Here is a 279,897-nt window from a genome sequence, read left to right as displayed (position 1 = left end):
TATGACCTCAGGAATTGACTTTTTAAAATGCCAAGCACTAAAAATATATTTTTCATTCATTGGGGAAATTGTTTCCTGTTATGTGATTACTGATCAGCCTGAAATGTTTTCGTCTTTCAGGTTAGTTCCTGATAGTTCCTTTATTTGTTTCCCCAGTGTCAGGAATAAAGTTATTTCTTGGGAAATAGAAAAGAGAAGATTGTTGTTACAAGAGACCTATGAAGAGCAAATAAAGAAGTTACAGATATTTTAATAGCACTGATGAAAAACCCATGTTTGTATTTATGTAAGCTATAGTCTCTTGCTGTTTTAACTTCTGTGTTTTCTTTCATTTAAGTGCATTTAAAAACATTGTAGCATGTTTAAGTTTTGTAGCCATCCTCTTCCCTTCAGTATCTCCAATATGTTTATTGCCATACTAAATTAAATAATACTACACTTAACAAAGATCGCTATGTGCAATACTGTATTTAGTGTTTCTATTCCAATTTTTTTTAGAATGTTTATTTATATGAAAAATAAAACAAATAATGAAATTGAAGTTGTTTTGTGTATACAGTACTTTGGACTCTTATTGCACTGGGATTTTGAATTGCTGTTGGTACCTGCAAGAATTCTGAACTGTTAATGGATAGAAATATTTAAAAGCCACTGCTCTGAAAAACTTGCAGTCCAAAATATAGACTAAAATGTAAAGCTAAAGGACCCCTGGATGGTTAAGTCCAGTTGAATTTGACTATAGTGTGTGGCGTTCATCTTCCAAGGGCCAAGACTAAGGAAGAAGCAAGCAATGTGTGTGTGTGTGCGTGCGTGCGTGCATGCGTGCGTGCGCTCTTACCCAGCTCCTACCCATGTTTCAAACTGGTATTATTATTTACCCACCCTTCACCCTAAGGTCCCATAGAGAGTGGCAACATGAACCAACAATATTAAAAAGTTTAAAACAAGTTATGACTTTTGTACACATGGATAGAACAGTTGCAAAATCCTTTAGGATGGCATGTATGTCCTTTCCCGACTATATTCCTATTTGTGCCCAACATAAAACATTTTGTGTTACTGCATTTGCTATCTGCTTTACTATGCAGCATCACAAATGGTTAGCATAAAAAATAAATCCTAAGATTGATATCCAAATGTGGTGCCCCACTTGCACAACTGACTTCTGCTGGCACAAATGTCTGCCACCACTCATCACTCCTCCAGATCTGTTACAAGTCTTCAGGGGACCTTCCAGAACATGTGGGGGGGGTGAGGCTGCAGGGGGAGGGAAGGAATGGATCTAGTTCACTGACATTACATTGGATGTTTCATTTAATTCAGATTTAGGCACTCACAGAAAAAGGTTATGTGTCTGATGTACAATTCTGGTCCTTTAAAAAATGAAATATTGTTTCAGAAACAATATTCCAACCCCAGTTGATGGGCACATCCTGGATGCTTGACTGCAATAGTTCAGGGCAGCTAAGATGAAGAGAGAACCCTGAACAAGTAAGGGCTGCTTTTGTTTTCCACAAGGTTTGCATGCAAATACCTACAGTCTCCTTCCTGGGCCAGCTTATATCATACTGTACCCAATTTGTATAGAGCTAAACATAACACAGCAGTGCAGAACATTAAAGTCAGCAGCTTTTTTTTTCTTTTTCTTTTTTTCTTTTTCTTCTTTAGCAGCTCTAACTGATTTGTGTGACACTGTTGGCTCATTTAGTAATTTCCCATTCACTCTAAAAAAGAAAAAAAAGTGTTATCTGATACCACTCTCATCTGCCCTCCCTTTGAAAGAATGCTGTCCATTTATTGGTTGTAATGGGCTCTTTCAAAGCAAACTCTTCTATTCTCCATGCCTTGTTTTCCCCCCACCCAGACACAGCAATTTTGTGGAGACAGGCAGAGAAGTCCTTAGCAAAGAGTGGAATAATTAGAGGAGGTCTTATTGTTGCTAGCTCCATTATAACTGATTTGCAATTCTAATTGAGCAGCCAGTGCAAGTTGCAAGCAGAATTCAGGAGCCGAATTGTACCCTTCTGCTTGCAGCCAGCACTGGCTGCCCAATTAAAATTGCAAATCCGTTAGGTTGAACTGGAAACTCAAAATCAAATGTATTGGAAGGAACTTCCCATGTGATGGGTGACAAGGAAATACTGGTGAGAAAAGGGGGAACTCTACTCAAAGGGGAATTCGTTCTCATGAAATGTTTTTATGTGTTGGACATATTTTTGAACAATATGACAACCTGTATTTGACTGATTAGTATATTTACCACCAGATGGCAGGCTAATGTCTGAAAAGCACAAGACACTTGTTTATGAATTAAGCGTTCATTCCCTCACAGACTCCCAGTCTGGTTTATGTCAACTACCGAAAAGCATTTCTGATCCTTGATTCAGTAGTTCTTTCTATTAAATTTTTCTGCTGCAAGTGTTTTGGGTATAAACTAAAAGGATGGGGAAACCAAAGTCGCATGTGGCCCTTCAGGTGGTGTTGGACTCCATCTCCCATCAGCCCCAGCCAGCATAGCCTATGATCAGGTGTTATTGGAGTGCTGGTCCACCAACATTTGGATGTCCACAGGTTACCTGATCAAAAAGAAGAGTTTGAATTTGAGCAGCTTGTAAAGACTTCTTCTGGGTGTATTCCTTTGACATCCCTTCTTTGCAAAACATTTTTGACAGGATAGTCCTGGTAAAATCATTGTGTCTGAGAGAAGCAAGATATGCCAGTTACAAAATAATTATATCTCACGCTCTCCCTACCTTAATATTTCCCTTATATGTTCATAATCATAGTTAGCTTGTTTATATACCACATTTTCCACAGACTCTTGTACTCAAGTTTGGGGAGAAATGTTTCACTTTTTGGTACTTTTGTCTGCAGTGCTTGGTTTGAATCCTCAAAGAACGCTGAACCACTTCCAAGGTCCTCACACTTTAGAGAGAGCCTTATTTGGTGCAGATGAGTCCCAAACCTGTGGAAGTGGCCCATTTCAGCTCAGGATTCATCCAAATCCAATGTACACCTCTGTGTTCTACTACACAAGAGTTGAAAGTCTCTCTCTCTCTTAACTGGAATACCTAGGGATGTGACTTTTTCTTAAGAACATAAATTGCCTTGAATTAGAACAACACATGTTGTCTGAGCTCCTTGGAGTTGCCATTCAGAACATATGGAGAGAAAGGTGGATTAACTATTTTTATTTAACCTAATTTGTATACCACGCTGTGGGTTAAACCACAGAGCTTAGGACTTGCCAATCAGAAGGTCGGCGGTTCGAATCCTGCGATGGGGTGAGCTCCCGTTGTTCGGTCCCTGCTCCTGCCAACCTAGCAGTTCGAAAGCAAATCAAAGTGCAAGTAGATAAATATGTACCACTCCGGCGTTTCCGTGCGCTGCTCTGGTTCGCCAGAAGCGCCTTTGTCATGCTGGTCACATGACCCGGAAGCTGTCTGCAAACAAACGCCGGCTCCCTCGGTCTATAGAGTGAGATGAGTGCTGCAACCCCAGAGTCGGCCACGACTGGACCTAATGGTCAGGGGTCCCTTTACCTGTACCTTAAAATATAAAGACCTCTAGGCATTTTTAAGACTAATGTCGATGTATTCTGCCATCCTGTTTCCAATAGCAGCCACCCCAAAAAATTCTCACAGCACCTGGCATTCAGAGGAATCTCACATTTTTTTTTTTATTTTATGCCCCTACCTTTTTACCATAGCTGCTTACCAGTCAAGGCATCTTACATGAAAACAGGATTAAGATGGTGGTATCACAAATCAAGATGTGTGTATTAGCCCTTGTTCTCCCTTCCACAATATGTGGACATTAGGACAGGAGGTGCTATACTGAGGAACAGCAATTCAATACCTGTCTGCAGCATATTGTGTCAAGAGAGAAAAATAGAGCATTATTGTAGAGTTCACAAGATCATGTGCAGTAGAGCTCAAGCCATGAGCTCCCATAACTAATTTCTCTCCCTAGACCCATGAACTTTCCTTAGTTATATTTGTGCAAGACTGCCTCTGTGTGAATGTTCAGTGTGGTTTATGAAAGATGCTGCTCAGTTCCAGATATAACCGGGATCTGATTGCAGTTCTGTGCTTTTACTTATTCTTCCAAGCAGAATTCTTCTTTTCCAGTACAGTGGAATTCTTCCATTATAGATTTTCGTTAAACCTCACCAAGTTCCGGTTTAGAAAACATCAGCCCAGTCCTATGCATGTTTGATTGGAAGTAAGTTCTTCTAAGGTCAGTAGGATTTACTCCCAGGTAGAGATGCACAACCTAAATATTCTAGGAGCGGGCACCACAGATGCTTCATTCTACAGGGGTTTAACATCAATTGGCTTTGTCTCTTGTTCATACACAGATGCTGTTTTGAACCTGAAGCCCCTTATGCCAGGAGTAAAAATAAATAAATAGAAATTTGCAGTACAAAGACTACAGTCGTATCTTGGAAGTCAAAGGGAATCCATTACGGCAGTCTGTTCGACTTCCAAAATGTTCAGAAACCAAAGTGCAGCTTCTGATTGGCTGCAGGAAGCCCCTGCAGCCAATCGGATGCTGTGGAAGCCCCATTAGATGTTTGGGTTAGCAAACCAGAACACTCACTTCTGGGTTTGTGGCGTTTGGGAGCCAAAACAAGTACCAAGGTGTTTAGGATCCAAGGTATGACTGTATATAGTTGGGTGGATGGAGAAAGAAGAGGAAAGCAGCGGATGCTTCTGATTCCTCCTTCCTAGGTGAGCAGGGTTCATATGAATGTGAACTGTTCTTCATATGTTACCATTAATATATGAACACCTTTTATTATTCACAAAAATCCTATCTGGACATTGTGTAGGAACACAGAAGGTAACTTAGACAGGTTCCTCCAACTTGATATTGTAAATCCTGAGTGCTGCTCCAGGGTTTTAGAAAAGAAAAATTCCGAAGTTGGAGAAACTGGGACCTTTGTATGCAAAACAGTGCTCTACCACTGTGTTACATGGTAAAGGAGGAAATGTAGCCACACACACACAAATGTCAACAGGAAGACAGCCTTCACACAGACAAGCCTCAAAGCTACCTAGTACCAATATTACTGAGTTCCAGTTCATGTGGAAGCCTAGATACGTGAGTGCTCTCTAAATGTTTGCATTGTATGCATGGACACTGAAGGTAGGAATACAGTGGTACCTCGGGTTACATACGCCTCAGGTTACATATGCTTCAGGTTACAGACTCCGTTAACCCAGAAATAGTGCTTCAGATTAAGAACTTTGCTTCAGGATGAGAACAGAAATCATGCTCTGGTGGCCCGGCAGCAGCAGGAGGCCCCATTAGCTAAAGTGGTGCTTCAGGTTAAGAACAGTTTCAGGTTGAGAACGGACCTCTGGAACGAATTAAGTACTTAACCCGAGGTACCACTTACTTGGCCTGGCCCCACTTCCCACTCGCATGCTTTCCTTAACCCTGTGTGCAATGCTCAGATATGGCTGAAGCTTGCAGTGAATCCTAGAGTGCTCTCCATAATACTGTCAATGTGTGTTGAGAAGGTAAACCGGCTATTTTTAATCCATGCCAACTAAGTGTGGTATTAGGCTGGTTGGTTTGAAAATAATTAATTCAGAGAAAATTGTGCAATCTTCCCAATATTTAAAAATATGAATGTCACACACATGCACATTTAGCCATGCCTCTGGCCATTCAATGAACATCCTCACAACAACCCTGAGGGGGAAGTTAGGCTGAGAGACAGTGATTGGCCCAAGGTCAAACACTGTGTTTTATGACCAGGTGGTGATTTTCTCATTCTCTCAGGTCCTCGCCCAATTAATTCCACTGCAATTCTGGTTTATTTTAACATGATAAATAGTGTTATGAGTTTGCCACACACCCCTAATTTCTGGATTCATCAAATGTTAACATTTAATCAAAGCTAATTAAGCCAGGCTAACTTCCTGTGTTGAGGTGATTGCCTGGGTGATGGACCATTAAAAGAACAAATGCTCAAGGGGGGAGAGCAACAAAAGCATGGAGCCCCCTCAGTCAACAGACAAAGACAAGGTTTAGAGTAAAAAGAGGAAGGGAAGGAGTTATGTGTGCTAGAAGCTAGATGCAAAAACGCAGCAGGCTGAAAAGGTAGAGAGAGAAAAGGCAGAAAGAGAAAAGGCTGATTTCTGCTTGAATCCAAAGCTGTGGCTATGAAAGAAACAGGACCCTTTTGGGCTGCAAATCCCTCCATCACAGGTTCAGGTTGCATACATGTGTAAATAAACCATATATCATAAAGACATCAATGTCTCCACTGTGCTGGGCAAATGCCTGGAACCCCTGGAATCTTGCCCCGCTTGGAAACTGGGGTGGTGTACAACAATATTTAAATTAAGTAGACGATGGAAACTCCCCAACGAAGGTAGTGCTTGAACCCTGTAGAATATGAAATGATGCAAGGATTGTATGAATTCCATATATTCCTAGAGTATCTTTATTTGTTCTATAATTTAACAATAATACACCTATAAAATAATTACATTATAGTTATAACATTTCTTCCATTTTGTTTTCATTTATAAAACAAAAATTTAAATAGTATGAACCATTACAAGGTCAACTCAACTCTTTCATTTAAGCATCAACTAACCAAAGGGCACATGCCCCCTCCTGCAGCATATATCTCTTTTTTTATCACAAATTGGTAAGGAGCCCACCCCCCTACAGGATGCTTTCTTTTCACATTTTTCCTCATGTGGTTACTGAACAGTTACTGTTTTCCAGCCCGAGGAACCCGATATTAGGTTTCATTTCTTCAAGAGGCAGCCATCCTAACCCATAAAAGTGTGTGCATTACGCTACAGGCACTCGAATCTTCCTCTCCCTTCCACTTTGTCCAAACTGTGCTTTGGTAAACCTTAGAGTAAGTAGTGGAATAATGTTCGACAATGGCAATCTCCAAACCAAGCCTCAGCCTTCTCTGCTGTGCATTCCCAACTGCAGATCTGCCATTGTGTAACACCAAGGGAGGGGGGGAAATTATATAGGGCCAGCATACCTGCCCAATCCCTCCTACCCGTGCCAATCCCCATAAACCGATTGGTGAGCACTAACAGAGATCAGTCCCCCAAAGCCTCTTAAAACAGCCGGTCTCACATAATAGAGAACTGTGCCACTGAACCCTTGAGTTGGCACCAAACCCACAGCTCGAAGCAAACAATTTTGTTAACCCCTTTAGTGGTCATATCCGAGGGAGCATAGGAAAATAGTCCTCAAAACATTGGACTCCTTCAGCTCCAATTGCCGTGAATGCAAAGTTCCAAGATACGCAATAGGTCATGGCTTTTGGTGTTGCCCAACCAATTTAGGAATCTCAACGGCCACATTTGGAACATACTAAAACCTAGCATGAGACACTGAATGAAATCAGGATGACTGGGTCACTTCACACATTACATTTTCCCTACATAGATACAATTCTGTTCATTGGAAATAACGATTGGTTTAAATTACTCTTGGTGTTCATCTCAGTAACAAAGAAATGCAGCATTTTGCTTTTCTGCTACTGTGTTTCAATAGGTTAAACACAATGTTGTTTTCTTCCCCAAAAGTAGTGATTCAACACAGGTTAGGGTAAGGGAATTGATGGAAGGAAAAAATTAAATTAATGCAAAATCTACTGAGAAAATAAACACTAGCAAAACTCTGTAATTTTCAGGGAATAATCTGGCCCAACAATTAAGGTGTTTTGTTTTAGCCCTTCAAATACTTTGTCATCGCCCAAAATATATGTGGTTATGTCTATATTAACAAGTTTAACAACAATTTGCTATAGCTGCATTACAAGTGAAACATTGCTGTGGAAACGTGAGACAATCTAGCTGAAAATATGCATAAATCCATTTTCGGTCTCTTTCTCTGTCGGAAAGTGGCAGGTTGATTATCTCCATGGAAGATAAGGCCCATGTGCCTTATCAGTCAGACCAGACAGAACATAGTTGTCCATAACTGTTCTTTACTATATGTGTTCACGTCAGCATTACAGCCCAAGAAAAACAGCATTAGGCAGTCAAAAATGAAGTGAAAAGTCCCCAAAATGAGAGGGAGAAGCTATGAAGAATTCACTGGACCTCTCTCTTCATCCAAAAGGATGGATGGAGTGAAGGCCAAAAGGTTTCCCACACAGTGGAAGTGTTAATTTTGGATTTAAACCCCTGGCCACCCATACGTTCATTTCCACATTTGATGCTGGGCTTCACCTTGAGTGACACAGACCCAGTGGCAAAACATCTGCTTTGGTAAATAGATTATGAACCCTCTGAATAGACCAGCCAAAGCAGCCTTTACTTCCAGGTGGCCAATGGCGCTGCTCCAGAAATGACTCGACCAGGAGGAGGAAAAACAACCATCTCGTTTGTCTGTGAAGGAAGAGAGGCCATGGCGACTCTGGCAGGGGCAGCTGCCAGCCCTCACTTTCGCTGCTTGCCTGCGCTGCTCAGGTTCACAGACATGCACCGACATTGCTTGACTTTCTGGATTTTCTTAAGTCGGAAAGGTGGGTCTAGTTCAGGGCATTCTAGCTCCACTGTGAAGGAGGTCACCTTCTGGGGCTTGCAGAAAGCGCAGGACTGAAATGACTCCTCCTCTTTTTTCACGTGGCGAGGGATATAGAAGGAGTTGCACTGCCCGTAGCAGAAGCGGTTGATGATGGTGCGGCTGAGGCAGCCCTCCTCGCTGACTGTCTGCCTCAGGGCCTGCGTTTTGCACCAGTCACTTTTCAGGTACTTCCTCTCTGTGACAACCAGGGCCTCCTGGCTGGAGGCCAGCACCTCTTTGTGCAGATGCTGCCGCCGCTCCGAGTTGTTGCTTCTGCTATCTTTGTACGGGGAGGGGATGGCTCCTGCAGGGCGATTCTTCCTGGTTTCCGACACTTGAACCAGAGTAGACACAAGAAACAAGGAGAAAGCTAGTTTCCAAATCATCCTGCAATAAAACAAGACAATCAGGATAGAAGATGCAAGTTCAAAAAAATAAATAAATAGCCAGTGTCTTTTTATGCATAGGCATAAGATTGTCATCCATAAAGTGAAAAAAGGAAAAGAAAAGACATGCCAAGATTTGGTAATAAACCACCAGAGCACTTATTCTAAGTGGCCCTAATAGATAGAAGAACAAACACGTACAGCATAGAAGAAACACAATGTTCCCCACTGTTTGCATACCCTCCAATATTTCCACCCCCAAAATCAGGATGTCAGGAGGGGCACACATTCTGGTCTGGCACTCTGGCAATTGGCAGAAGGATCATGCCACAGCACCTTCTGGTCCAGCGCTCTGGTGGACCAGACTCTGGTGGTCTGACTTGTGCCAGACCACCAGGCCCAAAAACGGGACAGTCTTTCATCCAAAGAGAAGCCGGGATTGGCTTCTGTGATCTGGGATGTCCCACTTAAAACAGGACACTTGGCAAGTATGTGTTTCTCCCCTCTTAGTATGATCTAGGCTAGTTGCACATGAGGATATTCAGCCTTCTTGAAGCAAGGAAACAAACAGGTCTGGTCCTCCACCCTCCTGCAGAGCGAGATGCATGCCTTTGTATCTGGATGTTGGAAGCACAATTCCAGTAGCTGCGCAGGCTCACACAGATCAGCCCTAGAGAGGTTATTTAAACAGTAACCCTTGGATGCTCTGAGGACAACTCTTATCCATGAATCTGTGATGTTTTATAGAACACTGGGAGTTGTAAAACCCCTCAAAGTAATTCACATGAAACATATAACCAGCAACAAGGTTACCTTTTAAATCAGGTGTAGGGGAACCTCTGGCCCTCCAGCTGTTGCTGAACTACAGCTCCCAGTATCCCTGGTCATTGGCTATTCTTGGTGGGACTGATGGGAGTTGTAGTTTGATGATGATATCTGGAGGGTCACAGGTTTCCCATGCCAGTTTAAATGTTGCAAGGTATAATAAAAGATTAGAATTAAAGTTGTGCTGTAAGACATTTAAAAGTATGGCTCTGCCTCTACTTCTATCACCTGGGACAGAGGAAGAAGAGCAATTAGTAGCAGCAGGGGGAAGGAGGAGGAGAGGGAGGTGTCTGGATATTTCCTGCATTGCCATAAAGCCATAAAGCCATAATCAGAGTAAAACTGATTAGTTATAGGCAACACACTAACTACCTAGCCCAATAATGGCATGAAGAAAAGCAGGGCCACAATTCATCAGTCCTCTGCACAGCAACATACTCAGCTCTGAACAGTAAATCTCAAGCTCCGAGGAGGTGCATTGCAGAAAGGTGATTACATAGCAAATTGTGTCTGGGCCAAGTTCAACTGTTTCAGGGAAGGACAACCCAAAACCATTCACTAACCAATCTGGCCATGGGAACATTTATTTCCAACTTGCCTCTGAGAGAATTTGCTCTAAATTTGCCTTGCATTTTGTATTGTGATTCTAGAAAAATAGAATCAAGCCCTTTTCTTCTTCCTTGGCAGTCTTATGGCTAGTTCACCACTGAGGGGGTGCTATCTTGAGAGGATGCAGGATGGCTGTTGGGCTAGGTTTATGGGAAGGAATTGTTTGTGAGAAATGGCATCTTCCTTGAAGATGTGCAGTTAATGTGATTTGCAGGATCACGGTGGTCCAATTGAACAAGTATGGTCCAGCCTTTAAAGATGTGGGAAGATGTGCATTTTTATGCTGATTCTGTGCATGAATGTACAGGTTGGTGCATAAGGGAGAGTGGGAGTTGAAATTGGCATGGAAAAATGGGGGGGGGGACTTACCTAAGCAGAGAATTGATATCAAAGTCTTGAGCCATTCAGTCTGACCTTCCACAGGTAGAGAATGTGGTCTTACTGCCTGAAAAAGAAAGCATCAATTATTTTATGCTAGTGAAACGGGTGACTAAAGGTTTGTTTATATTTGTGTATGACATATTCAACTGAGCTACACTGAGTACCCCTTCTTCCTAAAGATATTTCTTGCTAAATATCACAGATTTAAGAATCACATGGAAATCTGTGATGCTCACTTACAAATGAGTGTGTTTGGGATCATGGCCAGAATGGGAAAATATTACGTTAACCAAAAGACTCCAGCCAGTCTTCAGGGAAGTTACAGCTCTCTCTACTTGACCGAATACTAGGTTATCATGGCCAAAACCATGGGATGTTAACTGGATGTTCAGGCCAAATTCCTTTTCAATCAGCTAATTACAGCTTTCTCTGGAGATGCAACTGAATCTTGTATTATTCCTTTCCTTCCTTTGTTGCCAGCCCCAGAAACATACAAACAATGAGTCAGAGCTCATTTGATTATTCCAAAATCACGCTATTGGAAAATGAACGTGCCCCATTACTTTGAATTCTAGGCTTTTTGTGCATGCTGTTTGGGATATATAACAGCTAGAAAGTAACATAGTTACTGGCTGGCTAGCATTTGAACTACGTTGTTTCCAGGTTGGTCATGTGAATCCAAAGCCCTCTGTGAATATTCTGGCTGTCAAACAATTCAGAAATAAGGCTTTCCTTTCTGCCCCTCAGAAAAAAGGGCTTCCACAAGAATTCTGGAAAACCTGAAAGAGGAAGGGCCTAGCAAACACCGTGCACCCTTTTCATGAATTATTTGGGAAAGGGAGACATTTCTCTACACAGTGACCCTACTACAGCTACGTCCCATTCTTTATTTGTAGACTGACATAAAATGTGTCTCTGCTCCCTCCCACAGTTCTACCCTTAATAATAATATTTAGTTCCTGAACCTTCTTAAGATTATTGTTTCACTGCACTGTAGCTGCAAGAGATCCCATTGGCTTTCCCCATCATTGGTGTAGGCAAAAGTCTGCTCAGACCACAGCATCCTGTAAAGACAGCCCAATACATTTGGCCTCTGAAGCAGAAAATCCGAGTGGTTCTACAATGGGGTAAGAATTGTCAGTTTACTATCCCCTGCTTAAAGGCTCCCGCAAATCTGCCACCTGAAGTAATCAACCTGACTCAGCCTAACGGTAGTACTTGCAATTTCTGGTAGCACTACAGAAATGGCTATGAGCAGCAGCAATTCCATATTGGTTATAAACAAAATGGATTTGGGGACCAAACTTGTGCTTTTTATTTCATTCAATAGCCCTTACATTCTAGGTGGAAGCTATTTCTATAAGCTGCTAAAATTTAAAGCCTTAATTATGAAACCACAGTCAGGTGAGCTCCATTCCTCTAGAAGCAGAGAAGTGGAAATGGAGAAAGCAAGCTTTTACAATCTTCAAAACAAAGGCACAAAATGTTTATAGTGGGAATGAGATTGCTGCTTTTCTCCCTTAGGATAGGAGGGCTTTGATCCTTTTATTATGTTCTTTGTCTAAATAGCCCTTAATGATATGCTCCTACCACAGCAAGAGATGTCAATTTTTAAAAACTGTTTAGCTCACGTAAGACCTTACTAATCTGCACAGTTGGTAACCAGCACTGAAAGGGGATTTCCTTCTGGCACCGAAGCATAGAGAGAGGAGTGCTGAACTGGAGGTTTATTTAAACTTCAAATTAACTCCTTTCTTCTGACAATACGTGGAGCTGCAAGTAATGATTGTTATCAGACACACCTTTCACAGGCAAGACAGTGGACATTTGTCTCACTGGTTTTAAAAGCATAGTTTGAGGCTCCTTCATCTCTGACAACAGGTATATTTATCTATTCGTTACATTTTATCTGGCTCTTCCTTCAATAAGTTCTGTGGGCCCTCACCTCCAATACACCATTTTATCCTTGCAACAATTCTGTGAGGTGGGCTAGATGGGGAGATATGGGTTGGCCCAGGGTCACCCCACTGGTTTCATGGCTGAGTGGCCATTGGACCCTCCTCAGTCCTAATCTGACTGTCTTAACCACCACACCACCACAATGGCTCTTTCTGTTTCAGAGAGTTTGCAGGATTGTTTACAGCTTCTACTGTGTATGGCCTCAATACATCCCTGAAAGAGAGGTCACAAGCTGTCAGAGCCAGATGCAGAAGAGTTTGTGGAGGAAAAGACAGAACGAAACATAAGCTGCTACCTTATCCTGAGTCAGACAATTAGTCCATCCAGTCCAGCACTAGCTACTCTGCCTGGCAGCACACACACATAATAAGTTATGCTAAACTTCATATGTGCTCTACTCCTGAACTATCAAATAAGGAGCAGGGTTCTAGCTAAGTATATGCAAAGCACTGGAAGAGCCAATACTGAGGCAAGTCTGTGATAGGGAACAGAGACTGGCAAAGTAACTTTTTCAGACCAGATAGCAGGCCTGTTTAGCAATTGTAGAGAACTGTATTTTGTCTCATGAGTTATCCTGGCCTGTTAAGATTCATGAGGTTCTTGCACGTGCCTCCTTCAGCCTGAGCTCAGGGACAGCACCCAGCTTGAACTCCTGTCTGACACACTCAGTGTAATGTGCTTGGTGCATGAATGAATACATAGCCCATAATACACAAGGAGTCCAATTCTTGAGGTCTAACCACTAGAGAAGGCTGTGTTCCTTCATCACAGGGAGAATAAGCCAGGCCTGGCACATAGAGGTTTGTATAATATCTGCAGAGCAGGGTAAAGACTGGCAGGCAGCAGTTGCAGTTCGGGTGACTTCAGCATTAGTTACTAGATAAGCTATTAAGTGTGCAGAATTGCACTTCAACTCAGCCTTGGGCTTTCCATCAGCACTGGGCTTTGGCAGGCATAGACTACAGGCCAGCTCTTCCAGTCTTGCTTGCTCTGAAGTGAAGGGCCTTGAAACAGTCACTTCACACACAATGTTCAGCCAACACAATAACATTTTAAATATCGTGATTTGAAGATTAAACAGGGGCCCTCTGTTTTACGAAAGAGCTCTCTGGCTCCATGGAACACCATAGTCTTGTTATGTCCTTTCCTTTAAAAAATAAAATAGAATCATCCACTGGTCGCAATGGGACTGGGATCCTCCCAGGAATTAAAAGGCTGCTGAAGAATGTTGCCTTGTCGTTTACAATGTCTGTCTCTCAAGTATTGGGTAATATGCAAACGACTGCCAGACCTCTGTTCTGTTGAGTATCTTTTGACCTAGCAGAACTCTGGAGCAAATTCACCCGCTCTTTTATCTTCCACACATCATGGGAACACCAACTGTAACTTCCTACCCTAATAAATAAAGGGATGCTTTGGGAAGCCAGGGTCTGTGGCTGTGGCAACAGCAAAAGGGGTTTCTTCCCAACACTAAAGAAGTACTTTTCTTGCACCCCAATACCCCATAAATTGTGGCCCTCCAGATGTTGTTAGGCTCCAACTCCCATCAGTTCGAGCCAGCATGGACAATTGTCAGATATGATGGCAGTTGTAGTTCAACAATATCTGGAGGGTTGCAGGTTCTCCGTCCCTGCAATGCACCCTCCCTCCACACCCCCCATGTAAGGGGCATAAACTTACCAAGGGTTAAAAAAAGTTTCTGGGTTATTTTTTATTTGTTTGTGGACCGGGGGAGCGGGGGCGGAGGTCTTGCTGCTATTAATCGCAGACAAGGGAATGTTTTTCTAAACTTCACAAGGCTAGATGAATGCCTCACATTCAGAAAAACATTAAAAGAAAACTCTGAGGCAAAAGTGGTTTCAAAATGGTGGAAGCTGTGAGGTAAAAAGCACTTATTTCAGTAGGTGCCTGTGACACCTCAGTTTAACTACTGAGCTGGCTCAAGATATTTTTTTCTGACTAAGGCAGAACAACAGATGGCACGTCTGCCCTCACACAAGTCATGGTATACAGAACCTAAGGCTGGACAGGTTATTTTGGCACCTATGGCAAATAATACCATAAGCCTTCCTTTTTACCTCGGCTTTTGGCTCTTAATTTGAAAGGTTTACTTTCAAAAGGTTTACTTTGTTTTGTTTTAGTTGATTGTATTATTAATACTGTAATAATAATAATAATAATAATAATAATAATAATAATACAACAGTTGATTGTATTCATTGTAATTGGTTTTAGCATTTCTATTGTGTTTGTAAGTCTCTGTGAGTAAAGCAAGTATTACGTTTATAAAGAAATATTTATGGCACTCTTGCTGTAAGGTATGAGCTTCCTGCATAAAGATACCACAACATCACCCAGAGATGGAGAAGCATCACGAGAGTCTGCCCACACAGTGAGTTTTTTGTACCTCCAAGTGAGCGAAGCTGATGGCTTTGGCCCATCCCACTCAGGCATGGATAAAATGCATCCAGCTACTCATTATGCCATCTGAGCTTGGTCCAGAGATAACATTACTGTTGAGCTTTTGCTCTACATTGACTTCCTGCCCGCAAAGCATATGAATTTAAATATTTTATTAGTGATTGAGAGGCCTGTGCTGACCATATCTTGGAATCCTCTTATATCCCCCAGCTATTAAACGTAAGCACTCTGCTTTGTTTCTGTGTGCATGCACGCACTACAGTTTTGAAAATAAGATAAAATAGTGAGGGGAGGGGAGGCAAGGAGGAGGTACGTAGCAGGTGAAAACCTTTTGGTAGCTGTACCACAGCTTCTGTGTGATATCTCTGATCTTAGCTACAGCAGGGCCAGCAGATGTTGCCATTGAAATGAAAGACTTTGGGAGATGAATATCCTGGCTGACTTTGATTAAGGGGAGGGATGTCAAATAGTTGTGTGCCACATTCTTCCTGTATTATTATGCTTCTTAGTACCAGGTCTCCATTTGCCATGGATACAGCCATGGCATAGGGCCTTTGTTAGTTTCCATGGAAACCATGCCTTCTAGAGGGGAAAGAGATGTAAACCAAGGACAAAAACACAAATAAACAAGATAAAGAATATGTAGTGATACAGGGTGCTATAAAGTTTTTATTGGCACTTATTTGGAAAGACTGGCCAAGCGAACAGCAATAAAATTTTATACCATAATGAGCACTTTTCTCCAGTTTTGCAGCAGAGGAAAAAGAAAAACGAAAAATAACAATCTAAGGAAGGAAAACCAGACTATTACTGGCCATGTTTGTTTATCACATTAGATTCTATGGCTTTAGAAAATACCATCAATATTATTGTTCTGTATAGTCAGAAAGATGTGACTCTAAGCAAACCTGCTCTTCTACTCTCAAACATTTCTAAGCAAATGTCTGCTGTACCACCCAAAGTCTGCCTGCCAACATGTACAGCCTACTCCCACACCCAGTCAGAAGGAACAAAAACTCAGGTTTATCCACACTAAGAGAAATGTTTTGTTTTTGTTTTTTAAAAATTAAAGTTCTGTGGGAAGAAGACTTGGGGAAGGGGAAATTTTAGGTGAACCCCATAGTGTTGGGGTGGGAAGATAACAGATTCCCCCTAAAATGCCTGGAATTAGCTTGTATCATGTACATGAGCTATGGTCAGCAGGCTATCCTAACCCATGAAGTTAATATGTGATTTTGAGACCTTATGGGAAAAGAAGACATCAGTTTGGCAGAGGGAGGGAAACAGATGGTAATGAGAGGAGGAAGATGAAGAGGAAAAGAACAGGTACTCATTGTATATGCAGGAGTCTACAAGGTGACTCACATGGATGTGCATATGCAGCGCACATCCATTTTTAAAGGGGGAACCCCGAAGTTGTTGACCTTTTTTAAGGGAACTGACACCATGCATATCTCTGCTCAGGAAAAGAAAACAGGAAACATATGGAGCCCAGCGCAACAAACCAGTCCGAGGCGTCAACATCAGCCACTGAGCAAAACTGGGCACCTCGTGGTATAAGCAGCGATCCCAGGCGAGCAGGAGGGAGGAGCCGGCTGGCCACTTCAGCACCTCGCTGGCTCGCTCACCCCCAAACTCACGGTGCAGAGGCATCTGCAGTAGAAGAGCCTGCTGTGGTACTCCGACCGACGAGCGGGCTCTTCCCTGGACTCCAACTCTCAGGCCCCAGACTCTCGGCTTGGCACCCCTGAGAGCCCGGCACCCAAGCGCCCAGTATCCCTGGTGCCTATGGTTAAGACGGCCCTGGATGTGCATGAGTATGAAGGGGCATGGTTGCCTCACAGAAAATTTCATTTCCCAGAAAATGGAAGAAGCTACAAAAGGGTCATCTCTCTTGGACCTAGTCCTCTCTAACAGGGAGGAACTGACTGATGAAGTGAAAGTACAGGAAAGCTTGGGAGGAAGTGATCGTGTCCTTTGGGTTTCATGATACACAAGCAAGGGAAAGCTAACTAGTCAGATGTGCACTCTGAACTTTAAGAAAACTGATTTCAGAAAGCTTAAGGAACTACTGAGTGAAGTCCCATGGTCAGAAATACTCAACGAGAAGAGTCCAAGATGGATGGGAGTTTCTTAAATGTGAAATACTGAAGGCACAAAGGCAGACAATTCCAACAAGAAAGTAAAGTAAGAGGCACCTAAAGGTGTGGCTGCATAAAGAGCTTACAGATGGACTGAGATGTAAGAAGGGAACGTGTAAGAAATGGAAGGAAGGAGAAATCACAAAGGAAGTAGCCAACAGTTGCAGAAAGGTCAGATGGGTGAAAGCTCAGAGTGAGCTCAGGTTTGCAAGAGAGGTTAAACAAACAAGCAAAAAGCCCTACATTGCCAGGGACATGAGTGCTTCAAGAACTGTCTCTTCCCATATGAATATGTCCTCTATTTGACTACAAAGATCTTTCTCAGTGTCTTCCTCTCTCCTCCCCTCCCCTCTCCCAAAATGCAGTGGGTGTCCATAAGGGAAAGACCTTTTTCTGTTGCAGCACCCAGACCGTGGAATAGCCTGCCTAGAGAGGTATGCTTGGCTTTTTAGGATGTTTAGAGACAGCGAACAGTACGCTTTAAGTGAACTTGTGTGCATTGTGGTTCATTCATGAAATAAATGCATGGAAAAATCCACCAGACAAGTGTGATCCTTCCGCCTATTTTGGATGGAAGGATGGCTCCATCTTGCACATCACTAAATACAGTATGAGGAAATGATCTAAAAAAGATGGCATGCGTTTTTGCATATTGCTAATTTATATCTATAGAGGCAAAATTACAAATAATTACTATATAGAAATTTCATATGCATCACCATAGTAGATTGTGACCAGGCAGCCAGCATGTCTACTCAGTCTGCTATCTAGGTATTAACTGCTGATGGGTGACTTCAAGGTCCCCGTTCTCCTCTTGTTGGCTCTTTATCTTTAAATAGGACTTGGGCAGGACAGCCCTTCAAACAGAGGACTCCTTCAAAGAGAGGTCCGGCCTCTGTAAAGTAGGGCACAATGCCCACCCATCCTTGACCAGCCATGTGTATATTAATGCAAGTGCTTACCCAGCTCATACAGCTCATACACCACTTCTATCACAAGGTATCATATGGTGGCGCTGTGGGTTAAACCACAGAGGCTAAGACTTGCCAATCAGAAGGTCGGCGGTTTGAAACCCTGCGACGGGGTGAGCTCCCGTTGCTCGGTCCCTGGTCCTGCCAACCTAGCAGTTTGAAAGCACATCAAAGTGCAAGTAGATAAATAGGTACCACTCTGGCGGGAAGATAAACGCCGTTTCCGTGCGCTGCTCTGGTTCGCCAGAAGCAGCTTAGTCATGCTGGCCACATGACCCGGAAGCTGTACACCGGCTCCCTCAGCCAGTAAAGCAAGATGAGCACCACAACCCCAGAGTTGGTCACGACAGGACCTAATGGTCAGGGGTCCCTTTACCTTATCGTATGCAGATGTCCTCAAGACTGGCCCTGGCCCTGCTAAGTTTCAGCAGGTTATTGCAGGCCCCAAATGTCAAATCTGGGCCACAGTTTTTCTAGTATTGTTCAGCACTGCATTGGTTTATCTGTAACTCTAATTGGAAGGCAAATGTTCACTCAGTAGGCTGCAAAGGGCTCTCTGCTGCCTCTATTGTGCACAACTTCTCTCTTATTTAATACACTGCAGTAGCTGAAAGTATGGCTTTAGAATGTGTTCCACATATTTTCTTCAAAGGTTAGGCAACAGCTTTTTTCTAAAGACAGCCAAAATGTGACAAAAATGTCACCATATTAAAAGGCATTTTTATTTAAGAAGGTCCAATGGTGAGCCAACCATTTTGTGGAATTGCAATCAAATAATTGTAATTGTTTTTAGGAGTAACCTTTTGCATTTTATTTCATTGTATATTGTGGTGTTCACTGCTTAGGTAGCTTTTAGCAGTGAAGAAGTTTATAAATCTGTGAAACAAATGAACAAAATAGTGAGGAAGCTTTTGAACTCTCCAGAAGTCTTCAGACTGGGTGCTAAGTAAATTGGGGGAGGGGAGAAACTGAGGGGGAAGCTTGATGTTGAAGCCACAAAGTCTGCATTTAGTCACAGTAGCAAGATAGAGTGTAGGATGAGCTAGCAGACTTTGTTGGATTAGGATCAACTAGGTGCCATGCTAGGATTGCTGGGGGAATGAAACATATAAGAGCTAATCCCACATTTTTGAAAATATAAAATCCAGCAGTAACTCAGCTCCATCCTAAGACTGTGACTAAATGTAGACTTTGTGGCTTCAAAATCAAGCCAATTTTTACTCTCTCTCCTCCTAATCATGGATTCTGGATTATTATTTTTTTAAGGATGAAAACAGCTTTCTTCTCTTTCTCTTTCTCTTTCTCTCTCTCTGTGTGTGTTGGAGAATATTTATTTTCTAGTATACTATGTTCCTGCACCAGCACTGCACAGGTTGGAATCGGAGGAAATGCAGACGTCACACAGAATCAGTTTCCTCAAGAGATGCTTATTGGTTGTAAAGCTGGTGGCAGGTGCTCTTCTTTTTGCATCCCTCCCTTCTATATATAATTAAATGCAGCATACTAAGGTCCCTTTAAACATCATGACCTCCCCTACGGTCCACTGCAGTCTCTTAACAGCAAGTAATAGTGTTTTCCTGCATAAGCATCTATAAGACATGGTTTGTTTATTTGTCCATTTAATCCAATATTATCTTCAATAATACCCCCCTTTATAGTATACCTATATTATATGTAAAACAAGTAAAATATGAATTAGTCCTGCATTTGGCACACTTTAGCTGCCTCCCCCCTTTCTTCTTGGTGAACCACTATTAAACATTAAGGTCTTCGAGTAACCATAGTTTTCTGTTAGTGCAGAAATGGGAAGCTATGATTAACAGGTTTGGAACAAGCCAGAATCAAAACTCAAACCATGGCTTAATATCCTGAACCTAGTAACCACAGTTTCCTGGTTTGACATGACAGGAGATTATTGTTAGTTGGTCTTCCTTATTTATCCTTGTGCCATGAAGGGAAAGGATGGCACAAAGACAGAGTGTCTGGGCAGACTAGTTCAATATATTCACAGCTTTTGGAAGGGTGAATTTTTGTCAACCAAGAAAATGAAGGCTTGTCTGAATAGTTCCCAAGTATAATCAGTACAGCTTGCATGTGAAGTTGTTCAACCTGATCTGAAGAAACAAAAGTGAATGCACAGACCACTGCTTTGCCCTTGAGTTGCAATGTGATTCTGCTCCTCTCAATCCCAGCAAACTGCCGTACCAGGCAAATTATTTAAGCAACACAGAGCTGACCCTAATCTTCCTTTGGTGCAATGTAAACCCCGGAACAAATGAAGAATTCAGTGACTGTACCATAGAGCAGTAATTACAGCTTATCTATTAGGAGTGCGTCTTGGTTACATGGCAAGCCTGTGTTGCAAAAAAATAAATCCTACCTATAGTGATGGATTTAATTTTTGAACAACTCCTGGGAAACCGTATCGGCAGCTCTGAAATAGGGCTGAGCTGGTTTGATTTCTGCTATCACACACGACTGATTTGACAAAGAGGGATAGCCGTTGAGTTTTCTTTGACTCCAGATACTTCAAACAGCCCTGGAAATTTTGTCTCCTTTTCTTCAGCATGTGAACTGAAATTGACCAGTGATGCATACTTATCTACCACCAACTGAGCAGTGCAGATTTCTCATACTGCTGAAGTAGTTCTGGATGGAAACATAAGACAGTTGCTTTATGCCAAGTCAGACCATTCATCCATCAGTAGTGTCAACACAGTGACAGTGGCTCGCTAGGATTTCACACAACTTTTCCAACCCTTCCTAGAGCTTGAACTGGAGACCTCTGGTGTGAGACGCAAGTGCTGCGCAGTGGAGCCATCGTCTTTCTTAATCAAAAGAGAGGGACTGGGCCCCCAATCCTCCAATCAGAGTTCTTGGCTGATGAGAGTTGGTTACCCAGGCCTCAGTCTGACACTAACCACTACAGCAGGGGTGGGATGCCTGGAAGCTGCATTCCTTCATGGAGAACCTTCAGGAGGCCACAAGCCATTGGGGATGCAAAAGGAGTAGCAAAAGTGACCTCTAAATTTGCACATCCACATAAAGGTCAGTGGTTTCTACACACATTTATATCTCTCTGTTCTCCAAGCAAGAAACATTATGAAGGTTCAGTGATATTTTCCAACCCAGCAAAGGCACTCAAAGGGGGTGTGAAGGAGGGCCGGTGAGGGGTGTGACCTAGCAAAAGTGCCTGGCTTAGGGTGAGACCTGAGGGCTTGTTATTGTTGTTTTTGTTAATTGCTTTGCATCTAGAAGGTTCCATGTTCAGGTCCTCATTTCTCTCAGGCTTTGAATTTCCAGCTGCAAAAGACCAGGCACAGAATCTCTGGAGAAATGCAACCAGTTGGAGTAAATAGTTCGGCCAGATCTGATAAGGCAACTGAATTTAATGAAGACAGTTCTTCATTAAAAACAATAAAACCACGGAGCAGTTTTCACAGTACAAATAAAACCTATAAAATCCCATCACATCATTAGGATATCAACACATACTGTACATTAACCCAATTGTACAGTACACATTCACAATACCAATAGAAAACCAATGGCCTAGCACCCAGCATTTAAAATGTGAATGAACACATTTTAACCTGACAACAAAAGCTGGACACCTGACACACCTTGAAAGGTAGAGTGCAACACCTATTGGTGAGACCAAAACAACAACCCTCAAAGCAGTTAAAACAATAAAATCAAGAAAAAAATCACATTGTCAACTTACGTTGGTCTCAGAAGCATATGCAGATCCTGGAGAGTAGGTGTATAATGACTCAGACTGGGGGAGAATGTTGGGCAATGAAGTGGGCAGTATGTTATAGTGAGGAATATGAGAGCATGGGCAACTGTGGGGTGCTTGGGGTGCTCCTAGGCCTCCTGTGACAATGGTGGATCCAAAAGTACCTCCATGCTAAGCAATTCCTCCTTCCAAAGAAGCACGAGCCCATCCAGAGCAAGCTCATTTTCCAACTCCCAGACATGGAACTCACACTCACGCAAAATGCCCCACCTAACCCCACTGTTCTGTGATCTACAGAGGAGGACGGGACTTGCTCCAGTTGCCTGGGACTTGATATGACTAATGGCCCAGGATAGGAAAAGGAAAGTGGCTCCTCTACTTCACCACAATGCGCACAGAGAGCACAATACATGCTAGGTTAAAGCAAGAGCCAGAGGGTTAACCCCTCTGCAGTGCCCAGAATCAGCACAGAACAGATTGACTTCTTTGGGCCTTTTGTTACTACCGCGTCTAATGCCTCACAAAAGCAACAGCCGCCAACATCAAGGGACCCAGCAAGTGATCTGGATCCTGTGAAGTCTCTGATCAAAGCGGAGCTTTCGGGATATCAAAGCAGGTTGAGCAGAACACGGTCTAGTGATATGATATGAGGGACCGGATTTAAGGCGACCACGTGACACCTTTTCATACACCTATTTATTTCAGCTTAAAAAACAAAGTAGGCCCTTTGATGATATTGCCCCTTTAATGGATTTAATGGTACTGCATTAGCTGCTGGCTGGTAAATGATGAGTTTTTAATGGCCTCATATAACTTGGCTTGCACGGCCCTTATCATGAATCTTGGAAGGACAGCTAAAGCAGAGGTCAATCCAGGGAACAAGCCTGCAGGAAGCCTTGGGATTCAGGGTACGCTTGCACCAGGATCTCCAAAAACACACACAATAGAGCGGATGAGTTTTTCAGCACTGCTATGCAAGCAACCCTGATGTTCCATTTTTATCTGAAAGCTCTTCCATCTGTTCCATGCCATTGCTGCTCTGACAAAGCTGGGAACAAATATACTTGGTGCCAATTTCATTAGTAACAGAGGTGTAAAATGAAGATCTTGGTTGCTGTTCTTGTTTTTTTCAGATATGCTTCTATTATTATTATTATTATTAGACAAAGTAAAAATCATACATAAATAAGAATAAAAATATGCACCCCACTACCAAGACCATTCCATTGTAACTAACCAACCTCCCAAAATTTCAACACCTCTTGCGATGGTTTGACCCCTTTCAGATATGCTTCTAACCTATGAAGGAGCGACAAACTGCAACCAGCTATCAGATAAGGCAACCAGAGGAGGAGAAAGAGAATGTGGAACATGAGATGAACACACAGAGATGATCTGTAGCTCATTGGTAGAGCAACCACCTTGCATGCAGAAGGTCCCTGGTTCAGTTCCCAGCATCCCCATGTAGGGCTTGAGGTGTTACCTGTCTAAAACCAAGGATCGTCACTATCAGTCAGTGGGTGATAGTCGGTGCTTGTCCTACTCAGAGTAAACCCACTGAAGTTCATATACATGACTAGGTGGACACCATCCATTGCCTACAATAATGAGCTAGATGGACCAATGATAGAAGGCAGCCTACTATGTTCCTTTGATCCAGCAAATTAAGGAATATGTTATTGATGGGCACACAAATGATTCTGAATAGTAAAAAGCCACATCATCTTAAAGTACTTTCAGAGTTTGCTATGTATACTATCACAGAACTCTTGCAATTTAGTTGCTCCAGCTTTGCAATGATAGCACAGAGGTACATACAGATTATGAGGGCACCTAAGCCTGGACAGTTCCTGTTCTGAGATAAAACACCTTTATCATCAAGACACACATTTGGAATAGATTGCTCACATACAGAGCCAAACTGTATGTGACATTAGTTTGTCCTTGAGTGCAGTGTGTGTGTGTGTGTGTGTGTGTGTGTGTGTGTTTGCATCAGAAATAGCCAGTGTGGACTGGGGGAGGGGAGCTGGTCTGAATTAGGGCCTTGGTGTGCAAGAATTTAGCCCTTGCGTGGGGTGGGAGGAGCACTAGACTTCTCTAGGCCTAATGATAGTTCATGGGTTGAAAACATCAACTCTCACTGGAACACCAAGACTAGTAAGGAAAAGGAAAACCCACCCAGACCTACTGGACCAAGCCTGGAGATCCAGCAGACGGGAGAAGAAAATGCTCACCCAACCCTGCTTTGAAGCTCCATGGGGCAACAACAGAGTAGTCCCTGGTTTTTATAAGCAACAGAAGGTAACGGAATGAGGTAACGGAATGGATTGTACCACTAAAGACTGTGTGGCCTTTAAGGTAAGATAGGTCCAGGACACTTATATTCCAGTACTGTAAACTGAACCCAGAAACAAATTGGGAATCAATGTAATTGGTGCAGAATTGGTGTAGTACATTTTGTAGAAATTGTGGTTTCCCAAATGTTAAAGGGAGCTCCATATAGAAAGAATTGTAACAGGGCAGTCTGAATATAGCAAATGTTATGAATATAAACTGAGGTCAGATTCACCTCCTTTGGGAAAGACTATAGCTGGCAATCTGGTAAAAGGTGCCCCTAGCCTCATGGTATGCCCCACGGAGGACCTTAAGGTCTGCAAATAATAACACCCTGAAGATTTCAGGCTCCAGGGAGATTAGACTGGCCTCAACCAAAGCCAGGGCCTTTTCGGCTGTGGCCCCGGCCTGGTGGAATGCTTTCTCACAAGAGACTAGGGATTTGTCAGCGTTCCACAGGGCCTGCAAGATGGAGCTGTTCCACTAGGCCTTTGGTCGGGGTTCAGTCTGATTCTTTTCTTTCTGTACAAGAACAAGCACTAAAGAGGCCTCCTAGCCCGCTCACAGGTCCTTTATAAGACCATTGTTAACAGTTGGCCATGGAGAATATTAACCACTCTCAATTTTACCTGTGGACTGCCATTTCTCCAGATTTCAATTTGCTCTGAACTAATTTTAAGATGTATTTTAACTAATTGATTGCCTGTTTTTATGTTCTTATGTTCTTTGTATACTGTCTTAGTTTCATGATGTAAGCCACCCTGAGCCTGGCTCTGGCCGGGGAGGGCAGGGTACAAATAAAAAATTATTATGATTATGAGTATGATTATTATCAGCTGACCACCCATGCCTGATCCAGGAGCACCCTAATATTCTGCACTTGCTCCCTCAGGGAAGTGTTGTCCCACCTAAGGCATGATGTATGCCTCCACCCAGGCCAGTAGAGCTCCCACCTAAAAATGTGAACTTGCGTGCCATTTGTGTAGTTCTTAGTGACTTTTTAACATATTCCCTCTTAAGAGAGTAAGCCTATTTGAATCCATCAGGAATGTCCTATATGTGCCTCATTAAAACATTCACATTTCTTTGATTAAGTTATCTGTGTAAGGAGTTTTATTAAGCTAGGTAAATATGTGTGAAGCCTGGGTTCAGCTAACAGACATCTTTTAAAGTAAATCAAATAAGCTGATAGGGAAAGGTGACCTAGACTGGGAAGAAAGGTTTTGGCAGTAGGACTCAAGGTATTTTACTCATTAAACTCATGATCCATCACAAATATATTCAGTTGGAAAAACATATTTTAAAACACTTTCTCATTTAGAATGAAAGTTTTACAAGAAAAACTAACAGCATATTCGCACATCAGCCATTGTGCAGATTACCTAACAGAACAGGCTTCTACGTAATTTCTTTAAAAACAGAAACAGGTCTAACATATGCCCCATCTCCAAATTAAGGGCATGTCTAAGCCACAGGGGATTTTAGGAAACCTTAAAATGTTAGTTCAGTGAAGGAGGACTCCACTCTTGGCTAAACATGCTACATGCCACCCACGAGCTCATCTCTTCTGCTCCTCCCACCGCCATCACAAGAAGCAATGCTGGTCTCACCAAAGAAAAGCAAAAGACCTTGTCTTTCCAATCCCATCTGATCTGAATGGGGAAAGGCCATGTTCTCATACAACAGTAAAAACAACCTTGGTTTAGCAAACCATGCTGTGTAGGTGTACATAGCCTGGTCACTCCTCCATCATTTCTCCCTTAGTGTGAGTGGGTAAGCAAAGCATCTGGACCTAGGATCAAAGTCTGGTTCTCCCCAAGAAGCCTATAATATGCCTTTAAACATGGTGTTGATGGCTTATAAATCCTAGCTTGTTAGGGAGAAACAAACCATCATCCCAGGCTCAGATGTAATGCTAAGCTGTCTGCTTACTCACTCATGCAAATAGAGGAGCAAAATGGGAGCAATTGGGCTGTGACAAAGCATGATGGCTTATTAAGCCAAGGTGATTGACTGACTGTTATGTGTGAACAGGGCTATTGTCCTGATGATGATGCTTACACCACAGTCCGAAGAGCAGTTATTTCATTCCACACCTCCGAATGGCCAACACTCCTGTCTGGTCTGGGGCTGTACTGCAGGGCTCACTGTGGGGAGTTTAGCATCCCAATTGAAGAAGAAGTGGATTCCACAAAATGTTCTATCACAGACTTGCCACTCCAAAACAACAAATGCAAGTGGATTGACTGCCAAGACACACTCCATCCAGCCTGCTCAGCCATGTTTGAAATTTTAAACTGCCTACTATGTGGCAGCTCATGAGTAATTCCTTTGCATGTCAAAACAAAAAAAAAATCCTTCCAGTAGCACCTTAAAGACCAACTAAGTTAGTTCTTGGTATGAGCTTTTGTGTGCATGCACACTTCTTCAGATACACATGTGTATAACTGCAAATGAACACCAGGGAATGTCTGAGGGACATTCTGAGACAAGCAGGGACTGTTTTGCTCACACGGTTCCAGAAAGGAAGCAACATGGATCATGGTGGGAACAGAGCATAATAGCAGGAAATAGCACGCTTGTGTAAATATATGTATATAGATATAAACCAACAGTTTTGATACAGGTATTTCTGCCATTTCAAATATCCTGTACCTTAGAAAAGAAGGGCCACATCCACTGTTAACCTGATCAGGCAAATATTCTGCCAGAGCATCAGTACTTTGAAGAAATAGTGTGTTGCATCTCACAACCAAGACAAGAGGCTTAATACCATGGCACGACTGCAGAAAGTTGGGAAAGAGGGTTGACTTTGCAAAGCCCCATGTGTTTGACATCCAAGTACCAAACACTAACAATTTGCTTCCAGAGGAGTGGCTTTCATCTGTCCTTCATGCCTCATCACTGATGTAGAATCTCTCAACTAACACACGTCTGTGTACTCAGCCCTTCCCATTGGCAATATACAAAGCTGCCAGTCATATGAGGTGCCTGGATCATCAGGTGAGTTCACATCCCATCCTTGTACCACCCATCAGGTTGTTGTAGGGAGCAGCCACTGAATGATGCTTTCACAGGTTACCAATGCAACATGGGAGCTAACCACAAGGAAGAAGGTTCACACAGGTGAACTGGGCTCAGTCGTTCCTATAATAATCCAGTAAAGTGGGCCACTATTATTCTCTCCAGATTGGCACTGGGAAACTGGTGCAGAGATGCTGCTTTGCTCAAGGTTACCTAGCAAATTTATAGCTCATCTGAGATTTGACTGGGGGCGGGGCGGGCTAAGTGCTTGTGCTCTTAACTTCTATGTTGCCAGTAACTCTGTGAAATGGATCAAGGGGGGGGACCCTGGAAATATAGAATGGTTGATTGCTTAGTCAATATTTAAATGCCCAGGTTTCAAACACAGTAAGTGAAAATGAAGATTCTGAGTTAAGAAATAAAATCGGCCCTGTCATCCTGCAGTCCCTGAGAGGGCATCACAGGGACCATAGCATCATATCTCTCTCTCCGCAGACAGAGAGAATGCCCCATTTTTTGATTCCCTTCCCCACTCCCAACAAAACTTTGCCTTGCCCTGCTGAAATTTGTAGACCTGAAAAGGGGGTGTGCCAGAAGCGATTTTGGGAACTGCCAGGCATTGGTCAGGGAAAGGCATGGACCCAGTGCTCTTCCACTCTCTCAACATGCTAGGGGTATGCCAGCCCAGGAACTGGTATAGTTTATTTCCCTTCCAGTGGGAGGAAAATCAAATTTCAAAAGTAGAAATGAACAGTGGAATACCAGAGAGCTTTTCCACTTTCATTTCTGTCCAGCTGATGAAAGCCCAGTGGGGAATTGGATGCAGATAATCAACTGCTTTTCTGGTCCCTCCACACTACCCTACCTGAGGATTTTAGCCTAATAGTCAGGCACTCTTTGAACGAATTCAGGGCTCCTCCAGTTGAACTATTCCAGGCATAGGCAAACTCGGCCCTCCAGATGTTTTGGGACTACAAATCCCATCATCCCTGACACTCGTCCTGTTAGCTAGGGATGATGGGAATTGCAGTCCCAAAACATCTGGAGGGCCGGGTTTGCCCATGCCTGAACTATTCACTGAGCATTCATCCCAATTTGTTTGCACAAAGTTTACATAGGGCTTCGCATTCACTCTTATTTTTTTGTAAGCAAGTTATACAACAGTGAGCATTCATCTTGCATTCATCCTGATTTGCTTGATGGGTATTTAGATTTCTTCCCAATACTGATTTGTTCATGTCACACTTTTCAATGCATCTGCCTGTCACTTTTCTAACTGTAAAAAGGGCATTTCATTTGAAAGTAGATTTGCTGTGCTAGAGCGGCAGATTATTTTAATCCACTTTTATTGAGCAAATCTATATTTCCTGCTATGCGCTCGAAACCCTCCCACAACATACTGACAGTTTGGCCCTTGTAGCCACTGAGTCGGGCTTTCCTATATTGCAATTGTGTGCTGGAAGAGCAAACTAAGCTATACAAAGTCAGTGTGATTTATGCTGGGGTAATTTACTCCTACTGGGGTAATTCACACCAGTGTAATTTACTCCTATTCCAGGAATGGGGTTCCTGTTGACTTGAACCAACCCAAGCCTGGAAGAAGGGAAAGAAGCCTTTAAAGCAGTTTAGACTTTTGACAGAGTAACTCCACTAGGTTGAAGGTCGCATGGCTGAGCTGAATGGAGTTTGGAATCAGGGTCATCCTCCCCAGTCCCAGCCCTGCCACACCACTGCAACATGCATTCTCCAAGACTTTCTCTGGCCTCAGCTCAGTCAAAGATCCACCTCTTCCAAACTCTGCTCATCGCAGTGGAAATTGGGTTTGGATTGCTCCCTTAGCCTGTGTGTTTTATAGACAGTAATTACAATATCCTCTGTTGGCTTCATTTTTACTGTTCTCACCTCCTGTTCTTTCAGCTGATTCTATCAGTTGATTAAATCAACAGAAAATTAACCCAATTTGCTATAAAGTCAAGCAGACTTTCCACATTTTGGGACATCAATAATCTGAGCCTCCTTCCTCTTGCATTTTTATAAGTAATTGAAGATTCCCAACCAGACCCTGCTGAAATACCACTGGTTTCCTTATTCTGGTTTGGTATAAGCAATTTAGAATGTATTGTTTTCTGAGATGTATTCACATCTTAAGCCACATGTCTTTCTTAACTCACATATTTCAAATGGAGATTTGCCAGAAGCCACACGACAGTCAAGGTAAACTACCTTCTGAATTTGCCCAGTCCACAAAATTAGGCGCTCTGTAGGTGAAGAGCTCCTCTTTACCTTTTTCACAAGTCACTATTCATGCTCACCTTGGGATGCAAACATCGTTCCATCTCGTACTATGTATTTAAAATCTGAGAAGTATCAGCATGACCTCTATTCTGTGTTCTTAAAAACGCTCTCATACGGAGACAGTGATCATTGCACAACTAAACAATCAGGAATAAGCTCAAGTTCCCAGAATACAGTACTCTCTCATTTGGAAGAGGCTGCCAATTCCAGAAATGAATCCAAAATATATTGCTCTTCCAGATCAACTTTTCTAAGGGGTTACACCCTATCCTTACTTAGTGTCTGAGAATCACTGTTTACAACTTTGTCTCTTTAAACCTTGACCCTGGTCAACAGTGCCAGGAATTAAATCATGTCTTTGGAAAGGAATGAGATCCATAGATAGGGCATTCTGTCTTTTGGGAATCCCACAGAATGAGATGATTGCAAATTACAGTCCTGTTTTCCAACCTTTGGGAGATCTGGCACAGTTATAGTGGGCAGAGATATCTGTTTATAGGATAAACCTGAACTGTTAAATAAAATTAAATGGTAAATTCCCCAGTGCTGCTGGGCAGTGTCCCTACAGGCACAATGCGTGTTTATCAGTTTCCTACTGAGCTGAGTTTGACTTTCAAATTTCCTTTAACCCTATCATAGTAAACATACTGCAGAATTCTGGCAAACACTCCCCTTGGAAAAATAGATTTTGCTTGTTAAAATAAAATAAAATGGTGGCTATGTCCAGGACTGACTTTGTCTTGTTTTGGAAAGGCACAACACAACATTTCCCAATGAAACTTCAAAGCCTAAAATGCTATATTATTATAAACCAAAGAAACAAGCTTGTTTTTATAAAGGGTGGATTTTGATTACTTTTGATAAAATCTCTGGCTGCAGTTGTCAAACCTCAGATGAACTGGCTTCAGTGGTGTTACTCTAAAGTAAGTGCTTAGCCGCTGGTGCCAGGTTCAGAGCCCAGTCTGGATGGGGATAGGCTGGTGGCACATTGTGCTAAAATTATGAAACTTTTGTTAACCCTGTCTCTGCGCTGTGTTCCCTGAATGATTTTTTCTTATAACAGTAAATGTTTTCTATGGAGCAAGGGAGGAGGACAAAGTGAGGCATGAGAGAGAGGGAGAGAGCGTGCAAGCTAACTGGTGAGGACAAGGGTTGACTTTCTGTGCAATAAGGAAAATGAACTTGGTTGGTTTACGGAAAGTAGAAGAGCTGAATGTTATTATGAAGCAATAATTTTACACAAGTTTTCGAAGGTGATAAATGGAGAAGTGGAATTTTTATCCTTTTCTTTTTTTTCTTCTTCTCTATTTTCTTTTAATTTTTATGTTTAAAAAAGCTTGATATTTGATGTTTATTTCTATACACTGTTTTATCTATGTTCCTTCCAGCTTTAATAAAAATTCAAAAAGGAACCTGGGACATTCTACACACAAAGCCTGAATTTCAGACTGTACCAAGCTATTTTGCTACAAAGTAGCTTCACTGAAATTAATTAGTCCTGGTCATTCATTTTTATGATTCTGCTCTGAGCACAGCTAAATTAAATGCAACCCAGAGTTTTCCAGTGGTGCAGTGCTAGTAACTCTTCAGGCATTCGCCATTCTTTAATCAGATGTTTCCATTTCCCTTAATTACCAAATAGAAACTTTTTCCACCTGTCCCACCTGCCACTGTGCAAATACCTTAGATCCGCACTATGAAATATGATGGCGCACAAACTGTCTTGTTCACATCGCAACTCCACTCCCCATGGAATTCTCATTAGTGGAGAAGAGAGGAGGAGAATGCCATTAGTTTCTGCTCAAGGTCAGTCTTTGGGTTTTATGAATACATCATTCAGTCCCATCTTTGCATTTTCCCTCAGAAGTCCTACTATGTTCAACGGGGTCTACTCTCTTGTAGGTGTGCAGCTTTAAACTCCATGGATCTTATTATGAGAGAAACATGACTAGGCTCTTGGAAGGTGCATGTATTGTATGCATCATGACCAGAGCCTGGAAAGTTCATTTTTAAAAGGAACAAGTTCTAGCTCAAGTTCAACACATCAAAAAAGGAACGAATTCCAGTTCATGCTGATCCTTTTACAAAATGATCTAGTTCAGTTCACAGTTCAAGTTAATCCATATTGTCCTTGGAAAAAATAAAAAATAAAATTCAGAATTCAGTGTTGAAGTATAAATTATACTTAAGAAGACTAAGAAAACATTGAAACACACACAGTGGAATGTGCATTGTACGCTAAAAGCTCCAAAGTGTCTAAAGAGTAAAACACACACACACATCATTCTCTTATAATAGGAGAATGAACTTGAAGGTGCAATAGAAATTATTCAAAGCTCTACTGGAAAACAAACTCAATTCACATTCAGTTCATCTCGCAGTTATGGGAACTACTCTCAGACCTAGTTCAGGTATTTTTGAACTAATTTAGTGAACTTTGTTAAACTGAACTAGTTCTTTCCAAGCACTGGTTTTGACAGATAACAAATCTTCTGATTCGTAGGTGTGATAACATATGTATCAGCTATGGGTGACAGCCAATATTAGTCATATTCTGAAAAGATTGATTTGAATGGGTCTGTTCTGAATACAGCTAACACCGACTACCGTCATGATTTTTTATTAAGCATTTCAGAATTGCAAAGTGCGGGGGGGGGGGGAGGTCAACCTTGAAGCAGAACTGAATGACATACACATTGCAAGAAAATTAGTATAGAAAGAGAGCCATGCATTAGATCAGCCTTCCCCAAGCTGATAGCTAAGGCAGATGTGAGCAGCTGTGCAAAACATCTGGAGAGCACCAGCTGGGAGAAAGTCTGCATTAGACAATGGGCTGCGATATTGTAAAGAGCTCACATCCTTCCAGAATGTGGTACGAGGCCGAGGGGGAAGTTACGCGTCTTGATTTCTGTTGGCATGTGATATAAATAATCAATAAAGCAGTCGTTTTGTGCCGCGCTATAAAGTACATCTCCTTGCCGCATAGTGCTTCCATGAGAAGGGGCCACCATGAAGCTTTATGCCATTGAGAAATAGTAATTCCATATTTTTCCAGGGCTTAGTGATCCCTAGCCTAGCTGCCAGCAGGCAGTACGTGATCACATATAGTATAGTACAGTACAGTACGTTGTTTGCTAAACTGTTTTGGTACTTCAGCTGTCTCTGAGAGAGAGAGAGAGAGAGAGAGAGAGAGAGAGAGACTGAGACTCCCACTGGGTCATGGGGGGCCTTAAGGAAGCGGAGCTAGATCATGCCCACTGTAGGAAGAGATGCTGCTGGCCGCTAACATTACTAGGGTCAGACCCTGGGAAGTCTGCCGCACCTTTTAGAGTCTCATAGAAGGAACAATTTCATCACCATTCATTGCTTCTCCCATCACAGAGCTAGGGTAAGGGCTGAAGCTGAACATGGTACATTTTCTTTTCTGTGAAACTCTTAAATATAGATCAGCTCTGTTAAGGTTCGGGAAGGCAACCCAATTAACTGTACTACAGTGGTACCTCAGGTTAAGTACTTAATTTGTTCCGGAGGTCCGTTCTTAACCTGAAACTGTTCTTAACCTGAAGCACCACTTTAGCTAATGGGGCCTCCTGCTGCCACCGCGCCGCCCGAGCACAATTTCTGTTCTTATCCTGAAGCAAAGTTCTTAACCTGAAGCACTATTTCTGGGTTAGCGGAGTGTGTAACCTGAAGCGTCTGTAACCCGAGTTACCACTGTACTGTCTTCCAGCTAGCAGTTTGCTAAAGATGTGGTTAAGGGCTCTGAGTGACTAGTTTTCATAGAATCATCGAGTTGGCGGAGACTACAAGGGTCATTTAGTCCAACCCCCTGCAATTCAGGAATCTTTCTCCCAACATAGGACTCAAACCCACAACCCTGAAATTAAGAGTCTCATGCTCTACCAACTGAGCTGTTCAGCACATACAACAATATTGCCTGCCACCCAACATATGCTTACCTGCTTACAGTAGAGATAATTTCCATTTAATACAAGGGGATTTACTTCTAGAGTAAAGCACCTGTAAAGCGAGATAAGCACTGCAACCCCAGAGTCGTCTGCGACTGAACTTAACTGTCAGGGGTCCTTTACCTTTTTAAATACATATTCATAGGATTGGACTGCAAGATTACATATGGATTAGAGCTTTCCGAGACTAAGGAAGCAATAATGTAGAGGTATTGTTGCTGTGGTGTGTACATGTTCTTTTCTCTTTCTGTCTTTTCTTTTTCTGACGCCCACAATGGTTTCTGTGATCATGCAGGTTTTCCAGAATATACGATTTAAAACGAGAACTTTGAACAAAAGGAATCACCAGAACCACAGCAATCGATGTGTGAGTGTTTTGGTTTGACTGTTCCTGTTGCCACCCTTATGCTCAGAGCAAGTCGTGGAAAACAGTTGGGTGTGTTTATTAAAGTTTTAAACACTAATGAAAACTAGTTAAAGATTTCCCTAAGAGAAAGGCAAAGCACATGGAACTTTTTAGTTTATATTTTTTAAAAAATAAATAAAAAATTATGCACAGTGCGGAGAAAGTGGATAGATAGAAGCTTTTCTCAATAATACTACAGCTGAGGGAGACGCAGTGAAATAAAAGGTAATGAATAAAGGGCAAAGTGAGATTATTGCAGAATATGCATTACCATTCGGAACCACTAGTTATCACATTTGGACACATTAAAATTCTGGTCTTACTAGAGGAGAGAGAAATGTTGCCACTTCACCTGTTGCTTTTATGGCAATTAGTTGTAATGGTGGGTCAGTATCAATATTTAGGGAATATTTAGAGTATGGGAAGTGGTCCAAATGACAAAATTGACAAATGACATCTGGGCAAGGGAACAAAGACAACTTAATACCTGCTTTATTTTAAAATAGCATCTCTTCTTTATGTACTAAGCAGCAAAACACAAGATAATGTTGAATCCTATACCATTTGGGAAACTTCGTAATAATATCCAGTAAAGATATGAATTAACACCTTCCACTTTAAAATAAGAGACAGAAAACAGAAAGTACTTCATACTGTTCCCGGCAACAGGATGCAGAAGTAGCTAGTAGCATAGATGGCTTTGAAAGAGAATTAGGCAAACAGATAGGCTGATGGCAGGTCTATCGATGGTGATTAGGCGTAATAGCTAAATGAAACCTCCATATTAATAAGCAGTATACCTCCAAATACCAGTTTCAGTGGGGCATCAGGCATGTGGCTTTCAGTAGTGAGGGCTTGTGGAGGTATTTGGTTTGTCACTCTGCAAGAGAGAGCTCTTTGGTCTGGTCCAGAAGGGCTCTTAGGTTCTTAGAGGCATATCCTTGAGTGCACACACACACACACACACACACACACACACACACACACACAGGTTCTCTATCTCCCTCTCTCTTTCACTCACCACTCCCTGCCCCACACCACCAAGGCTACCCCTATCAGTCAGTGTTAGAAATTCCCCAGGTGCCAGACGCGTTTTGCAACTGGTGTGGGTCCAGTTGTGACCATGTAGAGATCTCTGGATGGGACTGGCATCTCCATCTTGGCTGCTTTCTTAGGTAGGCAAGGAGAAGAACTTATTTATTGCATTTATATCTGACCTTTTTCTCCAATGAGTACATGGTTACCTCCCCCCCCCAGGTTAACCCCCACGACAACGACTGAGTGGGGATTTGAACCCTGATCTCCCAGGTCCTAGTCTGACATGCTAACCACTACACTACATTGGCTTCCTAGAGTACTTCTGCTATGGAGCAGCTATGTAGATGAAGTACTGTAGGTAAATAAATATGGGGAAAGCAAAATGTCACTTAGAGAAGGATCTGAAATATTTTCCTTGAAGCTTGAATTTCTTTTATTCTGGATTGTTTTATTTGATGTTTTAATGTGTGGTAAACCGCTTTGAGATTTTTTATTTAAAATATAAAGTAGTAGCTGGTCATTGACCGTAATAAATTATGATGATGATAGTATAAAAATGAAATGAATAATAATAATAAATCTCACAACTAAAAAAAAAAAGGCACCCAGACATCCCATTGCGGTGACTGTAACCTAGATTTAAGGTGCCATTGGCTTATATACCCGAGTTTCAAACAGCAATGGATTTTTTTTCCAGAATGAGACAGAGGTCCCTCCTATTCTGATTTTACAAAAGGGAAACTGAGGCCGAGAGTAATTTGTGTAAGGTCACAACCGCTGAGCCCATGGCCATGCTGGGATGAGAGATCTGCTCTCCCAGTTCCAGGCTTAACCCCGCTATCCGACGGGTTATGGATCAGCAGATTCCAGCGACTGCCATTGCTAATGTAAACACCGGCGGCTCCCAACTCCAGTTTGGGAGTCTGTGTTGATGCAAATGGCAGTCAAAGTGCATGGCAGCATCCCGAATGATTGAACTCCCCAGAAGAAGGCAGACAGATTCACAGGATTTGTCTTGAGTTTCCTGCAGATCTGCTAACCAAAGCAAAGAGGAGTCACTGAGAATCTCCCTAGAGTGTTTAAGTATTTTTATTGCTGCTGTGTGTTTTTTCGTAAACCACAAGACAGGAGAGGGGGGAAACCAGGGGCTCGATCTCCCTGAGAAGCCTCACATCTTCAGCTGCTGTCAACCACTATTCATCAGATGCGCAGCTGACATTCCCAGGATATTGTTCTCTGCAGCCTTCTCCGTTTGATACATTTTTGGAGGGGGGCGGGGAGATGAACTAGACAGCACACATCTGTCCTATCACAACTCCAGAATGACAAAAGCCCACAATAAAAGAATGAAACATATGGCAGAACCGCATAGCACACACAGCTCTGGGCTGCAACAGCTGGCTCACTGGTGGCTTGGCTTGCTCCCTGCTCAAATGTGCAATGACATGAGACGCACCATTTGAGGACGGCAGCACATGTCTGCGATTGATGTCTGATGGACTGTGTCAAGTGCTGGCCGCCTCTCTGCCTGTTCACTCATTCAGTGCCATTTCCCAGTGGCACTGCTTGCCACACATTGGGGAAAGGAGACTATCAAATGATGCATGGCCTGGGGGCAAATGGAGAGACACAAAAGCTCTTCTCCCTCTGCCGTCACACTACAACTTGTGGACCTCCAAGGAACGTTGGAAGTTTCGGAGAAGATGGAAGAAGGTGCTTCCATATCTATGGAACTCGCTTCTGCAGGAGGCAAGTGATTGCCAACAACTTGGATGGTGTGAAAAGTCAATGAGACAATTCATGGAGAATAAGGCTAGGCTCTGCATTCACAGTAGGAGGCAGTGATTTTTTCTGAATATCAGTTGCTAAAAACGGCAGTAGGGGGAAATGCTCTTGGGCTCAGCCTTCCCGGAGCTTGCAGGTTTCCCACAAGCATCTTACAGGCCATTGTGGGAACATTAGGATGCTGGACTAATGGGCTTATTGGCCTGATCCTGCAGGCTTTTCTTGCATTCTTAGATGAAACAGCTAGACAGATAACCCAGCCCAGCAACAAGCAAGCATTGGCAGCTTCAGTTCAGGAGGAGAAAAGCAAGGGGGTGGCCTGGACCCCAGCACCCACCATCTGATGTGATCACTTCCCTTTGCCTAATGGTAGGGCCAGCTCTGAATTGACCCAGACATGTTTTTTGGGGGGGAGGGAGCCATTCTGTACCCACTGGAAAAAGATGAGTGATGGATCTGACAAGGAGAGACTATAGAGGGAAGCAGGACTGATTTGTGTAGACTTTGTGTCACACATGGTGTTCTCTACATGATGTTGCTCCTAATCTTCACTGTGTAGATATGTGGAAATTAAGGTCAGACATCAGTTTACAATAATATGATAACTGGGCTGTCTTTGTAAGTCATACTTCCCCTGCCATAGTGACTAATTTAGTGTTAATGTGTGGTATAAGAAGGCTGTAGGTAAATAAATTGCAATTTACACAAACACCCTTTTTTTTTTTAGTGTGATGTATTTGTAAAAACCAGTTAAGTGCCATGCAGATTATTAATAGATAAATATCCTATCTCAGCAGCTAAAACCAAATCCACCTTTTCCAAGCAGAGTCAAAGCTTTTCTCATCGCTTCTGCATGCTTACAGAACGGTTGAGGTTGCTCTTCTGAACCCATTCATTCCAGATTTGTAGGGAACCTGACACAGGAACAGGGATCATGCAACATTTTATTATCTTATTTCACACTATTCAACTATGTGACCTAAACAAATTTGTTCATCAGATTCCATAACCCTAAGTAACATTTTCCAACTTTGACAGTGTCTCCTCCCCTGCAGCAATAGACTAAGAGTCTTGTGGCACCTTAAAAACTAGCATATTTATTATGGCATAAAATAGGTTTATGCTGTAATAAACATAGGAAGCTGCCTTACACAGAGTCAGACCATTTGTCCATCCGGTTCAATGTTGTCTTCTCTGACTGGCAGCAGCTCTCTAGGGTTTCAGACATGAGCCTTTCACATGATTATGAGCACAGAATGTAATGTCAGAAATGTATTGGTTTCATTTGTTTAAAATTGGTGACAAGCTCTGGCATCTAACTGATATTGCCACTCTCTGAGCCAGGTGTGACTTCTTGTTCTATCAAGACACCATTAAGTTCCATTAAATTCTTTGTCCCCAGTTTGTCCCATTGATTTCAGCAGGCATTGGATGTAACTACCTTTATCTGGATTGGGGCCGATTGCTTGTAAACCAATTTATTGTCCATTGAAATCATTAACATTTTATTCCAACTATCTGGGTCTATGATCAGGGTTGGCATGTTACATGCCATAATCACTTACTTATTCACAGTAATTCTCACTGAATCTAAGAGGGCAACACCAAGTGTATATGTGCAGGATTGCAACCTCACAGGGAAGTACTTCTCGTGCATGAGCGTCCTTAGGATCAAAAGCATTTAAGGTTTCAAGTGCACAAGCTATAACCGGTCTTGGGATAGGTCTGGACATTTTCTGATCAATTTTCAACGAGGTGTGATAATCTTTTTATTCTGCCTTCAGCTTTGTAATGAATGGGCAGCAAAAGAGCAGAGACAGACAAATATATACACAGATGTTAAAAGAAAATAAGCCTTGCTTGATTTTTCAGTCCGCATACCAGAACAATGATTTAGGCAATATTTATTTCCTAACCTTATTCTACAGTAAAGAAAATTAATCCAGCAAGGCAGCACAGTGCCTGCATTGTATTTGTGTTGGTGGGAAGTCAAGAACCTGAACTGATGTTAGATTTCATAGTGAATTAGCATGCAGTAGCACTGATGTGGCCTGATATGCTAAGTGCTAATTAAGGCACAGCAAGTGGATCTTGCACCTGTTGCTATTTTATTCAGAAGGCATTGTTTGGATTCCTGCAGATTTACATCAAGAACCATTTTCTATAGTGATTGAGGCTGGCTGGGACTCAGGTTCACCTTACAGCATTCAAGAGGCTTTTAAAGTGAGTGCTTTTCAACGCTGCAGTCCTTTCGCCCCTCTTTAAGAACTTTGCCCTCTCGAAAATAAAGAAAAGTCTAGCCTGTTATAAGCTATTAATTTTGTCCTCGAAAATCCCCCAAAGAAAGTTATATAACCACTTGCACAACCCTTCACTAAAAATAAAAGCGCCTCTGCAATTTTGAAAAGATAGGCGGCACCAAGGTTTATTAAAGTATTACACGAATGCAAAAAATTCTTGATTCAGTTTTTAAAGTGGGAGGGGGGAACCTGGGATAGAGGAGCACTTCTATTATGGTGATGCACTTCTTCAAAATATCTAAAATTATACTGTATATATTCAAAGTACATGGTTAAAAATGGTGCCATGTGTACTTGGAGCTATTCTTGGGTGAGGTTCTATAATCAACTCAAAGTACAGAAGGATGCAAAGCGGAGTCAGACCTTCTGGAAGAAGATCCAGCCCCATCTATCTCACCCCCACCCTGGTGCTGCATTCACCCCCGCCCAGGAGTCAAATCCACCACGAGAATTTGCTTTTCCCCGGCAGGGAAAGAAGCGCCCTACACATTCCTCAAGATAAACCCCAGGTGTAAAACCGTGGTCCCTTAGAGCTACAGGACTCGGCACGAACTAGGCTGCTGAGAGCAGGAGGACCCATGAATACTGACTTGGGTTTTCCTCTAAAATCAGGATGCTGGGAGACTGGATCTTCCCAAAAACTGAGGTTCACATCGTAGGTGATGCCTTAAAAGAGGGGTGCTGCATTTTCAGAATACGTTTTATCACAAATAAAGGAGGACTCGTTCCATGTGCAGATCGCCCACCCAGGGGAAAAATAGCTGGAGAGGAATTTCCCCATTTAAAAAAGAGAAGTGGTTAAAATAATTCCAAAGGTGAAAATAATAAACCCACATTCACATTCTTACATATAACCTCGATTATCCAAGGCACCCTCCGCCCTGTTTCAATGCATCTGAAGGTAGTGGCCAAAATACAGGCACATTCATGCACAAGTCAATAAATATGAATGCAAATGAGCCCCAGCTAGGATGGAGTACCTGTCTCTTGCTGGAACAGCTTTCGCCTGCTCTCTCTCTCTCCCGGGTTTTAGAGGTATATATTCCAGGGCAGTGGCTTTAGCAAGTGGGCTCTGCCAAGGTCGCTGCTCCGATGCCCATAGGGAAGTCTGCTGCGGGAGAGCTTCGCGCGCTTCGCCTCGCCAGGAGCTGGAGCTGCCTTGCCTGGAGAGACCCACTGGAGGAGAGAGGCTTTGCACTGACTCCTCTCAGTCACCGCATGGGGATATTATCAAAGTCTAAGCTTGCTATTGGCTCCGATCACCAAACAAATCACACTCGCCTCCCGCTTCAAACCGCTCCCCCCACCCCCTGCCGCCGCCGCCGCCGCCGCCGCTGCTTTAGACTCAAGGCTCTCTCCCTCCCTCCCTTCCTCCCCGGGTGTTTCAAACGCAGCAGCCGGGGGGGGGGGCAGGAGCTTATTTCCGCGCATTTGCAACCTTGCGTGCAGCAGGTCCAAGATGAACGTTCACAAACGGGCTTTCTAAACTCCGGTGCAAACCCTTGGGCAAGGGGGTGGTTTCAAAGAATCGCTTAATCGCTTTCCTTCGAAGGAAGGGGGTGGGGTGGGGAGAAGTTAGATTCCCCAACTGGTCTGCGGGGTTCAGGAGAGGAAGACAAGGGCACTTGAAGGCTCCAAAGTGGTAGCTACACAAAAACAACACAAAAGAATCGGGATATTTAATGTCGAAAACTAGAAACGAAATTTGCAGGGCATCTTCTTCAAGAGCCTAATTTGTGCAGTTGGCCTTATTTCAGCCCAACTGAAGTAAGTAAGTAAGTAAGTAAGTAAGTAAGTAAGTAAGTAAGTAAGTAAATATATATATATATATAAATACTTAAACAACTGACCAATCGAGTCATGGGTAGCTTGGTTCTCCCCCCCCAAAAAAAAGTCCTGCCCCCACAACATAAATGCTGGCTACACCCATGACTGGGTCTGAATGTGATGTTCTTTGAGTGGCCTCCACACCCTCTCCCAGGTTCAGGCCCCAGCATCTCCCAGCTGGGAGAGACCTGGCCAGCAATCCTGGGGACGCTCAGCCAGGATGGACAAAGGGTCTGGACTTTGGATAAGTCTTTTCCATCCCCCAACCCAACGGAGCAGTCCACTACGCATCTTTGAGTCTCAGCGGGCTGTACCCCACCCAAAGATTTTGTGTGTTTCTTCAAGCCTACTGATACCTCCTGTGTGTGTGTGGTGCTGTTTTGGCTGCATAAGGATACCCACTCCTGAACACTGGAAATAAAAAGAATCATACAATTTTGTATCCACAAGATACAGTGGAACCTCGGGTTATGTACCGTCCTCTATGAACGCTTCGGGTCACAAGCTTCACTAACCCAGAAGCAAATGCTCCTGGTTGCGAACTTTGCCCTGGGATGCGAGTGGAAGTCGTGTGCTGGCAGCACAGCAGCAGCAGGAGGCCCCATTAGCGAAAGCGCACCTCAGGTTAAGAACGGTTTCGGGTTAAGAACAGACCTCCGGAACGAACTGAGTTTATAACTGGAGGTACCACTGTACACCCTGAAAGAAACAGGCTAGTCTACTCTGAAGGGTCCAAGGCAGGCCATGTGGCATAGAAAGTTGTCCTTCAAAAGATGGACAGGGTTGCGGGGAGCTGAAGAACAACGACCAGCATCTGCCTCCTAAGGTAGTTGACTCCTTTTGCCTAATGGTAGGGCCATCCCTGCATCTCACTCATATTTCAGTGAAGTAGGTCTTCCTACTTGAATAAATATTCCTCAGCCACAGAGTTGCCTTGCCACCAAGTTTCCTTGAATGAGCTTCTAAGAAAAATGTGAAGGTTTCCACTCGGCAAAACATTGGAGGCATTTCAAGGGAAGTAATACAGTAAAAGCAGTGTCATTTTTCAAGGATAACCACAGAGCGACCAACACAAGTAGGATTGAAGGGTCAGATGGATTGATTGATACTCTTAATCTTGGGGTCATGGTTTTAAGCCCCACGTTGGGCGAAAGATTCCTGCATTGCAGGGGGTTGGGCTAGATGTCTCTTGCGGTCCCATTCCAACTCTACAATTCTATGACATCCTGCCTTTCACCCAGTGGAAGCTCCAGGAGGGCTATTCAGATGTTCTCTGAATGCAAATCCCAAATGCTTGTGGGGGAAGCAGGACCATAGCTACTGGTTGCACCCATTCACACACCCCACATAGGGAAGTCCATCTCCTGCCACACTCAGCATGCAGCATTATTGAGAATGTGTCTTATGCACTTGGCAGCTCTTCCTTATAACTGGGAAGGCTGGTTGTCTTAGGATCCTGATGGTGAGGAAGGGCTCTCTCTGTGTGTACATCTGCACATGCACGGGGCCCTTTCTCATTAATAGTGTCTGCATGGCTGTCTGTGGAGGGTTAGCAGAGCAGACCACAGATCCCCTGCCCTCTCAGTGAGCATGTGAGGGCTTTAAAAAATCTGAACAGCCCTCGAGTTATCAGTGAGATGGGCTTTGTGTGCTCAGATCCACTCAATCCCCGTATCTGAGTGTTGAAAGGTGGCATGATAGAGACATTGTTAATCATTGTGTGCACAGACATCTCTGGAAAACAGGGTTCCTAGTTTTATGCTGCCCTCATTTAAAAAATGAGCAAAATCTGTTTTTCCAGAGACAATAGTGGGGGAAGAAACGAGTGTGGTTACACTGTGGAAAATGTGATGATTGTCACATACCTCCTTCAAGTCTCTTAAAAACCATCATTGGTTTCCGACCGAGGATAATAATAATTTAATACCGTAATAATTATTTATTATTTATACCCTGCCCATCTGGCTAGGTTTCCCCAGCCATTCTGGACAGCTCCCAACAGAATATTAGAAACACGCTGAAACATCAAACATTAAAAACTTAGCTAAACAGGGCTGCCTTCAGATGTCTTCTAAAAGTCAGGTGGTTGTTTATTTCCTTGACATCTGATGGGAGGATGTTCCACAGGGGGGGTGCCACTACCAAGAAGGCCCTCTGCTTTTCCTATATACACAAGAGCATGAAACATGGGAGAAGAATTGGTGGGAAGTTTCTTTATATTAAAAGGAAAGCTGACTCTGTCTAGTATTTCACTCTTGGATTAAGCAGTCTAAGCACTCAGTCTGTAACCGTGTAAAACTGAAACGCTTTGGATTACAATTACTTGACCACTTTTGAAGTATGCTAGGTAGAATAATTCCATCGTATGCAACTTGATTTATTCCCCATCCCTGCCTCCTCCTCACACAGTGGTGACTGATCTACAGTCAATGGCTTCCTCATTCTGCCTGGCTTCCTTTTTCTCCCCCACCTTTGCTTTGCTTTCCCTGCCTGTCCATTTTAATAGCTTTCAAAATGTCTGTTTAATTTATGTCTGCTTTACTGCCTATTTAATCTTTTCCTTTATAATTATAATGACCTTCCACAGGTTATTGTAATCCTATTAGGAACATGGGTATTTTAAAGTCACTTGACTTTGCAAATAATTTTATTTGCTCCATCTGGCTTATTTGGGGGGCAGAGTGGAGAACCGGGCTTAGGAAGTTTTCCTCCTTCTTAGTAAATAAGGTATTCATGGTTAATCTTTCATTTGGACTCATTATGAAGATGTTGAATGAGGTTTCTGACGGTGCAAAACAATGAGGAAAAGGGGTAAAAATACTGATATTATATATTATTAGAAGTAATAATATATGAAGCAATTCAGTCTAACCTGATGTGCCAAACATTTACTTTCAATGGCTGGATGTTTTGATGTTTACTGTTAAGCAGCCACAGAGAGGGACCCTCTTGATCAGATCACTGGTGTTTATGTTCCTGTGCTATTTTGCCAATCTAAAATAGGCCTATACAATGGTACCTCGGGTTAAGAACTTAATTCATTCTGGAGGTCTGTTCTTAACCTGAAACTGTTCTTAACCTGAGGTACCACTTTAGCTAATGGGGCCTCCCGCTGCCATCACCACACGATTTCTGTTCTCATCCTGAAGCAAAGTTCTTAACCCGATGTACTATTTCTGGGTTGGCGGAGTCTGTAACCTGAAGCGTATGTAACCTGAGGTACCACTGTATGTGTGTGGATGAGCTAGGACGGCCATTCTTAATGAATATTCTCAGGTGATCTTACAGTGTGACCACAGTTGGGTAACTTGTGATTTTATGCTGGATTCCCCCCTCCCCCTCAGATTATCTGTGGATTTGGAAAAGCCAAATTAACTGTGGGGAAGTGTGGACTGCCGTTTGGTTAAGGGGGCTATTGTATGAGTGGCGACCAAACCAAAGTGGGCACTAGTAGCTTCAAATCCAAACTGAATTTCCCAAGCCCTGGATCTATGCAAAATATTAAATCCAAGAAGGTGCTTACAGTGCTGAACAGTGTTGACTTAAATAAGACGGGTTGTACACCATATAAATAGTTAAAAGAGGAGAGCCCTTTGCAAGAAGCAAATTCTTATTATCAGCGGTGGAGGAAGCTGCTCGGGAGCCTAGGGCCGCTCACTCAGGGGCGGGTCCAGCTGCCCATAGGGGTGGGGTGAGCAGCCCATAGAGGTGGGGAGCACCGTGGGGCCTTCAGAGTCTGCCTGCCTCCTCTCACTCAGCCTCCCTACAGCTGGGGGGGGGGAGGCAGTGGGCGGGCCGTTTGGGCATCACGGAGCCTGCGCACACACAAGCCACAGCGTCTCTCCCAGGAGAGACACGTGGCTCTGGCGCACTGCAGGCCCCGCAGTGAGTGCCGCCCGGCCTTTTGTCACCCCCTCAGTGGTGACACCTGGGGCGGACTGCATCCACTTGAGCCCTTCCTCTGCCCCTGCTTAGTAAGCCCTTTAGGCTCAGCTATCTCCATCTTTTTCACTTAGCAAGAGAGAAAGCAAATAGCATCTGTAGAAGAGATCTTTTTGACCATTGAACTCAATGGGTCTTCTGAGCATACATGTATCATTCCAGTTCCATTTCTGCGATCATTTGGGGTTGTATCCAGCGCCTTCTGTGCCTGAGCAGAATTGACTTCCACTTGCACAAGGGGATTCACCTTCCTCTGCTCCCCCATCGCAGTGTCCCACATGCAAAATCTGCTCTAGAAGGCTTGGAGACCCTTTAGAGCAGGTTAAGGAGACACACAGGCGTCTGCAAGGGAAAAGAGAGGAATGTGGAACCATGCCACATGAGCAGACGTCTGTCTGCTCAGCATTGGATTGAAAGAGCTCTCTGGTGTTGCAGAACACTGGACTGACACGAGCTTCATAGCCACAAATCTTAGCACTATCCAGTTAAATTATGGGGATGACCTATGGGAAGCAGAAGGTGAAAATAGCAAGGCTGCTTTTTCTGGTTAGGTTAAAATGTACCAGAACTGATATCATAGTTATACAATGGACTGATTGAGTCTTCTTTCCCATAGGTCAACCCTGTAGATCAGTGGTAGGCATTGGGAAAGTATGTAAATATGCAGATCTATTTGAAATAGCATAGGGCATTAAAGATGGCAAAAGGTTAGCTAGCACGAGGGCTCTAGATTTAGCTTTGATTCAAACAAGATTTATCTGATTCACTTTTGGATTCATTTACTACAGCTCACTGGGATTTAGGTGAAAGCAGTTGCCATTTACTCATTATTTCCATTTATCCCACCTTTCATCGATTAATGATTATGGGGTGAGTTGAACAAGTAAACTCTGGAATCCACAGCGCTTACATTAAAAACCATGAACTTGCTTTCAGTGCCAGCATTTCAAACTGAACCTTATCCTAGCCATTGTAGTTCTCAGCACTGGGCAAACTGATCTGTCCTTCTCCATTGTGATCTATTTGTGGCAATGGCATTGCCAACAGACCCTTCACTCAAGAAAGTCATAGAATCATAAAATTGTAGAGTTTGAAATGACACAGGATCATCTAGTCTAACCCCCCGGAAATGCAGGAATTTCAACTAAAGCATCCATGGCAGATGCCCATCCAACATCTATTTTAAAACTTCCAAGGAAGGAGAGTCCCCCACCTTCCGAGGGAGCCTGTTCCACTGTTGAACAGCTCAGAAAGTTCTTCCTGGTGTTTAGTTGGAATCTCCTTTCTTGTAACTTGAATCCATTGGTTTTTGGTCCTACCATCTGGAGCAGGAGAAAACAAGCTTGTACCATCTTCCATGTGACACTCCTTGAGATATTGGAAGATGGCTATCATATTTCCTCTCAGTCTCCTCTTTTCCAGGCTAAACATACCCAATGCCCTCAATGATTCCACATGAGGCTTGGTTTCCAGACCCTTGATCATCTTGGTTGCCCTCCTCTGCACACATTCCAGCTTGTCAACATCCTTCTTAAATTGTGGTGCCCAGAATTGGACACAGTATTCCAAGTGTGGTCGGATGAAGGCAGAATAGAGTGGTACTATTACTTCCCTTGATCTGGACACTATACTTCCGTTGATGCAGCCTAGAATAGCATTAGCCTTTGCATCTGCATCACACTGTTGACTCATATTAAACTTGTGGTTTGTCCTTTTCACATGTACTACTCATAAGTCCTGAAATGAACATGGAGCCACTGTAAAACTGAGCTTCCATGTTCACTTCAGGTCCACACACATCTGAGAAATGAAATGTGAAGTTGTGCATGCTTTCAAGTTTCAACCTTACCCCAAACCCATGCAAGGATCAAAAACATGACTGCGTGGTTTCTTTTTCTTCCCAGAGCAAATATTTGTTTATGTGATTTCTGGATGTACAATTGTACAATTGTGTTGCTTAAGCATAGTGAGCAATTTGCTCATGAGATTTCTTTTTCAAGCTTTCTTAAGAAGACATTTTTAGAAATAGCAATCAAGCAAAACTGATTTCCACATGGCGGCTGGGAAAGAGAGCCATGCTCACAAAGTCCAGGAACCATCTAGATAGAAACCTAGAGCACCCAAGCCATTACACCAGCGGCAAGCAACATGGTACTTACTGTATGTTGCTTCAATTGCAACTCCCATCAGACCATCCAAAATGGCAGATGATTAAGGGATTATGGCAGTTTGAGTCCAACAACACCTGCAAGGCACCATGTTAGCTACACTTGCACTATACATATCAACAAATTTGGGACCATTGGTTCATCTACTTTGGTATTGTCTACGCTGAATCTCCAGGGTTTCCAGGGTTTCCAGGGATCTCCAGGGTTTCAGATGGATGTTCCCAGTCCTGCCTGGGGATTCACCTGGGACTTTGTATATGCAAAGCAGATGCTCTGCAATGGAATCACAGCTCTTCCCCAGTTTGCAGAAAGGTGTTCTTGAATCCGCACTCTAGATTTTAGGTACAGTGCCTGTGTCATCAGCTACACTTTCAGGTGTACAGTTAACATGTTTGTAATGTCGAGTGTGAATGCAATGAGCCAGGTGCCTGCAAACATGAGTACCCTGCTGTCAATAGCACATGGTGAAACAGCATGACGCGAGGCTGAAAGGCAGCAAGCCACCGTGCTAAAGCTCCCTTCTCCTTGTGTGGTCTGTTTCCTAACAAGGAAAATATTTAAAGAATCCCTCTTGTTCCCTGGCTTCCTTGGAAATGGAAATTCCTCAGATCTTGACCTCTTGTTGTTGTTTTCAATAGGAGAAAAGGAAAACACCCTGTTTGCCACATTGGGAGGAAGAGATAATGCAAGTAGCACCTTGACTGACTCTTACATTTGTACAGTTGGTTCACAATGAAAAAGGAGTTTGGTTTTCTCATTTCAACCATAGAACAAAGAGACGGAGGCTGAAATCCTGAGCAGTGTGATCTGAGTATTCTTTAACTCACTGCGGTGTGCATGCAAGAGCAATGTTGTTGGTTCAAGGATCACATCTGGTTATGGAAACTGTATGGTAGGCAAAAAATAGGGCTACAAGCAGTACATACCCAGGAGAGGGATCCATCCAGTTGCAAGACATTTGGGCTCCCTACTTGATTTTGTGTCCTTGCTGTCATGGTGGCAGAATCACAAGTCACCCAACACTTAGGCAATGAGACTGCTGCAGCAAGGATCACCTTGGATTGTATTGTGAACTGAGAATAGGTCATGAAGACCAATCACTTAAAGGTGACTGTGTTCAACCACAACTGGAGAAGGGCCATAGCTGAGTGGCAGAGTGTCTGCTCTGGATGCCAAAGGTCCCAGGTTCAATTCCCAGCATCTCCAGGTAGGGCTGAGATCAGACTCCCTGCCTGAAATCCTGGAGAGCCAGTGCCAGTCAATGGAGTCAGTACTGAGCCATATGAACCAATGGCCCTGTGTTTCTGACAGCATGTTCTCCAAACCCAGTAGAGCTCCATAGTGATTGGCAGGTCTAACTTGTAAGCGGATCAGTGGAATCAGACTGATCTTACCTGAACTCTCCAATCTCAGCTGCTAAAGAGGAGGAATGTGTTAAAGAAAACAAATAGCCTTGATTTCACATCCTTCTTGCTCTTCTGAGAGTTCTGTCTCTAAGGAGCGGGAACATTATTAAAAGATTTCTAGAAGAGCAATTGAAGGGAGGTTTGTTGTTTCCTTAAGTCCAACTTTGTCCCTTCCTCTGCCCACAATTTCCTGTCAGATCCTACAGTTCTTTTTCACTGATTCCTCTTGCTGGTTTTTTTAAAAAAAAATCTTGTTAATGCCAGTGGTTCCTGCCTGCACCCTGACCTACCTCACCTTTCCCTTAGAATAATTCTGGACCAAGGTGCTAGCTTTAACTTCAATGTACAGTGGTACCTCAGGTTAAGTACTTAATTCATTCCGGAGGTCCATTCTTAACCTGAAACTGTTCTTAACCTGAAGCACCACTTTAGCTAATGGGGCCTCCCACTGCCATCGTGCGATTTCTGTTCTCATCCTGAAGCAAAGTTCTTAACCCGAGGTACTATTTCAGGGTTAGTGGAGTCTGTAACCTGAAGCGTCTGTAACCTGAAGCGTCTGTAACCCGAGGTACCACTGTAATCTGTTTGCACCGGGCGCAACATCTGGGGGTTAGGGTTAGGAAGTGCAAATCCACGGGTTAGGGGGTGCAAATTACTTGCCTTGCCCCGGGTGCTGACAACCCACGCTACGCCACTGCTAAGAACTTATACAGTGGGTTAGAAATTTACCGTGTCATTGCAAATCTCAGCTCTGCCACACATGGGGAACATAGGAAGTGGCCTTCTACCAAGCCAGACCAATGATCCACCCAGCTCACTATTGTCAACAGTGACTGGCAGAAACTCTCCTGGATTTCACACAGAAGTGTCACCTAGCCTGACTTGGTAACGTGGTGGATTGAACTTGGGATCTTCAGCCTCAGCCTGCAGGAATAACAGTACAGCCCACTGACTCTATCCACAATTGTAAGGATTTCACTATCTATGTAGCAAGTTGAGCACAGAAAAAACACAGGAGTAATGTCAGACTAATACGATCAACTACTATACTTCAAAGTCACCTTTGTCTCTATCCTTGAAAGGGAAGATGTGCTTTGCTGGGATATTCTGTTCTTTCTGTTTTGTGATTGCTTCCCACCACGTGTTTTAAGCACGTCCAATATGTGTGCGACTGCACATGTGCGTATTGTGCTGAACCTGGAACTGACCCAGAAATGTCACAAAAAGCATCACAAAAAGGGGCAGGGTGGAACTGGGTGCAGGCTTTTTCAGTGGTGTTTCAAATATATGGGACTTCGCTTAACCACAAGGTGCCTTGAAACATAACCCCCGAGTAAATTGGGAGTTGTCTGTAGTTCAGTCATTGTTTGTACAGTAAGTCCGTAACTTATTCACATTTAACTTGTGCACATTCAGCTTTATGTATGTGGCAAAAGAGGAAAAACGGGGGGGGGGGGAGAAAGAAAGAAAGAAAGAAAGAAAGAAAGAAAGAAAGAAAGAAAGAAAGAAAGAAAGAAAGAAAGAAGAAAGAAAGAGGGCAGGATTCCGGGAAAAATGACTTTGGCAATCCCAATTTGTTTTGACTATATGCGGTTTGGATTTTAGGCTCAATCCCTGGAACATGACCCACAGGTAAGTTGCAAAAGGCAAAAAGGAATGGGGAAAGGATTCAAAGTAGAAAACACAAAGGCAGGTGACTAGTGATTGATTTTCTTTTGTTGAAATCCAAACAGGACTGGAGAAAATTGGGGAAAGTGCCTCCTTTGATAAGCCTTGCATAATTTTTGATGAATTAAGCATATATGGTAATTGCAGGGTTGTTGTGGTCTTATTTCCTGCGCTTAGAAAGGTGCATTCATTTGAAAGCTGCTGCAATACATCTACCTGCGATACCTGGCAGCATTTCTGACTGGCGCGAATGCCAATCATCCTGTATGATCAAAATGGTCAAGGGGATGGAGTAACCCCCTCTTTGGGGAAAGGTTACACCTTTGGGGGCTTCTTAGTTGAGCGAAAAGGTGAGTAGCATGATAGAAATGTGTAAAATAGAGGAAAGTTTCTCCCTCGTAGCTCTAGCACTTGGGAACAGCCAGTTAATCTGAATGTTGGAAGATTCAGGGCAGACAAAAGAAACTTTATCACACTAATCCAGAACGCGGCAGCTAGACTGATGACTGGGAGCAGCCGCCGAGACCATATAACACCAGTCTTGAAAGACTTATACTGGCTCCCAGTACATTTCTGAGCACAATTCAAAGTGTTGGTGCTGACCTTTAAAGCCCTAAACGGCCTCGGTCCAGTATACCTGAAGGAGCGTCTCCACCCCCATTGTTCTACCCAGACACTGAGGTCCAGCACCGAGGGCCTTCTGGCGGTACCCTCACTGCAAGAAGCCAAGTTACAGGGAACCAGGCAGAGGGCCTTCTCCGTAGTGGCACCCTCCCTGTGGAACGCCCTCCCATCAGATGTCAAAGAGAAAAACAACTACCAAACTTTTAGAAGACATCTGAAGGCAGCCCTGTTTAAGGAAGCTTTTAATGTTTAATAGGTTATTGTATTTTAGTGTTCTGTTGGAAGCCGCCCAGAGTGGCTGGAGAAACCCAGCCAGATGGGCGGGGTAGAAATAAATTATTATTATTATTATTATGTTGTTGTTGTTGTTGTTGTTGTTGTTGTTGTTATAATTATTATTATTATTACACAGGGCAAAGTTAAATTATGGAATTCACACCCACAAGAGGCCACAGTGATGGCCACTAACCTGCATGGCTTTGAAAGAGGATTAGACAAATTCATGGAGGACAAAATTATCAACGGCTGTGCACCAAGGGGCATGATGGTTATGCCCCTTCTTTCTTCTTCTTCTTCTTCTTCTTCTTCTTCTTCTTCTTCTTCTTCTTCTTCTTCTTCTTCTTCTTCTTCTTCTTCTTCTTCTTCTTCTTCCACTCATAGCCGAGTAAGATTGTCTTCCATGAACACGGTCTTAAACAGTGAGTCCATAAGTGACTGTGGAGGTCAATTCACAGTGGGGTTCTTTCACAGTGGGGACATAGGTTGCTGGACAGGAGTTGATCACGGTGAGGGTTTGCCAAACGTGCCTTCCTCTTAGCACATTTCTCCCTTTCGTCCTGAGTCTGAGCATCTTCAAAGTCCATGACACCTTTGGTAAACACTGCTCAGTGTTGGTGCATAAGTGCTTAAAATAGTAAACTGTTGTTTTTTGGTGAGTTTTATTCGAAGAGTTGAAAGTCGCTCATTAATGCTGGTAAGGACTTCTGACAAGAGCTTCACAAGATCATTTTTGATAGCAAAGCCTACTCCATGTATCTGATGTTCTTGTAGACCTTTCCAGAAGAATGTGTAACCTCCTCTTTCTTCCTACGGTTGTCCCTCTCCTGCTCTTAGAATTTCTTGATGCACTGCAATATCAATGTTAAAACGTTGCAATTCTCTTGCAATGATGACAGTCCTGTGTTTGGGATGCTCATTATCTGTGTTATCTCACAAAGTCTGTATATTCCATTTTCCAAAGTTCAATTGTCTTTTATGACCGCTGGGTGGTGACCCCACTGGGCGCGGTAATCCAGTCAGGGGAAAAGGGAGGAAGACTATGTTAGCCCCTCCCAGAAAAGTTTGGGTTTGGGATGGGTTTTTGGAAGATGCCTGTGCATGAATTTGTTTTATGTGTGTAGATCAGTGCACCCTGACCAACACACAGTCTCTGCAGTAAGGCTCTATTCTGATGGCATGAGTGCCATGACGACCAATAGATTCTTATCTGCTGCAGCCTTCATCCGCCTTCACAGCCGTTGTAACATACCGCTTGTTATCTTCTACCTGTTCTGCTGTTGAGGACTTCTTGGATCATTCTTTGTTTAGCTGTTCCCCTTGACCTTACCACCTTAGGTGACCCTGCTGGGAAGCTGTCGGGAGTCTTATATACTCTGCCTACATGGTTGAAGGCTGTATGCTTCTGAATACCAGCTGCCGGAAACCACAGGTAATGAGAGTGTTGTTGTACTCAGAACCTGCTTGTGAGCAAGGTAAAGGGACCCCTGACCATTAGGTCCAGTCACAGATGACTCTGGGGCTGTGGAGCTCATCTCGCTTTATTGGCCGAGGGAGCCGGCGTACAGCTTCCACGTCATGTGGCCAACATGACTAAGCTGCTTCTGGTGAACCAGAACAGCACATGGAAACGCTGTTTACCTTCCCGTCGGAGCTGTACCTATTTATCTACTTGCATTTTGACGTGCTTTTGAACTGCTAGGTTGGCAGGAGCAGGGACCGAGCAACGGGAGCTCACCCCTTCACGGGGATTCGAACCGTCGACCTTCTGATTCGCAAGTCCTAGGCTCTGTGGTTTAACCCACAGCGCCACCTGCATCCCTACAGTTACTTACACTATGCTAACCAGATTCCTGACCAGCTATATTTCAGGTTGGTGTTTTAAGTTCACACCTAAAACGATCAAGTGCTTGGTGAATAATAAGAACTGGGCGCTCATACAATGATCAGCATCCATGCCACATGTGAACTGCTCTTATTTCAAAGACAGGACTTGGCATGGTTTTGAACTTTCCTTTTTTCCATAGCAGAGCCTTCTACTATATCACAGATTGCTTTCAAAAGAGCCTGCTGTCCAAGAGCCATATGGCATGGAGATAATCTGCTCTTGGAAAAGCAGAAGCCCAAAGACCTCTTGACCATGCAGCAGTAGTTGGTGCAGCTCTTTGGGTCTCAGCTACTAGCCATTAGAACCCCACTCAGAAATACTAATAATACTAATTTAAAACCATGAACATGTTGGCATTGTCGTTGGCATATTATTTATGTACCATATTTTCCATAGTAAATCTGGGCTCAAAGCAGTTCACAGAAAAAACAAATTCTCAGTGCGGTAATACAATGACAATATCTAAGAATACATATACAGTGGTACCTCGGGTTAAGAACTTAATTCGTTCCGGAGGTCCATTCTTAACCTGAAACTGTTCTTCACCTGAGGTACCACTTTAGCTAATGGGGCCTGCCGCTGCCGCCATGCCGCCGGAGCACGATTTCTGTTCTCATCCTGAAGCAAAGTTCTTAACCCGAGGTACTATTTCTGGGTTAGCGGAGTCTGTAACCTGAAGCGCCTGTAACCTGAAGCATATGTAACCCGAGGTACCACTGTAATATCACTAAACTTACCACTAAAAAATTAATAATCAACAATTACTTGTCCATTTAACATATGTAAACATTATACCAAGCATGCAGCTTACTAATAGGTTGTGTCAAAATACCCACTAGCATGACATAATATGTGATGTTAAATGCATCTTTTCATTAAATGTTCGGGTTTTAAAAAATGCAATTAGTAGCAGCTTAGGTGCCCCTATCTATTGAAATTGCAGCTGGTCAGCAGGGGGTTTAACCCTTTCCTCCCCTGTTGCAGTCCTGAGGAAATTCCTTCATACAAAGCTAATTTTTAGGAGATAGACCATCCATTGTTGCAGTGGGGAATATCCTCCAAATGCAAATTCCTCCTTCACAGGAAGGGGGTGGCTGAGGTTGATGGGAGCTGTAGTCTAAAACATCAGGAAGGCACCAGGTTGGGGGTGGATGGCTGGCAAATAGTATGCATACAGTTCATACTTACTATTCTAGGGCATTGGAATTGTGATAAAACCATATGAAACATGAGCATTAATTTTTTTCCAGAGTTCCATTAGAGCACAGTCTTTACAGTCTCTTGGAACCAAAGCACATGTTTATCACATTATATTGTTATGTCTGTGTGCATTCAGAATTTAATTAGAAACCCTGAGGTCCATATGTTTTCTTTCTGAATTGATAGAAGCGAAGAGATGAAGGGGGGAAGCCATAGAACCAATTGTGGGATAAAATGATTTTGTTAAAAATAAATTTAAATTTAAACCATTGGTTAATTTGTACTGTATAGCTGCAGTGCTCGAATTGTGCTGTGAATTCGCTACCACTTGACACAACTTGTATTCAAACTGAAAAGTAAAATTGAATTAAATCATCTCAAAGTCACCTATTGCTAGCAGAATAGGCACCCAATGGTGCATCTAAATACCTTCATTGTAAGTTTTAAAATGATTTTTTAAATCAGGAAAACAAATTTGGCATTGATGATCTGAAGATTCGTGGATAGCTCAGCTGGTTAGAGTATGGTACTGATAACTCCAAGGTTTCAGATTTGATCCCTGTTTGATCCCTGCCTATTCTGCCTTGCAGTGCATTGGGCTAGATGTAAACACCATTTCATACTAATGACACTGGACCCTGCTCAGTTCAAGTCTTTTTAATGTTTTTGTTTTGCTGACCTTATGAAGATTAGACTTTAGTGAGTTAGTAGTGAGCATGCCGTATACTGACTCAGGCCACTGGCTCACCTTGCTCAGTATTGTCTACACTCACTGACAGAAGCTCTCCAGTGTTTCAGACTGAATCAGCAACCAGTAGATTGACTTAAACAACCATGTCTCTGAAGGAAGAGGCAGAGGAAGATCCACACAGACTGAGCCAGAAAATATATACAGGTTGCAGATAAAAATAGACCACTGTTATACTACGAAATCTGTTCCTGCTTATTGCCATCTAGTGGTTACACTAAATAGTTTCTCATTCACATATATATATATATATATATATATATATATATATATATATATATATATCTCACCGGTCATCGCAAACCTGTACATGGAACACTTTGAAACCAATGCTTTAGACAAGTCAGAACACAAACCCAAACTTTGGCTCAGATATGTTGACGACACCTTTGTAATTTGGCCACACGGGAAGGAAAAACTGGATAGCTTCCTCACACATCTCAACAGCCTACACCCCAAAATACAATTCACTATGGAAATAGAAGCCAACAACCAACTTCCCTTCCTTGACGTCCTAATCTACAAAAAACCTGATGGCTCCCTAGGACACACTATCTACCGGAAAAAAACACACACCAACCGCTACTTACATGCACAATCACACCACCACCCTGCACAAATAAACTCCGTAGCCAAGACTCTCATCTCCAGAACCAAACGCCTGGCTGACAAAGACCACTTGACAACTGAGTTACAGAATCTCTCAAATGTGTTAATTGCCAATGGATACCAGCAAAACAGGGTTACGAAGCTAATCCAAAAAGAAACACCCCCCAAAAACCAAGACACAGAAGAAAACAATGGCATGGCCCTCCTTCCTTATATCAAGGGCACTACAGATAAAATTAGCAAAATCCTCCATAAACACAATATCAAAACAGCCTTTTGCACCAACCAAAAAATAGCCAATATCCTCAGAAACCCCAAGGATAAAATCCAGTTGGAAAACCAAGGGGTCTATGAAATACCCTGCAAAGTCTGCCCAGCCACGTACATTGGACAAACAAACAGACGAATAAATGCACGTATCGCAGAACACAAGAATGCCGTCAAAAAAGAAGAAAAAACTTCCTCTCTTTTCCAACACATGAAAGAAACAGGACACGAAATTAATTTTGCAGATTCCAAATTGCTCTTTAACATGGAACATCACCACAAGAGAATAATCATGGAAGCCATCGAGATAGAGAAACACCCTCACAACATGAACAAGCGTGACGACACATCCCGCTTGCCAGACATCTGGAAATTAGCCCTCCCCACAAAAACTGACACCAGATCCAGAGGCACACAGAACGCCATCACCAATCAACCACACCAGACCCAAACCCAGACCCTCTCCACAGATAAATTACAGACACCATCCAGTAGCCAAACCATGGTGGCACCTCCGGATGCTGCACCCCCCTGCAATCCCTACACAGATCTGGCTGACACAGGCCACAAAACCACAGCTCGCCCCTATACACGAAGCCAAGCCAGAGCACAACTAAGTGCAGTACAGCCATCTTCTCAGAAAAACTCTTCACAAAGTTCAAGAGGTCAAGACACAAAGACTTTAGCAACTAATCCACACCTAATGACCCACCTAAGTGGTACTCAGGATATCACTCAAGAAATCACTCAAGATATCCCTCAAGTAATTAAGGAACAAAAGAAGAAAAGGCACACTAGCCTGGGAACTTCCTCTCTGCCCAGAACATTGGAGGCTATACACCACACCCCCTCAACAGTATTTATAGGAACTAAAACACTGAGATCCTGCTCTGTTCCACTAACAAGAAGCCGAAAGCACCTGCCTGAAGATGACGAGTGAGACCTCGTCGAAACGTCGCCTAGACACCCCAACTTTTACACGGGAAGACACCCGAGGACACCAAAACCTGCATATATATATATATATATATATATATATATATATATATATAGGAGAGGGTCTGGGTTTGGGTCTGGTGTGGTTGATTGGTGATGGCGTTCTGTGTGCCTCTGGATCTGGTGTCAGTTTGAAGATGACGAGTGAGACCTCGTCGAAACGTCGCCTAGACACCCCAACTTTTACACGGGAAGACACCCGAGGACACCAAAACCTGCATATATATATATATATATATATATATATATATATATATATATGAATGAGGCAGAGGGCTCTCACCCACCAATATTTTTCTCTGATATATTTAGCAGGGGGGAGAGGGGATGTTCAGAGTTAGTGAAGTGAAAAGAAGCCAGCAAATTGTCTTTGATGCGCCTCACCACAGAGCTGGTCCTCATTAGACCACCACCCCAAATCACAAAGCATTGCATGAAGTCTCATTTAAAAAAGACACAATGATAGTACAACAGAATAAACTTTAAATAGAAAGAACGTATCGGTCAAAATAACCTCCCTGCTGATATCTGAACATTTTATTCTGCTTGGATATAAGTTGGTTCTGGGGGCTTGGGCACATGGAAACCCTGCACAAGGGCTCCATACCTTCCAAGCGTCCCAATTTCCAAGGACAGCCCCAGACTTATGAAAGCCACCCTGGCTTCTGATTTGATCCCAGAATGTCCCTATTTCCCACCACCACTACCAAGCTTGTCCCAAACGGCAGCTGCAGCTACAAGGGAGCATCCCATGGCCTCTCTAGGGTGCTGCTGCCAGCCTCCTGTCTTCAGGCAGCTCACAGCAGCCACTGGAGAGCAGGCCAGGGGGAGGAGGAGGAGGAGGAGGAGAGGCTGTTACCACAGATGCCCAGCCCTGTGTGATGCTCTGGCACGGAGGGGCAGGCAGAAGGCAGGGCCACCCTGGGTGGGAAGAAAGGGGAAGCAGAGCACAAGAAGTCCTGTTTAAAAATAATGCATTGTGCGTCTGCATCTAATATTGCCTCTTTCTAAAAAATTTTTAGTGGTGTGTGTAAATCTATCACGTGATAAAATAAAATCGGGATTAAGGGGTCTTCTCAGGATTGTGGAGGGTGTGTGTACTATGTCCCATTGGAGTACTGGTGGTAGTATTCAATCTCCTTCTGATAGGAAATGTTCATGCAGGTTGGACTCTCCTGTCGGACTTGTGTTCGACCGAGCTCCTTTGAGCTCCGCCAACATGATTAACAACCTGAGCCTTTGATGAGGCTCCAAGCACGTTTCCCCATTACAGAGTATCCAGCACGCAGGGAAGGATGAGATAGTATAAGCTACATGGCTAAAGAGCTTTTTATTCCTAACTACACAGACAGAAAAGAAACATCCTCTCTCTGTGAGAGCAGAGAGCAACTGAGCAACAAAGGAACAGGAAACCAGTAAACATCACATCCGTCTCCCGTGAGACTTCCAACAGCCTGGAATCCCTAGAATGTAAGCGGAGTCTTGTGACTCCAAAGCACTGCACAGTGGCAACACACAGAAATCAACATCTCCGGCTACTTATAAAAGAGGAGGGGTGCATGCATGCCAGGGGGGTGCCAGTGACCCTACCCCCACCAGAGAAAAGCAAAGCCATGCTGAACCACCTGCCCACCCATTCAGGGAGCAGCCCAGTCAGCTGACATGGTCCTTGGCGGGTGGAGAGAAGAATCAGGGCGGGCCTCACTGGAGTCACCTGTGGGAGGGTGCCTGGTTCATGCCCCCTCAAAAATTGTGCTCCCATCCCAGCACCCCCTATGCTACACCCCTGGACAGCAGCTCCCCATCAGCTTCAGCCAGTACAGCTTGCTTGAGAGCACCAGGTTGGTCATGGCTGCCTTACAATAACTAAGGTATAAATGGTTTTCTCTCAAGGAATACAGTATAGGTACAGTATAGGGACCATGTTTATTTCTGTGGATAGTTAGCTGGTCTGACATAGCTCAGTTCTAGCATATGATAGCATAGGACGTAGTCACTTGCCAATCAGCGATTGGTCCAATCACTGTGATGTTTTCTGTAATACACAGAATTTGTCTCCTGTGTAAGTGGACAAATGTTTCACTGTATGATGCTGAACAATTGCTGCCTGTTTGGTTGTATTTACCCACTGGCAATGCCATGTTTGCAATAACCATAATAATCCCTGTTCAGAATGTTCATTCAAAATTTAAAACAGAAACAAAAACGAGAGCATACGAATTAATGGTTGAACTGCGTTCTTTAAAAAGTTGTTGCTCTACCCATCGTTCTGTTTTAACTCTCAGAAAGTTAAGACTGTTTTATTTCCCTGGGTATTTAATGACTTTATTAAATGGACATAGAGGTCACTTTACAGCCTTCTCCCCACAAAAATAATAATAAAAAAGCTTAAAGGTGAGACTATGGAGATTTTGAATATATTCAGATAGCTTTGGTTTTACAAAAACTGGTTCTATATTATCCGTTTTTGTCCTTTCTGAAACAAAATGTGTTCTACAGGAAATTAATAAATGGACTAAAAATGAAAAAAAAATCCAATAATGAGTAAGAGAGGGCAGGTGTGTTTGCCATGGCATCAGCTAATGACTGACGACTACTAGTCATGATGGCTGTGTTCTGCCTACCCCGGTGGAGGCAGCAATGTTCTTGAATATCATCATCATCATCATCATCAAACCTTTTATTGGCATCACATACAAACATCAAAAACAAATCAGTACAGAATTACCACTTCCCCAGTGGCACAAAACATTTACTAAAAGAAAGGCGGTCTTCAACGCCAAAATTATAGCTCACTTGCTCTATGGTATTCCAGTCTGGCTGCCAGGGTTTACCCAGTTGGTAGAACGAGTCCAGGCAGCTTTCCTCTTCAAGATTTTTGCTGTCCCACACTGTGTACCCTATGCAGCCTTGTGTCTAGAGGGAGGTCAACACAAGGTAGAGAGTATCGCCTGGGCAAGATTTCTTCTGTGCTGGTCAAACATCTGCCTTACATCTGATAAAGATCCTCTCCCCAGTGAAGTTTTGTTAGACCCCTTTCTTTCCTCAGGGCTACAGCAGTTTAACAAGAAGGTGCAGCAACTCGGGCTGTCAGTGGAACTTTTGCGATCGATGTCCCTACCATCTGCCAAGGCTATAATAAAAACTAGGTTGCGGGATATTGAACGCCAAGAACTAACAGTAGCAGCAGAGAAAACATGTTCCCCTCTTTCAACTTTCTTGGGCACATGAAGCTAACCACAATTACCTTGAATTTCTGCTTAACCCTCAAGAAAGAAGGGCATTTTCGCTGGCCAGGTTTAATTCAAATCCATCAAACCTCCTTTGGGGAAAGTTCTCAGGCAGGGTGGAAGGAGAAAGAACTTGCCCATGTGAAGACCACCTGGTGGAAACCCACAAGACTCCCAGCACATAAACCGCTTGCCAATCAACTCAAGCCTGTCTTCCTTTTTTGTTGCCAGATAACTACAATTGCCAGAGTGGTTGAACAATCAAACCCTTTCCCCAGGGAACTCAAGTCTGGGAATTGGGGAACTGGGGTCTCCTAACACCTCTCAACACCCTTAAGAGTGACAGTGGCCAGTGATTTCTGAACCGGGGCTGCAGAAGCCATGCAAATGGCTGTCAGGCTGTCGGAATTGAAAAATGTGGTCCACTAAGAATATTGTCAAGGATCATTACTGGCTGGTAAACCCCACACACTAGCATTCCTTCAGACAGCAGAATACTGTTCCTATATAACCACAAGCACACTGTATCAGCTGGGAAAATCTGTATGTATTAAATGCTCTACTAGACAATTTATGATAGGATATTTTCTACTCATTGGGAGGAATTCAATGTCCTGCTCTTCTGAGCGTTCCATCAGTGCAAGCATTTCTGCTCACCAAACAGAACAACCACTCCTCTCGTCCCCCTGCACGCTGTTCCGGGGTTTTTGCTGATCCTCCACAATGGATTTGGGGGAGGGCAAGCCCCATTGGACTAGTGGGAGCATTGGATTCTGCTAGGAGAGCAGGTGGGCATGGCTGGTGCCCCCCCCCAGGGGCATGCTGCCCGTGAGGGCATGGCACGCATTCTGGGAGTGTAGTGTGCTGCCTGTGGGGGCGTGGTGCCCAGCACGTGGGAGGGGTGCAGCATGTGTCGGGGGCACCGTGATGGCACCCTACCGAAATAGTGGTGCCGGGGGCGGTCTGCTCCCTCCACACTCCCGTTCCTCCACCAGTGTTAGGAGTTTGTTTAATCTGGGCCTTATGCTATAATCTTTACAAATAAATATGTTTCTGTGTTGCAGAAACTTTGTGTAGTAAGCTAACTCTGAACCACAGTTTGTTCTGTACCAAGTAAATCTCCACTTTGTGTTGGGACCATGTTTATTTCTGACATGACATGACACATGATTTTCCCCATCTATAGAATTGCTTGACCTCCAACACAAAGGTCTACCTCCCTTTTGGAATATTACTTGTTTCTATTTATGTCTCTGAATTGATGTTCAGATTTCAGCGCTATGGATATTCTTTAAAAAAGCGGGTTCAGGGTTGTGAAATCTGTAAATATTTAAGGTAAAATTAAAAGCAGACCAGTTTAAGAACAAGCCAATTTTTTCTTCTTCAATTCACTTTGATTGTGAAAATGTTTACACAGTTCTTTGACCTGAAATATGAGAAATGCAGTGTGTTGGCTGCAATCTTCAAACGTGACGTCATTAGAAGATTGATTGTATAAAGGATTGTATAAAGGAAGAATTTCATTTCCTCAAGACATCTCTGATTTAAAACCAATGCAAACATAGTATCTTTTGCTAATTTTTGCATCAGTCGAAACTAGCTCAGGCTATCTACTTCCGAAAGGACTGTTTTGTGTACTGCTGCTGTGTTGGTCAGAAAGCATTCTTTTGCAAATCAGAAACTAAAATGGCCCATCCCAGCGAAAATATCCTGAAGCGCAAGGATGGGCAACCTGCATGCCCTACATGCAGCTCCAAGCCTGATTTCAAAAGCCCTTCACAATTGAACTGTTAAAACATCTGGCTAGAGTGACCTGCCTCTCCGCTAGGTGCCAGTGAAGAGAAAGAAATACACAAAAGGGAGGTGGCAGAGATAGAAGTTGGCAGGAAGTGACAGAACAGACCTGATTCCATTCAGGGAACATAATATGCAGGGCAGCCTTCAGCGGCCCAACTACAGCCCTATCTGGACAGGGATAACATGACTACAGTAATCTATGCTCTGGTAAATTCAAGGCTAGACAGTTGCAATGTGCTTTCCATGGAGCTGCCTTTGAAAATGGTTCAGAAGCTTCAATTAGTGCAGAATGTGCCTGCCTTTTGACAGGTTCCAGGCAAACAGATCAGACGAAACCAATTTCGTTACAACTATACTGGCTGCCTGTATGTGTCTGAGCCCAATGCAAAGTTCTGGTTTGGGCTGATAAAGCTGTCTACAGCTCAGGAACCCAATATCTTCTGGAATGCCTCTCCCAGGGTGAAACTGCTGGATCCTTAGATCTTCTTCAGACCCCCCACCCTCTGTGGGCAGCTCAGAGGGTGCTGACAGGAGAAGGGCCTTTTGAGTTGTGGCTCCGCATTTGTGAAATGCTTTTCCCAGCAGGGTCCACCTGGTGCCTCTATGGACATCTTTTCGGCACCAGCGAAAGGCTTACCTTTTTCTCCAGGCCTTTTGCTAGACAAATCTTGCGTTATTAGTGTGCTGCTAAAGTTTCGCTGTAGCTGTTATGGGGATTGTTTTCATTTTATGGTATAATGCTTTGGTTCTTAAAACTTTTTTCTCTGGGCCACACTTTAAGAATAAAAATTTGCTCACGCCACACCGAATTTTTTATTGATAAGAAATACATTGGAAAACAAAAAGAAACAACCCCTAGCAGTGCTCGATTTCTAACATAGAACACAGCTACTTTATAATATGATTGTGTGACATCCAGAAAGTATAAATCAATGTAGCTCCAAAAGAACATGAATCTTTCCCAAAATATAATATAAACGAGGCTCTTACATATGTACCTTAAGTCAGTGGCATAGCGTGGGTTGTCAGCACCTGGGGCAAGGCAGGTAATTTGCGCCCCCTAACCCATGGATTTGCGCCCCCTAACCCTAACCCCCAGATGTTGCACCCAGTGCGGCCGGGCCCCCCTGCACCCCCCACGCTACGCCACTGCCTTAAGTATGTATACAACTCAATGAGAGGCGTGAGCTTGCTTTTGCTGAGTGATCTCATGTATAGTAGGTCTAATTTGAGACAAACAAACTCTCATCTCCTCATCCAACACAAAGAAGCCTTCTTCTTTTCTGATCTTTCATATTTGTCAGAGGTGATAATCCCTGCTCACAACAATACGTCGTGGAGAACTGTAGAAGAATAGCCTCTTGCAGAAAGGTGTGAATACTGTTTCTGGTTGTATATACAAAAAAATATGTTGATACTATACTACCCTGAAATCTTTAAATGATTTAAAAATAATAAGAATTGTTTTTTAAACCAATATAATAACCATTAAACTTGCCATCCTGTCCTATCACACCTCTTAGGTGTGGCACACCCTTTGAGAATCACTGATATAATATATTAATGGTTTAAAACAAATTGAAATAATAGCAGCAGTAGTAATAAACAGCAATAGTACTGAGAATGTACTTGCAAAGCAGCTAGATGGCAACTAGTCACACACTACAAAAATGCCTTTAAGAGGACTGAGAACTGGAGCCATGCCTTAGAAAAGCTTCTTGTTTCAGAGGGATGACTTTTTATGCAAAGAAGAACAAAAGTGACCATGGGCAATTGTCTTATTAAGATACAGGGTGGATCTTACTAAGCCTTTGAGAGAGCTTAGCCTATTCCGCTTAGAAGGAAAGAGACTAACAGAGAGGAGAGCTCCTATATTTGTTTGCATGGCAAATGTGTCAGCTGATGTCACTGAAGAGGATGTGCCTCAGAGGGTGGCAAGCAATATGCACATTCCATCTCTCTCTCTCTCTCTCTCTCTCTCTCTCTCTCTCTCTCTCTCTCTCTCGACTTAATATGTGTAGTGGCTGATCCCCAAATGCCAGTCACTACTGCAAGTTATTGTATTCAAGTAGGTGGTATGCAACTGCAAACCAAGGCTCCTGAAGTGTAGGTGGGTTCCCACGAGGCAAGACATAGTGATAACAACAAAAAACCTTTATTGAATTAACAGAACTAGACAACAGGGGCAAAGCAACTGCTTATATACATTTCTGAAGGCCTGGGCCACTCCCACTCCCAACATGATTGGCTGTCTAAACTTCCAAGCTGCAAATCCTAACTCAGAGTTTAAGGGCCAATGGCACTGGCCCAAATCCCGAAATGTTCTGTGATTGGATATCATGTAACGAATCGGAACACAGGGGCTCAGAATTCTTAGTCCAGACTCAAGCTCAAGCAAACATAGATCACTGAATACATAACAGCTCCACCCAAGCATATTTTCTTACATAGAAGAGGGAAATGGCTCTTGAACCCACTACTATTCACCCCCAGATGCTGCCACACCCCGACTGCATGGGAGCCAGAGATACAGTCCTCCTGTAATACAAAGATGCTAGCTATACGATTATAGCTGCTGCTGCATAGCTTCCCCTTCATGTGTTTTTTCATGTGGCTGTTCATTTTTAATGGCACAGAAAAGTGAAAGAACAGAAGGGGAAGGGGATGCACAAATTTAAAGATGTTCCCTTTCACCTAAAGACATGTTCTTTCAATGAAACATTAGGCCCCAAGCCTGATTGAAGGCAAAACAACCCAATGCTGCCATCTGCCGGATTGGCCTGCTTCTTACAGGTCCCTCTGGGAGCAGGATTTTTGCTCTCAAATCCTTTAATGGTCACAAAACTCAATGGAACTCATGCCAAAACAGAAGAAATATTTCAGAGCACATTTCTTCCTGGTGCACACACACACAATTCTAATTTATCTTCTCAGAAAAGAAAATTAGGTTATGTGTTTAGAACCTTTAAGATGTTTCTATGATGTTATTGTTTTATTGCTTATTGTTTGCTGTCCTGGGCTCGTTTGGGAGGAAGGGCAGAATATAAATGTAATAATAAACAATTAACACAACCTAGGGTGGTGAGGTATAAGAACCAGAACCCTCTCCCCCTTTTATGTAGCCACTCTAACAGGGCTAGTCATTCCACATACATAATGTGGTTAATGCAGTTCAGTGGTTTCCCAAGTACCCTCCCCGGCCCCAACCATGTGAAAATTGCTGGGGGTCTTTGTGGACCACTCAATTATTTTTCTGTCTGTTGTAGCAATTGTGATGAGCTGTGCTAGACACTGTTTGATTGCTATAGAATGAAGATTGCAATACTAAAGATACAATATAAGAAATAAAAGAAGCAATAAAAATCCACTTAAAACACAGTATATGAACATACAGTGTGAAGTCTCTCGTCCACAGACATGCCATGGGCGACCTGAATGAAGCTTGCAGATCACTGTTGGTTTGTGGGCCACAGTTTGGAAATCCCATTGGACATGACATTGAGTTCTGGGGATTCAATCAGACATATGCAACTGATTCCCAGTTGTGTCCGGCCTTGTATCAGCTTGTTCTCTCTTTATCACAATGACACCCATACTCACTGCTCGGAACAGAGCCAAATTATACACATAGTTTCAGGGCATGTACAGAGTTTGCAACTGAATCAAACTTCTTGATTACACTGGTAGCAAACAAAATGAAATATTGTACCTGGCGCTAAGAAGTTTATCACCAGTGTCAAATTTTCTCAGTGCATCTAGGAGTCAACAAATGTGGAAGGTTGTACAGTGGTACCTCGGGTTAAGTACTTAATTCGTTCCGGAGGTCTGTTCTTAACCTGAAACTGTTCTTAACCTGAAGCTAACTTTAGCTAATGGGGCCTCCCGTTGCCGCCGTGCCACCGGAGCACGATTTCTGTTCTCATCCTGAAGCAAAGTTCTTTACCTGAAGCACTATTTCTGGGTTAGTGGAGTCTGTAACCTGAAGCGTATGTAACCCGATTTACCACTGTATTATCTAAATCACTGGGTCAGGTGCCATTTGAGAATTGGGCAGCTTTTTTCTTCAGATCCCAGTGAATGGCTCTGAACCCTCTTTTCACTCTTCTCTTCTCCATCATGCCCGTTTCCTTGTACTTGTCTGGTGACCCATATTCTCCTGCATCTTCCTTAAACACTTATAACCTCCCTACCACCAGTAAGTTAGGAGATGGCAGAATATCCGTTAATGGGGCTTTTGGCAACATCTCATATAAGTTTCGAAGATAACTTTCAAGATTTCATAGTGAGACTCATTACAACAGCTTTGCTCCAAGCTGTGAACATACTTTTGGGTCACAGCAGGACTGAATTGCCAGTCAGCAGGCAACCCTGAGGATGATATAGCTTCTGTAGCACAGTAGTCAAACAGTGAGCTTTCAGCATCTGTAGGGGAAGAAATTCTCTTTCCAGATGATAGTGAAGAGGAACCCTGAGAGGGACTAAAGTGCTGTCTTTGATTCAACGCACACATTGACTATTTGCTCCAAGTAGTTTGCTTCCCACTCCCCACAAAGAACTTCAATTGTAATCTTGAATTTGCAACTATTGTGATTCCAGAAAGATGACATCAGTGGCTGGTTGAGGGAGGGGGAAATCCGTCTATAGACTGTGCCTTTCATTTTAGCTATATCCAAAGTTGAAGTGCAGAGGTCCAACAAACTCCTGCTTCTGCACAAGGAGCCCTATTATATCCTCTGCTAAAGAGTCGCTTTCATTTAGACCTTTTTTATTATTTATCTCCAGTATTTTTTGATAACAGCACCATTTCACTTAGTGAGGAAATGGCTTCCTCTTGAGTAGGCATGTATAGTGTTGGGCTGAAAGTTAAGTAAAGGGAGGGGATCTGAGGAAGAGTCACTTGCATGGTACAGATCTAGCAAGCAAAAGTAGCAGGCAGAAAGAATCAAGGAGTAGTAGGAGCACATTTAAAGTGCTAGTGGCAAAAGGTCCAGAGGGTGGTTGAAATGTCTGCCTCAGCACGTTCAGAGATTACTTTCTCTGCTGGGAATGAGGGAACATGCCCAGCCATAGAGGAATGAGTCATTAATCCAGGCTAGCCCAGCATAAAACTCTGGCAGCAGACTATTAGCTGGGAGGTGCTGGGAGGAGTCTTCAGGTGGTGCTTCCAAGGCCGCATGTGTCAGGGCTTTGCCACACCACCTCTGCACGGCCTCCGCCATCAGCAAAGAAATGGCACTGGCATCTGCACCAATTTCCAGTGAGATGTCACAGGATCTCACCAAAATCTCACGAGATCTCATTTCTCCACCAAGGTGGCTGCTTCACTCCACGTCATGGAGCAGTGTTTGATGTTTAATTTAATGTCTGATGTTTTATCGTGTTTTTAATATTCTGTTGGGAGCCACCCAGAGTGGCTTGTATAAATGATGATGATGATTATGATGATGTAACATCAACTGTGCACTTGCTGCCTTCTATACAAGGCCACAGTCAGTTTTGTCTCCCTGGTGCCTGAGCATGTGATACGCATGTCCTCAAACGTGTGGTTTTCAAACTTGCATGTTATAGTCCCATTGTGCAGTAGTCCTGTGCTATCTTACAAACGACTTGAAAAAGACAAGCATCAAATGAGGAGCTGGGTCATGGTAGCTTGATTTTTAGCTCGCTAGATTCTTACTAGCATTAAACATTTTTCTGCAGTGGTACAAAACCTTTCAATGTGACCCTGCGCTTAACCCCCCAAACATCCAATCAGCCCATCTATTTGTTTGCTAGTATTTTCCTTTAGAACTTAGATTACTCTGATCTTTGGAACATCTGGAAATTGTCACATACGATTGTTGACTACAACCTCTGAAGTTTATCCAGCAGGATTTAAGAGAAACATCCCGCTTATAAGACCATTTGGGAGAAATTAACAAAAAAAGACGCCATCCACAAGATGAGGAAGGGACACGCAAAAAGATCACTCCTCCCAGCCCTTAGGTAACAAGGCCAGCCAGGCCTGGTGCTTTATTGCGGGTGTATTTTGCAACATGTTCTTGACACAAGAAAAGTGCATTAGTGGTAGATTTAGTACCACATTACTGCTTTCCAGAGGTTGAAGAACATTGCCCATAGCAACTACTTGGGGGTCTGGTGGAGTTGGGCCAGCCCTGCTTTTTTCAATGGCTGAGTAATACTTGTCACTGAAATGTTTATAATAAAATGCAGGGGGTATCACCTTTCTGAAGCAAACAAAACAAGTCAGTGTGATCTTGATGTTAACTGCTTTTGAATGGCTCAGTTTTATTAACTGCTGGGCAAAGGCTGTTCTTCTCAGATCTGGTACCGGAATCCTGTCACTATGTTTTTTAAATCAATGTTATTAATCCTCCCCATTCCCCCAGATAGAGTACATTTGCCTTTAAAAGCTTCATTAAGAGGCATACAGAAACAGGTGCCAGTTTTCCCCATCATTGCTTCAAGTAAACCAATAAAATGTTTATACTGTTTTTTCTGCCTGCTGCACAGTTTCATAACTGCTCTTTGCCTTTCCTGTCTAGTGCAGTTTAGCTGTGGGTTTAGATGATGTGCACATCTCCAAACAGAAAGGAAGTAAAAACCATGTTGCTGCCCCTGCTAGTCCGATGAACTTAAACTTACCAGATGGAAGAGATTCTGCATATTTTAATGAAAGATAAAACAACAATATAAACATACACAAATTTACAGAGAAAGGATCAGCTTTAATACATTTGGAGTAAAAGGTGTTCTTTTTGTCTTAAAATATGGTATAAAAATAAATGCAAGAAACATTAACATAGAATATACAGACAACAGACAAAGACACAGACTTTCTTTCTCGATGTGACTACATCGGTGAGATGGAACCTTCTGTGCTAATTTATTGTGCAATAGCCGTGATGTCATAGTAGGTATATTTATGAATATATTCATTTTTTTATTTTTAGGGTTTTTTTACATTTCTTCCAGTTTGCGACTGACAGTATTGTGAATAAACTCTGCCTAACAGAAGCTTTTTTCACTGTACTTCAGCTTGCAGGAAACAAAAAGACACAGATCCAGCTTGATATGAAGGCGAAAGTGAGCAGAGAGTTTTTCAAAATGGAGGCATCGAAAGGTTAGCGAGTCCCTTGGAGTCTGTAATGCCTTGATATACACAAAAGAAAACGAGTCATGTCCTTTGCTCATGCAACATCTTGTTCTACTGTCCTCTGTCTTCAGGCAATTAGTGAGCTACAAAGTATGTATAATGATTGAGTCTGCTTCCATGCTATAAGGTGATCCTTTTAGTAGGACTGAACTAGACTGGTTAATCTCTTTGATGTGAGCGATTTCCCCTGAGGATAAGATAAAAAAACAGACAAACAAAAGAAAACAGAAAATAGAGGCATGATCACTGCAAACCCAGTTCATCGCGAAGCACCTACCTTGCTGTAGGTAACATCAATACATTTTACGCAGGAACCCTGTATGGGCTGTTTCACAACAAATGGTTAAACATTTGATGATTGCTGATATCAAGAGATGACATGCATGTCTGAATTGGCCATCACAGATAAAGGTCATCGATGGAACTTCCTTATCACCTTAGATGCAAGCCTTCCATTGAATTGGTTCAGCTGCCAAATCACCAAGTGTACCATAATCAATTGCAGGGAACTCAAGTGACATATACGGATGTCTGGATCTGTACCTGAACACTCTGAATAAATCTAAGTCTAGTGCTAAAAGCAGCTTGGTTTTCCATTTAGCATGCCACACATTGTACCCATTTGTAGCCATCCAATTGAAATTTATCCAATTGACTTCATTAGTTATCAGCAAGCAAACAAAAGACTTCAGAGGCTGGAATTCTTGAGAAGAAGGTGGTTTTCGCAGCCCTGACATCATGCTTTTCAGTCTTCACTCTGTCTGCATTCACTTGATACCATAAAAACTACCTAACATTTTCCCTGCAGTGTGTTCGGCAATATAAGTTAAAGATTTGAAGCCACAGAGTGAATTGTTGAAACAAATCAAGCTACTCTTTGATTTACTGCTGCCACCAGGGCCATCATTAACATATGCACCGCCGGGGTGCAAAGATCCGCCCAGCACCCCCAAATTTAGTTTAGCCCCCAAATTAACTTTTATTATGCCTTATGTCACTATTATCATTTGATAAATAGCACCCACGCCTGAACAGCTCCAAAAGGTGTTTTTTGTGTGGGTTTTTTTTGTTTAAAACCAGCTTTTCTAAAGACGACAAAGAACACATTGGGAGTCGGTGTAAAGACCCCACGCATGTGCTTAAGGTCATAGGGTGGTGTCTGAAAGATGAGACGGGCGGGCATTGTGCACATGCGTGGGAGAGCCATCTCGGGCATCCTTTCATTGTGGGACCAACCTTATTTCTAGAGGAGCTGGGAGGGCCCTTGCGAGCGTGCGTATACGAGTTCTTCTTGGGAAGAAGCCTGCACACGCTCCCGTCACTAGATAGGCACGTTCTCTTTCTCTCTGTCTCTCCCTCTTTCCTGTCATTCCCCCTCCTGGCAGGCAGGTGGCACAAGATCAGTTATGTCAAAGGTGCCACTGACCCCGCAGCCGCATAGCAGCTCAATACTATACACTTAGGTGGCTTCAGCAGCGGGTGCCTGGCGCCCTCCAGAATGTGGCGCCCGGGTGCCCTGCACCCCTTACACCCCTGGGTAAAGACGTCCCTGGCTGCCACAAACTGCTTCTCAAGATTATGACAAATTGCACTGGCCAGATGTCTCAACAAACACCCCCCTATTTCAGTCTGATTATTTAGATAACGGGCACAGACTGAACAAAGGTATTGCAGTGCTTTGTGCCCTTTGCAGGCATTGTTTATTGAGTAATGGCTGGTGGCCGTGGCATGGCTACAGAGAGGTAGACACCCCCGCAACCTTATCTTTCAGCACTAGGAGGTGGTGGCAGAGGCAGGGTGCTGCAGCCAGTACACAGTTGCTGAGTGGATGGGTGACCCAGTGCAGACACAGGCTGCTGGCATCTAGCAACTGGGTGCCTCCATGCTGCTGGGTTCAAAACATACACACTCCTCTCCATGTTGTCTCCTGGTGGACACCCTCTGCACCCACTATTGTCATGCCACAGCAGCTTACAGCATCATCTAGCAAGAAGGATGCTGCTGTGATTAAATATTTGGAGTTGTCATGGAAGGCAACTGGTTCAGGGTGCGGAAGGCCAGAGGTGAGACACTGTTTTAAGGCCTTGACCAACAAGGCCTGTTCTATTCTGCAAGCATGCCTCATAAAAGGCAGCAGTGTGGCTGAAGGTACCTTGGGTTAGAGAGAAAAGGCCACATTTTGTTTGTTTTTTAAAGGCCACAATCTCTTTATTGACATCCTGCGGCATAGTTGCTGATAGCAGTGGGGTTAAGTAGCATCTTTCTAGTAAACCTCAGTACAGTTTCACTCACCATTTTTCATAATGACTCACTGGAATTCAGTAAAGGAGATAAAAGCTAGCATATACTGAAGGAAAATGTGCTGAAAGTTGTGACCTTGAATATTTCACATATGAACTGGAACAGTTGTTACCAAGTTTATTCCTCCATAGCATCAGTACCATGAAAATATAATAAAAATAAAAATAATTTATTATTGATATCCCGCCCATTTGGCTGGGTTTTCCCAGCCACTCTGAGCAGCTCCCAACAGAATATTAAAAACACAATAAAACATCAAACATTAAAAACTTCCCTAAACAGGGTTGCCTTCATATGTCTTCTAAAAGTCAGACAGTTGTTTATTTCCTTGACATCTGATGGGAGGACATTCCACAGGGTGGGGCCACTACCGAGAAGCCCCTCTGCCCTCTGTAAATTTATATATGTGTGTGTGTGTGTGATTTACATTTGGTTCTTTGCAATATGTCTGACAAACCTGCTGTGCTGTGCTGATGCAATTTTCCCAACTCACTCATGCCAGGGTGGACAGCCAAACCCTGGCCAACCCAAGATTTACAAGGCCTGAACTGCTCCAGCCAGACTCAACAGGGTGACTGTGTATTTGGTGGACTTTGGGCCATACTTGTTTCTGGGGTAGCCAACACAATTGCCTTCCAGTTATTGCTGGACTCCCACCATCACTGGTTCTAGCTGGCTATAAAGTGAGACATCCCCTCTCTGTCTATATTCCGGGTGAGCCTACTGTTTAATTCCATTAGTTACATCCTCATAGTCATTGCAAGAAAGGAAATCTCCACAGCTCAGAGGTTCACTCTCTAATCCTACGCCTTCTGGTCCTCCTATGTTTTGATTTTGATTGACTGATGGCATTGTAATTTATATGTTGTTTTAATCTGCTGTTCACCACTTGGCTGACCTTTGGGCCAAGAAGTGGCATATGAATAAACCATAATAATATGATTCCATATTGATGATAATGCCGTATCCATCTCAGATTTTGTTCAACTGTTTACCTATAATTATAAAAGTGAGTTTCAATCACACATCTCAATTTATTATAATGCTGGCTTTATAGACCCTTTCCCCCCACCCCACCTCAGACGATACAGAATTCACAGAATAACATGCTGTGGGAAAACCACCATGCAAAAATAGGGGTTTTTGTTTCAAACTCCCCACTAATGATTTATTTTGGTGTGGCTGGCACAATACACAAAGACATCTTAGTGTGCAAGGCCCATTGAAATGAATAGGATCTGGAAGAGAGCATGAAAAATTCCAAATCCAGTTGAATTCTTAAACGTATACTGTACTCTGTTATTACTGTGTAGCATATATGTTTCCCCTAAATATCAATATCCAAACCTTCCCCACCCTCCAAATCTTTATTTTTAACTCACAAAAGCTACTCAGGATAATGTGGTCCATGAACTCCACTTGCTACATTGTCCTTATCATGACATTAAATCTACTTTAGGTTGTATTTTAAGCCTTGCTTATTTGGGAGTTATTAAAGATATTGATTGGAGCATGCTGCTGGTTGATCTCTTAGGAAGCAACTGAAAACAAAAACCATGATCTTTGCTGATGTTCAGTACAAACGATCACTTCAGCACACATGGTTTCATCAACTGGCTGTCACAGCAAAAGCTACAATAATACATTACGCTTATGCGCGCGCACACACAGTCACTCACACACATGAAATGCACGTGATTCAGCAGACAGTATCAACAAACTGAAGTATAATTCAAGTTCTTCTACCTCTTTTCATAACAGGTTAGTGCTCGCCCTCAGTGTTGGTGTACAGTTTTTATGGCATGGGAAAATTGGGATGTTTCTGCCCTACAAAAATAAATGTGTTGAATGCTTTAGTTTGAACTTGCACAATGTTGAAAAAAGTGATCCAAAGTCATTGGCACATTAAAAAAAAAAAAAACCCTCCAAAACAAACACAACATTTGGGGGTGAGAGTGGCTTGTGATTTTAAAAAATGCAGAGTGAAATGTAATAAACCCAACTGCTTTGAAATTTAGCAATCTCTCTCTCTTTTAAAAGGAAATGAATGGGATTCTGTTTCCAGAAAAGCGGTGTGGCCATGTTGCCTGCTTAAGCTGCTCCTGCCATTTAAACCAGCCTTCCCCAATCTGGTGCCTTCTAGATGTTGCTGGATTACAACTCCCATAATCGCCAGTCTTTGGCCCCATGCTGGCTGTGGTTGATGGCAGCTGAAGTCCAACAACATCTAGAAGGAAGCAAGTTGCGGAAGGCAGACTTAAAACTATTCCAAATAATTTCGGCTGGGACTGTGTTTAAAGCAGTGCTTGGTGACATGAGCGGATTGTCACCCAAATACCACCTGAGGAAAGTCTGTTAACCGTAAAGGCTTACAAGCTTATGAACTTACCACACTGCGTGTGAATTTCTCAAAAGATGTTCGGCGGTCCATTGTGTTTCCAAACTTAAAGTGAAAGAAAAGAAATAAAAAGGAGAAAGGAAACAAAAGAAGCCGAAAAGAACAGACCATGGGTGGGGGGTGGGGAGAAAGAAAGAATGGGCTGCTAAAACACAAAGCTCATGTACAAATCACAAAGCAAACGCAAATGTAGGAGAAGATGTAAAAGCGTGTAGGGAAATAAATAACAGGAAAGCTTTGTAATGTTTCACCTGATCTGGAAAGGGCAATCTGGATGCAGAAGCAGGCTTACAGGACCAGACATCCCTTTGGAATGGGAACCCACACAAGCAACTGAGTGTGGCTTGGCTGCAGGGCGGGTGGGTATGGAAATCACACCCTGTACTCCCGCACGGTTTCTGCACCACTAAGCCGATGGATGGCCCGGTCAACTTTGCCAGTGCTGATCACCTGGGAGGTGACGCACAGGTGCATGCAATAATCTTGGGATCTGTGCCTTTGGTTAGAAATTTCTGGCAAGTGGATCAAACTGGCGTTTTATATATATTTATATATACACGCGTGCACACACATAAAATTAAATCAAAACAACGAGATGCTGATTAAATGACCAGACATTTACAGAAACGAGAAAACCACCCAAATCAGAGAATTTCTGACTTGTTTTACATCTTCGCTTATTTGATATACAAATAGCAACGTAACTGAAATGGGTGAGGAAGGGTCCTTTGGTTTTAGGCTGTTCTGCAGGCAGGCTATTAAATGTAAAAACTAAAGTACATGTAATGTTGTTCCAAATATCTTGATCTGAATAGCAGGGATGGCAGCCCCAACCAGTACTGGGACTGTGGTTCTGGTATAGCTCTTTACTCCCCACCATTATTCCAAGAAAAGTATCCCTGAAATGGCAATTAGCCCACTGAAGTTGAGAGGAACATTTATCCCATGGTGTATCACAGCTTCAAAAGGCAGGAATATAGTGGGGAAGGAAAGGGTTAAAATGCATCCCCAATGTCCCAATTCCGATTGCTTTTCCCCATCTGCTATTTAGATTTTCCGAAAAGATATACAGTTCACAATCTAATGTGTTTGGCATCGCATATAGTTTGGGGGTCTTCTAAAGCAAAAGAGTATACAACGAACATCAAAAGCCACTCCATTGATTTGGGTTATGCTAAATCATTTGTTTCCTGTCCTTATAGTATCAACATTCATTTCAATGGGGTTTACACAAGGGAGCCTCCCTATGAACATTCACTAGGTCTAGATGATACACTTTTAACAAGAATATAGCAATTGACCTAACAGAAAAAAGAAACAGAATTTCCTGTCAACCGAGAATAAAAGGCTTATGACGCTGCAATCCTAGCACACTTACCTGTTCTAAATGAGAGATAGGAGTAAACTCCACTCGACTTAGTGGGACTTACTTCCAAGTAAGCATGCACTGTAGGGTCTTAAATGCATTTAAGATAAATCGTTTCATAAGATATAAAAAGGTGAAAAAATCACTACTCTGAAACACTGTTTCTAGAGATATTTGGCCTACTTAAAAGCTATTTTCCTGATTTAGCCCTTTGGTTACTAGATGAATTTGATAATGTGAATGTCAACATGGAATTGGTTAGTGTAACTTATTCAGTCATGCAAAAGTGCAAAACAGATATATGCCTGGATCCCTTCAGTGATGCTCAAACTTTTCACCTTACCCAAGGTGAGAAAGTAGCCAATATGATAGCAAGGAGAAACCACCACTGAAATAGTTGGAAAGACATAGACAAGATGGACCAATACCTTCTTCTTGGCCTGTAGAAGTTCCTGGTAGGCACTGGATCGTAGAAAACGAGGATATGAATCACTTTTCATCAATTTGTAAATGTGCTCCTAAAATATTTAAAGGAATATAGGAAACTTTATATCACAACGAGATTGTTTTTGACAGGACACAGAAAAGAGATACTGCAGCTGATGGTATGCATGTCAATGTGAATAAAAGTTTCGCGGATGTATAAAAGCATTCCCAGTCGAATGGGAATGGTCTCATCCGCCCAGCATGGACAGAAGTGTCGTTCCAGCAAAAGACATAGGAAATATTTACTGTACAGAGTTTGATTGGCAGCTCACCCAACTCGCTCATACTGTGGCTGTTGCAACGCTGTTGCGTTACACTTGCTGTCCAAGAGCTTCAGGAGGGCATAGGACTAGTTGGTGCTTGGTGGCTGATTTCCTTAACATTGACTGACTGCATGAGGAAAAATATATTGTGCTGCCTTGTTGCTATGAGCTTGCTCTCAAGCAATGCTAGAGGAGCACAGATGGGATTGGACAAAGAGCTGGTAGTTGGTAGCAAGGCTTTTTTTTCAGCCACAACTCTTTGGAGCTCAGTTCCAGCCCCGCTCAGGTGGGCACGGTTGCCATTAAAAGAGAACGAGGGAGGTGTTCATTGGGAGAGATCGAGATACTTTTCTGTTTGTAGATTAGGACAGACTCACAAAGGGCAATGGGGAGAATGGGGCACTAACATGTTGTGTTTATAATAATGTGGGTATCCTTCTATAGGCTATAAACAACAGTGATCCCAATTCAGTACTCCTCTTGTTTGCTAAGTAGGGACATTGCTATTCTGGAACAGCTATGGGATAACTCTAAACATAATCCATTGCTCTGACTTCCACACATGGAAATGTGCCTGAGTTCCAGCACACACAGATAAGAAAGGGTTATCCTGTAGTGGATTTCCAGATGTGCAGGATGACTGAGTCGCTCAGTCAATCTCAAGCATCTTTGTATCTAGATCTCAAGATCCTTAGAATGCCATTGTCAATAGCAATGGGGGGGGATTATATGATCAAAGGCCAAGTTATTCTGCTCAGAAAAGGATGTTTGTAAATAGGTATTCTGAACTTTTGGGCATGCACCCCTCCCCCAAAAAAAGTGCACCCTTAGTGTGCATGATAGAAATAAAGATTATGGGAATAAGGATAAGACCTTGAAGGAAAGGAGGGCTTTGAAGCGAGACCATCCATGTTTAAGGATGAAGTTTCACATGTAGTGAATACCAACAAGGAATGGGTAGATTATTGCCAGAAAACAAGACATCCTTGGAAAGCTGAGGGTAGCGACATTGGAGGATTGGGGATATAACAAAGAGCAAGAGACAGGGTGGAGCAAGGCAACAGAGAACTTAAAGCTTAGGGCATAGAGTCTGTGAGAGGTGATATTGTATCTAAATAGGGATCACTTATATTTAGGCCCGCCTGCCAACCTAGCAGTTTGAAAGCACTCCCAGGTGCAAGTAGATAAATAGAGACCGCTTACTGGCGGGAAGGTAAACGGCGTTTCCGTGTGCTGCGCCGGCTCACCAGATGCAGCTTGTCACACTGGCCACGTGACCCGGAAGTGTCTCCGGACAGCGCTGGCCCCCGGCCTCTTAAGTGAGATGGGCGCACAACCCTAGAGTCTGTCAAGACTGGCCCGTACGGGCAGGGGTACCTTTACCTTTACCTTTACCTTTATATTTAGGCCACTCTTATCTCTAGTCACTTGGTTGCTGCAAATTTTCATTTCTAAATAAGTAGAACTACCACAGCCAGTGAACTGAATTTACTTTTCAATAAGCAAAACTGTTCATCTCAGTGCCATCAACTATCTTAACTATATGGCCTGTAAGCAAATATAGAACAATCCCCTACACCAAAAACACCTTTACAATCCGCTGCCTACCTGCCACCCACAATAAGGCCAATTAAGAATGCTTCTGTGGAAAACATGACTATAGACAGCCATCTAGTGGCATAAAAATAGTATTTACTATGTAAATTAGAGTTCTGAAATGCATTATAGCATTCTACATACGAAAACTGGAATTACTTCCAACCAAGAAAATATTTCTGTCTGTAAATTGTGATGAAATTAAGCAGACGTAGTAACCACCCTTATTTTTAAAAAAACAACAACAACCATGTCTCAGATTCATTTCAAAGTATGAGACTCTGCTAGTTTAGCATGTAGTACTATGCATATGGGGATGCGGGTAGCGCTGTGGGTTAAACCATAGAGCCTAGGACTTGCTGATCAGAAGGTCGGTGGTTCGAATCCCCGTGACGGGGTGAGTTCCCATTGCTCAGTCCCTGCTCCTGCCAACCTAGCAGTTTGAAAGCAAGTCAAAGTGCAAGTAGATAAATAGGTACCGCTCTGGTGGGAAGGTAAATGGCATTTCCGTGTGCTGCTTTGGTTCACCAGAAGTGGCTTAATCATGCTGGCCACATGACCCGGAAGCTGTACACCGGCTCCCTTGGCCTGTAAAGTGAGATGAGCGCCGCAACCCCAGAGTCAGTCACGACTGGACCTAATGGTCAGGGGTCCCTTTACCTTTACCTTTACTATGCATATGGAGTCACCTGAACTCCTTTCCAATTACACTGGAGAAGCTCGTGAACAGACAGCTGCGTAGCATTCAAAATGTGAGCAAAAGTGTAAACCTTACTGCAAGTCTTGTTAAATCCATTTGTCTTCCAGTTCCTCTGAACTCAATAGTCCTGAGTGTGTGTGTGTCATATATGTGTGTGTGTGTGTGTGTGTGTGTGTGTGTGTGTGTATATATATATATATATATATATATATATATTTGCTTTCGTAGATTTTCACGGGTACAGGAATGCAGGTTTTGGTGTCTTCGGGTGTCTTCCCGTGTAAAAGTTGGGGTGTCTAGGCGACGTTTCGACGAGGTCTCACTCGTCATCTTCAGGCTGGTGCTTTCGGCTTCTTGTTACTGGAGCAGAGCAGGATCTCAGTGTTTGAGTTCCTATAAATACTGTTGAGGGGGTGTGGTGTATAGCCTCCAATGTTCTGGGCAGAGAGGAAGTTCCCAGGCTAGTGTGCCTTTTCTTCTTTTGTTCCTTAATTACTTGAGGGATATCTTGAGTGATTTCTTGAGTGATATCCTGAGTACCACTTAGGTGGGTCATTAGGTGTGGATTAGTTGCTAAAGTCTTTGTGTCTTGACCTCTTGAACTTTGTGAAGAGTTTTTCTGAGAAGATGGCTGTACTGCACTTAGTTGTGCTCTGGCTTGGCTTCGTGTATAGGGGCGAGCTGTGGTTTTGTGGCCTGTGTCAGCCAGATCTGTGTAGGGATTGCAGGGGGGTGCAGCATCCGGAGGTGCCACCATGGTTTGGCTACTGGATGGTGTCTGTAATTTATCTGTGGAGAGGGTCTGGGTTTGGGTCTGGTGTGGTTGATTGGTGATGGCGTTCTGTGTGCCTCTGGATCTGGTGTCAGTTTTTGTGGGGAGGGCTAATTTCCAGATGTCTGGCAAGCGGGATGTGTCGTCACGCTTGTTCATGTTGTGAGGGTGTTTCTCTATCTCGATGGCTTCCATGATTATTCTCTTGTGGTGATGTTCCATGTTAAAGAGCAATTTGGAATCTGCAAAATTAATTTCGTGTCCTGTTTCTTTCATGTGTTGGAAAAGAGAGGAAGTTTTTTCTTCTTTTTTGACGGCATTCTTGTGTTCTGCGATACGTGCATTTATTCGTCTGTTTGTTTGTCCAATGTACGTGGCTGGGCAGACTTTGCAGGGTATTTCATAGACCCCTTGGTTTTCCAACTGGATTTTATCCTTGGGGTTTCTGAGGATATTGGCTATTTTTTGGTTGGTGCAAAAGGCTGTTTTGATATTGTGTTTATGGAGGATTTTGCTAATTTTATCTGTAGTGCCCTTGATATAAGGAAGGAGGGCCATGCCATTGTTTTCTTCTGTGTCTTGGTTTTTGGGGGGTGTTTCTTTTTGGATTAGCTTCGTAACCCTGTTTTGCTGGTATCCATTGGCAATTAACACATTTGAGAGATTCTGTAACTCAGTTGTCAAGTGGTCTTTGTCAGCCAGGCGTTTGGTTCTGGAGATGAGAGTCTTGGCTACGGAGTTTATTTGTGCAGGGTGGTGGTGTGATTGTGCATGTAAGTAGCGGTTGGTGTGTGTTTTTTTCCGGTAGATAGTGTGTCCTAGGGAGCCATCAGGTTTTTTGTAGATTAGGACGTCAAGGAACCAACAACCAACTTCCCTTCCTTGACGTCCTAATCTACAAAAAACCTGATGGCTCCCTAGGACACACTATCTACCGGAAAAAAACACACACCAACCGCTACTTACATGCACAATCACACCACCACCCTGCACAAATAAACTCCGTAGCCAAGACTCTCATCTCCAGAACCAAACGCCTGGCTGACAAAGACCACTTGACAACTGAGTTACAGAATCTCTCAAATGTGTTAATTGCCAATGGATACCAGCAAAACAGGGTTACGAAGCTAATCCAAAAAGAAACACCCCCCAAAAACCAAGACACAGAAGAAAACAATGGCATGGCCCTCCTTCCTTATATCAAGGGCACTACAGATAAAATTAGCAAAATCCTCCATAAACACAATATCAAAACAGCCTTTTGCACCAACCAAAAAATAGCCAATATCCTCAGAAACCCCAAGGATAAAATCCAGTTGGAAAACCAAGGGGTCTATGAAATACCCTGCAAAGTCTGCCCAGCCACGTACATTGGACAAACAAACAGACGAATAAATGCACGTATCGCAGAACACAAGAATGCCGTCAAAAAAGAAGAAAAAACTTCCTCTCTTTTCCAACACATGAAAGAAACAGGACACGAAATTAATTTTGCAGATTCCAAATTGCTCTTTAACATGGAACATCACCACAAGAGAATAATCATGGAAGCCATCGAGATAGAGAAACACCCTCACAACATGAACAAGCGTGACGACACATCCCGCTTGCCAGACATCTGGAAATTAGCCCTCCCCACAAAAACTGACACCAGATCCAGAGGCACACAGAACGCCATCACCAATCAACCACACCAGACCCAAACCCAGACCCTCTCCACAGATAAATTACAGACACCATCCAGTAGCCAAACCATGGTGGCACCTCCGGATGCTGCACCCCCCTGCAATCCCTACACAGATCTGGCTGACACAGGCCACAAAACCACAGCTCGCCCCTATACACGAAGCCAAGCCAGAGCACAACTAAGTGCAGTACAGCCATCTTCTCAGAAAAACTCTTCACAAAGTTCAAGAGGTCAAGACACAAAGACTTTAGCAACTAATCCACACCTAATGACCCACCTAAGTGGTACTCAGGATATCACTCAAGAAATCACTCAAGATATCCCTCAAGTAATTAAGGAACAAAAGAAGAAAAGGCACACTAGCCTGGGAACTTCCTCTCTGCCCAGAACATTGGAGGCTATACACCACACCCCCTCAACAGTATTTATAGGAACTCAAACACTGAGATCCTGCTCTGTTCCAGTAACAAGAAGCCGAAAGCACCAGCCTGAAGATGACGAGTGAGACCTCGTCGAAACGTCGCCTAGACACCCCAACTTTTACACGGGAAGACACCCGAGGACACCAAAACCTGCATATATATATATATATATATATATATATATATATATATATATATATAGGATTGCACCGTTAATCTTCTCCTAACTCTGGTTGTTAGGCAATCGTTGACTCTGTTAAAAAATGCTGACATATTTTATTTATTTATTTACAGAACAATCCACAAGGGGGAGTAAGGAGAACCCAAAGCCTGTGAACTGCCAGATATAGAGCCCTGCTTGACACAGGACAGACAGGAGGGGGAAATGGCTTCTTTCCCTCTTCCCTGCCCCTTTACAGTCTTTGGGATTGCTTTTTAAAGCTATTTCCCTCCCACATTTTCCAGTGGGTCAGAAAATAGAGGTACTTTATCCAGGACTGACATATCCCATACCACACAAACATCATTTTAGGGTTTATGTAGGGGGAATGGAAGACTTTGGATCCTTCCCAAAGCCTTCCCCTGACCTACTGCCAGTAGGTCTACTGTGTGTCTCTCCAACATCAATAAGGCAAGGGCTGCAGACATTTCTGGAGCAGCTGAGAGGGGGTTTGAGGTCAGATCCCCCCTCCAAGGTCTCTTTCTTTGCTCTTGGAGGAGGAGATCCCAGGGAACATAGGATCACAGACTCAACCAGTGAAGTATATTGTTTTGTCTGTCCTGAATCTTGTAACACTGAGCTTCATTGGATGTCCATGGGTTCAAATGTTATGAGGGAGGGAACCTTTCCTCTATCCACTTTTGTCACATCATGTATAATTTTATACACCTGTATCATGTCATCACTTACTTGCCTTTCCTCTAACCAAAAGACAGCTTTCTGTTTTGCGGGTGGTGGCAATTGTGGCCTGGCACAGCTGTGAGCGAATGACTACGAGTAGCACTGACAGCCATGGCGGGACGCAGCGTCTTCAGGGATATCCCAGCAAAATTATATTTCAACTCTGCCAATCTTGGCTGGTCTAGTGGGCATGGGTTTGGAGGTGGACCTGAGGGGTCTCCACTCAGGTCCATCTCCATAGCGTTAATTCCAGTTGCACTGGGAAACATTTGCTCCAATTGAATGCTAAAGAGTGGGTTTTCATGGGGAAAGCTCAGGTAAAAGAAACCACATGGAGCTTTTAAACAGAGATCTGTGCCTGGAAAGAATGGGGCAAAAGCTAAGCATTTATAAGCCCAGGAATAAATTTATACTTGACTGAATTGTGCCCATTTTTAAAATCAGCAAGTGAATGAACAATTACAACAGACCTCATGGACCTTGAGGTATATGACATGTTATGTGAATACTGAACATTCTGCCAATTGTACATTTAGAACAGTGGAAATGGACTGAAGAACCGTCCATATTTTTCCACAGCTATACATCTCCCCAGCCAGCAGTTTCTTTGGATATATCTATACGAATGGATTCTGCTAACCTGAGCATCGCCAAATGTATGCCGCCCTGGTTCTTTTACATTCTGTGTGGTTTTGTCATAACTTTTTGAATCTACGTTAATGGCACTCGGTGCTCCGGGGGCAAGAAATTCTTGCCAGATTTCCTGCACTCTGGCAGGGACTTCCCTCATCGGTCTCTTCTTCAAATCTTCTACAGCTAACCAGAACCTGTACAGGAAAATGTGGAAACATTAGTTGTGAAGCTACATTTCAAATCCTGCTAACTAAATCTTGTAAACATGGATGCAAAGCTTCTATCCCCCCCCCTTTCCAATTTAGTGTCTTAAATGCCATCTGAACATGGGGGGAAATACCTTATGAACAAGGATGACTAATAGGATGATTTGACTGCAATTTCTGGCAAAATAATCTGGCCAGATTCTCAGGAAGGTTGAATTAGTCCTGACAGAAAGATTAGTTTCTAAGTTCTATGCTTATAATGGAACAAATCAAGAAAGGGAAAATTAATGGATGCAAAAACCTTCTTACCTTAAATTCTCTGAGCTGAATTCAGACTCCAGGAATTTGAGGAACTGCTCTCTCCCCACAGGATCTTTCAGGGCTTCATCCATGCCAAATCCCCATCGCTTTACTCTTTGCTGGTTTGGCTCTTTACTGAAAAGGGGGGAAGGTTTTTCAGAGGCAAAAGGCTTCAGTTATTTTTTTTTAATGGTTTCGTCAGTTTTCTATTATCCAAGACAGCATTTTACAGCAAATTGTGAGAGATTAGTCTAGGGACTGCTACAAACATTTCTCTCCCTTCATCCCCCCATCATTTCCATCTAGAAAAGCAGGGATACACCATCAGAAATGAGTGTTTGTTGCTGCGTTCATTTTGAGGAAAGGTGATGCATGCCATGTGAAGTAGCCCTAAAGGGTAAAAAGGCTTGAAGGTAATTTAACGATGTGTAAAAAGCAGTAAACACACCCCAAGACTGCAACTGTAGAGCAGGCTGGTGACTAATGATCTTTTTCTGAAGATAAAAATAGTGACAGTTCATGAAGTAGAATCAGCTCGGCTTCTTGACTTAGCCAAGTGCTCAAGTGTGCTGCTTTCAGTTCCACTGTTTCTGTGCTTCGTTACAAGTACAGTGGTACCTCGGGTTAAGTACTTAATTTGTTCCGGAGGTCCATTCTTAACCTGAAACTGTTCTTAACCTGAAGCACCACTTTAGCTAATGGGGCCTCCTGCTGCTGCCATGCCACCGGAGCACGATTTCTGTTCTCATCCTGAAGCAAAGTTCTTAACTCGAGGTACTATTTCTGGGTTAGCGGAGTCTGTAACCTGACACATATGTAACCCGAGGTACCACTGTACATTTGTATGGATGGAGATTGCTCCACGGAAGCTGCAATATTTTTAGGATCTGCCCATGACTCCTCCCCCAGACCATCTTTTTCCATTTCTTGCTTCAGAGTCTTCCTTTTTGTGTTATGTGACTGCCCTGTATTTAGCAAGCACTGATGTCCAAACCCTAACCCTTGATTTCTCCTTCATCAGGGGTAGGGAAACTGAATATGGATGCAACTTGAAAAATATTATTTCCCCATCTCTGTTAGGAAACTGACTTTTTTTTAAGCAAGCCTAACTGTAAAAGAACAATTTATCTGAAAATAAGGCCTGGGTCCAAATCACATACAACATACCTTGCTTCTGCTTCCCAGAAAGAAGTATCATCCGACAACCAAGGATTAGATGGGTCGGGTGGTGTCAGAAATGGGTCGTATTCCACATACTGCTCAGTATAAGCCAATAAACTAGAAAAACAAAAACAACCTGACATTTTCACAACAGAATTGTTACTATGACTGCTAATACCTTGTTTGCATAGGGCAACTTACTCTCCATTATTTTGTTTTATTTTTTAAAATATTATAACGCCTCCCAGCACTCTTATGTCAATACAACCTAGTACCTGCTAAAGAACTTGGTAGAATTGAAGGTAATACATACCTTTCTGCAACTTTTGACATTTTTAACCGGTGTCTCTCTAGCTGTATTTGCCAATACTTTATCTACAAAATGCAAAAACAGAAGACCAAGGTAAGAGGACAATTGCTCAGTTGTCTTTGTCAGATGCGAGTAAATAGAATTTCATTTGGACTTTATCTTAAATTGGGAATCTACATATGCTCTGGGCCCTTGGGTGTAGTGTTGACCCCCGCTGCCCATCAGGACTCTCCTTGCAACTGGGCATGCAAAGATGCCTCGCTTCCAGTTTATGAATGTTCAAGCTTAAGTTTGCACACACAAGGATTCACGGCTTCTATAAATTCCACAGATTCTTATGTAAGTGATAGGCAGCAAATTCCTATAAACAATTGATAATGTTCTTTGCAAATAATAATGATTTTATGTATTTTAGGGAAACGCCCTTTTAAATCTAAGCAGGAAAATACCGTGCATTGGGGTTTGATGTGATACAATGTCATTCTCAATGACTTACTTCCCTCTTGCTCCCATACGTGTCCCCTTCCAATGACCCCCCTCATTGCACGCAGGCCCCTGTTCTGCATGCACAAATCTGTGCTCAGGTACATAGTTCTGTTCGCCTATGCAATTCTGTGCACCGAGCACCAACTTCATTGCCCTCTGGATCTGTTCACCTTAGCTCTGATTCATGTCAGAACTGAATCCCCATATACTGTGATGGAAAGCAACATGTGGTCCACCTCTGGTGAATTTAAAGAGACCTCGTTTAAAATAAGGGCGCAGCAAACCTCTTGTTGCAATTCCTCTTCTGTGGGTGGTTTAGTTTCTGGCGCTGGTGTGTGTGTAGGGCTGTGACTTCGAATGTCATTCTGTAATCCGTAAACAGACTATATGTAAACACAGAAAGAGAGAAAATGGTATGTTGGTGCTGCTTTGGTAGGCATAGATGTACTAATTATGCACAGATGTATACGAAACATTTAGTGCATTCATTTTACAAGGACCCATTTCAATATTTTTAATTGCCACGCATGAACTTGTGACATGGTAGGATAATGAGGTTATGCAGATGACCAAGCGACTCTCTGCTGAGTTCTCTCACGATGTATTATTCTGCTAAGTGCTAAGGGGGACTTTATCACATACAATAGGAAGCTGCCTTATAACAAGTTAGACCATTGGTCTCTCCAGCTCATAACTGTCTACACTGTGACTCTCCAGAGTTTCAGAAAGTCTTTCCCAGTCCTTCCTGGAGATGTCAGGAACAGAACCAGGATCTCTCCTTTCTTTGGTTTTGTAAATAACTTTTAAAATTAATTTTGCATGTACAAAATATAGTATATTTTACACACACATTGACAAAGAAAATAAATAAGATTATTAAAAATAGATAAACTAATGGATACCAATGGAGAGCATATTTATACTGTAGAAAATGTAGAATTTTGAGGAGGGAGAGGAGAAAGGAAGGTGTGACATAATGAATGAATGAATGAATGAATGAATCATATTCTTTTAAATGTTGGTTGCAGATTTAAATTGTGTGAATCATCAGTAACATATTTAATAACCTATACTGAATTGCAAAAATTGTTTGTTTTGCTTTTTCCTCTGGCCACTCTAATAAGGCAATCTCCCACACTTTCTTATACCAGGATATAAGGTTTTCACCAGTGGAGTCCACCACTGCAGAATAAATATTACCCTATCCTTGGTCAGAAGGGGGACGCGGGTGGCGCTGTGGGTTAAACCACAGAAGTCAGCGGTTCGAATCCCCGCAACGGGGTGAGCTCCATTGCTCAGTCCCTGCTCCTGCCAACCTAGCAGTTTGAAAGCATGTCAAAGTGCAAGTAGATAAATAGGTACCGCTCCGGCGGGAAGGTAAACGGCGTTTCTGTGTGCTGCTCTGGTTCGCCAGAAGCGGCTTAGTCATGCTGGCCACATGACCCAGAAGCTGTCTGCGGACAAACGCTGGTTCCCTCGGCCTATAGAGTGAGATGAGCGCACAAGCCCAGAGTCGGTCACAACTCGACCTAATGGTCAGGGGTACCTTTACCTTTATCCTTGGTCAGCAGGACAGAGAGTTGTCACAGGTCAAATAACATGCTCAAAACCACACCACTACAGCTGCTCTTGATGAGAGTAGGACAGTATATGTTTACCACTTTGAAAATCTACGGCAATTACCGTATTCACTCTATATTACAGTTAATGGGGTTCAGTTGGCTAAACTATTATCTACACCTAGCAGATATTTATTACATCTCATGGGGATGGGCAAAACCATACTTTTCATGCCATAACAGAAATCCAGGGGAAAGAATCATGCCACAAGAATCCTAAGACTTTAGAGTTACTTTCATTTTAGAAATAGCTTCTTGGCACTATATATGCCCAGAAATATTAAAATGAGTTTTTTCATTATAAGGAAAGGAAAAAATGGTAAATGGTAACCAGAGACTAGGACAAACCTTTCTTGTTTTGTGAGGATTTTTCATTCTAGAAGACTTTTTAATATCCACTTCAGTAGTATTTACACATCCAGGCTAAAAAACAAAACAAAATCAATATGTAAATGTGATGGCTTCATATATAACTAATTAATTTGGCTTTGAGTTAAGGAAGATTGGCTTCATTCATCAGCTCACTGCCCCAGTCCAAATTAACCACTGCTGTCGCTTGGGCGGACTAGATTCTAGAAATCTGGTATATCAATTTTTTGAAAAAATCACTTACATTGTAGGACAATAAGTTAAGATTTATTAAACACTATAATCAAATTGTGACAACACACACACACCAGCCAATCATTCTTGGCTCAATATCTAACCATTAATAATAATAATAATAAATCTTCTAGTTGCAATTGCTGATCTTTCACGGGAAAATCTCTCATACTAATTGAGATACATTGTGGGACGATTAAATACCCTGGGCACTTTCTTATTTTAAGCTAGTGCCTCATTTACCATAATAGTTAAGCGTTAAGGGGCAATTAAAACCAGACGGTCTTCTTTCTGCATTTCTTCTTTAAGCACACCATGCTAGTTTTGTTAATAATGGGCCTTGGTATATATCACTGCCTTCCCTGATCTTTCCCTGCCTGACTACCCAAGGTTCTTCAATCTACGGCAGCCTTCACCAACCTGGTGCCCTCCAGCTGTTTAGGCATACAACTCCCTTCAAACCAAGCCAGTATGGCTGGGTTGGCTGGTGCAGATGGGAACAGTAGTCCAAAGACTTCAGGTTGGCTAAAGGCTAATCCATGGAGACAATGATTTAGTCTGGAACCCTTTATACGTAAAGGATGTGCTTTACCGCTAAGCTATCAAAGATTGGGATCCTCTCACCTCAGATGTAACATGCAATGCAGCCATATCTACAGATGATTCAAACAATATTCTCTCAAGACTATGGGGAGGCGGGACCATACAGATCATCCACACTTTTTAGCTCTGTCAGATTTTATGGTTAAATGCGGTGAGAGAACATAGGCACTCATGCTTTTTCACCATCCTGATGAAGGGACTGCTTAGCTAGATTAGGAAGTGTCCTCAAAGGAACTTTCGACACTCTCTGTCTTCCAAGAACTTCAGAAGACAGTCCTCCCCCGCCCGCCCCCACACTTCTTCTTGGTAACACTGGCCTTTTTTTGGTAAAACTTGCATGGGAAGTTAAATAGAGCGAACTTGATCAATGTGAGAAAGCTGACATGACATGACATGAAAGCAGCCTGTTCTGCTTTGAAGTCATCCCTTCTTTCTTAAAAGCATTTGAACTCCCAATATAACATAATCCAATAATTCTTCCATCATCAGAACAAAATGGTCAATTAATGGTTGACCCATGTCTATCTGACTTTGTCAATCTCCTTCAATAAATTGTGTTTGTTTGTTTGTTTGTTTGTTATTATACCGCCCTATACCCACAGGTCACAGGGCAGTTCACAAGATAAAATCACAATAATAAAATACCTAATAAAAACAAGAACAACCCAATAATCTTGTTTCTTGAAGCAGTGTTTGTTTGTTTGTTTGACTTATAGCCCACCTTTCCTTTGTTGTTGAAACCAACAACATATAACTGACATATAACTGACATTTACCCAGGTTATGCAGAAATCAAGATACCTGACATTCTGTGATTCACTCTGTTTGCCATCACAGAAAGCAGCCATGTTAAAAGAGCGTAGTGTTTTGGAAAATAAGGGTTAATGCGTGGTTTTAGCTATTTAACTGCATTGTAATTTACTTTTATGGGGACAATTTTTATTGGGATTAGCACATCTTCCTGGACTGCTGCCATCTCACTCATTCTAATTGGGCTTGCCAGTCTTGCAAGATGAATACAAATTGTGGGAAACAGATGCTGTGGATAAACTAAGTTGACTTGATGTTTCATTATTGCTAATAAAATTAAAAACCTGTTAGAATTGAAAAATGTCATAAAATGGCCTGTAAAATCTCTAAACCTATATTGACTTCTATTTCATGTTCACCCAGTCAAAGGCATACCTCAAACAAGGCATACCTCCTTTTCTTCTGGAGCTTTCTTTTTGATTTTTATATCAAATTTCTATTCACTAGCATGAATGTACCCTTTATATATGTTCTAGAAGCAAGCTAAATTTGTACTGCCGTTCTTAAAATGGATTTGAGACATTTTGGGAGATAATGTGCTAAAACGTGTGTTGTGCATGCTAGCTCAGATGATTCCTGAAGATCATGTGCTTGTTCATAGGGACATTATACAGAAGTGTGGTTTAGCTGAACAAGCAATAACAGCTTTTAAACCCTTCTGATATACCCTTTCATGGATTTTCTTTACTGCACGACCTGTGTAAAACAAAAAGCAGACCCTGGCTGGGGCCTGGTTGCTGTCTGTGAGCAAAGGGGGCATCTCAGGAGCACAGCTTCCACATACACAAGGTTTTGAACTTGCCAAAATGGGCACAGGCAAACTGTCTGACCCTTAAATCATGAATCTCCACACCCTATTGTTGATGCGCATCTTATACCTGACGCAAATTCTCATGAAATGATTCCAGTTCTTGCCATGTCCAGCATCATTAAAGATCAAGGCCATTATACCTTTCCTCCATGCCATACAGATTTGATTTCCCTGCATGGGCCTAAAAGCATGGGGCTCATTATTGTTCACTAAGCTAGCACCTTCAAGCACTCCTAATGAATCACAATTGTTTTATTTATCCTGTGAGGCAGGTTAGAGATAACAAATTTCTACCAGTGTCACTTCTGCAGGGTATTTATTTGGTCTAATTTCCCACCCTTTGGGCTCTTTGCCAAGCTCAGAAAACACTGCTCTGAACTCCACTCACCATCTGTGGCAGTTTCCTGCTTCATGTACTTCTCTTAATACACCCCAAACAAATTCTTCTCACCAAAATATTCAGTGACATGGAGATTTTTATAAAACGAAAAATTACCAAAAGTTACATGTTTACAAGCATAGTCATTTAACTTTATATCCATGAAGATATAAAGTCCCTCTGTAAATGGCCATTGTTCCTTGGTAGAGGGCAGTGTGAAAATAGTCTAAATTTAAGATAGGAACAGGGGTGTGAAAAATAGCCTAGGCAATTTCCACAAATATTGTTTTCCTCACCTAAATGTGACATCACATATCCACAAAAGTGAAAATGTAATTTTTATACTGGAAACTGATAGATTCATGGCTGCTTCAGATACTACAATTTTTTTTGCTGACCCCAATTGTGAAGAAATTGAAAGAGTAAAACAGGACATCGTAATTCATGACCTAACGAACCATCTGTAATCTCATGGACATATTTTCACACCCCAATGATCTCAGAAGTTCTTACCAGTTAGAAAGTGAGACCTCACAGCTCACCAATAACATGCCCTGTTTGTGCATAAGAATGAGTGTGGGAGAGTAGATCAAGCAGCTCGCTAAGCAAAAAGTATAATGTCTGAACCAGCAAAGTCAGCAAAAAACAAATAAACAAGGAAGAAATAATATTCCTCCAAATCCTAGACAGATGCTGAAGCTCCACCTTACAAGGATCCATTTGTTTACATACCACTGGCCGGTGTACATCCCAAAATGCTCTCTCTTGGCTATCGAGGATTTTCCTCTCTATCTTGTCCCTTTTCTTGTCCACTCTGTTGATGGTGAGGTAGATATGCAACACAAAGAATGTAAATTGAAATACCTCTTAAGATGGTGGGTGACAAATCCAGCAACAAAACGTCAGTGGAACTCACTTTGCTTGTGCTTCTGCTTGCATAAAAATAAACTCCCATTTCCGTGCAAATGCTCGCTGTAACCTGGCCAAGCTCTCCTGAAAACATACCACATATTAGCAAGTTCCTCGGGTAGCCTTTTAAAGACTTTCTATAGGATTTTCAGGCGGACTGTTCCACAGGGCAGCCGGCTCTAGCTGAGACATTGTCACTCATCCACTCTGTGAGTTCCTGCCGTGTTGTGCGCAAGCTACTGGATATACTGGCGGTGATGGGTGTGTGCAATTCTTTTTAGATGCCTCTTGTAATGATTGTAGGAGAAAGATCCTGGGGAGAGATCTTTGGGGAGCATGAAATGTTCCTAAAATAAATTTATCTGATAAATTTATATTTCGTCCTTGTTTAAGTACACATCCAAAACATCCTAATTCCCCTCTGATTTTACAGGATTTACTGTTAATGGGGTAAGATGCAATATCAAGGGCCTTTGTTTAACCCAGAGACTCTTATGTTCTCCATTCCCCTGGCACTGCTTTGCAGCCAGAGCTTACACTTCCACAGAACTGGATGGGAAAGCTCTCAATGTACACTGCAGCCTCCATGCTGACAATGGATAGCTGGGTCACAAGACAAGTTTCTAGATGGCTTTTCCCCATAGGTCAGTCCTACATCTAAAAGTTGTAACATAAATAAATGTTGAAATTCATATGCTGATCTATTTCCAAGAAAGACTCAGCACTTCTGTCCTGTTCCAGAAGTAAATTGTAGATAAATGAGCCTTACATGTTTAGATCCAGGCATAACTGCTGGGGGAACTTGTAAAATTAAAAGTGTAGGGCAGAAGGTGAGCCTGAGATGTTCAGGATGCAGCACTGTAGCTACAAGCAGGCTCTTCTCCTGGAGCTGAAAGTAGAATTGGGCCTGTCATGTTAGCAGCAATCCCACACACAATTACTGGGAAGTAAGCGCTACTTAACATGGTGGGGTTTACTTCTGAGTAAAACATGCATAGGATTGTGCTGCAGGCCTCCGGTGAGCTTTCATTTTGGGGCTAATGAAAAGGAATCTGTCTATGAAATGGTGTTAAAAATCTAGCCTGAAGTGTTGTTGCTCTCACAGGAGAATACGGTGGAACCTTGGTTTTCAAATGTCTCAGCTGCTGAACGTTTCAGAAGCCGAACACCGAAAACCCAGAAGTGAATGCTTCAATTTTTAAACATTTTTTGGAACTTGAACAGCTTCCAAGGTGCATTTCTCTTTTTCCCCCATTGAAATTGCCGACAGCTCTTTGATTATCAGTTTTCAAACGTTTTGGAAGTCGAACGGTCTTCCGAAACAGATTACGTTTGAAAACCGAGGTTCCACTGTACTAAGAAAGGGTCCTTTTAGTATTTCGCTTTGCAGAATAGTAAAAAATACTGTCTATAGTGAGGATACTTTTAAAAAAAATTATATGATGAATATAATTTTATAAAAATATGAGCAGTGAATATTTACATAGAAAAAACACACAATTGTGTATTGTTTGAAGTAAGGTGCATTTTTCACCCCCAGCTCATATACAGGTTGGCATTAAGCCAACGTTTACATCGGCTTTCCAACCTGTGTACCTACAAACCAATTCACCCTCCACTTTAAACAATACTTTAAGTGAACCTAATTCTGTCTTGTGATGCAGCTTTTTGATTTAGGATCAACACAGACCAGCCTGGGGATCTACTGCATGTACAGCTGAAAGCCTTGTATATTGCTGAACTTGCAGCCTCTAAGAGACCTAGACTAAAACAACTCTGTGGAAGCTCAAATTAAATCATCTCTGTTTTTGTCACACTCCTATCTCTAATGTAATGCTGCAGATTTTGCAGTTCTCTGCAGGATTTTCAAAACACTAAAGTACCACTGAAGTACCTGTATGTGGGTTACAGTTCCTGAATCTGTATTTTTTAGGAGCGGGTAAAAAAATCAATAACAATAACAGTGCTGTGTTGTCTTGTTCCCTGCACACACTACCACGTTTCAGAGTCTCATTTATCTGACAGTTCCAGGAAAGGCCCCAGGTACTTACTGCTTCATAGTCTGCTAGCTCAAGCCGTGCTTTGTTTTGCATTGTTCGCTTGCAGAGGTAAACCGCTGGAACACAAAAAATAATCAATCATTTCTTGCTATCTAAAACCCCAGACATCAAGATCTAAAGGCTTAATATGCTTTCCATTCAACCAGAGGTTCCTGAGCATTGTGTCTCCATCCTATGTTTCATTTCAAAGGTTAGGGTTTATCCAAACAGGGCTATTTTTCACTATACAGCTGTAAATAAAATGTTTTAAGTGTGTTTGAAGTGCAGTATACAATGTGACACTAGATGACGATGGTGAGCCTTATGGAAAATCCAATGTATTTTTAAAAACGCTTTTTAAAGAGTATTTTCAGAATGGTTTTTATGTGTGTGTAGATTCCACCTAAGATATAGTGGATGTCAAAAATAATGATTCAGTGATTTCTACGGCTGTGCACGATTATGATGAGAGTAAATGATTCAGAAATCTTTAGAATTTTAATTATTTTTATTGACTTTCCTTTCTGCCATTTAATCAAGAGAAAATGCCCCTCTCCTGAACAATGAAAACTATGGACTGTGGCCTGGATTGGCACTGTGGAGTTATTAATTATGTTGGACACCATATCTTGAAAGGGAGATAGAAAAGCTAACACATTTACCACACCTTAGCCACTTTCATTGTAAGTGCAAGAAATAATGAATTCCTTGTGATAGCATAATAAATGCAAGTTCCTGCATCCCTTCAGAGCACATCCTTTTCATGTCACAAATTCCTCCAAACGGTTAAGGGCCTCTAAATGAATAAAAGAGTCCATCTGTTTCACAGTTCTCCGTTTGGGATATACACCAGTGAACGTAAAAGTGCCAAGTGACCTTCAGACAGGGTCAAAGCATTCAAAATATATTGGTCCATGTGCTATCCAGACCACAGCCCCTTTCAGTAGTTAAATGGGCATGTGAAGCAGGGAGCGAGATCGTGGATGCCTAACCTCTAAGCAGCTGAATATGTAGGGCCTCTTCTCTTACAATGAACATGGCACAAATCTTTTCCTGCTGTATGCCGCCTTGAGTGGGGTTTTAACTGTGGAGAGATTTCACAAGAGGAGCAAAAGACTCCTTCTTGGCTGTCAAAGCAGTCAATAATAATAATAATAATAATAATAATAATAATAATAATAATTTATTATTTATACCCCGCCCATCTGGCTGAGTTTCCCCAGCCACTCTGGGCGGCTCCCAATCAGTGTTAAAAACAGTACAGCATTACATATTAAAAACTTCCCTGAACAGGGCTGCCTTAAGATGTCTTCTGAATGTCAGGTAATTCTTTATCTCTTTGACATCTGATGGGAGGGCGTTCCACAGGGCGGGCGCCACTACCGAGAAGGCCCTCTGTCTGGTTCCCTGTAGCCTCACTTCTCGCAATGAGGGAACCGCCAGAAGGCCCTCGGCGCTGGATCTCAGTGTCCGGGCTGAACGATGGGGGTGGAGACGCTCCTTCAGGTATACAGGACCGAGGCCGTTTAGGGCTTTAAAGGTCAGCACCAACACTTTGAATCGTGCTCGGAAACGTACTGGGAGCCAGTGCAGATCTCTCAGAACCGGTGTTATGTGGTCCCGGCGGCCACTCCCAGTCACCAGTCTAGCTGCCGCATTCTGGATTAATTGCAGTTTCCGGGTCACCTTCAAAGGTAGCCCCACGTAGAGCGCGTTGCAGTAGTCCAAGAGTGAGATAACTAGAGCATGCACCACTCTGGCGAGACAGTCCGCGGGGAGGTAGGGTCTTAGCCTGCATACCAGGTGGAGCTGGTAGACAGCTGCCCTGGACACAGAGTTAACCTGCGCCTCCATGGACAGCTGTGAGTCCAAAATGACTCCCAGGCTGTGCACCTGGTCCTTCAGGGACACAGTTACCCCATTCAGGACCAGGGAATCCTCCACACCTGCCCGCCTCCTGTCCCCCAAAAACAGTACTTCTGTCTTGTCAGGGTTCAACCTCAATCTGTTAGCCGCCATCCAACCTCCAACCGCCTCCAGGCACTCACACAGGACCTTCACCGCCTTCACTGGTTCTGATTTAAAGGAGAGGTAGAGCTGGGTGTCATCTGCATACTGATGAACACCCAGTCCAAACCCCCTGATGATCTCTCCCAGCGGCTTCATATAGATATTAAAAAGCATGGGGGAGAGGACAGAACCCTGAGGCACCCCACAAGTGAGAGCCCAGGGGTCTGAACACTCACCCCCCACCACCACTTTCTGGACACGGCCCAGGAGGAAGGAGCGGAACCACTGTATGACAGTGCCCCCAGCTCCCAGCCCCTCTAGACGGTCCAGAAGGATGTTATGGTCGATGGTGTCAAAGGCCGCTGAGAGATCCAGCAGAACTAGGAAACAGCTCTCACCTTTGTCCCTAGCCCGCCGGAGATGGTCAACCAGTGCGACCAAGGCAGTTTCAGTCCCATGGTGAGGCCTGAATCCCGATTGGAAGGGATCCAAATGGTCCGTTTCCTCCAGGCGTGCTTGGAGTTGTTCAGCAACCACCCGCTCAATCACCTTGCCCAAGAATGGCAGATTTGAGACTGGGCAATAGTTGGCCAAATTGGCCGGGTCTAAAGATGTTTTTTTAAGAAGCGGTTTAATGACCGCCTCTTTCAGCGGGTCTGGGAAGGCTCCCTCACAGAGGGAAGCATTCACCACCCCGCAAAGCCCATCGCCCAGCCCTTCACGGCTCGCTTTTATCAGTCAGGATGGGCAAGGATCAAGGAGACAGGTGGTCGGTTTCACTCGTCGAAGCAGCCTGTCCACATCCTCGGAGGTAACAGATTGGAATTGATCCCATGTAACAGGACCAGACAGAACTCCAGCACTCTCCCGCCCTGGCCCTGCTCCCATGGTGGAGTCTACCTCCTTCTGAATCTGAGTGATTTTATCTGCAAAAAACTTTGCAAAAGCATTGCAGGAGATCTTGGGGTCCCTACCAGGCCCTGGTGGTACAGGTGGTTCCGATAGACTGCGAACCACCTGAAAAAGTCTCCTGCTGCTGTTTTCTGCAGATGCAATGGAGGCGGCGAAGAAGGCCCTCTTCGCCGTCGCCATTGCCACTTGGTAGGCTCGACGTTGAGCTCTAACCCGTGTCCGGTCTGATTCAGAATGAGTTTTCCGCCACTGGCGCTCTAGCCGTCTCAACGATTGTTTCATCACCCTCAGCTCCGGGGAAAACCACAGGGCTGTCTGGGCTCCATGCAATCGGAGAGGGCGCTTCGGAGCCAGACAGTCAATAGCCCTGGTTAACTCCGCATTCCAGCGTGCCACCAGGGAAACAGCTGAAAGGCCATCAACTTGGGATAAAGCATCCCCTACCACTCTCTGGAAGCCAATTGGTTCCATTAAGTGGCAGGGGCGGACCATCCGAATCGGTCCCACCTCCCTTCGGAGGGAAAGGGTTGCGGAGAGGTCCAGTTGCACCAGGAAGTGATCTGACCATGGCACTTCTTTTGTTTCGCTTTTAGTTAATGTCAGATCACCAACATCCATAGAGGTAAACACCAAGTCTAAGGCATGTCCGTGGTTATGAGTTGGGCCAGACTTATTCAGGGACAGCCCCATTGAGGCCATGCTTTCCACGAAGTCCCGAGCGGCCCCTTGTAAGGTCGTGTCGGCATGGATGTTAAAATCCCCCAGGACAACCAAGCTAGGTGTCTCCAGGAGCATATCCGCCACGACCTGAAGCAGCTCGGGCAGGGAATCCTTGGTGCAGCGGGGTGGTCGGTACACCAGTAGGAATCCTGTACTGCCCCTATTGCCCAACTTCCAGAACATGCACTCAGAAAACTGGGTCTTCCCAATAGGACGCCTGGTGCAGACTAATGACTTCCTAAAAATCACTGCAACCCCCCCTCCCCGCCCACATGACCTAGGTTGCTGTGCGTAAGAGAAACTTGGTGGGCAAGCAGCGGCAAGGACAGGCCCATCTGCTTCATCCAACCAGGTCTCTGTCACACATGCCTGGTCAAATCCTCCATCCACAATCAGGAAGGCGCCATTTGGCACAGAGGCTGGACGGGCACCTGCCAAAAGGCACTTGTGGGTAGAAGCAACAAGGTATCTGAAATATACTCGGAGTCAAGAGTGGATTTCATTCTCTTAATTCAGCTCATAGTGGTGAGGAGGAATGGAAGTTCCCCCAGAATGTCTGCATTATATATATTATTTACACAATGGACCCCACGTGATTGGCTAATTCTGGGATTCTCCTGTAGGCCAATCAGGCCGGGGATTCACTTTCACCTGGAGCTGGATTGGGTGGCTCCTGTGGACCAATCAGACTGCTGCATTCTGGAGCCTATTGTTCTAGGACCAATCAGGCTGCTGCATTCTGAATCCTATTGTTCTAGGACCAATCAGACTGCTGCATTTTGGATCCTATTCAACTCAGCACATAACAGTATCCTTTTGAGGACGTTCTTCTGTGCAGGCTGATCCCAGCCTTGTGGTCCTCCTGCTGATCTCCCCCAAATGGGCACCAAGACTCCTTGAGTCTGTTAGGAGCATCTCATGCCTTTGCAAGATGAACAGAATCTGGGACAGGTAAAGGGGGGAAGGGTTCACCCCAAATCACCCTCCTTGCCTCTTTTCTGCACACAAATTTGCTTTCCGTTGCTCTGCGTTCAGCTTCCTGGGCTTTGGGAAGGAGGCACGAGGCTCCTGATTTGGGGGGGGGGAGGTGCTGGTACTGTGTACCGGCATGCACCACCAGCAAAAGCACTGATTTAAGTACCAGAGGAAATACCGTATTTTTCGCACCATAGGGCGCACTGGACCATAGGGCGCACCCATTTTTGGGGGGGGGAAATAAAGGGGAAAAAATTATTTCCCCCCCCCCCAGGCGCGGGGCTGGGGCGGGGGAAGCTCGAGCTTCCCCCGACCCCAGCCCGCAAACAGGCAGCTCTCTGCAAGCCGTGGGAGCACTCCCGCTGCTTGTGGAGAGGTCCGCGAAGCCTGGGCGCGCTGAGCTCAGCGCGCGCAGGCTTCGCCATGCTGGCAACTGTCCGCAAGGAGCCGGAGCGCTCCGGCTCCTTGCGGAGAGGTCCGCGAAGCCTGGGCGCGCTGAGCTCAGCGCGCGCAGGCTTCGCCATGCTGGCAACTGTCCGCAAGGAGCCAGAGCGCTCCGGCTCCTTGCGGAGAGGTCCGCGAAGCCTGGGCGCGCTGAGCTCAGCGCGCGCAGGCTTCAGCATGCTGGCAACTGTCCGCAAGGAGCCGGAGCGCTCCGGCTCCTTGCGGAGAGGTCCGCGAAGCCTGGGCGCGCTGAGCTCAGCGCGCGCAGGCTTCGGCATGCTGGCAACTCTCCGCAAGGAGCCGGAGTGGTCCCGCTCCTTGCGAAGAGGTCCGCGAAGCCTGGAGAGCGTGAGGGGTCGGTGCGCACCGACCCCTCTCACTCTCCAGGCTTCAGCGAAAGCCTGCATTCGCACCATAGGACGCACACACATTTCCCCTTCATTTTTGGAGGGGAAAAAGTGCGTCCTATGGTGCGAAAAATACGGTAATAATATCAGAGTGGTACTATTTGCCTTCTCATTTCCTTTCAGCACACACTACCTGCAGTGATGAAGGCCATATTCCTCAGAATACTAGTTGTTGGGAATAACAAGGGAGGAAAGCAGCCCGAGCAGACCAGTCAGACGGGACAACCCAGTCAGATGGGCGACATACAAATATTATTATTATTAGGCATTCATATTTATGCCCTATTTGTGGGTTTCCTGTAGGCATTTGTGAGAACAGGCTACTGGACTGGATGAGTCTTTGCCTAGCCCTAGAGCTCTTTTTATATTCTCATGCTGCTGCAGTCCTCTGACACAGCCCCGTTGTGTTTATAGGTTTTCGAAATCAAAATGTTATCCAGATCGCAAGCAGAATCCGCTTCCTTTGATTTTGGTGGAAGCAGAATGGTATGTCCCTTATTCTCAAAACCTCATTCAAAACACTCAAGGGGGTTCCGTGCTCACTGGAATAAAAATAAATGGATTCTCCTTAAGTGCCAGATGATGTTTTAATTTTGAAAAGCAGCCAGCACATATGGGCTGCATCAAAGGACTGCACCCACAATGTGTGTGTGTGTGTGTTCAGTGTGTGTGTGTTCAGCGTTTTCTTTGCGATAATAATTTATTGGGAATTTAAATAAGTAATGCATGGCCCCAAGGTGCGGTGCGCAGGTACACATTCTTTTCTACACTGAGGAATGGATGGATGCAGGAGTGAGGGCAATACCTGTACATAAACAAGTGGATGCACATTTGGCTGATCCGGATCTGCCCCCTTTTTGCACAAGTAGACTGGGTTAGCTCATTTAACGGTATCCAGCGGACAAGCAGGATTCCCCTATTTCCCTCCATGCATGGTAGATTGCTTTAAAGGTGCTCTCTCACACAGCAGCTGTTCTGTGCACTCTAGATTCCTCCTGTATGGGTAATGTACATGCTACATTGGGGCACCCCACTGAAATGATCGCACAGGGTTATGTTGCAGTGGATTATAAATTTCTCTGTTAAGGGGAATCCCTCCACATGAGCATATGCAAGGGAGATTCTTGGTCCTTCCTTTCCTAGCAGCAGATTACAAATTTGCTCCAATATAACAGTCCCCTTTCAGGTTTTTATTTGGAAATGTTTAAGGTTCCCCACGCCTCCTCTGTCAGCAGCTTAATTGTACCTCACTGGAAATCCCATATGTTTTTGTTTTTGTTTTTGGTCAGGAGAGACCAGATAATTATGAGGTTTCAAACTAGAAACAAGCAAGTGGACTAATTATACTTTGCATACTTTTATTTAGTAGGAAACCCACAGATTTCCATATATATAGAGAGAGAGAGCAAAGAAGCTGAGTCAGTTGTTGCAACAGAGCTAAACTGCACTTAAACAGCACCAACTTTTGAAGTTTTAAGTAGCTGTTAAGTTTTAAAGTTTGTACTTTTTAAACTTTGGCCTGTTTGTATTTTTGTTTTGCTTTTGCCAAGAAAAGCAGCCTAAAAATATTTCAGATATTATTATTATTATTATTATTATTATTATTATTATTATTATTAAGTAAATGGGAAAATAATTTACTAACTTTTTTGTCTATCTGACAAGTGTTTAAAATGTCATTTATTTTATTTAATATATTTATATTTCACGTTATTAAAACAAAACACCAAGGCAGCTTCAAATGTACATTGTATGGTCAGAAGATATCTCCTCCTGGTTACAGCTATCTGTGTTTATGCCCAAGCCAGCAGGCAAACACATACATGAATTGGCCTTTAAGGTCTTGAGACTCTCTGTTGAAAGAGACCAACTACACCTCTGGGAATTTAGCAGGTGAGGTTTTTCCTGACATAGAGATAAAGTGATGGAGGGGGGAGTCAATTGCTATTGTTAAAAGCACAGGAACAAGACCTATAATAAACTGGTACCCTCATGATGGCAAACAGGGGCAGATATAGAACAAGTGTAAACTGCGTAGTCTGAAAAGCTAACTTTCTTCAGTGACCAGGTGGTATGTTTTGAGTGTGCACATTGGTGCATTAAACACTCTCGTGAATGTTGTTAGGAGACCCCCTCTTCACCTCACAGAGCTGCCATTCTCTTAAGTCCCTGAGAAGAGGGATTGATTGTTAAACCACTCTGGGAATTGCAGCTCTGTGAGGTCTCCTAACAAGACTCAGGACTCTTAACAAACTACAGGTCCCAGGATTATTTCAGAAAAGCCATGATTGGTATGATACTGCTTTAAATAGTGCAGATGGGGCCTCAAGTTGGACTGCATCTGATGCTGAAGCTATGAGATAATCTGCCTTCTGAAAAGGTGATCTGGCACAAAAGTACTAATACAACTTTAGCTTTACGGCAGGGATAGACAACATGTGGGCCTCTAGATATTGCTAAGCGACACCTTCCACCATTCCTCACTGTTGACTATGCTAACACAGCTGATGAGACTTTGAGTTCAACAACATATTGAGGACCATAGGTTTTCTATTCCTGCTTTGGAATGAAAAACTATTTGTTTAGCTGAGCTTCAGTCCCAGGACTTTGCATTTCACAACTGAGCTGTGCGAACCTGAGATAAGCACGGAATAATTTCAATAACCCCTTAAATTTAAGCTCCCAGGTCATAGGCAAGAAAAAACTTCTAACGTCCAAAAATAATGTTGATAACCTGGTGAACGTATAATTTTTAAGTGCGCCAAAGCCAAACTTCTTTATTTAAAAAGTTGATTCCTTGTTTCCATCTACATTTCAAATTTCCACTCAGTCACTATGCACACAATTTGTCAGTTCTGCAGTATTAATTTTAAGACTATAACCAAAACCACTTGCTCCTTTCATGCCATGTATATAGTCCAGAAAATTATAAGTGAAGCAGGAAAGAACAATGGGGCAACAATCCAACACAATAATAGATTGGGCACAGTACAACGCAATAAACGTCCATAGCCAGGGTTGTTGTTTTTTGACAGTGCCTATTTACATTTATATATTCATTTTGTGGAATGAATAAGGTGCTTCATTTTGAAATGTGTTGAATGTGTTTCAAATTTAATGTTAAGTTTAATTTTTAAGCCCTGCATGCATAATACATGGCATAAATATCAAAGAGGAACGTAACCTTATGTCAAAGAGAAATGTAATGGACCACTTGACAGTGAACTTCTCAAACACTTGCTGTCTTTCACAAGAATACTACAAGAGGTCACCTAATGATTCCCTATGCTTTGTTTATGGGGCAGAGATTGAAATAAAAGTACATCTAAGTAACATTTTACACCAGGCATAGGCAAACTCCGGCCCTCCAGATGTTTGGGACTACAATTCCCATCATCCCTAGCTAAAAGCACAAGTGGTCAGGGATGATGGGAATTGTAGTCCCAATCATCTGGAGGGCCGGAGTTTGCCTATGCCTGTTTGACACCTAATGTATGTTAGAAAGATATTAGCAAATGTGGCCATGGGATGGTGGTCATGCACAGATTCACATCTCTGTGACCTAGTCTGAATTAGTTCTCAGCTTTGGGCATCCTTAAGTTGATCTCTGGCTGTTGTTTCAACCAAACACAAATGTCAAATTCACTACCGGTGAACAGTGTCAGCTTTGGGCTTCAGAGGACCCTTGGCCAAGATGCTTTGAGTGGGTCCACCTCCTCCTTCCTGTTGCCACCGCTGTCAATCTCAGTCTGAGACAAAACTGTACAACCATCCAAAGGGAGAGCAGAAGGCAAATGGAAAATGCAGCTTCATCTTCTCCTCTCTCTTGTTGCTGCTTGTGTGCTCAGGATAGCTGTTACCAGGCAGTAACAGCAAGACAGAGGAGGAGCAAAAGCACCAGGCTGATCTAGGGATTAGCTGTAGGGCTCTTTCTGGGGAGTGGGCCTTGCGTAGTGCCCAACAATGCTTACATCTGGTGCCAACCCTGCCTTTGAATTAATTTCTGAGTCAGCACATTTACAAAGTGGCAAAAATAATGCTATTTTTGTATTCCCATGTTGTGTGCAGATTTGACCTCTGCCTTAGTAAACTTTGTAAACCAAAGCCAATCTTGAGCTCAGCATTAGCAGTTCTTGACCTGGGTTTGGAAAGTAAAGCCAGGAGTGGTTTAGTGAAAAAGACGGATTAAGTGCAAAAGGCGATTATGAGACTTTCATCCATACAATGCATGACTCCGGAGTGAAAGAGAAGAGAGATCCACACTGACCATAATCTGTGTTTTCCGGCTCCCAACAATTGGATGGCCAAAAATAGGGTGTCTGTAAAATAAAACAAAAATGGAAGAATGTAGGAATTTATGTCTGACAAAATATAAACATACATACATTTCCTTTGACTTCTAAAATTAACTGTCTGGGGAGTGGCTAACAGTATCAATTGAACATATTTAAATGGCATACAACAAATAAAAATTGGTACTCCAAATAATGTTGTTATACCTTTGTGCATAGAATCAAGTGTTTCTTATAAGGTTGGGTAATTATCTATATTTTTCTGAAAACACTCACCACTTCTCTGCAGGAGAAACCAATGTAAGTATGGTGCCAATTTACAGTATAACTTGACTTTCTGGAAGTAGCACAGACCATCTTCTCTATAGGCTGCTGCAGTTTTCCTGTATGCAATGGATCTGTATACAATGGATTGCTTCAGAGCATCTTTCCAGTGACTAGCTAGGAACCGGCCTATACCTCTGCCTTGGGCCACTCAGAATCTCTTGTACTTTTGTAACTTAGAAGTTATAAACCTGCCTTCATTTTGCTATTTAACTGCGGCTTGAGATCTTGATTATGTAAGTAGATAATACTTTTACTTCTTCACAAAGCAATGCATGTGTGGTTAATATTTTTAGTGAGGGGGTGGAAGGGGTCATACTAGGAAAATCCAGTCTGCCTTAAAGCATCCTGGATCATTGTTCCTAGAAGGTGATTCAGTCTTGCCTTAGCTTTCAAGTTTAAAGCTGCAAAGGATGGTACTCTGCTGATCTCACTCATATGAGCAAGGAAGGATAATAGCTAAATAATATATCTTCTCCTATTGCCTAAATCCATTCCTAATCAGATTCTAATCCCTATCTGGAGATGTGGAGCGCTGAACCAAGGACTGACTACACACAGAGCAAATACTTTATCACTGAGCTATTGCCCTTCTCCTAAGTATTCATAAATTATCCCTCCTCTTCCTTTGGCCACCTTCTTAAACTACTCCAGTTATTGCTTTTCTAACAAAGCTCTGCACATAACACTGCCAGAAACTGAATGTGGATCTGTCTGTGAGCTATTCCTTTGGGATGTGTTTGCAGATGGCTACTTCTATAGCCAGGCTGATCGCCGAAGAATTGATGCTTTTGAATTATGGTGCTGGAGGAGACTCTTGAGAGTCCCATGGACTGCAAGAAGATCAAACCTATCCATTCTTAAGGAAATCAGCCCTGAGTGCTCACTGGAAGGACAGATCCTGAAGCTCAGGCTCCAATACTTTGGCCACCTCATGAGAAGAGAAGACTCCCTGATGTTGGGAAAGATTGAGGGCACAAGAAGAAGGGGACAACAGAGGAGAAGACGGTTGGACAGTGTTCTCAAAGCTACCAGCATGAGTTTGACCAAACTGCGGGAGGCAGTGGAAGACAAGAGTACCTGGCGTGCTCTGGTCCATGGGGTCATGAAGCGTCGGACACGACTAAACGACAAAACAACAACAACACTGTTGGTTTCTGCTTTCTTCTCTGTGCAGCGAAGTGCTTGTCACGAGACAGGTGTTTACATTCCACAGAGTCTGTACTCTTGGAGGTTTTCCCACGGGAACGGGAGACTGGATGTGACGTACACTGGTTTCCTGTTTTTCACTGCCCTTTTGCAGTTTCACTTTGTGTGATTCTCTCCGTGCTTTAGAGGAGAGATGACGCTTTCTCTGCTCCGGCATAGGGAAAATGTTTTTCTGTAACTTACCAGCTTTGAACTGTAAATAAAGTAGTATAGAGCATGTTGGCTCATACTTTTCATCATTCCGCTGTGCACTGGACACTGCTTATCCCCAACATTTGGTTATGGGCCCAGAAATATGCAGTGTTCTGAGGATGGACTTCACAAGTCGGGCTCCTGGCAAAGGAATAAAGGAGCAAAGAGGATCGGAACAGCGGCAGAGGCACGGATCGCACGGTATCTGCTCTGCGCGTCAAAATGATTGATGGAGGTATGTGCTACTGCTCCGGGCAGCCTGCCAGCTTCTAATTAATGGCTTTATGGCTGGACTTTGAACTTTTAATAGCCGGTTTTCGCCGTGGCACAGGCAAAAGGCTAAAAGGGGAACAATTTCCTATGCTGGGGAAATCGAAAGTAACTTTTACAAATGCTGTTGTTTCAAAGCAGCTGCAGATATGACGCAGCTAGAATTAAAAGGACATAGAGAAAGCACTTGGGGACTTTCGCTTTTGAACTTGCTTTTGGAATGCAGTTTGAAACAGCTGCAGATAAGCAACGTAGCATACAGAAAGGCGCAGGCTCAAAGGCAGAGGCTGTTTTGAGATTGCCTTTGGATTGAAGCAGCTGTACACAGAAGCAGCATGTATACAGCAGCTTGATTTAAAACAGCATAGATGATGCAGGAGGCAAATGCCAGAGTCATGATGGCTAGCTGCAGAAGGCTGGATGAGGCAAGTGGGGAATTTCATACCACTGATCAGCCAAATGCTCAACTCACAGTAGCCTGTAATACTGCCATGATTCAGAATGGAGCGGATCGGCGGGGTGATAGCTGCATGGGAAATGGGGAGACTTCACAGACGTCATCCCATAGTGCAGTGGAACCACCAGATGGCGCCAAAGCTTTGAAGGCAGTGAAATGCTACTCGTGTGGACGTCTAGGCCATATGAAGAGGGAATGCAAATATCCCAGGGCCAAGACAGAGCAGCGCAGCGAAAGCTCATCGCGTGGAAAAGGCCGAGGCAAAGGCAAAGGTCCGGTGTCCAGGACAACGCAGCACAAGGCAATGGTCTCACGCTACGCTCCAAAGGTTGCAGAGGTTGCAGAGGTCCAGAAGACGTCTAGATCTTTCTTCGTTGTTGATTCAGCTGCAACGCATCACATGTGCAACGATAAGCGACTGTTCGTGTCTTTTACACCGCAGGAAGGTGTGATTCACCAGGCGGATGACCACACTATCCCCAGTAAAGGCTACGGAACTGTTGTTCTTCACAGTTTGGACTTATCGATACAGGATGTTCTTTATGTGCCGGACGCGAAACATAATCTGCTTAGCGTTGGACAGCTGATGGAGCGGAAAATAGACGTTTCCTTTAAAAACAATAGATGCATCATCACCAAGAAAAATGATTATCAATTGTATGCTGAATTTGTTGATCGTTTGTTTGTTTTGTATTATGATGATGTTGTGCAGGATGACACTTGTTGCATTGCAGGTTCTAACAAAAGTTTGCATGCAGAATGTATTCACGATTTTCACAGGAAATTTGGTCATTTGCATTTTGAGGCAGTATCTAAAATGCCTGCTTTGGTTGAAGGTATGACTATTAAACCCTGCAGGTACCACATGAAGTGCAAGGCATGCGCAGCAAACAAGGTGAAAATGGCTGCGAAAGGTAAGGTGTCTAGTAGGCAAGCTACAGAACCATACCAGGTTGTTCATGCTGATTTGGTTGGACCACTAGCGCCCTCTTTGGGTGGGAATAGGTACTTCATGGTTCTTGTTGATGCATTTTCCAGGTATATTTTTGTGTACAATCTCAAGCAGAAATCAGAGGCTTTTCCTAGGTTCAAGGAATTCTGTGCTTGGTTGGGAAATGTGCATGGTAAGAAGATTAAGATTCTTTTCACCGACCGGGGGGGAGAGTTCACTTCTCAGCAGTTTGAAGCTTTTCTGGCTGAGAAAGGAATTCAACACGATTTGTCTAGTCCTCGCTCGCCATGGCAGAATGGACTTGCGGAACGAGCAAATCAGACATTGCTTCAAGGGTTAAAAACCTTGCTGCATGATGCAAATCTTCCAGAGAGTTATTGGGCCGAAGCTCTCTCATGTTTCACTTACAGTTATAATCGCAGGTTATCTTCAGCGATTGGTTGTACCCCCTATGAGAAGATGTTTGGCAAGAAGCCATACATCAAACACATGAAAATTTTTGGTTCGGACATGTGGGTTCACTCTCCACAAAACTCCAAGTTAGACAAGCGTGGATTGCATGGTATCTTTCTAGGTTATCAGAAAGGGTCTTACAGAATAATGATGACTGACTCTAAGGAAATTAAGCTCACAAGAAGTGTTGAGTACAATGCCAAGTGGGGGGAGAATGTGGGAATTTTCCAATGTTATCCTGATGACAGTGATGAGACTGAGGATAGTCAACAGCAAAAGCAACCGCAACAACCCACACCCACTGATGAAGGTTCTGATTCTGAGTCTGAAACTGAAACTGAATCGGGTGATTCAGAGGATTTCAAGAGTGCGAAAGCCTCTATGCGACCCTCTGAAAGCTCTGATCTAGAATTGGAGGAACCATTGTTCACAATAGGTCGCTTTTCTCCTAAGAAGGAAGAGGAGAGTGTTGAAGACTTAAGGCTAATTCGCAGGTCACAGAGAGCCACAAAAGGCAGACCTCCAAAGAGATTTGCTGATGAGTTTGCTAAGATAGCAGTAACAGCTGTTAAAAGCTCCAAGAAGGTTTTTGAACCTTCAAGTTTCCAAGAAATCCAGGATTTGGATTCAAAGGAAGCTGAGCCATGGTTAAATGCCATGAAGGCTGAGCTTGATTCCTTGGAAAGGAACAAAACATGGGAGCTAGTTCCAGTGGTTCCAGGAATGAAACTGCTTGGAAGCAAATGGGTCTTCAAAGCGAAGACTGATCAAAATGGCAAGATAGTCAGACACAAAGCCAGATTGGTAGCCAGAGGATTTGCACAGGTACCAGGTGAAGACTATCACGAGACCTACTCACCCACAGTGAGGTATGAGAGCATTAGGCTTATGCTCAAGCTAGCTGCAGAAGAAAATCTACACATTAGTCACCATGATGTGAATACAGCTTTTCTGTACGGATCTCTAAATGAATCACTTTATATGCTTCCACCTGATGGCGTACAGGTAAAACAGGGATTTGTTTGTGCTCTGAAAAAGTCAATTTATGGTCTCAAACAAAGTGCACGGTGTTGGCACACAAAACTCACTGAAGTATTGTTTTCTCTAGGTTTTAAGCAAGGGAAAGCTGATCCATGTGTATTTGTCAAAGAGGAGGGGCAAAAGAAACTGTATTGTTTGTTTTATGTTGATGATCTTTTATTCTTTTGGAAAGATGTCACAATGTACAATAACGCCCTAGCTCAACTGAAAGAGCACTTTGACATGAAAGATCTTGGTGAGGTAAACAACTACCTATCTCTGGAAATAGAGAGAGATCAAGATGGTAACATTCTAGTACACCAGTCACGGAAAATTGCTGATGTGTTAAGCAAACTAAACCTGATGGATGCTAACCCTGTGGACACACCGATGATAACAGGTTATCAGGTAGATGACACTGAAGAAGCATTTTCTGACACTACACTGTACAGAAGTGTGCTAGGCAAGCTAAACTTCATTGCCAGATGTTCAAGACCAGACATTGCTGTAAGCTGTAATTTGCTAAGCAGACAAGTCAACAATCCTACTGTTAAGGATTGGAAAGCTCTGAAACGCATAGCGCGGTATTTGAAAGGCACTATGCATTACAGACTGAGATTTAACAATCAGAAGTCTGGTGGTCTTGAGATATTTGCAGATGCAAGTTTTGGAAGTGACACTACAGACAGGAAAAGTACGTCTGGAGTTTGCTATAAGTACAATCAGGGTCTATTTGATTGGTCATGCAAGAAGCAAACAACAGTTAGCTTAAGTACTTGTGAAGCTGAACTGAATGCACTGTCTTATTCACTTAAAGATTGTGAATGGTTGTTACAATTGTGCAAAGACATGAAAATTCCTGTCAAATGTCCAATCCAGGTTTACCAGGACAACAAAGCATGTTTGGCTTTGCTGAATTCTGAAGGTTGTAAGCAAAGCACGAAGCACTTGCAATTGAAGGTGCAACATGCTAGGGAACGTATTCAGAAGGGACTCGTAACGGTGTCCTATATGCCAGGTAATGAAATTCCTGCTGATGTATTGTCCAAGATTGTATCAAGGGATCAACACTGTACCTATGTGCAGAAGTTGGGTTTGTACTGATATTGTACGAACACGCTGCCCAGAGATGTTCACAGAAAGGGGGAGGATGTTGGTTTCTGCTTTCTTCTCTGTGCAGCGAAGTGCTTGTCACGAGACAGGTGTTTACATTCCACAGAGTCTGTACTCTTGGAGGTTTTCCCACGGGAACGGGAGACTGGATGTGACATACACTGGTTTCCTGTTTTTCACTGCCCTTTTGCAGTTTCACTTTGTGTGATTCTCTCCGTGCTTTAGAGGAGAGATGACGCTTTCTCTGCTCCGGCATAGGGAAAATGTTTTTCTGTAACTTACCAGCTTTGAACTGTAAATAAAGTAGTATAGAGCATGTTGGCTCATACTTTTCATCATTCCGCTGTGCACTGGACACTGCTTATCCCCAACAAACACTTCTATAGCCACTAGCTGTATCAGGGCACCTCTCCCCAACTCCCTGCACAAACGCATGTGTTTTATGTATGTGGCTGGGGGAGGGGGGAGATTCCCTTTCAGTAGCTGCTGCTGATACTGGACCACATCATGAACAGAAGTCTGCTGTATTGACAATGAAGAAATCCCTTGCTATTACATGTCAAGTCAATGAAATAAAGCAGGAATACTTACTTGGAACCGGTAAAAGGTGCCATCATCTTTCAGCGTTAAAACATGGTCTGAGATAGGAAAGAAATAACCATGGGCTGCCATTAATGTTCCCAGATGAAGAGCTTCCACTGTGCCAGAGGGAAACAAAAGCAATTAACACGGGTTTTTTTAAAATAAAAAAACAACAACTTCATGGTGAAGTGTTTGGACATTTATTCTTCTGAGAGAATTTTCACCAGCTGGTGACAATTTATACTGGGAAAGTATATATAAATCAGAAAGAAGAAGAAAAGATGAAATTATGCACTCTTCTTTCTTAACATGGGACCTCATTAAGGCAGCATACATCCAATTATCAGAAAACAAATGGGTAAGGCCAGTGCTTTTTTCTTAAATAAATGTTTAGGGGTACTCTCATTTTCCTTCTCATATTGATATGCTGCCCCTCAATGAGGCCAAACTTAGAATGACAAAATGTTTAGGGGTATGTGTAGCCCTGTGTCCCCCCAGAAAAAAAGCAACGAGTAAGGCTACAACTTTCTTAGGAGTTAAGAATAAGAAAAGTTGATGGGAAATGTTCCAGACGCTGATTTTCCTGTATCAAAGACCTGAATATCCTTAAGCTGCTAATGCAATAGCTGCTTACAGCTGCTACCAAAATATAGATAATAGATAGATAGATATTCAAACTAAGATGTTCATCCATACACAAGCAAAGCAATCCAACATATGGCCCAGTGATCTTGAAATCTCAGCAGGATTTGCATCTGTGTAACTTCATATTACAGTACTCTGAGTAAAACTTAGTTGACTATGACCTAAACTCTCTGCGGCTCATTCCGCCCCTTGTGAATCTTGTTATGGACACCCTACCATTGATCAGTCATTTATTTAAAGTACAGTATTTATTACTTGCTTTTCTATGCATGCATTCTAAACAATGTACATAAACTACAAAGCAGTGCAAGCAACCAGTTACTATACCAATATACCACAGGCATCCTACTTGTTTCTGCAGAATAGCATACACACCACTCATCCGGGAAGGGGAACTAATATGAGGCTGGAAGGTCATTTTTAAATATAATTTCCTACTAACAAATTACATAAGAAACACCTGGAACTGGAGATAGGACAGACTCTTTTCATATTGAAATTCAGATAATAAATACTTGAATTGCAATCTACAATTGCCATTCCAGAATGATATTCTGAGCATAATGGAACATATTCTAAATAATGATTTTTAGAAATATAAATATAGCTTCCACTTCCAAAATACAAATATAGCATTTGCTTCATAGTTACTATAGCTGCTGAAAGCTACATGTCAGAAATTTCCTTTGATCTGCATTTCATGAATAGAAGCTTTCAATTTGCCAGGGACAAACTGGAGCAGATGTTTCATTAATATGTACTTCCAACAACCCAAGCAAGTGAGATTATTGGGCATTTATTTACCTTTACTGCACAAGGATGGTAGTAAAGGATTTACTGCACAAGGATGGTAGTGGTTCCCATTACTGAGACATAATTCAGGGTTTTTTTTATCATAGGACAATGAAACATTTTCCCCTTGGCTTCTCAAACTCTACTTTTTCTGCATAAATTTGCTTGCTTAGCATTTAAGGAAGATTGAAATTTATAAGGAGGTTGTTGTACGAGTCGGGAAAGATGGTTTTGAGATATGGCAATTGGCCTGAGGAAGTGTTGTTTACTTGGTGGTTGAAAAAGCATTTGTCGGCATCGATCCAGTTGTGTATACATCTTCTGCTCAGTCATGTTTAGGCTCAAAGTTTCGTTCACAGAGAAAAGAAAGAAAAAACCATCACATTACATGAGCTGCATGTATGGTGGGATCAAAGGAAACAGAGAGAGACATAGGAAGAAGAAAAAGGCTGGAATTTTTCTAAAATGCATCTGTAGTTTCTGCCCTGCCTGTCTCTAGAAGCAGAAGTGGGATGATTGGTTCCAGCAGTGGTAGTAAGGAAGGAGCAGAAACTCTTCCTCCGCAGGCAAAAGCTTCAGGTCCATTCCAGCTTTTTTCATCTGCCTGCACCTGTCTCTATCTCATGGCTCTAGCTGAGCTCTGCTAGTCACCTTTTGTGAAGAGAGATCTGTGAGGATGAGGGACTGCTCTTGTGGCACACAAGCAAGGCAGAGGAGGAGCCATCCTGCTTTTGGTGCTGCCCGCTTCTGCCCGTCAGCTTGGCACAGGTCTTTTTCTCTGCAGGAAAAAAATCTCCTGTTTTGGCTCCTTGACCACTCTTCTTGTGACTGTTCTGTAAGCTTTTTGCGTGTCGAGATCCCCAGGGCCACCCCAATAACTCACACATCACACAGAATTTTTTGTTTAAGATTTTTGGCATAATTTTGGCCACAACTTTATTAAAATACAAATTTGTGAGTTGTTGCTTAGGCATTGGTTGTGACTATCTGCCCCCACCGTGGGGGACAGACTGACATTCCGCACGATGCGAAAGTCAGAATAGGAGAATACACTTGGGGGTAATGACGGAGCAGGGAACCTGCCCTCACCCCAAATGCAACCAGGAGCTCATTGCTATGGCCCGAGCCCCCTTGACAGAGTGGACAAGCAATAGTTAGCCCCCAATTCCTTTAACGGAATCCCTTGCAGCAGCAGCATTAGAGGGGCAGGCACTCAACCTACCAAGGGCAGGCACTCAACCACTGCCCTCAACCAACCAAACTATAAACCAATGCCTAACCACAACCTTACAAGTTGTGACGATTTGCTACGCAGTAGGCAAAAACCAAATGGCCCCAGCCAATCAGCCAGATGGACAAAATTCCTACCGGGCCCCTGCCCCAAGAGCAGACGACCCCATGACAGGCATAGCAAGGTCAAAGTGAACAACCCTAATTCTGGGGGGGGGGAATGGGCAATCTGATGCACGGTCGAAAAGAGGAAGCCCTAGCCCCGTGCAAGGAGTTTTAGCATTTCTGGCTGTCAATCAACAAATGGCAATGATCAATTAGCCCGCCCCCAACTTTGGAGTGTCCTGGCGGCCCCCACCGCAACACGTGTTCTCCATGAAGAACACGCTTTACCTCTTCCTTGTCCATATTTGTTTGTGTTTTTGTCCACCCTCCTGTCTTCTTTCAGTGAAATAAACATTAAAACCCTGGGTACACACTCTGAGTTGTCCTGCACACACCTGTGTATTTAACCACTTTACTGGAAGTGACTCCTCAGTGTTTCTCATCTATCAAATGGCACAAATATCCTCCAGTATGAATGCAACATGTAGATATATGTGGCTTTTATTAGTTTGACTTGCTGTGTATTATGTGGCTGGCTTTGATAGGGGTTTTTCCCATCTGGACTATTTGCTTTGTGCATTATTAGTTCCCGCTTCTGTCTTGCAATGGACAACCATTATTCATGAGGCCACAAAAGTGGCTTGCCAGAATCCACCCCAGCCTCAGCAAATCATGCATATTTCATCTGTGAGATTTTGCAGAAAATGTGCCTGTGGACAAACATGCCAATAAAAGGCCTTGCGGGGGTGGGGGAGAGAGAGAGAGATTTAAGAAAATGGAAGAAGAGTGCCAGGGTTGAAAAGTGTTTTGAAGGAAACAACCAGAATGATCCATTACTAAAAGCCATGGTCCTCTAGAAGAACGCTCATAAATATGCCTGTAGAAGACAAATCAATACCAAACTTGTGTTTCTGTTTTCGCTATTCCCTCAAACCACCACAGAGCTAATCTAGCTGAGTGGAATCACAGCTGGAAACACTGACATCATAGGAGCTGTGTGTGGAGTTTTCATTGGCAGCCAGGATGGCTGGCTTAGGGGATTTATCACAAAACTTTAGTTCAGGTTTATGGCAGACATAATCTTAATTGAGGGTTGTTTCAGTTAATAGGGTGTACGTGGAATTTGGTTGTTACAAGGCAAAACTAGAACAGAGAACTGGGAGTTCCTGGAGTACAGAGGGAAGTATGCACAGCAAGGTTAGTGTTCTTGACCCTTACTTTTGCCACCTGGTTCCTTCTGCCTTATCAAACTAGTGTTCTCCATTATGATTGACAATGTGCCCCTTTTCTCAATTTGGGGTACCAAGAGGGCATGGGGCCATGAAACTCACTGCTTCCCCTCCCAGCTTATCAGGCCTTATTTTTATTTTCTGATGCTAGCCAAGAACATAGCTATGTCATGACATGGTATAATTCCACATGAGGATAAATGGCACTCCAATGGTTGTCACTAGCCGAAGGGAGGTTACAGGGGTATTTAGTGAATGTTCCCCTCTGCCCCCCAAAGCGAAGGCAGCTTTGTCCCCTTTCACAATGGACTCTTTTCCTTCCTTCAGTGGAAAGTTTTGGCCCACTAACCCTGTAGCTGAGTATGCTTCTTACAAATTGATGGTCACTTTTAAATAATGCATAACTACAGCAAAATTGTTAATAACTCACTAGGGCAGTTATAGTACTCATAACATATAGAACTGACAAAGAAAAGTGTTTTGTTTATATATTTACACACAGACATATTGCTCATAGGAACTAAAAAAAAAATTAAAAGGGATAAGCTAAATATAAACATGGTATGTATTAGTTTCTGATTTCTTGGTTTCTGAACTCTTTCTAGGCACTTTCTAGGTCTGTGGTACTTCTAGAAATCCTAGATAGGAAGGCAGAAGATAGAGGAAGCTAGGAAATATAGAAGGGGTGGAAACTAACAGGGTTCCATTTTGAATATCATGGATATGAACTGGAAAGGAAAGTCTGAGGAAAAGGAATGTGGGACACAGAAGGAAAAAAGCAGAATGCTGGGCCACTGCAAGACATGGGATTGTACCCCACAAAGCCATCCTGTTAGCACAAGGATTTCCATCTGCATAACAGAACAACTTCTCCCATGGCCCCCTCCAATTTGCTCTAGGGGTTTTGCTCTTGCATTTACAGGGAAACTTTGTTGGCAACAACCCATGGTACCACACAAGACAATGTTTCTATTGCTAATGTAGAGGCTTCCTCCTCTCTGCCTTGCTTTGAGGAAGGGGGTTTCTCAAGGTGAGCTAGAAATCTTCCTTGAAATTTAGTTAAAAGTTGACAGTTATTTTAAAGTTATCTAATTTTTAAAAATCTAGCCAGTGTGCAATCCTCCATGATATTTAGAACCAGAATATTGCTGTCTTAAAATAGTATATTTTTCAAAGACTCCCTAGGCTTGAATCCCTCAGTCATTGCTCCAGTTCTGTCACAAGCTGACATAAGAACATTTTTTTAAAACTAGTATTAGCATATAATTAGAACTGAAAGTTTAATGGGATGATATTTTTAAAATGATGAATACCACAATCCGTACAGTTGATGTCACAGCTGATGCTTCTGGTACCAGCAGATAAAAGGGTCATGGCATTCATCCACCAGTATCTCAGAAGTCTGTGCATACATGGTAAATATGTAAAAACAGCTGCTGGAACCTTAGGAATTGGTTATTCCATCACTGCCTTAGGAAGCACATCTTTAGGCATTCAGTATGAACATGTCTTTGTCCATGGAGTTTTCTTGGCAGGGATACTGGAGTGGCTTGCCAGTTCCTGCTCCAGGTGGATCACATTTAGTCAAAACTCTCCACTATGACCTATCCATCCTGGGTAGCCCTGCACGGCATAGCTCACAGCTTCTCTGAGTTATTCAAGCCCCTTTGCCACAGGCAAAGTGATCCCTGGAAAAGCCCCTGATGTTGGGAAAGATTGAGGGCACAAGGAGAAGGGGATGACAGAGGACGAGATGGCTGGACAGTGTTCTTGAAGCTACCAGCATGAGTTTGACGGAACTGCGGGAGGCAGTGGAAGACAGGAGTGCCTGGCGTGCTCTGGTTCATGGGGTCACAAAGAATCGGACATGACTAAATGACTAAACAACAACAACATGAACATGTGATGCAGCTTTCATGCATAGGGATGGAAGGATCTGTCTATTTCAGTTCTCTCAGTTTCTCATTTTCCCATCTTGAATTCATTTCTCCAGCAGAAATTTGCAATTTATTTATTTTTAAAAAACGGGTGAAGATTCTTCAGTGAATTTCTTCTAATAGCCACATTCTTGTCTATCGTTTTGGCACAGTCTCCCTTGGGAGGTGGTTGACTCTCCCTCCTTGGAGGTTTTTAAGCAGAGCTTGGATGGCCATCTGTCACGGATGCTTTAGTTGAGATTCCTGCATTGCAGATAGTTGGACTAGATGACCCTTGGTGTCCCAACTTTACAATTCTATGCTACTATGACCAACATATACTTCTTTTTTGCAAGTAGCTTCTCTTAATAGAATGCCATTTTGTATGTTCTTTTCGCTAATATATTCATTTTTATACACATTTCCCCCTAATATATGCATTTTTGTAAACAATGTTTGGTTGGAGAACAACGGTGCTACATTTGGATCCTACTCACACAGTGCCTCCTCCTGGCTGACATGGATTGTACATGTGGCCAACACATGCATCAATATCTGAGACCAAGGGTGGCACTCTCATCAAGTGCTCCCTTCCTTGTTTTTTGTGTTTGGATTCCATTGACTGCTATGTACTGGTGGCAGGAAGCCAATATATAGGCTAGTATATTTGCAAGGGGAAAACCCGTGTTCAAAACACTTGGCGCAGAAGTGTAGTGAAGAAAATATGAAATAATTTCATGTTTTCCACCATGAGCTCCTTTAAGACAAAAAAGATACACAAAGACAGCCTTCATTACAACAACACTTCTACAAAGATGCCATAATACTGGTAACTTGGAAGACAGAAAGCATTTAATTTTTGTAGTGTTGTGCAGTTGAGGCCTACACAGGGACAGAAAAAATCAGAGTGAGGAAATCACCGGTAATGACGTATGTCCTTTGGAACCCCATGGTAGGCCGGCACCAGAACAGGCTTTCATTTTAAAATTTCTAACACTTCACTCCAGGAAAAATCTCATAAAGTCTGACTAAAGTTTACTTCAAAGACTTGGAAGCAAACTCCAGCTTATGAATTGTTGAAATTCAGCCATCCATGTTCTTTGATGGCTCTACAACAGTTTATGGTGGGAACGGGAAAAGGCCGACAAATTTTATTGGAATTATTGGCACGATATGGAACCGCAATCTCTGAGCAAGCATTCAAGTTAATCCTAGTTATCAGACCAAACCTGAGCACTTTAGTTCTTCTATAAAATCTCGCGGGGGAACTAATGGCCATTAGCGCTTAGGAACTTGGCTTTGGTTCACACTAATAAAGCCACAACTCTGCAATACCTCAAAGTGTGTTAACAAGAAACTTGGTTCTGGATTATCTATGACAGGATAGCACAACATGCACCAAGTGGGAGTGGTTTTGGCACTTCTTCAATGGTGATATAGTTTAGCCATTCTCAATCTAGGAAAGCGGGTGGTGCATCAAACATGTCCAGGTACTGTTGCGTGCAAGGCACTGTGGAACCAGTAAGACACTAGAGTGAAAAATCTGACTTGAACTCCCATGCTCCTTAAGAAATAATAATAAAAGTCTTCTATTGCAAATACTTCCTAAACGAAAGGAGGAACACCATCATTTTAGGTTAAATAAAACAAATGCAAGCTGTATGAATGCTAAGAGCTATTCATGGCTGCTAATACGTTAACACAATGCCACTGAATCACAGCAGTGTGAAGATGAGATCTCTCCATTCTTGGCAGAAAGCTGTGAAGCAGTATATAGCCTGGGCATTGAAAAGGTCCTTGCTGCTCAATTGCTAGATGCCTCTGCCAATGATTTGAGGAAACATTTTTGCACAGGCTAAAAAGGTAACAGAATAAATATGGCCAGATAATGTTTGTGTTGCATTTTAAAACTTCCCTGCTATAACTATATCTATGTAGCACTTACTTTATACAGTGTTTTGCAATATTTATTGTGTCCACTTTCCCAACAGTCATTTGCAACTGCTTACAGATGGAAAAGCCAGACAATTAATACAAGGCCTACAAAATGGGTTTACTTTGCTGGTAGCATTTGAACCCAGTTTTCTGGCCCCAAACCAGCTTCAATCACATTACACCAGGGGTCAGCAAACTTTTTCAGCAGGGGACTGGTCCACTGTCCCTCAGACCTTGTGGGTGGCAGGACTATATTTTGGGGAGGAAAAATGAACAAATTCTTATGCCCCACAAATAACCCAGAGATGCATTTTAAACAAAAGGACACATTGTCCTCATGTAAAGACACGCTAATTCCTAGACCATCCGGGGGCTGGATTTAGAAGGCGATTGGGCTTGATCCGGCCCCTGGGCCTTAGTTTGCCTACCCATGCAGTACACATTATCATCGGTAGCAGTAATAGTAGTAGTAATAGTAGTAGCAGTAGTAGTAATAGAAGAAGCAGCAGCAGCAGTAGTAATAGTAGTATTTTCACACAGTGGCGTAGCATGGGTTGTCAGCACCCGGGGCAAGGCAAGTAATTTGCGCCCCCTAACCCGTGGAGCGAGCGCCCCCCCATATTGCGCCCGGTGCGGCCGGCCCCCCCTGCACCCCCCACGCTACGCCACTGTTTTCACATTGCCCTACCTCTCATGGAAGCCAAAACAAAAATAAAACACATAGACAAATAAAAACATCTATGTTACAGAAATCATCGACATACAAAAATACAGATTCAAAACTGCTGCAGTTTTATAACAGTTATGTCCCCAAAGGCTGAGTGAACGAATACATCTTCTGGTGTCATTAGTGTGTGGGACAACTGTACTTCCAACCAGAAGGGAATTTCCAAAACCAGCAGCACTATATGCCCTGTTCTGAAGTACTGCCTAGGTATACAATATTGACTCCAAAGCCATGCCCAAGCTGGAACCAAGCATGAAGATAGAAACTATGGGTGCTTCTCTAGGTACTATTACTGGGTAGGATTCCATCACATACCAGCATATTCAGGTTGTGAAGTCAAAGTTGCTTTGGCACTGCTGCGCCACAACAACACACACACCCTTTGACTTTTTGCTTTAAGAAAAGTGATAAGAAAGCGTGGTAGGAAGTGCGGGATAACACTTGTTTGACACAACATCATATAATCTCCCTGCGAACAAATCATAATGAACACTCAATAAACAGGTTTTCTGTTTATTGTGATCTTCAGATAAAGGGCAGTGAAATATACTCAGAGTCGCGCTCAGTACATAACAGGCAGTATATCAATTTAATAAAGAATAATATTCTAAGAGACTGTCCTGAAAGGAGTTTTCTCTACAAGGGCATCTGCAAAAAGAATTTCATTTTAGGTAATGACTAGAGTGGCAAAGGAGGGAGGAAATGAGGCAGGATTATGGAAGGGGTAGGAATGAGTGATAGAAAAGCAGTGTTTTAACTTGTCCACATCCAGGCAATGCTTCCCATTTAGGAACATGTGCCATCTTGAAATAAACTCTGTACTAGTGCCATTAGGACCTGGTCCATGTTCACAGCACAGCTGGCTTTATAAGCGCAACCGTGGCATCCAATGTACCCTCAGATCCTGTAATAGCAAAGTCATTTCTCATTGCCTCCCACTAGTGAATTCCCAGCTGAAGGCTTTTCTATACTCAGAACCAGCTCTGCTGGTTGAGGAGGAGGAGGTCATCGCAGCAAAAGAGAGCAGTGGCAAATAGCATTCACGCTTTGCATTCCCTTTGCTAAATTCCAAGTGGATTTCCCATTTATTTTAATCTGAGGGAAAATGGCTGTCAAATTGCACAGGGAGTCGCAGGTAGGCAGTCCTAAGAATAGCAAGAGCTCACATGTAACAAATAACTGCGGCTTCCTACATTATATGCGCACTTCTGCAAATCACTCTCACGACAAAAATGAAATAAAGCGGGAAGGATTTATACCTGTGCTTACCAGAGATTATGTGGGATTACAGAAGCTAACAAAAGTTCTAAACCAAGCTGCACACATTTTCTCAACCATTTCAAAGGTGAAAATGGGGACACCACTCTGTTGCATGAGCATTTAGGACTAAGCCATGGTAGACAACTGTAGTCGTTTAGAATGCTTAGTCCTTAAGGTACTGTAAAACCATTTGTTCCATTTATATTATAATTTCTGATGGTCTGAAACTTTGCCTCTCCACTTCCACAGGGCCATTAGCTGGCAGGGCGAATTGGAGACTTTTGTAGTAAGTTGGGGAAAACTCTAAGGTTTTTCAAGGGCACGGGCTTACCATGTTCCACAAGGCAGCAGAAGCTTTCACAGTCTCTCTCTTTTACTCAAAAAAATGTTTTGCCACCACATGGTGCTGGAACCACAATAAGCAGCAGACCAGCAGCTGTCCTCATTGGTATCAAAATGGCCCCATGGAAACAGGACTAAGTCATAGGATGGCATTGTTTCCAGTGGCACTGTTAGTAAAAAATATTTTTATATGCATAATTGCTTTATCTATGTTTCACTGATGTTTTCTTTGTTAAATCACTTCAAGATGTTTTATATGGCATGATTCATAAATGGAACAAACAAACAGATGCATTAAAAAGGTGTCTGCCCCCCAGCACCACTTGTCCCCCTGAGAAGACCATTTTTATGCCATTCATCTGCATCAAATGAGCCAAAGGTAGAATCATAGAATTGTGGTGTTGGAAATAACCCTGGGGGTCATCTAATCCAGTGTTTCCCAACCTTGGGCCTCCAGCTGTTTTTGAACTACAATTCCCATCATCCCTGACCACTGGTCTTGCTAGCTAGGGATGATGGGAGTTGTAGTCCAAAAACAGCTGGAGGCCCAAGGTTGGGAAACACTGATTCTAATCCAACTCCCTGCAATGTAGGAATCCTGGGTGGGCTTGAACCACCAACCTTCTGGTTAGCAGCCAAATGCACTGACATATTGTTCCTTACTTATTATAGAATAAATGAATTTAGGCTTCCTGTCAAACAACAGACAAAATATGAGCAGAAAAATTGAGTTAACTTATGGAGAGAGTCTTCCACTCACAAGATTCCTTCCATTTGTGAAAGTTTCTTTCATTAATGGAGGCTACTTCCATTAATAAAAGGCAACCTTTGGGACCAGCCCAATATGACGCTTCAGATATTAAAGCTCGTTCTTTTTTCTCTTCACCTCACTGAGATTTGCAACATTTTCCTTTTTGTAGTATTGCTATATAAAATTCTCCTTGCCCTGTTCAGTTTCTATATTCTCAAGTGTTTTTCTTGCCCCCAAGAGAAATGAAATGTATGTTTGTATGCTTGTATATTCGTAATAATGCTGTGTATTAATGCTGAATTATTTTCACAATAAAAACTTTTCAAATTAAAAAAAAAGAGAATACATATATAAAGTTACTTAAGCCAAGACCAGTTGCATTGAAACTACTTGTGGTGAGATAAAACAGATTTCTTTTTCTGTTAAGGTATTTTTAAAGGTGGAGTAATTTGTATATGCATCTATAAAATGTGTCATCACTCTGCATTTGTCAGTCTATATTTTATTTCTATGTACTCTTACTGTTAGCGTGAATGATTAACTCAATAAATTCCTGTTTTTCACATGTTGCTTGTGAAAGTTTGTTTCAAGGAACACATTTTAAAAATATATTCTAATTATGGTTTTGATGTAATAAACTTGCTTAAAGAATTTACCTGGGCTATCTCATGATTCGGTTAAGACAGCCAATGCTTGTTTATGGGAACACTCAGTGCTTGATGTTCAAAGATCCTAAACACATGATCAGGAATGCATGTGAGAAGTCCACATCCTTGTGTGTAAACATCACACTTGCAAACACTGAAAGGAAGGGAGCCTAAAAGTCAGTTCAATTCACAGGGGTACAAAGTTTTCATAAACCCCTTCCAACCATCCATGGATCCTGCAAAAATGGTCTGATAATCCTGTGTAAAATTATCATGTGACTCAATATTTCAAAGTAATGACTCCTACAGAGGTTTCCAAGAACAGAGTGCCACTTCTTGAGCAGTGGAGAGCCAGTGTGGTGTAGTGGTTAAGAGCGGTAGTCTCATAATCTGGGGAACCGGGTTCGCATCTCCGCTCCTCCACATGCAGCTGCTGGGTGACCTTGGGCCAGTCACACTTCTTTGAAGTCTCTCAGCCCCACTCACCTCACAGAGTGTTTGTTGGGGGGGGGGAGGGAAAGGAGAATGTTAGCCGCTTTGAGACTCCTTAAAGGGAGTGAAAGGCGGGATATCAAATCCAAACTCTTCTTCTTCTTCTTAAAAGCCTACTGTGATCACAGTTTTTGGAATCCTCTAACTCTCTGAAACCATCTTCCATGATGTTATGATTATAATGGGAACAACAGGAAGCTTAGACAGCTTTCCAAAAGTACAAAGGGGATAGCGTTCAATAAACAAAAACAATATATTTACCTGGGTCTTCTATAGACAAATTCTTTGTTAACCACTGAACGATGTCAGAACCTAGAAAAAAATGTGAAAAATAATTAAAATGCAGCTGCTATATTTTAAACATGTATGACATTCTAGAAAAGAAAAGTTTCCCCAAGAGTGCCCATTTTTATTAAGCTGCCTAAATCTGCAACAATCTGCACTTTCCTTGGAGTAAGCTCCATGGAATACAAAATGAAAAATGTAGAACTGGACATAGTCTGTTTCCCATTGTCAAAGAAATATTTATCATGGACACTGTGGTCACAATGAGGCCCTCGCACCACACTTTCGCTTTAATTATTCAATACCTGCTTATTTAATTTGGACTTTCACAGTCTACCGTGTTTTTAATATTCTGTGGGGAACCGCCCAAAGTGGCTGGGGAGGCTCGGCCAGATGGGCAGGGTATAAGTAATAAATTATGTTGTTGTTGTTGCTGCTGCTGCTGTGCACAGGTCCTACATTCTGGCAGTAGATTTGATAGCAGCTCGCATTGGGTTTCCCTATATTGTCAAGGTATTATGCTCAAGTACTATGGCTTCCAGGAGAGCATCCCTGGGACTGTCAGGTGCATCAGATCTCTCTCATCAAGGAGAGCTTGCATAGTTTAATCCCTTTGCTTTCCCTCTCATTGTTTCCAATAATTTGGAAATTGTTTAAATAAAAAACTAAAAAATTGCAAACTGGTGTGGAAATGGGGAACTGAACTTAAGACTGAACTTCAGAGAAAGAGAAAAACTTGACAGATTTGCCTTTGCCTACAAAAACCGTCCCTGTGCTGTGGACACCGTTAGTTTGTTCTGCATCCCTTTAAAAAAAATGTAGCATTTTATTCCACATTCCTGGTTGGTTGATTGATTGATTTGTTACAAGCATGTAAAAACAGCTTAAAATCCCAAAATCTCAATTATGTTCCTATCTAGCTATTGAACTTTGCTCATGGATTTTCCTGCTGTGCATTGTCTTTACCTCTGAGGCCTGCTATGTGTTTCTTGCACTCTTGTGTCCCATCTACACTGTACATTTTAAGCACACGGCTTCTCCCGAAGAATCCTGGAAACCGTAGTTTGCTAAGGAATTGTAGCTCTTTGAAGGGCAAGCTTCTGTTGCCATGATTGCTTGGGAGAGCAACTTTTTGCATGGGTCCTGAAGTTTTCTCAGTCATTGCTCGATTTGATACCCCCTCCATGCAATGTTTCTCAGCTCCTGCACATACATTAGCAAGTTATATAATTGGGGGGGGGTAATTGGGGGGGGTAATTCATGAACTAAATGTACAGCAAAACTTTGGCTAAGCAAAAATTCTCTTCTAATTGCAAATTCCAATTAGAACTTCAGTTGCATAACCCTGTGTTGTGAATAAGGAATACAGGCAATACCAAAGATGGTTATTAAGTCGCCACAAACTTGTCCACCCACTGCACAGCAGAGGTGACACCACCTTCCCCTTAAAGGCATAACACACAAACACACACAAGACATCTCCTTTATGCCGAGTATTTTTGGGCTTGTCATTTCTGTGGTGGCCACAGAATCAAGTTTCTGTTGTACTTTTCAGGCAATGTATTACACAATGGAAAGATGGCAGGAAGGTACATGCTAGAAAATTACTAAGTCAGCTTCAGGGGCCACTTTTCCCACAAAGTAGTTACTCAAATCAAAACATTTCAGATATGAATCTAGGGAGAGAATATTTTGGTCAAAGCTGTTGGCGAGTCAAATTAAAGTACACAGATCAGTTAATCTGCTGTTCATTTAAAGCAGTTTAATCATAGTGACTTCAGAAGAGCTAAAGAAATTCAAATACTCCAGCTTAACATCAGGAATTCAACATTTCCAATTTTCAGCTTTAGCCAGAGGTACAATGCCGAATTCACAAAGTGCATTACAGTATCTTATGTTTCATATTTTTTTACTGTTGTTTCATAAAATTTATTCACCGCTTAGTTTGTAAAAGCAGTTTACAAAAATAATAAAACAATTTAAAATTGCTAAAAAAAACTTAAAACAACTATTTAAAACATTAAAAAAAATCAGTGATAAACTAAGACAGTTTAAAAACTCATCAGTGTCTGGTTATATGTGGATTTAACAGTATATTGTATGGCAGTTGCCTATATATGAGGCATGTTTTTAGTCACAATTTCACTTGACTTTTTTAAAAATACAGACACCATGGGAAAAATAAGCCTCATCTTTCTTGGTGTTGCTATTATAGATGATTATGATCAGCAAATCTGTTCCACCAAACTATTCCACTAAGCTTATACTGTATTTTACGACATTAATGCACATCTACATAGAACTAAAATGATTATGCAAAATTATCTAGCAAGACAAGATTCCTAAATTATATAGGTCTTACAGTTATCCCTCATGCAGAGAAAATATTTATTCTTGCATCATCAGTACACCCTTTCATTACAGTTACCGTAAATGTCAATAATAAAAAAATCAGCTTTAATTTATGTCATTGCAAATCAAGAGTTACCTAGCAGTCAAGGAAATTGGCACACCACAAACACATCTATTTTTTTAAAAAAAAATGTGATCATAGAATCATAGAATTGTATAGATGTGAGGATCCTAATGCTGTGTATAGAATATAAATATACTTTTCACTTGGAGCATTTGAAAAGCCAAAAAGAATTCTGCCTTGGGATTCAACGGGGCTTTTATAAGTGTTTCAGGCACCTTCACAGAAACAAAATATGTCCCTCCTCCTGGATCCGTCAGAGATATGTCAGTGTAAGTCCTCCATCCCAGCTCGGCCAACTTATGAGCTCAGGCCAGGGTAAGTCCTGAAAAGGGCTGCATGGGGCAGCATAGGGCAGCAGCAGAACCAGTGCTATTCCAAACTCTGTTCAGCCCAGTCAAATGACCTAGCAACCTAGCAGAAATTACACAGGCAAAAAGGGGTGGTGTAAGACAAACTACGGTATATTTTAAAGCTTCATTTCCCTCTGCCAGGCTGAGGCCAGCTCAGGCAGCTGTAACCCAGCTTCAAAGCACAGTTTGGGGTAGGGTGAGTTACACCAATATAATCTACCCCCATCATAAATTAGACGGACTTCCTTGCCTGTGCTGCCCCAACGAACCTCTACCAGGTTCCCCTACTGTTGGCTTAAATCCCAGTGGGTGCCAGCCACCATTGCCTAGTCTCAGCAAGTTTCTTTCTCTTCCCTTTTCCACAGATTGATTTCACTGCATTCTAGCTGTACTATGTGCATTAGCACATGTTCTTAGAACTGATAGCTTGTATGATTATTATTATTGCAAATTCTTCTAAACCTAGGCTATTTTGTTAGTGTGTTGTTTATACAAACATGTGCCGATTAATTCTATGGAGACCTATTTTTAATAAGTGTCAATTCCCTTTGGATGCAACAGAATTATTTGAAATTTATTTTATTTTCCTTGACCACATTAATCCACGTGCACCTAGATCCAGTGGCATGTGAGCAGCTACTCCCACAGGACCCGAGTTCTGGGTGTTGGGATCCTACCTGAGCAGGTGGGGGGACGTAATCCCCTCTCCACCTATCAGGTGCTTGATTGGCCAGTGGCAGGCAGGCTTGGATGCAGGGCTGGCTTTGGGGGCAGGAATGGTGAAGCAGACAGGTTTCCCTCAGGTCTGCTGCTGGTGCATTTAAACAACCTGCACCTGGAACTCCTACCTTATTTTCCTTATCGGGTCCTGGTCAACTGTTGTCATGAACTGCAGGATTTCCGGGACGAGGAAGAGGATCCTGGTGAGGGGTGTAGCTGGGAGTGAGTCACGTTGGAGCAAACTGGGGATGGGGAAGGAGAGGTCGTAGTAGACCATAATCACAGGGTGACAGAGGATGATGAGGGGGCAGGGGCTGGTGCACCAGAAGCCGAGCAGCGGGACCCATCACCAGAGCCAGAGAGACCTCCATCCCCATGAATACGTTGGGTCCTAAGGCATAGGGAACAGTGGACAGGGCAGTCCAGGAAGCAGGGGCAGGCCAGGGCCTGCAGCCTAGTTCACTAGCTGACCAGGTGGGGAAGGAGTCATGTGACTCCTCAGCTGGGGCAAGCTGAGAGCAGGTGAAGGTCACATGCCTCATGAAGCCCAGATGCTACAATCAGCAGACACAGTATAAGAAAGCAGCAGAGCTGAGGTACTGTGTCTGCTCAACTGCCCGTGCTGAGGGACCTCGCCTGGGATTCTTCTTGGACCTTCATGGGTTTCTACTGTGAGACTAACTGCTGAACTACTGTCTTGGCTTACTTGGACTGAGCCCAGACTGTGTTTCCTGATCTTTGGACTTGGCCTGAATGGATTGGCTTCTGGGCTTGGAACTTTGTCGTATGGATTGGCTTTTGGGAAATGGAACTTCGTTGTGTCAATTGGCTTCTGGGCGTGGAACTTCGTCTTGGCACAATGTCTGCCAAGTAGTATGCCAGGGGATCAGGACAAGTGTGCTGTGTCCTCATTTAATCTAGTTGGTGGAGACAGAGGCAGCCCGAAGCCTTGGCCTGCAACTGCAGACTCCCACGCACACTGTGCACTTCATAACAACCCCCTTAATGGCGCCTGTGGTTAGACCCTAATACTTACCCTGAGATTTGTAGCAAAGTAAATGGTGGCTGCCCTCCTCTATATACTAGAAAGAGAGCAATATTTTTCCACAAGCATCATCTGACTCTTATCAAGTGTACTTGAACTGAACTTGTTTCACAGTAAGCTCAACTCCTCCTGCAAGGATTGTTCTGAAAAGGAGCCTTGCTTGATTTGATCACCTCTGTTGCTGCTGAGAACACTAAATGAGGAACAATAATTTCTTAAGAACAGGTATGAAACTTCTGTTGCCTCTACAAAAGAACAATATGATTTTCTTTGGCTGAAGGTTCTTAAAAGAAGTGAAGTAACTAGTCTGTTTCTCCACCACTACCCAATCTAATGTTAAGCCACTTTAAGTAGTTCCAAGTATTTATATGGTTACTATTTTAAAAATATGCGAAGAAGCTCCTTTGTTCCCTGGAGGCGGTTCAGCTCTTGTGTGTTAACTGAGTGCAAATTTTCACAGCTCAGTTGCAAGAAACTCAGAAAAGAAGGTGGAGACTGGGAAGCACAGCAGCAGGCTCAGTTACAGGGGCTATTCGATTAGCCTTCATTAACAGTGTCACAACAGAGCCATGTTTTCACATCATCTCCTTTCTTCCCAAGTTATATTCCACGCAGAAACTGAACTAATCCTTTTCTCTAAAAAGCATCAGTAACACTCTGCAATTTGCACATCAATAACCTCCCCCATAAAACAGTAACAGCTGCTTGTGACTGTTAGTCACAGTTTAGCAATACAAGAACAAGCCTAGTTAAGCCTCGGACTTACATGCTCCCCCTCCTCCCCTGACACGGCCAAGATGAAAAGTTAAGAAGCTTTCACTTCCATTTTTGATTATGCACAACTTGCCATCTCTTTTGAACCCAACAAACGGTGGTTAACTTTAACTACAGGTTACTGAAACAAGTCAACTTAAAACCGTAGGATAAGAAATTGGTTTGTTTCCACAAGCCCGTTAAGTTTAACCACAGTTTAGCCACACTTTAATGTTTCATCCAACCTCTAATCTAACATGGAAACGGAAGCTTCCAGTCTCCTCCTTGGCACCACAATGGAGGAGGTGTAGAGGGAGGCAGCATGTAAACTGTGGCTCATCCTTGTGACACCAACACATAATTTAACATTTTGTGCAAACTCTCCCATTGTCTACCAAGCTACAACCTGAGTTTCTCCTTCAGTATCTATCCTGTTGTGCTCCAGCTCCATTGTGCTTAGCTGACTATGACTTGCAGCCTAGTGCAAACAATTTGCATGCATAAGTCTGGTTTCAATGCGTGGGGTGGCCTTTCTGTTTCAAGGTACAAGAGTACCTTAACAGCTAAAGTACAATAAGTCTCCTCAGCTTCAAGTCCCCTCAACGGGGCTCTTCACGAACAACATGGTTGACATACTTATTAAACAAAGCACCTGTTGTTGTTTTCCTGTCTCTGAAACACTGCGATGCTCTGCAAGAGGTCAGTGGGACAATGGATGAAGTTTAAGTATTTGCATAGCAAATTTGCTTAAATTAGCCAATTTTCATGCTACATAAAATGAACTTGAGCCAGTTTCCTTGTTTACTCACTATCTGGAAAACAGCCTGAATGACTTTTTATCAGCATGTTTACATGCAAATATTAATATGAACAAAGAAGCAAGGTTAGCCAAGATGATTTCATACTTGCAAGACTTTTCTGTGAAAGAAGAACATGTCATCCATCTATCCGTGTTATTATAGTTTGACAGCTAATCAGACTTTCTGTAGAAGCTGGTGTCCCATTCTACATTTCCTGCTCCCACACACCTACAATTAGAATATTACATTTGCCACAGTTACCCATTTATATCATTAGGTTAAATAAGAACCAGATTAAATAAGTTGCAAGAATTGTCATTCATGTTCTCATTAATGTGTGAACTGTTCTATGTGGATCTCTATTTAACATCAGACTTGTTGCTGACATAACCTTAGAGTAAGACTAACGAAACCTGCAACTGACCTGACCTGGAAATCTAAGAATCTAAAAATCTGGGAAGTTCGTTGGAGCCACTAGGATTGTTGCAGTGTTACCTCTGATGAACAGATGCTGGTTTGTACCAAAACCTTGTTTTGGTCTCATATTCATTAATGTGAATGCACTAGCCAAGACTAACTATCATCTGAAAGTGCCACCTAAAAGAGCAAACCTTGTCACTATAAACCAGACAGCCCTGAACTGTAAGAACATGCTGTCTTTCCGACATCAAGCACTATGATCCCCGAGAACAAATTCTAAAAAAAAATATATATAAGCATCTCTGATGGCTAAGGTTATATTTGTACTATACCCTAGTCACTTTTTGCACTAGTTTCCCTCAGCTGTTTGTCAATCCCCATACAACCGTAACCATTTGGGACCATATATTAACATATTACGGTTGCTATAAGAAGGTTGCTATCACTGTTAGGAATGTAGGAAGCTGCTTTATCCTGAGTTAAACAGTTGGTCTATCAGGCTCAGTATTGTATCTACACAGACTGACTGGTTCTCAAAGGTTTCAAACAGGATACTCCCCCAGACCTTCCAGGAGATGTCAAAGCTTGTACCTAAGACCTTCTTCATTCAAAGCATGTGCTATACCATTGAGCTAAGGTCCTGTCCCATTGTTAAATGTTTATTATTAACTATGATAGTAATCAAAATGCCTTCAGGGCAACTTGTCCTTCACCATCCATTATAATGCTGCTGTGATTATTTGGCAATAACATCAAATGACAAAGACAGTGGTGCCAACTCATCCAAGCAGCACTAGCTAGCATTTTGGTCAGCTCACAATATCATAAGTTGCAAGAATATACTGTAAACTTGAACAATTATGGTTGAACCAACATCCCAACATTCCACCTTAATCCTATGTCCCTAAATGTAATTACCTGGAAGGCAATTTCTTTAAAGCCTTGCTAGGCTAACCCCCAAGTAACAAAAGAAATGAATTAAGACTGTGGCACAAAATTCCTTTTAATAATATGGTATCATTGCTGTTTTTTGACACTGCAAACTGATCTGTGTACTGTGGTACCTCGGGTTAAGAACTTAATTCGTTCTGGAGGTCCGTTCTTAACCTGAAACTGTTCTTAACCTGAAGCACCACTTTAGCTAATGGGGCCTCCCGTTGCCACCACCACACGATTTCTGTTCTCATCCTGAAGCAAAGTTCTTTTTTTAAAAAAATATTTTTTATTGAGTTTATAAAATACAAAAACGAAAACCAAATTACAAATTTCAGCAAATCAGGTGAACTTCCCCGCATCTTCCCAACCCTGCATTCTCTGTATATATAAAACATCAGCAATTTGTTAATTTATTTCAAAACTTAATGTAATTTTCATTTTATCGTGTTACCTAATCTCAAAAATGTTGTAACCCAGATCTTAAAAATTTTAATTTCAACACAATAAAGTTGTTTCATTGCACCACCTCTGGCTTCTTGTACCTTAATTTCCATTTCATTAATTTACGGTTGCTGAGGCTATAATTTCCTAAAAAGTGCATTTTTTAGCATTCATACAGCTTGTAGTGTTTTTTCAAATAGTCCTTAAATTTCTTCCAGACTTCCTCCGTTGTTTCTTCCCCCAAGTCTCGAATTCTGCCAGTCATTTCGGCCAATTCCATATAGTCCATCAACTGCGTCTGCCATTCTTCCAGCGTGGGTAGATCTTGTGTCTTCCAATGCTTTGCAATCAGGATCCTTGCTGCTGTGGTAGCATACATAAAGAAAATTCTATCTTTCTTAGCCACTCTCTGGTCTACCATGCCCAGGAGGAAGGCCTCAGGTTTCTTAGGTAAGGTAAATCTAAGTACCTTTTTTAATGCATTATGAATCATCTGCCAAAAGGCCTTCACTTTCGGGCAGGTCCACCAGAGGTGAAAGAATGTCCCTTCCGCCTCTTTACATTTCCAACATTTGTTGTCAGACAGGTGGTATATCTTTGCAAGCTTGACTGGGGTCATGTACCACCGGTATACCATTTTCATAATATTTTCCTTCAAGGCACTACATGCCGTAAATTTCATTCCGGTGTTCCATAACCTTTCCCAGTCTTCAAACATAATGTTGTGCCCCAAATCCTGCGCCCATTTTATCATGGCGGATTTAACTATCTCATCCTGTGTATTCCATTTAAGCAGCAAGTTATACATTCTCGAAAGTAGCTTGGATTTTGGCTCTAGCAGCTCTGTCTCTAATTTCGATTTTTCCACCTGGAATCCAACCTTTTTATCCGCTTTAAAAACTTCCTGAATTTGAGCATAGTGCAACCAATCTCGCACCTTGTTTTTTAACTTTTCCACGCTCTGCAACCTCCAATTGTCTCCAATTTCTTCAATAATTTCCCAATATTTAGGCCAGTAGGCCTCCATGTTAAGTCTCTTACGTGCCTTGGCCTCCACCGGTGAGAGCCACCTTGGAGTCTTACTCTCCAATAGGTCTTTATATTTTATCCAGACCATCAAAATTGCTCTTCTGACAATATGGTTTTTAAACAATTTATGAATTTTAACCTTGTCATACCACAAATATGCATGCCACCCAAAAGCATTATCAAACCCTTCCAGATCTAGGACATCAGTGTTCTCCAGTAGAATCCAATCTTTCAGCCAGCAGAAGGCTGCAGCTTCATAATATAACCTCAAGTCTGGCAGGGCAAATCCCCCTCTTTCTTTCGCATCAGTTAGTATTTTAAACTTTATTCGGGGCTTTTTGCCCTGCCAAACAAATTTAGAAATATCCTTCTGCCACTTTCCAAAACATTCCACCTTGTCCACGATCTGTAGGGCCTGAAACAAAAATAACATTTTCGGCAATACATTCATCTTTATAGCTGCTATTCGGCCCAACAAGGAAAGTTTCAATCTTGACCATATTTCCAAATCTCTTTTAATTTCTGACCAACATTTCTCATAGTTATCTTTAAATAAATTCAAATTTTTGGAGGTCAGATACACCCCTAGGTACTTTACTTTTTTAACCACATTTAATTCTGTTTCTTTCATGAACTCATCTGTTTCTATAGTTGTCAAGTTTTTTGCTAAAACCTTAGTTTTTTGTTTGTTCAACTTGAATCCCGCCACCCGACCAAAATCGGAAATTAATTCTAACACTCTTTTAGTACTAGAGACTGGCTCCTGTAATGTTAATACCAAATCATCTGCAAATGCTTTCAATTTATATTGTTTCACTCCGACCACAATTCCCTGTGCCAACCGGTCCTTTCTAATCATGTTCAGTAGCACCTCCAGGACTGAGATAAACAATAGAGGAGATAGGGGACACCCCTGCCGTGTCCCTTTTTCAATTTTAAACTCCTCTGTCACCACGTTGTTTACTATCAGTTTGGCTTTTTGTTCTGAATAAATTGTTTCTATTCCATTTTCAAACCCCCGCCCCACTCCCATCCCTTCCAAATTTTTCTTCATAAACATCCAAGAAATATTGTCAAAGGCTTTCTCTGCATCAATAAAAATCAACACCGCTCTTGTGCTAAGGTTTGTTTGTAAAAATTCCAAAATGTCAATGATGTTTCTTGTGTTGTCAAACAGATGCCTGCCAGGGAGAAAGCCTGCTTGGTCCTTATGAATCACTCCATTTAGTACTTTTTTAAACCTACTTGCCAAAATATCTGCAAAAATTTTGTAATCCACATTTAAGAGTGAGATGGGACGGTAGTTCTTAAGTTGAGTTTTTTCAGTTTCTAGCAAAGTTCTTAACCCAATGAACTATTTCTGGGTAAGCAGAGTCTGTAACTTGAAGCGTCTGTAACCTGAAGCGTCTGTAACCCAAGGTACCACTGTATATTATCAGAGCAATGCTTACAACAGCTCTGTAAGGTAGACCTGTATTTTTATCCCCACATGGCAGGTGGGGAAAAGAGGCTGAGAGGATACTAGCTTGTTTAATACCATCTTGTGAGTTTGTGGCTGAGGAATGATTTGAGAAAACAAAAATGACAAGCCCCAAGGCGCAAATAATAATAAATCCTTACTGATTACATGACACATTTCAAGGTTATTTGGCTGTTCCCCAGAGAAATCTAGAATACTGTAGCAAAGCATCTTCTTAATAACAGTTTGTTTCCCTGATTAAGGTTTGAAACACATTGAATAAGTGTTCAGGTTTTATTAAATACATTTGAATGCCACCTTTCTCCTTCAGCAGTTGAAGTGAGATAAAACTCAAAAAGTGCCTAACAATGCAATCTGACACATGCCTACACAGCAGGAAGACCCACTGAGTTCAATACGTCTGACTCCCATGTAAATGTGTACAGGACTTACTCTGGAAAACCATTGGAAGACTTCAGGAAGTTTGATATTTCTGATGTATTTAAAGGATTCAGTGGCACTTGTAATTTTCTGACTTCTGCCTGAGACTCAGAACTGTGCATTTTGTTATCTATGACATAAAGGCCACTCCTGGCTATCTAGTGGAATATACTGGACATTTAGCATTCTATTTCCATCCCCATATTATTTCCAGGGGGGAAATCAGTTTGCAACTCTGTTAACTTAAAAAATAATGGGAGTTTTCCATTATAATTTCATGGTTTTTACTGCAGTGTAAAAAGCAGTGTTGGAAGTCAGTACAGAAGTGCTAGCATTATAACTAGGAAAACTTATTCAATAAACCCCATGTCCAACTGCAGCCCTGCTTAGTCCCTTGTACAAGACTTCATGCATCTGAAGAAGTGGACACTGGCATACAATAGCACATGCCAGAATACATTTTTAGTCTTGAAGATGCCTGAAAGCTTTGTTGTTTTGTGCTTCAACAGACTGATATGGAATTTTCTTCTCATTCCTAGACCTTAGCTTAGCTTATTTTGACCCTTCTGAATTTTATAATGTTACTCTCAACAGGGCAGTCGAGAGAATCTGAGAATGTTCCTTCTGTAGCTTTTGTTAACAGAATCTTCTGAAGTTCCTCTATTTTTAGAGATGTAGTTCAAGATATTTTTGTCACGGTCCAGCAAATGTCTGAGCGGAGGGCAAACTCCATGCACTCTACAAAATGAGATCTCCTGGCTGAACCTCCTTTCTCCTCTGTGCTATGTGATTATTTAAACCTCCACAAAGTGAGCTTGCCCTGTCACTACAGCAGTTTTATATCTGTCAATTTTTCATTCCAGAAACACAACAAGAGAGAGCCACAAACTCCATGCTATGAGGAGATGTTGGTGCTCCTGACACTGAGATTTACCCAATTGGTGTTGACCTATGACAGGACCTTTTCGGTGGTGGTTCCCCATTTTTTGAGTGCCTTCCCTGGTGAGGTGTGTCTGTCTCCATCATTATTAACTTTCAGGATGATTTTGAAAATGTTCCTGTTTACCCAGGCTGAAGGATACTATCCCTGGCAACTCTCAGATGGAAGAATATTTTTAATTCTTGTGGAGGAGCACCAAAGCGCCACTCTTCCCTCACAGTTTATCACTGGATGATGTGGTCTATCTACTATTCAGCTCTCTCTTCCTTTAGGATTGCAGCCTAATTGTTTATTTATTGAATGTGCAGTTTGTGTTATATAGTATTAATAGGTTGGTTGTTATTAGGCCATTTGTATCTTTTACAAGATGGTCATTTGCTTGCATCTATTTTTAGACATGCTACCTTTTAGTTTATTGTCCCCCGTGGAATATGTACTTGGAAGAAATCAGATGAAAACATGTTAGGTCACATCTGAGCTGTTGTGCAACTCTTACACATCTAGCTACTACAGATAGAGCAAGACGAGTATGAGTAATGGCTAAGAATAAGACAATAGTTATCTATTGTCTGGAAAGAGCTACAGAAAAGCAGACCTGAATTTCATTTCACAACACATGTGATGCAAACTTGGCTTGTTTTCTCTTTCTGCCACGCATTTTGCTGTGTAATTAAGCTAACCGCAGTTTATATTAGTTTCCAGGCTTAATAAGCTATTGCACATATTTTTAAATATATCTATTTGCAAGATTCCTCAAGACCATTTGAAAACCTGTTTGCTTGTAAAGGTTAAGGGAAATGTTTGATAAAGCATTTGAGATTTTATTCTTAGCAATCTTGCACTCAAGCATAGATGTTTAAAGGGCAAAATTGTGACATGAGAAGAGCTTGTGCAGTACTGACGTCAATGGGCCTGGCATACGCACATAGGATTGATTTTGGCTCCATGCTTGCTTTTTGTTTTTCCTTTTTGAGTGGGTTAGTTCATTTACACTGTTCTGAGCAAAACTTACTAATAGTAAGCCATACTTACTAGGGGGATGGGGGAGGAAATCAATTTAGTTTGCATTTAAAGGTGAACCTAACTCACACTTTTCAGAATGATACGCGAACCAAAACACACTCATCCTTTGAAATTCACTCTTCTCTTAATTTTGCAATGAAGTTCTCCAACCACGTAATGTGTAGAAAAATGCATATGCTAAGGTGAAGTGTGCATTCATTGAAAACAGCACCAAAACAACATTATAAAGTTGGGGGATCAAAACTAAGTTAGTGGGGCAGTCGCCCCACGAAGTATCCTGTTCTTCAATCAGCACGTCGTCCTGTAGCTCATTGTGATGAAATTCCAGTGCCTATCTTCGGAGAACTTCCTGACATTAGTGACGAAGATGCCTCCAGTATTGAAGGACATGAAGAAGAAGAAGTGGTTCTTGAAGATGATGCTCCACATCCATTTTCCCAAAAGGAGTTGAATGATCTAGTTCGCGACCTCAGCTTGTCAAAGGACTCTGCCGAACTGTTGGCATCCAGATTGAAGGGAAAAAAACCTCCTCTCTGACAGTGCTCGCATCAGCTTCTTGTGCAACAGGCATCAAGAGTTGGCTATAGACCTGGTACATCAGTATTCAGTGGTGGATTAAAGGTAAGTGCAAGAATTGGGGGCACCTGCAGCTGATGGCCCACCAACTTATTAGCATACATCACTGAGGAGAAGAAGAGGAGGAGTTTGGATTTGATATCCCGCTTTATCACTACCCAAAGGAGTCTCAAAGCGGCTAACATTCTCCTTTCCCTTCCTTCCCCACAACAAACACTCTGTGAGGTGAGTGGGGCTGAGAGACTTCAGAGATGTGTGACTGGCCCAAGGTCACCCAGCAGCTGCATGTGGAGGAGCGGAGACACGAACCCGGTTCCCCATATTACGAGTCTACCACTCTTAACCACTACACCACACTGGCAAATTTTAAGATGATCTGAGGATACGATGAATTGCTATTGTTGTAGTCCAGTATTTAGTATTCCAGCATTGTAATGTGTTGTTGCCACTCTTCATTTCTACTACACCATGAATGAAGTTAGTGGAGGCCTGGTCCATTTGGGTGGGGGTCGCCAAGCCAGTACCTGGGAAGTCCAGTTTGGGCAAGATCTAGCCTCCATACACAATGTACCTTCAAAGCACATCAAAGCACTGTTTGTGAGCTGTGTAGGCTAGCTGCTGTCAAAGACGGAATGCAGGATCAGACGAGCACAGCAAAGGGTTATTAGATTTTTATAGTTATCCTAGATATTCATAGTTATGGTCCTATTTTATATTGAAAGATAATGCCTCAAAACCTACATTGTACACAGGTGAGAGAGCAGACATGCATCTGACAGCAGCCCCCACTTTACCAGGGTGGTCTATCCAGTTAAAACTGGAGCATATGACACCTTGTTGTTTGGTTCCTCAGTGCAATCCATTTTCTTCATTGGTTGGTCACCAAATTCACATAGCTAATACTTCCCCAACCGGTTTTGTCTGTGAGTGTACAATGGAGGTCAGTGACAAAATGGAAAGGCAAAAGGGGGGGAGCGTTCCCGTTCCAAGACATTTTGTTCTGTTCTGCTGCACCTTGAATTGTTCTGCCAATCCTGGGCAATGTTGCTTAAATAATCCTGTTGCTATGGCAGATTGAAGAGCATAGGAGTCAAGCAGCTATTCCTTGTCCTCCGTTGTACTAGGCACAATCACATGAAATTGCAGGAGCCTGGAAATTACCATCTGCGTGCTTTTCACTGTTTGTAAGTTTGGCTGGCATTAATAATACTTCTATCTCCAGGGCCTAAGTGCACAGTCACATCAAGATTGATAATTTTTTCAGCCTAATAACCACCAAGAGATTAATTTCTCACAACACTTGATTAAAAAGTCTGGAATCTAATAATTTAAAGTTTGATAACTAGGCTTAACTAATCTGGTGATCTATTTGCTTGTGATTTCTTATAACAGAAATGAATTATTTGCACATCATTTATGTATCATTGATAGTCACTGTTATAAAACATAGGGCCATGTCTCCAAAAGGAAGCATCCCAGTTGAAGTGCTAACATTTCAGGGCTATAAATTTATATTTAGGCAAAGAGTCTGGCTCTTCAAGTGTGACCTTCACACAGCACTCCTTACTGCTGGGGTGGATTCTAACTCCCTTCAGCCTGAGCTGAAGGAAGTTATAATGACTCCTGGTCAGGGATGGTAAATGATGTACTCTAGTAACAGCTGGAGGGTTGTAGGTTAGCCATCCCTGCTTTACTGTATTGAAGGTGCTTTACATAAAGTATATAATAAAGAATGGTTATTCCAGTTCACAGCTTGTGGTGAGCCCTGCTGAGAGCTATATGGGAAAATATATCATGCCAAACAAAAATTTGGAGCAAGTGGTATGGAAGTAAAAGGCAGTTCCTACAAGCTTCCACTGTGATTAGAAGCTTTAGGCCCCTTGGCTCTAAGCCAGGCGTACAGAACTTGTGACCTACCAAGCTCCAGACATCTATGATGGCCCATCAAGATGGGCTTGTTTTTTTCAGTTTGCTGGAGACCAGAAAAAAAGTGCAGCTATCATGTAGATCACCAACATGGTTGGTGCATGCAGCTTCCTGAATCACAAATTATGTAGGCCTACTTTATGCCTTAGCTTAAATGGTGAGGTGGATGGCTGAGTCCCTAATGACTAGCTCTCAAACGTCTACGCAAACGCAGATCATCTTGAAATTTGCACACAGAGAGGGGGCGTGAAAGAGTGCACATGGTTGATGGCAAGTAGTGAGTGGGTGGGTGGGTGGGTAGGCAGGATAAATAGATGGTACAAAATCACAGGGAATGGAATGCAAAAGTGAAAAGAATTGTGCATTACCAAATATACAAGCTGAGCAGAATGATATGGGAAAGTAGAAAGAATGGGCTTAGCCATGCTGGTCTCAATCAGCAGAACTTCTTATGTTCCACTTCTAGAATAATCCTGTGGAATGAGAAAGATTTGCTGTTTTTATTTTGCTCCCCCAGCAAGGAGTTCAGGAGAGTACCTCCCCACCACCAAATAACTTATACACACAACATTGTGAGGTAGCTTAGGCTGAGGGAAAAGGTGACTAGCCAAAGGTAACCCTATCAACTAGCCTTAACCGACCTGGTGCACTCCAGCAGGATACTGGGGAAGCCCAGCCAGATGGGCAGGGTGTAACAAAATTATTGTTGTTATTACTATTATTATTATCTGCGGCTGATGTGAGTTGCAGTTCAAAACATTTGGGGTGTCCATTTAGATTGCTATAGACCAAGTAACAAAGGGTCTAGAACTTGGGTCTCTAGGGCCAAAGGCCTTCAAATATTTAAGTCTCATTCTTCATAAGACAGAGGAAAGATCAGAGGTTTTCTTGTCTCCCTTATCACCCTTGATGGGGCTACATTATTTATTTGTTCAATTTATGAGTTCCTTGACAACAGGGCTGGATTTGTCAGTTTTAATTCTCTCAATTTCTCATTTCCCCATATTAAATTCAGTTCCCCACAATCCTGCAGCAATCTGTAATAACAATAATTAAATTCTTATGAATTTGCATGTTCAGACCCAGAGACCTCCCCCTTAAATAAAGACACATTTGACTCAAATTTTAGTTTTGGGACAAATTTAGGCCACAACTTTATTGATTACAGAAAGTGAGTGGTTGCATAGGCTCTGGTTCGACTAGCTCCCTGCATCCTTGAGGGCAGTGCTGACCCAGAGCCCTATCATAGGTCAGCCAAGGGTGAACACATGAGGTAGGCGGAAAGCCCGGGAACGGACTATGTCCACTCCCCAGATGCTCCCCTGGACTCAGGCACAGGCACAACTCTCTTTTGGGGGTTGACCAAACCAAGTTGAGTCTCTGCATTCCTTTAACAGAATACCCTTCACATAGGGATGGTGAGACCATTCTCCCATCCCTATCACCTGAACCAGTGCCTATCCGCAACCTTACAAGTTGTGACGATTTGCTACAAGGCAGGCAAAACCCAAATGGCAACAGCCAATCAGCCAAGTGGGGAAAATTCCTGCCATGCCCCTATCTCAACAACAGCTGACACATGACAGCATAGCAACGTCAATCGCAAAATATGCTAAATATAGGGAGAGGTGGGCGGGTGTTCCGATGCATGTGCCGAAAGAGGAAGTCCTGGGTCACATGCATAGGCATATATAGGTCCTTCGATCCGTTTAGGCTGCACCCCATTGCCCAGATTAAACCCAGCAACAAGGAACCTACCAATCGGGTTTTGTGGCTTGTCCAATATACCCACCCACAACACAGGAGGTCAGTCTCCAGGTCTCACCACAACACATGCCCTCTTTGAGGGAGGACACGCTTTAGTGCAAATTTCTTTCAAATGCACATTCTTGTATACAATCGGCCTTTTTTGCAATACACCTTTCTGCAAAGCAATTTCCTGTCACATTTTCCTCTAATATATGCCTTTTTGCACATGTTGGTGGGCTGGAGAACTGCACTGCAAATTTCAGGGGTGCATTATTTTTGAAGGATGGTGGTACTTTGGTGCACACATTGTTTCACAAAATGCAGATTGGGTAGATTCAACTTTAAAAGTGCACTTAATTGAACTCCACCCCATCCCTATTTGACACATAGTGAATCACCAAGCAATTTAGCAAATGTATACAGAAGTGGGTATGCAGCATCTCACAAGCATATGATTGATATGGAGGCACCAGGAGCTAACCAGAACCACGGGTTCATGGCATTTGCACCAGCCAGGCTCAGCGATAGAGCACTTGCTTTGCAAACAGTGCTGTAAAGCCATACATGCTCAGCAGAGCGATCCATCCAGTTGTAAGACCATTTGTGTCCCTGTTGCCATGGTGGCAGAATCATGAGTCACCCAGCACTTAGGCAAGGGGACTGCTGCAGCAGGGACCCTCCTTGGGTTCGGGTGTGAGCTGACATAGGTCTTGAAGGTGACTGTGCTCAACCACAATCATCATCCACTGGGGAAGGGTCATAGCTCAGTGGTCAAGTTTCTGCTCTGCATGTATAAGGTCCCAGGTTCAATCCCCAGGTAGGGCTGGGATAAGACTCCCTGTCTGAAATCCCGGAGAACCACTGCCAGCCATTGTAGATGAACATTGAGCTAGATGAGCAAAGGCTACTTCTTTTGCCCTGGGTTCTCATGTAACATTCTTATTTTCCTAAGCACCAGGCAAGGGACCATTGTGGCTTCATAGTAGCCCCCATGCCTGAGGTCCAACACTTCATGTTGCTTGTGGCAAAGGAGACAAATAATACTGAGCAGCAACATTGGATGGGAGGATCCAGCAGGAGCAGTCTATCTGAGTGCAGGAACTTAGAACTGCAACTGCAGCGCCCTTCAAAGACCCGCAGACCTTTTTAACTCGCACCAGGGCTGGTTATTGTGGGGCAGGGAGAAGACAGTCACCATTGGAGCCTGCCCCGGTGTTGAAATGACTGCATGCCACCAGCTCAATGTGTGAAGCACTTATCAGACTGAAACAACCTGGAACTACAGGGGCAGCATCAACAAGATGACTCAGCCAACAAGATCAGTCAGCCTTGTATACGTCATAATATAGAGAACAGATGGCTGAGAGACACAGATACCATTTACCTAGAAACATTAAATGTGCCTGTGCATCAGTGGCTGACTCACAAGGTCCTCATGTTTTTTATTCTTCTTCAGAGCACAGAGCAAGCATTAATTCATGGTGATTTTTAAAGAGATAACTTGAATAAATCTACTTGTAGACCTATACTATTTATGGGCCACCAGCATGAAAGGTTGCAATTCTGGGGTGGAAAAGAAAATGATTCTCCTTTCACTGAACTTGGGAATGTTCAAGAGCCAGAGACAAGGAGGAGTTGAGAGGGAAATCAACACCATCTTTTAATGGTCAGTCTTTCTGCAAACTGGAACAACAACAACATAAATGACAAGGGTCATTTAATCCAACAACATGCTTGCTTGTCTGCATAAAATAGTAACAGAAAACGTGTGTGTGTGCGGGCACACACACGCTTGCACGCACACACATAATGATATTCTAGAACTGCACTCATGTCCATGGGGACAATCTGAGCCAAAAGGCTTCACTCAGGAAAAGGTAAAGGATCTCTGGATGATTAAGTCCAGTCAAAGGCAACTATGGGATACGGCGCTCATCTCGCTTTTCTGGCTGACGAAGCCAGCGTTTGTCCAGAGACAGATTTCTGGGCAGAAATTGTGATTCAAACTGCTCCTCTATCAATGAAGCACGCCACAAATCATTCACATAGTCTATCTGCAGTTTTCTTCTAGTCAGTGGCAGACCAGGAGGCTTCAAGATTCATTTTGTCATAGAATCCTGCCCATGGCCGTTCCTAGTGAGCTTGAACCATCAACCTTCTGGTTAACAGGTTGATACAATGACCCACTGCACCACTACACACTAGGGTTGATTTGCTGCTGCTACCAACGATAAAGTGGGGCAGGGCGGGGATTTTATATCTTCTTAATGGGTACTAACAGTAGAGATGGATGTCTTCCCATCAGAATACTTTAAAAGGACATTTTTAATAAGTTACATTTAAGTCTATGATGACAATTCTGCAAAACTGTCACAGACTTCCATTAGTTTATTTGCTCTGGCTGCTCTGCTAATGCTCCAGATGGCTCAATCCACTGGATTGGAAAGTAATCATAAGAAATGAAGAATTGCAAACTCAAACAAAACCTTTTAATGAGATTTGGTGTGCCCACCCCAACCCACACAATTTTCATTTGGTTTTTCTGAAAACACAGGTGACCCTTGATCTTAACTAGTTTCTATCTCTGAAGTAAACTATTAAAGGGTCAATGCTAATTTATGTCCACTCTTTAAAAATGAAATTGGGAGAGCCAAATCATCTCTGAATGCTAACATTATTTAAAGGAAGGCTTTTCACTTAATGAAAGCAGTATTCAGCTATTATCAATCACAGGCCAGAAAGTCTTCCCACCAGGGACACACTGAGATTGTAGGGTGAAATCTAAACTTATCTTCTAAAAAATAATAATTGTGTCCTTTCACAGAATCATGGAACTGTAGAGATGGAAGGGACCACGAGGGTCATTTAATTCAAGCCCTGCGGCATAAGAGTTTTTTGCCTAACTTGGGACTTGAGCCCACCACCCTCAGATTAAGAGTCTCAAGCTTTACCGACTGGGAAAACCTAACCCCAAAATAGTGATTTTAAGCTTTTTGATTGCATGCTTAGGTTGTTATGACAACAATTTATATATTACTTTGTTTAAGTGTTCAAAGCACTTCATGTACATTTACTCAGCAATCTTAGGGAGATACAAAAAATGTACCTTTCTGCAACACAAGTAAGCGAAACAAAACATATTGTGAGATCTAAGAGTTCCAACTTGGGGGCTCAAACTGACGAGAACAAAAGCAATGACTGTTATAAAAAGGGGGAAAAACATTTTGGGGCAAACTTTAACCAGGCCAATCAAAGCTTTGAGAGAATATTCCTCAATGGCCCTTGAATAAATATCACAGATCTGCATGAATGGATGTTGTTTGCCTTTACAAGATATAAATTACACAGCACTTGGGGGGAAACCATGCAACATATGTTTCCCATAAGCACAAGCGTAAACAGCATTCTAACATGTCACTACGGATTTACTGACATCTCTTTTTACCAGAAAGTGGGGCATGATGGATGAAGCTTACTATTCTAGTGCATAAGAAGCCAAAGACTAAGCCAGAATCGGAGCCTGTTACCATCTACTGAATTATATTTGTACGACAGACCCCTGGAGATCTGAAACGCCACCAAATTTCTTACAATAGGTATTCCAGGTTCTAAGAGGTGGCATCTCTTAGATCACAACAGCTCATGCCAAAACATTTTAATGTTTCTGCTACAATAGACTAATGCAATGACCCCTCTGGAACTTACTCCCAAATCTTAGTGTTGCGTGGTGTTATTGCCCTACCAACAAACTTGCAAATGGAATGTCAAATGACTGAATTAAACCAACTATGTTCCTTCACAACCTTCATCTAATATATACCCATGCTGACAACTGTTTGATGGTTTCCCTGTTATTGCTTCAGCTGTGACCACAAGTGTGGGAGTGGGATCATCCAATAAGCAACTTGCTATATGCAGCTCCTCCTCAGCCTGGGGGGGGGGCACAGGGGGTGCATCAGGAGGGGGAGCCTGGGAAGGCCCAGTGAATGCCTGGATATCTCTATTCAGCCCTTCAATTAGCAAAAACAGTTTTCACAGTATAATTTCCAGAAACGATATCCAAGGCTGTGTAGGCACAGGAGGAATGAATCTGCATTAATTGGAAATGTGACTTCATTACAGATCAATTAATCCATATTGAATATGTCTGAATCATTTAATTCAAATTTACACTCTCTAGTCTTCAAAGCCCTCAGCTGACAAATGCCCCCATTAATGGTCATTAACCCCTGTCTGATCTGTAAGAAGATCCAGGAAATTTCTCTCAACAAAAGACTGGGGTTAAATCAAATCAGAGTGCATAATTTAATTTAACAAAATGGGATCATAAACACAAAGGTTTAATTAATCCAGATTGCTTTGGAGGACCAGCCACACCACAATAACTCCCCACTCGCCTCCCCCTGCTTTGGTGATTTGTTTTTGCGTTGTGCTGTACTGTGAAACCTCATTTAAATTAATATATATATATATATATATAACCCATCAGAAAAATAAATATATAAGCTATTGGATTGGGTAAGGGTGAGGACCCTAGCTTGGTGGTAGACCATCTGCTTTGAAAGCAAATCCCTGGTTCAATCCCCTAAGATCCCCACCTAATACCCTGTATTGCATGCCACCCCAATCTCTGAGTGGTGCGAGATTCCAGGGGTTCCAGGGTCTTACCAAGGGACTATGTTTTCCTTTGAAAATGAGGCACAGTGGAGACTGTGGTGTCTTTATGATATGTGGTTTATTTATACATATGTCCCATCACCTCCTGGCAAATAGAAGGGGAAGAAATGGAGGCAGTGAGAGATTTTAATTTCTTGGGCTCCATGATCACTGCAGATGGTGACAGCAGTCACGAAATTAAAAGATGCCTGCTTCTTCGGAGAAAAGCAATGGCAAACCTAGACAGCATCTTAAAAAGCAGAGACATCACCTTGCCAACAAAGGTCTGTATAGTTAAAGCTATGTTTTTCCCAGTAGTGATGTATGGAAGTGAGAGTTGGACCATAAAGAAGGCTCATAGCCAAAGAATTGTTGCTTTTGAATTATGGTGCTGGAGGAGACTCTTGAGAGTCCCATGGACTGCAAGAAGATCAAACCTATCCATTCTGAAGGAAATCAACCCTGAGTGCTCACTGGAAGGACAGATTGTGAAGCTGAGACTCCAATACTTTGGCCACCTCATGAGAAGAGAAGATTCCCTGGAAAAGACCCTGATGTTGGGAAAGATGGAGGGCACAAGGAGAAGGGGACGACAGAGGACGAGATGGTTGGATAGTGTTCTTGAAGCTACCAGCATGAGTCTGACCAAACTGCGGGAGGCAGTGGAAGACAGGAGTGCCTGGTGTGCTCTGGTCCATGGGGTCACGAAGAGTCGGACACGACTAAACAACAACAACCTGAAGCTATGATGGAAGGGCTCACAGCATTCACACTCCAAGAAGGTCTTGCTTCTCCCATAGGCACAGCCTTAGATTTGAGCGGAAATCAAACATTGTGTGCTCTCATGCGCTCTCTCTCTCTTGGCCTTTTCCAGGCTACCACCTCCCCCTTAGGTCACATTACAGGAAACTACTCCAAAGTCTGGCAGAAGAAGGGGTCCCATCCATTTGCCTTTGGCACGCAGCCTCCTCTTCTTAGCTTTCTTAATGGGACATCACTTTTCCTTTGTTTTTTTAATGGCTCATCACACCAGGCATTTACCTCATTGGAGGCTAGCCTGTTATATTTTAACACTTGCTGAATCCAGGGGTTCCATGTCTGGCACCCAGTTTAACACTCCAGGTCTTGATTAATTTCTAACACTTGCTAGACCCAGGAATTATAGGTGTCTGGCACCCCCGAACTCATAACACCTGGAAAGCAACTGCTGGTCAAGGTACAGAATAACTCATTGTGCTGGAGAGACCAATGGTGTGCCTTTGTATCAGGCAGCTTGCTATGCTAATTTGGATTTAGGCTTGGTCGTGATTAGAGCAGATCCACCGTAATCAATGGGATATAAAGCATCACTAAGGTCCCAATGGCACTAAATATTTAGGTGGCACTGTGGGTTAAACCACAAAGCCTAGGACTTGCCGATCGGAAGGTCGGCGGTTTGAATCCCCGCAATGGGGTGAGCTCCCATTGCTCGGTCCCTGCTCCTGCCAACCTAGCAGTTCAAAAGCATGCCAATGCAAGTAGATAAATAGGTACCGCTGCGGTGGGAAGGTAAATGGCGTTTCTGTGCGCTGCTCTGGTTCGCCAGAAGCGACTTAGTCATGCTGGCCACATGACCCGAAGCTTTACGCCGGCTCCCTTGGCCAATAAAGCGAGATGAGTGCCGCAGCCCCAGAGTCAGTCACGACTGGACCTAATGGTCAGGGGTCCATTTACCTTTACCATGCCACTTTAAACAGCCATGGTTTCCCCCCAAAGATCTTGGAAGCTGTAGTTTAACTGTAGTGCTGAGAGTTGTTAGAAGACCCCAAGAGAACTACAATTCCCAGAGTTTCCTTTGAAAGGGTATTGATAATTGTTAAACCACTCTGCACCCTCAAAAACCACATTTTCTAGAATTCTTTCCCAGTGCTGTGATGTATACTACAGATGGGGCACAAGTCTGGATCCAGCCCATGGTGTCTAACATGCATTTAAAGAGCTTTGGAATATTTTTTAAGCAATGCTCTACAGTACATTATTTAACAATATCAAGCATAGAAAGCTATTATACATCATTTCTTTGATTAATATATCAGGTTTCCTTCACTTATCATTAGTTCAAGCCATTCTGCCTGCAATCACAGCTCTGAAAATGAAACCTGGACTGCATAAATCAAGTGCCTCCTCTTATTACTGATATTCTAATCAGCACCAGACAAGAAGACACCTAAACTCATCAGTGTGATTATCTCTGTTGATTATTTCATGTGATTAAGGTATTAAATGGCCGCTTTCCTGTCAGCAGCTCTCGAGAATTAAGGAATGCCAGTCCCATGGACATGTTTGCTTCTCGGCCTGAATGCTATCTTTGCAATGGATATAAAGGGAAAGATCCCAAGATGAGACTGTGGCCAGCCATTCATTTTAACATTAACAAGCCTCTCTAATGGGTAAGTGAAGAAGTCACATCCTCAGTTTACTAATTAAGCCTGTCTAGCAGGGAAATCCCATGGTAATTTCCACCAATTATAACCATCTTGCCAGTAAATTGACAAACTGAATTGAAACATTTTGAGATAAGTGAAGCAGCTTCTCTCCTAGGTAGGTCATGAAAAATGTGAAAGTGATCCATTTCCCCTCATGTTTCCCACCAGCAAAATCTGGGATATGTTCCCTCAGGATCCCTGTGACTCTCCAGATGTTGATTTGACAAAAATGCCCATAATAATAATAATTTTATTATTTATACCCCGCCCATTTGGCTGGGTTTCCCCAGCCACTCTGGGCAGCTCCCAACAGAATATTAAAAACATGATTAAAACATCAAACATTGACTATGATGACCAACTGACCACTGGCCATGCTGCTTGGAGCTGGTGGGAGTTAAAAGTCCAGCAACATCTGGAGAGCCCAGATTCTCCACCCCTGATCTTACTTTTTTGAGTTTGCTGTGGTATAACTATCCTACCATGAAAAAACGACAAAAATCCTGTAAGAAATTGAGCAAACAAAGTAGACATTTGCTTAGACGTTTAGATTAACCACCTGGGCAATGAGTAGGATTGAAATTTAGGTCACCAAAACAAAGATGCAAAGTGCATTTTATCAGGAGATTCTGAATTATTTCCAAAGTACTTAGAACTGAAGCTGGGTAGATTTGAAAATTCAATTCTAGGGTACCATTAACATCAAATAAAAACATTATTTCCATCATAGTTTCACTTTGAATAATTAGGGTTTAGTTATAAATGTATTTAGAAGAGAAGCGGTAGGCAGGATTTTTGTCAGGAATGCTAATTTAATTATCAGCCATTAAGAATTTGCGCAGGGATATCTGTACAACGGGAGAATTGTGTTTCAAGGGCATATAAATACTTTTGTCAATTTTATCAATAGATATAGGATTGGGGGACTTGTCCCCAGAGGGAATCCCATAATTGGATCTAACAGCAGGCAGTTGAGGGGGCTTAATTTTAAAAGGATTATTTTCCTTCCGCCAAATATCTGGGAGAAAATAAACATTAGTTTATTTTCTCTGATTTTGCAAGTCATTTTCTTGTCAAAGCCTTAGCTCGTCCAGACACCTTGGCATCAATTTTTATTAACTCAAATGCTTTGAGTTAAAGAGACAAAAGCAACCAAATAATGTGAATCAATTTCACTCCTACTTCCCCTCTCAACAGTTGTTCATACCCGCACATAAAAACTCATCACTTCCCCTTCACTTCTTTGCATCCCCAAGCCTCTCTGGTCCCCCCTACTTCTCTTTCTTTAAAGCACATTACACATAAAATGTACAAGTCTTTTGCTCCTGTATTCCCAAAGATCCCGCTTCAGATGCTCAGATGTTAAGATAATGCACCACCATAGCATGCAATGTATGGGGAGCTCAAGTGGGGCCTCTGCTATATATATTTGGGGGAGGCTCTTGGTGCAGTTTGAATTATGCCCCCAACTTTCCCAATGAGGGAAGGGATGGGTGGATGGGAGCTGAGCTTGACTCAACTTCAAAAGCAGCAGCCATCGCTGAAGAATATCCAGCAGCCCAGCAGGGAAAGCTTGTCCCCCCCCCCTTTCTTCCTCCAACTCCTTCACTTTCTGCTTTGTCTTCTCCTTATTTTTCCTGCTTGGGATTCACACCCTCCTCGGGCCTTATCTCCCAGTTTGTCAGGGGCAGACACTCTATTAATGTCCTTAATCTGCCCACCCACGTCTGGGACTCTTAGCTCTACATCAACAAGCTGTGCCTGTCCCCTGGAAGTCCTGAATGGTGGCAATGCCATCTTCTCTTGATTTTATTTGATTGAATACACATAACAACGCTCACAGCTCAACAGATGGTTCCAGAATCATGGAGCTAATGACTTCCTTGCTTGCTTTGTGTTTTAACTAGGTGTTTGAGCTATCATTGTCCACATATATCTGTTACAGCCAATGCATTTCCAACAGGACATAAGGTACATTTTGAACCTTACCAGAGAAGACACTGGGAATCTTGGAAAGAAAACTTTTGACTGTACGAATGAGAATCCCGTTTTTCTCATCTTGCATACGAGCTATGACATCTTCCATCTGGGCAAAAGAGAAAGAAAGAAAACAAACAAATTACATCACTGCAATTATCGTGTGAAGAGACGTAACTGATTTTCTCAGAAAAAAAGAACCAGCACCTGAAGATTACATTTGTTTCTAATGAGATATCCGATAGGTGAAGTTTATGAAAAGTTCAGTATGATGAAATGGTGAAAAACTATGCAACAAAACAAGAAATCTCTCCCACAGCTTCTACAAGAGCAAGTTTCTTTCAGTCCCCATGGGCCTTGCAGGTTCAGAGGAACAAAGGTGACACTAGCAATCTCAAGACACTGTCTAGTGACCATCCACTATGACTAGCTCCATGAACCCTGGTGTTCCCCATTTTTAGGATTAGTAAAGTTTTCAGAGCAGCTTGTTATCAGCATAAAAATCCACTGTGTTCACATGCAAAGTCTTGGCTATGGCTGAAGTATTCCTCTGGATAGTGGACTTTTGAGGATTAGTTCCTATCAGATATGAATGCCCAGGTACAAAATACACAGCCGACGCGCACATGAATTATGCTTATTATCCTTCATCATCCTTAAAATACATGCACTCTATATTTTAAGGAGAATGGAATATAACAGTTTGATACATACCTGATGTACCACTCATGTATACTAGAGTATTCTCATCCAAGTACAAAAAGACTCACAGCAACTCACACTAAATTGGTTCTGACATAGCTCTGAACTGAAGGGAAAGTCGGGGACAGAGCCTAAGGAACTGCCAAACCAATACTTTTCACTCAAGAATCACTGTGTGCCCACCACCACTTTCTGTCTTCCAACTGACAGCAGTTGAAAGTAAATCCCCCCCACACACACACACACTGTCCATAAAGAATATGTCTCCTATGAGGTGATCAGAGCTGAGCAATGCAGTAATACAAAACATTTATTAACATTTATTAAGTCATTTATAAAAGTAGTAGTCCAGTGTTAGCTGCTTTAAGGGCTGGTTTCTGAAACCAAACATTTGGTTTAAAAACACTGAAAACTGTTCGCTGAAATTTCTCATGTTCAAGGACAGCATTTGTGAAAGTACGGAACCTGGAAAATTTAAACCTCAACTTTCTGATTAAAGGCTTGCCTAATCCACATAAATTAGATAGATTAGTAATTTGGGGGCGGGTCGTGGAGTCCCAATCTGTCTGTCACCGACAGTTCTCAGATAAAACATTTCACATGAAAACATAGCTTTTTTACACCAAACGCAGCCTGCTGTGCATGTTCATTCATACTCTGAAAAGAAGGAAAGTATGTGAAATAAGATTTGTATCTTTTAAGACAGTTCAAACAATTGTACGCATTAATTTTTGTGACTGTTGGTTTACCCAGAAACATTACTGAGCTCTGCTATATATTGTTCTATATGAGTTTTGGAGAAAGTTCACTGGTGCCTGACTCATTCCAACTCATTAATTTTCTTAAGCACAACAGAATAAAAAAAAAGAATATAAGCTAAAAAGTAATGGCAAAATATGTATCAGATTGCTACACAGATAAAAACTTGATTTAGAATTTCAGCTCCCCACTCCTCATCCTGTTTAAATATATGTAGGAACTATATATGGATGAAGCTGTCAATTGTGGTTACTCTCAGTGTCTCATTTTTCCAATCTTAAATTTAGTTTCCCACACTTCCACATGAGGGTGCATTTTTTAAACTCATTTTGAAAATTCATCTGTCTTTTAATGTGACTTTCTCCTAATGTTTCTATGCAATTGTGCCTACTATACACAAGTTTGCAAAGCAATTCCGTATAAAACAAACCATTTTTGTACAGCATTATTTTTTTTACTAATATATGTATTTTCACACGCACTTTGTCCTAGCAAAGGGCTCCTTGGGGAGGAAGGGCAGGGTATGCATTCAATAATTAACGACGATAATAAATAATATATACATTCTGTACACTTTTCTTGTGGCTGGAGAACTGCAAATTTTGGAGAACTGCACATTTCAAAATATCGCAATGTTTCAGTTCTCATATTGTTCCAGAAAGTGTAGGTTAGGGAGGCTTCCCTTGTCTCCCAGCTGTTGCCTTGCACATGAAGACAGTTGTAGATGGAGCATTCACTTCAGGCCACACAAGCCCCACCCCTGCCTGCTCTCCGCCCCCCAGTGCCGGAGCATGAAGCTCCGCCACTGTCCATACCTCAGCCTAAAAAACCTTCAATAACTGCCTGCCTACCCACTAAGTCCCCATATAAGGGCCTAGCTTTGCTTCCCTTGAAAGTAGCCAGAGTCTTCAGCCTGGGAAGAAGTTGAGAGGTTTGAAAAATGAAACCAGCAGCCATTGACTAACTGTCCCACATTTGTGTGTATTACAACATATCAATGGTTAGAAAGAACCAGGAAACAGAAACCCACATCAATGGTGAACCAATAAACTCTCTGCCCACCATTCTCTGTTCAAGGTCACACCAAATATCACCCTCACTATAAGTCACATGGCTAGGAGAGCACGTATCTCCCTATTAATGCTGTATAATAGGCTTTTCCTGGCATTGAACTGATCCTATTTTACAAAATGGAGGCTGCAAACCTATACATGTTTAGCTGGGGAATATGTTCCATTGAACTGATACCTTTTGGCTCACAGCTCTATTTCCATCATGCGCAATCGCAGTTTCTGTGTTTTCTACTTTACATTTAGCAAACATGCATTAATTTCCTCTGCAAAACATTAGGCCCTCCTGCCTGTATCCCAAATCTCTTCTCCACCACTCACTGCTTAGAACAATGGAACGTGTGTGATAGCTTAATTGGGGCAATCCAACGAAATCTTCTTCTAGTTTTGATCAAGTAGTCTAATCTGGGGAGTGGCAGCTATTCTCTGGCATAAATTTCCTCCCTTGCTGATATGCCGCTGTTCGCTTCCTAAACTCCACTGTAAAGGATAAGCTCCTTTTGCTTTGCCTTGGCATTTAGCCTCTTGTGGTTCATTTATCTCCTTATCTGTTTAAACCAGACCAGCTCTGACAATGCAGCAGAGCATTTCAGTCTGAACCTTTCTTTACAGAAGGCTACAAATCCTTCATGTGTGCAAGGAGCAAAATAGCTGCTGAGATTAAAAAAGAGAGAGAGGGGGAGGGAGAGAGATCTGCGACAAGTAAGCAACTTGCTGTTTGCACCACAGAGCTGCAACAGAAATTAGCAGACATAGACATACAGATGAAGGACACCTATGTTTCCAGTAAATGTCAGAAAATCTGGATTTGATGTTTACTGGATGTTAAAATGTTGGATTAGGACTGTTTTTCAATATTGTGATATATCACCAGCTAAACATCATGACATACCAAAATATCACCATGTCTGAAATCAGAATGTGAATGGGGTAATGTCCTGGCAACCACTACTACTCAGGCATCTAAAACTGATACAATTTAAGAAAAAACCTTTAACAAATTGTTACAATTGTTATTTTATAGTACAGAGCAATGGGGCAGCAAACATCATAAGAGAAGTGATGACTGGCCTCACAGTTTTTCCCATATCACAATTTTTTACATAGAGCACACACACACACACACATTGTGATTTGTGATATATCGCCATGTCAAATATTATGAAACCGTTATCACAATGTGGACATAAAACCAATTGTGGACGACGTATCATTGTCCAGCTCTTGGAGAGACTCGGATTCAAATCCCCACTCAGCCATGAAACTCCCTGGGTAACCTTGGGGCAGCCACCAAATCTCAACCTAACCTACCTCACAGGGTTGTTGTGAGAATAAAATAGGGCTATCACGTACACTAACTTGACCTCCTTGGAAGGAAAGCTAGGCTACACATTTTTAAAAATCTGTTATTTCAGGAGGTCAGTGAGAAATAATATATGGTGGATTACCAGGTACTGTTCTTTTTCCTTGAATCTCTCTCTCTGTGTGTTTGACCTATTTATGCTTAAAATTTATTTACAATATTTATGCACCATTTTTCCCTACAAAAGTTCACATTGGCAGGTTGAAATTATATGTGCACTGGGAACTGTTATTTTGAAGTGTTTACATTTGCATCTCATGTAACTATTGGTATTGTTTGAACAATTCTAGAATACTTTTTTTAAAAATTGTGATTCATGCACACAAATGAAACAATATATGTACTTATCCTCCATCTGTTAAAGGCGGTGGGGGGAGGAGGCAGGGGTAACCAGTGGCCCTCCAGATGCTGCTGGAATACAATCTCATAATCCTTGATAAGTGGCCATGCTGACTGGCATTGATAGGAATTAAAGCCATTCTTTGACATGGGTTAGCTATCCCTACATTAAACTCTTTCAACATAAGAATATAAATACTCTTGGAGGGTGCCTACCTGTAAATGTGCACATGAGTGCCAGTGTGTTAAGTGTGTTACATATGGCACTCTCAGAGGAATATATGGTGGGATAACCATGTTTATATACACTTATTCTTGAGAATAATGTACATAGGAGGGAAATCTGTTTCTTAAAAGCACCTGTGCATAGTGGTTTGAAAAGCACAATGGTATATAGCCACTGATTAACGAAACAACACTTCAGCAGCACAGAAGAGGTTGATATAATCAAAGATATGATGACAGAAGATATCAAGCAGTAGTCAGTTTGTCTTTTATCACCCCTCCCCATGGAACGTTCTGTTAGTTAGGACAACATTTGAAAAATCAAAAGATAACTGAGTAGCATAATGCAATATGAAATTACATTTCTTCTTTTCTTATTTCAAATTAATTTTGATATTTAGTGACTGAGGTGTTAAGACCTGGGCTGGATCTAGACATATCAAATAAGAGTTTTCGTTAAATGCATTTTAAATTTAAACAAGGAAAACAGGTGTCGGGGTGGGGGGAATGGGACAACACATATAAATTGCTTTTTCTTTACCAATCTAGCTGAGTCCTTGGACACAAGGCATCAGGATTCCAACCCAACCTCTACCAAGGACTCAAGTCAAGTTATGTTCAGAGCTGTAAAATGGGTATAACTTCAAACTCTTTTGGGTTCTTAGGTTATGTGTACAAACTCAATCCCAGACCAGACAGAGAGTAACTGATAACTTATTGTATTAAAATATAGCAGAGCTATGGCTAGCTGAGGGCAAAACATACTATCTTGCAAAAGTGAGAATCAGCTGTCATTCTCTTAACACTTACATAACAGCCATGGCTTCTTCCATAAAAATTGGAAGGAAACTCAGCAGGTGCTCCTATATTGCTCTTTCAGACATTAGGCTTCATGGAATATTTGACAATATTTGTCTCAGATGTAGACAATGCCACAACTGATCAGTCAGTTTAATCACGCACTTGACTAGCATCCAGTCCTTAGTTTAACGGGATTCCCTCTGATATTTCATCTTTGGCCACAATCCACACAACTCCTTCACTTACACATATGTCAAAGACACCATCCTCCAAAAATCTTTCTCCCTACAATGCATCAAAATCTGTCTTAAAAACAAGAACAGGGTATTGAAATTCAGAAGCGTCATCAACACAGAAGACAGAAAGGACTTGCCATATCTATTGCTCTAAACTCTTTTCTGGATCACAGCCAGTCTACTCAACTAGGTTGTATCTTCAGCTACATGACCATTTCACTTAATGGGCTTGAGCTGAGCAGGTGCAACAAGGAAGGCTTCTTGGGTTTTTCAAATGGGATGGGGGGGGGGCTGATTTTGATCATAAGCAAGGCTTGGACTTTCATCCCCACCTCTACCCACAATGGTCTAGTCCAAACAGCACCACTGTCAGCTTCCACAGTTGTGATCAGAATGTTAAAAGCAGCTTGCCTGAGTTGTCATATCAGTGGAAGCTTCCAGTTCCAGCCAAACACATGCTGGGGATTTGTCACGCCAGTTAGTAGTTGGCTAATGCCAAAGCAGCGCAATATGTGACACAATAATTTCATGACACTTGGCAACACTTTGAAGTTGCTGGCCCATATATTTCTCCCCTTTTGATTGCCTATGTGTTTATGTGCGTTTCTTTCCTTTTCAATTGTAATAACTTGAATATGGCAAAAAAAGAAAACCCTCCAAGTTATTCATAGCTCCAGCTCAGATCTCTTGCGAACTAGGCTATGCTGGCTTGGGATTTTATCGTGCTGCCAGCTCCGGGGTTTAGTTTTCAAACTGCAAGAGCAAAAAAAGAAAAGCAGTGTCTAGTAAAAGAAGGTCCCGTGTCAAGGTAGACCATTTTTGACACAAATTTCCCAAATGAATGGTCGGTTGTAATCATGCCAACCTAGCAAGTCTTATGCTCTTGCAAATTTGCATACAAAACCCAGCGACCAAGTGCACCCTTTGCATTTTCTTGTTCCATTAACAATGGCCAGTGAAAGCTATTTCACAGGAATGAAGAAGATGCCTTATCTGAAAGCAGACATCTGATCAATCAATTTCAATGATGTATATGTGTTCACTGGCAGTATTTCAGACAAGGGTCTCTCCCAGGCCTGCCTGGAAATGAATGCAACCCATTTCACAAAAAGAAAAATGTATTGCTGATAAAATGAATGCATTAGAAGAGCACTGCTCTTCATCTCTTAATGTTAAAATCTTATTAGTTTAATTTTTTCTAATATTCCATTGTTTATACAGTGGTACCTTGGGTTACATACACTTCAGGTTACATACGCTTCAGGTTACACACTCCGCTAACCTAGAAATAGTGCTTCAGGTTAAGAACTTTGCTTTGGGATAAGAACAGAAATCGTGCTCCGGCGGCATGGTGGCAGCAGGAGGCCTCATTTGCTAAAGTGGTGCTTCAGGTTAAGCACAGTTTCAGGTTAAGAACGGACCTCCGGAACGAATTAAGTACTTAACCCGAGGTACCACTGTAGTTCGTTATCAGACAGCATATAAATAATGTTAATAAATAATATACCTATTACAGCTTATTACAACAAAAGAAGCCAGAAGCTCTAGCTATCTTTTCGACTTTATATTTGAGAAGGGAAGCTGCTAATGTGTGGCCTATCATCTTAGCAGAAGAGAACAGGTACTCATCCAGATTCAAACAGGAGTCAATCAAGTTAATGACCACCTAAATACAGAGGACACTTTCAAACCCAATATCCTTCTGATCCTTTGAGTGTTCCAGCCAATGTGGGAGTGCATGAGAAATAACAAGATGCTCAGCAATGATAGTGTCAGCCTTAATTTTCTTCTGTGACAATGTGACAGACCTTGGTGTACAAAGGGCAAAGCAGAGGACATGACAAACAAGAACCTTAATGGCACTTTTTACACTGCCTTTCATAGCCTGCCCCTAAACAAACAGCAGATATGTGAACAACTGTTTGACAACATAAGATCCGTTGGAGAATATCCAAGGGAGAAGTAAACATTTAGAAGCCAGGGATGCTCCCATTCATTCAGATGTTCTATTCTAAGATTGAATAACGCAACTATTCCTCTACGGCTTTGTCTCATATTTCGTATTCAAGTCTGTTTTCATTTTTAATCATAGTTATTCTTTTCGCTCAGCTGAATTATGGACATCCTGATCTTTCAGTTGCTAGAGTGCCAAAAGGCGTCTATGAATAAAATAGACAGAGGTTGGCCAGGCATTACGAGAGCAGATGTTTCATTTTTATATCTTCATTTAAAAAAATTAAGAAATACAATGCCTATGTCATAGCTTATCTATGCCCAGCAAAAATACATAACCCATAAAGAAAATCTCAGCTGCCAATTACCCTTTAAATCTCCAGTTGGACTGAGAGAAAAGGCATCAACATCTCCTCTGTGGGTCCTCTCACCCATTCCTCTCCAGTGTCATGCCATCCATAATAAGCAGGACTCCAGGTAAGCAGCATACAGATATGGGGTGGGGATGGAAGACTTGATCATGGAAGGAATGAGTGTCCAGAAGCAAAACGTATTGTTATCCTTTCTCCCAGTTCAGCTGGACATTTATGATGCTATACACGGCTACTTATAAGGAAGCCCCATTCCGTTCAATGAGATTTAACTCTAGAGCAAGAGATTTACAAATGATCTTGTATATAATTCTGTTTACTCTGGCTCAACAAAGGTAACAATATTATAGTGCACGCGAACACATGCACACATTCCCATTAGGACACTGAAGAAAATAATTATGATTATGATCCAGCAAACCCTCCACTTAACTCCACAGAGTTTTTTTCTTCTTCTCCAAACAGCGTGTGTACACATATCCCTTAAACTAACCTCAGTGCTTAAATTGTTGCTGTTGTTTAACTTAGGATAACTTGCAAACAACTTGCAGTGCAGCACAGTCAGGATACTATTGTGAGACATGCAAGGGTACCAGCTTGTTGAATTCCAAAATAAGCTACAAATATTGCAAACCCCGAACCTAAATCTCCTCTGCTGAAATGCCTGTTTTCTGTTTTCTTTATGAACTGTTTTAACTTGTAACTAGAGTCGGGCATGACTAAACTACTAAACAACAAGATATCAATTCATATATTTAAGTCAGGATCAATGAAATGCTTTTGTTGATAATGTTGCTTTTCTTCTGCTGCTGCTCTCTTTGCAAAAAAATAGAAGCTAAATATAAAAAAATACAAATATAGGCAGCTCAACATGTTTAGTTATATGGTTTTATTAATTTATTAGTGGGGAGTTGAGCTGAATATTGTGTGCTTGTAATTCTTCAGAGCTCCACAAGCAACAACAACAAAAAACAGATGTTTTGGATGTTTTTTGTAAGGAAAGGTGAAATGTCAGGGGAATGTTTCTGGAACATCACTAAGGGGGGCAGGGCACAAGCCCCCATGGCTACCATCCTATGCATGTGCAGGAACCCAACAGTGGACAGAAAACTCCCATAAGTCATGGGAATGGCTCATCAGTGACTTAGACCAGTGTTTCCCAACCTTGTGCCTCCAGCTGTTTTTGAACTACAACTCCCATCATCCCTGACTAGCAAGACCAGTGGCAAGGGATGATGGGAATTGTAGTCCAAAAACAGCTGGAGGCACAAGGTTGGGAAACACTGACTTAGACAAAGGCACAACCGGAAAGATTTGTTCAAATTTTGCATTGTTTGTTCAACCTTGTTTAGTCATTACATATCACAAAATAATTACCTAGTTATGACGAGGACTGTATATTTATGAAAAGGCTGTACAAACATCTTTTAAGCATTCAGAATGCAGCAACAGTGCATAGGTGATGGTGGTGGAGGAATGATAGCGGTACCCTCCTGGTGGCAGCAGCACTGCATGACCCAAGGCTGGGGTGTGGCAGGACGGAAATTGGAGAAACTCTAGGCTACTGCCAACATGAAGTTCCCCCAACCTTGACACTGCCTCACTCCACTCCTTCTCACATGCACCACTGCTGTCAGAGTGTAATGAATGGATACATGGTCTGTGTGTGGGTATTAAGAGACATCTAGCCTCGTCACCGTTGGAAACAGAACACTAAACTAAATGCTCTGATCCAGCCTGATGGGTCTTGCAGTCTTGTTATTTTAGTGCAGTGTGATGACAATTTGCCTGGCTGAAGCAACTTTATGGAAGACTATGTTTTATCCACCATGGCTGTCTCTGCTTTACTATTGTTGTGACTTACTTTTGTGACTTTAATTATTGTTAAAGCAGCCCTGAGTAATATATGTGTATTAAAATGGTGGGTGTTGTGTATGGAAGTTCTTGGCCTTGACCACCAGGGGGTATTGTGTATATAGTTTTCACTCAGGTCCACGTAAGTTAATTTAGGCGGGAAACCCTGGACTGTTGTGGTTACATGTTGACAGCCAGCTGCCTATAAAAGCACAACGGCTGAGCTGTTTGCTGTTCAGTTCAGTTCCAGCTTACTTATGAAGAACTACTTGGAGAAATCTCTGTGTTGTCTGCTATGTCCACCCACTACTTAATAGTGGGGTATAAGTCTTAATAATAAAGAGAAATAAATATATAGTAGTGAAGCTTCCATTAGCCCTTGAAGTCAACAGAAATGCTCCATGCCCTACAAGACATGCATTTGCAAAAGAAGATGAGCTATTCTTTCTACATCCTCTGCCACAGACGCTCTTCCATAATGGTGACTTTTACACAGCACAGAAAAGAGAATCAATCTCAATGTTCAGAAAGAGAGAAGTGGACTGTTGTTGTGGGCGTGAGGATCGATGAAATTACTTGACGATTGACTACTGTAATTCCTTTTTATGGCCTTTCCAAATTGTTGTTTTCCAGGGGAACGATGAAGTAGAGTAGTCTCTAGAGGCAAGAAGCAGGCTCAAGACTCACACACAGGTATGCAGGATTTCTGCAAACAGGAAAGGGTTCAAGACATTCTTCCTGCTGAAGTGCAACCCTGATGCTAAGGTAGGCAGAGCAGCAAAGTGCGGCAAGCTCAAAACAAAGATTACTGTAATATGTGGTTTGAGCTTTGTGTTTTCTTCACACTCTTCCACCTTATCCAGTCTAGTCTCCTCCAGATGCCTTAGTCTACAACTCCTTTCAGAATTGCCCCCACTGTCATTCCATATTTGGAAAATCTCTCTATCTGTATCAAAAGGCTGAGAGCACCCCTCTGTTTTTACAGATATTCAGGTAAAGCTCCTTCACATAGTTGAGAAAACTGCTCAGTTTTTTACCCCAGGTTGAACATTCCATCTTTTACCTTCTACGTTCTGTAAATTACCATTTACTCTGCCTCCAGTGCGCTCTCACCAATGGCTCTTGAGCATGTGCGCACATGAGATTAACCACAATGTGGAGCTATCCTGTAGTTGTTTTTTAAAACTGATTTTTAATTTCAAGTAACAAAACATACCCATGCAAGTAAAACAGAGCATAATAGCATAAAGAAAATAAAAAATAAAAATGGCAGCTGGTGGTTGTAGTTTTAGATGTTCCAAGAAAGGCAATAAAGTGTAAGTGCCTCTCCATAAGGTTTCATGATTCGATGGAAGGTGAAAACAATGTATGATAGTCTTAACCAGGCTTCCTTAAACTCGGCCCCCAGATGTTTTGAGACTACAATTCCCATCATCCCTGACCACTGGTCCTGCCAGCTAGGGATCATGGGAGTTGTAGGCCAAAAAACATGTGGAGGGCCGAGGTTGAGGAAGCCTGGAACAGACAAAAAAAGCTCAACAACTTTTGTGTCCGGAATTTTACTTCTATAAATATGGCAACCCTATGTAACTTCATTTCTCGCAGTCAGGGAACCACCAGAAGGCACTTGGAGCCGGACCTCATATTAGAAGACAGTGCGATTTTATACGTCACTGTGTGTGTGAAGACACACAAACACACACAGAGAGAGATACATTTCTAGTCAAGAAGTACATTAACATGAATGACATTAGCTGAATGACAATCAGCTTGTTCTTCTGGTCCCGGTTCCACCCACCACCCACCCCCGCTTGGCATTACCTAATAATTTTGTTGCTGCTATAATAACAGAATGCAACACTACCATTTGAAAACAGTAACACACATATAAACACTCTTTTCTAAGAATATGCAGCAAGTATCACATCAAAACTAACTGGCTATCCTTTCAGCAGAGTCAATGAATTTTCCACAACCTTGAAAAAGATAGCATGCTTACAGTAAAAGAAATGCTTGTTTTGTGGTGGATGTTTTCAGAAGGATTTCATACTGTGTGTTGCACTGAAAGACTCTTAAGCCAGCGTGGAGAACCTATAGCTCTCCAGGTGTTGCTGAGCTACAACTCCCATCAGCTCCAGCAAGCATGGCTAATGGCCACAGATGGTGGGAATTGTAGTTCAGGAACATCTGGCGGGCCAAAACTTCCCCATGTCTGCTCTAAGACATTTCATAGGAAAAGTGAAAGGATATTCTATGCAAAATGCTAGCAGGCATTCCAGTTATTAACCCTCTACTCTAGCACTTACTCTGCAATTCCTTCTGTGGTGTATAAAATGCAATTTCTATTTAAAGGCGAAACAGCCAACTCTATTATCTTATAAGCTAATATTATTTTAATTACCTATTTATTACATTTGTATCTCACCTTTCTCCAGGAAGCTCGGTGCAGAACACATAAGGTTGCTCATTTTATCCTCTGAAATCCACCATTCTGCCCCTGCTGTTTGCATGACATGAACTAGGCCTGAGACACAAGCGGTGGCATGCAGTACAAGGCAGAAACAGATGGCTGTTCGAAGACACACACACACACAGGCTCCAAGCCAAAAAAAGAGGATGCATATGCAGCAGCTGGGACTGTGCCTTTTTTCAAAACCCACCTGACCCATCAGCTGTTTTGTGGAAGAGGGAGGGACAGCTGCCACACACACACACACACACGTACGTTATTGCATCAAGAAGGCAAACTGTACATGGCAGCCTCCATTTACATCCACAATTCCCCATGCATTCTATGGTATGTAGCATGCTGATGCACATATTTTGAATTTTTTTTATTTAAAATACAAGGTTATAGAATATGGCCACACAGTATGTGCCCCCAAAGTAAGACACCAATAGCAGAGGCTAAAGACATAAAGAATGTAATTACAAGAATATTAAATCTCTATAAGCTATAATAGACCAAATACAAAAGATGAAACCATTTCCACTATCCCACTGCTGAGTTAGACAGTTTAAAGTATGCAATACTAATATTATTAAGAGCAATGTTAACTGAAAGGGAGGGGGATGAATCCTATGAGATGCAAAGAGAACAGCTATAATCTCGGATTGCAATGTATTAAATGTTCCCATTAACTTATTAACCTATTAAATGGTACCAGCATATGAGGCTATCAGCTTGCTGTACCTGCTCAGTGCTAGGATAGGAGACTGCCTGGGAACCACTAGTGTGCTGCCTTGGGTTCCATGACGGAAGAGAGATGAGGTAGAATTTTTAAAAAATAAATGAATAAAAAAATCATAATGAGAAATTTCTAAATTGCACTGGTACTTCAGAAAACTAGGGAATCCACAAACCATAGGAAATTCATGAAATGCACTTATAGCCCTTGACTAAATTAAAGAATGTGAATGTGGGCAACTCAAAAATACTTAAGTCCCACTGAGTAGAGTTCCAAGTCTAGATTGAACCCCATAGATTCATACACGACGACTCAGAGAGAAAGTTCCATTTTGCTAATTTGTTCCTTCAGCATTTGACAAAATCAGCAAGTTGAGATGCTTTCGCTTTTTCAATGCCTCAGAGCAAATTATTCAGAAAGGTAAATTATTATCATAAATACTGGTACCAAATACCATCTGCCTGTAGAGAATGATTATTAAGTGGGTGGGGGTGAGCTAGTACAATTATCTGGAGACAATTGGACAAGTCTCTAATACATAAAAACTGTTGAATAGGTACACCAGCAAAATATTGAAAGAGCAATTTAGCTCAAGCAACGTCTATGCCAGAACTTTTTGTCTGTATATTAGAAATGCCTTGATTTCAAGTTTATTATCCGTAATTGATGTGTTCTAGTCTCAGAACATTTCCTGCTAAGAATGAAAGCACCATTTGCTAGGCTCTGAGAAGCAGCCAGAACATTTTTCTTGCTTCTTTGCAAAACATCACACAATAGGATGTTTCAGAGATCTAGCCATTAAATCTGCTCTGTTGAATTTGTATTTTTACTTAGGCTGTATACCGCCTTGCGATATTTCATACAAAAGTGTAGTTTATAAATATTTAAATGCATAATATTTTGCTTGTTTATCATGCAATTAATGAATTAAATTGGAGGTGGCTAACCCATTGCTCTCTGGGTGTTGCTGCTCAACACAACTCCCACCAGCAAAACCAGCATGCCAAATGCCCCAGGGTGACAGAGATGCAATTCAGCAGCCTCTGGAGGTGCGCAGGTTAGCCACCCCTGAATTAAATAAAAACACTGTTCACAAAGTCTTGAATATTGAAGTCTGTAGAGTGCTCTGAAAACACTCCCATCACAATTAATACCTTATATTTCCCAAGCAGAACACCCGAGGGAGGACAAGTCAAGTCGCATTCATGCCATTATTCCAAATACTGTATGAAACCTTGGTTTTAAAAGGAAGAGTTTAAATTCAAATCATGAAATTGTAAAGTTAAAAAGGTAAAGGTACCACTGCCCGTACGGGCCAGTCGTGTCCGACTCTAGGGTTGCACGTCCATCTCGCTTAAGAGGCCAGGAGCCAGCACCGTCCAAAGACACTTCCAGGTCATGTGGCCAGCATGACGAAGCTGCTCTAGCGAGCCAGCACCAGCGCAGCACACGGAAACGCCGTTACCTTCCCGCTATAAAGCGGTACCTATTCATCTACTTGCACTTAAGGGTGCTTTCGAACTGCTAGGTGGGCAGGAGCTGGGACCGAACGACGGGAGCTCACCCCGCCGCGGGGATTCGAACCGGCGACCTTACGATCAGCAAGTCCTAGGCACTGAGGTTTTACCCACAGCGTCACCCACGTTAAAGTTAGAAGGGACCAACCCCCTGCAATGCTAAAGCATCCATGACAGGTGCCCTCCCTCCCCAACCTCTGCTTAATAACCTCCAACGAAGGAGAGCCCACGGCCTCCCGAGGGAAACCATTCCACTGTTGAAAAACACTTACTGTCAGAAAGTCCTCGCTGATGCTTTGTCGGAATCTCCTTCCTTGTAATTGGTCAAAGCTCTAAAAGTCCACATTCATTTTTGCCTTTAAAAGTGCAAGGTAGTGCCTAATTTTATGGTTAAAGGGCAGGAGAATGGGCTGTATCCAACACGACAGGTTTGCTGCCACAATGGACTTCTCTGCTCTGCTACAGAGCTGCCTCCACCACCCACATTCACTCAAAATCAGCTCTGGGGCAGAGAAGAAAGGGAAGTCCTGTTGTACCAGTGGAAACCTGCTAGTTCAGTATTGACTACAATCCATCATCTCCACCAGTCTCACCCCCCTATGAAGCTCACCTTACTTTCTCTCTCTACAAATGCCTGAAGGGTAGGCAACATAGGCTGCAATCCTATCCTCCACTGCATTTATATGATAACTGCCCTGAGATCTACAGGTACAGGGTGGTAAAAGGTAAAGGTAAAGGGACCCCTGACCATTAGGTCCAGTCGTGGCCAACTCTGGGGTTGCGGCGCTCATCTCGCTTTATTGGCCGAGGGAGTCGGCGTACAGCTTCCGGGTCATGTGGCCAGCATGACTAAGCCACTTCTGGTGAACCAGAGCAGTGCACGGAAACACCATTTACCTTCCCGCCGGAGCGGTACCTATTTATCTACTTGCACTTAGACGTGTTTTCAAACTGCTAGGTTGGCAGGAGCAGCGACCGAGCAACGGGAGCTCACCCCGTTGCGGAGATTCGAACCGCCGACCTTCTGATTGGCAAGTCCTAGGGACTGTGGTTTAACCCACAGCGCCACCCGCGCCCCTTCTTGTATACAGGGTGGTATACAAATGTAAACAACAACAACAACAAATTTAAATTAAACACCAGGGAACCTTGAGGCTAAGCATAATATATAAATAGGTTCCATAAAAGAAATATTCCTTCCAGGTTGAGAATTCTGGATTGTGCTACACGGAGGACTGGTTGAACTGCCAGCGGTTATATAGCATTTTTATTGATTTTTCTCGTTGCTCTTCACAAAGAGAAAAATAAAGCCAATGTTCTTGTTGCAAAGCATTTGTTGCTGCCCTAATAGTTGTTTGCTAGAGCTTGCTAATATTTTTGTTATAAAGTGTCTGCGGTGGATACCTGACGCCGAGTTTCTAAACTGCCACCAGAATTTGAGCCACTTGTGACTGGTGAGGTATCTAATACAGTGGTACCTCGGGTTACAGACGCTTCAGGTTACAGACTCCACTAACCCAGAAATAGTACCTCAGGTTAAGAACATTGCTTCAGGATGAGAACAAAAATTGTGCGACGGCGGTGTGGTGGCAACAGGAGGCCCCATTAGCTAAAGTGGTACCTCAGGTTAAGGACAGTTTCAGGTTAAGAACGGACCTCCAGAACGAATTAAGTTCTTAACCCAAGGTACTACTGTATAGGCAGAGTACCAAATTGCCAGAGAGGTCTTCCTTGCTCATAACAGATACTTTCCAAATGCTTGAGGTCATTACAGGTAGCACGAGATGATAAAGCACACATTTTGGTTGCTTAATACAACAAAAATCAATAGGCTGAACAGCCAAAGCCTATCTGAGCTTTTTACTCTGTTCCCTTAAACCAGCTTTTGCCCACCTTGTGTTCTCCATATGTTTTGTGACTACAACTCCCATCAGCCCCAGTCAGTTTGACCAGGCTGGCTGAGACTGATGGGAGGTGTAGTCACAAGCATCTGGAGGAAACTGTTTTAAACCAACCCTTCCACACTGTTTCTGGAATTAACAAATGCTTTTATTATTACCGGATTTGAGGTGGAGTGAGGGGAAGCCATATGGCTGGGACTGGAAGGCTTTTAGCGGTAATCTTGTCAGGGGTCAACCCCCCCCCCCCTAATTTTACAATACATAAATACTATACACACACAAATAAAAAAAAAGATTAACCCACATAAGCACAGAGCAGGAAATAAACTAGGAAACCATGCCAGAAATGACTATTGGAAGGAGACTGTGAAGTTAAATATCCAGAACTTAAATATCCATAAATATTTCAAGCAAATGTGTGTCCCCCCCCCCCCACACACAATGATTTTATTTAAAGTGAGAAACGGTGGTTATATGTGTGGTAAGTGTCATAATGCTACCAGTAATACAGGAGTCAAAATGTACTAAATAAACTGTGGTGACATTAAGAAAAACTGTCAGACAGTTTTGATAACCTGGTAGCCTCTAGATGGTTCTGAACACTACAATTCCCACCATATAACATATGGAGGCCACCAGGTTGTCAAAGACTGATGTATGCCATTTCGTGTGTGTGTGTGAGAGAGAGAGAGAGAGAGAGAGAGAGAGAGAGAGAGAGAGAGAGAGAGAGAGATATCTTTTCCTAATTCTGACAACATACACATACATCAGACAAGCGACTATGACGACATCCTTGAAACCCCCAATAAAAGCAAAAGCTGAATAATATTATACAAAGCTTTCACTTAAAAACTGCATTTCCCGTAAAATTGTGGACTGGCCAGTGATGTATATCATTTTGGTCTAATGGAAGTTGCAAGGAATACTATTAACCTCCGCTGACAGCGCAGGCACAGCATTACAAAAGACCGTTTATGTAATTCATTAAAAATGATCAGTGAGGCATTCTAGAGCCACCGAGATGAAGAACCAGTTTTATGTCTGTTCATAGCTGGCTGCATCTTATGCTTCGCAACTCTTTAGGGGCCCATTTGTCACAAGTGCTCCAGTGTTTATGGAAGGCAGCTGGCTGTTGGCTCTGCCACTTTCCACAACTCTTGCTTTGTCACAAGCTAGGTGGTATTGCGCATGCTGCTGACATCCCCCCATCCCTGCTCCATGTGCCATTTGAACGACACATCTCAGATGTGAAATTTCTTGAGGATACCATTACACACAAACACACTTGCAAGCCAACAACAACAACATTTTATAACCCCACTTCGACAAACGGCAGTCATCAGCTAGAAATATAGGAAGCTGGCTTATAATGACTCAGACCATTGGTACATCTGGCTCATTATTGTCTAAATTGACTTGCAGAGTTCTCTCCCGGTCCTTCCTAGAGATGTTTGTCATCTGCAATTTCATTTAAAAAATATATCAAGGCAATATACAACATATAAGAACAAAATCAACAAAATGTACCCATAAACACATCATTAAAGACATCACTAAAGCATCAGTAAATGCTGATGGGTTAAAAAGATAAAATCTATATTGCAATATATGCCCCCCACCACGATTCAGGATCCATAAAGTTAAAATAAATATTCTACATCTCAGTGACAGGTTCTGGATTTTTATTTCACCGATCTTTATAAAATGCTGTGAGATTTGCATGGAGCCATCATTGGAGTCATATTGGTGCATCTACTGGGAAAAGTTAAAAGAGCTGGGGAAAAATGAAATATAAATTGCTTTTGCAATCTAAAGAGGGCAAACTGCTTTAGGGACTATTCCTTTCAGTTTCCTTGTGCTGATTGTCCTACATCTTTATATCCACTTTAAAAAGTACTACGTACCTTGAGATTACGGACTAATCATAAACATTACAGAAATAAGTCAACATTGTTAAGAGATACTTTGGGGCTGATACCATTCTGGTCAAGGGCCACACTGTATCCCTGTGAAATATTTAGGATTGTTCTATACGTGCAGAAGAATGAAATGGCTGCCATGAGGTGGTAAAACAGACTGTTCCAGTGGAGAATACAAGAGACTGCACCATTCTGAATGCTTCCTTGTGTGAAAGAAGAGAGGGGGACACGCCTGCAAGTAGAAAACCAGCAGGTCAGGGATAAAGATTGTACCTTGGCCTTTTATACGTACAGTGGTACCTCTGGTTACAAACTTAATTCATTCTTAACCTGAAACCGTTCTTAACCTCAGGTACCACTATAGCTAATGGGGCCTCCTGCTGCTGCCTCACCGCCACCGCACATTTTCTGTTCTCATCCTGAGGTAAAGTTCTTAACCTGAGGTACTACTTCCAGGTTAGCGGAGTCTGTAACCTGAAGTGTTTGTAACCCGAGGTGTTTGTAACTCGAGGTACCACTGTACTGGCAAGCTTTGATTTGATTTGATTTAATATGGGACAGAATTTTAAAAATGTGAGATTCTGTCTGAAACAGGACAGCACCCTGTACAACCTCAGGACATTGTAGAATTCATTCTGCTGCTGTTTATAGATCCAGCTTCTGCCAGTGTCGAGTTGAACTCTCTTTTTAGGATGCACATTAGCTCTCCAGAGGCATCCCCTCTACACACATTAATGCACTAATGTCTGAGTCATAAGTCAGCTTCTTTTGATCTGAGGACTTTAGATAACTGGAGCTGTGCCCAGATCGGCCAAGGGGTTTACCGTTCAAGGAAAGCCTCATTATTTGATACCCATTTAAAAGGCAGAACACCTATCATATTCCATGAGCAAAACCGGGTATCAGGCAGGTAGCTCTTTCCAGAGAGCCTAAATGTTCGTACTCTGTGTCAGTGCATGCCCCATAACGGGGGAAAAAAAATCTCTTGTTTGTGCCATAATAGTCTGAGCTAAGAGCCATGGGGGAAGCTGCACTGTATCAAGACATGCCATCTAGTTTAGTATTGTCTGCACTGATGGGCAGCAGCTCTCCAGTCCTTCCAAGCCCTCGCTGGAGAAGCCATTGATTGCCCCTGGGACCTTCTGCATGTAAGGGAGTTGCTCTTACCACTGAGCTATAGCCCTTGAGCAGTACAGAAGAGAGGTGCAATGGAAAAGGCATGGCGGGCATGCAGGAGGCAGGGACAATTTCAGAAGCAGCATCAAGATAGAGGAGGCAGAAGCGGCTGCCTCAGAAGTGTGGACAGCTTGCAAGAGAGGAGAGAGTCAATGACTGCTAAAGTGGTGTGAACAGCATGAAATGGGATGGGGCAGAGAGAAAAAGAGGAGGCCATGGAAAGGGCCTGTGGGATGTGGAATGTATCTTTAATGGAAGAGTCCAGTTCCCGCCTGATACTGGGGTGGTGTCATTTAGTGTTACAAGAATGGATGAGTGTTGGTCCTAATGAAAAAGAAAGCGGCTTATACAACTACATGACTCTCCTCAGTTCTCACCTGAGTGTCGGGCCCTGAGTGAGACCATCTCCCCCCCCCCCTTAGGCTCTCATGCAAAGGGATAGTGTTCCAGGGAAGAGGTCCCTCAGAGTTGCCTCTTTTAGGTACCCAGAGCCACCTGTTCAGGCCAGGCTATGAGGCCTTCTCCCTTTGCCCTCACTTCTCCTATCTTCTTGCTCTGCAGGCCTCACCAAAAAGGGTGAATTGATTTGCCTGCTCCAAAGCCTTTCTCTTTCCACAGGGCATTACAGGAAGGAGAATTAATCTAATTCCCTCTAAGAATACAGTTCTGTATAGATATTGTAGCAAACTTTGTCAGTCTTCTCAACAACTATACGTAATTATACCCCAGACTTAGGTGCATTTAAATTTCACTACAAAGAGAAGTAGGAGGCAAAATTGCTGAATTGAGAAGTCGGTCCCACTCACCAAAAATGCATGGTTGTTTAGCTGTTAAAGCAACATAGCCTGTAATTAATTGCATTGCCTCTGAACTTTATTGCCTCAGCAAAGGAGTGAAGAGGCATGGGGCAGTCTATACCAGATCGACAGGCTTTACATTCTGCTTGAATCTTTTTAATGAAGTGCAACTTGAATTTAAAGTGGTTGCAGATTATTTGCAGAAGTCAGATTACGATGTGGCTCATGTTTGCTTTCTTAGAAAACTGGAACATCTGAAGGATTAGGAGAAGAATTTCAGCAAAACCATGGCTGATGTAGAGATTATAACAGGGGGGAAATCACATCAATATGCCAACTGAATAAAAGAGAGTCTATTGCATCCCAAAACTGCTAAAGGTTTGCTATTGAATTAAACACAGCAGAATGTATGTATCCAAAAACTGATCACAGGAAACAGCCAGCTAAGTAGATCACCTTGCACAAGGATTTCTCCTTGCACAACACAACTTCCCCTTCCTTCTCTTTGCCCCATACACCCTTGCCAAATATTTCTGGAGGGTTAGGGAAAACCCCAGAAGAGATTTGGGGTCATACAGGGAGAGGAGAGGCAGGGTAGTTCTGTTGCGCAAGTGGAAATCATTGAAGCAATGGATCTACTCTGTTGAATACTACAAATTAAGGTGTTTTCATCTATTGTCAATTGCACGATTAATGATTTTAAGATTTGCAGCCAACTACAATGTTTTGAATAGGGTTGGTTCTTTCAGTCCCCCAAACCATTACTTTCTTGATCCAGAAAAAAAACCTCATCACTGCAGTACTATGATGGATTTGAAGCAAAGTTTGGACTATTTTTAGAAGAGATATAAAAATGAGAGACACAAATACAAATTGCTACAATGAACCAAGTGCTTCATCTTTCCGAGAAACTGAAAATGTCTTTCAATAAACTCTACAGATTGCATGCCATTGCCTCCACGATACTTCCATCAAGTGCTGAATCTGAACTAACAGTTTTATGTCTGCAGAAATTAAGGCCTATTTGAAAAGCAGGATGTGTGACGAATGTCTAAATAACATTGCTATACTAAGAGCAAAGAGATTCTCCAAAGGCCCCAGCACTGAAACTGTTGTTAACCATTTTGCGGAACAGCAAGAGACACACAAAAAGGATATGCAAACTATTTTTTAGTATTTTTTATACTGGCAGGTTCAGCTCCCATAGACCATCTGCATGTGTGCTTTGCCTTAATTTGCTCTCTTCCCTCCCATTTACTATCAATCTGATCAGCCCAGACTCTTATTAGCTTCGATACCCAACAGCAAATCTTTGATTTCCTAGTGGAATAAGACCTGGGGCTACCTTGACTTGTCTCAGTTTGCTCTTCATTTTCTCTCACTGAGAGTGTACACCTGGTTAATTCCACCTGCACTAGTTGAAAGTACGGTAATGGCATTTTCTAAAGAAATACATCATTATTCTGTCTGCCACGAAGGAAATGTTTGCATAACGCAGGGCTGTCTAACTTGTTTGGGGGTTGCATATGTTACAACTCCCATCATCCTTGAACACTAGCTGATAGGAGGTGGAATACAACAACATGGTATAAATAAATAAACAAATATCACCTAAATTAATTATCAGTCGTCTATTGTCAATTTTATTTATTTCCGCCTTTCCAAATATACTCAATGTGCTTTACATCAAACTGACACAAAAATTACAATATAAAAAATAATATAATAATTAGCTGGTAACATCTCAATAGTTAACACATCTCAATAACACCACACCACCCAAATATAAAAATATCAGGTAACAGTCCATTAAACAATTAATCAAAACAGAGACATCCAATACAATTAATTTTTAAAAAAATAAATTTTTATTAGTTTTCACATTTTTATACATATTATCTTTCACATATATCCAATTACAAGGTTCCCTGAACCTTCCTATTTCCCTCCCTCCCTCCCATGGGTTCTTAAATTAAAAGTTTGTGGGGGGTTGCATATTATCATTTTCCCAACTATTATGTATCCCTATTTTATCATAGTCAATTTCACATTACAAATGTCATTACAATTCTACCAATGTTTTCCACGGCTTAAAAATATCCAATACAATTTAGAGGAGAATCGATCAAGAAGAAATCCTCAAAACAAAAATGTGAAAGATGCAGTAAGCCTGGCTGGAGTGGCAGAGGCTGGTGCAGTTGAGGAGCCCAAGGATCAGATCTCCTAAGGGATTTGAAGATCCTGGTACCCCACTCCAAATGCCCTGTTTCAGGGTTCTCTCCTGGCTACTGCTAACAGGGAAACTGCCCACCCACCAGGGTAGAGTCCCTCACCACTCATAGCACTCCTGTCCACTGGGAGAGGTCGGTAGAAATATGACTACATGACATTGTACAACCTCCCCCTCCCATTGCCAGCTATCTATATCATGAGATTATGGCTGCACTCTTAATCTGTAAAAAAGATGTTAACACTGAAGAACAAACAGGTCCCAAGGAAAATTGCAAATCACTGCCTCTATAATCAGCAACGTTCTCCTCTAATAGGTTTGATAGATGAATGGATTTTTGATGTAGAGAAAAGGAAGACGTGATACCTTGTGGCTTTATCTATATTTTATTCCCCTCGTTGACTTCCTCCTCCTGAAATATGGTGCTACATGCTAAGTGCATAAACCCTGAAATACACAATAAATTTATGTTAAAAAGAAAAGAAATTAGCCTTCATAACCTGAAAACTTCTAATTATTAATTGCTTCCCTGGGCTCCTTTGGGAGGAAGTGGATGATGTAGATTTAATAGAATAAGTTAGACTTCCGGTCGGCGCCAGCGCTCAATGGCGGTCTCAGCCTCGAGCTCCGAGGAGAGACTGCTCCGCGAGTTCGGGTCTCACCCGCTACGGCGAGCGGGGGACCCCTAAAATCACAGGCGCGGAAGCCTGTGAACAAGGAGACTCGGTGGGCACCTTTGCGCCCCCCGGTACTGCAAAAGAGCCTTTTTAAAGGCTCCGGAGCGGCATCGGGCGTGAGCGCGGTGCTGAGAGTCGCAACCCAGCCCGCGGAGTGAAGCCGCGTCGCCATTGACGGAGAGCGCCGATTCCTTCCTGAAACTACAATCTGACCGTAACACCCGTGAGTAAGAACAACTTTTAAGACATTAACGGGACTAAATTTCTGATTTGGCTGAAAACGGGCAAGGCATTAAATCAAGGAAGTCTGCCTCCCGAAACTGCATGACCTAGCAAGCAACGAAAAATCAAGCTGCATTTAAACGTAAAACCCTTTTGACTAAACGCAACCCGACATTGAAAGCGACCTCCCCCCCCCCCTGGGCAGGAGGAGGGGGGATGAGAATATAGACTGTATTTTAACCTGCTATAGACAATATTAGAAGGAAAACCCTCCATCGTTAGTCCCCTCTGGCAAGGGCTGCCGGAGCTTACGTCGTATCGCCTGAAAAAAGGACCTGTCAAAAGCTGTCAAAATTGAACTGTGGATACAAATGACTTTATCTGATAGAAAATAACGACTTTGGCTTACGGTGAACACTGTTACACCCCTGATTGATACAAAGGGGTCCTGTGTTGAACTGTTGGATTATTTTGCTATATGCCTAAAGCTCCTTTGTAACTCTGAGTAACCAGACACGTTTTACTGCCTCTAGAGGGGAAGAGAGTCATTGTTTCAGTGTTCCATTGAGGAGGAAACAGTGGGATTTTCCACTTTAAAATCTTTCCCGTGAGAACGGCCTTGGCTATGAGCAATCCGTCAGAGGAAATATCAACAAGATCCAGAACTAAACAAGCTCAAGCACAAGTACAAAAGAAAAGAGCCTCTACGGCAGGACTACCAGCTGCACAGGAGAGAGTAACAACAGCATCAATGGAATCCATGACACAGGCACTACTCAAAATAAATCAATCTCTAGAGGCATTGACAAAGCAGTCTACGGATAACTCTAAGAAACTGGCAGAGAACTCCAAGAAGTTAACAGAACTCACAACAAGACTGGACTTAAATACAAATACATTATCATCCCATACTGATTCTATAAACAGACTACTTGAGGAAAGCGCAGAGACAAGAAGAATTGCTGAAAGAGCCCAAGGTACCGTAGAGGAATTTAAAGAGAAATTCACACCAATTGAAAGGAAGGTCGGGGAACATGATGCAACTTTGGCGTTAATGGAACTAGAGAGAAAAGGGAAAAATCTGAAGCTGAGACTTGTTCCTGAGGAGGAGGGGGACAACCTAAAGGAATTTCTTACAGAAAATATTCATGAATTTTGGCTTGATGAATGGGAAGGAGAAGAGGACTTTGAGATAACCACAGCCTTCCGGCTGGGCAGGAGACAAGGTAAAAAGCCAAGGGACTGTCTAATTACATTAAGATCTAGAGAAGAGAGAGATAAAATTTTAAATTTACACTATCAGAAAGCATTGGTGATAAAGAACTCTCAAATACAGATCTTCAAGGACATCCCTCGTTATATTCTGCAAGTAAGAACTTACTTTAAAGATCTTGTCGACCTGCTGAAAAGAAACAACATCCCATTCAGGTGGGAATTCCCACAAGGACTGTCCTTCAACCTCAAAGGGAAGAAGATAAAGATCAAAACAATACAGGACAAGGACCAGTTCCTAGACAGATTCTCAGAGGATTTACAGAAAGGTACTGTGAGTGTAAAGGAACCAACTGACATTGCCAATTTATCATTTGGACTTGTCCCACTACCAACTGAAGAAGAACAATTACTTGGTGCGGTTGGTGGAAAAGATACCCATCAATAAAGATGTCTCTGCAGCTTCTAAGTTGGAATTGTAATGGTTTGAACCTCTCCCGAAAAAGGAAACAAGTTTTTCATATTCTAAAGAAAGAACAATTGGATTTAATATGCCTTCAAGAAACACACATCGCTAGGATACACAGGAAGCTTCTGATAAATAGAAGATTGGGCCTTGAATTTATATCATCAGACAAAGTCAAAAAAAGAGGCGTAGTGATGTACATTAAAGAAAGACTAGCTCCTAAAATGATATTTAAAGATGAGCAAGGAAGATATTTGGCAGTGGAAATTCAATCACAAGGGGAAAAACTTTTAATAGTAGGAGTCTATGCTCCCAATGAAGGGAAGGCGGAATTCTTCAAGAAACTGCATGAGACCTTAACAGACTTTATGGACTATAAAATCGTGATGATGGGTGATATGAATGGAGTAGTCTCCACGAACATGGATAAAGCACAAAGACTTGTGATATCTAAAGACGGGAGACTACCAAAGACCTTTTTTGAAATGACTGACACCATGGACCTTATAGACATTTGGAGAACAAGGAACCCTCTAGAAAGAGAGGGAACCTTCTTCTCTGAAGCAAAAATGACATGGACCAGAATTGACCAAATCTGGATTTCTAGTAATCTGGCATCAAGAGTGAAAAAAATAGAAATCTGCCCAAAAACCTGCTCCGACCACAATGCTGTAAAGATGGAAATGAAACAAACAACAGCGGGAACATTTAGATGGAGAATGAATGACACCCTCTTAAGAGATGAAGAAATTTATCAGAAGGCCCAAAAAACACTAAAAGATTATTTTGAAATAAATTTGAGAACAGAAGTGGAAAAGAGAACAATCTGGGACGCAAGCAAAGCCGTGATGCGCGGTTTCCTTATTCAACAGAATTCTTTAAAGAGGAAAAGGCAAAAGGAGAAGGAAGAGAAAATTTTGGAAAAGATGAAAGAAGCAGAGAAGAAACTGAGATCTAACCCAAAGTCACAACAGATATTGAGAGAAATAAAATATTACCAGATGCAATATATGGAGCTGACGAATCAGGAAATAGAATGGAAAATAAAACAGATGAAACAAAAGACTTTTGAATCAGCAGATAAATGTGGGAAACTGCTAGCATGGCAACTGAAAAAAAGACAAAAATTGAACACTGTGACATCCCTTGAAGAAGATGGGAAAACTATCACTAGACCAAATGAAATAAGCAATTGTTTTCAGAGCTTCTTCAAGAAACTGTATACACAAGGGCCAATAAATGAACAAAAAATAGAGGAATTTATTGGAAAACATGGACTATCAAAAATTTCAGAACAAAGCAGGAGGATCTTAAATGGGAAAATAACAGAACAAGAAATAGAGGGTGCCATTCAGAACATGAAAGTGGGGAAATCACCAGGACCAGACGGCCTAACGGCAAGATACTACAAAATGTTAAAGGAATGGTTAATTCAACCATTGAAAGAGGTTTGCAATCAAATTCTAGAAGGGAAAAGGGCTCCTGAATCGTGGAAAGAGGCACTCATCTCACTTATACCGAAGACAGAGACTGGGAAAAACCAGGTTAAAAACTACCGGCCTATATCCTTATTAAACGTGGATTACAAAATTTTTGCAGATATCTTAGCAAAAAGACTTAAAGGAGTATTAGCAGGGGAGATTCATAAGGACCAAGCAGGCTTTCTCCCAGGAAGATATATGTCAAGTAATGTGAGGAATATCATAGACATTTTGGAATTGTTGGAAAGAGACATTAATAGAAAAGTAGTTTTGATTTTTGTGGATGCGGAGAAAGCTTTTGACAACATTTGCTGGAGCTTTATGAGGAAGAATCTCCATGGGATGGGGGTAGGCCAGGGATTCGAAAACGGTATTGGTGCGATATATTCTGAACAAAGAGCTAAACTAATTGTGAATGGTATGGTTATGGACGAAATCCCAATAGAAAAAGGGACACGACAGGGATGCCCAATATCTCCCCTTCTTTTTATATCGGTCCTGGAGGTTTTGTTAAATATGATTCGAACGGACCCGCTGGTTAAAGGAATCCAGGTCGGAGTGAAACATTACAAACTAAGGGCTTATGCAGATGATATAGTGTTAACACTGCAACAGCCAGACGAGAGCACCAAAAGAGTGTTAGATTTAATTGAAGCATTTGGTCAAGTGGCAGGATTTAAACTGAATAAACAAAAAACAAAAGTGTTGGGGAAAAATTTAACATTGGAAGAAAAAGATAGATTTCAGAGTGTAACTGGTCTGGAAATAGTAAAGAAAGTGAAATATCTGGGGGTAGATGTAACATCAAAAAATACTAATTTATTTAAGGATAACTATGAAAAATGCTGGACAGAAGTGAAAAAGGATCTAGACACATGGTCTAGGCTGAAACTTTCCTTGTTAGGCCGTATTGCTGTTATTAAGATGAATGTATTGCCAAGAATGCTGTTTTTGTTTCAAACATTACAAATTCTGGACAAGGTGGAGTGTCTCAAGAGATGGCAAAAAGATATTTCTAAATTTGTCTGGCAGGGCAAAAAGCCCAGAATTAAATTTAAGATCTTGACAGATGCGAAAGATAGAGGGGGTTTTGCCCTGCCGGACTTAAGGCTTTACTATGAGGCAGCAGCTTTCTGCTGGCTGAAACCATGGCTACTTCTTGAGGACACTGATATCTTGGATCTAGAAGGATATGACAATAATCTAGGTTGGCATGCGTATCTATGGTATGACAAGGTGAAAGTTCACAAGGGCTTTAAAAACCATATTGTCAGGAAGGCTCTGTATAATGTTTGGATTAGATACAAGGATCTATTTGAAAGTAAAACCCCTAGATGGGTGTCACCAATGGAAGCAAAGGCAGTCAAAAAACTTAATATGGACTCTGACTGGCTAAAATATTGTGAAATCCTAGAACATGATGGTGAAAAATATAAACTTAAGAGCTATGAGAAGCTAAGGTTTAAAGTTCGAGATTGGTTGCACTACCATCAGATAAATGAAGTATTTAAGCAAGACAGGAAGATAGGATTCCAGAGTGAAAGGTCTAAGCTAGAAACAGAACTATTGGAACCCAATACTAAGAATCTTTCTAGAATGTACAATTTGCTGCTGAAATGGAACGTACAGGATGAAACGGTAAAATCAGCTATGATTAAATGGGCACAGGATGTAGGTCATGATATTATGTTCGATGACTGGGAACAGTTATGGACCACCGGTACCAAATTTACGGCATGTTCTGCCTTGAAAGAAAACATAATGAAGATGATCTATAGGTGGTACATGACCCCAGTCAAGCTGGCTAAGATTTATCATTTGCCCGAGAATAAATGTTGGAAATGTAAAGAGTCTGAAGGAACCTTTTATCACCTTTGGTGGACCTGCCCAAAGATTAAGGCCTACTGGGAAATGATCTATAATGAAATTAAAAAAGTCCTTAAGTGGACGTTTCCTAAGAAACCAGAGGCCTTTCTCTTGGGTATGGTGGGCCAATTGGTACCGAAGAAGGATAGGACATTCTTTATGTACGCTACTACAGCAGCAAGAATTTTACTAGCAAAGTATTGGAAGATGCAAGAACTACCTACTCTGGAGGAATGGCAGACGAAGGTAATTGAATATATGGGACTGGCAGAGATGACCGGCAGAATCCGCGACCAGAGGAAGGAGGCGGTGGAGGAGGACTGGAGAAAATTTAAAGTGTATCTTGAGAACTGTTGTCAAATAAAGGACTGATAAGATGTCGAGGGGTAAGATATAAAGAATTACAGCTGTAAACTATAAATTGCAGGGAATAAATTTTAAGGAGGAGATATATAGAAATGGACTGAAGGGTTGCTAAAAAATTGTAAAACAAGGATGCAAAGTAGGAGAGGTATGGGGAAGTCTTTTAGTTTGTAAGGTTTTTTCTTTTTTGTGTACATGTTTTGTCTTTCTCTTATGTTGTGTTGTATTCTTTTTATGTTTCTTGTTGTGAAAACCCAATAAAAATTATTATTTAGAATAAGTTAAATAAATTATGGCCAAAATTGTGTGGGCTCTTCACTGGAAAAATCCACAGCTCACAGACATGGCCAAACTGATGTGATACATAGAAGGTGTGGTAGTAATCAGAAAATGATGGTTGTGGAACATTGGATTTATTTTGCAGAGTATTATGAAGATTTGGCAGGATTTTATTTGCATAATAATAAATATATAAATTTCACATAATTTGCTTTCTGTCATACAATTATATGTCTTCCATAGACATATGAACCAGGAAAAAATAGACACACTCTGAACTGATCACTAGAGAAAGTGGTTGACTTCAAAGAGAAAGAAATCCCTGACACTGCAGTCCTGGATATGTCTACTCAGAAGTCATCTCTATGAAATGCAGTAGGGTTTACTCCCAGGTAAGAAGGTATAGGACTGCAGCCTCCTCTGCAACCATAGGTGCTACAGTAAAACTCTTGCCATGAGAGTCACTATATAATTCTGCTAACAGTTTCTATTATTATTATTATTATTATTATTATTATTATTATTATTATTATTATTATTATTATTATTATCTTGAGGGGGGACAGCCCTTTCAAATAGTTTCTATGATTTTTCATATGGTACTTGCACAAAGCAGTATTTCAAAATATAATACAGTAAAAACAATCCAAGTGTACAGCATGGCAGCAAGAGTGATCACCATTCAAATATTTCAGTTCAAAGTTATCATTATTGTATCCCTCTAAGCAAAAGAACCATTTTGTGCTGAGGACCTATGATTATTTACTAGGCATTATTGCTTTAGTCCACTAAGCATGTTTTTTAAGTACCATACTCAATTCCTTCCTATGTACTGATTAAGAACTCTTTAGGCCTCTGAATAGGCTGGCGATAGCTACAGTATAACTAGAAGTTTACTGCTGTCTTGTGGAGAATGAAGCCCAGTTCAGCTGTTCCTTTGGCAGCACAGCAACCCTGTGAGAAATGTGGATCCACTAGATCACACCTCCTCTTTGGGGCCCAAGTGGTTTTATTGTTTAATTCTCTGTATGGCTCATTTTTAATGCATGCCACTTAGAAATGCTAAGGCTTAGGGACTGTATAAATGCCTGAAATAAAATACATCAATAAATAACAGCGTCAACAGTGATTTACCACATGATAAAGCAGAGCTGAGGTGTAAAGATTAATTTTAATTATTACATTACATTTGTAACATACTTTTTCTCTTCATTTTCTCCTCACAACAACAACCGTGTGAGGTAGGTTAGGCTGAAAGACACCGAGTCCTATGTCACCTTGTAAACTTCAGGGATAAGGTAAGGAATTGGATTTAGTGTCCTAGTCCAAATTTAGGACTATTCAATACACTATATCTCTTAAACATTTAAACATTCTCACAGCTACGAGAAAACCCTGATCCATATTTGTATAGTTCTTCAAAAAAAGAAAAGAGTTTTCAGATGTGTAACACAATACAGAATATCTAGATCTTAAATATCAGCTGCTGGTGCATTTCCTTGAAAATCAAATTTTATAATGAGCAGCAAGCATCAAAGTTCTGACTGTATTTTCTAAAATGAAATCAACACAAAATCAACTCTAATCTATAAAAGGATGGGAAACCATCTTTGAGAATGGAGTTCAAAAATGTTTTAAATTTCCTGTGAGTGAATCCTCATAAGCTAATTACGTAATCTCTATGATCTCTTTATTAATGTTACACTGAACATCAGATACAGTAAGGAAAGGCCAATGACAATTAACAGGTGTGGCTGGATAACAAAATGAGGGTTTTTTTTAATGTTTATTTTCTCTTTTCCTAAATGGTGTGTGCCCTGATGCTTTCTCCAGAAATTGCTACAGTTCTTTGGGGGCAGAGCACGAATTCCCTCGTACTCTGCTCCGACCTAGTAAAAGGCTCAGTCAAGCAATGTTTACTTCCCTGCTGAGGGATGTTAATGGACGTTTACAGTAAAAATGCTCTTGGGCTTCCTCTCGCCTTAGAAGCTGCTGGTTCATGAATGCGCTTCTTGCTCACCTTGGCACACAGACCAGAAGACTCAAAAGGTCACCTTTTCAGTCACTTCATTGAAGATGCAATCCCAGCTGCTGTAAAGCTCTGGATAGCATGGGGAGAAGTCACAGCACAACTGCAGATCTGTTTGTACATACTCTGGCAAGCCAGATTCAGCCAAAGTACAATTTTCTTAGGAGAATTACAGCTGTCTCTAAAAGCATAAGCTGCAAATCACCAGTATGCCATAGGCTTTGCAATGTAGAAGATCTCAGTCCTCAGCAACTCAAATGAGAAGCTGCAAGGGCTAGGGGAGGGGGTGCAAAGGACTGAAGCCTTCATTTGATTATGCAGCTAAACACAGCAGCTCTAGTTTCTTCCCACCACGTCGGAGATTGCTGAACAACTCCGAGCAGGCCTGGAGGATGCGGACCATTTGGATCCCTTCCAGTCAGGATTCAGGCCTCATCATGGGACTTAAACTGCCTTGGTCGCGCTGTTTGATAATTTCCGGCGGGCTAGAGACAAAGGTGAAAGCTGTTTCCTAGTTCTGCTGGATCTCTCAGCGGCCTTTGATACCATTGACCATAACATCCTTCTGGACTGCCTAGAGGGGCTGGGAGCTGGGGGCACTGTTATAAAGTTGTTCTGCTCCTTCCTCCTGGGTCATGTCCAGAAAGTGGTGTTGCGGGATGAGTGTTCAGATCCCTGAGCTCTCACTTGCGGGGTCCCTCAGGGTTCTGTCCTCTCCCCCATGCTTTTTAATATTTATATGAAGCCGCTGGGAGAGATCAGGGGGGTTGGGCTGGGTGTTCATCAGTATGCAGATGATACCCAGCTCTACCTCTCTTTTAAATCAGAACCAGTGAAGGCGGTGAATGTCCTGTGTGAGTGTCTGGAGGCAGTTGGAGGATGGATGGCAGCTAACAGATTGAGTTTGAATCCTGACAAAAGAGAAGTACTGTTTTTGGGGAACAGGGGGTGGGCAGGTGTGGAGGACTACCTGGTCCTGAATAGGGTAACTGTGCCTCTGAAAGACTAGATGGGCAGCCTGGGAGTCATTTTGGATTCACAGCTGTCCATGGAGGTAAAGTCAATTCTGTGTCCAGGGCAGTTCTGGTACGCAGGTTGAGACCCTCCCTGCCCACAACTATCTCACCAGAGTGGTGCATGCACAGGTTATCTCCCACTTGGACTACTGCAATGTGCTCTATGTGGGCCTACCTTTGAAGGTAACTCAGAAACTACAACTAATCCAGAATGCGGCAGCTAGACTGGTGACTGGGAGTGGCCACTGACATAATATAACACTGCCTACATTGGCTCCCAGTACATTTCTGAGTACAAATCAAAATGTTGGTGTTGACATTTCAAGCCCTAAACAGCCTTGGCCCAGTGTACCTGAAGGAGCATCTCCACCCCCATCATTCTGCCCAGACACTGAGGTCCAGCTCCAAGGGCCTTCTGGTGGTTCCCTCACTGTGAGAAGTGAGGTTACAGGGAACAAGGCAGAGGGCCTTCTCAGTAGTGGCACCCACCCTGAGGAACACCCTCCCATCAGATGTCAAGGAAATAAACAACTAGCTGACTTTTAGAAGACATCTGAAGGCAGCCATGAATTGGGAAATTTTTAATGGCTGATGTTTTATTGTGGGGCAGGGTATAAATAATAAATTTATTATTATTATTACTATTGCTATTACTACTATAGCAAAAGGAGGTGTGAGAGTTAAGATACTAGCCACGGTACCTTGCGCTGCACATGTGTTGCCTGCCTGTGTTCTGGGCAGCAGCATCCTGAGAAAGACAAGTCCTTGGCAGACTGTGTGCCAATCTGCCCTGAGGTAAAGGCACTTGGTAGCTTTCTCCTCTTCTTTTTCATCCCTTCTCACAGCTCTGGCTGTGCCAGCTACAACAAATCTCTTGCTTTTTAAAAATCTTGCATAATGAGCTGTTTTGTAGGTGGGCTGAGAACAAGCTGACAAACTTGACCATTTTCCATGACTTGCTAGCAAATCTTTTTCCACTGAGTGCGCTGCATGTTAATGTCATCATCCTCACCGGCTGCTATAGCAACGGGGATATTTAGGAAATGATTTTAACTGAATATCACAGCCACCCAGTACCTCAAGAAGGGAGCTTTCTAAGGAGGAAACAGATAGCAGCTACCGATTTAATTAATTTTTTTGACACTGTGTATTTTCTTGTTGTGATATCGCCTTGTCGTTGTTTCAAATCGATAAAATAACCATATGCTGTAATTAGCTCCAGGCCATGTTGAAGACCTTTTATCTGATAAGATTAAGCACCACTTAGATGTTCTGACCTTTGATTTACTGCTTTTACTGCCATGGTATATGTTAACCATTGCATGTTCTGATTCATGGCTTTATTGCTGAAGGGAAACAGCATGTATATGATTCATGTGCCAGGATTAATGAATGAAGAAGTCACTTGCCTTCATGTCAGGTTATCCAGATCCAAGGCTTTCCTCATCATCGAAATCGATTTTCCACAAGAAAATGTGAGCAACCCATCTAAAAGGTCTGCAGAATATAAAGGTTTGTTCTCATGAACAGTAGCGGCAGTGTGGTGGGTGGGGGTGCTCACCTCAGCTCCAGCAGCTGATTGGCTGCTACTTACCAGGAGGCAGAGGCAGAGGGGCAAGGTGGCAGGGAGGCCAGCACAGCGCAAATGCAGTGGCAGAGCCAATCTGGCACTCCTGCCAGTGCATTTGCACCATGCCAATTTCCCCACTGCTTTGGCTGACCTGCTCTCCTTTCTGGTAAGGAGCAGCAACTTAGCTGCTGAAGGTCAGGTGAATGCCACCAGTAGCCCACCACCCTCTTGCTGATGAAGCTGCCAAGAGGATTCTCTGCTACAATTTCCTTGGCAGAAAACTTAGCTGAGAAAATGCGAGAGGCCTCAAACATTAGCGAAAGGAAAGCCAGAATGGCAACACCAAGACACTTGGAATAGAACCCAAGAGCGGCTCACTTATGATTTTGTAACAGATAGAACATATTGTGACATCTGTTGCTCAGCAGCAAATGACATGAACGTTCCTCTTCCAAACACATCCATAAACAAGATTGCACATGAAGCTTTGATCCAAAATGGCTTCTCAAGTAAATAGAATGCACTTCCACCATGCAGTTGTCCAAGCTATCTTCTCTGCTAAAGGAGGCAAATGTACATGGCAACTGAACCTACACAGTAGAAATAAGCACTACTGAGTTCAGTGGAACTTACTCCCAGATAATGCACAGGATTGCAGTCATGCCCCATAAACTTACGGTACTTGTGGCCTTTTATTAGTAGTTTGTTTTGTATTCCTGTGTTTTTAAGATGGAGTTTTAAACAGTGTGTTGGATAAGGAAGATATACAGAAACCTAGTGGCATGACTCTGGATTTTTGATGGTGTCATGGCTATAGGAGCTGTCATTATACACTTCAATATGGTTAGGAATTGTCCCTAAATGTGCTTGCAGTCACTTATAGGACGCTTAAGAGTCTGAAATGAGAAGATTGCCACTTTGAGCTCTGCACATTGCTTAGAAACTGAGTTAGTGCACAACTGTTTTGCATTTTGCGCTGGCTCAGAGACTTCAACCATGTCTTTACCAAATGAAGGCACCCATGATGTTGTAATTTAGTCGTTTTCATATTGCTATGTCACTTTTCTGAATGAAGGAGAAACAAGACTCCTGCCAGGTCTCTCTCTCTCTCTCTCTCTCTCTCTCTCTCTCTCTCTCTCTCTCTCACACACACACACACACACACACCACACACTGGTGCTTGTGCTGGTGCTGTTTTATAGCAACAGGGAGAATTATTCAGTACCAGGAAACATCTACAACAGGGGTAGTCAACCTTTTTATCCCTACCACCTACTAATGCATCTGTCTTGATGATAAAATTTCCTTACTACCCACCAGTGCTCAATGGAAGGAGGATTTAGCTTGTGCCATAGAACCCCATAGCACCCAACTAGAATCCTGAAACACCGACTTCCGGGTTAGCGCCATCGTCTAATGGTGGATTCCCTCCGAGCTCCGGAGGGAATCGGCTCAGTAGGAGACGGGTCCTGCCGCCGCGGCGACGCGGGGACCCTCAGAAACCACAGGCAGCGAAGCCTGTGGACCTGGTGACTCGGCGGGCACCATTTGCGCCCCCCGACCCGCGAAGGAGCCTTTTCAAAGGCTACGGAATGGGAGACGGGGCGAGTGGCGCGGTGCTGAGAGTCGACTGCTCCTCCTGCTGAGTGAAGCCGCATGCCATGGTCGGAGAGCGCTGACTTCATCCTTTGAACATTTGGACTAAAAGTAACAACCCGTGAGTAATACGGAATTGGATTTATAAAAGGAAAATTTTTGGTTTGAATTCGGTACGATCGGGGAAGGCGCAAAGAGGAAGTCTGTCTCCCCGCCTTGTAAACAATTTGAAGCAAGGACTAGATAATTAAGGTTGAGAGATCATCTTCTTTTATTGGATAAAGTTATTAATTGCACAATTCGGCAGTATAAGCAATTTTGCTGGAGGATAAGAGTTAACTTTGAGAGCTGAAGTGCCACCCCCCCCCCCGGGACCCGGTAGTGATCCGCGAGAGAGAGTCTGTTGAGGAGATATAGAAGATTTTGACAGCTGTCAAACTAGCTGTCAAAGTAGGGAGAAAATAGAGAACTTTGTTTCTGTTGTCTTTGCTGGTTACAATACAGTTATAAATTGTTGGAAATAAAGAAGAATTGAAACAAGTTAACTGGACTTTTGGGTTGGAAGTGGAAGGAATACTAAATAACCAGAATCCCTCTAGATGGGGTTCAGGGACATTACAAGAATGGCTGCAGGTGGAAAAATACAGGCTGAACTGAACAAGGTTTTTTTTCTCTTGGGAAAGTTGCAAGAGCAAAGTGATGTTTTGGCTACAAGTGTCACAACTTTGAAGGCAACAGTAAATAAATTCACTGAGTTGGATAAGGACTTGACTCAAAAAGTCCAGGCAGCTGAACAAGAAAAGAAATCTGAGAAAACTGAGGAAGTGGAGAAAGAGATATATGCTGATCAGGAGGAACAGGAAGGAGGGGCTGCAAGGCCGCAGATGGCAATGGAGAGCCAGAGGCCTGCCAAGATGGATACAAAGGAAAATAAGGACTGGATGATGAAAATCTAGTTTGAATTGAAGAATGAAGAATGGAAAGATCTCCTTTTGTGGGGATCTGAAGATCTAGGGATTATAAATTTGATCAAGGTGGAAGTTGGAGCCTTTGGGACATTTGGACTTAAACCGGGAAAGGGAGGGTGGGGCTTGGGAATCCAAAGGGTGTACAATTATATTCTGATTTTTCTTTCTTTGTTTTGTTATTAGTATTAAAAAATGGGGAATTGGTGGAAGGGAATTTGGGTCGATCTTAGAAAAAAGTTTTAAGAAGGAGTATTGACATATAATGATTGACGGACATAAGTTAAAATTGGATATAAAATGAATTAAATATAATAAGGTTAAAAATTGGGGATAAGAACTTGTTGAACTAACAAATTGGAAATGGAATACAAGAAGGGGAGGCACAGGGAAGTTGTGGAAATAGGTTATTGAAAATAAGGATTGTAAACGTTGAATGTTTTTTTTTAATTTTGTTTTTTTTCCTTCTTTTTCTTTTTTCTCTTTTTTCTGTTTTCTGGATTTTACTGAAAATTCTAATAAATATCTTTTTTTTAAAAAATAAAATCCTGAAACACCCACTTGTGGGCGGTAGGGACCAGGTTGACATCTCCTGATCTAGAAGGTGGCCACATCACCCTCACTCTCATTTCACAGAAATTGCTTATAAGGTACCTACGCATTCCCCCCCCCCAACTTCCTTCCAAGCAAAGTGTGTCTTGCTTTTTTAAAGATGAAAGCTCAGAGTGTCCAGGGCACCTCCCCACGGTACCAGCAATAGACTTTGCAGGTTCCAGGTTGCCTATCCCGGTCATAACCTGACCAGCTGATATACTGACATGTCCAGGCACTTACAATGTACTGGGTGACCTTGAAGAGAAGTGAGCAAAGAAAAGGCTTGATGAGTAACCAAATGAGCAAAGACCGCAACAAACTCCAGCCCCGAGCAGTTTGTATCAGTGCTATCACTATTCATAAAGCAGCCTTTTGCAATCATCTATGGTAGAACTCATCTGGCAGCTTCACAAAATGAAGCTTTGTGGGGTGTTTCTATTCCTATCCTTCACAAACTAGTTTGGCAAAACCTGGAATCCATATACATGTAGGCAATGAGTCATTTTACTGTAAACTTGAAAGGCAGCCAGAGGCACAACGTTGTCAGGGTTGGCTCTGGCAAAAAATGTATTAATGGAGCTCAGTACATTTATCTCTCTATTGCTTTCTAACCCCGAGAATGAATCAAGCGATAGACTATTTCAATTTGCGGCTTTCCTTATTTTTAAACCACACCTTAACTCCCTGTTAAAGATAGCATGCTTCTGAATATCATTGCTGGGAACCACAAGTGTGGAAAGTGCTATTGTGCTCATGTACTGCTTGTGAGCTACCTATAAGGATCCGACTAGCCACTGTGGGAATAGATTTCAAGGTCAAATAGACCTCTTGACCTGATCCAGTCGGGATCTTCTTATGCTCTAAGGTCCTTATGACTTCTTCCTCAAAGTCTACTTTTATTGTTACCCAGACAAGACTGTCCTGTTTCCTTTACTGTCTAGCTCCTACTTCTCTCACTTTGTTACATTTTTCATTTTAGGCTGCCCAGTCTAGCAACCAATTTTAACCTGCGAGAAAAGTGAAGTGATTGACACAGGCAATTTCACTGGGTATTTTCAACCCCAAGTTGAATTCCATTGTACCTTGGGCTAGTGCAGTGTCCCAAAACAAGCCATGTTTGTAGTGTCAGGAGAAAAGCACTTTAATCTGTTTTCCTGAATCAGTTTTTCCCCCCCTTGAAAATCCACATGGAACTTCTTCTTTTTTTACATCAATATAATAACTTTGCCTGGGGTAAAAAAACACACCAAAAAACCCATAACTTTCCGTTTTTGTTCACAGGAAACAAGATATAAATGATAAGCAGCACATGAATGTATGTAGAAGGAATGTGTCCAGCATCTACCAATCCTTCAAAGTGCCTCTAACTCTAGCCCACCAGTTCATACCTGCAATTCTCCCCCTTGCTGCTTTCTTACCTCCTTCATCTGTTCAACCCCACATCAAACCTGTTTCTCCTACAAAGACTTCTTTTATGATCAAGAGTAACTATAAGTAGTAGAAGAAAGAACAAAAAGGCGTTTTTTTCTATTTAAAAAAAAGAGGGGGAGAAAGTTACACAAAAATAGAAGCAGTTCCTATTTCCAGAGAATTTATTTTCAGATAATTGACTTTAACACACCCCTCAAGCATTACATGATAATATTTGTAACCCAACCTACAGAATCTTACTGCAATCGTATCAGTGTTTGCTCACCTGCTGCAGCACTTTTGTTTAAACAGGTATTATTAAAATGCTGCCTCTTAGATTTGATAATGCTCTCTTGGGCAAGCTGCAAATGAGGGGACAAAATTTACAGACTGGTGTGTGGTTTTTGTCTACTCTAACTGCGGGCTCCTTTGAAAAATAAGTACTTTAAGAGTCTGGAAATGCTGAGTCAGGAAGAACTGAAAAACCTTATTCATAGTTGCTACGATTCCAGCTACAAAGGTTATTCTTTGAACCAAGACAGATTAGTGCATTGCATGAAATATTGTTACAGGTCTTGCAATGGGTCTGGAGGGTGTCACAGGATCTCTTCGAATCCAGTGATAGGCTGTAAAAGATCTGACTGTAAGAGAGTGAAGGATCTTTGCCAGGACATGTTCCTTTGTTAACTAATCATTACCAGCTCATCTGCTACATTTGTGAATGGTCCAGAAAGGTGGGAAGATGGCTCATCCTTTGGTGTGCCACCTGTCCAAGGGGAAGTGTGCAAAATAAGTCTGCAGATTTGAATTCAGACTAAGTGGAAGGCTGGGTGAGGAGACACCAAAGCTCCCTCCAGACTGGAGCTTGATTGCAGCTGTATTGTGCAATGTGCTTTGCAACATGCTGGATTTATTTTGCTTTAGTTTGTGCGGAGATGCTTCTCCAGTGTGACCACATTATTGCTGCACGGAGCAGCTATAGTGCAGCAAAAGCAGGACAAAAATAAGCCAGAACATTTGTGGTATAAAAAAATTATGGGATTTCGGAAGGGAGTTATGGAATACGCATTGATTGGAAATGAAGCAGTCAATGCAATTCTGGGCTGCATCAATAGGAGTATAGCATCTAGATCAAGGGAAGTAATAGTGCCAGTGTATTCTGCTCTGGTCAGACCTCACCTGGAGTACTGTGTCCAGTTCTGGGCACCACAGTTCAAGAAGGACACTGACAAACTGGAACGTGTCCAGAGGAGGGCAACCAAAATGGTCAAAGGCCTGGAAACGATGCCTTATGAGGAACGGCTAAGGGAGCTGGGCATGTTTAGCCTGGAGAAGAGGAGGTTAAGGGGTGATATGATAGCCATGTTCAAATATATAAAAGGATGTCACATAGAGAAGGGAGAAAGGTTGTTTTCTGCTGCTCCAGAGAAGCGGACATGAAGCAATGGATCCAAACTACAAGAAAGAAGATTCCACCTAAACATTAGGAAGAACTTCCTGACAGTAAGAGCTGTTCGACAGTGGAATTTGCTGCCAAGGAGTGTGGTGGAGTCTCCTTCTTTGGAGGTCTTTAAGCAGAGGCTTGACAACCATATGTCAGGAGTGCTCTGATGGTGTTTCCTGCTTGGCAGGGGGTTGGACTCGATGGCCCTTGTGGTCTCTTCCAACTCTATGATTCTATGATTCTATGATTCTAAGTGCTCCAATACCTTTGCAGACGTAAGCAGTATTGAAAGCAGGGTCGCATGTGACTGACCTGATAGCATCATGAGCACAAATGAATGTGTAATGAAAAGGATGTCTGGAGAGGGCCACAGAGAGCCAGGTTTCTCTCTGTGAGAATCCTATGCTGCTGGTGGCGCTCTTAAAAACCTAATGGGAACCAGTGAATTTGGAACATCACTTATGCTCACTTATGTGTGTGTTTATTATACCCCTACATACATATAAAACCATTTATCACAAAAACACCATGAGCCTCTAGTGAAACTGAACCTGGGTATGCTGTGTGTTCCCTGGAGTTTTCACTGCCTGGAGAACTGAGGCACACCTAAACATATGCATAAGAGGGTTTGTTTTTTTATGAAGTAGTGTTTTCAAGGCTTGTCTGCTTTGATCCAAGTTCATTCTTGGAAACAGAGTACATCAGCAGAACTGAGCACCTCGGCTACCACAGGAGAAATTACAGGGTTATTCCAGAAGTCAACAGCCCAGAAGATAAAATATTCATCTTATATGAATATTTCATTTAACTGAAGAAACCAGTCATATAAAGTGCCTGTGCATCTCACACAAGACCCAGGGGGACGAGTATGGATGGATGGAAGGAAGGAAGGAAGGAAGGAAGGAAGGAGGGAGGGAGGGAGGGAAGGAAGGAAGGAAGGAAGGAAGGAAGGAAGGAAGGAAGGAAGGAAGGAAGGAAGGAAGGAAGGAAGGAAGGAAGGAAGAGGAAGGTGCTGGGAGAGGCACTAGGGAGCCAAGAAGACAGGTATAGCCATGTAAATGACATCTGACCCACCCTATTTTCTCAACTATTTGTTTTAATATTGTATTTTTATATTGTTGCAACCTCGTGGTGAGTGATAGGCAAGAAACCTAAATAAATAATACAAGCAGCCATGAGCCTGCTGTCTCTTTATCATTTGTATATTTCTCTAACATGGGTCTTTGCTCTGCTCCAATGACATATCTATGGAAGCTCAATCCTCACTTATTTGTTTAGGCCAATAACCTTTTCTGTCCCAGCTGGGTGATGGGGTCCTAGCCAAGTGGGGGCTAGTGCTAGACACTGAGTCCAGGGACACCAGGTCAAATAACATTAGCACCAGGTCCTGGTCCACACAACAGAGTCATGTCAAACACAGGCCAAGTTCCAGCAAAGGGAAAGTCAACACATAAAAGTCTAAATCATGAAGAAGAAGAAGAAATTGTCCTGTATAGACACGAAAGCTTATACCTGAACAAACTTAGTTGGTCTATAAGGTGCTACTGGATTATTTATTTATTTATTTATTTATTTATTTATTTATTTATTTTTATTATTACAACTGTATTATTATTATTACAACAACTGTGAATCTATTATTAGATTTAGCTACCTACCTGAATCTAAATCAGAAAGGTTAGACAAATCAAAAGTCAACTTCCGAAAGACAAAGAAACAAGGTGGGCAGCACCCTGGAAAGCTCCAAGTTGCACCTAGATGGATATCTGAACTTTCCTTTTTGTAGCCAGCCCTATCCCTGATGAGTGGAGTCTCTATTCTTAAAGGGAGTCAGCCTTTGGACTCAGATGGTGTGGAAGACATTGATGCTGCCTTTTAAGCGGGAGTCCTAGAAGTCTGAATAGGGCAACATGACCTCTTCAGGCAAGGGAGGTGTTGGCCTTCTGGGTTCCTCTGGTGCTGGAACTTCCAAGGAGGACAGGACATCAAAGGGACATCAAATAGCGGTTTCCCACAAGAATGGGGAGTCCAAGCCCTGGGCCATACCACCACCTTTCGGGAATCTTTGTCTTAAGTACTGATGTGTGCTACTGCAACAAGTTTTTAATAAAAATACAAGTTGCACACTCTCTCTTTTTAACCTCCATAATAAAGGATGACATCCAATTAAATAACTGTGTGAGCAGAACAACTTCCACTTGTACAACAGGACTTTCTCCTCCTGCCCCACCATGTACTATATTATTTCCTGGTCATTTTATCTTGGCCTGATGGATAAATTCCTATTATACATTGGTTATTACCACAACAGCATTTCTAACTAAATTGATGTGTCTGAATCTGTTTAGTTTATGATGAAGACTGTTTTCTCACAGTTGCATACATATTTTTTTTATAAGCCCAGTGTAATTAACTAGTAGCCTTGAAAAGTGAAGAAGTTTATTTAGTGAAAAGAAGATTAAACCCCTCCGCTACAGAAAGTGAGAAAATCTGATTATTTATCTTCATCAATTGTGTTGCTCATAGTGAAAATATAAAGACAAGTGAAGACTCAGAATATACTCAGAGACAGTAAGCCCCATCCCAGTCACCCAGATCAATGAAGTCACATGTGAATGTGCATTTAAAGGAAGAAATTATTTTAACTTATTTAGGTCATAAATCCTTGCCATCACTGGCATCTGGTATTAGAATTGTAAGCATCTGCCATTTAATGTTCTGTCCTAAAAGCAAGGCCAGTTTATCCTCAATAAATATACAAAGTATTGTGTGTGACACAACTTCCTGATTAAATAAATTTCAAGGGTTGTTTTTGTTTTTCTAGAGTCCTACTTTAGAAATCTATCGGCTTTGACTTTTTTGGCTATTTCAGCAGATACCATTTAATATAGCTTTTCCTGATTAAAGTGGACAGAACAAACTGAGCTTACTGAAGTTAATTTCAAGATAGCCTTGGAAATAACAGCTAAACTCTTCAGAGGCCAAGAAGAATCCTGATGATTGGAAGGCAGGAAACACACAGACACTCCCTTCTGAGAGGCCTCAGTTTTGGAGACAGGTAGTTCTAAGTCAGAACGAAAGATCATTATTCCTTCCACCTCTCCCCTAACTCTTCCCCCAACTTCATAATGTCTAGGACAACAGTGTATCATACAGAATGTAAACAGATTGTGAAAAAGAGATGCTATATGTACTTTTCCATGTTTATTTGTTTTACACAAGAAAATATGTAATAAAAACTAATTTAGGTCAGTCATCAAAACTCACATGGCACCCAACTTCCCTACATTAGTAAAATCTAGGAATGGGGAGATCTGTCAGTTTTGGTTTTCTCAGTTCTACATTTTTCTCATCTTAAATTAAGTTATCCACATTTCTACAGCAAAAAAAAAAAAAATTCTCATGAAAAATTTTCAGCATTTTAGTGTTAATTTCTCCTAACAAACACATGTTTGAATGCAGCTTTGACTAATGTACACAGAAATGCACTTCAGTTCTCTCATGCTTAAGGGTTACATAAATATTCCAAGAGCTTTCCCCAAGCTCTGAGCCGAACCAGAATGCTAGAGATTCCTGAAGGTCACTATCAAAGCACATGACGAACATGGGTATAAGAAGTTCAGCTGAAACCAGTGAGGTAGACCGGTGGTATAATGGACCTGACACAGACAGCCACCGCTAGCATATACATAAATCTAGGAGAACGTAACTAGTTCTAGGGGGAAGAAATGCTGAAGAAACACTGAGGATGGGATGGAGAGTGGTGTGTTAGACCTCCACATCCCCTTAAAGTGAATTATCAGCAAATATTGTCCCTCAGCAGCTGACTTGGGGTAGGGAATGTTCTTCAGTAGTACTCCAGCTGCTGACTCCTAAAAAAGGTTCCTGAACGTGACTGGGTTAAAAACTATCTCAACATGTACTTAAAGTCTTCTTCTTTGGCAATCACTCATAGCCAAGTAGATTGTCTTCCATGAAAACGGTCTTAACAGTGAATCTGTAAGTGACTGTGGAGGCCAATACTGGATCCACACATCCTTTCACAGTGGGGACACTGGTTTCCAGGTGGGAGTTGATCACAAGGAAACATGGCTTCCTCTTAGCTTGTTTCTCCTTTTCACCCTGAGTTCACGCTTCTTCAAAGTCCTTGACATCTTTGGTAAAGGCTGTTCTCCAATTGGAGCTCTTGCAACATATATTTACAGTACGCATATCATGGCTGTTCCAAGGGATCTGCACTGGCTGCCTATTAGTCAATGAGCCAGTTTTAAGGTCTTGTTACTTACATGTAAAGCCCTAAACACCTCCAGACTAAGTTACCTGAAAGATAATACTTCTCTCAGCAAATGGAATCTGGTTAATCTTGCGATGGCTTGTGGTAATGTAGAGGTGTGATTTTTCAGTGGTGACAGTGACATGGAATGCACTCCCTGCTAAAATGCAAAAGGCCCCATCTGTATCAGCATTATGCAGGCCTTTGAAAATGCATCTGTTGATACAAACATTCCCTGGATCTCTCAACCCAAGTCTTCTGTTTTAATGAGATTGTTTCATTGCATTTTTAAATTATGGATGTTTATGTTTTAATGGGATTGTTTTATTGTGTAGTTTAATTATGGAGGTTTGTATTTAAATGTTTGCATGATTGGTTTTTATACTTTCAAACCACTTAGAAACCATATTTTGGCATTGAGCAGTACTGTATGCAAATTAATCAATGAATAAGAATGATAGTAATAATTTTATTATCAATGGCAAAGATGCTCCCATTTCCAAATATCTGGTAGTTGCAGGGTACCTGGATTAGAGCATCCCCAATGAGAAGAAATGTAAAAAGGACCCCTGAGTGGTTAAGTCCAGTCAAATTTGGCTATGGCGTGCTGCGCTCATCTCTGCTTTAAGGCCAAGGGAGCCGGCATTTTTTCAAAGACAGCTTTCCAGGTCATGTGACCAGGATGACTAAACTGCTTCTGGCACACAGGACACCGTGACGAGTGCCAGAGCTCACGGAAACTCCATTTACCTTCCCACCACAGCAGTACCTTTATCTACTCGTGCTGGTATGCTTTCAAACTGCTAGGTTGGCAGGAGATGGGTCAAAGTAACAGGAGCTCACCCCATTGCAATGATTTGAACTGCTGACCTTACAATCAGCAAGCCCAAGAGGCTCAGTGGTTTAGACCACAGCGCCACCCGTGTCCCTTGAAGAAATGTACTTCCTAGTTAATAAGGTGAGCTTTTCTTTAAAGAAAAAAGTGCAATGGCATAACCAAATAGCAGGAAATAATATTTTTGCTAAAAGTGCAAGCAATCAACAACAGATCATCTTTACAGGAAATAAAGAGCACCTATGCACCCCCCAGTTTGCTTCATTGCCTTCTTGTCATGGCAAAAACATTCCAGAAGGAGACTAATGAATCCAGCACCAACTCACATCCTTACACACTGCACTTAATCCCTGCATTCGTCATCCGGTAAACCTTGCCAGATCTGTGTCACAACTGTGCTCAGAACTCTTACTTTAATATAAAAAGTTCAACACGGGGGGCACTGCCAATCACTCCCAGCAGTGATGCAAGCTGCTATCGCTGAACTGTTATGCCTGTTAGGGTGCTCTAAAAGCTATTTGCACTGCAACGTTTCAGTTCTACTAAGCAGTAGAGAAAACCAATTTTGATTGCCATCTATATTGCAGTCACATAGTCCCAGAAGTATAGATATTTTCTAGCAATCTGCAGACAAGGTGTTCTTTTGAAACAATATTAGACGGGGCAGAACAGGAAGGGTTTCCTGCCATTACTTTTGAAGAAGCCTGATTCTGTAGACTAATTTGGACAACTACTGCCCAGTCTTAAACCTGCCTTTTTCAGGCAAGTGGTTAGAGTGAGTCATGACCTCTTCCAAGGTGGTCTTGGAAGAGGCCAATTACTTGGCTCCATTTCTATCCAGTTTCAGGTTTGCTCTTTGGATGGAAACAGCCTAGGTTGTCTAGTACTAGAGAATGGAGGTGGGTGGAGGGAGATGACTCTATTAGTTCTCCTGAACTTCTCAACACCTATGAATACCATCAATAATTGTATCCTGGATCACCTGTCTGGGTTGGTTTGAGGAACCACTGTTTTACAGTAGTTTCTGTCCTTCCTTGATGGGAGTTTTAAGAAGGGTGGTGCTGGGGTAATTCTCTACCCTCATGGTCATAGGCTTAAGATGTTCCACAGATGTAGACGCAGGCCCCAAATACCTAAAAGAGTGCCTCCTTCCCTACAGACCCTCTTGTGCACTAAGACTGATGGAGGGTGTCCTCTTGGTTGTTCCATCACTCTCAGAAGCTCAGCAGGTGATCACCTGGGAGAGAGCATTCTCTGTGGCAGCCCCTAGGTTGTGAAGCACCTGGCACCTTTAACGTGGTCTATGTCAGGCCGCCTTTGAAGTCAGCTTGGAAACTTCAGCTAGTTCTCAATAGGGTCAAGAGAATCTGATTGTCCCAGCAGTTGCTGTGGTCCACTCCTTGGGGGCCACATCTGCCACCTCCTGGGCAGCTCCTCCCCCCATGCTACCTCTTGGCAAATAGGAGGCACTGCTGGTCTCCTCCAACCCCCAGGGAGGAAATGGCAGAGGCTGCCCTCTGGGATCTCCTGGGCTCTGCACCCACCCAGATAGATTCAAAGTAGGCCCATCCCCCCTACCCAGCCTCATGACGGCCTTTGAATCCCACTTCAACCATCAGTAAAAGTTGCTTTGATTCCTCACCTCACCCCACCCCTTGTTCCCAATTTAGATCTTCACTCCCCACTTGTTCCTAATGTAGATCGTCACTCACTCCTTCTTCACTGTTGAGGTGAGCACACAAAAGTGCCAAAATGCCTTGGGCTAGCCCTGCTAGGACCTGAAATACTAGGGTTCAAATCCCTACTTGGCCATGAAGCTCATGTGTGACGTTAGGCTAGTCACCAGCTCTCAGGCCAACTCATCTCCCATTGTGGGTGGGGCATCCACCAAGCTCCGCACAATCTAAATGTGCTGACATCACTACCATAAGGAATACCAAACTGCTGTCAAAACAAATAACCTCCTTAGCAGCCAGCCCTGCCTATGTACTTGCTCAGTGAGCCTGCTTGGCTGTGACTGACCTGCTCCACCATCATGGCATCCTCCAGGGATTTCTACATTTGGATGAATAGCCTTGCCAATGTTTATTCATGTGTCTGACTTCCCCACAACCTTATAACTAGAAACGGCTCGTTTTCAAAGGCAGCTTTCAGGCGGCAAGAGCTATATAATGCAATTCAATAGTTTGCCCATTTCAGAAAGTGACCCAAAATGGATACAGTGAATTAACAAGACATCAAAGCATATTATAATACTTTGTCTAATGATGAAAACTGAAAAGGCTCAGTAAAGGAAATCAGCACTCGTAAGGCCATGAGGCTGGAGCAGGGGGGATTGTTTCCATTTCTTCTGCTAGAACCCTGGGCAATCAAGGGACTTTTATTCAGTGTTAATGACAACAGCTAGTGCCTATTCTAGGACCAAAAAAGGAAACGGCGTTGCCCAGAAATGAAGTGTTGCATTTATTAAAAGTCTTTAGAGGGGAGACTCATCTCCCTTGCTGTGTCTCTTGGTAGATCAGCAAGTACTGATTAGTGGGTGGAAGACAGCCAGCTCCCCTCCTTTACCTGCTAATGCTGCTGTTCTGCTATTCTGAAAATAGTACTTTGCAATTCCTCAAAGATCTACTGCTTAGTTAATCAACATAAACATTGCTTTCTCCTCACAGTGGCAGCTGGACACCCAACCTTGAAAAAATGAATTACAGTGGCTCATGACCAACTCTTCATTCATCTGCCCCTTAAGAACTAATGACACATGTATTGCGACAGTCTCTTCAGCTACATCTCCAAACACACCAACACAAAAGCTAAGGCTGGCAGTGAGGTAGCATTGGCTTCCCCGCTGCTGCATTTGAGTCTGCTTTTATTTTCTGTTTGTCCAGGGCAGGCACTTGATTTATTTTTGCTGTTGACAACGGCTACCGCTCTAAATGCTGCAGTTGCTGAGGTTCAAAAATAGTCACAGACTTGGTTAAGTTCACAATTCTTTTTCTTATTCGAAAGAACAGAAGCTTCTCTGAAGCTACAATCTCCACACACCCCTTTTTACAAGGCTTATAATAACACAACATTCCTATCCCCTGTATAAGGGATACCCTAATGTCCTTCCAGTTCTGCAGGACTACAACTTCCATAATCCCTGATCATCGGTGATGCTAACTGGTGCTGATGAAGTCTAACAACATTTATATCTCTGTCATATAGTGTGATGGGACGATGAGCTGCTTGTGCGTAAAATGCAAGTCCCTCAGAGTTTGATCAGGTTTTCAAACCTCTGCCTGTGACGGAGCCCCTCCAGCATGGCTGCGTCAATCACTAGTAGAATCCGAAAGTGGCTGCTTTCGGAAACGTTTCCAACATAAAAGCTCCTTAACGGAAACACGTCGTCTGGCCTCTCGGCGTGACAGTTTCCGTCGAGGTGTGGGTGTCCCTATAGGAGGTCCTGAGACCTCCCCACTGGTTTCGCTTGAAGCGTCTCTGAGCCATCCCTCCGACTCACTTTCCCTTGGAGTTCTTGCTCGCCCTCTACTGGTTCCCTCTTCCGCTGCTACTGCTCTCTCAACCTCAGGGAGCCTTTGCACCTGCGGCGCTTTAGATGTCAGTTCCCTGACATCCACCTCCCCTCCAGGGCCCCCTTCACCCCCTCCCGTCTCCTCTCCTACTGGCGGTGAGGAGGTAAAACCCCTGAAAGAACCTCCCTCATCTTCCGACGTCGCGAACACTTCCTTCCACTTGTTGCTGTTCCTACTCTCTAGGTACTCTTCGTCATCAGAGTCCACTCCATCTTCCAACTCCGACTCCGCGAACCCTTCCATTTCCTCTTCCTCATCGGTGGTGCCGAAATACTCCCTCCTAAACCTTGCTATAGGCTGAGGTTTCCTCGGGAACCTTTGGTGGAACGTTTCTGTTAAAACCTCGTCATTGACTTCCTCTGCACTTACCCAGGTGTTTTCTGACTCCGGTTCCCCTTCCCACGCCACCAAATACTCCACCTGATTACCCTTCCACCTGGAATCGAGGATTTCCGCTACATGGTTGCGGCGTTCCCTCTCTTCCAAGGCTGGTCCCCTGACGTGCTCCCCTTCACGTCCCCCCCTGTATGGTGACAGTAACGACCTGTGGAACACTGGGTGCAATTTCATGTGGTTGGGTAATCGGAGTTTGAAAGCTACCGGGTTGACCTGCTGAATCACCTCAAAGGGTCCCAATCTTCTGGGCCTCAGTTTCTTACAACCCCCTTTGAACGGCAACCCTTGGGTTGACAACCACACTTGATCCCCCACCCTTATGGTTTCACCTTCCCTTCTGTTCTTGTCTGCCTGCTTCTTATATTGTGCCTTGGCCCTTTCTAAGTTGAGCTGGAGCTGCTGATGGATGGCTTCCATCTCTTCTACAAAATGTTCAGCCGCTGGAACGCTCCATCTCTCCCCTCCTTCCCCTGGAAATGCCCTGGGGTGACACCCGTAATTAGCCAAAAAGGGACTCATCCCTGTGGACACATTCTCCGCATTATTGTAGGCAAATTCTGCCAACGCCAACTTTTCGACCCAATCGTTCTCTCTGTCATTGACATAACACCTAAGATATTGTTGAAGAATGCCATTTGCCCTTTCCGCCTGCCCGTTGGTTTCAGGGTGCCGGGCAGTTGAAAAATTAACTTCCACGTGTAGCAAGCTCATGAGCTTCCTCCAGAACCTGGAAGTAAATTGTTTGCCTCGATCTGAGATCACCCTCGAGGGAGCCCCGTGCAACCTAAAGATATGTTCCACAAACAACTTCGCCGTTTCTTCCGCTGTGACTGCATGTGAGCATGCTACAAAATGGCACATCTTAGTTAACAGGTCTACTACTACCATGATGGCTGTTTTCCCCTTGGACCTTGGCAGATCCGTCATAAAATCTATTGATATCGCTTCCCAAGGCCGTTCTGGTGTGGGTAAAGGTTCTAATAACCCTGCCGGCGCCCTTCTTTCCCCTTTGGCTCGCTGACATTGGTCACACCCTCTTACATACTCCCTTACATCTTCCCTCACCTTAGGCCACCAAAATTCCCTGGTAACCAACCACATGGTTTTGTGTTGCCCAAAATGTCCCGCCGTGGGGCTATCATGCAACTGCTTGAGTACTCTCCCCCTCAATTCACCTTCGGGTATATACAGTGCCCCTTTGTAATACAATGCCCCATTTCTTTCCTCAAAACCTCCGGGGCTCTCGCCCTCCCCCCTGAGACCTCTGAGCTTATCCTGGGCATATTCATCATTTTCCGTTTCCTCCACCAGTTCCCGTTGCCCCACCAGCGCCGCCCCACACACCCAGCGGTCCTCCGGGATGACATGTCTCTCTTCGATCACCTCCTCCCCTTCCCAATATTCTGGTTTGCGTGAGAGCGCATCCGCCCTGACGTTTTCTGGGCCTGGCACATAACAAATCTCAAAGTTAAATTTGGAGAATTCCTGTGCCCATCTCACTTGTCGTTGGTTGAGCACTCGAGCTGTTCTCCAATACTCTAAATTTTTGTGGTCGGTGCACACTTGCACCTTGTGTTGTGCCCCAATTAATAAATGTCTCCACCTCCGGAATGCTTCGTGAATGGCAAGTAGTTCCCTGTCATACACCGTGTAATTCCTCTCGGACTTATTCAGTTTCCGCGAGAAGAATGCACACGGTCTCCACTCCGACGCACTCCTCCCCGGTTGAAGAAGGACCGCCCCTATAGCCCGGTCGGATGCATCTGTTTCCACTCTCATGGGTTTTTGTAAATCCACATGCAGAAGTTGTTCTTCCGAGGCGAAAGCCCTTTTCAGTTCTTCAAAGGCTCGATCCGCCTCCACCGTCCAAACAAATTTCTTCTTGCTGCTGAGGCAGTCGGTGATGGGCGCCGTCAAGTGGGCAAAGTTCTTGATGAACTTCCGATAAAAGTTCCCAAACCCCAAGAATCTTTGCACGTCCTTCTTGGTCTTCGGTGTCTTCCATTCCAGTACCGCTTGAACCTTGCCTGGATCCATGGCCAATCCCTTGTCTGACAAGCGGTACCCCAGGAATTCCACCTCCTTGGTATGAAACTGGCACTTCTCCAGTTTCACCCACAGCTGGTTGGCTTGTAGCCTGCCCAACACTTCTCGAACGTCCCTCACATGCTGTTCCTCATCTTCCGAATACACCAACACGTCGTCTAAAAAGGCCACACAGTTCTTGTAGAGCAAAGGTCCCAGAACGTGGTTTATAAAAGCTTGAAAACAGGCGGAGCCCCCTTGTAGACCGAAGGGCATAACGAGGTATTCAAAGGCTCCCAAAAGGGTAAACATGGTGGTCTTCCATTCATCTCCCTTCCTTATGCGTATCAGATTGTACGCCCCCCGCAGGTCCAGTTTTGTAAAAATCTTTCCCTTCCTTACTCTGGTCAAAATGTCGTCAATTCGGGGCATAGGGAAAGCCAGGGGCTCCGACACTGCATTGAGGGCCCTAAAGTCACACACCAGTCTCGGTTTGTCTGTGTTCTTTTTGTCCACAAAAAACACTGGGCTGCCCCCCACCGCTCGGGACTCTCTGATGAAACCTCGCTTCAAGTTTTTGTCAATGAACTCCCTCAGCTCCTGCATCTCCCTGTCTGACATGGCGTACAGCTTGCCTACTGGGAGTTGGGCCCCTGGGAGTAGGTTGATTTGACAGTCAAAGGGTCTATGCGGTGGCAGTTTGTCTGCTTCCCTTTCGCTGAATACGTTGCTCAGATCTGCGTATTGCGGGGGCACCTTCCCTTTGCCCATCACTTCCATCCCCGCTAGGGTGACTCTGTCTCCTCCCGAGACCTTCCCCTCCTTGCAGTGTTCTAGGCAATGCGCTGACCCAAAGGAAACCACCCTCTGATGCCAGCCCACTAGCGGATCGTGTAGCGCCAGCCAGCTCATCCCCAAAATGATGGGCGCTCCTCCCAGGATGGCCACATTAAACGCTATCTGTTCGGTGTGCCTTGCCACTCTCATTATCATCGGGACAGTCTGTTGGCTAACTTCTCCCCCCAACAGCTCTCTGCCGTCAATCGTAGTCACCTGCAAGGGGTTACTTAAAGGGATGGTCTGTATCTGGTGCTCAGCTGCAAACTCCTTACTCATGAAATTACAGGAGCTGCCTGAATCCAAAAGCGCCTTGACCTTTAGTGGGTGTCCGTTTGGCAGTTCTAGTAACACCTCTATCACTAAAGCAGGTCTGGGAGGTTCTGGCATGGGCACTTTCATTGCTCTTTGGCCTGGCTGCTGTGCCCCGACGGTGGCAGCCAGGCGTTGGCTTTTACTTGCTCCTTGCTTTCCTCTTCCTTTCCCCCAACAGCTCCTGCCATCCCTTGCCATTCCTTTCTTTGTGGGCAGACTCTGGCAAAGTGCCCTGGCTGTTGGCAGAGATAACATCTCTTGGCGCTCTTTCCCTCCTTCTTCCGCCCTTCACTGGGATTTGAAACTGCGCGCGCCCGCGCTGTTCCAACTTCCATCGGCTCTGCCGGCGGGAAAGATGGCTCTGGAATGTCTGGAATGCGGAACTCCCTCCAACGGTCTCCTTTCCCTTCCCGCCTTTCCAAAGCCCTCGCCTCCTGGCGCGCTCCTATGGCCAGCGCAGATTTGGTTAATTGGTCCATAGACTCCGCCCTGGGCCCCCGGGAAAGCTCATCTTTGACGGTTGAAGAAAGCCCCTCTTCGAAAAGCATTTGGATGGGCTCCGCCGATAGGTCCCACCCCAATTTATGAATCAGCATAGTAAATTCAGTCCAGTACTCACGGACAGATCTGCTTCCTTGCTGGCAAGCCATTAACTGCCTTCGCACCACCCCCTGCTCAATATCGCTGGAAAACATCAGGTCCATGGCACGAAAAAACTTCCTCGTGTCCTTTAAGATCTCATTATTCGCTGCCATCAGGGGTCTAACCCAATCTTTCGCCCCGGATTCGAGATGGCCAATCACATACGCCACTCGCGATTCCTCGTCGGGGAAGTCATCAAACTGCAAGTTTAGAGCGTATTGCATCTCTGTTCTAAAGGCATGATAGTTCCTGGGATCCCCCCCGAATTTCTGCACCAATCCTGGTACCTTTCTGGCGAGCGGGGTGGTTTTCTCCTTTCCCTTTTCTGCATCCTGAGCCCTCCTCTCCTCAAGCCTCGCCGTTTGCAGCGCCAACTGGATCTCCAACGCTCTGTACCTTTCTTCCAGGCTTGGACCCCCTCCAGCTGCTCCTGCACCCCCGGTTCCGGCTGGGTTGCTCATGATGCTTCTCTCTGCACAAGCTGGCTTTCGGTGACTTTCGGATTGCTGTGATGGGACGATGAGCTGCTTGTGCGTAAAATGCAAGTCCCTCAGAGTTTGATCAGGTTTTCAAACCTCTGCCTGTGACGGAGCCCCTCCAGCATGGCTGCGTCAATCACTAGTAGAATCCGAAAGTGGCTGCTTTCGGAAACGTTTCCAACATAAAAGCTCCTTAACGGAAACACGTCGTCTGGCCTCTCGGCGTGACAGTTTCCGTCGAGGTGTGGGTGTCCCTATAGGAGGTCCTGAGACCTCCCCACTGGTTTCGCTTGAAGCGTCTCTGAGCCATCCCTCCGACTCACTTTCCCTTGGAGTTCTTGCTCGCCCTCTACTGGTTCCCTCTTCCGCTGCTACTGCTCTCTCAACCTCAGGGAGCCTTTGCACCTGCGGCGCTTTAGATGTCAGTTCCCTGACATATAGCATCAGATCTCCTTTGTAAACAAACCACTCTTCCTAAGCTTTTCCTGACCCCATTTCTTATGCATATTTCTTCATACCAGGGCTGAAATTTCTTTTTTTTTTTCTACCTCAGCATTGTTATCCCAGATATAGTGCTTCCACTCTCTGATAACTGCACATGCCTACAAAACACTCAAGGATTAAGATTTCAGAAGCTCAGGAAATGGGCATCAGCCAATTCGAAACAGCTTCTCTCTTTCCTCTTATGATACAGGTTTGCCTTTCATAAAATCATGTTGCAGATTACATTTGTGAGCGTTATTCTTGAGTAAAGAAATGGTGTTTCTCTACACTTTAATTATATCTCACTGAAATATCACATAGCATATCAATTATCTCAAGCAGATAAATGTACAAAATCTTACTTATTTTCTTGAGGACTAGAAACCTGGTCTAGAGAAAAAATACAATAAGAATGCTGTTTTAATTGCATACAGCTTACAAGTTTAACAAGTAAACAGTGATCTTTTCCTGGTCTGTACTTGTGACTGACCCAAAAGGCAAAAAAATAAGCTGCCCAATTTCTCCCTATCAAAGTAACTCCATTGCAGGAAAAAGTTCACCTGCTAAATGTCAAACTCTGTGTTAAATGCACAGAAGCAAACAGAAAACAAATTATTATTATTATAATTATATTATTATTATTATTATTATTATTATTATTATTATTATTATTATTATTTATTTATTTATACCCCGCCCATCTGGCTGGGCCTCCCCAGCCACTCTGGGCGGCTTCCATAGAAACCAAAAATACAGTAAAATATCACACGTTAAAAACTTCACTGAACAGGGCTGCCTTAAGATGTCTTCTGAATGTCAGGTAGTTGTTTATCGCTTTGACATCTGCTGGAAGGGCGTTCCACAGGGCGGGCGCCACTACCGAGAAGGCCCTCTGCCTGGTTCCCTGTAGCCTTGCTTCTCACAGTGAGGGAACCGCCAGAACGCCCTCGGCGCTGGACCTCAGCGTCCGGGCAGAATGATGGGGGTGGAGATGCTCCTTCAGGTATACTGGACCGAGGCCGTTTAGGGCTTTAAAGGTCAGCACCAACACTTTGAATTGTGCTCGGAAACGTACTGGGAGCCAATGTAGGTCTTTCAAGACCGGTGTTATATGGTCTCGGCGGCCGCCCCCAGTCACCAGTCTAGCTGCCACATTCTGGATTAAGAGTTTACTACAAAGAGTAGTAAACCTAAGCAGTCGGTCATTTTAGAGCTGAACCTCAAGAGGTTCACCTTATGCTCCTTTTGAAACTTCCTTCTCCATCTTACAAAAACATAGCTGGATTAATTTGCAGTCAGGAGTTTGAATGCCTTTGCCTCCCAACAATAGCTAGAAAGAGCTGGCAGTGCAACAGAATCCTTATCAGCATCTCTGCTGGAATAATTTCATTAGTGAGATAACTTTTTGCAGCAGTGTTGTTCAAAAGGCTGGGCCTAAGCTATCAAAATCGCAGAGATCGCAATGTAACATTTCATAAAGATGTTAATAAAGTATCACAGATGCTGGAGCGAAGGAAACACCAACACAACATTTCAGATTGTTTCTTCTGATGAAAAACTGACATGTGCAAAACAGCATGGAATACAGAACCCTTTTATGGAAAGCGACTGTGTTTTACAGAAGAGTGAGCCTCAGCTGTGACGCCAAAAGAAATTGAAGCAAAAATAGAAAGTGACCACATTCATAACACATTATAAGAAACACGAGTATTATATTTGAGTGCAATCCTCTGCAGTATGAATGTTTAACTTAATGGGCAAGAAGGCCTACTGAGCTTACTTCCTTGTAGTAAGTTTTTACCTAGGCTTTCCCTGATTAATATGATCTGACCCTTTACTCATTTTTATGTGCTTTTATAATATTGTTATAAATGCGGGTTTTGTTGCATTGTTGTTTTCTTACTATTTTTAAAAAATATTAAGCTGTATATAAATACGTACACAATGCTTAGACAAGGTTTAGTAGGTTTAATAAGGCTACACACATTCAATAGGAAATAAGATCCACAGAGCTCTGTGAGCCTTACTTTTGAGTAAAAAGTCATGGAATGTTACTTGAGATATTGCAGCTGAAAGTGTATAAAAACTTAAAGCGCTGTCCCATGAGTTGCTATGCTGTGCTAGTAGCAATCTTACTCTGTCCTACCCCGAAGGGTCCAGGATCTGGCACAAGGGGATTTGCTTTAGATATGAATTTCATCACAAACTTTGTTTTCTCTAGGTATGACTGAACAGGGCAAGTCTATGTCCTGGCTGCTGGATACGGCTTTGGGACTACACAATCAACAGCTGTTTGTAACTTCAGAAAACCTACAGAAACCTTCTTATATGTGCATATGGCCCCTAACTGGATCAGGGTAGCTTCTGTAAAAAGAATTCAAACAAACAAAGGATAAGTGAAGGGGGGGATTAATTCACGCGTCGCAGCAGAAATGTAAAGAACTGAATTCAAGATTGGAAAAATGAGAAACTGAGAGATCCTTCCATCCCTACCACCCACCATTTACAGCAGTTTTTATAACAAGTTCAAAAAGGGATGATATTTGTAGAATCGGGCTTCCAAAAGGCACAAGCCCCTACTATCCATGCATTAATCCACTATAAACATTTATTCAAAATGATTTGCACCAAAATCTACCCATAAGAATAAAATGTAACAAAATTCTAAAGATTTGTTCATGTTTTTAATATAAAATTTCTCAGTTGGGAGCAGGGGAGAAGAATAGATTTTTTAGATCTGCTGCAGAATCCAGAGCCTAGACTTTACTTGATAGTGCTGAACAAACATTTAAAGTATTTCATGACATCCTTAATTTGGAGGGAGGGGAGGTTATCCTCACAAAAGCTCTTAATCTGAATGGCAGCATTTATGGAAACTGGGGAGAGGGGAGCATGTGTGAGAAAGAAAACTTTCATCGTATCAATAAAGGTCAATGCCTGTCTTGTACTTTCTTATTTCAGCATATGAGTTTTCCCTTGGTGATTGGGAGGAAATGGAATGTGTGTTGCTGTGAGGGGGGGTGTTAATAACCAAAGCACTGGGGAAATGGATGCAGATGCCATCTGGCTTTCGCAGATGGGTCTGTACTGTGGGTCTTGTATCCTGCAGTTTTTCTCACCATCTTTCCTCACGGAGGAATTCGAAGCAGAGAAAGACACAGAGACTACAACGGCAAATAGTGTGCTTTCTTCACATATCAAACAGTCCCCACTGACACCCGCAAGAGTTGCATTGTCTTACACTATCTCATTTTATCATTCTTTCTACTAGACTTTTTAAAAAAAATAATTAAAGCTATAGGTGGGGATGCAAGCTAGAATGTCATTCCCTCTGAAAATTCTCTGCACATAGGAAGCAAGCCCAGCTGCCTCCTTGACATGCTGTACTTCCAAGTGCAAGCAAACCTTTGTCCCCCAACCTGCAAAATGCAAACCAGAAAATGTTTTATCCCATAATTATGCCCACTGTGCAAAAATAGCTCTCTGATCAGAATGTTTCCCTTAAATTGCAATCCGCTATACACTCACAAGACAGAAAGTCCCACTGAACTCAACAAGAGTTACTTTTAAGTAGACGCACACAGAATTACATTGTAAAAGTGTTGATGTAGGAATAGGATGATGAATGCAGACCTGTTATGATGAAGTGCCAGAATGATGGTTTATTTACAAATTACTGGATATAGAAATCTAAATAAAAAAATGTGGTAACTGACTATATTATAAGCAACGATTAAATAATATTTTAATATTTTCATCAATGTTGTGGTAGGTGGACTCAATCCACTCAATTCAATGGAGTCTGTCTTTGCATGCAGAATATGTAAACACCAACATATTCTCTAGACATGGGCATCTAGAAACTGCCTATGGCCCACAAGTACAACTGTAAAACTAAACCTTCTTATCACTGCATAGGGACTGAATTATGAGCACATCTCATTGAAAAATACCATGCTATTTATAGTGCCAAGCATCATAGTCCCATTATTTAAGCCTTTACAGCTGCCACATTTCAAATACTTGTAAAGATCTTTTGACTCTCATGTCTCTAAAGGATTATTGCAAAGTTGGAAAAAAGAACTTAAAAGGGCATTTAAAATTAGCAAAGAAGTTAGTTATCTTCTTTATGTATCTCTCTGTATACTTTTAATAGAATATATATATATTCTATTAATGGTTCATTGTTCTTTAATGATTTCCCCCTGTGTTTTTAGCTGTTCTTAGTTTGTCTGTAAGCCCCCTTAAGTCCCCTGTTAGGGAAAAAGATGGGAAGGAAAGAAAGAAGGAAAGAAAAGCTACCCTACCCGATGAGAAAGGCTAAAGCGTTTTGCAGCTTTTTCTTTGGGGGGGGGGGATAACTGGGGGAGCCAAAAGGTACAAAATGAATGAAAGAGTTGATTGAGAGAAACACTAGCACTCTAGCTGAGCCAATGAAATTGACTGGGACTGTGAATCTTGAACTATGTCCAGGGAAGACAAAAGAAAATATTTGGCCACATGATGTATACTTAAATTGTAGAAGTTGCTGCCACAAGACGTAGTGATGGCCACTAACTGAGATAACTTTTAAAAAAAGAAAAAGAAAGAAATGGTTCTCCACAAAGAGCTGCAATTTCCAAAGTAGTTTAACAATCCATCTTTCTTTCCCAGGGAACTCAGGGAATTGTATCTCTATGAGGGGGTCTCCTACCAACTCTCGGCAGCCTTAATGAACAATGGTTCCCAGGATTCTTTGGGAGAAGCCATGAATTTAAAAATGTTTGATAATGCTTTAAATGAAAAGTGCAGATGGGGCTTGGTATTCATAGGCATAAATAAATACTGCATAGTGCCTCTGATACCAGAGATTGTGCACAGATATCATGGCTATCTTTCAGCTTTGGTGATTTCTAGGAAGACTGGACGGGAAATGGATTGGCTCTTAGTGTTCCCCATTTCTCAAAAACAATTAGTCATTTGTTCATTCTGATTATACAATATATATAGTTGAGGGAACAAACAGAATGAAAGATACATATTGTCAGGGAACTGACATCTAAAGCGCCGCAGGTGCAAAGGCTCCCTGAGGTTGAGAGAGCAGTAGCAGCGGAAGAGGGAACCAGTAGAGGGCGAGCAAGAACTCCAAGGGAAAGTGAGTCGGAGGGATGGCTCAGAGACGCTTCAAGCGAAACCAGTGGGGAGGTCTCAGGACCTCCTATAGGGACACCCACACCTCGACGGAAACTGTCACGCCGAGAGGCCAGACGACGTGTTTCCGTTAAGGAGCTTTTATGTTGGAAACGTTTCCGAAAGCAGCCACTTTCGGATTCTACTAGTGATTGACGCAGCCATGCTGGAGGGGCTCCGTCACAGGCAGAGGTTTGAAAACCTGATCAAACTCTGAGGGACTTGCATTTTACGCACAAGCAGCTCATCGTCCCATCACAGCAATCCGAAAGTCACCGAAAGCCAGCTTGTGCAGAGAGAAGCATCATGAGCAACCCAGCCGGAACCGGGGGTGCAGGAGCAGCTGGAGGGGGTCCAAGCCTGGAAGAAAGGTACAGAGCGTTGGAGATCCAGTTGGCGCTGCAAACGGCGAGGCTTGAGGAGAGGAGGGCTCAGGATGCAGAAAAGGGAAAGGAGAAAACCACCCCGCTCGCCAGAAAGGTACCAGGATTGGTGCAGAAATTCGGGGGGGATCCCAGGAACTATCATGCCTTTAGAACAGAGATGCAATACGCTCTAAACTTGCAGTTTGATGACTTCCCCGACGAGGAATCGCGAGTGGCGTATGTGATTGGCCATCTCGAATCCGGGGCGAAAGATTGGGTTAGACCCCTGATGGCAGCGAATAATGAGATCTTAAAGGACACGAGGAAGTTTTTTCGTGCCATGGACCTGATGTTTTCCAGCGATATTGAGCAGGGGGTGGTGCGAAGGCAGTTAATGGCTTGCCAGCAAGGAAGCAGATCTGTCCGTGAGTACTGGACTGAATTTACTATGCTGATTCATAAATTGGGGTGGGACCTATCGGCGGAGCCCATCCAAATGCTTTTCGAAGAGGGGCTTTCTTCAACCGTCAAAGATGAGCTTTCCCGGGGGCCCAGGGCGGAGTCTATGGACCAATTAACCAAATCTGCGCTGGCCATAGGAGCGCGCCAGGAGGCGAGGGCTTTGGAAAGGCGGGAAGGGAAAGGAGACCGTTGGAGGGAGTTCCGCATTCCAGACATTCCAGAGCCATCTTTCCCGCCGGCAGAGCCGATGGAAGTTGGAACAGCGCGGGCGCGCGCAGTTTCAAATCCCAGTGAAGGGCGGAAGAAGGAGGGAAAGAGCGCCAAGAGATGTTATCTCTGCCAACAGCCAGGGCACTTTGCCAGAGTCTGCCCACAAAGAAAGGAATGGCAAGGGATGGCAGGAGCTGTTGGGGGAAAGGAAGAGGAAAGCAAGGAGCAAGTAAAAGCCAACGCCTGGCTGCCACCGTCGGGGCACAGCAGCCAGGCCAAAGAGCAATGAAAGTGCCCATGCCAGAACCTCCCAGACCTGCTTTAGTGATAGAGGTGTTACTAGAACTGCCAAACGGACACCCACTAAAGGTCAAGGCGCTTTTGGATTCAGGCAGCTCCTGTAATTTCATGAGTAAGGAGTTTGCAGCTGAGCACCAGATACAGACCATCCCTTTAAGTAACCCCTTGCAGGTGACTACGATTGACGGCAGAGAGCTGTTGGGGGGAGAAGTTAGCCAACAGACTGTCCCGATGATAATGAGAGTGGCAAGGCACACCGAACAGATAGCGTTTAATGTGGCCATCCTGGGAGGAGCGCCCATCATTTTGGGGATGAGCTGGCTGGCGCTACACGATCCGCTAGTGGGCTGGCATCAGAGGGTGGTCTCCTTTGGGTCAGCGCATTGCCTAGAACACTGCAAGGAGGGGAAGGTCTCGGGAGGAGACAGAGTCACCCTAGCGGGGATGGAAGTGATGGGCAAAGGGAAGGTGCCCCCGCAATACGCAGATCTGAGCAACGTATTCAGCGAAAGGGAAGCAGACAAACTGCCACCGCATAGACCCTTTGACTGTCAAATCAACCTACTCCCAGGGGCCCAACTCCCAGTAGGCAAGCTGTACGCCATGTCAGACAGGGAGATGCAGGAGCTGAGGGAGTTCATTGACAAAAACTTGAAGCGAGGTTTCATCAGAGAGTCCCGAGCGGTGGGGGGCAGCCCAGTGTTTTTTGTGGACAAAAAGAACACAGACAAACCGAGACTGGTGTGTGACTTTAGGGGCCTCAATGCAGTGTCGGAGCCCCTGGCTTTCCATATGCCCCGAATTGACGACATTTTGACCAGAGTAAGGAAGGGAAAGATTTTTACAAAACTGGACCTGCGGGGGGCGTACAATCTGATACGCATAAGGAAGGGAGATGAATGGAAGACCACCATGTTTACCCCTTTGGGAGCCTTTGAATACCTCGTTATGCCCTTCGGTCTACAAGGGGGCTCCGCCTGTTTTCAAGCTTTTATAAACCACGTTCTGGGACCTTTGCTCTACAAGAACTGTGTGGCCTTTTTAGACGACGTGTTGGTGTATTCGGAAGATGAGGAACAGCATGTGAGGGACGTTCGAGAAGTGTTGGGCAGGCTACAAGCCAACCAGCTGTGGGTGAAACTGGAGAAGTGCCAGTTTCATACCAAGGAGGTGGAATTCCTGGGGTACCGCTTGTCAGACAAGGGATTGGCCATGGATCCAGGCAAGGTTCAAGCGGTACTGGAATGGAAGACACCGAAGACCAAGAAGGACGTGCAAAGATTCTTGGGGTTTGGGAACTTTTATCGGAAGTTCATCAAGAACTTTGCCCACTTGACGGCGCCCATCACCGACTGCCTCAGCAGCAAGAAGAAATTTGTTTGGACGGTGGAGGCGGATCGAGCCTTTGAAGAACTGAAAAGGGCTTTCGCCTCGGAAGAACAACTTCTGCATGTGGATTTACAAAAACCCATGAGAGTGGAAACAGATGCATCCGACCGGGCTATAGGGGCGGTCCTTCTTCAACCGGGGAGGAGTGCGTCGGAGTGGAGACCGTGTGCATTCTTCTCGCGGAAACTGAATAAGTCCGAGAGGAATTACACGGTGTATGACAGGGAACTACTTGCCATTCACGAAGCATTCCGGAGGTGGAGACATTTATTAATTGGGGCACAACACAAGGTGCAAGTGTGCACCGACCACAAAAATTTAGAGTATTGGAGAACAGCTCGAGTGCTCAACCAACGACAAGTGAGATGGGCACAGGAATTCTCCAAATTTAACTTTGAGATTTGTTATGTGCCAGGCCCAGAAAACGTCAGGGCGGATGCGCTCTCACGCAAACCAGAATATTGGGAAGGGGAGGAGGTGATCGAAGAGAGACATGTCATCCCGGAGGACCGCTGGGTGTGTGGGGCGGCGCTGGTGGGGCAACGGGAACTGGTGGAGGAAACGGAAAATGATGAATATGCCCAGGATAAGCTCAGAGGTCTCAGGGGGGAGGGCGAGAGCCCCGGAGGTTTTGAGGAAAGAAATGGGGCATTGTATTACAAAGGGGCACTGTATATACCCGAAGGTGAATTGAGGGGGAGAGTACTCAAGCAGTTGCATGATAGCCCCACGGCGGGACATTTTGGGCAACACAAAACCATGTGGTTGGTTACCAGGGAATTTTGGTGGCCTAAGGTGAGGGAAGATGTAAGGGAGTATGTAAGAGGGTGTGACCAATGTCAGCGAGCCAAAGGGGAAAGAAGGGCGCCGGCAGGGTTATTAGAACCTTTACCCACACCAGAACGGCCTTGGGAAGCGATATCAATAGATTTTATGACGGATCTGCCAAGGTCCAAGGGGAAAACAGCCATCATGGTAGTAGTAGACCTGTTAACTAAGATGTGCCATTTTGTAGCATGCTCACATGCAGTCACAGCGGAAGAAACGGCGAAGTTGTTTGTGGAACATATCTTTAGGTTGCACGGGGCTCCCTCGAGGGTGATCTCAGATCGAGGCAAACAATTTACTTCCAGGTTCTGGAGGAAGCTCATGAGCTTGCTACACGTGGAAGTTAATTTTTCAACTGCCCGGCACCCTGAAACCAACGGGCAGGCGGAAAGGGCAAATGGCATTCTTCAACAATATCTTAGGTGTTATGTCAATGACAGAGAGAACGATTGGGTCGAAAAGTTGGCGTTGGCAGAATTTGCCTACAATAATGCGGAGAATGTGTCCACAGGGATGAGTCCCTTTTTGGCTAATTACGGGTGTCACCCCAGGGCATTTCCAGGGGAAGGAGGGGAGAGATGGAGCGTTCCAGCGGCTGAACATTTTGTAGAAGAGATGGAAGCCATCCATCAGCAGCTCCAGCTCAACTTAGAAAGGGCCAAGGCACAATATAAGAAGCAGGCAGACAAGAACAGAAGGGAAGGTGAAACCATAAGGGTGGGGGATCAAGTGTGGTTGTCAACCCAAGGGTTGCCGTTCAAAGGGGGTTGTAAGAAACTGAGGCCCAGAAGATTGGGACCCTTTGAGGTGATTCAGCAGGTCAATCCGGTAGCTTTCAAACTCCGATTACCCAACCACATGAAATTGCACCCAGTGTTCCACAGGTCGTTACTGTCACCATACAGGGGGGGACGTGAAGGGGAGCACGTCAGGGGACCAGCCTTGGAAGAGAGGGAACGCCGCAACCATGTAGCGGAAATCCTCGATTCCAGGTGGAAGGGTAATCAGGTGGAGTATTTGGTGGCGTGGGAAGGGGAACCGGAGTCAGAAAACACCTGGGTAAGTGCAGAGGAAGTCAATGACGAGGTTTTAACAGAAACGTTCCACCAAAGGTTCCCGAGGAAACCTCAGCCTATAGCAAGGTTTAGGAGGGAGTATTTCGGCACCACCGATGAGGAAGAGGAAATGGAAGGGTTCACGGAGTCGGAGTTGGAAGATGGAGTGGACTCTGATGACGAAGAGTACCTAGAGAGTAGGAACAGCAACAAGTGGAAGGAAGTGTTCGCGACGTCGGAAGATGAGGGAGGTTCTTTCAGGGGTTTTACCTCCTCACCGCCAGTAGGAGAGGAGACGGGAGGGGGTGAAGGGGGCCCTGGAGGGGAGGTGGATGTCAGGGAACTGACATCTAAAGCGCCGCAGGTGCAAAGGCTCCCTGAGGTTGAGAGAGCAGTAGCAGCGGAAGAGGGAACCAGTAGAGGGCGAGCAAGAACTCCAAGGGAAAGTGAGTCGGAGGGATGGCTCAGAGACGCTTCAAGCGAAACCAGTGGGGAGGTCTCAGGACCTCCTATAGGGACACCCACACCTCGACAGAAACTGTCACGCCGAGAGGCCAGACGACGTGTTTCCGTTAAGGAGCTTTTATGTTGGAAACGTTTCCGAAAGCAGCCACTTTCGGATTCTACTAGTGATTGACGCAGCCATGCTGGAGGGGCTCCGTCACAGGCAGAGGTTTGAAAACCTGATCAAACTCTGAGGGACTTGCATTTTACGCACAAGCAGCTCATCGTCCCATCACACATATATACACCAGCTGCACAAGCGATAATATCTGGTTAAATTCTACATCTACTATTTCAGATGTTTTATTGCTGAAAATTAAATCTACAAGTTCCAGGAATAATAGCGTGGTTTATATGAGAGAAAAAAATACAATCAGGATAGAATTTAACTCATGAATGGCATACTTCACGATAACAATCACTCTGGCTGGGATACAGACTTCATTATAAATGCAAATGCACTATAAAGCATACATTTATTTTCATGATGATTAAATTATGGCTAATTGTGACTCATTAACCATCAGCATACAAGGAACCTGGGTTTGCCAAATGAATATTCTTATGAGGAAGAAATACATTTTAGATCACAATAAATTTTATACACTTGGATCATTTTAATTTCTGCCTCATGAAGCAGCATCAACCACACTAGGCAAAATGAATTAACTCAGCCTCACATTAAACCAAAGTCCTGGGCCTGGAAAGGAAGACTTCATTTACAATATAACAGAATGAATCTTGGTTATTAATGATGACTCATGATGAAGTAATGGATTATATGCATTAAAAGGCCATCACAACTATATGGGCCTCAAACCACGTTCATTTTGTCTTACATGATGTAAATACAGTACTTTCCAATGGAGTCAGTTCTGAGAGTTTGCCAGTCATTTCATATATGCAAATTAGATTCTGTCCATGTTATCACAGGCTCTGTGATAAATTAGATTCTGTCCATGTTATCACATACAAAGGTATGTTCCATAAAGCTAAAAAGAAACACATATTTGCTCCTACAAGATGCAGAGATGGGCACCAACTTGGATGGCTTTCAAAGAGGATTAGACAAATTCAAGGAGGTGAAGTCTACTTAGCCATAACAGCTATGCTCTACCTTCTGAAAACCAGTTGCTGGAAATCAAAAGTGGGGAGAGTGTGAATGTGCTCAAGTCATGCTTGTTAGCTTCCCAAAGACCCCTGGTTGGCCACTGTGAGAACAGCATGCTTAACTAGATGAGCCTTTGGTTTGATCCAGCAAGGCTCTTCTTATGCCCTTCAGTTCCTTATTCTTACTTTCAATGGTCTCTATAGCCTCCCCTGCTTATATCTCTACCTTTAAACCCTAATAACATACCCACCTATGAACTTTGCACCTCCAGTTCCGCCACCTTTAGCTATCTGAAAGTCTCCTGCTTCATCATAAGACTCTGTCCTTCCAACTCCATCCTCCAGAACAAACTGCATGATGCCACAATCCTCACTCCTCAAAGAAAACCTTTTCAGTAATGTCTTTAGTCTAACCACAAGCTCCTTTGCTGTCCTGTAACCAAGCCTAGGTACCAACCAAGCCTCTGTGTCCACACTGTTGCTTATCTTTTCCCTATTGACCCCTGGCTCCACCTCCCTTCCACAAGTAAAATTTCTGCTAAAAATCATACTGTTGGCTACAAATATATACACTACATAAATACATACAAAATTGCATATGAGATGGAAAGTTGTGGATGCTTCCTAACATATTTTTGCCATCAAACCCCTCAAACAATACCAACTGATACCCCGAATGGGGGCAGGGATTGTCTTTAATGTGTTGGAAACAGTGGATCACTGTTTTAGAATTCTTTCATATTTAGACAATAGTCACTCAAAACTATCCTTAAAAGGAAGACCAAAGTCCACAGGACTACAGATATCATTATAATGGCAAGAACTACATCCCCTCATCTGAACACACTTGGCTTCTCTCCACATTCCAAGATTATTTTGTTGATAAGAAGGCATAACCTTTCTGAAGAGGGGAATCCTATATATATATTTCAGTCTAAAAATATTAGCTAACCATGGAAGCATGCCAATATAACCACACTAGGGACTGAAAAGTTCTCAGAGTGATATATATGGAAGAATAAATTTGTGAGCTATTTGTGGAACAACTGGAGGAACTTGCTAAGATACTAGATTGCTAGGTTTTCTATTATACCTGATTTACACTTTAGATGGAGAGGCAAGCAGTCATTTTGAGAGGACAATAGATCAAACAAATGTACAGTTAACATGGCAGATTTCTAACTTACAGTTGCCTCCTCCTCATAGGATCTATAAAATTAAACATTGACTTATAAACGGTTTTATTCCACCAGCACTTTACAGATAATTCTCTCTATCTGCTCCTATATGAAGGATCTCTAAGGAATGGTGGTGGAGACTTTTCCTTATTGGTGGAGCCTCTTTTTCAATAAGGGTTTGCCCCAAATAAAATCACAATAGGTTGCCACTAGCCAAGCTAAACTTCCTGACATGCCTACAGCTATGCTGTACAGCTGCTTGGGAACTTTCCATTCTCTACTGCCAAGGATTCCTGTCTTCAGCCTAGTGCTAGGGGAAAATCAAAAGGAATGCATTTGGGGTTTAGGTTCCTAAAGCCCAGAAATGTCATACCTTATGCATCCTTGTGGAATGCTCTCCCCAGAGAGGTTTGGCTGGCGCCTTCATCATACACCTTTAGGTGCCAAGCAAAAATGTTTCTCTTCAACCAGGTCTTTGGCTGATTGAAATGTTAACAGAGGAGAAATTCTGAGGGACAGCATCTGTGGCCACCTAACTGGATTGTTGCAAGCGACTAAGGCTGAGTACTTATTACCAGTGTAAAGTGCAGCTAGGTCATTCTTTTTCTCAGTTCAGTTTGAAATTGCTCTGGGGGGGGGGACTGTCTCCACCCCCCTATTACTATTATTTTATTATGCATTTTGTGTTATAAACCACCCTTTGTTCTCTTGATGAAGGGTGGTATATAAATTAAATAAACTAATAATAATAGCAACACAGGAGAGATATGAATTGCGGCTAACACTGTGTGTGCACTGCTTTCTACAGCAGTAGTGGGATCACACTGTATGCAGAAGACAGAGCCTAAGAGCAAAGCCTTAGGTTTTTATGTGAATCTGAGATCTGTACTCATTTCAGAGATACTGTTTTTGCACAGTACTATAGTGAGATAATCACCATCTAAAATGTCAATGGTCTATATGGCCAATCCGTTTGCTTGTTTGTTTTCAGACTAGATTCATCTCCCCAATGACTCTGCACATACATTGTAAAAGAGCTAGCCAGTTCTGCCTCAAGGACCTTTGTGGGTAAAGGGTTATGCTAGGAATGTGGAATGAAAAGAAATACCCAAGACATTGCTTTCTCAGGAGGTGCGCAAAGTCCTTGATACTTTAGATGACACATTGGAATATAGAGGTTTATCACATGATGTGTGTGTATAGAATGGAAAAAATCCAGTAGAACACAAAGAATGCTACATAATTCAAGTTGCAGTGAAATGAATGAATAACTGCAGACTGCAGAGTAACTATACAGTACTGTATTTTTGGGATGCGGGTAGCGCTGTGGGTTAAACTACAGAGCCTAGGACTTGCCAATCAGAAGGTTGGTGGTTCGAATCCCCGTGACAGGGTGAGCTCCCGTTGCTTGGTCCCTGCTCCTGCCAACCTAGCAGTTCGAAAGCACATCAAAGTGCAAGTAGATAAATAGGTACTGCTTCAGTGGGAAGGCAAACGGCGTTTCCATGTGCTGCTCTGGTTCGCCAGAAGCAGCTTAGTCATGCTGGCCACATGACCCGGAAGCTGTACGCCGGCTCCCTTGCCCAATAAAGCGAGATGAGCGCCGCAACCCCAGAGTTGGTCACGACTGGACCTAATGGTCAGGGGTCCCTTTACCTTTACTGTATTTTTAACATTGTAGTTTTAAATCATTGTAGCACTCCTTGGGACAGTTAATCTAACTAATAGTAACAACAGCAATAATCAATTACCAAGATCGTCAATGCTTCCATGGCATGAACCTCACTCCACCTTAAAAAAATATACACTTATACAAATAACAATTTGGGTAAGTAACTTATTACACTAGCTGTAACATGTTAACCATATGAAATTATAAGATACAATTGCACAGCACCCAGAAACTGCTTCTCCATATCAAAGTCACTATGAAATAATACCATAATACCAAAATTACACCTCTGCCATTATAAATATTAGCTATGTATAAACTTGATTGTGCATGCAGTTGCTTATGTTTAAATGGCTACAAGTAATCATCATCATCATCATCATCTTTATTGTCATTGCCCCCTCTCGGGGACAACGAAATTACTTGCTGTCAAATGCAATCAGAGCCCCAGTGCCAATGCTCTTGCAGTCAAAAGCCACCAGTTGGCACAGATGAGCCATTCTCACCTTCTGCTCTCATCCACCATCTACCACCATCTAGTCTACTTATTGCTGTGCCACTTGCTGGTACCAGAGCACTGGCCTACATTGCTGGGCTGTGCAGTGTATTGGATTGGCTCCTTTCATGAGTCGAGCTGCCCAAGTCATAACATTGCACATGTTAGAGTATTCTTTCCAAGTGATCTGACACACTTCGCCATTTTTAATAGCTCCTAGGAGCAGGCCATTGCTATCATTCAACCATGGAGGCGGAAAGCCATCTGTGATAACACTATTTCCAGTCATTGCCCTTGAAATACTACAAAGCTGTAGGCCGCAACTAGGCAGAACTAGGCAAAGTCCATTGATTTTGTTTTCCTGCGCATGACACCAGTGTTGCAGCTATGGCTGAACCACAGGGGCCCTTGTATAGGGCCCCACAATCTAAAGGGCCCCCAAATGACTGTCCAGAGTGTGTGGGCAGTGGCAAACAGGACTGAGATCTGTACCTGGGTTGGCATGGACATCCTGGGGCCCACTGAGGCTAATACTGGTGGCAACCACATCTTTTCTTTCTTATTATTTCTTTTTTTAAAAAAAATCAAACTCAGGTGACCAGGAACATGAACAAATGTTCATTTTATATTTTTTACTTTTGAAATATGCATATTCTTTTCTGAAACAAAATGGTCTCATTCCCAGAGAAGCTTATTCCCAAAATTGTTGCATGAAGGTATCAGAAGCAAACTTTATTTTATTCCTACAGCCACTAATGGTGCCGTGAACTGAGTGAGTTTAACATGCTCAGAGTATTTTTATTTATTTTTAATCGGGGCTGGCAAACTGTTTTGTGGTTGTTCTTTTTGCTCTAGCATATCAGGAATGCAGAAGCAATTGAGAAGTATGAATTAGCAGTGGGCATTGGGTAGAGGAGAAATGCTGGTTGGGTGCTTTGACAACTGACATAATACTCATTGCTGTTGCCATCTAAAAGGAGAGAAAGACTAGCAAGCCCAAGGTCTAAAATTGCCTACTGCACCACCGAACAGAGCAGGTCTCAAGGGGAAAGGATGTTCCACCCTCAGGAAGGTTCACCTGACACCTAAAATACTGGCTTATACTTAACACTGCAGTTCTGCTTACACAATAGACTTCTACTTATGTGATGGAACTTCCTGTTTCTCTCCCCTGCAGCCTCCTTTGCACCCTCAAAATCTGCTCCAGAGATCTGGGGGACCCCTCAGGAACATACTTAAGGGCTGCACAAGCAAAGAAAAGGAAGGGAAAGCCTTTGCTCACTCAGCATTCAATACAACTCACAGCCAGTGAGGCACCAGCCAAGAGATTTTCTTCTACCAGACTTTGAAGTATTTCCTATATATTTTTATTTCTGTTGTTTTATTTCTGTTTTTATCACTGCCTGTCAACTGTTCTTCTCTTGTTGTTTTCTTTTGTTTGATGATGTATTGTAAACAACCCTGATTTTTTAAAAAATCAAAGGGCAGTATTTTTTTTTTAAAAAAAACACACACAAATAAACATTTTTAAAAATTCCCCTAAGCTACTGACTGGGAACATAAGTTTGTTTTCTTTTAACTTAGCATTGACCTAATTTCCCACTAATTTAATCAGCTACGAATAACACTCACCATGAAGATGGTTGGGTTGATGCTGAATACGGAAAATCTAGATTTATATCCATTCTGAAAGTTCAGTAAACACATTCAGGTTTCCTCAGCCATTGCACTATACCTTCATTAAGCTAACTTGCAACTTGCATTGATTTCTTAAATAAAGAAGATCTCCTTCAGTCAAGAATGCCAATCTTTGGCTGACCAGGGATGGCATAGATTAGCAGCTGCCAAAAAATTGGGCTCACCTCCTGCTTTCTTCATACACAAAATACTTGAGTCAGCACAGCAGGAACTGAAACAATAACCAGAGGGATACCATATGCAAGTGCCCAATAAGAAGCACATAAGAAAGTAAAAATTGGGGGGGGGGGATACGCTAGAATATCAGACATCCAGGTGCAAGGCTAGTAAGCAGCTGCAGCAGACAAGCAGCGTAGCCTGGCATCTGTGATGGGATGCTCAAACAAAAGGAGTGCAGCTGAACTGAGAATGTTGTGCCCCTTAGAGACACAGGAAGTTGCCTTCTCCTGACTCAGAACTTTGGTACAACTAGCTCAGTATAGTCAACACTGACGGGCAGTAGCTCTCCAAGGGTTCAAACAAAAATTTTGGCTGAGATATGAGGAGCTGAACATTTTGCATGTGAGCATATACTCTACCACTGAGCTATGACTGTTCCCAGGATTGACTCCTGTGATTGAAGACCTGGTATTCCCAGAACCAGAAGCATTATAGACTGTAACACTAGTGACCCACATCAAATCACTAACACTTCCCTTATATGTCCTGGTGGCAAAGGAAGCAGGGAACTCAAGCCAGACTCACACAGTTCCTGCTCTGAGCCCCACATTTCTATAGGTTGAAGTAATTCTGATCCCACCCTGGCTTCAATGGGCTTAAATAGCCCACTGGTGCTATCACAGAGGAAAGATCAGCAGATTTCAAACACCATTCATATATAGAGACACATGCAGTCTAGCGTTGGCTCTGCACATATGAAAACATTTGGCCATTGTAATTCAGACTCTTAGCAGTGATATAAAAGTGTGCTTGGGCCTGCTGATTTCTGTCGATTTAAATGTGCCTTGTTCTTTGCTGTTTTGTGGCCCAAGTATTGAGTGGCAGCAACAAACACTGTGAACCAAGGTCAAAATTAACAATGCTACCATTAAGGAGTCATCATCCTGCAATTGATAAGGTTGAAGAAGCTTGATTGGAGAAACTTGAATAGCTGATAGACAAAGCTATAAAGCCAGAGTTCATAATTTTTGACATGCTACTTTAAACCAACGCTAGAGAATAAAATGCAATAAAGATTTGCCTGGAAGCAATTAAACAAAAGTCTTACAGTAATCCAGATACATTCTTCCCTGTTACTGACAGGGAGTGGGGGGGATTTTTTTTAAAAAATTGAAACACTAAATAAATACTTCTAAAATTTTGTTCATACCAGTCACAAACTGCAAGCAGAGAACATATGTTTTCTCCTAAAACAACTACGTGGTGATTTTTTTTGTTATTTTATAATGAGGATGGCATCTTAAAAGAGTGATGCAGCTGGCATTCTATTAAAAGACAAAGCTTACCCTCAAGGCACAAGTATCCTGGCATGCAAGTATTTTCAAATCTGGAAGAAAAGTCTATGCAATGTGCCATTTTCCAAAGTGAGGGTTTTCACTTAAGAACTCAGATGCAGGCAGGAAGCGGGCAGATAAAGGAAGGAAACAGCTTGGAAGAAATTTCATAACGATTGACTGACATATGGTTGTTGGTTTTTAGCCCAAATAACATCACACTGGGAATGAGGAACTCATGTAAACCCATACATAGCTGTCAACACGTTATGAAGGGGTAGCTGAGAGAGTTGCTCATAGAAACCATGCTAGTGCGTGTTTTCATCTTCTTGTCTAGGTACTTAAAAAAAATTCCAGTCTAAATTCTTAGAACATGGGGCTCCAAAGTGACGCTGGCCAGCTCTTTGTGTTCATGGAGCAGGAATCAAACAGTGCTCAGTCCCATCCCATTCACCCCCAGCTACAGGCCCAGGGCTAGAACTGCTCTCTGCAACATCCAAGAGATACCTAAGAGAAGTGCAGGTGTGCCCACTGGTTTTGGACATTTAGGGTGATACTGGGGGGTCATTCCAACTGTGCCCCTTGCTATTTTTCTACAAAGGAAAGGACTACCATCACTGGAAACCTCCTCTTGCCTTTTCCCTCACCTCACGAGGTGTGTTTGGTGTCCACTAGACTTCGCACTACTTCCGCTGGGGTGCCCACCCATGGAAGCCCTTCTGCCAATCAAGATGTCTCAGGACTCTTCATTGTATTCTTTCAGGCATCTCAAATAGGCATGTTTTATTAACAAGGCTTTTGGATGATTAAAGAACTTTGTGCTGGCTTAGGCTCTGTTTATTTTAACTGACTGGTGGATTTCTTAATTCATGGTTTATTGCACTGGATTTAGTTTGGATTTTTTTAAAAAAATTGTACCACCACCTCCCTCATGCTCATCTGTTGGCCACCTTAAATTTCCTTTGAAAACAAGGTGGGGTAGAATTATTTTTAAATTAATAAATAGTCATTTTTAAATACAGAGTGTGATCCCGCAAAAATGTATATTTCTCACTAAGCACAATGATAAATTATAAGGTGTGCACATTTTTTGTTAAACTATTGAAACCAAAGGAGGCTTTCCTTGCAGTTACAAGATGCAACACACAGCTGAGATTATTAAAATAAGCATTTTGTAACCTTTCAAAAATACAGAGAGAATGCAATTGTTTGTCCTTTAGGAGCTATTCTACACCGTACACAGAATAAGATGGTAGAAATTTGGACAGCATGTTGGTGGGGTGGGGGGACCGTGATCTTGAATGTTGCCCCCATGTAACAAGCTCTCTCCATCCTGTGAACTAGGACATCAGAGAGATGGCTACACAAAAGTGGGAATCTTTTCTATTTGCTTTATAAGAGGGTACTTAAAAAATAAGAGGGAGCATTCAAGCACATGACCTTCCCACTTGTGGTTCAGTTTAGTTCATTCTGCAGAATAAGTAGATTGACTCCAACTCTCTTCTCTTATATTCTTCGCTTCATCTTATCATTACCAACAGCAATATCATATTTGTACTTTGTCATAAACTATGTGCTTTTAAAACATAAATGAAACCATCAAACCTTTACAGAGACCTTCTTATCACCACAAATATTCAGGCACCTCATGAGGTATTTCTAAAAAGAATTCCTTCTATCTACAGGAATTAAATGGCAATTGCAGAGGGAAGTGAAAGGTTACATCAAAACACTGGTGTTAGCTGTGTATTCTTGGAAATCATACCAGAAAACTATCAAATGAACTGTATAATTGTGCTTTCCAATACATCAGACATTTCTGGAAGAGATTCAACAATGAAGCAGAGCCAAACGTATGCAAAAATGTAGCGGTATAAGGAAAAAATATTGTCACAAAGCACCTAGCTTTAAAGTCATGCAGCATAATGGACACTGTGTACTTAGACTTTCAAAAAGCTTTTGATAAAATCTCTCAGCAAAGACTCATCAGTAATCTTAGCAGTCGTGATATAAGAAAACAGCTCCTCTTGTGGATCTGTAGCTGACTAAGGAATGGAAGCAGAGAGCAAGAAAAAATGGACAGCTCTCCCGGCGGAGGGAGATAGAAAGTGGAGTCTCCCAAGGATCAGTATTTGGACCTTTGCATTTTAACCTGTGCACATCTGAACTAGGGTTAGGGGTGAGCAGTGAGATGGCCAGGTTTGCTGATGATACTAAACTGTTCATGGTCAATAAAACAAAAAGGGATCTCTTAAAAATTAAACTTGCAAATGTAATTCAATGTAAGCAAGTGTAAAGGGATGCTCATCAATGGGACAAAAATCCTAATCTAACATACACTAAGGGGGCTTGAGCTAGCAGTGAATGACTGAGAATGAGACCTCAGGGCCTCTGCGTGGATAGACTGATGAAGGTGTAGACCCAGTGTGTGGCAGCTGTGAATAAAAGTGAACCCTAGGCTAGGAATCATTAGGCAAGGAACTGAAAAGAAAGCTCCTAATTTCATAATGTCATTATAGAAATTAATGATGGAACCACACTTGGAATACTGTGTACAGTTTTGGTCACAACACCTTGAAAAGGAGTTGGAGAAGATTAGAAAAGGGCAACAAAAATGGTTGAGGGGTTGCAGGACCTCCTCTATGAAAAAGGTTACAACATTTGAGGCTTTTTAGGGGTGTGGGGTTTGGGGAGGGGAATATGACTATGGGAAGATGTGACAGTAGTGTGTTGAATTATACACAGCATGGAGAAAGTGAAGAGAGAAAAGTTTCTCTCTCACTCATAATCTGAAAACCCAGGGCCATCCAGCGAAACTGAATGGTGGAAAATTCAAGGCAGACAAAAGTTAACTACCTCTTCACACAGTCCATAGTTAAAACTAGGGCAGTTGCTACTACAAGTTGTAGTAATGACTATCAGCTCAGATGGGGATTGGAGGTAATGCACCTCTGAATATCAGTGGGGGCACAGCTGGGGAGTCTCCTGCTCCCCAGTAGGCTTCCCATAGGCATCTTGCTGTTTATTGCAAGAACAGAATGCTGGACTAGATGGGGCTTTGGTCTAATCCAGCAGGGCTCTTCTTATGTTCTTAAGGCAAAATTGCTTCTAAACCTTCATTTTGCCATGCTCTTTTGCTGTTTAATCTTTTGAGTGTTTCAGAAATGAAATAATGCTCTGCTTGTACCCACCATACACCCTGTGTACATTCAGTGTTGCTTTACAAATTTGGAACCAAGCAATGTTGGATAATATTTTGCCTGTGTTTCCATACCTACTTGTGAACTATAACCAGTGGGGTTTTTTCTGGGGGGACACAGGGGGGCACATACCTCTAAACATTTTGTGAGTCTTTGTACTTTTGTCCATTTACTGTATTTATTTTTACCAATTTGAACTATAAAATGGTGATTTTCTTGAGTCAAAATGAGAGTACCCCTAAACATTAAAAAAAACAAACCACTGACTATAACTATGCATGGACATTTTCATTTATAAAGATTGTAACCAGTATCAGGTGCAGTATTCAAAAAGCAGATAATTTAATGAATTTAAGCTGTCTTTCATTGATGCTATGCCCCCTCAGCTTGAATAGGAAAGTTATGTCAGGCACCCATGTTGGGAGAAATGTAAATTGCTGGCCTGTGGTCACAGAATCTGCTATAACCTATACCTGGGAATAAGACAGAGCTGGGTGTACTGAAGACATTAAAATACGGCCTAGCAGTGCAATCCTACACAGGATTACTCAGAAGTATGTTCAATGAAATTTACTTCCTGGTGAGTGGCTTCAGGATTACAGCCTTAGATATACAATAATAATAACTAGCTACATACCACAGGTGTTTCCTCTTTTAGTCTTTTTGTTTTTTGCATCAGAAATGTATTACGATTTTTTTTTTTAAATAAAAGACTTAATATTTTAAATGCTATATAAGGTGCGGTGAGATCTTGCTCTTTTGACTTCAAGAAACTAATACGACAACCGCTCTGGAAGTTCTTCCCATGCAATATGTCTAAAGTCTACAAATTAAAAAATAACCTAAAACTGGAGAGATATTTCAGTATTTCTAGCAAAATGAATCCAATCTGCAAGGATAAGTATATTTTTTGTAATCTTGAGCACTTTCACATATTCAAATTATTTATAAGCTTCCACAACAAACTGTTGTCATTGCATAGCATTAAAATGGATGATGAGTGAGTGGGATCATGGGTTTCCACATAACTCTTTCCACTATATACAACAAGCTCTTTTCACTGTAAACAACACTGGAATAAACTTGATGTCAAACGGTTAAGCAGCTACACTTGAAAAACTGCTATCAAGTGATTGTTACACAACATGGCTTTGCTCTCACACTATATTATACCAATTTCATTGGGGGGGGTGGAATCAAGAGCAAAAGCATGCCTATATATATATATATATATATATATATACAAAAAAAAAACTCCAAGTCTCTTTCTCTCTCTTTCTACACACACATATATATTTTAAAGCTTCCTACCTTTCTGTACACCAACATATTTGGGGATTCATCAGCCACCCCGTTGCTGCTCTGTCCATAATTATTTCCTTGTGCCATGTCTGAATGGTTTGGTCTGCTGGCAAGTCTTCTGCAGTGCAATTTGCCTCTGTTGAAAATGAAAGTGATCTCAATCAGAGATTTTGGCGGGTCCCCTCCGGATGCTGACGATTAAGAGCTCTGACTTCCCAACAGAGTACTTCCAAGTGCCACGTTCACTCACCCCTGTGACCTTGCCCCAGTTGCTGCCTTGAGGGAAAGTAGCCGTTTCCCCTTGGCCACCCAGTTCATCCTTTCCCCCTCTGCCTATAAATAAGGCAACCCTACACTTTTCCAATGCTGTTTAGAGTATTTTTATTTTTTCGAAAGGCTACAGCAGTGTGCTAAGTAGCACCAACGCGATGCAGGCACCCTTCTAGCGAGCGCCGGTCCCTCGACTCCCGTCTAAAGCAGGCCACTTGGCCGCCACCTTTTGCTCCGGGAGTCAAGGAGTGAACAGCCTCCGGCTGCAGCCCTTCCTAATTGCTCGCTCGGAGGCGAAGCTCCTTCTGTGCCTCATTAAACGCAAACCAGGCAGCCCAGTACCGTTCCCTCTGCGACACGCAGGCGGGCACACACACACACGTGTCTGCTCGTTGAACATCCCCCCCCCCGCCGTGCGCGCATCTCTCTCCCCCCAGCAGGATCCTTCCGGTGCCTACTCCCCCCCCCCCATGAAACAGTTGCTGGACTGGAGGGAGAGCTCAGCTGGTAGAGCACGAGACTCTGAATCTCAGGGTCGTGGGTTCGAGTCTCCAACGGGAAACCCATCCCTGCATTGCAGCGGGTCGGACTAGATGACCCTGGGGGGTCCCTCGCCACTCTACAATGCTACAGCGGCGAGAAGAGCGCGCGGTGGCTCACTCTGCGTGGAAGAATGCGACCCCCGTTCAAAGATGGCAGAGATTTGAATAAAAATAAAAAGGTCTGTTCCGCCTTCAGCCCTCCGGCCTCGGCGCCAGCCCGGCTCGGGCGCCCCTGCCTTTCCCCGCCGGCGGGCGGATGGCTGCAAATGGCAGGCGGGCTTGTTTTGCCCTGCAGTGAGGAGCCGCGGCTGGGCGCGTGATTTCAGCACCGCGGACAGCGCCTCCCGCGCCCCCCGCGCCCGGCTCTACACACAACGCGGGCGCGCGCGCGCGCGCGCGCACACAGCCCCCCACATTCCCTCGCTGGCCGCCGCCTTGGGCTCTTTACCTCCTGGGCCAAGGTCACACGCGGAGGCGGCGGCGGCGCCTCTCTCCTCGTCGCCTGCCTGCCTGGCCCCCGAGGCGGTCTCTGTCAGCCGGCAGCGGACGGCCAAGAGCCAGGCTCGTTCATCACACAAACAAGGCGGGCGGCGCGGCTGCTCCGGGGGGCTGGGGCCGCCAGCGCTGCTCCACAGCTTACGGCTCCCCCAGAGCTTCTGCAGCAGCAGCAGCAGCCAGGCTCCCTCCCTGGAATGGAGCGAGGCCGCCGGTCACGTGGGGGAATGGAACGTCAATGGTGCTGCTGCTGCTCGGCCGCCGCACAAGCTGCTTCGCCAGCAGCGGCTGCGCGCCTCTCTCTCCCCAGCGGGAAGCGCGCGCGCGCGCTCACTGAGCGCCTACTAGCGCCTGCAATTGCCCGCGGGTCGGGCAATAACCTTGACGGGGACTTCGGCAGGATGAGGACCCGGAGAACGGGGCGTGGGGGGGGGGCATAGAATTGCCTGCGTGATTTTAAAGCAGCCCAAGGCGCTGCGAAGGCGCTGCAGTGGGAAAGGAGGTCGCTTTGCTTCCGTGGCGTGCGCTCCTCGGGCTGCTGAAACTTCAAGGCACGACTCCGATGCCTTTTCTTCAGAAAGCCCTTCCGCAGTCCCCGAAATGTGTGTGGGGGGGAGGACATCTCGCCTTTTGTTGTTGTTGACATTCTGTGCATGCCCAGAGGCACTCCCTTTTCCTGTGGCTGCAGCAGCCCCACTAAGCTGTTGCCAAGCCTGGCACTGGGGGGGGGGGGGGAGTTCTTCAAGTTCAATCTTGCACGTTGGTGCTTTACTCCAGGCGCAAATGCTGAAGAGTTTTGCCTAACTTGTTGCTAGCTAATAACTGAGGAACGCAGCAAACGCGTGGTGTGATAACGTTTTAGTAGTCTGTCAGATCTAGTGCATCCAATTATCTTATTTGCTCCACTTGTTCAGGTTGTAATGTTGTAACAGTTTGATGCTGACAGCTATGCTGCTTTCAGCTGATGTCAAAATGGGAACAAAAAATGTGTTGTTTTTATTTTTGAAGCTGGGTAGGGTCCATTCTAAGAGTAAACAAGTGAACACCCGTCCTTTCTTCTTTTCTGAAAAACTCTGAATGTGATAGGAGGGTTAAAAGCTCCTCTATTCTGTAACTGAAACCTGATCCTCAGGGTTTACAAAAACCACCTGATTCTATGCCAGAATGCAAGATGATGTCATATACAACACTGTGCTGTTCTGTAGATCTCTCTGAATATAGTCTAATGCAAGAGAGAAACTAGGAGGGGGAAGTATGCTTGTTTTTGCATGATTTCAGTTTAGAGTAGCCTAATAAAATATCCAGTGGGACGCGGGTGGCGCTGTGGGTAAAAGCTCAGCGCCTAGGACTTGCCGATCGTCAGGTCGGGGTTCGAATCCCCGCGGCGGGGTGCGCTCCCATTGCTCGGTCCCTAGCAGCTCGAAAGCACCCCCGGGTGCAAGTAGATAAATAGGGACCGCTTACTATCGGGAAGGTAAACGGCGTTTCTGTGTGCTGCGCTGGCTCGCCAGATGCAGCTTGTCACGCTGGCCATGTGACACGGAAGTGTCTGCGGACAGCGCTGGCCCCCGGCCTCTTAAGTGAGATGGGCGCACAACCCTAGAGTCTGTCAAGACTGGCCCGTACGGGCAGGGGTACCTTTACGTTTAATAAAATATCCACCTGCTGACTAAGGCAAACAAAGCAGAGTTGTGTCTAAATGCCTCCTCAACATTCTCCATTGTACTGGTTGGCAGAGAAACTGGGGGCTGGGGGGGAGTGGTTTCTCCTGGCAAAGGGGGAGTTCCCCAACAATTTTTCAGTGTTGGGATTCACCACTAGCAGTGACACAACTTCTGTTTTCTTCTAGGGATCCAGCCCCCAGCCAATGCAAATGGCAGAAGCAACTATGTTGGCAACCCAACCGCCATTCTGCCTCCTCCCCAATGCTCAAGATCTAGCCTAGTTCCAGGGCATTAGGGGTGGGAAATGGCAGCTGCAGGGGGTGGGGTGCTGGGGACTATTGGAGAAAATTCTGCAAAGTGACCTTAGGGATGAGAAAAGGGGAAAGCTCAATTTTTCTCAGAAGAATACCTTCTGATATATATTTGTATTCTTAGCTCTAAATATATGGTATATAATTATTTGTGCACAATGTGACTTTTTTGCACCCAAAGAACTACAGAAATGGAAAGAGATGCCACACCACAAAATAATTTATTTGGCTAACATCCATAATGGTGTAGAGATATTTCCTTCTGTTCTTCACTTCTGTTATGTTGGTCATAATTTAGGGCCAGTTAACATACCATTTCTTGATCATAACTGCTATATAAGAAAAGGGTAAGTTTCCTTCCTGGGGTGCCGATTGTATGGTAACAGGCCAGTAAATATTCTGCTATGTGCCATGAACACAGCTCATCATATTGTTGAAAACCTTTACAAAGTGAGTTGAGTCACACAGTGATAGAACAGAATCAGAATATCATAGAATCTAATTACAAGGTCATATTGGTGATGGAGAAGGGAGCTATCATTTAATTTGGGGAAAATATACACTTAAAAAAATCCCCATGGTGTAACTCACTGTAATGTGGACGTTCCTTTACTCAATCTCCCCCAGCATCCAGGTCCAAATTTGCTTGCTATGGGCATGTTGATACAAAAAGGTTATGGGAATTGGATTTTGGGGTTTTGTGAAAGCATGACAATCCCAAAACAAGGTCAAATATATTTAGCTCATAAAGTTAAACTATAGCCCTCAAATTAAAGGAAAACTTATAAGTTATGATTGACACAAAAATAATTTCCCCCATAATACAGGTTGTAAACAAATATGACATGCAGCTACTGCCAAAACACGACTGCCATTCTCTGATATTATGACAAACATAATTACAAGTCAATGGTGTCAAATACAGAGCATGGCCCAGCTACAAGAGAACTTATAAATCCATTTGATTTCAAGCCTTAACACCTCCAATTTAATCAATGGGAATTAAAACTGTTTAACTGCAGTTGCATCAGCACCCTATTTATTTTTATTGATCTAAAGAGTAAAAGAAATTTAATCCAGAATTACTTCTGCCAAAATGGATGCCTTTTACTGGAGTAAAATATTATTCCCATTAAATGTGCTTGTTCTTATGTCCTATTATTATGATTGAACATAATAATGTAGTTGTAATAAATGTAGTTGTATCAATATGATAAATATCATATGTATGTTTATAGAATAAAATGCATAGAATTCTTGCTAAAGTTTTAAAATGAAAACTTCATTCTCAAATAGGATTTTTTTAAAGGATCCTTTAAGAATTTGAATTGGTCCTGATTCTGTTTTTTGCTTTCACAAACAGACAAACAAGATCCTTGAAATCTTTTGCCTATAAAGTTTTTCTTCAGTTTTATACATCTGTCTTGTTAAAACAAGCAGCAATATAAAAATATATACTTAACATTATTTGGGTCTCGATTTTAATCCAGATGATGCTAGCAGGGACATGTTATTACTTGCAGTGTGCACTTAAAACAATAATTATTCATGCTGTTAAAAATTACTGTTCCCAGAGCCAATAAGCATTTTAATCATGTTATTATATTTGATTCAAAAACTAATTGCTCATTTTTTGACACCCTTAAGAAAATATTTAGGTTTACAGATGATGAAGATTTTCTTCCAGTCAAGCTCAGCAGGGGCCCCTTTTGTTGGGCAAAGACAAATAATGTGATATAGCAAGGGAGATCCACCCCATTGGGAGACAGTCTTGAGTCTGGATTGCTGTTCTGAATGTAATCTGTACACAAGCAAAAGAGCTCTGCATGGTGAAGCATCCAACAAACAGGGATATGCCTGGAGATAGCAGGATATAGGTAAAGGTAAAGGACCCCTGGAGGGTTAAGTCTAGTCAAAGGTGACTATGGGGTTGCAGCGCTCATCTCGCTTCAGGCCGAGGGAACTGGCGTTCATCCACAGACAGCTTTCCGAGTCATGTGGCCAGCAGGACTAAACCGCTTCTGGCGCAATGGAACACTATGACGAAAGCCAGAGCACACGGAAACTCTGTTTATCTTCCCGTCACTATGGTACCTATTTATCTACTTGCACTGGTGTGCTTTTGAACTGCTAGGTTGGCAGGAACAAAGCAATGGGAGCTCACCCCGTTGCGGGGATTCAAATCACTGACCTTCTGATTGGCAAGCCCAAGAGGCTCAGTGGTTTAGACCAAAGCCCCATCTGTGTCCCTTAGCAGTATATAGGTATAACTATAGATATGTTGTTTTGTTGTTTAGTCATGTCCACTGCCTCTATACAGTATAGGTATACAGAGATTCCTGCACTGCAGGAGGCTATACTAGATGACCCTCAGCTGCCCCTTCCAACTCTACAATTCTACAATTCTATATACTGCTACTTCTAAATATTATTATTATTTTAACTAACATTGATAGTGAGCTCAGGTGAGCACTGGGTTACCAGTCTCCAAGGCAAAACAGTCTAGTCTTCTACATTCAGAACATTTGGATCTATCTGCATTAGCACTGTGTGGTGATTGTAAAACATTACCAAATGAGTGGCGAATGTGCATGAGTGATTCCACCCACAGTTCATATATGATTCAAGTTGGATATATTATGCAATAATATCTTAAGGTCCAGTCCATGCTCTCAGAGTTGGGTCTCATGTGTAAGAGCATGCAAGCTAGAGGTTTCTCATGGGGTCATGGCCTGATACACAGACTCCATGGAGGAGCTAGAGACAACACACCACCCCAAAACCGAAGGTTCCTTGCATAGAGATACAAACACACCAGCTATCTCCAACGTGGAATCTGAGCTCCCTCCACCAGTGCTGTGTTAGCCCCAGACATTACCCTGGAATAGACTTAGGTTCTACCACATTGTCACTTCAAGGATTGTGACAGATGGCATCAAGTACAAATGGGAGCACTCTGGTTCTGCTATCCAAGAAGCCAATCATTGGAAGCCATCTGTTTTGGAGGCAGTACCCATATGTAGACATCTGCTAATGATTGACAGCAGATATGCCAACCCTTTAAGAAGCCACAACAGATCTTTGAGATTGAAAATCTGGAAGCTTATCTTGGCTTCCAATTATTTAAGGTGTCAGAAGACAGCTCACCTTTGCTAGTAACATGTAACTGTTTTCCCATATATGTAACATACATGTAACTGTTTTCCCTTGCATTTTCTGGGCAGGTTGCTATGAGTTACTATGGGCTTGCATAAGAATCCCAACTCAATGCAAAAAGCACTGAAAGAACAGGAGGGAAGCATAAGCTCTTTTAACTGCATTGATTTTGTGTGCAAATGCTTGGTTCAGATTAGGCGAGTGAAAAATAATCCATTTTATCTTGAATATGTCACCTAAAACTACGATTACCTCCATATGGTTGCACTATGCCATGAGCAGAAAATCCTTATCTAAAGATAGGTATTAGACACTCAAAGAAGGCACCTCCGAAAATAATGTGTTGTGTGTGAAGATGGATAGATCAACTTGTATTTCTACCACCTTTTCTCTTCTCCCTCCACCACAGCCAACAGTAATGTATACACAACAACAGCATGCATGTTATGGGTAGGTAAACTAAGGCCCGGAGGCCGCAATGCGGCCCAATCGCCTTCTAAATCCGGCCCACGGACAGTCTGAGAATCAGCGTGTTTTTACATGAGTAGAATGTGTCCTTTTATTTAAAATATGTCTCTGGGTTATTTGTGGGGCCTGCCTGGTGTTTTTACATTAGAATGTGTGCTTTTATTTAAAATGCATCTCTGGGTTATTTGTGGGGCATAGGAATTTGGTGATTCCCCTAGACAGATAGATGATGATAGATGATAGATAGATGATAGATAGATAGATAGATAGATAGATAGATAGATAGATAGATAGATAGATAGATGATAGAGATAGATAGATAGATAGATGATAGATAGATAGATAGATAGATAGATAGATGATAGATAGATGATAGATAGATAAATGATAGATAGATATAGATAGATGATAGATAGATAGATAGATAGATAGATGATGATAGATAGATAGATAGATAGATGATAGATATAGATAGATAGATAGATGATAGATAGATGATAGATAAATGATAGATAGATATAGATAGATGATAGATAGATGATAGATAGATAGATGATAGATAGATAGATAGATAGATAGATAGATAGATAGATAGATAGATGATAGATAGATGATAGATAGATAGATAGATGATAGATAGATAGATGATAGATAGATGATAGATAGATAGATGATAGATGATAGATAGATAGATAGATAGATAGATAGATAGATAGATGATAGATAGATGATAGATAGATAGATAGATAGATAGATAGATAGATAGATAGATAGATAGATAGATGATAGTTGGTCTGGCCCACCACAAGGTCTGAGGGACAGTGGGCCGGTCCCCCTGCTGGAAAAGTTTGCTGACCCCTGATGCATGTGGTAGTAACACACAACACATGCAAGCTGCATGCTTTTATTTGAGTTGTTAACAGTGAACACTTACTTGAACATATGTTGACAAACAGCCACCACCTCCACTACCTTTCACAGAATCATAGATTGGAGATTTTGAAGGGAACCGGAGGGTCATCTAATCCAGCCCCCTGCAATGCAGGACTATGTCCCAGTTGAGGATCAAACTTGTGACCTAGGTGTTATCAGCACTGACTGAGTGGTCCTTGTAGGCAAAGTAGCTGTGCTGCTGCCCCTTCTGAGGAAGAAGAGATGGCACGGTGATAAAACAAGTAGTTGAAATCATGCTTTCCTGTGGACTGAGAGGCTTCTTTTGGTGCAACATCAAAAACTAAAAGAACAAATGGGCTGCTTTGTTCTGCTTCTCTCTCCCCCCGCCATCCCACCCAGCATGCAACAGTCAGAAGCCCTGGGAAGCTGAACTAGATACACAGATAACCTTCTGCCCTTTAAGAAAGGTTACAAGTGTTTGGAGTCTAATGATCAGAGTACATTTCAAGGCTGCCCTTCACAAAGCAGTTATTTTTAATAGACATCATTTCTTTTCCTAGAAATCACCACCTTTTAGATGACCACAGCTCAGAGAGGTTTGGAAATCCTGGGCTGCTGATTTTTCTTCTGCATTTGAAACAGTATATTTCAGAGGAAACTGCATAGGGCCAAGCAGGATGCAGATGTACCTCTTTCTCTTAAATGTCTTGATAATTTATTTATCACACTATTGTCCCAGCCTTCCACCAAGAAACCAATTAGTGACATGTTACCTTTTGCCTTCAGCCTGTGAGGGAGTTTGGGCTAAGAGATATGGACTGACCTTCCTGTTTTTTCATTATATCCCACCTTTCTTCCATGGTTGAATCCAAGGCAGTGTAGTTGTGGTTTCCAGGCCTCCACCCATCCAGGCACTGACTAGATCATCACCTTGTTTCAACAAGGCATTAGCCTCATGTGCCTTCACACAATGCAATTTAATTTAAACGAGGATGTAAATTAAATGAGGCCCAATTTAAATGAGGATTTGAACTCAGGTCTCCTTGGTCCTACTCCAACCATTAGTCCAACTAACCAGTATGTATGTATTTATAAAATTATAACATTGTGTTTTAATCACTGTAACCCATCCTGGGACCTTAGGGTAAAGGGCAAGTAATCAACAACAACCTCATCATCATCATCATCAACAACAACAACCTTTGAGAATTAATTTGTATGCCAGGAGTTTTGTTATTTGTTTTATACTGTTTGCCTGAACTACATGCTCATTTATCCCAATTTTCATTTTGTCTCTTGGGCCAGCAAGGCAGTGACACAGTACCAAATGCTTGACAGTTCTCTCTGTTGCTGCTCTCCCAACCGACACAAAAATCATTGCTAAGGGAGCAAAGGTGCTGCCTATCCAGTGAGAGAGTCTGCCTCTCCTCTGCCCCCATCCTACCAGAAATGAAATGTACTGACAAGGCATCATTTCTGGCCATGCAGCTAAAACCAAGCCATAGCAACTTTGTAGTGTCCCAAGTGCTAAGATCAGAGAAAAAAATTCTTCTGCCTGCTCTTTAGAGATCCTCTATAGCAGGGTAGGGAACATGTTTGGGGCCAGCAGACCAGATCCTTATCTGTCCTCATCCCTGCAGCCAACTTTGACAGGTGGGCAGGACAACCCACTTGCTGACTGACAGATAGACTGTCCCACCCACCTGTTAAATTTCCTTGCACAGCACTTCCCAACCTCCCAGCATCCGAGGGGCTTTGCCAGCCCTGTGCTTGGCCCTTGGTATGTGCTGAGCACAGGGCTTGCAAAGTGTTTCCCAAGCACTTGGCAACCAACTGGCTGCTGGGAAGCGCTGCACAAAGCACTTTGCAAGCCCTGTGCTCAGTGCTTCTCTATACAGTTGCTAAGCCAATCCAGCAGAATCAAATATTCCAACCCCGCTTTCTGCAAAGATCAGCTGCATGAAGTTCCCACAGGGATCTCAGTTGGACAGCTGATCCAGCCCCTCTACCTGCCTCACACCTGATACCACATGTGCTAGGTGTAGTTTGAGGATGGTGTGGTTTGAGGAAAACGACCTCCTGGGCCAAAATGGAATCTGTGCTGGGCCAAATTCGGCCTAATAGCTGGAGGTTCTCCACCCAGGCAGTGAGGAGTCTTTTTATCCTCTGGCTGACAGATACTGGTCCTCTGGCTGAGAGATACAGTGGTACCTCAGGTTAAGAACTTAATTCGTTCTGGAGGTCTGTTCTTAACCTGAAACTGTTCTTAACCTGAAGCACCACTTTAGCTAATGGGGTCTCCCGCTGCCGCTGCGGAGTCTGTAACCTGAAGCGTATATATCCTAAAGAGTATGTAACCTGAGGTACCACTGTACTGGTCTTTTAGAGATCATTCTCCAAAGCGTGTAGTGAGATAAAGCTGCAGGGGCTGTTGAGGGACTTCCTGTGTCCTGGCAGGCCGGATTCAATCTATGGGCTGGAGCTGGCCACCCCTGCAGCAGAGGATGAGAGCTGCATATCAGTTGCCCCTAGGAATAGGCATGAGAGTAAAATCTGCAACGTGAAATCTGAAATAAGATGTGAAGGACTTATCCCCATGATCTATGACTATTAATAGTGATCTTTCCCTCTCAATAGTTTGGCTATGTATCTTGAATTATTATCTAACACAGCTCATAAAACTTTACCTATTCTTTTTGTTGAAAGGAAAATGAGACATATATATATGAAACATAATGCTATAGTGTATAGACTAATTATTGGCAGCTAGAAAAGACCTTTGAAGAGAGGCCAACATTACTAATTCCTTTTCCTGTGAAAAGGGATGAAGGATTCCACTGAGGAATGATAATAGAATAGCACATCCCTAACCCATCTCTCTCTCTCTCTCTCTCTCTCTCTCTCTCTCTCATTCTCTCTCGGGGGGGGGGGGGTACAAGACGTAACAACAGTGATTCTGGACCCTGCTAATGGGGGTGACCTTGGTTCTGAAAGAATATGATAATATATGGCATGCACTACCTTCACATAATGAGGGCACACTCTGAGACCAAGAAAAAAGGAGAGGAAAGGAAAGGACCTGTGCACTCAGTAAAGATTTTATTAGCCACTTTCATACTTTTAGATGAAGACAGGGAATTGTACTCAAGAGTGTGTGTATATATAGACTTCCATAAAAAAACATTGTTTTTTTAAGTAAAATAAAATCAAGGAATCACTGCAGTACCCAAGTCAGTCTGCTGACACTTTCAGAATAGTTTTAAAACACTGCAATTCTTAAATGCTGAATAATTTCACAATACTGACTGGAACAATGCTTTTACTGTTAAGCCACTTACTCTAAATTCACCAGGTGATATCCAATGTTATTTATACTTAAGAGGTACTCTATCTGAAGTTCTTATTTGTTCCTATGGTTGTGTGATCTGTAGCAGCATCACAGAAGGAAAGAAATGTGTGATGATGTCCTCTGGAAGTGTTGAGAGCAGCCCTCAATAACACATTTTGCCAAGATCTTTCTACGAAATGTCCTTGATTGGGAGTTGCCATTAAGAGTAACCACTTGCAGTGAGGGTGCAAGTTGCTTCAAACACTTCCAGATCCAATCAGTATCTTGGGGCTCGCAAAAGCTGGATTTTGAATGATTTGCACAAAATGATAGCCATGATAAAAAAAGGAATTTTGCTGGTCCACAAGCAAGGTTATAATCTGAAGAAACAAAATGTGGGGGTTTCCTTAGTCATTCAAGTCATTCAAACCCATAAGTCAAAAGAGCGAACGCTTATCATCACCACCACCACTAACTAAAGGAGTTGGGAGAAACCACTGCATGGCAGGCTGTACCTCATCATAGCTGACTGGAATATGGTGTTGCAGAAGATTGACATAAAGGTTTTATGGGGTGGGGGTGCACCTGGGGTGCATTTGTTCCCACCTGTGAACAGAAAGTTAATATTGGTTTTGCCAGCTGAAGGCCTGAGGTAGAGATCTTTCCACTCTGTTTCCTTTTTATGTGTGATTTTGACTAGGTTTACCTTGTTTTTTTCTTTTTCTTTTTACAGTGCAACATGGTCAATAAACTTCCCTGTAAAATGGTTTTATTAGTGCCTCCCCCATCCTCTCTCTTGACACTTAATAAAAAGGACTCCTTGGCAACATGCACAAACACAGACATTGGAAGGAAACAGCAGGTATGTGGCTTTCGTGCAAATCCCACCAACCTACCGATATATCCTCGAACCTGGTAAAAATCAAGGTTTACAAGCAGTTGCTGATCCTCAAGCAAGACACCCTCAGTGCAATCCTACCCTCAAGCTATTTTATTTTTTTAATGAAGATGGGATTGCTACTAAATCCTCTTCTCCTGATGGGAAATTAAAGATACAGTACACAATCACAGTGGATAGTGATATCTTTGTCCTGATGGAGCATTTTGCACAAATAAGCACCAAATAGCAAGGGGGGACAAAAAGAAAAGGACAGACTAATAACAACAACCCTTGTCTTCTCTTAGATACCCTCCTTCAAGTCTCCAGATACAAACATCCATTCCACTGCTGCAGAGAGAGACCAGGGGCACAGGATGCAGGGGCAGATGCTGTGTCGCCCAAGAAACACTTTTCAGAGAGCTGCCCACATATATACTCTATTTTTCCGTGTATAAGACGATGCTTTTTGCTTTAAAAAACTAGGCAAAAATTGGGTGTCATCTTATACATGGATAGTGATTGCAGAGAGGGGACGTGCGATTAATGGAAGCAGCAAGCAGGAGATTGGCAGCGGTGATTGGGTGTGGGATTGGCGGCTGCGGCAAGTGGGCGAGTGGGCTGTTGGTGGCAGCGAGCAGGCAGACAATTGGCGGCTGCGGCAAGGTGTGCGATCAGCAGTGGCGGGCAGGCGGGTCAGCGATTGGTGGAAGTTACCTCCACCCCCCCCAAAAAAAAAGCTAAACAACTTAATTTCTTAATTTTGGGGTTAAAAAAATAGGGGTCGTCTTATACACTGGGGCATCTTATACATGGAAAAATGCGGTATATTCCTACACAGAAAACATCACTTTGCAGACATCCTTGCTAAGGTTGGGAATGGGGCGTTGGGGACGGGGCCAGACATATGGGCCTACTCCCCCATGTATAAAGAGATGCGGGTGGCGCTGTGGGTTAAACCACAGAGCCTAGGACTAGCCGATCAGAAGGTCGGCGGTTCGAATCCCTGCGATGGGGTGAGCTCCCATTGCTTGGTCCCTGCTCCTGCCAACCTAGCAGTTCGAAAGCACGTCAAAGTGCAAGTAGATAAATAGGTACCACTCCAGCGGGAAGGTAAGCGGCGTTTCTGTGTGCTGCTCTGGTTCGCCAGAAGTGGCCAGGCATGCTAGCCACATGACCCGGAAGCTGTACACCAGCTCCCTCACCCAATAAAGTGAGATGAGCGCTGCAACCCTAGAGTCGGTCATGACTGGACCTAATGGGCAGGGGTCCCTGTACCTTATCCCCATGTATCTATGATTGTTCTGTGTGTAAGTAAGATAGCTCAGTTGGTAGAGCATGAAACCTTTTAATCTCAGGGACACTGGGCAAAAGATTCTTGCATTGCAGAGGGTTGAACCAGATGACCCTTGTCCCTTCCAATTCTGTGATTCTATGAATTTTGGGGAGGGGTTTCTTCTGGCTGCAGCAAGGAACATCGTAGTAGGCATATTGGAATTTATTTTCTTTTTAAAGAAACATCTATGAAACATCCTATGAAACGTCTCAAAGCAATTTAACAATAGGAACCAAACATAAAAGCAGATAAAATAATGTCATATTTAAAACATTGAAAACAATTCATAGAAGAAAACTAAAACTATTCAGATATATACGATTTCAGATCCAATGGTACAGAAATACTTGCATTCATCTTTAAAGTGTTTTAAATTCTAAGCCTTTCTAGTTAGTTAATTTATTGGCATTTCTCCCCTACTTTTTGGCAGAAGGTGGCTGGGAGAAAATGAGGGTGAAAAACATTAGGCGTTTGAAAAAGTTCAGAGCTTTCCATCCTGAGGACAACTGGATAATTTCATTCACTGATAAATGCCTTAGATCAAAGTAAATGCATTCAAGAGCTAAACAAATTATAATTAGAGAAGAAGTCCTCGTGATTATTCATATCTTTTAAGACTTACCAAGAGTGTTTCCTGTGTACATATGTTCAGCTGAGTTTCAAACATAGTTGCCAATTTACTGCTTTCTTGATGCTATCTAGGAGCTAAACCAAATAAATCTCATTTTATGAATCAGCAGTTCTCTTACCACTCATGGGATTAATTGAAATGAAGAAGAAAATTGTATCTGGACAGGCTATAGTATCTGGCGCAGACAGCACAAGCCAGTAAGCATATTTACTAGGGGTGCAATTCAGTGGAAAGGTCTATACAAATCCCATTGGGAGGAAGTCAACGTTGTACTCTTTGGATTATTCTGCCAGCACAAGCAGATCAGATAACACACACACACACACACACACACACACACGAGTACAGATGTGGTAGTTCTCCTGACCATCAGAATGGATTTTGATGGGGTGGGTGGAGAAGAGGGCAAGGCAGAGGAAGAAAGCCTTGTGCTAGTGGGAGTATTTGTGCTGTCTCTCACTAGCCTGACAGGTTAGTTGAATCTGGGCCACTGAAATGAAAGGGAAATGTGCAAAGGCTGCTCCCAACTATAGAGAGCTTATGCTGGATAGTGTCCTACAACCAAGTAGGACTTACAAATTCACTGGGGCAGACCTAATCTTACTGAATGTTCTTTAACAGAGCATGTTGACATGTTGACGGTGTAGCACAATCTGCTTTGGGAATTCCCGGTAGCAGTGGCCATCCATTGTACTGATTAAGTGCTTTTTAAAAGGTGATAATTAGCTAGTCACTTGTGCCATCAGTGTTTTTTTATGGAAAGGAAAGGTGCTGATACTCACATTGACAAAAGTGCTAGAAGTGCCAGCACAAAATGGCTTCCATGTGCAGCAAAACCAGTACTGATACTCCACACTACTGGCCATTGTCACAAAAAAGGCCTGAATATCATTAGATGCTTGGAATAAAACCCTATGGTGCATCATAATGGAAGATCCATTTGTGGGTAAGCAAGACGGCAAATCACTTTATAAAATTCAGCATTGTCAGTGAAATCTCTTAACTTTGTCATTCCAACCCCTTTTGTTGCTTGTGGTAGCCATTTTGTGGAGAGAAAGAGATAAATATGTATCATTATATTACTTGTACTAAACACACTCGTTATATAATTTCTGTTGTACCCTTCACAAGACCACAACCATCTGAGCATTCTCATCCCAATCTTATGTGAGAGGAAAGAGCCACTCTTGGACCTCAGAGTCCTAGCTCACCATCAGACAGCACTGAGGACAACATCTCCATTAATTTTTGCTTAGCTTTTCACTGCCCTCTGTCCTCCCTTCACCCTCTTTCTCTGTGGTATATAAAGCAGAAACAACTCCTTCCACCCCTCTGATCTTATTTATCTATTGAATAAGATTTCTTATCCACCCTTCACCATAAGGTTCCAACGTGAGTTACAGCAACTGCAAATACAATTTAACACTCCCCCAGATAAAATCATTACCATTATAAGATACAACTGTTCCAAATGGAACAGAGTGGTATTATCTTCCAGTCCCACCTTGTGTCATTTACCTGGGCTTCCTTTTAAACAGCTCCAGCCTGATTCTGTAAAGTTGATGACAAAAACCAGCCCTCGGCAATAAGTATGCTTACTCCAAAGTAAGTCTCGCTGAGTTCAAAGAACTTACAAGTAAGAGTGCCCTAGGACTGCAGCTGTCCCTGGAAAAGGGTGACTCGCTGTCTGTCTGCCAAGGATGGAGCTGAACTGCTTCTCTCTCAAAGGCAGCACTGCAGAGCCTCTCTCTGGCTTTGTGGGTTCCTAGCCTCCAAAATTATATTATGGTGGGTACCCACAAATACCCACAGCCCCCTGGAGTTGACTCCTATGGCAGACCTGCATTACAAAGATGTCTGCATGAAGGCTGGCAACATCAACCCTGCTGTGCAGGATTTATGTTCAGTGGTACCTCGGGTTAAGAACTTAATTCGTTCTGGAGGTCCGTTCTTAACCTGAAACTGTACTTAACCCCTGGTGCCACTTTAGCTAATGGCGCCTCCTGCTGCCGCCATGCCGCCAGAACACGATTTCTGTTCTCATCCTGAAACAAAGTTCTTAACCCGAGGTAATATTTCTGGGTTAGCGGAGTCTGTAACCTGAAGCGTCTGTAACCCGAGGTACCACTCTATAAGCTAAACAAGCTATAGCTTAAGGCCCCACTTTCTTGGGGGGCCCCCCAAAAAATTATGAGTCTTTGTAAATTGTGTTTCTAAAGGAACTTTTGTTATTGCCAAATGCATTATTAAGTTTGTTATGAATAAAAAATCATTTTAAGTTAGAGCTTAATAATTATTTGTATTTCACTATTAATATACTTCTATTAATATACTTCTTCTTAATATTCTTCTTAATTGTATTTCAGTTCAACAATTACTTAGATAAAATACATAATTTGTTATGTGCAAATGGCTTTAGATACCTATTAGGTCCATAAATTACCATATAGCATATATTCAACACAAAAAACCAGTAACAATTTGTCGTTGACAAAGAACAGCTGGACATATAAAGGCCCCATTACCTTCAGTAGCTTAGGGCTTCATCAAACCTAAATCCAGCCCTGCGTGTGGGAATTCCTTGCAGACGACTGCAGTGCGTGGAGACAGGCACTCAAGTCATGTATCCATAGCAGTGACCAGAGCAGAAATGACTTCTGGGAGGAGTGCAGAGAGAAGAAACACTGTGGCTCATCTGCAGCAGCACAACTGGGTGCCTTTGTCTGCCCCAGCTGCAACAAAACATCTCTCTCCCGTGTCAGTCTCAACAACCACAGCAGGTGCTGCAACCTTCCAACAGTTGAACTTCACTGCCAAAGGCACGCTCCCCCATTGTCCCAAATAAGTGTATAAAGCAGAGGTTGACAATTTTGGGGGAACCATGAGCACATTTGCATTGCTGTAAAGGTAAAGGTAAAGGGACCCCTGACCATTAGGTCCAGCTGTGGACAATTCTGGGGTTGCGCGCTCATCTCACTCTATAGGCATACAGCTTCCGGGTCATGTGGCCAGCATGACTAAGCCACTTCTGGCGAACCAGAGCAGCACATGGAAACGCCGTTTACCTTTCTGCCGGAGCAGTACCTATTTATCTACTTGTACTTTGATGTGTTTTTGAACTGCTAGGTGGGCAGGAGCAGGGACCAAGCAATGGGAGCTCACCCTGTTGCACAGATTCGAACTGCCAACCTTCTGATCGGCAAGCCCTAGGCTCTGTGGTTTAGACCACAGCACCACCTGCATCCCTCTTCCATTGTTGTAGGCAGTGATATTTGTCTAGGAACAGAGGTACCAGAACTCACCATGAACACCTCCCTTGTTCTGGCATCCACCCGAGAGGTGCCAGAACTGAGTTCTGGCAAGTTCTGGATGAAAAAAAGCCCTGGTTGCCGGCACTGTACATGCTATTCAAACAGATGGCAACCTTTTTATTGGATACAGTGGAATGCTTCTTTCAAACCTACTTTCAGTGGGCGAGGGGACCCTGTGAAAACATGTGCCACCCACAGGTACCACATTGGCAGTCCTTGGGTTACAGGCTTAATTGCCCGCTTAGTTCTTTTGTTCTATATCAAGCAACTTGGTTCCTTTTCTGGCAAGGATTTTAGAGAAGATAAACAGGGAACGGTTGGGCATAACTGCTAGCTTGACACTGCTGCCACGCCACGAGTGTAAGAGAAACCATTTGTTCTCTTTGAAACCCGTAATTTCATATGGTTCATCTCTCGTTCTTCGGTGTGCAATCTGTATTTATTTATTTCTTGGTCACAGTTGCAAGAATGCTGTTGTGAAGCTGTTTGATTCTTCTCTCCCACAAACGATGTCTTTCTATTACATCCTGATGCTCGGATCATGGCAAGATGTTGAGTTAATAACTGTGAATTAGGCATTGATCTTAAGCTCTGCCTACACTGTCCCGCAGTCAGAGACAAATTGCAGCTGTATGAATTTACTATGAACTGTGCACTGGAATTATGTGTTAAATTGGGGTCCATTCTGAGTCACCCCGTGGAAAGACCAACACACATTACAACAGATCACAGGGTTGCCTGTCTGGATCTGCTAACATTGCCCAACCCTGCTTTGAATACACAAGAACAGCTCTATGCAGTGGGGACAAACCATCAAAATTGAGGCTGTTTTTCCAACTTTGTGCAGGGTTGTGAATTATTTTGTTTTATTAAATTTATACACCACCCTTCATCCAATAACCAAAGAATTCCTGAATTCAGTTCTTTCATATAAAAGACTTCATGGAATGCTGCATGACTATTAAAAATCTAGTAAACTCTATCCACCATCTTTATATTCAAGGCCACAATACGGTACATCTAGAGATTGTATGTAATGTGAAGGAGATTATGTGTTGAAATATTTTAGTTGATATTTTAGAATGTAAAATGCTATTTTATTTATTGATTGGTTTTACCTTGTGGGCTTATGGCCGAATAAAGTATTATCTATCTATCATCTATCATCTATCTATCTATCTATCTATCTATCTATCTATCTATCTATCTATCTATCTATCTATCTATATCTATCTATCATCTATCATCTATCTATCTATCTATCTATCTATCTATCTATCTATCTATCTATCTATCTATCTATCTATCTATCTATCTATCTATCTATCATCTATCTATCTATCTAACCAAAGGGCAGTTTTTATTATAAAAACACAAAAATGCATTATATCTTCTTCAGATTCATGGGGAAGTCATGTTTGAACATCCTCTGGCCCATCTGTGTCTTTTCCCTTTCCCCAGTATTCTCTAAATGCAGCATTTTAATCTGTTTCCAGCCTTCGTAAATCTTTGGCATTCCTGTTTTATCTGTTCCTCGTTTTCCTTTATTTTTATTCTGATGTGTCAATTTCTTTTTCTGATTTCATCCCATGGTATATTTTGTAAATTTTGGGGTAATAGCAGCAGGAGGGGAATGCTGGCCACTGCCTGGAGAACCTTTTGTGGAATAAAAATGTTGCAAATAAATTAAAATAACCATCCTGTTGTTCTTCTGCAGAAGATGAGCAGGCCTGGACCTGGAAGCTGAATGAGGAAGAGAGACCCCCTTGAGAAGCAATGCTAAGCTGCTCTGAATGGATTCCAATGAATGCAAGTATTTAATTTGTCAATTTGGGCATTCTTTCTCACTCTTAGATTCTTTTTTTAAATGTTTCTTTTTAAAAAAAAAAAAAAAACCACACCCCTGCCTGTTTTCCAGAGTACAATGTGACACTTCACACGAGTAACAGGCACTTCCTCCTGCCATGTTCAAAACTGTGAAATATACTTGAAAATAGATTTTAATTAACATTAGCACTTTCATAATTTGTGTTGGCAGCAGCCTGTTGGCAGACTCCAGCAGTATGAGAAATTGTAACTATTTTCAACTTGCTTATTACATTGGCATCCCCAGGGGTGAAGACCCTGTGGTCCATCAGATGTTGGACTCCAGTTCCCATTTCTCGCCCCCATCTTCCAAGCCTCTGTGACCGTTTGCTGGTGCCTGACCTGTCTGACCTCTGGCACCAGGCCTGATTGATTTCATGTGATGCTCTAAGTGTCCCTAATTTCCAGGGACGTCCCTGATTTAGAGAAGCCATCCCGGTTTCTGATTTGATCCTGGAATGTTCCACTTTTCTTTAGGCTGTTTCTATTTTCATTGGAGAAATGTTGTAGGGTATGGAGTTATCCGAACCATCTGAAGGCAATCCTGCATAGGGAAGTTTGTTTCAATGTTTTATTATATTTTTATATATGTTGGAAGCTGCCCAGAGCAGCTGGGGCAACCCAGTAAGATGTGTGGGGTATGAATAGTAAAATTATCATTATGGAATAGGACGTCCCTATTTCCATCAGAGAAATGCTGGAGGGTATGCTTTCAGCCAAATACAGGCTTTCTGCCATTTCTTCTTTTTGTTGTAGCCCTGTCCAGGGGCTAGGAGTCTCTGAAGAACACTTGCCTGAGAGCAGAAACTACATGCAAAGTCAGATAGTCCAGAGATCAGGGGATCCAGATGATCACAGAGCCAAGAGTCCAGATGGAGAGCAAGCAGCAGCAAGACAGAGCTGGGAACCACAGGTGTAGTTTCCAGCATCTGACTGCTGCCGAGAGCTGATTCTCACCAGTGCCTTCTCCTCTGTGAAGGCTGATCAGCTGCAGGTTCAGATACTCTGCCTTCTCCCCCTTCAGGCTGCTGTTCAACAGGCAAAGCTGACTCCTGGCCCATGGCACTGTTGCTGTTGCAGGTTAATAGGAACAGCTGCACTCCTTTTGCATTGGATTTACAAATCAGTCCCCCTGACAAAATCCACTGAATTCGACTGAGGTTGAAAAGCGTCCCCGGATTCATTGAAAAAAATCTGGTAACCTTATTTTATCCACATGAAAAAGGTGGCCATGTGACACATGGGGAGTGAGGCTGGAATGATGCTCCCCATCCTCAGGGCCAGGCACCCCATTGGCTCTATGGGGAGAACATATTTGTGAACATGAGCAAAAAGCCTATATCGAGGTAAGGTGTGAGCAAAGATGTGTATATTAGTCAAAACAACATGCAAAATAATGTGTTATGCTTTGGGGAAATTGCTTTGCAGTCATGTCTATGCAGTTCTTCTTTTTGCCAATGCATGTCTAGTCTCAGACCATGGCACTTCAGCTTGCATATGCAGAAACATATTATGGAATGTTTCTCCCTGGAAAAAAAAATACTTCCTGCATGTATAAAAGAAGTGTCTCAGGGAGAAGGGTCAGCTACAACTGTTCCCCAACACTCCAACTTTCCATGTTTTTATATGGAAGAACATTCAGTTGGTCAGCGTTTTGTTGTTGTTGTTTTGTTCTGAACAGCTACTGCCTGGGAATAATTTTATCACTTTATTTGTTGTTTCTGTGAACTGGCATTTTGGTTACAGATAGGTAGCCGTGTTGGTCTGCCATAGTCAAAACAAAAAAAATTCCTTCCAGTAGCACCTTAAAGACCAACTAAGTTAGTTCTTGGTATGAGCTTTCGTGTGCATGCACACTTCTTTTTGGTGAAAGAGGTATATTCCCCCCCCCCCCCCGCCCCTGCAAAGAAATGAGATCCGAAAGAATGTGTGCCTAATCGAGGAGCTTAGTTCTCGAAGTCAGGTGCCATAGTGATTGCTAAAGGAAGTGTAAACTTATTACGTACTTATCCATCCCATATCAGGTTTTGGGTGTTGTGGCTGGTTCAGAAGAACATGGAAATATCCAGCACGTATGCAGTGCTAGGTGGGAATGAAGATCCAGAAGACAATGGCATAATACTAAGCTGGACTGTGCACATTGAGAAAACTGTGGCTGTCTCCCCCACCCTCCTGCCACCAGGAGCTAAGCCAGGCATCCCCAACCTTTGGACTACAATTCCCATCATCCTTGACCACTGGTCCTGTTAGCTAGGGATCATGGGAGTTGTAGGCCAAAAACATCTGGAGGGCTGAGGTTGATGGAGCCTGAGCTAAGCCATGGCTGAAAGCTCAGCCATCAGCTGTAACAAAGGTTTGTTCTTAGCTTACTGGTCATGGTTTGTTTTGGGAAAGGAAGCCACAAGTTCAGGTTTGGATGTAAAGCCAAGCCAAACCATGCCGGAGCTCCTGCTAGAGCAACAGGAGCAGGGGAAGAGCAGAGTGGTCACAATTTTCTCACCCTGCACCATCATGCATCCTCTTTCATGCGATGCCACTGTGTTCCAGGTTGGCATGCAAGTGCCAATCCAGAAATGAATCTGTGCATGAGGCACTTCTGGATTTTTTAAAAAAAGCAAGAAACTTGTTGAATATATGCAGTTGAAGTTTAAGAAATTACCGAATGATTACCTGGAACACAGAATGTATCTGCTACTAAATGTTTTAGGTGAGTAGCAGAAGTCCTGGCTCCCTGGGCACCCCAAAATTCCCCATGAAGGGGCCGGGCACCCACAAATTTCAGCACCAGGGCCGTGCACCCATTGCTCCTGGCACCCACATTCACCAGGCCAAGCTGGCACTCCATGTGAGTAGGTTAAAAACTGACTAGTTACATTTTATATTGTGTGGCTATTGCTTTTAAATGAAGTTCTAAACTGCCTTGGGCAATTTATAATCAGTTTCTTTGTAATGAATAAATAACCAAATTAAATAACTGAAACAAATTTATCCAATTGGCATGTCTTCTTGTCCTCCTGTAACTGGAGCTATGTAACAATTCCTGGAAAAAACACTGATTTTTTTTCTGGTGACTACAGAATGTTGTGTACATTAAAAGGCACCCGTCTCCATTTGCTGTGTCACTTACTCTGGAGTTTCCTGGCTTTCAAGCAATTAAAACCTCATTTGTAATACTCTACTAAAAGGTACCCTCCCCCAATAATAGATAATTTATCCCGATGTCAAAGCAATCAGGAAAAATGCTGGAAGACAAATTTAAAAAGCACTACTAGCAGCCAACACAGGTGCATGGTTTATGCAAATGTGTCAAATTAGACTATTTGCCCATCATTAGAAAAAACTTGCAAAGGATCCATGTATGTTTGCAGTAATTTATCTATTTTTTTATACAAGCTTCTGCTGAAGCAGAGAGGTTTAAATTGCAGTTCCAGGATTTTAAGTTGGCTAATCAGTGCGAAAGCATGTAATTTTCGATGATTCATCACAGTTTTGCTTCTGAAAAGGGGATTTTTGGTAAATACGCTAATGAGAACATCCCTGATTCGGCAGCCCTCCTGCACATACAGGAAATTCGGTATGTGCTATTGGAGCTTCATGCAAGAAAGGTATACTCAGTTCACTTAACAGGAGATAGAGCTCATTCTTTTCTAAGCCAATATAGACTTCTCTCTGTAAATTACTTGTTAAGTACAGTGGTACCTCGGGTTAAGAACTTAATTCGTTCCGGAGGTCCGTACTTAACCTGAAACTGTTCTTAACTTGAAGCACCACTTTAGCTAATGGGGCCTCCTGCTGCCGCTGCTGCGCGATTTCTGTTCTCATCCTGAAGCAAAGTTCTTAACCCGAGGTACTATTTCTGGGTTAGCGGAGTCTGTAACCTGAAGCATATGTAACCTGAAGTGTCTGTAACCCGAGGTACCACTGTACAGTATTTATGTCCACTTCAATCCAGGGTTCTGAGGCACATGAAGTGGCCCCCAGTGCAAACACTGAGTTCTGTAGATGGGACATTCCTCAGCGCACATGTGGAGTTTGAGGCAAGCACTAGAGCTTTTGCATTGCAGTAATCACAAACATTTGCCATTCCTCCCTGGTGTTTTGTTTTGAGGGTGCCAAATAGCACCTTGTGTAAGGACGGTGGTGGTGAATAGCAAGGTGAATGTCAGACCAAGCCAGACCATTGGCCAGTGTGGTATAGTGGTTAAGAGTGGTGGACTTGTAATCTGGTGAACTGGGTTTGCGTCCCTGCTCCTCCACATGCAGCTGTTGGGTGACCTTGGGCCAGTCACACTTCTTTGAAGTCTCTCAGCCCCACTCACCTCACAGAGTGTTTGTTGTGGGGGAGGAAGGGAAAGGAGATTGTTAGCCGCTTTGAGACTCCTTAGGGTAGTGATAAAGCGGGATATCAAGTCCAAACTACTACTACTACTACTACTATTCTTCTTCTTCTTCTTCTTCTTCTTCTTCTTCTTCTTCTTCTTCTTCTTCTTCTTCTTCTTCTTCTTCTTCTTCTTTCTTCTCTACAGTGACTGGCAGCCTCTCTTCAGGGTTTCAGGCAGGAACTTGTCCCAGCCCTACCTTGAGTTGCTAGGGAGCAGTGGCGTAGCGTGGGTTGTCAGCACCCGGGGCAAGGCAAGTAATTTGCGCCCCCTAACCCGTGGATTTTAGCACTCGAGTCTCTTCCACTAGAGGTGCAAGTGCGAGCACCACCCCCCCAGATGTTGCACCCGGTGCGGCCAGCCTCCCCCTGCACCCCCCACGCTACGCCACTGCTAGGGAGCTCCTTCCCCACAAAGTGGTTACACATGCCAGCTGCACATGGATAGTGCCTAAATGCTCTATCCCAGCTCCTGCCAACCTAGCAGTTGAAAGTATACTAGTGCAAGTAAATAAATAGGGACCACTACAGTGGGGAGATTAATGGAGTTTCTGTGCGCTCTGGCTTCTGTTATGGTGTTCTGTTGCGCCAGAAGCAGTTTAGTCATTCTGGCCACATGACCCAGAAAGCTGTCTGTGGACAAACGCCGGCTCCCTCAGCCTGAAGTGAGATGAGCGCCACAACCCCAGAGTTGCCTTTGACTGGACTTAACTGTTCACAGGTCCTTTACCTTTACCTGCAACCACCACGACCCACTCAGGCCCAGTGCTAGCACCTTGAATGGGACATGGACATCTGACCCCAAAGGCTCAATGTGGTTGATGCCACTTGCTGGCAACCCCTTTAAAAGGGGGGAGGTCTTAGCCTGGCTCTGTAGTGAGCAAAAGCTGCCATTATGGCAGGGGCCCAAAGGTGTTCTGGAGCAATGAACATGATGGTTGCAGAAATTCTTCTTACTTCCATGTATAGCCCTGGGTTGAGTGCTGCCACCTGTTCCCAGATTCTCCCACCTTCCCCAAACTGCCCACCACTGGTAGGCTCACTTTGTGTGCCCTGGGGATGCCCACTTGTGCCCTTTCAACCCTGGTGCCAACCTTGGATACACTCCATTGACACTAGCAGTTATGGGTAGAAACTGCACAAGGTGTGAATTTTTTGAGCATCAAAACCACACCAGATAAAGAGCCATGGAGGCCATGGCATCACAGAATCATAGCATTGGAAGGGACCCTGAGGATCATCTAGTCCAACTCCCTGCAACGCAGGAATATTTCCCAGCTACTGAGGAATGAACTTTGGAGCTTCTGTATGGAAAGCAGATGCTCCTCCACAGAACCCATTCCCCCTTGCACCCACCAGCCTTGTTTCCAAAATTCAAGGTATGCAGAAGATCAGAGATTCCTCTTCTGATGTGGGCACACATGAGGGAGAAGGCCATCCTTCTGGCATCCTGGAGCTATTGGGCGTGGTGTAGTGGCTAGAGCATCAGACTAGGACATGGGAGACCAGGGTTCAAATCCCATTCAGCCATGAAGCTTACTGAGTGACCTTGGGCCAGCCACCTACTCTCACCCTGACTACTACTTCTTCTTATTCTTATTCTTATTCTTATTCTTATTCTTATTCTTATTCTTATTCTTATTCTTATTCTTATTCTTATTAAATAAATGAATAAATTTTGTAAGGTAATTTATCTTGCCCAAAAGGATTTACAACCAACAGGGATGTTATGATGATAATATGGAAAGCAGGAGGGGGGTTGGGAGATGTATGCCGCCTTGAACTCCTTGAAGGAAAGGTGAGATCTAAAATGTAATAAATAAATTAAAGTAGCCTGCTTAGGGAGGAAGGCCCAGGGCAACAAGTCAGAAAAAACGTGTGAAACAACTTCACTCTTCTCCAGCGATTTCAACTGTTCCTGCTAAAAATGGGGTCTGAAGGACCAATTATTTCTTTTCAGCTTAACTGCCTGATCACACTGTTCTCGTGTAAGTATTCCAAACAACAGCTGCTTTTCGGTGTCTTCCTGTCATCTGGTGTTTTGGACATCCGGCTAAGCCTTCTCATATTCTCTTTAAAATACCAAGGCGAGAAACAGAGGATTAATCATGGTTGGGCACTAGACGATAAAGTGCAGAGAGGGTTAGAGGACGTTGTCTGCAAAACCTGCAATATATTTCAACTCTTGCCTTTGACTTGATGTAGACTCAAGTGGATTCTGTCCTTGCCCTGGATAAAGGCTGCCAAAAGGCTCTTTTTTTAAAAAAAGCATGGTAATATTTCCCTTTATGCTGCAGTTGCATTGGATGCGAGGCACACCCTTGATTTCGGAACATCCCAATTTCACCAAAGATGTCTGCTTATTAATCCAATAATATGGCTAGGTAGCTAGAGTCTTGCTTTTCTGATTCTGAGCTTTAAATTGGGAGTTGGGAACCTCTAGCCCATGGGACAATCTACACCTGCCAGGGTGTCCACGTTGGCCCAAAGGACCATTTTCCCCAAACCACACTCACCTGTCCATCAGTTAATACCTTTGGGTGGTGTCGGCTGCTGGGTGGGGACCAGCATGTTCCCCCTGAAGCCAGCAGAACCGAACCCTCTGCTCATCAACCATGCAGGGAATACACTGGCAAAACAGACCTGGACAGCCAGCAGAATTGTTTAAATTGTGTCCTTGAATCCTGAACCAGTCCCTGCAGCCAATTTTTATGTTCCAACTAGTTCCAGCTAGTACTTAATGTTCCAGCTAGTTCCAACTGGTACTTATTGTTCCAACTAGTACATAATGGTCATAGTAAAAAATGGTCATGTAAAAGACCCACTTTCAAGAGCTAGGCAAAGCATTCTGCTCTCTCACCCACCAAAGCAGAACTTTCAAAGGCAACTCCAGTTGTCAGAAAGGTGAGTGATATAAGAATCAATACCATTGTCATTTATTTCTGCCTGTAAGGTCTCTGACACATCAGCATAAAGGAACCACGGTATAATTGAGAAGAGGATCCAAGGGGTTTTCAACCAATACAGCTCTTCCCTGACACTTTGACACTACAAGGAACAGTGCAAACTTGACTTCATTGATTTCCATTTTTCAAGCCCAAGGCTGTTAAAAAACAGTATGAAGCTGTGAAAAGCGGAATTTCACAGTTTTTTCAGCTTTAATAATTTACAAGCAGTCATTTCTGTATTGGAGGTGGGTTCTTTTTTTAATGCTTCCATTTTCTCCCCACCCCCCTTTCTTGGCTTTCTTTTCCCTTTGGGGAGGGAGCTCATACAATCACAGACGGATGAGATGAAGAGATCATGGTGTCCAGCTTGCCTTGACCACTTCCTGCTCTCTCTCTCTCTCATGCTGCCTGCAGAGCAATCAAAACACATTCCGTCCACTGAATTGTCCAAGGAGAATTTTATTGAAGCACTATACTGTATTGAATCACTTGAGGAGCAGATTATATATTTCTGACTTAATGGCAGTCTCGGGAACCTCATAAATCCTAGTACAAGAGTGGCATCTATCTCAAGCCTGTATTTATGACAGATTTTCAAATCCATAGGATACAAACAGCCAGTTCATGCAGGGAACCCAGGTTGCTCTGATCTACACACCATGCACTTTCTTCCATTTGCTCTCATGTTGATGCACAAAAGCACATTCCTGCAGCTTCTGTTTCATTTTGGCGTAAGGCTGGCTGGCCACCCATCTGCTGCTGGATCTAGCCCATAGAACAAATGATCGGGCTGCTGCTGGCCCTCCTAAGTTTTATTTCAAGGTACAGTGGTACCTCAGGTTAAGAACTTAATTCATTCTGGAGGTCCGTTCTTTACCTGAAACTGTTCTTAACCTGAGGTGCCACTTTAGCTAATGGGGCCTCCCGTTGCTGCCACATGGCCACTGCTGCTCAATTTCTGTTCTCATCCTGAAGCGAAGTTCTTAACCTGAGGTATTATTTCTGGGTTAGCGGAATCTGTAATCTGAAGCATCTGAAACCTGAAGCATCTGTAACCCAAGGTACCACTGTATGGTGAAAGTAAGAAAAGTAGTCTTCCGAAGGTGTTCATAAGCAGGAAAGATATCACACACTTTGAATTTACAGTTCTGCTTTTAATTTTGTATGCCATGGACAATCTTGTACTTGAAGAGGCATGGGGCATTTCATATCAATGCTCAGAGAATCACATGACACTTTCAGGTGTGCTCCAGAAAGGCAACTACATAAGTGAGGCACGGGGTATGTTATATAAACATAAACAACAGTGTTTATTTTCCATGTGTGTATCAGAAAGTCAAAGGGCAATGGCCGACCTATCTCCTTAGGCAGTGCTTTTTTTTCCTTAAAAAAATGTTTAGGGGTACTCTCATTTTGACTCAAGAAAATAATCGCTTTATAGTTCACATCGGAAAAAATAAATACAGTAAATGGACAAAAGTACAAAGATTCACAAAATGTTTAGGAGTATGCATACCCCTGCGTCCCCTCAGAAAAAATCACTGTCTTTAGGGGAGCTCTTGGGAAGTGCTTTTGGAATTATTCCTATTTGTGATTTCTTTATTTACTTCATGAAATTTATATAACACCTGGTTGCAGAACAAACCTCAAAACAGTTTACAAAAAAGATAACATAATAACAGAACCACTAAAAATTTTACAGCTATAGTTTAAAGCGTAAAGAAAGTTAAAACCACAACAGAATAGATTAAAATAAATTACAAATCACAGGTTTTTTCCCTGAACTTCTGGATAAAGGTAAAAGTAAAGGAACCTGTGACCGTTAGGTCCAGTCATGGACGACTTTGGGGTTACACGCTCATCTCACTCTATAGGCCAAGGGAGCCGGCGTTTGTTTGCAGACAGCTTCCGGGTCATGTGGCCAGCATGACTAAGCTGCTTCTGGCGAAACCAGAGCAGTGCACGGAATGCCGTTTACCTTCCCGCCGGAGCGGTACCTATTCAGGGGCGCCGACTTATAAAAAATATTGGGGGGGGGGCCATACCGGGGTCCTGCCCCGGGAAGTTTTCTAAATTTTAGATGAAAATTAGTGAGTTTTAAAGTTTTTTAAAAGTATTTTAGAGTCATATGATCAACATTAGAACCCCGAAAACTCGACTCTCTATAACTCCACACTCCGGGAAACTCGACAAGCCTGAAACACTTTTTGGCTTTGAAAAAAGAAACAAAACATAAACACGCACGGTATTTTCGTAAAAAGCTAATTTAATTTACAGTAACAATTATGCTTATAGACTATTACAGAGCAGTGAATATATAGCTCTGAAAAGACTGAAATGATATTTAAATAAATCCTAAACTATCATTAAAAGAATAAAACATAAAATATTGCTGTCGCACAGTAATAGCACTTTGATTAATAAGTGAAATAGCTAATTTAAGCTTACTTTGAATAAGGCTGAGGGTTCATTAAATAAAAATAATATCTCAAAGTTAATGCTTTAATACAGTTAATAAAGTTAATACAGTATGCCTAATACTGTATGTAAATACTGTAATACTGTATGTAAATAACGGGCTTTAATTGGGTCTTACACCCTAAAAATATTTAAGTATTTGAAAATAACTTATACAGTACTATTGTAATATAGAAATACAGTACTAAACTAGTACTAATATTTCGAAACTGAAAATTTAACATTCTGTATGTATTTAATTCTCTATTTTATAAAGATTTTTAATATCTGACAGTGAGTTTGGAGTAGCCCAATGCAAAAATCCTGAGGATCCACGTGGATCCATGCTTTGTAACCACGTTTTTGCACCACTGTGACCCTAGGCAACAGTGGGTGCGTGATTTTTTTGGTGCAAGATGTAGCCATGGACATGCTATGTGATCTGATGGTGAATTTGGGGTGACCCAATGCAAAAATCCTGAGGATCCATGTGGATCCGTGCTTTGTAACCACGTTTTTGCACCATTGCAGCCCCAGGCAACAGTGGGTGCGTGATTTTTTTGGTACAGACTGTAGCCATGGACATGTAATGTGATCTGATGGTGAATTTGGGGTGACCCAATGCAAAAATCCTGAGGATCCATGTGGATCCGTGCTTTGTCACCACGTTTTAAATGGGGAGGGAAGGAAAAACACAGAAGGGACAAGAAGCACAAGAGGGGTGTGCGGAGAAGCAGCTGGCTAAGAATGCAGGGGAGGAGTTTAACGGGGTGGGGGGGGAGGAAAGGAAGGCAAAAGTCCTCCCCCCCAGCCAGCCCTCTCTCTCTCTCTCTCCCACCTGCATGTTTGAGGTGGTGGTGGGCTGGAGCCTGCACGCAGTGTGACTAGGAAAGAATTAGAAGGAAGGACTCGATCCTTTCCTTTTTTTTTTCAAAAAGACTTTATTGAGCACAACTTTTTTTTAAAAGAGACAATATTCAAAAGAACAGATAATCTTCAAAATAAACACACACTTATAGATACAAAGTATCGAAATGTCTAACATACAAAATATAAAGTATATTGTATAAAACATACAAGATGTAAGATATATAATCTACATAAAGGTAAAACCTCCAACCCACTCAGCTTAGGGTTACATAATCGTGTACAGTTTCTGCAGTTGTTGTAGAATTATTCGTAGTGCCGTAAGTATTAGCCATTATCTACTGTTATAATGTTAATTCCCAAGTTAATCTTAATATAATTTAGAAATTTATTCCAATCATTTTTTAATTTAGCCATCTTATGGTGCCTAATTCTTTGTGTTAAATTTGCTAGTTCTATATACTGAGACAGTTTCACTTGCCAATCTCCGACCGAGGGTATTTCGGGGGATTTCCACTTCTGTGCAATTAAAATCATCGCCGCTGTGGTGGCATATTGAAAGAAGGTTTGGTCCGCGTGTTTTATTTCATCCTCTATCATACCCAACAGGAACACCTCGGGGGGTTTGGGGAAATTATATTTCAAAATCTTTTTCAACTCCTCGTAAATTTGTCCCCAAAATCTTTTAATCACATCACAAGACCACCAGACGTGAAAAAAGGTTCCCACCTTGTCCCTACATCTCCAGCAGCGATTATCAACATTCCTATACATCTTACCTAACCTTGCCGGGGTCAAATACCAACGATGTATCATTTTTTCTAAAGTTTCTCGAAGGGTTACACAAGCCGTGAACCTCACGCCCTTTTTCCACAGTGTTTGCCATTTAGTATAATCCACCTTGTGCCCAAGATCCTTATCCCATTTTACCATCGCACCTTTCACCACGTCCCCCTTGGTGTCCCACTCCAGTAATTGTTTGTACATTTTAGAGAGGAGTTTGTTATTACTTTCCAAAATCTCTACTTGGTACTTCGATTTTTTTTCGCTCATCCCTGATTTTTTGTGATCTCTCCACAGTGCATTAATTTGGTGAAAGTGTAGCCACTCCTTAATTTTATCCTTCAACTCCTCATAGGGCCTAATTTTCCACTCGTCTTCCGTTTTAACTAATAAGTCTTCATATGTCCACCTTTCACCTGTCATATTCAATTTTTTAATTTTAACTATATCAATCGGGGAGAGCCACCAGGGTGTACCCTTTTCAATCACCTTCTTATATCTATTCCAAACTTCAAGTAATGGGCCTCTGATTATATGGTTAGAGAAGCCCCGATGCACCTTCCCTTTCTCCTGCCACAAATAGGCATGCCATCCAAATCTTATATCGAAGCCCTCTAAGTCCAGCATGTCTGTATTCTTTAATATGGCCCATTCTTTTATCCAACAGAGGCAGGCGGCCTCGTAGTAGAGCTTTATATTCGGGACTGCAAAGCCGCCCCTGTCTCTCGAATCCGTAAGATATTTAAACTTCACTCTGGCTCTTTTTCCTTGCCAAATGAACTTAGCCAGGATTTTTTGCCAATTCCTAAAACAAGTGATACCTTGAATTATTGGGATATTCTGGAATAAGAACAGTAACTTCGGGAGGACACACATCTTTATCGCAGCCATCCTTCCTGTCCATGATAGTTTCAATCTATGCCAGGTATCTAAATCCTTCTTAATTTCCTGCCATGTCTTATTGTAATTATCTTCCATTCAGTTTATATTTTTCGGTGATAGCCAAATTCCCAAATATTTTATCTTACTCACGACCTGAGTAAATATATCTAAATATATTCTCTACTGTCATGGCCACCTCTTCCTCTTTTATACTCAGCCACCTGGAGAGTTCTTTAATCATTCTCCCTTTAATATCTTCATTTCTTTCTTCAGCTACCCCCCTAAATTTGAGGTGAAGCTGTTTTTGTCGCATTTCTGCCATGGCCAGATTGTCCCAAATCTTATCTTGTGATATATTTATTTCTCTTAACTCCTCCTTCATTCTAGCTGATTCCTTTTTCTGTTCTCTCATCTCTTTCTGCAGTTTTTTATTAGATTCCTCAATTATTTTGGACTTAGCAGATAACTCTTGGATCTTAGTTGAGAGTTCTCCAACCGCACCCTCGATCTTCTTATCAATCATCTCCTGTACTTCTCCCAGTTTGTTTTCCATATATAGCTCATTTTGCTTAAATTCCTCCTTTATTCTTGCCCATAAATTATCTAGGTCTTTAATTTCTTCCTGGCGAGATGATTTTCTATCCCCTGGGGTGCCTCCCCCTCTTTTCACTTCTTTCCCGTCCTTCCACATCCTTATTAACTCTCTCCTTCCGCAAACTCACAAATATCGTAAATTTCCCCCCCCTTCCCTGACCCCCAGGTCTTAAAAGAAGCAAAGGAGTATGTCGGGAGGTGGTAGCCCCCAGATAAGCCCCAAAGGAGGATCCAGAGGAGGGGTGCCAATAAACCAATAGACTTTACCCTGCGCCCCACTTGCGGTGCTGGGGTGGAACTGGGGTGGTACTGATACTCCAATGGTGCTGGAGACTATCGTTAGTCCCGGTTCGAACCTTAATGCGGCTATTGTCCTATGTAGACCAAATCAAGTTATTCCTCGTCAGTTGGCTCCGTTCAGTAGATCAAAAACTGACCCAGAAGCTCACCCACAGAAGGTCATAAGGACGTGTCACCCCCACTATGTCCCTCCGTCCTAAATCAGGCCTTGAGGTCCTTAAAGTCCTTAAAATCCTTATAGTCCTTAAAGTCCTTATGGCATGGGATCTCCGCACCAGTCTCCTTCTCTTTTTGCTGTTCACCTACTCCAGTTAATCCACTCCAATAATCCCAAGCAAGGTGTGTGGAGGAGGGGCTGCATGCGCCTCAAAACATCTCAGGGAAGTTGAATAAAAGTCCCAATAGAAAGAATAAGTAACAAAAACACGTGAACATGGGCATCTGAGGTCCTACAGGCAAAGTCCGCCTTAGCCTAATTAAAGTCCGCTTTGACCTGATTAAACGATGATAGCAATAATAACAGTAGTAAAAAATAATCCCTACTAGCAACCTTCTTGTTAATTATGACTAAAATAAAGTCCTTAAAGTCACCCCCCGAGTTTATCGTGGGTTCTCAGTTCAAACTCAGTCCCTACTCACTCAGTCAGATTAGTTACGATGAACTTCCTCATTCTTACGGCTTCGCGTCTGCGCCATCTTAACTCCTCCACTGAGTGGATTCCGTCGTATAATCCTTAAACAACCAGGTAGCCCACAGCTTTAAATCAGGATTCTCGTAAAAAGTGGTGCTATATCTGGCGCCAAACAAAGCCGCTGAACGCTGGGGTTTCCATTCAATCTTTAAGGAAGTTCGTCGCGTCCCCAGCAGAAGCTCGAGGCATCGCGCTGTAGAGTCGGTGTCTCCTCGTTTGCGCTCGCAGTTGCTTCGCCCTCTCGTCCTTACGGTCCGGAGGAAACGAAGCAGCCGCTCCCACGCTGCCGAGACCTTATCCCCCAAGGGTCCCCCCCTTGGAGTTTGGGGGAGCGCTGAGCCTTCGCGCGTTTCCCCAAACCTCTACAACGCTCAGAAAGCCGAGACCGGGCTCTCTGCGCTTCCTCGCTGTCCGCGGCCGGAACCGGAAGTCGACTCGATCCTTTCCTTAACCCTCTGCTTGCCAGGAGGGCAGGGGATTCCCTGCTCTTTGTTGAGTTTGAGCAAACGCAGCAACAGAAGCGGATGGGCAGTAAGACCCTGAGGCAGAATGCAGGAAAGCAGCAGCTTCTGCCTTCCCTCTGCCCGACTGCCCAATCTTATTTTTGCCTGATTTTTGCCTATTTTTGCCCCTGCGCTCCGGCGAGTCAGCTCCAGGGACCACACATTCGCTCAATAACACGCACAGAGCAAAATTTACGGTAATAATTTTCTTAAATTATTGGGGGGGCAGAGCCCCCCCAAATGAATTTTTGAGGGGGCTCGGGCCCCCTCAGGCCCCATGGAGTCGGCGCCTATGTACCTATTTATCTACTTGCACTTTTACGTGCTTTCAAACTGCTAGGTAGGCAGGAGCAGGGACCAAGCAACAGGAGCTCACCCCGTCAATCGGCAAGCCCTAGGCTCTGTGGTTTAGACCACAGTGCCACCCGTGTCCCATGAACTTCTGGGTAGGCTTGCCTAAATAAGAATGTATTCAGCTGGTGCCAAAATGAATACAGTGAAGGTGCCTGCCTGGTTTCAGTAGGCAGGGAGTTCTAAAGTACTTATGGAAGCTTCCTCATAATAATGTTAGAATGAACAGGACATATGCATTTATTTAAAGGAAAGTTCCATTATCAGCAGCCTGTTCAAACCAGTATCTTGCTCATAAATGTTTCTTGTAGCTCTGACACAGAACATTTCCCAAGTGCTTAAGACCCCAGGATTGGTCCAAAAGCTTTCCTATGGAGGCAGACATAATTTTGAAAAAGAGCCGATGCAGCCTTGTGAATCAGGATTTGCTTTCTGCTTGCCTTTCATCAGTCCATTTGCCCACAAAATGTAGTGGCTGCCTAGCTAGAGTTCATGTGAAACAACTGAAGTCAGTGAGTGAGAAGAGTCAAGCAAAACATTTCATTTACCAATTATGTCGGAGTTCTGATTTAAACACAGAAAATACATCGGTTTAGAATGAATTTTAGAGGACAAGAAAAATGTATAATTATTTTCGGGATAAGTAGCTCCAGTATGTGGAATAAAACCAAACAATAGATGTTACCAGAGGCGAGATGTGCCATTGCAGTTAGGAGAGCATCAGTTAGATACTCTCCCACAGGAATAAAACTAGTGCCACCTAATGATAAGAATCCAATTGTGTGGCTTCTTTCCAATGTAGCTTTTAAACAGAAAGAGAAGCTTTCAAATGCTCTCTCCCCTGTTCAAAACAAAGCGGGACATTGTGACAACCAGAAAGGTGGGCTGGAAATGTTTCCCTCACAGTTAGAGAATGTTCCGGAACCTCAGACGCAGAGGCCAAATTTGACCCTCCAAACCTTCCTGCCTGGTCCTCAAGACTCTTCCCAGGCCACATCCCTCACCAGTCCTCTTGAGTTTTTATGCCTGTCTGGAATTTGGCACTGAACTCTGATCATGCTTTTTGCTCCCCTGGATGGAAGACACAGAGAGAGAGAGGGAGGGAGGGAGTGTAAAGGTAAAATTCGCATCAGGATCATTGCCCACTTTTGGCCCCACCCACCAATGGCATGTGGCTCTCAGAATGTTGCCCAGAAAGGAACGTGGTCCTCGGGCTGCAAAATGTTCTCCATCCCTGTTCTGGAATACACTACGGGGTTCATCAAGTGATATGTTCAAGCCTATTGGGACTTCTAATTCCCTGTGTGGGTAGAAACCATAGTGAAGCAGGTTTTGGTCCAGGATTAGGAGAAACGTCTGAAGGGCCCAAGCTGCTTGAGAGCGAAACAGACTGCCTTGGAAGTGGTGGTCTCTCTTTACCTGGAGGTATTTAGGCAAAGGATGAATGAATGGCCGTCTGTCAGGGTTGCTGTAGCTGCATTTTAAATCCTGCATTGAGAAGGGGGATGGGCCAGATGATTTGAAAGTCCCCTTCCATTCTTTAAACAATTATTGTAACTGAGTGCTCATCCTGGAACACAATCACTCTTCTTCAGCAGCTGCACAGAACAGGGGGTGACTGTAGGGCTGAGCTAAAATGGCCTCCCCAAACAATATTAACACTGGATCTGCAGTCACACCTAAAATTCACAGACTGCAAATACGGGGAGACTTCGTCCCAAATAAGAACTGAATTTCCCCAACAGTTCTGGAGGAGCTTGAAAAAGAAAACATTCAGAAAATAATTTTCTGATCAATTTAAGGTCAGTTCAGTCCTTGAAGGCTGATAGTTTGGAACAGGCATTCCTTTGAGGTAGATTGTCCAACCAAGGTGATCTTGTCTTTGAGAGAGCTTTTGTCAATGAGCTTCAAAGGGAGCCTGGGGTTCTCCAGAACACTGTCTGAAAACAAGTGCTTTCAGGAAATCTTTTTTAAAATAAAAGTGGCAACCTTTAAAGCTAACAAAATGATCAAGCAGCATGCAGAGCTTAATCCCACAAGCCTTTTTACCTCTTACATGAAAGGTACACTTTGTGAGCATGCTTAGCTGCAGATGACAGTAATGGGCATTTACTAATATAAATATGTAATTTAGGTATTCCATGTTAACTCCTCATTAACATATTTTGCAAGCACCTAACCAATATCCTTAACTCATTGTGGGCAGAGCAGCACCTGAGGACAAGGTAGCAAAAACCAGGAAGCACTGCAAAACTGTATGCTGATACTTTCTGTTGAGAATAACTTCATGGATTTTCAGTATGTTCAGACAGACAAGCTCTAAACTTAATTCCTGGCATTCCTCCACTTATGTGTGTTTGACTCATGCATGACCGCATATAAGCATGGTGCAGGGAAATAATTAAATGTATGAATTTAACCTTCAAAAATAGTCTGAAATGAGCAGGGAAACTGTAAAAACAGTGCAAAAAGAAAAGGCACTGGGAGCCTTTGAACTGAACTTTGAGGCCTGCAGAGAGTTGGAGTTTGAGAAAGGAGGTTTGAAGGGAGTGACTATGGTGGAGTCTGGTGGATTTTTGTGGGTTTCCGGAGGTTTAGATGATGTTTACAGGCTTTTTAGATGGTGCTCCCCACTATATGCGATTTTGCATATACGTCCTAGCAGTTCGAAAGCACGTCAAAGTTCAAGTAGATAAATAGGTACCATTCCGGCAGGAAGGTAAACAGTGTTTCTGTGCGCTGCTCTGGTTCGGCAGAAGTGGCTTAGTCATGCTGGCCACATGACCCGGAAACTGTACGCCGGCTCCCTCGACCAATAAAGCGAGATGAGCGCCGCAACCCCAGAGTCGGTCATGACTGGACCTAATGGTCAGGGGTAACCCTCGCATAAATGGGGAGATGCCTGTAGTTTTTTCATGAGACTTAGGAATAAAGATCTGCATTTAAAACATTTCTCATTAAAAACTCTATTTGTGATACAGTATATGCATACTCCCCCATTTCAATCATTGTGCAAGGCATTTATGGTTTTAGCAACATAGTGAGCAGAGGAAGGAAGGAAGGAAGGAAGGAAGGAAGGAAGGAAGGAAGGAAGGAAGGAAGGAAGGAAGGAAGGAAGGAAGGAAGGAAGGAAGGAAGGAAGGAAAGATGATCAGATGAGAAATGACGACGGTAATTTTCTTGTAATGAATTCCTTTACTTTTGTGGATAAGCCAACCCTGCAGAACAGGCCAGGAGCCAGTTCTGTTCTGCACAAAGCTCCCTCTTTGGCTTACAGCAGGGATGCGGAGCCTGTGGGTCCCCTGATCTTGGTTGGGCTACAACTCGCATAATCCCTGACCATTAGCTGTGCTGACTGGAGCTGATGGGAGCAACATCTGGAGAGCTACAGGTTTCCCACTGCTGCCCTGTGGGTGGCTGCTTTTCCTCTGTTGATATCCTGCAACCTACTGGCATGCTTTAAGGAACAACCTTCCAGCTGAAGACAGACAGGTCCTTTCCCTGCTGAAATTCTGGCACCTACTGAAAACTTTCTTTTAATCCAGCAGGCATTTTATCTGAAACCTGGTTTTAAAGTTTTAATGGGTATTTACTTGTTCTGAATTGTATTCCTTGTACACCACTTAGAGACAATAGTAGTTAAGCAGTATAGAAATTGTTTAAATAAAAGAAAACACTTCTTTCTCAATTCTTCCCTGTCCTAACCCACTTCTGCTTTGTCTGTGTATCTGTTTAACGCATATGCATTACACTGAATTGCTGGTTGCACTCTCTGCTTATCAGCGAAAATATTTGCTGCAGATAAGGTTTCGGACTGACTTGCAGGTAATGAGTCAAAATTCCTTACTTCCTTATAGGTGCAATGATTTACGAATGTTCCCCAGAGGGATGGCAGATTCATTGCTATGGTGATTATACAACAGTTTGATTGTAAGGATTGATGAGACCAAAAGGCCATTGAGTCTGGTTTTCTTTCACCTCTTCCCACTTATGAAAATGGGATTTACTTCCACATGCACAGTACCTGACTGCAAGAGTAAGGGTATGTTCACATCAGCTGAAAATGCGGCATGGTCATTTCCTCGCACTGTGTTGCAGTGTTGTTCACGTCAGAGAGGGGATAATAATAATAATAATTTATTATTTATACCCCGCCCAGCTGGCTGGGTTTCCCCAGCCACTCTGGGCTGCTTCCAGCAGAATATTAAAATACAATAAATCATCAAATATTAAACAGGGCTGCCTTCAGATGTCTTCACCAGACTGGGATGACCTTTTATTTTGTTTTGCCACCCCTACAACTCTGTCTGTCTCACATGCAGACACAGCTCCTACTCACGAAGCTGTCGTTGTTCATGAGTGCTCATCTGCACATGGGTGACAGTGGTCTCAAAAAATCTGCACCATTCTGAAGTACAAAGTGAATGTGGCTTATGTTTTCTTGTTGCACTGAAGCAGGTTTGAGAGAAAAATGCAGTATTTGTCAAAAAGCTACAGGATTGAATAATAATAATAATAATAATAATAATAATAATAATAATAATAATAATTTTATTTATATCACACTTTTCCTCCAAGGAGCTCAAGGTGGTGTTATATAGTTCTCTTCCTTTCCACAACAACCTTCTAAGGTAGGTTAGACTGAGAGGCAGTGACTTGCCCAAGGTCACTGAATGAGCTTCATGACTGAGTGGAGATTTGAACCCTGGGCTCCCAGGCCTTAGCCCAACACTCTAACCCAGCATTTCCCAGCCTCTGGACCCTAGATGTTGTTGGGCTACAACTCTCATCATTCCTAGCCATCAAGGCCAGTTGTAGTTCAAGAACATCTGAGGACCCAAGGTCGAGATAAGCTCTCTAACCACTACACCACACTGTCTCTGGTTAACATCATGTGAATACAACTTCAAATGCTAGCAGAGGGAGTGCACTGGATGTGGAGTAAGTGGTAATATAAATATGTCCTAAGGTTACATGTTTATACTGCTACGATTAATAAAGTGGTCTTTACTATAACCACCAGTCTCAACTCCCTGCAGCATTTGTCTCATCATTCATGTATCTGAACTCCCGTCACCTGGTTTTTCAAATCCCAAAAGCATACAGATGGAGAGAGGGTAAGGCTTTTGCGGGCTAAGTTGCTTCTGTTGCCATTGTACATAAGAGTGAAACCTCGTTTTCTTTCATGCATAGGGCTGCATTACTGGTTAGACAAAATAAGGTGGAAATAACTGGTTTCAACTTTATTTTAATTTACTGTGTTTAGGATTAAGGTATCTTGTGGCAAAAGTATATTTGGGTAGGACTAAAAGGACTACGACATTTTAAAAGTAACGATTTTTACCTGTAGCATCCGTGTTAAGGAATGCATTCCATGAATTCTGGCTTCATGTGGGTTTAAAAAAAAAAAACACCAGAAAAATATGCCAGGATTTGATCTCAGCAAGTTTTCCTGGTTTGTTAGGTGGCATCAAACTAGATGTTACATCATAATGGGGTATTTTTTGGCTTAATACAAGCCAGGATCTTTGAATTGGTGTTGGTGAATGGATGGAGGAGGGAGGAGAGAGGAGAGGGTTTATGAAGTTTCAAATGGCTGTCAACAGCAGATCATAGGGACTTGGCTGAATAATGCATTTTCTGTGTAGCTTGTCTATTGTGGTTTGTGTATATTAAAGGTGATCTTTGAGAGCTGTGGGCCCCTGGTTGTCCTTGAAGTGAAAATGAAAACACACACACAGTTTTTAAAACAATGACAAGAGCTGTGAAGGAACCTCTGCTGGCACAATTCTTTTTTGTCTCTGAGGGGGCAGAAACAGAATTGAATATTGACATCCATTTCTCCAAGGCTCAATTATATAGATGCGTCTATCAACACACTGCCTGGGTCTGTGCGAGAATACACTGCTTTTCATTACTGGGATAAGTTTTAATTTTGTAGTGTTTAATTCCTGCAGGATTTTAGAGACCTTCCGTGAAGCAAAGCACAGCTGCTACAAAATAACTTTCTTTTCTTTTCTTTTGCAATGACGGAGCCAATCTTCCTTGATTTGTTATGAAGCGAAACTGGGATCCCAAGGAACATGGACTGTTACCCAACAGAGCTATTCAAAAGCTTTGCATATGTAATGCCTATTAGCAAGTGCTACAAGGTGACACAGAGATGTGCAATGTGATAAGTGCCAGATCCATCACTTCCAATGAACAGTTTCCTCAACAGGAGAGAGCTTGACAATGATTTCCCAGTGGTAGACTATGCTTGCCCAACTCTGCCCTATTTATTTCCTCTAAAAGACCTGCCAGGGGGTGAGAGTGGAGAATCAAGTAGCTTTGGAGAGAGCACAAAATCAGGTAACTAAAATAATCACACTTTGGGGAGGGAGAACCCACTGAACTCAAACATACAGGTTTATAAGTGTCTGTTAGCAAATTCGTGTTCCGTTTGTGTGAGTTGCTTTTCCATGTCATTTTATCTCATATGTTATGGTTGATAACACCTGAGAAACAGTTTCTACCCAAATGCGATTTTGGTTTAAAGGCATTGTAAAGAGTCTGTATATTGTATTTAAAAATGGGGTATCAGAGTTTTTAGGGGGCTAACCAGGTTGGGATAGCTGGGATAGCAGGCTTGTTGGGTTTTGAATGTCTTATGTAGATTTTTCAATTTCTTTGTTCTGTATGGGACAATGACAATAAAGATTGCGTGTCAAAACCCCTCCCACCAGAAAGAAAGACACAGGACACGATGTTTAAGTTTAATGGGCATGAAATGGCCACAACTTTATTGATTAGAGAATTGAAGGTATTGGCCCTGGGCATTGGCTCCTATCAGCTACCCGGCATGATGACCGGGAAGGGTTAACACGAACCGTGGGAGGGCCTGTTGAAGTACGCCAACTAGGATCCCACGGGTGTCACCGCTTGGGGCGTGCCGGGGGCCCTTACCAAGCTAGGTTTCGGACAAGACAACGCCCCTCGGAGTCCTCTACCGGACTACCCCATTTCCTGGGGGAAGGTGATGGCGTTCCTTCCCCCCCCCATCCATTTGCATAACAATAGAACCCCAGCCAATGCCTAACCGCCACTCGAGCATGTAGATTTTTCAATTTCGTTGTTCTGTATGGGACAATGACAATAAAGATTATCGTATCGTTGATACTGTTGCATGCACACAGCCCAAACTCTGGTCAAAGAGACTCCAGGGATTTCAGTGCTGAATCTAGGTTCAGCTTCCTTGATACGAAAGTCAATGGAGACTGTGGTGTCTTTGGGATAGCTGGTTTTATTTCCACCTATGGTTCGCCAGAAGCGGCTTAGTCATGCTGGCCATATGACCTGGAAGCTGTATGCTGGCTCCCTCAGCTAATAAAGCAAGATGAGCGCTGCAACCCCAGTCGGCCATGACTGGACCTAATGGTCAGGGGTCCTTTTATATACAAGCTAAGTACAGGAAGGAAGGAAGGAAGGAAGGAAGGAAGGAAGGAAGGAGGGAGGGAGGGAGGGAGGGAGGGAGGGAGGGAGGGAGGGAAGGAAGGAAGGAAGGAAGGAAGGAAGGAAGGAAGGAAGGAAGGAAGGAAGGAAGGAAGGAAGGAAGGAAGGAAGGAAGGAAGGAAGGAAGGGCTCACAAGCATTAGCATTCCAGCAGATCTTGCCTCTGCGTTAGGTTTCCAGGGAAGAACTCCCAGCAAAGCCATAGCTTTGGATTCAGCCCACAGGAAAGCCCAGCTGTTACGTCCAGCTTCTATCCCAGCCAAAAACTCCCACAACAAAACCCTCTGGCTGCTGTTCTTCTGCTTACAAGATAATAATAATAATAATAATAATAATAATAATAATAATAATAACAATAATAATAAATTTTATTTATATCCCGCCCTCCCCAGCCGAAGCCGGGCTCAGGGCAGCTAACAACAATCAAATAATCAAACAGTCAAATAATCACACATTCTAAAAATATTTCATTATAAAAATTAATTAATGTCTTCTCCAATCAGGTGAGGGGGTGCAGAAATGTCTCCCCTTCCTCCAGGAGAGCACCATCGCTTAGTGGTCACTATGGCAACATAGTCAGCCCTTCAGTTATGAAGATGGGAAAGTTAGGGCTGTTTCCTCTTAAGAAAGGCAATTGTTTGACCAGTTCAACAAGTTTACCTTGAATGGGCTGCAGCCTTTCATCATGGGGGAGCCTCTCCATCCCCTTGGTCATTTTGCTTGCCTATTTTTTTTACATGTGCCATGAGAATTCATTGATTTTGTTGACTTTATAAAAGTGTCAGGAAACAAAAACAAAACAAACCAGGTTGGGGAACCTAATACCTTTTGGTATGCAAGGAAACGGTGTTTGGCAATTAACAATGCTTCTTCATCACAGCTCATGGAACCAGCATTGGCTTTTATAAGACAATCTGTTCCTATGGGAAGCTTGCTAGTTAGCACTGAAGGAGGAATGATTTATAGTTCTGATGTTTTAAACAATAGCGCGCGTGCACATCTCCTGCTAGCTTTATAATGACTAAACTACTCTTTGGATCAAGCCCATAATCCTTATTTAATTCAGCAGCTGTTGCCTTTTTGGAAGCCAAAACGCCTGGTAAAGGAAACCTGTGTTCCCATATTGCAAGTGAAGAAAATCCAGAAGGTTTCTGCCTGGTTCACCTAACTTTGGTTGTATTTACAGAGACGCTAATAATGTGATTCTGATGCATGTTTCCTAAGGCAAATGCTCAATTTCCCAAGTTACCATGCTTTTTATTATTCATGGTAAATCACTGTCTGTCATGGAAGGCTTAGAGTTGTGGTAGGGAACTGGTGGTCCGCTAGATGTTGTTGGACTCCAACTCCCATCAGCCCTAATTACCATGACCAATGGTCAGGAAATCTGAGAATTGTAGTCCAGCAACATCAAGAGAGCCAAACATTCACCAGCTGTGGCTTAAAGGTCACACACCAGCCAGAAAGCTAGATGAGAACTTTATTGTCTGTAACAAAAACAGAACAGCAACAGGAAACCTTTGACACCACCCAGATACAACTAAGTCCAGCGCCCCCAGAGATTAAACCATATAATGACACTATCCACATAGTGTCCATATTTTTCCCTTTTGGGAATGCATGGTTATTGAAAGTTACCAGTGTGAGTTGCTAGAGCTGTAATTTTTCAGGGTTCAGTTTCCATGTCAAGATCTCCAGAAGTTAATTTTCTGAGGGAGGTGATGATGAATGCAATACATGGGCTTATAAATGCATACCTATGAACACTGGCAATATTCAGTCCAGGCCCTGCCATTTCATGTATGCTAAACTGTATTTTCAGTGGTGATAGTGTGTTCTGATTTTTGTCTCTCATTATTTCACAGTTGGTATCCTCTGGTAGCTGTTGATTTGGACTTGCTTTCGAGATTCTTCTAATTTTGCCAATGCATCATATATGTGACTCAGACCGGCAGGAAACTGGTAGACTAGACATGTCTGTAAGTGGGGATGATATATGTTTTTGGAGCTGGATTTAACAGTCTCCAGACTTTCAGTGTATTCTGAATTAGAAACCAGCCAGTAGAATAGATCATCCTCTGTAAACCAACATATCCAAAATATTAAACCAGAAAATTATGACTAAATAAAAGATATCTTCTTTGATGCCTCCAGACTGTCAGTATTCTGTGGGAGTCTTCAAGTGCATACCAGAAATTTAAGTTTGCACAATTAAAATGGATTAAAGTGCCCAGTCACACAAGTGCAACAACAACATCATTTTCTGTGGTTAGCAGAGTAGTGGGAAAAGACACTGAAATTTGTGGGGTGAACAAATACTTAATGGTTCCAGTTACAGATAGGTAGCCGTGTTGGTCTGCCATAGTCAAAACAAAAAATTTTTCCTTCCAGTAGCACCTTAAAGACTAACTTAGTTGGTCTTTAAGGTGCTACTGGAAGGAAAAATTTTTTGTTTTAAATACTTAATGGAAAGACTTGTGAACTCCACACAAGCAAACTAAGTGTTGTATAACCTAACCACACGACTGTGTATAGTCTAACATCAGTGCAAGCTTTGTGTGAGAAAATCAATATGCAGGTCATCTGGATGAGCCCCTTATTTGTTTTGTTCCTGTCACACATTTTGTTGCTTACTATAATGAGATTCATTTGCCACTAGAGGGAGATCCTGCACTTTAGTAAACTCTTCGGCATGCTAGGAATTTGATGTAATTTGCTACTATTCATATTTAATAGCATTCTTGCGGTTATTGCAGGTGTCTGTGTGAACTATAGTGGAGCTACAGGAACCAGAGGAGGGCACAGAGAGAAGCAGTTCTCCCTCTGTAGTTTACTTATGCATACAGTATAGAAGATTATTTGCTGAAGCATTCCTTATAAGAATTCGTTTCTCAGCAAAAGATGCTAAAATACCATTAGCTAAGGTGTAGAAACTTTCCAATGTATCTTGCAAATGTCCTGCTATTCAGCTGTAATTTAAGTCAAATTAAATACTTATGGAATATGAAAACTGCTGGTAATATTTATTTTCCACAGATATACTTAAAGGTAAAGGTACCCCTGCCCGTACGGGCCAGTCTTGACAGACTCTGGGGTTGTGCGCCCATCTCACTTAAGAGGCCAGGGGCCAGCGCTGTCCGGAGACACTTCCGGGTCACGTGGCCAGCGTGACATCGCTGCTCTGGCGAGCCAGAGCCGCACACGGAAACGCCGTTTACCTTCCCGCTGGTAAGCGGTCCCTATTTATCTACTTGCACCCGGAGGTGCTTTCGAACTGCTAGGTTGGCAGGCGCTGGGACCGAGCAGCGGGAGCGCACCCCGCCGCAGGGATTCGAACCGCCGACCTTTCGATCAGCAAGTCCTATATATACGTCCTATATACGTCCTATATATACGTCCTTTCGATCGGCAAGTCCTATATATGCGTCCCTATATACTTAGAATCAGAAACAGATATACTTAGAAACAGATATACTTAGAATCATAGAATTGGAAGGGACCTTGAGGGTGGCTGGGGAAGCCCAGCCAGATGGGCAGGGAATAATAAATAATAATAATAATAATTAATAATAATAATAATAATAATACTCAACCCCCACAATGCAGTAATCCTGCATACAGACATCCTTACAGAGCCAGTGTACTGTAGTGGTTAGAGTGCCAGACTAGGGCCTGGGAGACCAGGGTTCAAATCCCCACTCAGCCATGAAGCTCACTGAGTGACCTTGGGTCAGTCAGTCACTCACAGCCTAACCTACCTCACAGGGTTGTTGTGGGGATTCAATGAGGAAGGGGAGAAGCATGTACACCACCTCAAGCTTCTCTAGAGCAAAAGGTAGGGTGTAAATGCAATCTAAATAAATATACAGATTTAACTAATGCCACGTGTACTAAAAGAACACCGTCCATTTTAGAGAACTACTCCGATTCCTCCTTAAGCACAGAGGCCACAGACAACTGACTGATTCTCTTCTTTAGAGTATCTTTCCTCTTCCCTGTCTTCTTTCACCTATTCAAAACCAGTTTAATTTTAAAATGCATCGTATTCAACTAGTGTGACGTGCTGGTGAGAGCAGCCTTCACCATTCTGGTGCCATCCACTTCTCTGCTCTGACACACATACCCGACTACAACTCCCATCAATCCTAGTTGCTGGCTGGGACTGCTGGGGGTTGTAGTTCAAAGCCGCTGGAGGGCACCAGGGTGGCAAAGGCTGGTTAAAGTGTTGGACACAGGAGACAAGGTTCAAATCTTCATTTGGCCCCAATGTTCACCTTGAGCCAGTCTCTCAGCCTCATACCTGCACAGAACCTCATGGACCTTCATTGTTTTTACAAGGAAACCCTGAACACTGCCATCAAAACACAGATCATATCTGTGTCCACAGATGTCCTCTGTGGTTTGGTGCAGGTGAGGGGCCCATGCAAACACACAAAGATCCATCGGGACCCATGCTTCCTGCTCCATACTTTTGTGTCACAGCAGATCTGGTAAATACTGGATTGGTAATTTTTATAATTGGGACGCGGGTGGCGCTGTGGGTTAAACCACAGAGCCTAGGGCTTGCCGATCAGAAGGTCAGCGGTTTGAATCCCCGCGACGGGGTGAGCTCCCATTGCTCGGTCCCTGCTCCTGCCAACCTGGCAGTTCAAAAGCACATCAAAGTGCAAGTAGATAAATAGACACCGCTCCGGTGGGAAGGTAAATGGCATTTCCGTGTGCTGCTCTGGTTTGCCAGAAGCGGCTTAGTCATGCTGGCCACATGCTGTATGCTGGCTCCCTCGGCCAATAAAGCAAGATGAGCGCCGCAACGCCAGAGTCGGCCACGACTAGACCTAATGGTCAGGGGTCCCTTTACCTTTACCTATTTTTTATAATGTCAGGCAGAGACATCAATGTTAACTTTAATTTGTTGGTTGGGGAGGGGGAGCTTGTAAAAACCCAGAGATCCATCTTTTGTGCCATAGTGGTGCGAACATGTGCTAGAGCTGTGATTTTTGGAGACATGCATTTGAAGGGAGAAATCCCATATTAATATCATGCAAATAGAAGAAGATCTTTTCTTTTTAACTCTGGAGTTCTTACTTTTCCAATGCCCCACTGCAGCCATTTTGTGACTGGCACCCACAAAACTTTCCCAGCAGTCCACAAGTGTCTGCAAGACTGCCAATGTTTGTTGTTGGCTTTTTTTGAGGGGAGCTGGCTATATGGGATATAATATGGATGTTATTGATATGGCTATCATGATTGGTGGCCCAGTCTCTGTGCTCTTCCCTCCTGCAGACGTCCCATAAGAAGGGCCTTGCTGGATCAGACTAAAGGCCAATCTCACCCAATGTTATGTTCTGCCAGTGGCCAACCAGGTGTCCATGGGAAGCACACAAGCAGGTTATATCAGCCTCTCCTACTTTGAATCCCCAGTAACTAATATGAGGCATTCTGCAGAGGTGGCTAAACCTGTCAGAATGTGGTTGGACTCCCAAGAAGCATTACCAGTGGTCAGGGATGATGAAGGGCCAAAGCTCTCCATGTTGCTTACTCCAATACATACTAATTCTTCAAGTACTGATCTCTGCTTGCCCAAGCTGCACCATCTAGCCATACATTGGAGGTCTCAGCAGGGTCGGGGGAGTAATCCCAAGGTTACAGAAGTGGAAAATATTTTTATAGAAGAAAAGGCGCTTGGGTGGCACCTTGTACGCCTCCTTCCAGCAACTCTTGCAGCCAAGCTGGTGCCAAATGTATTGCTCTGCTTTCCTTTAGACCACATCAGTGAGATCAAGAGGGGAGTCTTGTTATCTGGCCAGCCCAGGACCTCCATACACACATTGCCCAGGCTTGCCCCCTGGAGAGGTCATTTCGGTGCTGCCAAAGCAGCAAAAACAACGTGGAAGGTGGCAAACACAAGTTACCAGTCTCTGCAGCCACAGCAGGTGCTGTGATTCCCCAATGGTTGGCTTTGCTTCCAGAAGTGCACTCCATTGTCTCTCGAGACAGATGGATGTCAACAGCCAGCACAAAAAACAGCCCAGTGTAGTTTGAGTGTGTTCAGAAGCTACAGAATGCTGATTACTTGGGGGAGGCCATTGGAGAACAAGGAGGAGGGAAAGGAAAGGAATATCTGGAACAGGAGAACTCCACGCTGCAGCATTTCATTGCAGGTTTCACTTGTTTCTGTATCTTCCACACAGGACAAGGAGACTGTGGGTTAATTATCTCATGGTGTCCAGCAGATGGTGGTATACATCAACTTTCTCCCCACAAAGCCACAGGAACTAACCCACACAGGCAGTGCACTATTTATTTATGTGGTTTGAGCAACAGCACTCTGGATCCTTCCCATCATTCTAGTTTCTTCCACTTAATTTGGATTCTCTTTCCCTATAAATTCACACATATGTCAGGGAGCTGGTATGGTGCAGTTGCCATAATTGTCACTTTGGCATGGGAGTAGGCTCAGATTAATTTCCCTCTGCTATATCATCATCATCATCATCATCATCATCATCATCTGCAGGTCACCTTGAGTCAGTGTAAAGGAAAAAGGCAGGATATAAATAAATATAATAAACAAACAAATAAATCTACAGTCATTGAGGTTCTCCCAAGCCTGCTGAGACCTTGTGTTTGTGGTTGTGTAGGCTGTTTGCCTACCTAAGCATTGATGTGCACAACCTGAACATCAAAGTTAGTAAAGGACAAGATACATTTTCATTTACCAAGATTCCGTTTTCCAAGAGCTAAAACCCAGCAGAGCGATAAAGACATAGAAGGGTGTCTGGGACCCCAGTCGCTGAGGTGACCAGAGACAGGAAGCAGGCTTTGCTCCCATCCCAGCGCACCCTTTACTTTGTCCTATGTAACTGACTGCCAGCCAGTCCTGTTAGGAAAACAACGTGATTGGGGGCACTATTACGGTGACAGCAAACTTGCCTTCCACCCAACAGTGTATGGCCTCAACTTCACTCATAGGAATCCTGTAGAGAGGATGCAATGTTTCTAGAAGCCAAATAAAATAAAATAAATATAATAATAATCATAGAATCATAGAGTTGGAAGAGACCACAAGGGCCATCGAGAATAATAATAATAATAATAATAATAATAATAATAATAATAATAATAATTTTATATGTTGCCCATCTGATAGGGTTTTCCCAACCACTCTGGGCAGCTTCCAACTATATATATATAAACACCACAGTAAAGGCTTTGCAATACTACCAAGTCCTCCATCCACTCACTTCTCTGAGTTAGAATGACAAGTGTTAGAGACTATTGCAAAGGGGTACTCCATTTATAGTAGCATTCCTTTAATGTATATATTTTTGCTTATTATTTCCTATTTAAATATTTAGCCTTATTTAATTGTATTCAGTATGTAGTTATACAAACTAGTAATGTAAGTATACAGAATTTCAAGCACTTCATTGGATGTCCATGAATCCTAGGGCTATGAGGGAGAAAAACCTTATGCTGTCCTTTTTCTCCACACCATGCATAATTTTTTATGTGTCTGCTATGTAATCTCGGACTCCCCTTTTCTCTAAATTAAGAAACCACAAGTACTGCAACCTCTCCTCAAAGTGGAGTCACTATGATTTTTGTTGGGAATGCAGAGGGAGAAGGGTTATTCCCCCCTCCCAACTGTTAGTAATAAAATAAAAACACAGCATTTCAGTCATGAATCCAGCTTCACACATAGTTTGGCCCTTAGGCCCTTTTGACTGTTTGCCCTTTTGAATCATTCGTTTTGAACTTCTGCGCCCGCCTCAGAGAAGGTCCACTACAGCATCATCCATGTCTTGTAAGAAGAGTGACCTACTGGGGAAAAAAACCCCCAAAAAGCCACTGCCTATATGTACCCCTACATTGAATTCAAGACAAGTGCTTGAGGCTGTCAGGCAGGCTCAAACTGGCTTGCGACATCACAGCGTGTTAAAATACAGACATTGCTTAAAAAGAAATAAATCAGCGAGGCCTTGCTGAAGGAACTATGGCCTACTTTAGAAGCTCCTTTATTTCCCTGGTTCGTGTACAGTGCAGCAAGGGACAGGTAGGTGGGTGATCAAGACATGATATGGAAAAATAAATATTCTAAGTAAAATAAAATAAAAACCCGCCCGTCCGCCACGTGTCATTGTTTCAGTACTGCCACAACAATTAACATGTTACAGAGAGCTTGAGGCTGGCGGCAGGGCAATCTTACACTTTTCTTCTCAGAAGTAGTCCCCAATGATTTCAATGGGACTTATTCTCAGGTACACAAGCGAAGGATTGCAGGCTGAATTACTTCCACATCTTGCTTCTGAAAGACGGTGCTTGCTCTTCCTAATTGTGCCACAAAGATAGTCTAACAGTTTGGTCAGCAGAAGTCCGCTCAAATCCCAGGAGCCCCTATAGTGGCTTCACTTGGATGACATTTATTTTTGTGCCCGTGTATTTCGTGCTGTGGTCTATCTGCTGCGTGTCGTCACTGGTGATAATAAAAATGATTGAGGAAGAGCTGAAAGTCACTTTCTTCTTTGGCCTGTCGCCTGCCTTCTGGGACACAACAATGGGCCTTATCGGTTTCTCGTTCCCTACTGCTGCTGGCTTTTCTTTCAAGCGCCTCTGGAACCTCAGGAGGCGGACACAGAAGAGCTGCATGAGGCATCGCCGAAACTGCAAGGGAAGCAAATCACAGTGAAAACCCAGCATTCAGAAAGCGACACTTTCACACTACATATACCAGAATGACATAGGTGCCACATAAAATCAGTTGTCAAAGCCTGCTGAGTGTTACACTCATGTGATACACTGAAATGTGATACACTCATGTGATACACTACAGTGGCTTGATAACTATCCTTCAATAGGTTCCCAAACATACATGGAAAAACTGTACTTTCAGTTTTTATTCTGGCAGCAGACCAGGTATCTGCATGTGTGACAATCTTGATTTGCACCAACACATTAGAACAGGAATGGGGTGGAACCAGTGGATCCCCCAGGTGATGGAAACCCATAAGACCATGGCCAGTGGTAAGAGACAATGGGAGTTGGAGTCCAAAAACATCTGGAGGTCCAGAGGTTTCTTACTTCTGCATTATAGGATAATTCCATATTTGGCCACTGCATCAGCGAACCGTATGGGGAAGGGTGAGCAAGAAAACTCCCCAAAAGGAAGTTCTTTTCAATGGGTGCAAAAGCATTAATGCAAACTGGCCTCTCTTTGACTTAGGATGGATTAGATCATATCTAGCATATATAATACCATCCGGCGGCGGGCGGAATCTGCAGCACTTCATCAGTCATAATGAATTTCAGCTGCTTCTATTAACCTATTTAGACTTCAGTAGCAGCTAATGCAAGATCCAGGCGCCGAACAGAACAGATAACAGCCAAAATGATTGCCTCATTTTATCAAAGGAAAACTCCCCTCTTTAATCCCTATGGATGAATTAGCATGCTCATATTTCAGAAGCTTTTATAAAGCCCACCTAAAGTCACTACTATATATCTAATTCTGAATTGCCATGGTATACACATGTACTCCATGGGATGAGCTTAGGAGGCAAAGTGATAGGGTGCCTCTGGTCCTTAATGGATTGTCAGTCCCTAACAGTCATATTGAGAGACTTTTGTTCCACCCAGTGGTGTAGGGCAAAAGATTTTCTGGTGGTCTACTTTTCCACAGAAAGTTTTCAACTTCGTACACTCTTTCGCAGCAATGAATGAATGCCCATTGCAAATACAATATTAGGCAAGTGTCATGGAGCAAGCCTGGCAATTTAAAAGTTTTTTAAACTTTGTTTACTAAACTGAAGTATAATAAACATGCTAAATTAGATTACTCCCCAGGGCAGCCAAAATTTTTGCAATGAAAATTCCTCAACACGTTATCCTAATCTGCACATAGCATTATATTCCAGAAAACTTCTGTCACTGGTTCTGCCACAGTCAGTTGTCTACGGGGTGCCTCCATCCCATATAGCTGTTTCACATGTTCCACCCTGTCCCTTATGCTACTTAATATCTACATGAACTTGCTAGAAGTCATCCAGAGGTTTGGGCTGAAGGTTCATCAGCATGCAGATGGGATTCAGCTTTACCTCTTTCCCACCGACAGCCTGTGGACTTCTAAACGGGTAGTAGGAGGCTATTTTGGATTAGACAAGAGGAACAACCTGAAGGTTAATCCAGACAAAGCAGAAGTAGTGGTGGGAGAACCAGCAAGCCCGTGCAAAGGGGCTCATCTTGTCCTTCACAGAACTGGATAAAGTTTGGGGATGCTGCTGTTTTCACAACAGGACTGAATGGGAGTTTGGGTGCTGCAGGTAGCCAGGAGTGCCTTTTACTAGCTTGAACCACACGCAACCCTTCCTAAAGAAGTCAGATCTTGCCTCGGTTGTCCATGCCCTTGTCACCTCCAGACTTTAGTACTGTAACACACTTCACATAAGAGTGGGCTTTGCAAGGCGGTTTGGCCCTCCTGCAGGTTCTAGCAACTGGTATCCAAGGAGGAATATGGCCTCCAACAGTTGGGGCAAAACATAGCCATTGTGGCTAGTACCCATCGATAGCCTTAGCCTCCATTAAGTTTTCTAATCCTCTTTTAAAGTTATCCATGGACATCACTACCTGCTGTTGGAATGAACCCTGGAGTTTAACTATGTGCTATGCGAAGAAGCACTTTTGTCTACCATTCTGACCCTTCCAGTAATTCAGCTTCATTTCATGTTCCTGAGTCGAAATTGATGGAAACCCAAATAACTAGGGTGGCTCCCTTGTATGCTCACGGTAGACTTACAATCCCAGGTGTTCCCTAGCACATCCTCTTGAATCAGTGCCCTGGATGCAAGGACGGCAACTAGGACATCCACCAGACATGCTTTGAGCCTATATATGGTGCAAGTGGTAAAAAGAACAGCACCCTTGTTAAGTTACTAGGAAGCTTTATGCTGGTCAAGTTTCACTGTTCCTTTTCTCCCCCAGAGAAATTCTGTTGGTCTTGCCTTCTGTGCCTTTCTTGCCTATTTTCCTATAGATGCAAGATAATACTATGTGTGATTTCTGCCATGTTGTGCTTATGTCGGGAGGAAGACCACCTCTATTGCGTAATGCATTAGACGCGATCCTTTCGGCCTCAGTAAGTAACTCTGCTTTTCAGCTGCTTACCTTTCTGCTCATGAAGATATAGATAACTGGATTGTAGGCAGTGCTTGACTTGGCAAATAAAGATGGGATAATAGCCACTGTTGGAGTTATAAGGTGGCCATACCCATAGGCTACTAAAAGGGAGACCACTGCATAAGGCATCCAACAGATAAGAAAGGTGGTCATCATTAAAAAACACATTTTAGCTACTTTCTTTTCGTATCTTAAGATCTTGATCACTTGGACAGTGTGCAAATCTTCAACACAACGAAGCTGCAAAGAAAAATAATGGAAAACAATCAAACAGCACATATTTTAAAGAGGATTCAGTTCCAAATCCTTCAGAGAGAAGAATGCCGTTGTAAGTGGTCTTATTATTTGACAGCTAACCACGTTTCAAAAATTATTAAGGCATCGTCCTTCTCACCAGCTTCATTTAAATCAGATTTCTGATGATGCCCTGACTTCTGGAGAAATAGCTGTGTTAATCTATTGCAGAAAAATCAGAGTCTTGTGACTAACAGATCTATGGAATAATTTTGAAGACTACTGATTAAGTTACCTCCTGTCCATGAAAACGTATGCCATAATAATTGTTATGTCTATAAGGTGCCACAGAGCCTTTATTTTGTTATCCATTATTGTTCAGTTACACCAACAAAAACATTAACAGCAGAAACTCACTATGTACTGAGCTACAGCAATTTTATGTCAATCCCTATAGTCACCCTGTAATTACCAATACTAGCAATTTTTATAGATTTATTGATTTTATTTACAATCACACATATACATGTGATTGTATACATGTAAAATTACCTAGTGTGACTTTCTGCATTATTCAAACAAGTATGTAATAATATTGTATTGTTAATTCTTGAACAATCTATTTCAATGGTTTAACAATTCAATACTAAGCATACTTACTTGGAAATAAGTTCCATCAGTTTTGATTTTATGTATTCCTTTGTAAATATCTTTAGTATTTACAGGCTTACTTGGATAGCATTTTTAAAATTGAACTGAATGGTAGCAATTCTTAAGCCTTTCTTGGAACCACATTATTCCTAACACTACAATACTGGACTCATCTTATAGAAAACACATACCAGAAGTACCTATTAAATTGTTTTAAGGTCATTATGTGCAGCCACCCAAATCCTCAACATTATTCACAGCCCAATAACTTGTTCCATTTCCCTTTAGGGGAGTAACACTGCACACTGTTCCTAGGAAAAATGTGAAAACTAGATTATGTGTGTGCACTAGGCAAATAATAATAATAATAATAATAATAATAACAACTCATTATTTATACCCCGCCCATCTGGCTGGGCTTCCCCAGCCACTCTAGGCGGCTTCCAAAAAAATATTAAAATACTGTAATACAGTGTTCCCCAACCCCCGGTCCACGGACCGGTGCTGGTCCGTGGATCAATCAGCACCGGGCTGCCCGAGGAACTTCAAATCATTTCACTGTGGCAGGCGGCCAAGGCGCAGAGCATTGCGCCCTCTCAACCCCGCCCATTGTGTGACAATAGCGAATGAAAATTCACTATTGTTACACTGATGCTCCTCCTGGCCAATCAGGGAGCGGGTCCTCCCGCTTCCTGATTGGCCGAAAGGCAAACCTCACACCATTGGCCGAGGAGGAGGCACCACGGGAGGACTGAGGACTCGAGGTCGGAGACGCGGGGACTGAAGAGAAGCTGCCGTGAAGTAAGTGCACGGAGTGGGGGACTCAGCACTATCAAACGGAAAGAGGAGCAGCAGTGGTTTTATTAGAATGCCCTCTTATTCACCCAGGCCTATTGCACTTGTTTAGGTCAACAACTCCTGGGTCGAATGTGTTTGTGCGGGTTCAGGCATAAGTGCACGGAGGGGGGGCGAGGGTTCTCTGCTATTGAGGAGACTCAGCACTATGGCGCGATGATCTCTGTATTGAAAGGGGGAATGCTGGGGCATCTCTGTGTTGAAAGGGGCACGCTGGCATCTCTGTATTGAAAGGGGCATGCTGGCATCTCTGTATTGAAAGGGGCACGCTGGCATCTCTGTATTGAAAGGGGAACGCTGGGGCATCTCTGTGTTGAAAGGGACATGCTGGCATCTCTGTGTTGAAAGGGGCACGTTGGCATCTCTGTATTGAAAGGGGGCACAGTCATCTTTTGTGATTTATATATATATATTTCACAGTTATTTTGATATACTGGTCATATATTTAAAACACTGATCACATTTTTGCGTTGATAGTTTTTTGATTTACATTTGGATTTAGGTGACACCTGGAGCTGAGCGGTTGCAAGCAGCAGTGGAGGGAAGAGAAAGAGAAGGTATCACTCTTCTAGCTCTTCTATCTGTTCACCGGTACTCATGTGTACTGACGTGTTATTGTGTCTGCTTTAACCCACAAATTAGCAAAAATGAGTATGAAACAGACATCGTTAGAAAGTTTCCTTGGGAAGAAAAAAAGGTCCAGTGAACAGAAAGAAGAAGAGCCTTCAACATCAAAGAAACATACAACTTTTAACAGACAATACCATGAGTCCTATTTGAAATATGGATTTAGCGGGACAGGTGATTCCCACGCAGCGAGTTTGCGGCGAGAAGCTCTCTAATGAGGCAATGAAACCTTCAAAACTGCTTCGCCACTTGACCGCCAAGCACCCTGGCATAAAAGACAAGCCCCTGGAGTATTTTGAAAGAAAAAAATGGGAGCACGAAGCACAGAAGATATTTATGAGGGCCACCACATCAATAAAGGAGAATGCACTGAGAGCATCATATTTGGTGGCTAACCGCATTGCTAAGGCTAAAAAGCCATTTACTAATGGTGAAGAATTGATCTTGCCTTCCACTAAAGACATTTGCCGTGAACTTCTAGGAGAGGCTGCTGTGGAAAAGATAGCACATGTACCTTTGTCAGCTAACACTGTGACTAGGCGCATTGAGGAAATAGCCGAAGACATTGAGGCACAATTGTTGGAGAGGATTAATACATTAATGCACTCCAGGTTGACGAATCTACAGATATCGACAACAAGGCACTACTACTTGTTTATGTGCGATATCTATATCAGGAGGATGTGCATGAGGATTTGTTATGTACACAATCTTTGCCAACCAACACCACAGGAGCAGAACTGTTCAAGTCACTGGATGGTTATATATCAGAAAAACTGAAATGGTCCTTTTGTGTCAGCATATGCTGCCATGACCGGACGACTGTCTGGTTTAACTGCTCGGATTAAGGAGGTTGCACCTGAGAGTGAATCTACGCATTGTCTCATTCACTGGGAAATGCTGGCAAGCCGAAAAATGTCACCGGAATTTAACAGCGTATTGATGGATGTCGTTAAAGTTATTAACCACATCAAAGCACACACACTTAACTCGCGCCTGTTTGAGCAGCTTTGTGAGGAGATGGACGCAGAGTACAGATGCCTTCTCTTATACACAGAAATAAGATGGTTATCCAGAGGAAAATCGCTAACCAGAGCATTTGAATTACGAGAGCCATTGCAAAGATTTCTCTCAGAAAAGAAGTCACCGCTGGCAGCACATTTCAGTGACAAGGTATGGGTTGCAAAACTGGCTTACCTGTGTGACATATTCAGCCTGCTCAATGAACTCAATCTGGGCCTTCAGGGGAAAATGACAACTGTTTTCAAGTTGTCAGACAAAGTAGCTGCATTTAAAGCCAAACTGGAGTTGTGGGGACGGCGCGTGAACAGAGGCATTTTGGACATGTTTCAGACATTATCAGGGATTGTAGGCAAGACTGAGCTTGAACATTCATTCTGCCAGTTGGTGCACGATCACCTGTCTTTGCTTTTAAAAGAGTTTGAGCGCTACTTCCCAACCACAAAAGACCCACGAACTGGTAAGGAATGGATCCGCGACCCAT

General features: G+C 42.9%; 3 protein-coding genes and 1 pseudogene across 8 annotated transcripts in view; all 4 read right to left on the bottom strand.

Moving 5' to 3' along the window:
* Positions 1-6,446: 6,446 nt before the first annotated feature.
* GREM2 (gremlin 2, DAN family BMP antagonist) lies at positions 6,447-40,410 on the bottom strand. The gene is made up of 3 exons (XM_081905848.1): positions 40,125-40,410; positions 10,752-10,827; positions 6,447-8,949 (listed from the first exon to the last, which is right to left on the bottom strand). Exons 2-3 carry the CDS (start codon positions 10,784-10,786, stop codon positions 8,436-8,438), a joined length of 549 nt encoding a protein of 182 aa, XP_081761974.1. The 5' UTR covers positions 10,787-10,827; positions 40,125-40,410; the 3' UTR covers positions 6,447-8,435.
* Positions 40,411-68,431: 28,021 nt separating this feature from the next.
* LOC309366901 lies at positions 68,432-68,984 on the bottom strand (annotated as a pseudogene). The gene has a single exon. The product of its transcript is annotated as an uncharacterized misc_RNA (transcript).
* Positions 68,445-225,048, bottom strand: RGS7 (regulator of G protein signaling 7). Of its 5 annotated transcripts, none has more exons than XM_081905833.1 (19): positions 224,720-225,048; positions 223,469-223,595; positions 147,590-147,686; positions 121,372-121,422; positions 109,049-109,155; positions 102,443-102,494; positions 92,720-92,784; positions 90,676-90,752; positions 90,492-90,573; positions 86,902-86,976; positions 85,219-85,317; positions 84,452-84,513; positions 84,145-84,255; positions 82,987-83,112; positions 82,479-82,665; positions 75,440-75,529; positions 73,637-73,690; positions 72,994-73,074; positions 68,445-69,133 (listed from the first exon to the last, which is right to left on the bottom strand). In XM_081905833.1, exons 2-18 carry the CDS (start codon positions 223,544-223,546, stop codon positions 73,000-73,002), a joined length of 1,488 nt encoding a protein of 495 aa, XP_081761959.1. In that variant the 5' UTR covers positions 223,547-223,595; positions 224,720-225,048; the 3' UTR covers positions 68,445-69,133; positions 72,994-72,999. The 5 variants fall into 5 exon arrangements, with proteins under 5 accessions (XP_081761959.1, XP_081761960.1, XP_081761961.1 ...); XM_081905834.1 differs by lacking the exon at positions 224,720-225,048 and adding an exon at positions 224,390-224,572; XM_081905835.1 differs by lacking the exon at positions 72,994-73,074 and having other exon boundaries at positions 224,720-225,047.
* A 47,792-nt stretch (positions 225,049-272,840) lies between these two features.
* Positions 272,841-279,897, bottom strand: part of OPN3 (opsin 3) — a 20,942-nt gene continuing 13,885 nt past the window's right edge. Inside the window, exons 3-4 of the mRNA XM_081905845.1 lie at positions 276,015-276,266; positions 272,841-273,518 (exon numbers count right to left, since the gene is read on the bottom strand). Of these exons, the coding sequence (XP_081761971.1) occupies positions 273,252-273,518; positions 276,015-276,266 (519 nt within the window). The 3' untranslated portion in view covers positions 272,841-273,251. The remainder of the gene's footprint in view (positions 273,519-276,014; positions 276,267-279,897) is intronic.

This window comes from Podarcis melisellensis, assembly GCF_964234715.1.
Source record: "Podarcis melisellensis genome assembly, chromosome: 3".
Classification (NCBI taxonomy): Eukaryota; Metazoa; Chordata; class Lepidosauria; order Squamata; family Lacertidae; genus Podarcis; species Podarcis melisellensis.
Note: the sequence above shows the minus strand (reverse complement) of the source record. Positions and strands in the feature narration are given on the sequence as shown.

Excerpts from the sequence above, each read along its gene's own strand:
- GREM2 (XM_081905848.1), bottom strand. The coding sequence starts at position 10,786 with ATGGCTCAAGACTTTGATATCAATTCTCTGCTTAG. Across the intron at positions 8,950-10,751 it reads GATATCAATTCTCTGCTTAG|GATGATTTGGAAACTAGCTT; the intron begins GTAAGTCCCCCC and ends GTTTTATTGCAG.
- RGS7 (XM_081905833.1), bottom strand. The coding sequence starts at position 223,546 with ATGGCACAAGGAAATAATTATGGACAGAGCAGCAACGGGGTGGCTGAT. Across the intron at positions 147,687-223,468 it reads ATATGTTGGTGTACAGAAAG|ATGGAAGATGTCATAGCTCG; the intron begins GTAGGAAGCTTT and ends TCTTTTGCCCAG. Across the intron at positions 86,977-90,491 it reads GGGATGTACACCGGCCAGTG|CCTGGATGTGTAAATACTAC; the intron begins GTATGTAAACAA and ends TTTGTTTTTTAG.